The sequence below is a fragment of the Neoarius graeffei genome, chromosome 6 (genome assembly GCF_027579695.1).
Source record: "Neoarius graeffei isolate fNeoGra1 chromosome 6, fNeoGra1.pri, whole genome shotgun sequence".
Classification (NCBI taxonomy): domain Eukaryota; kingdom Metazoa; phylum Chordata; class Actinopteri; order Siluriformes; family Ariidae; genus Neoarius; species Neoarius graeffei.
This window is the reverse complement of record NC_083574.1, coordinates 89,582,755-89,865,919: the sequence shown is the minus strand read 5'-3', so window position 1 is coordinate 89,865,919 and position 283,165 is coordinate 89,582,755. Positions and strand designations below refer to the sequence as shown.

At 43.5% G+C, this 283,165-nt stretch overlaps 9 protein-coding genes and 1 pseudogene across 9 annotated transcripts; 1 reads left to right on the top strand and 9 right to left on the bottom strand.

Annotated features, from left to right (window-relative positions):
- Positions 1-1,871: 1,871 nt before the first annotated feature.
- Positions 1,872-6,906, bottom strand: LOC132887544 (extracellular calcium-sensing receptor-like; annotated as a pseudogene).
- An 11,630-nt stretch (positions 6,907-18,536) lies between these two features.
- LOC132888357 (uncharacterized) lies at positions 18,537-26,432 on the bottom strand. Its single transcript, XM_060924414.1, has 9 exons — positions 26,387-26,432; positions 21,440-21,547; positions 21,024-21,170; positions 20,631-20,770; positions 20,363-20,502; positions 20,169-20,262; positions 19,224-19,392; positions 19,007-19,074; positions 18,537-18,860 (listed from the first exon to the last, which is right to left on the bottom strand). Exons 1-9 carry the CDS (start codon positions 26,430-26,432, stop codon positions 18,537-18,539), a joined length of 1,236 nt encoding a protein of 411 aa, XP_060780397.1.
- A 3,428-nt stretch (positions 26,433-29,860) lies between these two features.
- On the bottom strand, positions 29,861-34,624 carry LOC132888356 (extracellular calcium-sensing receptor-like). The gene is made up of 6 exons (XM_060924413.1): positions 34,431-34,624; positions 33,611-33,899; positions 31,933-32,685; positions 31,616-31,843; positions 30,936-31,059; positions 29,861-30,771 (listed from the first exon to the last, which is right to left on the bottom strand). The coding sequence occupies exons 1-6, from the start codon at positions 34,622-34,624 to the stop codon at positions 29,861-29,863; spliced, it is 2,499 nt and encodes an 832-aa protein (XP_060780396.1).
- An 8,536-nt stretch (positions 34,625-43,160) lies between these two features.
- Positions 43,161-46,672, bottom strand: LOC132887542 (extracellular calcium-sensing receptor-like). The gene is made up of 6 exons (XM_060923010.1): positions 46,458-46,672; positions 46,053-46,344; positions 45,094-45,885; positions 44,739-44,966; positions 44,504-44,627; positions 43,161-44,068 (listed from the first exon to the last, which is right to left on the bottom strand). Exons 1-6 carry the CDS (start codon positions 46,670-46,672, stop codon positions 43,161-43,163), a joined length of 2,559 nt encoding a protein of 852 aa, XP_060778993.1.
- Positions 46,673-70,662: 23,990 nt separating this feature from the next.
- On the bottom strand, positions 70,663-74,656 carry LOC132888355 (extracellular calcium-sensing receptor-like). The gene is made up of 6 exons (XM_060924412.1): positions 74,463-74,656; positions 74,015-74,303; positions 72,348-73,100; positions 72,032-72,259; positions 71,742-71,862; positions 70,663-71,576 (listed from the first exon to the last, which is right to left on the bottom strand). The coding sequence occupies exons 1-6, from the start codon at positions 74,654-74,656 to the stop codon at positions 70,663-70,665; spliced, it is 2,499 nt and encodes an 832-aa protein (XP_060780395.1).
- A 9,157-nt stretch (positions 74,657-83,813) lies between these two features.
- Positions 83,814-105,039, bottom strand: LOC132888354 (extracellular calcium-sensing receptor-like). Its single transcript, XM_060924410.1, has 8 exons — positions 104,877-105,039; positions 104,569-104,623; positions 87,586-87,747; positions 87,143-87,431; positions 85,497-86,249; positions 85,181-85,408; positions 84,893-85,013; positions 83,814-84,727 (listed from the first exon to the last, which is right to left on the bottom strand). Exons 1-8 carry the CDS (start codon positions 105,037-105,039, stop codon positions 83,814-83,816), a joined length of 2,685 nt encoding a protein of 894 aa, XP_060780393.1.
- A 30,464-nt stretch (positions 105,040-135,503) lies between these two features.
- Positions 135,504-139,975, bottom strand: LOC132888353 (extracellular calcium-sensing receptor-like). Its single transcript, XM_060924409.1, has 6 exons — positions 139,782-139,975; positions 139,357-139,645; positions 137,723-138,478; positions 137,400-137,627; positions 136,669-136,792; positions 135,504-136,417 (listed from the first exon to the last, which is right to left on the bottom strand). Exons 1-6 carry the CDS (start codon positions 139,973-139,975, stop codon positions 135,504-135,506), a joined length of 2,505 nt encoding a protein of 834 aa, XP_060780392.1.
- Positions 139,976-144,543: 4,568 nt separating this feature from the next.
- Positions 144,544-167,605, top strand: LOC132888352 (uncharacterized). Its single transcript, XM_060924408.1, has 7 exons — positions 144,544-144,574; positions 145,228-145,345; positions 160,499-160,529; positions 164,948-165,964; positions 166,318-166,473; positions 166,705-166,800; positions 167,333-167,605. The coding sequence occupies exons 1-7, from the start codon at positions 144,544-144,546 to the stop codon at positions 167,603-167,605; spliced, it is 1,722 nt and encodes a 573-aa protein (XP_060780391.1).
- A 43,259-nt stretch (positions 167,606-210,864) lies between these two features.
- On the bottom strand, positions 210,865-214,698 carry LOC132888350 (extracellular calcium-sensing receptor-like). Its single transcript, XM_060924406.1, has 6 exons — positions 214,505-214,698; positions 214,073-214,361; positions 212,888-213,643; positions 212,572-212,799; positions 211,937-212,060; positions 210,865-211,772 (listed from the first exon to the last, which is right to left on the bottom strand). Exons 1-6 carry the CDS (start codon positions 214,696-214,698, stop codon positions 210,865-210,867), a joined length of 2,499 nt encoding a protein of 832 aa, XP_060780389.1.
- A 29,157-nt stretch (positions 214,699-243,855) lies between these two features.
- Positions 243,856-251,586, bottom strand: LOC132888349 (extracellular calcium-sensing receptor-like). The gene is made up of 8 exons (XM_060924405.1): positions 250,914-251,586; positions 250,501-250,603; positions 247,594-247,755; positions 247,168-247,456; positions 246,083-246,838; positions 245,762-245,989; positions 244,929-245,052; positions 243,856-244,763 (listed from the first exon to the last, which is right to left on the bottom strand). The coding sequence occupies exons 1-8, from the start codon at positions 251,584-251,586 to the stop codon at positions 243,856-243,858; spliced, it is 3,243 nt and encodes a 1,080-aa protein (XP_060780388.1).
- Positions 251,587-283,165: the final 31,579 nt, after the last annotated feature.

Sequence of the window (283,165 nt, the reverse complement as noted above, 5' to 3'; positions counted from 1 at the left end):
CCTTTAAAATGTAACAAACACAGTATACGACAATCTCATCTGGTATTCATAAAAACCTACCATGGAAAATTATACAAAAAACAAAACAAAACAAAACAAAAAACAGTAATGATATACAAACATGAATAGCCATACAGCAGAAGTGCATAGAATAAGTGTATACTGTTTTGTTTTTTTTAATCTATAATTTTGTCACACATTTGTCTGCTGTGAAGAACATGGAATGGTGTACGTAAAAGAGGAATACATATAGTGTAGTGAGAGAGTGTTTGTCAGACTTGTTGTTCCTGCATTGTATTAGGAGTAAGTTGCTGGGTTTCAGTCACATGACTTTTCTTAGCAGTTTTACCTGAAGTGAAATAGCTGGTGGTCTAAATGGCTGCCGTAGTGCAAACAACTAGCAATAACTTATCAGAGTATGCTTATAATCTAGAAGCCACTGCTCTTTTTAGATATATTCAAAAGATTGCTATGTACAATGGAATAGACCCCTACAGTCTGGGAAAGAAGGATTTGTCATGTGATCTTGAAAACTACCCTTCAGTTGAGTTCTCTGACATCTCCAACTATCTGGTATTGCAGACATCCTTCTACACCGCAAAACAGATGAAAGCATGGAAGAGTATGGAGGCTTACAACTTTTTTTGTATGTGGCTGGGTAAAGGACCAAGTCACTGCCGAATGAATCCTGTATTGTTTTCGCCCATGTATGTTTTTAAAGCTTTTTGCTTGCATCTTTACAATGAAGCACTGCAAGTTGAAGTGTAAACAAACAACTCTTGATTCTCACTTGTGCTGGTGCTTATCTCTAAGGTAAATCATTCACAAAAATCATCAGAAACCCCTTTAAAGATCTGGATCTTAGTTAAATAAGACAGATAAGTGATCACAGCACATTGTAACTGTATGGCTGGGTAAGAATTTTGTTGTGACCTTCATGCATATGGACTTTATGAGGAGTGAGGAATAAACAAAGAAACAGCTAGGGACTTTAGTGCTTCATGACTAAAAAAAGTACCGTAAAATAATGACATATAGCAAGAAAAGTACTTGGAAAACACTAACGACATAGCTGAGAAGGATATGCAAACCTTTCACGACGTGATCACTGCAAACCCGAGCATGCTTCGACTTGGCTGCCTTTGATTTCAGTGAGCGGTTCAAAAGCCATCTTTCTCAATGTCTTTTTGCGAAATCCTGTGTTCGTTCATCCTTTTTTATTAGTTCACAGGGAACCCTGAAGAAACTTATCAGTTTCACAGTTTGATCTATTTGAACAACCTAAAACAAAGCAAGCATAAGGTATTTTTCATGTGAGCAATGCACCTTCTCCGTACAAACGCTTTGTCAAATGACCTTTGGTAGACCACCAGCTAAAGGTTAATGAGGTGGATGTGATGTCACGTGAAACCCAGCAATATTTGGCAAATAGTCTACAAAGCTCTTTTAGTTGGTAGCAGAAGTAGGCTGCTACTAAATATAGCCAAGATAGGGCTCAAGAAAATGCATTTCTACAAACACAAACATAACAAGATCCAATTATCACACTTTTTGTATCATCGTAGGTGGTTTTATTGTGATTCATACTTTATCACCTATGAACATACCATTTTAATTTACATTCCCACAATAATGTTTAATATCACACAATGGAGGCATACTGTTAATATAACAGTTTAGAACTGCCAATTTCGAATATTACTCTATTGAATACACTAATTTTTACTATTTTAGATAATGCAATTATTTTCACTGAAAGAAATTACATAAAATATTGAATACAGAAATGCTCTTACAATCAGGCTTCAGGTCCAGTCGACAATATGCTTTATATTGGACCATAGTAATCATGCATATTTAATATTATTAACTCACTGAACCGGCACTTTTCCCATAATTTGCTTTTTAGTATTTTTCTCTGGCTTCATGATGATTATGTAACACTTTGGAAGAAAGATACAGAATAGTAAACCAAAGCTTGACGCTAAAATAGCAAAGATTTCCACAGCAACAGTAAATTTTCCAGGAGAACTGACATAAGCTGGAATAAAAGTGATCCAAACTGCACAGAACATGAGCATACTGAATGTGATGAATTTTGCTTCATTAAAATGATCTGGAAGCTTCCTAGCCAGAAAAGCTAAAATAAAACATAAAAGTGCTAAAAGTCCTATGTAACCCAAGACAGTCCAGAAACCTATGGTTGAGCCCAAATTGCATTCAAGAATGATCTTTTCCTGATAGTGCTTTAGATTCTTGAAGGGGAAAGGAGGGGATATTGTCAACCAAAGCACACAAATAAGAACCTGAATAAGAGTGAAGACAAGAACACTGAGTCTTTGCTGTGGAGGTCCAAACCATTTCATGACATTACTGCCTGGAAGTGTAGCCCTGAAAGCCATTAAAACCACAGTTGTTTTCCCCAGTACACAAGAGATGCAGAGGACAAAAGTGATCCCAAACACTGTGTGGCGCAGCATACAAGACCACTCAGAAGGCCGTCCAATAAATGTAAGTGAACAGAGGAAACACAGAGTCAGAGAAAAGAGCAGCAGGAAGCTGAGCTCAGAATTGTTGGCTTTGACTATTGGTGTGTTTTTATATTTAAAGAATATCATTGCTATTACTATTGTCATGAAAGAACCAACAACAGAAACCACTGTTAGCAAAAATCCCATAGTTTCTTCAAAGGACAAATATTCAATTTCCTTCTTTACACATTTATTCTTGTCTGCATTTGACCAGTAATCTTACTGGTATTGTTCACATTCAATGGAATCTGTCATAGAATGAGAGAGATAAAAATTGCATAACAAGAAGCGTTAGATATTTGGAAGAAATAATACAAAATATATGTAATATGTGACAGATTAATGAAGGTACATTCATGTTTTTTAGCAAGATAACCTACGTATGTTCAGCTAATTTCTCACTAAAATTTCTGTATTTTTACCCAAGTAAGCTGTAACTGTCAGGATGCTTTGTAGGATATTAGTGACAACAGTGACATGTTATTAGTCAGAATTATAGTTGTTGTTTTTTTCTTATCTATAAATAGTGAATAAATAATTTATTAGGGAGAAAATTATTGCATATGTTTAAAGTCTTTATTTTTCTGTAAAACTGCTTTGCGACAATGTCTATTGTTAAAAGAGCTATACAAATAAATTGACTTGACTTATCTATTGTTTTTCTTCTTTAGGGGTATCCTGTACCTGTCATATTACTGATCTCTCCAGCAGCACATGGTATACAGTCAAAACAGCAGATAGGCTTTCCTTTCTGCACAGCTTTCCTTGTACCAGGGGGGCAACTCTCAGTGCATATGGATTTTGGTACCTTTTTTAAACAGAAAATGTGGTTACTTAATAATATGATATACAGTAAAAAAAGCCTTTCTATGATATTTCATTCCATTTAGTCCATGCATTGTTTCCCTTTCCCTACTCACCTGATTTGTATTTTTTGCCCATACAATGGAGGCCGTGTTTACTGCTAATCGATCATTAATAGGAAAAGAGGAGTCATAAAGTCCAACAGTGACAAATTCATACTCATGCTCTTTACTCATTTGCCTGTTTATTATTTCATATTTTGCAGGAGGATCACCATTTGCATCAAAATAAACTTCTTCACCTTCTTTTGTCTTGAAGTGCACCTTTTTGAGATGTTCTAGAAACTGATGGAATAGAACAAGTTGTGTTTTATGAAAGCTACATGTTTTTCACCCAATTATTTGAATTAATATATGCACTCATGTCAAATTTTTGAGTGCAAAAAGAGTTTTAGAAGTGATATTTACTTACTGTGAGCAGATCTGGCTGCTTCTTTGTAGGACATGTGTGTTGGCAGCCAAGAAGGCTATGCAGAGTATAAGCTATGGCCACGGGCGCAGATAGAGGGGGGGGTTCGTCCCACCCAGATTTAAATTCACCTCGTTCGGTCCCCCCCACTTACAGGGAGGAAAAAACGTCTATGCTGTCTTTCTTTGCATAAGGCAAACCTCACGGAAAAATCAAAAGACTAATTACCATTCGGTTTATTGAGGTGCACAGCAGTATATACAGTTGCAACTGCGCAGACTGCACAGGTTGCGAGCTCGAGCTTGGTTGCTATGGTTACCCACAAGTTTGACAGGCATATCGGGGACAGCGCCTCCTAGTTCAGGACCCCAACACGGCATGATGAAGGGTGCCAAAAGGCAGAAAACGATTGCATCGTTAAAAAAAAAAGAAAAAAAGACTGTAAGTAAACTGTGCCTTACTTTATCATATCACCTTGCAATTTTTTGATAGTCTGTTCAAAGTAATGTCGTAGTGAAAGTAAAATCGTACGGAGTAGAGATGCCTTTCTGGTAGCCTCCTTCTTTCGGTGGCAGCCTGTAGATACAGTGCTCAGAAGGCAGTTTTAATGTTTAATCTGGCGTTCCCTGCCATAATTTCAGCGAGCATATTGTTTCATAAGGAAACTTTGCGAAGAGTTGTTGACTGACTGCCGCTCACGCAACACACAGGCATAGTTAGAAAGTCAGGATGCACTGGTTTACACTTTACACACACACACACACACACACGTAGCCCAGCCTCTCGCTATGTTTAACAGTTGGAACTTAGCGGTTTTAAAACTAGTTTTGCAATTTCTGTGTATGATGATAATGTGTAAACTTTGGATTTCCATAGGCTATGTTAAAATGTTATCATTGTCCTGGCCTGCAGGTAGTTCCTGGTGATGGCAGTGAGGGAGGTGAAATAACATGTATACACACTACCGTTCAAAAGTTTGGGGTCACCCAGACAATTTTGTGTTTTCCATGAAAAGTCACACTTTTATTGCCCACCATAAGTTGTAAAATGAATAGAAAATATAGTCAAGACATTTTTCTGGCCATTTTGAGCATTTAATCGACCCCACAAATGTGATGCTCCAGAAACTCAATCTGCTCAAAGGAAGGTCAGTTTTATAGCTTCTCTAAAGAGCTCAACTGTTTTCAGCTGTGCTAACATGATTGTACAAGGGTTTTCTAATCATCCATTAGCCTTCTGAGGCAATGAGCAAACACATTGTACCATTAGAACACTGGAGTGAGAGTTGCTGGAAATGGGCCTCTATACACCTATGGAGATATTGCACCAAAAACCAGACATTTGCAGCTAGAATAGTCATTTACCACATTAGCAATGTATAGAGTGTATTTCTGATTAGTTTAAAGTGATCTTCATTTAAAAGAACAGTGCTTTTCTTTCAAAAATAAGGACATTTTAAAAGTGACCCCAAACTTTTGAATGGTAGTGTGTGTGTGATATATATATATATATATATATATATATATATATATATATATATACATATATATACGCACACACACACACACACAAAATATATATACACACAAAATGGAATCATTTGCTGACAGCTCAGTCCCCCCCAGTTCAAAAATCCTATCTGCGCCCCTGGCTATGGCATAGACTGCTTTATAGATATTATTAAAAATTGGCATAAAAGACATATCAGTGAATGTGTTTTCTATCTCAGAGAGTTTCTCTTCACCTGTACACACCACTGAGTCCTCTGAATCATTCTGCATTGTAAATTTGCACTTAAACATTGAGAATAAAGTCCTCCAGACCTGTGACTTTTGTTTTGGGAATGGCTAGCCCTAAAGCTCCTTGTAGTATGTTGTGATTGTCTACTTTGGCCACTACCGGATCAGCGATCCAGCCCTCAGTTCCCACCCACTGATATCCAGTCATGTTGTGCTCAGAAAGCACAGGCAGCAAAACATCGAAGTCCCACTGAGTAAAAAATGCAACTATCACACGAGAAGTGGACATTTTAATTTGCTCAATGATTCTCAGCACTTTTTCTTGTGAGTAAGTTGGAAAAAAGGGAATGGAATATTCTAAGCAGACCCCCAGCTGCTCTGCTACCCGAGAGAACGTTGCCATCCCACTATTTCCATAATCATCATCTCTTCTTATTGCTCCCACCCATGTCCAACCAAAGTGCTTCACCATCTCTGCAAGTGCTCTGCTCTGGTGGTAATCACTGGGAATAGTGCGCAGAAATGAGGGATATTTATTTTTGTCACTCAGGCATTCACAAGTGGAGTAGTAACTGATCTGCATTTAGAAACAAACAGGTATATCAGGCATTTATGCTCAGCCAGTTGCAAAACATCCATAGGAATATAAAATGACCTCTACGCTGTAGATTTCTTCAAACCTTTGAAATGGTGTTTTATTGTAATAAAAGTTGTAATCTTGATAGAAAATTCAGAAATTCTTACTAAGGACATGTGAAAAGGCCCAATACTCTTTGCTATAGCCATGGACACTGATGAATATGTCTCTCCTATTATGGCCTGCACCTGAGCAGGCTTTGTGCAGATCACATCTGAGACTGACTTCTCGTTTCCATTCACAAGTGCCATTGCTGCTTTAACGCCCAAAGATGCTGAGCCACAGGTGTCAAAGATCTTGTAACCCAACAAGACTCCAGGCAGTAATGAAGAACTATTATTGATCTCCTCTATTGCAAAGATTAAGGTCTGTGAATAATGGAAACCTTTGAATTCCATGCTGGTTAAAAGTCAGACAAACACAAATACTTTAATATACAATATGAGTGTATAGCTGATATATAATTGTTATAATGTTTATTATATATTCATGTAAATGCTCATGCTGCTTACCTTGTGCACTTCACTGGAGGTGGCATGACCGAATAGGACAAGTCAGTGATTTCCCAGTTACTATAAAAAGGAAAAATAGCTCCAACTATTATGTCACCATCTTTCCACAGATGTGGGTACGCAGGTTCTCCATACAAGCTACAAGTAGTCTCATTAGCTCTGGAAAGATTAATGATGGCCATTAACACATTCAAGAGAGTAAATAATGACTCCATCTACCTACTAGGGGTGGGTATTGGCAAAGAAGTCACGATTCAATTCGAATTACGATTCACATGCTACGATGCGATACTATCACGATGCATCACGATTCTTGAATTATTGCGATGCATTGCGATATATTCAACATACTTCAGTGAAAATGTAAAAAAAAAAAAAGAGCATAATTACCAGTGGCTGTGTACGATCTGGATAGTGTCTCCAATTGATGCATAACTCAGAGCAACTCAGTTCATAACTGAATTTATTGAAACGACTTTGGAGGTAGTTGCCATTAAAATGAATATTACTGTTTCCATACTTAACAAGTGGACACACTAATGACAAAAATTGCATAGGATTTATAAAACTAAAAATAATAAAAGAAAACTAATAGCAGCAGTTTTCAATTTCTTTGCAGCACCTGCAGTATGGGAGGACAAGGCAATAATAAATATCAAAATATATATACTATATTACTCAGTGCATTAAATTATCATCATCATTATATTATTTGTTACATTACTTTACATTATATTTAAATGCCTTATGCATTTATAGTTTGTGGAGCATCCTCAAATTAGGAAACAATACACTCACTAAGCATATTTCTTTTAGAATGTTGTAGTACCGCAGCAGTTATGTCAGACTCGGTGAGTGTGCAGATGTCCTTCTCAGATTTACGTATTTCTGCAGACAGGAGTGCAGCGTGGATGGCAGGCTGTTGCTCTAAAAAGCGCTCAAGCATGTCGTGCGCGCTGTTCCAGCGAGATTTGTAAACAGAGTCGCAGTCGCATATGATGTCTATGCAGAATGTCTAGGTCGCAGTAGCCCGCCGCTGGAAATGCCACTGGCATGAAGGCAGCGGGCGTCAAAAACTCCACGGCGACATCTACAGGACTGGAAGTTGTATTCTACTTGTTTTTAGCTGATGTTCGCCAACCATTCATACAATTTTATTTATTCATTTTTTAAAATTAATAATCGATATTTGGCGTCAAGAATCGATGCAGTATATCGTGAAAGTTAGTATCGCGATGCATTGTCATGACGATTATTTTGCACACCCCTACTACCTACTGTATACAGTTTTAATGTAGTAATAGTGGATGCATGGTCTGATATGTCAACCAGTTGAATAGGGAGGATCTCTGGTATTTATACACATGAAAATGCAGATCATCTATGGAAAGGTGACACTTGTGAGCTGCAATCAAAGGAGGTGTGACATTATTATGCTCAGCAATGAATAAGCCTTGTTTAGCCTGTTTCATCACTAAGCTATCAGGGCTGTTAGATACTTTTGTCACTGCATTAGTTTCTTTTTTCTTTGGTATGATTTGTATGTCATTCATTCATTCATTCATTCATTTGAATTCATTCAGCCATTCTCTTTGGCAGCTTCACGACCATTTTCTATTAACTGGAATGGACAAATGCTTTTTTTTATCTGCCTTGGGATCTCTCAAGATACAACCGCACACAATAATTTTTTTTTTAAAGCAAACACACCAACAATTATTGGGCAAAAAGCATTTCACTTATTGCAGTGACACCCCCCCCCCCCCACACACACACACACACACAGCAGTAGTCAAGACTTTTTTTTTTTTTTGGTCAGGTCCTAAGGAATGGGTACTGAGTCTGTGTACCAAGTCTGGTGCAGATACATCAAACAGTTGCTGAACTCTAACCTCACATCAAGAGATCACAAAAATACACATTCCTTACTTAAGTAGAAATACAGATAGGGGAGAACAGGGAGACATCAAACAGGGGAGACTTAGGACAATTTGTTTTCCCAGAAATTAATTTCAAGCAATCAAGTTTAAGATTACATCAGAAGTTGTAACCAACTTCTGAGAGTAACCTACTTCCTTTGGAGCCATGAAGCTGGGCACTGCAGCAAGGTATGTGCAGTGAAATATTTTTGTTAACCAAAACTTGTATTTTCTACTTCACAATCAACCTTCATTCTATGGTGTAATGTATGCTGGTGAATTTGGGATTTGCTAGGAATTAAAGTGTGTCAACAGAAAGTGAGTTACCATATATAGTCAAAGTCAAAATCCTTCCCATGACAGGATCTGGTCTTCCCAGGCAATCTCCCATCCCAGTACTAACCAGGCCCCTAAGGCACATTGGGTGGTGCTGATCTCCACTTCTATAGCCTGTGGCCTCTAATATTCTATTCAATTCTATGGAAATATTCTATTAATTTGAGATACAGGTGTTGTATCTGACCAGGTGGGTGGAGCACAGAAGCATGGCAGGCCAGAACTGAGTTCTCAAAAAACTCTTTTATTCTTAGCTTTTCAGCTTTACACATTCGTTCCCACACACACACCCAAGTGTTCAGGTTGGGGAAGAGCCCCCTTCCTCTGCTCTCCCTCTCCTCTTTATAGGGTACAGTCACTGGGGAAGACACAAACACAGGTCAATTCCCATTAGGTGCAGTGATTCCACCACTTACCTTCCCTGACTCTGCCCTCCATTCACAGACCGACACTTGGCCATGCCCCCGCTGCCACATACCCCCACCGCCCGACTCAGGCCGGGGAGCCATCCGGCCTGTAGCCGACTACCCCCCCCCCATTTGACGGGAGAGGAAACCTGCCACAACCATCTGCGCCCCCAGCCTGTGGACCACCTCGAACTTAAACGGCTGGAGTGCCAGATACCAACGGGTGATCCGCACGTTGGCATCCTTCATGTGGTGGAGCCACTGCAGGGGTGCATGGTTCGAACAGAGGGTGAAAGGGTGCCCCAGCAGGTAGTAGCCGAGGGCGAGAACCGCCCACTTGATGGTGAGGCATTCCTTTTTGATTGTGCTGTACCTGCCCTCATGCACTGACAGCTTCCGGCTGATGTACAGCACTGGACATTCCTCCCTCTCCATCTCCTGGGACAGAACAGCCCCCAGCTCTCTGTCTGACGCATCCGTCTGTAAAATAAAGGGGAGAAAAAAGTCAGGGGAGTGTAATAGTGGCCCCCCACACAGTGCAGCTTTTACTTCCAAGAAAGCCCGCTGGCATTGCTGCATCCACTGGACTGGATCTGGTGCTCCCTTTTTAGTCAGATCAGTCAGCGGGCTGGTGATGTCCGAATAATTAGGTATAAACCTACAATAGTAGCAAGTCAGCCCCAGGAACTGTCTCACCCCGTTTTTGGTCTTGGGCCTTGGGCAGGCCGCAATCAGTGCCATCTTATTAATTTGGGGACGCACCTGCCCATTGCCCAAGTGGAAACCCAGATACCATACTTCCACCCGCCCAATTGCACACTTCTTCGGGTTGGCTGTGAGACCCGCTTGCCTCAGCGACCCAAGGACGGCCCTTAGGTGTTCTAAGTGCTGCGGCCAGTCATTACTGTAAATAATAATATCATCCAAGTAGGCGGCTACGTAGGTGGCGTGGGGCAGAGGACCCTATCCATAAGCCGCTGGAACGTAGTGGGTGCCCCAAACAGCCCAAAAGGAAGTGTGACAACCTGGCGTAAGCCAAACAGTGTGGAAAAGTCTGTTTTCTCTCAGGATAGTGGAGTCAAGGGGATCTGCCAATATCCCTTTGTCAAATCCAGTGTTGAATAAAAATGAGCCCTGCCGAGTTGATCGAGCAACTCGTCAATATGAGGCATTGGGTACGCATCAAATTTAGACACTGCATTGACTTTTCTATAGTCCACACAGAACCGGACCGACCCGTCGGCCTTGGGAACCAAGACCACCAGGCTGCTCCAGTCACTGTGGGACTCTTCGATGATTCCCATTTCGAGCATGGTGCTCCTCACTCTGACGTGGTGATGACGTAGACGGCTCTGTGGCAGCTGCTCCCACCAATGCCACTCTGGGCCCTCCCCCCGCTGAACTATGGCAGGCCCCACTCTTCACTAAATGCGTCATTAATTCCCGAAATCCTGGCCAATCAGTCCCCAGAATTATCGAGTGGGTAAGGCAAGGATTAACCGCTGCCTTTACTCTAAATTTTTCCCCTCGAAATAGAATGTGGACCGACACTAAGGGGTAGTTATGAACATCCCCGTGCACACACAACACCTTCACCAATTGTGCTCTCCCCAATGCCTTGTCTTGCACCAGGCTTTGGTGGATTGAGGTCTGATTACAGCTGGAGTCCACCAAAGCCTGATACGTATGCCCTTGGATACTCACCGGTATGCGATACACTCCGGCCCAATCAAGGGCGGTCTCTGGCATGTTGGGGATCCGGACCACCGCGCCCACCTTCATCACCAAGCACTGATGCTGGAGGTGCCCCGGTTTCCTGCAGCGCCAGCATACCGGCCCAGGCTCTCTCCCTGCACCGGTGTTCCGGAGATCACTCACCTGAGGGAGGGAAGACACAGACAAGGAAGTAGGAAATGGTAAGGCACAGCGGGTGCGGCGGGCCAGCTGAGGTGGAGCCAGCCCCCGCCTCCGCGGTGGAGGAATGGGGTGAGGACAAGGAACAGAAGGAGAGGGAGAGGGAGAAGAGAGGGGAGAAGGGGAGACATGCTGTCCTGCCATCGAAACAGCCGCCATATGGTCCTCTGCCAGCTCGATGGCCTGATCCAGCGACGCCGGGCGATGACACTGGACCCACTCTGCTGTTCCTTCCAGAAGTCGGCCAATTAATTGTTCCAGCGCCACCAGATCGGTGATTCCCTCGGCGTCGCAGTTGTCGGCCCTTAGCCACCACCAGCAGGTGTCTCAGAGTTGTTGGCCAAACGCGAACAGCCAGCCGACCTCTTCCAGGTGCAGTGCACGGAAGCGCTGCCGTTGCTGTTCCGGGGTGCGACCCATGAGTTGGAGGACGGCCCTGTGGAGGTCTGTGTAGACCAGCCAGCTGTCGGCAGGGAGTTGTAGTGTGGCCAGCTGCGCCTCACCCGTTAGCAGGGGGAGGAGGCGCGCCGCACACTATTCCACTGGCCAATCCCACGCCTCTGCTGCTTGCTCAAAAAGAGTGAGGAAGGCTTCGGGGTCGTCATGCGGACCCATCTTCATTAGGGTGAGGTGGGGAGGGTCCGCAGCAGTGGTGATCGGGGACCCCGCTGACGTGAGAAGGTGCTGGAACGCCTGGCGATCTTCCTGTTGCGCCAGCACCAGGGCTTCGAACTGTTGTTCCTGCTCCTTCCGGAGGGCGATCAGCGCCTGGTGCTGGCTGTGTTGGGCTGTGGTGAGGGCATGGACCAGGTCCTTGAAGGGGGAGGACTTCATGTGGCTGTTCCCTTCTGCACTCCATCCCGGGTTTCGGCACCACTGTTGTATCTGACCAGATGGGTGGAGCACAAAAGCATGGCAGGCCAGAACTGAGTTCTCAAAAAACTCTTTTATTCTCAGCTTTTCAGCTTTACACATTCGTTCCCATACACACACACCCAAGTGTTCAGGTTGGGGAAGAACCCCCTTCCTCTGCTCTCCCTCTCCTCTTTATAGGGCACGGTCACTGGGGAAGACACAAACACAGGTTAATTCCCATCAGGTGCAGTGATTCCACCACTTACCTTCCCTGACTCTGCCCTCCATTCACAGACTGACGCTTGGCCATGCCCCTGCTGCCACAACAGGATTTCTGATTTTCATGAACTACAAACCATAATTATCTATTCTAGTGTCTTTTCCTCACCAATTAGTGTTAACTTTTTTCACTTGAAGTGTAACAGCTTAACACCTATAGTGTCATATTTTAACACATATGAGTGTTCAATTCCACACTGGATTGGGTTACCTTTACTCACTGTAGGTGTTACTATGTAACACTCATTTGTGTTATTATTTACAATAAATTCTGCTGTTTTCTAAAATCTGGACTGTGTGCAGCCTTACATTTAAATGCATGGAACATACCCAACTACATCAAATGTTCTGGAAGTGTCACTTTGGTCATCTTACACAACTCAGGAGAAAAAGACATAACCAAATAATGCATTTATCATTTTTATTACACCAAGCACCACAAAACAAACAATTACAAATAAAATAATGGCACAATGTAAAGACCACCATCCTCAGTACTATAAGCACTCTGCAGGTCAAAGGGCCTATATGTTTTGACACAGTCTGCATTAATGACAACTTTTTCATCTGATTCACACACTTTGTACGCATGGAAATGTTCACAAAAGTATTCAACCTCAAGCTTATTGACAATGAAATGAATAACACTATTTACATGAAGTATCATTTTTATCCAGCAAAACACAGGAATCTCATGGTCAGTGCCACTACAAACGACCAATCCTACTCTATACTCTATCCCACTGATCTTAACCCAGTTAGTCGAGAAAGCATCTCCACCTTGCACTAAAGACACAACTTGGGCTAAATGTTCATGCTCAGTATCTGGATCAAATGTTTTCAGGGGCCCATACTCTATATGGTTTAAAGGAGACGTCTCCCAATTGTAAGCTATCAACATCTGATGTTTTTTGGCAAGTGACACTGTGATGTTCTTGAAGTTTTTCAGAGTGTTTTTAAACACCCAGTGTTTTGCCTCAAATCTCATACTCCACATATGAATTAAGGGTCCAATTTTTCTGATACAACTCGGGTAATGTAACATATAGTGGTGTTTTGGGAACATGTTTCTATTTGGATAAAGCTGTTTGAACAAGACATGGTGTTCAATTATTAAATGTTTTAAATATACGGTCATGCCTATTGTTACAGATGGAGAGAATATGATGTTGATGATTTGTAGTAAAAGCAACAGCAAAGTCCAATTCTGATCTCCTTCTGGTACAATGTCACCAAAAATCAAAGGAATATGTCTAATCAGACAAAGGGTCTGAATGGAGTTCAGTCCTATGGACCCTTTTCACGTGACGTCACGACAAACGCGGCCGCCATTTTGGACGTGTACTACCAGTAGTTTACCACAGCCAACATTGAGGAACGGCAGCAAAGAAAGTTTTTACTTTCAGCAAGACTTCCATCATGCCACTATATTGTTGTGCACCTGGATGTAGTAACCATCAACAAACAAGGCAAGGGTTATCATTTTATCGGATCCCGGTAGATGCTGACCGACGGAGAAGATGGATAGCGGCATACCAACGCTTGTGTAGTGACCACTTTGTTGGAGGTAAGACGAATAAAATTAGCCAGAAAAGGCATTACATTGCTGTTAACATTCTGTGGCGGCGAGTGTGTAACCAAATAGGCTAAAATAACCCATTGTAACCTCTTTGTTCTTCTGTAGTAGCTATTGTTGACTAGCTAATGTCAACAAGTAGCTGGTATGTTACTGTAGCAATGTTTACGTTCAGTCATTTGAATGACTGTTAAAACCTTTCAGTCTCAAGTTTTTCCTTTACTGTATTTACTAGTTTACTGTAATTATGATCCGGCAGCTATTTACACCGGATCCAGTATAAATAGCTGCCGGAGCCAACGTCCGAGGTTCCGGAGCACGCTCCGGCTTGCTCCCGGAGTGCTCCGGCCGAGGTTCCCCTCAAATTAAGCAGCACGCGCCGGCTTGCTCCCGGAGTGCTCCGGCCGAGGTTCTGGAGCACACTCTGGCCGAAGTTCCCCTCAAATTAAGCAGCGCGCTTCCGCTTGCTCCGGAGCAAGCCGGAGCGCGCTCCGTGACCTCGGCCGGAGCACTCCTGGAGCAAGCCGGCGCGCGCTGCTTAATTTGAAGGGAACCTCGGCCAGAGCACTCCGGGAGCAAGCCGGCGCGCGCTGCTTAATTTGAGGGGAACCTCGGCCGGAGCACTCCGGGAGCAATCCGGTGCGCGCTGCTTAATTTGAGGGGAACCTCGGCCGGAGCACTCCGGGAGCAAGCCGGACCGCGCTCCGGAACCTCGGACATTGGCGTGTATGTGTATGGTGATGGGTTTTTAACGACATAGGTATACAGATCATGTGGGCCGAAGTCAGGTAAAGACGAGGGCTTCGTGTACTTCCGTACGTCAGTGAACAATCCTGGTGGAAGCAGGTAAACGTCGTTCTCTAAGCCTGCTAACCTCAATTTTTGCAAATACCTCTCCCTCTGCTCGCCCTGTAAATGCCCTACGTCGCTGGATAGTGAAGGTGTTTTCTGCATCTCGCTCCTTTTTCTTGTATGTTCTCCATTTGTCGCCTTCCTCGCATTCAAACTGATTCGAGCCGAAGTCCGCTACATGTCCAAAATGGTGGTCGCATTTACGAAGGTCACGTGACTGAAAAGGGTCTATAGTGTTGTTACCACTATCGAAGTTGACCCTTGTTGGACGATTTTTCCGCTCCAAGTATCCATAATCAAAAGCATAGATTTGGGACAAAACACCAGGTTTTGACAAAAAGTTTCCAGATAGATACTCTAACAGCAACTTTATCTCATACTGACCGACCCCTTCAAGAATGTCATGCATTATATCCAAAGAAAAATTCTGGCAAACGTGAAAAAACTGTAAGCTGTTTAAAGTTGAATTCCTCTTTAAACCAAACACATGCAGCTTTTGTGGATTAGATTGTAACTCGCTGCAATGAGTTTCAAAGATTTCTTTCCCTCGTAATATTATCTTTGGGTCATCCTCACTGAACACATTCTGAGCATCACTTTTTTCAGTCAAACATAAGCAACAGAAATACCGGCCACTGAAAGACTCAATAAAACCTAGAATCCCATGCATTCCTAAATTATCCCCTGTTATTTGACAAATTGTGTCGTGGACATTCACTGATGAATAGGGCAAATTAATTCCATGACTCTCCAATACTTTAATGTCATCAATTAGAGGCTGTAAAATAGGATCAAAGCCATATTTTTTCACATCTTCTGCATGAAACAATGCAACTAAATGGATATTCATTAGTGCAGAATTTAACTTTGGGGGCAGATTTCTCAGAACAAAATACAGTGCCCCAACTTTGTGATGACCGTGTTTGGAACCAAGTGGGTTAGCAGTCTCAAAGTCATCGTAATATAACTGAATTTGCAAGGATGTCTGGTGTTCTGAAAACAATGGCATAGCTGCCAACTACTACGAATAAATCGTATTTATTACGATTTGTCGTTTTGATTACGAAAATACGAATTTACTACAATAAAATACGATTTTGCCAATTTTCATGGGTCATTTTCAAAGTCTATCACCGGTGGGATTCGTATTTGAACCCGCTCTGACCAATCAGCGCAACAGTGACTGTGACGTAGTCAGAGCGACAGAAAGCAGTGGGGGAGGGTAAACCATAGACATATAAACATAGACGTCGCATTCTGCGTAGAATCATATGTCATCCTCGCCGCCATATTGACTGCGTTTACTGTACCAACAGGTTTACCGTCCAAACGAGATCACATGGGATTACCTTTCACAGGTGAGACTGGAAAAATACTTTTCAATACTGTTCCTTCAGTCTTCAGTTTCCCAGCTCATCTCCACCGGGGAGGTGTAGAGTTATAAGCAGTGAGAATTAGAGAATACAGTGCCACACTATGATGAATGTTTTTAACCTTTCTGAATGTGAAGGAATCAGTGATGTATTTTGTTTTGGTATGACGTGAGAACCTGGCCGAACTCAGTTTGGCGCTCATTCAGCTCACTTTGTGGCCTCAGGTTTTGGTAGCTTGCTACGGTATGCTGACTGATTAGCTTACCTGAGCTATCTATCGCGGATCTGTCGCTAGTTTGCAGTGTACAGGGTATTTCGCACACTATTTATAACCATCACATTAAAAGTTATGTGTTGTTCTGATGCCTGTTTGTTTCCCAAATATATACGTGTGTGTGTTAATGGGTGAATAAAAGGCATGGAGTTAAATATTATTGTAGAAAGGGGCTTTATGAAGTTCAGTCCATTTACTTGCATTGGTTTACGGGGAAGATTTGCGACATCCAATATGGCGGACATTCTGACGTATCCCAGCAACGGGACACCAGCTCAATGCAGCGTCTGTTTATATGTCTACGGGGTAAACAAACAGCATGTGGAGAGGGACACCACTGGAGCGTCGAGTGTTTTGGTGAAGATTCAGCGATCATGGAATGAGCGGAGAGCCTCTTCCTGCTCATGTTTCAACGAAAACTCCAAGTCTAATTCTTCTAAAACTGATTCCAAAGTGGAGTCAAACGCGCGCTGTTCACTAGCGCTTTCTCCAGCGTCGCGCAGCTTTGTCGTCACTCCTGCAAAAGCCCGCCGAAAGAATCCAAACAAAAACCTTGCGTTGTGATTGGCCGGCACGATTTGATGCCCGGGGTGTGTTGTTGATTCTGTTCTTTTTGATTTGTAGTCATGTGAAGAAGCAAGTTGAAATTGACACTTTTTTGAGCCGTTTCACTTTGTGCCAAGCATGTTTTGAGGCATTTTTATGTTTGGTGTAGATTACAAGAGGTTCCTTTTATGTTTGATCTGTGCCAAATTGCTTTGATGATATGTATTCTAGTTCCAGGTAAATTTGTTTCCATTGTTGAAAAGAACTTTGCAAAATAATGTAAGATGATAGTTTAGTTTGTAGAATAAATTTTGTCAAACTATTTTGTTTGTGTGATTTTTCAGGGTAGTTTTGCTAGAAAGCTTTGGCGGTGGGGGGGGCTTTGCCCCCCCCCCCCCCGAGACTCAGTACCCAACCTTGTATTACTATTTACAATTTCAGAATGTTGGCAACTATGCAATGGATGTGATCTAAAGTAACTTCCATCACAAAAGTCTTCATATCGGTTTTCATTTGATACAGAGGGTGTGTTAAGCAGTCCACAAATATAAGAATTGCGACAGATAAATTTGATTGTTTCCAAAATTGGAACATACACAAAAGTGTCTTTTACTGGTACTTGATCAAAAGTACCCGTACCTTTATTGAGTCTTGAATCATAACGAAATCCTAACACTTTTTCCACGGGGTCCACGATTCCCCATTTTTCACTTAACCCTTTGGTGACTGACCCCTTGAAAATGGTTCCTCCAGGAACCATGACGTTTCAGTTGTCAAGACAACGGAAAAACTAAAATACAAATACAAGAGCGTTTTGTTTTGTGCACAAGAGCATTGTGACGTATCTTTCTGTTTTTGTATTTTAGTTTTTCCGTTGTCTTGACAACTGAAACGTCATCGTTCCTGGAGGAACCATTTTCAAGGGGTCAGTCACCAAAGGGTTAAATACTTCTTTCTTTTAGTTTCAGTATTAAAGTTCTCAACGGGGTTTTCAAAAGTTTCAAGACATTCTTCCAATTTAGGTCTGATAGGATTATCAACTGGTATAGCAGACAATACTTTATGCTTAAACTCAGAATGAAGTCCTTCTGCAAAATCTTCTAAATGACTAACAACTGTTGATACTACACTATTGGCCACACCACTACCATTGAGTCTAGAAATAATTGCAGCACAAATGTCTTTCGTGTTGTCACTGATACACTGATCACATCCACTGTTTTCAGAACACCCAGCATTTTGCATGACAATGTTTCCTCCAATAGGATCTTGTGAAATGACAGAATCAGGTTCAAACAACTCTTCTGTTGCTGCCTCATCACCGTGACATAAAACATTACAATGGCCAGTATTTTAAATGTTCCTTCAAACCTGCGTATGTACTGAACTGACGCCGACAGGCATCCTGGGAACAAAATAATTTGAACTTGGTGCTTGGGTAAAAACTGTGTCCTATCCGCAAGTGACTTATTAAAGCCTGACTGGTGGTATGTAAGGCTTGACAGATAAAACACTTATACATTGTCATTTAAAATCTTGGCACGCAACTCACGGACACGTGGTGACTCTTCTGTGGAGGTTACATCGATGTTGAATACAGCGGTCTGTACAAAGGTGTACAGATGGACCAGAGACTCAGCATACAACAGGTTGAAGACGTAGTGGCATTTGAAAAGTTCATGAAAAGCACTCAGGGAGCTGCTGGCATGGCATGGAATGAGCTGTTTGTCAACGGCGATGTAGTAGGTGTCGATCTTGTTGCGGGCACAGCCAACCGCAAGGATGACTGGCTGCTTTCCTTCTTTCTCTTGTAGATGTTCATCTATGCTGCTGCATGACTGCAAAACACATAATAAAAAACAAAACAAGACCATCTCGAGTGACTTATCTGGTTCTGACATGACTATTGGTTTGAGATCATGTTCCCTACTAGGTCATTCCTCACAAACACGAGTATGTCTGGTACATTTTACAAGGAATTTACCTTGTGGAAGAGCACCATTTTATCAGCTGCATCACTTGGGCTGATCTTGGTCCTCTTTTTGAGTCCAGCTGTGGGAGGCAAAAGATGAAGTAGCAGCAGCAGAGTAGCCATGTCACTGTCCCAGTCTATCAGAGAAAAAAAGTCTGTGATTAACATATGAACAGAAAACATTAAACAAGTATAACTTATACTGTACAAACACTACGTGCAAGCTTACAATCATTCTCTGGGTGTCTCTCAGCCGCTTTTAACAGACGGCACAGATCAGTTGATTGAGTCAGCTGGGTGGCTTCTTTGATGATCTTTAACTTGAATGTTGTGTCCCACTTGTTAAGCAACTTGGAACTTGTTTCAATACCAAACAGCAGGGTGAAGTCTAGATTTACCTGTTAATCACACAAATGATAACATAATGAGCCAAGGTTTGGTATTGCTTATGCTGCATCTGCTTACACACTATGTGATTGAACAAAATTCTCAAAACCACACAAACAGGATACATTCAATAACGCTAAGGCTGAAGTATGAAATATCACAAATTAAAATGAAAGAAATGTTCTACTCACAAGTCCTTTGACATCCAGAAAGCGTGGGAAAGTTTTGAAGACATCAGCGCTTCTTTCTGGGTCATGCACCAAGTCCTGTCGATATTGAAACGTCATCTTCATTTTCTCCAGCACACTTGCTTCTTCAGGGGTGTGAATAAGAAACGAAATGGCCTCGCTGCAGTCATCACCATCAAGCTGCTCGGGCAGTGTTGTTGCCTTCCTTCTCCGTTTCGGCCCTTGGTCTTTAGGCAGTGACGGCTCCTTTGCTGGCCTCCTCCCTGTAGCCCTGTTCATTGTCTTCAGACGCCACGCCAAATATCCGGTGCCTTTCTCAGCATCATAAAAATGCTCCTGCAACAAATGAAAGAACATTGAAATAGTCTTGCATCAGGCACGGCAAAAGGAAACAAAAGTATAATCACTTATATAAAAGCAGGCCATTATCTCTATGATTCTTCTGCATTTTCAAATAGAAGTTCATAGCATACTCCAGTTTCAAATGAGTGTCTTGCTTCAGTTGCTATTAATAAAAATCAGCAATAATCATCCTATCAGTTGTATTAGCTACCTTCCAATGAAAACCATTTTTTTCTCACCATCACTGCAAAACTTACATAGCCTTTAGATGAGAATGGATCCTTCAGTGCAGGAAAAAGTGTAACGATTCCTAGCGCGTATTTCTCCCTCTGCTGGCGGGTGGGAATATGTCTATAGTGAAAAGACAAGAAATTCACTTGGTACTGACGGGTGGGATAATATTGTTGCACAAATCTATGCCCTTCACAAAGTTCATTTTGCTAGGTCTTACCCATGTCTCTCAGTCATATGACTTGCCAATATGTTGACAAGCTGCCTCCTGGTGTGGTGCTTCAGTGAGTTTTCTGATCTATACTCCTCAAGAATATCCTCTCCTCCAGATTTCCCAAGCAAGGCATTTTTGACCATCTGCTTACACAGAATAAGCAAAAGTAGTTATCATTATTAAACAACATTATACCATGTAAATTATCAAGCACCAAATGACAGTACTCATAAAATGTTACCTCTTTTGCAGTGTCTGACAGAGGCGTCTTCACCGCAGAGGGACTACCTTCTATGCTTGACCTACTACGGCCTGTAGGAATGCCTTTATCTCTGAGGTCGCTGTCGCTTGATGAAAGGGACAGGGTGTCCGTGAGAGAAGATGAAGTATCTGAAGTAGAAGGTGTTGAATGGTCTAAAGGAGAGAAAACTGTACAATAGATCCTTTGATTAATATTTGGCAGTATCCATTTTGACATGAGATGTTGTGGTAGCATTCCAATTTCTTAACAATTCTCAGTAGTGTACCGTACATCAATTCCTATGCAATGAAGTACTGAAAATTTAGCTAAATTTTATGTTGTCAGTTCAATGCCAGCTGCATCACGGAGCAAAAACACTGCACACTGTTATCTACGTAGTCTTCATTACCAGCACAAGACTAATACCTTCATCTGAAGTTTTTTCACGGACTGTCAAGCATACATCTGGATTGGACTCCAATAATTCAGTGATAATGTCTTCATCAACTGCTGTGTCCGTATCATCGAACACGTCAAGTTCAGTGGCGTCAGGAAGGCCAAACTTCTCTTTGACTGTAGGAAAGAGAAACAATGACTGATCTTATCTATCTATATACATGTAGCTTCAAATAACCCTACATTGCCATCCTTGTATACAATGGTATTGTTATCTTCGTGAGACACCGTTGTTATTAACTGGGATGATTTTTTTCCTTTCCTAAAATCACCCAAATATGCAACAACAATGTCTTTGGAATGACATACCGACAGAAAAAAAAACACCTATTGAGAGTAACAGACTCAGGTATCATGTCTTATGGCATCAATCATCAAGCTCTTACCTTTACTGATGAAGTCTTCATAGGTGATACCTGAGTGCCAACTGACATACTGTACTTCTTCACATTCCGATACTTTACTTTCAGTAGCATGGTCTCCCAAAACTGCACCTGTAATATATTTAGAAATGCAAAATAGATAACGATTTTGAAGTGAAAGGGAAGAAACATTTGCAGTACACAGCTTTTCACATTTTAGAAAATACCCATTCATTGAATCAATACATTTTAATCCAATTAAGCTTTTCATTTCTCCTTACCTAAAAGGAGACACAAAGTGTAGAGTTGTCTACGCTGAGCTATGAAATGAGGCTCAAATAAGCTAACAGAAGTTTTATTAAGACTGTTTATGTCAGGATATGGACAACGTTGTTGTAGTATACCAACTCACTATCACTTAGTAAGCGTCCAGACGTTATCGCGCCAGTGAGAGGCAATTTGATTTACTCTTATGTGATATTAGCTCACCTATTAGCTGGATGTAACATTAAATGGCCCCTTAGCAGCTGTAAGTAACAAAGGTGGGGAGCAATGGAAATCTTCAACTAAAATCGTTTCTCAGAACGAATTATAAGTGTCACCTAATCAACGCGACTTCTGAATCTGATAAATCTCCAAGTCCGTTTCTCTCAATGTATTGACACTGTGTCTGAAATGTTTCTCTGGCCAAACACGAACATTCCGAGGGAAAGCAAGAACGGCTACTGTGGTCATGCAGTCCATTTAATACACAACATTAAGGGATTAACATATCAGGTAGCCTATATTTGTACGGATAATAAAGAAACATTCAGAAAACAGCAGAAACCATCTATTACAATGTAGTCACCGCCTTAGCAAGGCTCAACATTAGCACTTGCCCGATGGCCCGGCGGTGTTTTTTACGTCTTTCGGGCCACTAAATTTGGCCAAACAGTGGCCCGGGCGGGCCAGTACATTTTCGATACAAATTAACAAATTTTATTACTCATATTTTACCCAGAATTGTGAAGAAATTGTTCATAAAATGCACCTTTTCGATACGAGGTCCGCCATCTTTGTTTTCGTCACGCTCCGCTCCTCCGCAGGAGTGTGTTGTCTTCGTGCATCTTCGGCGCTCTTCGGAAGCGTCATTTTGGCAGGAAAATATCATCTTGTAGAAGAAGACAGTTGCGGCAAGGAGACCATCAGAACGGTGAAATTCAAATAGAAATATGTTCAAACTCCACGCTCCCTAACCTGGCCAAAGGCCAGGTCAACAGTTTAAATGCGATCGTGCATAAATTAACTATCGGGTGTTAACGAACAGCTTCATTTTGAACTCAGCAGCCAATCAGAGCATGCGACGTCACGCTCGGTTTACAACTTGCCAAATCGTCAGCATTTCAACACACGCGCTTTAGCTTCAGATGGTGTAAAATCGTTCAGACTTTGTATATTAATATCAATTTCAGGATAAACTGCTAAGAAATATGGCTACACGTGTATCAACTTTTAGTGATCAAAGAATGAAGTATAAATGTTGGTTGCTATGACTGAAATAGAAGAACAGATAAAATAATGTGGTAAATTAGATCTGATCCCATATATTATATTATTCAAATATCCAAAGATAATGAAATCTATCAAAATAGCCAAACTAGGTCTACATTAGTTCATTACAATAAAAATAACTATTCTGATCCTCTCTGGTACAACCAGACCATGCTAAACCCAGTATACCCCCAGTTGCTTGGGTATCTGCTGTTGCAATGGCAACGGTTTATGCAAATGAGCTGAATTTGCAAAAATGTACTACTAGTTCCCCCAAGGACATATCCTGAAAATTTGGTGTTTATATCTTGTCTTATTAAAAAAATACAACATTTCACCCCTTTTTGGCTCACCTGAGCATACCTGTTAATAAGCTAATTAACAGGTAATTAGGGTTATAAATCACCCCCGAGCAGGTAAGGCTTTGCAAAAATCTCACTAGATTATTTCCCAAAGTCCACCCTTTCAGGAAATGTATGGTTTGTCAGTGATTCTCATGATATTTTATTAATTAAGAAATAAAACTTCTTCATGGGCAATAAAAATGCCCATTTAAATCCAGCATGATAAGGGTTAGTATGCCACCCTCACCTTTCATCCAGACTTGGGACTGGCCTGTGTGTGCCTTGTGGCTATTATATAAAGGTGTATTTAAAAAGTTCATTGTACTTCTATTTCTATTAGAATATCTATAGTGGAGAGAATTCAATATCTACAATGTTGAGAATATGTGAGCCAAAGTTGAAACCATGACAAAAAAGGAAAATATGTCTCCATCACACAGGGTGGGTTACAGGCAAAGCTTATTCTATAAACAAGTTAGTTGCATGGTGAGGCAAAACTTAGCTTATTCTAAAACTTATACAAACAATTGTTAATGTAAAACAGTAATCAACAGCATGTGTTAAACGAACAGAGAACAAGAACAAAGGAAATTTTTAAATGTAACTTAGAAATTGATAGAACAAGAAATGCAAACAATAAAATATCAATGTGAACAAACAAAGATTTACTAATGTTAGCAAAATATGAATAATCTTATTTTCATTAATTTCACCTTAAAATGCACCAGAATGCACGAATATGAATTGAAAAATCAATTTTCCGGGGGAAAGCCCCCGGACCCCCCTCTTTGTGCAAGCACCTGTGGTGCTTGCAGCGGCTGCCACATATCATGAGAAAAATATCATGAGAATGACCAGGCTGAATTTGACCACAATAAAGCATAAACATTGTTGACATCTCCAGGTCAAACAACTTATATTAAAGTGCCTTATTTCTTCTAATACTGCTGTTTCTGCCCAACGAAAGAAACGAGTACCGACATTGAAGGCTGGAATATGCTTTGATAATCCTGACTGCTAGCCCTGATGGAGTTCCCATTAGCAAGGCTCATGAACACTGATAAAGGGAAAGGACAGACCATTCGCTAAAAGGCTCTCTCTAGTAAATGATTCTTACCTTTTCAGAAGAATTTGCGGTGGTAGTAGTCTGCTAGACCACACACATTACTTCTACTTATAGTATAATTACTACATGCTACGTGAGCAATATTGGCTCATGAAAGCCTGCAGAAAGAAAAGATGGTGGCAACCGTTGCATTTTCAAATAGACCACGATAGATTCTAGAACCCTAGCTAGCAGCTACCCACTCCCCATTCCCGCCTTTATTCAAAACCATAGTCTAATGGCATAGACTAGCTATACATGCTCAAAACGCATTTCATTTGGCATAAAAGAAAATAGTGGGAATATTAGGATGCCTGTACATGATGTAGTATATATATTCTATGTATACTACAGATTCTACTCATTAGCGTTTATGGTTGATAATCAACCATAAACGCTAATGAGTAGCCTATAGCTCAAACACAAAGTTTGCTGTATGCCTAGTTTAAACAGCTTAAACCTCTACCCTCTTAGCTAGCCCACCTATTTAAAACGTTCTTGGAAATATAATCAACCTCACAATTATATATTCTTACCTTTTTAAGACATGATATTTTCGCGGCTGGGAAAGAATGCAAGATGTCCACTGTCCAAACGGATGAAGCCCAATGAAACCGGATGTGGAAAGTCACTCTCACAATGTGTTAAGCAGTTAACTCTTAGAAACAACACCATCCATAGAGCTTTTTGAGCACTTCCAGTGTTAAACTAACACCACAATCAACACCCAGTGACTCCGGTTAACTCCGGAATAATTAACCCCAGTTAAATTAACTCAAAACAACACTTCCAATTTTGCTGTGCAGCCTGACACAAAATATTTGTAGGCATCCAAACTCTTATACGCTTTCAGATCAATACCTGTGTATGGCGATGGGTTTTTAACGACATAGGTATACAGATCATGTGGGCCAAAGTCAGGTAAAGATGAGGGCTTCGTGTACTTCCGAACGTCAGTGAACAATCCTGGTGGAAGCAGGTAAACGTCGTTCTCTAAGCCTGCTAACCTCAATTTTTGCAAATCCCTCTCCCTCTGCCCGCCCTGTAAATGCCCTACGTCGCTGGATAGTGAAGGTGTTTTCTGCATCTCACTCCTTTTTCTTTTATGTTTTTCGTTTGTCATCTTCCTCGCATTCAAACCGATTCGAACCGAAGTCGACTTCATGTCCAAAATGGCGGTCGCGTTTACGAAGGTCACGTGAGTGGGAAGGGTCAATAGACATGCCTTGACAAACATGGCTGTTTCTTGTTTCTGGTTCCCCTTATGTGATTGGCATCCATTTTAGCCAATATTACTCATGCTCTGGTTTAAAAGGACATGCGGATTGGCCACTTTCAAACTGAACACAGGTGCCTAGGCTCCTGCATAAGAGAACACTACTGAGTCATTGTTTTAGCCACCGCTCTCCCTGTCTGGTGTAGAAGGTAATAACAGCACAATAATACAGGTTTTGGATAAATAACACTAATATAGGTTTTGGCTATGTCTAAAGCTACCATATGAAAATTGTTGTGAAACACTTGCAAACCTTTGCCTATCTGCTTCAAAATTCATACACATTCTGTCAAGATGTTGAATCAGGAAATGTTTAGCTTGCTAGGCATCTCAAAATCCAGTTCTACACTCCATATTAAAAAAAAAGGTATTTATTATTCTTATGACTTTTTTTCTTTCTGCTCCAAAACTGAATCTAAAATGAACATAATAAAACATCTTAAGTGACTGTAGTTGATGGCCCAAGTGTATTCTTTAATTTAATCCATGAATGAGTATTCTGCAATGTGTAGAACCATAGATACTCTAGGTTTGGCTGTTTCAAAAAATATAGGCAAAATGATCAATTTTACTCATCTGCATGAAGGGTTAATGTTGAATGATATATACCTATGTTATATACTAATTTCAGCAAAATGATGCCAAGCTGTCTTCTGCATGTATTACCGTACAACTGCATGGCTCAGTAGTAAAAGACCGAGTGCTAAACTTACCTGCCGACGGCCCAAACCTGTCACCCACTGAAAACATTTGGTGCATTATGAAATCCAAAATGTGACAAAGGAAGCTACAAACTGTTAAGCAACTGAAATCCTATGTCAGGCAAGAATGGGGACAACATTTCACTTTGAACACTTCAGCAATTGATTTCCTCAGTTCCCAAACATTTACAGAGTGTTAGTAAAAGTCGAGGTGATATGATACAGTCGTGAATGACCAAAGATCTGCTCACAGACGATGGGATGCCTTTCATCTCCCAGCTCACAAATGATGTCTGTGGGCTGTTTGCAGGCAAATCAGACTCAGACATCAGTCTATCACACCCAGATAAATAAGCTGGCAGATATTTTCTTTTAGATATGCCAAAGTTTACTTTAAACTGATTTGTTTACGAGGCGCCTCACAGCAAGAAGGTTCTGGGTTTGAACCCAGCAGCCGGTGAGGGCCTTTCTGTGTGGAGTTTGCATATTCTCCCTGTGTCTGCGCGGGTTTCCTCCGGGTGCTCCGGTTTCCCCCACACTCCAAAGACATGCAGGTTAGGCTAATTGGTGGCTCTAAATTGACCATAGGTGTGAGTGTGAGTGTGAATGGTTGTTTGTCTCTGTGTCAGCCCTGCGATAACCTAGCAACTTATCCAGGGTGTACCCTGCCTCTCACCCATAGTCAGCTGAGATAGGCTCCAGCTTGCCTGCAACCCTGTAGAACAGGATAAGCAGCTACAGATAATGGATGGATGGATGGATGGATGGATGGATGGATGGATGGATGGATGGATGGATGGATGGATGGATGGATGGATGGATGATTTGAATCAACTGTGTTGTGGGATGAATCATGTTTCTGTCCTGCCTTTCCCCCATGTATTAACAAGAACAGATGTTTGTGCCATAGTAGTGAGGTGGGTTTTATCCTGGTTTGGGTGATATTAGAAAAGAGGTCTTGATTAGTTAAAATGTCATCATAATAAACATGTAGTAATGAGATGGCTATCAGTCACATTACAGAAGGCTCTGCCTGTCAACATGGATCCAGCTGAGGTGCACAATCGCAAGACTGCTGTTTGCTTTGATGGGCTACTTCTCAGTAACCATGAGCAATATTTAAAATAAATAAATAAATAAAAGAAAAAGAAAAAAGGCTACCACCATAAATGAGCTTCTCTGAGTTGGAAAGATGGGAATGATGAGTACCAGCAATGCCACATTGGGCTTTTCATGTGAGTAACGTTTGTTTGAGAAATGTTTGGCTAGTGCATGAGCTAGTGTTTTTAAATATCAGTATTCAGTGCCCTCTGCTGATTTCATGGAGACCATAAAAGTAGAGCATCATCCATCAGCAAGTACAATCATATTTTGTTTGTGAAGTTTATTTTGTCATGACATTTTTATTGGTTGGTTTGTTTGTTGATGCTTACATATAGTGGGGCCTATTAATATGAGAAGACATCACTTTTACCTTCCCAATTCTTAAAGAAAAATTACCTCTCACAAATTGTTAGTGCCAATGAGATAATTGTATTACATTCCTGATTATAAACATGTATGTTGCTGAATAGAAAATATATTTATGTGGGCGGAGATAATAAGACACAATTCTGATTATTTATCAGTTTAATTAGTTCGAATAAAAAATCCTTATAAGATTTAATTAGATTTTTTTAAAATATTGTTTAGTTGATTATATTGGACATTTATTTGATCAAGTTCAACATTCTTCAGCTGAAATGACAATGTATTTATTTACAGATTTGAACAACTTGTTTCTCAAAGTGATTTAGATGCTTTGCCCATCATATTTTTCTTTGTGTTTAGGTCTGGTTTAAACAGAATGATATAACATTTAGGTGTAAATATACAGAATAGTAGAGCAAAACTGGATGCCAAAATAGCAAATATTTCTTTAGCTACAGTAAATTTTCCAGGCGAGCTGACATAAGCTGGAATAAAGGTAATCCACACTGCACAGAATATGAGTAAGCTGAATGTGATGAATTTAGCTTCATTAAAATTATCTGGCAACTTTCTAGCTAGAAAAGCTAAAACAAAGCACAAGAAAGAAAGAAGTCCTATATAACCTAGCACAGCCCAGAAACCGATAGCTAAGCCCAAGTTACATTTTAATATGATCTTTTCCTTGTAGTAGTTCATGTTCTTGTTGGGGAAAGGAGGAGAAACTGTTAACCAAATTACACAAATAAGGACTTGTATGAGAGTGAATGCAAGTACACTGAGTCTCTGCTGTAGAGGCCCAAACCATTTCATGGCATTGCTGCCTGGAAGTGTAGCCCTGAAGGCCACTAAAACCACAGTTGTTTTCCCTAGAACATAGGAGATGCAGAGGACAAAGGTGATCCCAAATGCTATGTGGTGCAGCATGCAGGACCACTGAGAGGGCTGTCCAATGAAAGTAAGTGAACAGAGGAAACACAGAGTCAACAGCAGCAGGAAGCTCAGCTCTGAGATTTTGGCCTTCACTATGGGGCTGTCCTTTTCTATTAGAAATAAAATAGCTACTAACACAGTTATTATAGCTCCCACCAAAGTAAAGAGGACCAATACTATTCCCATAACCATAAATGACAATGTATTTGTTTACAGATTTGAACACCTTGTTTCTCAAAGTGATTTAGATGCTTTACCCATCATATTTTTCTTTGTGTTTAGTTCAGGTTTAAACAGAATGATATAACATTTAGGTGTAAATATACAGAATAGTAGAGCAAAACTGGAGGCCAAAATAGCAAATATTTCTACAGCTACAGTAAATTTTCCAGGCGAGCTGACATAAGCTGGAATAAAGGTAATCCACACAGCACAGAATATGAGTAAGCTGAATGTGATGAATTTAGCTTCATTAAAATTATCTGGCAACTTTCTAGCTAGAAAAGCTAAAACAAAGCACAAGAAAGAAAGAAGTCCAATATAACCTAGCACAGCCCAGAAACCTATAGCTGAGCCCAAGTTACATTCTAATATGATCTTTTCTTTGTAGTAATTCATGTTCTTTTTGGGGAAAGGAGGAGAAACTGTTAACCAAATTACACAAATAAGGACTTGTATGAGAGTGAATGCAAGTACACTGAGTCTCTGCTGTAGAGGCCCAAACCATTTCATGGCATTGCTGCCTGGAAGTGTAGCCCTGAAGGCCACTAAAACCACAGTTGTTTTCCCTAGAACATAGGAGATGCAGAGGACAAAGGTGATCCCAAATGCTATGTGGTGCAGCATGCAGGACCACTGAGAGGGCTCTCCAATGAAAGTAAGTGAACAGAGGAAACACAGAGTCAACAGCAGCAGGAAGCTCAGCTCTGAGATTTTGGCCTTCACTATGGGGCTGTCCTTTTCTATTAGAAATAAAATAGCTACTAACACAGTTATTATAGCTCCCACCAAAGTAAAGAGGACCAATACTATTCCCATAACCATAAATGACAATGTATTTGTTTACAGATTTGAACACCTTGTTTCTCAAAGTGATTTAGATGCTTTACCCATCATATTTTTCTTTGTGTTTAGTTCAGGTTTAAACAGAATGATATAACATTTAGGTGTAAATATACAGAATAGTAGAGCAAAACTGGAGGCCAAAATAGCAAATATTTCTACAGCTACAGTAAATTTTCCAGGCGAGCTGACATAAGCTGGAATAAAGGTAATCCACACAGCACAGAATATGAGTAAGCTGAATGTGATGAATTTAGCTTCATTAAAATTATCTGGCAACTTTCTAGCTAGAAAAGCTAAAACAAAGCACAAGAAAGAAAGAAGTCCAATATAACCTAGCACAGCCCAGAAACCTATAGCTGAGCCCAAGTTACATTCTAATATGATCTTTTCTTTGTAGTAATTCATGTTCTTTTTGGGGAAAGGAGGAGAAACTGTTAACCAAATTACACAAATAAGGACTTGTATGAGAGTGAATGCAAGTACACTGAGTCTCTGCTGTAGAGGCCCAAACCATTTCATGGCATTACTACCTGGAAGTGTAGCCCTGAAAGCCACTAATACCACAATTGTTTTCCCTAGAACACAGGAGATGCAGAGGACAAAGGTGATCCCAAATGCTGTGTGGCGCAGCATGCAGGACCACTGAGAGGGCTCTCCAATGAAAGTAAGTGAACAGAGGAAACACAGAGTCAGGGAGAACAGCAGCAGGAAGCTCAGCTCTGAGTTGTTGGCCTTAACTATGGGGCTGTCCTTTTCTATTACAAATAAAATAGCTACTAACACAGTTATTATAGCTCCCACCAAAGAAAAAAGGACCAATACTATCCCCATAACCTCTGTAAATGAAAGAAACTCTATAGCCTTTAACACACATTTATCTCTGACAGCATTAGACAAAAATTCTTCTGGACACTGCTCACAGTTATTTGAATCTGCAAAATAATCATGGTTATTATCATTAGGAAGGAAAATAAAATACCTTCATGGTTTTATTTATTAATACCATTGTTGAGGAACTGTATTCTAAATAATAAAATGAGGATACACAATGTATAATTCACAACTTGTCTTTGAAACTTGGTAAAGCTGAAATTACCTGTCTGGTTACTGATCTCTCCCTCTGCACATGGTATACAGTCATAGCAGCAGACAGGCTTTCCTTTCTGTGCAGCTTTCCTGGTTCCTGGAGGACAGCTCTCACTGCACACAGACCTTGGCTTCTAATATGAACAATATATCATGGCTACAACATTTTGAATTATAAGGTTTCAGCAGACAATTTTATGCAGCTGTTAAGACAGAATTGTTTGTTTACAAATGAAATCCAAGCAGCTTTACAGCTTTGGGCTTTTTACATTGATGCATAATATTGATTTAAAATGTTTCATGTATATTCCAGGATGTGCAATATAAGCAGAATTTTATACAGGGCCTGATATATCCATCCATTTTGCTGACTTCAAGCAAAAGAATAGCCATCCATACTCACATTCACACCCACGGGCAATTTAGAGTAGCCATTTGACCTAATCTGCAATTCTTTGGACCATGGGAGGAAACCCATGCAGGCACAGGGAGAACATGCTAGCTCCCATGTGTGGTGCCCAGGTCTGATTTAATTTAAAAAATAAATAAATAAATAAATAAATATATATATATATATATATATATATATATATATATATATATATATATATATATATATATATATATATATATATATATATATATATATATAAGTTTACATTATATTTCATTAATAAACAATGCATGTACCTCTGTTTTCTCTCCAGCCCAGACTATGTCTTTATCATTTAGGACAAATTGTTGTCCAGTTGGCAGAGAGGTATCATAATAGCCCACAACCTTTAACAGCACTTCTTCATTGTACCCTTGTTGCCAGTTCACAACTTCATACTTTGGAGTTGTTGCCCCAGTGCTGTCAAACCAAATCCGCTCTCCTGCTTTGGTGGTAAAATTTACCCTTTTTAGAGATTCAACAACCTTTAAACAAACAAACAAATAAATAAATAAACAACTATGACAAAATCAGCCATGGAAATAGCTTGCATTCCTTTTATTCTTTCTCTTACCTGCCATGATTGTATTGTTTTGTTTTTCTCACAACTCTGGTTTTCTGTGCATCCCAACAGGTTGTGGAGAGAATGTGCCACAGCATAAACTGCATTGTAGACATTATTTGCATATCTCAATTCTGATACATCCTTACTGTAATTTTTAAATTGAATAATATCTTCATATTTGCTGCAGTTGTTTTCAGGTTGAGAAACGTTTCCTTCTGTTTGCAAGCAAGGAAATGCCGTTTGCCAAAATCCATTAACAACATAGTCATCAAAACCATCAAACTTCAGTTTTCCCACATCAAAACCAATGGCTCCAGCCAAGACCTTGTAATTTGCTGGTGATACTAAACCGCCAGCAGAAATCCATGCAACACCAATCATCTGGTATCCAGTAAGATTGTTTAGAATAAGCTGTTCTATTAGGAAGTTCATATCAAAGTAGGCAAGAAATAATATAATTACTTTTGCTGTGCCTTTCTTAATAATATCAGCCACTTTAATCATTTTGGCAGGATGTGACCGGTCAAACTTCTCAGAGTACTCAACACATATTCCCTCCTTTTTGGCTGCATTCAGAAAAATGGCCATTCCGTTGTTGCCATAGTCATTATCACTGTGCACAGCTCCCACCCAAGACCAGCCAAAGTGCTTGACCAAATATGCCAGCGCTCTACCCTGGTAGTAGTCACTTGGTATGGTCCTAAAGAAAGAAGGGTACTCTTTTCTGTTGCTCAAACAGTCACATGTGGAAGCATGACTTATCTGAGGACAGAAAGACAGTTTAAAAAATAATAAATCATGCCTGTTTTGGTGCATCCTACACCAAATGTCTTTTTTTATTTGTTTGTTTATTTTAAATAAATGTGTGTACTTGGTCCTCGCAAGAGAAAATTAGACGGAGCTTGTTTTAACACAGAAAATAACAACTAACATCAAACTGAAGACCACAAAAGAAAATTTATAATTTGTGGAAAACAATGATTATTATCGATTATATACACTAAATGCAAAAGTGTAATCATGTAAATGATGCTGATCATAAGAATAACATTCATTCAGTTAGTTTCACCACTCTGACGTGGTCAGGTTTATGGTGGACAGAGAGCGAATCCTGGAAACACTGGGCATAAGGCAAACATGTGACACATTCATGCACTCTTTTAAACATAAGGGCAATTTAGTGTTGCCAATCTGTCAATATGCATGTTAATACACAGTTACTGGAAACTGGGGAACCCAGAAGACACCCATGCAAACACTGAGAGAGTATGCAAAACTCTGCACAGACAGTAAGCTGAGCAGAGTATTGAACCCAGCTTCCTGGGGCTGTGATGTGCCAATGATAACTACTGAGCCACCCATAATCATAACATACATTGCTCAAAAACAAGTAGATATCCAAGATAAACATGCACATTTAATGGAATATTGAACATAATTACTATACTTAACCTCTTTAATAGAACTGAGTCTTAAAGTAATATTGAGTTTCTCTTACTTTTTAAGGCTAAAGAGACTCATATCAGAGGATTGATGATAAGTAAATAGATTAAAAATAAACATAAAATGGTTTAAATGCAGACACTTCTCTCGACATGACGATAATCATCTCATGCATATTTCAAGTGTGTTCTGTGACTGTTAAATAAATGATTCCAAAATTATTCTTAAAATCATTGAGCCTTACCACTGGGATCTTAAAAGGCCCTGTAGATCTTGTGAGTGCTATAGTAGGAGTAGACTCTGACTCCCCTATGATGGCTTGTACTACTGCTTCTCCAGAGCAGGCATCATCCGCTGTTATGTCCCGACCATTCATCCAAGCCATGGCAGCCTTCATAGATAACAAACTTGAAAGGCAATTGTCATAAATCTTGTAACCAACTGAGATATTCGGGAGCAAGCTGTTGCTTCTGTTGATTTCCGCAATTGCAAAAGTCATGGTCTGAGCAAGGCGGAATTGCCTGAGGTCAATTCTACAAGTATAAATAAAAAATTGTATGAAATTTACTTTTTTAATCTCATCTCATTATCTCTAGCCGCTTTATCCTTCTACAGGGTCGCAGGGAAGCTGGAGCCTATCCCAGCTGACTACGGGCGAAAGGCGGGGTACACCCTGGACAAGTCGCCAGGTCATCACAGGGCTGACACATAGACACAGACAACCATTCACACTCACACCTACGGTCAATTTAGAGTCACCAGTTAACCTAACCTGCATGTCTTTGGACTGTGGGGGAAACCGGAGCACCCGGAGGAAACCCATGCGGACACAGGGAGAACATGCAAACTCCACACAGAAAGGCCCTCGCCGGCCACGGGGCTCGAACCCGGACCTTCTTGCTGTGAGGCGACAGCGCTAACCACTACACCACCATGCCACCCTACTTTTTTAATATAAAATGAAAACTAGAAGGATTGTAATAGACAAATGCAGATTATTATAATGCAGAAAATTACAGATTCCCCAAAATGATCACAGTGTTAACATTTCCACTACAACAAACCTAATGCAGATTAAAGGTTGAGGTTTTACAGTATATGTCAGTGACTGCATCTGTGTTCCACGATGTATTGAAAAAATAGCTCCAATTATCACATCTCCTTCTTTGGATAACAGAGGATTTTCTGGGTCTTCCAGAATGTGGCAGTTTTCTCCATTTGTCAGGCTAAGAGAAAGGAATAGTACAAGGAATAACATTCCAAAGTCCATCCAGTGGTTTTGCTCGAGCACTCCTCAAACCATATAGTCTTCATATATTTATAGACAGGATCTGAGTGTTCTGGGTGTGACTGTTCACTCTGGACAAATCAGAGAGGTGGTGAGATTTATAATGTCATTAAGGATGCTACCTGAAACTCTCAACTCTCAGTTATATCTGGTTTAATTAATTCAACAAAGACCACACAAATTATTTACAGCCACTATTACTGGTCTTGCCTGTGCCAATCTGTTTGCATTGTGCTACTTGCATCATGTTTTCACTGACCAGTGGGGAAATAGATGGTGCTCCTCTTTGGAGAGGAGACAGCTAGTAGCAAGTATACATTGTAGAGGAAAACCTAATTTTTAGATTTTCCTTATGCTTTTTGTGATCTTTAGAAAGGTAAGCTTCAGAGACACTGTGTAGGGGAAAAATATATTTTTTAGAGAACTCATGCATCTTAGATAATTAGAAGGTCAGATACTGTGTCTCATGTTTAAACAAGATGAAGAATGCTGTTTGTGTTCTATTTTCTTGGTTAGTAAAACATGTGTACATGCTGAGGCAGTGTTTTATGATAGAGGAGTGCTAAGACAGGACACCCTGAGATTAAGAAGATATCTGTTGTGCTATTATGCTATTTTGACAAGTATATAATGCTGGGTGTGGAAAGGCAGAGTGCTCTTCTCCAGGTGAAATTCTTTCATTCAAGAAAGCCCCCTTGCAAGTGGTATACTTTGAATTCATCTTCTCAATAAATTCATATTTCTGTTTGTTTCTTCCTAACAGCCTGACATTTTATTACATTTTTCCACCACAACATGCATATAAATCAATTAAAAAATCAATTTATTTGTATAGTGCTTTTAATAATTGACATTGTCGCAAAGCAGATTTACAGGAAAAAAATAAATAAATTATGCGGCTGGGATGAGAATCAGCACCTCCAAGTCTAAGGCCATGGTTCTCGACCAGAAAAGGGTGGCTTGCCCTCTCCAGGTTGGTGGAGAAGTCCTGCCTCAAGTGGAGGAGTTTAAGTATCTCGGGATCTTGTTCACGATTGAGGGAAGGATGGAGCGTGAGATCGACAGGCGGACTGGTGCAGCCTCCGCAGTGATGCAGTCGCTTTACCGGTCCGTCTTGGTGAAGAAGGAGCTGAGCCAAAAGGCGAAGCTCTTGATTTACTGGTCGATCTACATTCCGACTCTCACCTATGGTCATGAGCTTTGGGTAATGACTGAAAGAACAAGATCGCGGATACAAGCGGCCGAAATGAGTTTCCTTCGCAGGGTGGCTGGGCGCTCCCTTAGAGATAGGGTGAGAAGCACAGTCACTCGGGAGGAGCTCGGAGTAGAGCCGCTGCTCCTCCACATCGAGAGGAATCAGCTGAGGTGGCTCGGGCATCTCTTTCGGATGCCTCCTGGACGCCTCCCTGGGGAGGTGTTCCAGGCATGTCCCCCCGGGAGGAGGCCCCAGTGAAGACCCAGGACATGCTGGAGGGACTATGTCTCTCGGCTGGCCTGGGAACGCCTCGGTGTTCTTCCCGAGGAGCTGGCTGAGGTGTCTGTGGAAAGGGAAGTTTGGGCTTCCATGCTCAGACTGCTGCCTCCGCGACCTGGCCCCAGATAAAGCGGATGAAGACGAGACAAGAAAAATATAAATTTTAAACATCTGACTTAAGCAAGTCTGAAGTGATAGTCGCAAGAACAAACTCCCTGAGATGATCAAAGAAACCTTGAGAGGAACCAAACTCAAATGGAACCCATCCTCATTTGGTTGATAAAAAATAGCATGATTTATAAATAACTCCCTTCTATAAGTGTGCCCTCTTTGGTCAAAAAAAAGCAATTATTTAACCAGAAAATTCATTATCGTTAGGACATGTAGTTTATTTTGTTGAAGTTCATTGATGGAGACTTGAGTGCAAAACTGTTAATGACAGCTGCAGTCCTAATATGCTATCATGAGAATTGTAGTCCTAAACCATTGTAGCAAAACTATAAGTGTCCAGAACCATCTTCTAAGTGTACCTTCAGGCTGTCCTGAAGGTACACTTAAAAGATGGTTCTAGACACTTATGATGCTTGCCGATAGACAGATGTTTACGATTATGATCATATAGGAACTCCCATATGGCCTTTCATTTGGCACCATTTGGCACATGAGGGCACCCTGGGACATAACGTGGCCAGCCACTCCACTGTCAACAAGTGTTGCCAGGCAAAACAAACCTCGCCCGGCAGTACTTATTTTATACCTATCTGTTGATAATGGTAATATTTCTCAATCATCAGCTGTCAGGTTATAGTCCTATGAAAATCCATGACCATGACCACTGCAAAAAATTATATCTTAGCAAGTGAAAATATCTTGAAAATAGTTTAAACGATCTAGCATTTCCTATTAGAAGAATACAAGACACCAATTCTGAGATTATTAAACCTAGTTCTAGATTGCAACCAACTAATTCTAAGATGTCTTATCAGGTAAAAATATCTGTCCTTGCAGCAAGATAACTTCACTAGTATTAAGTAAGTTTCTCCTCAAATTCAGTTTTAAATTTTTTGCAGTGTATGGGGCCATCCTTCACAGGAGTAAAGCGATGGGAACATCAGCCAAAAGTAGGGCATCAGGATGGATCAGGGGCTGTACATATAATAATAATAATAATAATAATAATAATAATAATAATAATAATAATAATTTCAATTTATATAGTGCCTTTCACAAACCCAAGGACGCTTTACACAGGAGTTACCAAAAAAAAAGCCAAACTAGGAAGAGTAGTGTGAGGTAAAGAGAAATGTTTTCAAGTTAGCTTTGAAGGAAGAGAGAGTGGAACAGTCATGAAGTGATTGTGGTAACGAGTTCCAAAGTTTAGTAGCAGCAACACTGAATGATCTGCCACCCATACATGCCAGTTTAAAATGTGGGACAGTCAGAAGTCCACAGACAGAAGATCTGAGGGAGTGGGAGGGACAGTACAAGTGAATTAGCTCACAGAGATAGGAAGGGGCGAAACTATGAAGAGCTTTATAGGTTAAAAGTAAGATTTTGTATTTAATCCGAGAAATAACTGGCAACCAATGCAGTTGCTGTAAAACAGGAGTAATGTGAGCAGTGCGCTTGGTGAGTGTGAGGACTCTAGCTGCTGAGTTTTGGATGTACTGGAGGCGATTGAGCAATGTGGCAGGGAGACCATAAAAGAGAGAATTGCAATAGTCAAGATGAGAAAAAATAAATGCATTGACTAACAGTTTGGCATCAGTTTCCAAGAGAAGAGGGTGGAGACGTGCAATATTGCGGAGGTGAAAGAAAGCATTCTAGTAATTAGTTTAAAATGGGGTTCAAACGTAAGGGTGGAGTCAAAGAGAACTCCAAGGTTTTTTATAACTTGGGAAGGACTAATAGACACACCATCAACATCAATAGTGAAACTGGAGAAGTTCAGAACCTGTCTTTTGGTACCTACTAATAGAACCTCCGTTTTGCTAGCATTAAGTTTAAGGCAGTTCTTATGCAACCATTGCTTAAGGTCAGTGATGCAAGTCCTTAGCAGCTGAACAGAGGCTATGGAAGGGGTAATAGTGTTGTAGATTTGAATGTCATCATTATAACAATGAAAGTTAAGACCATGGTTATAAATAATCTGGCCTATAGGAGAAATATATAATATAAAAAGAAGGGGACCAAGGATAGAACCCTGAGGCACACCTTGAGCAACAGTAACAGTGGATGATTTATGAACACCAATAGAGATGAACTGTTGCCTGTTTGCTAGATATGACTGAAACCAGGCTAAAGCTAAGCCAGTAATATCAAAAGAAGAGAGTCTGGAAATGAGTCTCTCATGATGTACAGTGTCAAAGGCAGCTGTGAGGTCCAAGAGAACAAGGACATTGAGATGACCAGCATCAGTTGAGAGCAGGAGGTCATGAACAACTCTTCAGAGAGCAAATTCAGTGCTATGCAGATTGCGAAAGCCTGACTGAAAGGGTTCATAGAGATCATTATGAGTAAGGAAAGTATGAAGCTGAGAGGCTACAAATCGCTCCATTACTTTAGCTAGGAAAGGGAGATTTGAAATAGATCTGTAATTGGACAGTGAAAAAGAATATAGACCAGGTTTCTTTAGTATTGGTGTAACAGAAGCAATTTTGAGGGAGATGGGAACAGTGCCTAAAGCAAAACACTGATTAATCATATGAGCAATATAAGGGGAGATAGCAGATACACAGGATTTAAGAAGTGCAGTGGGTGCAGGGTCCAGCACACATGAGAAGGAGGAGGACTTAGTCATAATTTCTGATACTTTAGAAGAATCAACAGGAGAGAAAGCAGAGAGACAGCAGTCAGCTTTATGAGAAAAAGCTACATATGGGGCCATCCTCACAGGAACAGAGAACTCCAGCCAGAAGTAGGGCATCAAAATGGATCAGGCAGGTCCAGAGAGCAGGAGAGGCCAGCATCACTGCTATCTCAGGAGTGACATGTGTACCTTGACAGAGAGAGTGAGACAGAGCAAAAGAGTGAGAGAGAGAGAGAGAGAGAGAGAGAGAGAGAGAGAGAGTTAGGTAACCCCATTTTCAACTAATGTTGAAGAACAGTGTACATTGTGCATTGAGTGCAAGCAGGGACTCCACCAAGACTAACTATGACAGCATAACTAAAAGGAAGAGCCAGAAGGTAATGCAGACATGAGGGCACCCTGGGATATAACGTGGCCAGCCACTCCACTGTCAACAAATGTTGCCAGGCAAAACAAACCTCGCCCGGCAGTACTTATTTTACACCTATCTGTTGATAATGGTAATATTTCTCAATCATCAGCTGTCAGGTTCTAATCCTATGAAAATCCATGACCTTGAGCTTGACATTTCAAAGTCATTCAAGGTCAAAGGTCATGGCAGCAAATGAAAGCCCCTATGGGACTTCTTATATGTTGATAATGTTAAACAGATGGCTATCATGAACCATTTTAAAGTTAAAGCCCTTTGAAAACCCATGATCTTCAGTTTGACCTTTCAAGTTCACTCAAGGTCAAAGATCATGGTGCCAAATAAAAGCCCATATGACACTTCCTATGAGTTGATAATGGTAAATATCTGTCTATCATCAACCGTTTTCAAGTTACAGCCCTCTGAAAATCCATGACCTTGAGTTTGACCTTTCAAGGTCACTCAAGGTCAAATATTATGGTGCCAAATGAAAGGCCATATAGGAGTTCCTATATGCTCTCATAATAGTAAACATCTATCTATCTATCTATCTATCTATCTATCTATCTATCTATCTATCTATCTATTGGCAACCGTTTTTGAGTTATAATGGAAAATATGTTATTTTGACCGAAAGATTGACCTTTCCGGTGACCTTGACCTTCACCTTGACCCAATTACCCCCAAAATTTAATCAGGTAATCTACGGACCATTGCCCACCTACCCTGAAAATTTGAAGTCAATCGGTGCAACCTTCTAGACGCTAGATTGTTAACAGACAGACACACAAACAAACTGCACTGATTACCTTACCCCGCTTACTCCACTGCAGGTGAGGTAATAAACCTGAGTGAACATGTGAGAGTGGGAGGGTGATAGCATTCATACATCCCAGTTATTGAAACAATCTATGCCTGAAAACCCTCCAGATCTGCTCTTTTACCCAATAAGAAGCTATTAACAAAAGGCTTGACTAAACAAATATGTTGTCAGCCTTTACTTAAACACTGAGGCTGTGTCTGAATCCTAAACATGACTTGGAAGGCTGTTCCATATCTGTGGGGCTTTGTAAGAAAAAGGCTCTGCTCCCTGCTGTAGCCTACACTATAAGAGGTAGCAACAAGTAGTCTACACCTTTTGATCTAAGTAGGCATGGCAGGTCATAAAAATAAAAATTAAAAAAAACCACAGAAGTTCACTCAAGTACATATCTCTGCTTCCTGGATGTGAGCACAAAATCTTTACTCTGCCTTCTGGTTTGGGGAGAACCTTGTCTCTCTGCTTCCTGACTGTGAGGAAGAGATCTTCACCCTGCATCCTGGCGTCAAGGATGATGTCATTCCGTCTGCTGAATCCATCCCTGAAATTGAGTCCATGGCTGCATCCATGCCTGAATTTGAGTCAAAGCCAATGCCTGAGTCCTTAACTATGCTTAGGCCTGAGTCAATGCCCATGTCTCTGCCTAAGTCTGAGTCTCTGCTTGAATCTGAGCCCATGCCCGAGTCCATGCATATGCCAAACTCCAAGCTTAAATCTGTGTTCAGGTCCATGTCCATGGTTGAACCAATGTCTGAGCTTATGCCCATGCTGCTACACAAGAATCTGGTTCTCTGTGTACTGCTCTGCTTAAGAAAATGCCTACCTCAGGAATCAGGAACCTTGGTGGATATTTTATTTAGAGGGATGGATCCACTGTTTTTTTGCAGCTTAGGCACTTTGGGAGGAGCACCTTTTGGAAGGGGCTCTGTCATGGATTCCCTCTTACAGCACAGCACGTTCCCCATAAACCTGAAGTCTCGTAGCATGATGACAAGTACTTCCACATGGCTCTGTTTATGTTTCTGTGAACATGTGTTTGTTTTGGTTTCGGTTTAGTCTCCTCCCTTGTCTTGTTATTGGTTAGTTTCCTTTTGTGTCATTATCACCTGCACCTGTTTCCATTTTCCCCTTTGATTACCTGCTTATTTAAAACCCGGTTTATGTCAGTTTCTTTGTTTTGTGTTAATTTTACTCTCAGTTCCATGTCCATGCCTGATTCTAGTCCTTGTTTCTTGTTTATTTTGTTTTGTTTTATGCCTCAATTTTTGTTTATTAAAGTTTTGATCCACACATGCAGATGCTTCCATGCCTCCTTTAAAATGTAACAAACACAGTATACGACAATCTCATCTGGTATTCATAAAAACCTACCATGGAAAATTATACAAAAAACAAAACAAAAAACAGTAATGATATACAAACATGAATAGCCATACAGCAGAAGTGCATAGAATAAGTGTATACTGTTTTGTTTTTTTTAATCTATAATTTTGTCACACCTTTGTCTGCTGTGAAGAACATGGAATGGTGTACGTAAAAGAGGAATACATATAGTGTAGTGAGAGAGTGTTTGTCAGACTTGTTGTTCCTGCATTGTATTAGGAGTAAGTTGCTGGGTTTCAGTCACATGACTTTTCTTAGCAGTTTTACCTGAAGTGAAATAGCTGGTGGTCTAAATGGCTGCCGTAGTGCAAACAACTAGCAATAACTTATCAGAGTATGCTTATAATCTAGAAGCCACTGCTCTTTTTAGATATATTCAAAAGATTGTTATGTACAATGGAATAGACCCCTACAGTCTGGGAAAGAAGGATTTGTCATGTGATCTTGAAAACTACCCTTCAGTTGAGTTCTCTGACATCTCGAACTATCTGGTATTGCAGACATCCTTCTACACCGCAAAACAGATGAAAGCATGGAAGAGTATGGAGGCTTACAACTTTTTTTGTATGTGGCTGGGTAAAGGACCAAGTCACTGCCGAATGAATCCTGTATTGTTTTCGCCCATGTATGTTTTTAAAGCTTTTTGCTTGCATCTTTACAATGAAGCACTGCAAGTTGAAGTGTAAACTAACAACTCTTGATTCTCACTTGTGCTGGTGCTTATCTCTCAGGTAAGTCATTCACAAAAACCATCAGAAACCCCTTTAAAGACCTGGATCTTAGTTAAATAAGACAGATAAGTGATCACAGCACATTGTAACTGTATGGCTGGGTAAGAATTTTGTTGCGACCTTCATGCATATGGACTTTATGAGGAGTGAGGAATAAACAAAGAAACAGCTAGGGACTTTAGTGCTTCATGACTAAAAAAAGTACCGTAAAATAATGACATATAGCAAGAAAAGTACTTGGAAAACACTAACGACATAGCTGAGAAGGATATGCAAACCTTTCACGACGTGATCACTGCAAACTGAAGGCATTTTTCATGTGAGCAATGCACCTTCTCAGTACAAACGCTTTGTCAAATGACCTTTGGTAGACCACCAGCTAAAGGTTAATGAGGTGGATGTGATGTCACGTGAAACCCAGCAATATTTGGCAAATAGTCTACAAAGCTCTTTTAGTTGGTAGCAGAAGTAGGCTGCTACTAAATATAGCCAAGATAGGGCTCAAGAAAATGCATTTATACAAACACAAACATAACAAGATCCAGTTATCACACTTTTTGTATCATCGTAGGTGGTTTTATTGTGATTCATACTTTATTTATCACCTATGAACATACCATTTTAATTTACATTCCCACAATAATGTTTAATATCACACAATGGAGGCATACTGTTAATATAACAGTTTAGAACTGCCAATTTCGAATATTACTCTATTGAATACACTAATTTTTACTATTTTAGATAATGCAATTATTTTCACTGAAAGAAATTACATAAAATATGAATACAAAAATGCTCTTACAATCAGGCTTCAGGTCCAGTCGACAATATGCTTTATATTGGACCATAGTAATCATGCATATTTAATATTATTAACTCACTGAACCGGCACTTTTCCCATAATTTGCTTTTTAGTATTTTTCTCTGGCTTCATGATGATTATGTAACACTTTGGAAGAAAGATACAGAATAGTAAACCAAAGCTTGACGCTAAAATAGCAAAGATTTCCACAGCAACAGTAAATTTTCCAGGAGAGCTGACATAAGCTGGAATAAAAGTGATCCAAACTGCACAGAACATGAGCATACTGAATGTGATGAATTTTGCTTCATTAAAATGATCTGGAAGCTTCCTAGCCAGAAAAGCTAAAATAAAACATAAAAGTGCTAAAAGTCCTATGTAACCCAAGACAGTCCAGAAACCTATGGTTGAGCCCAAATTGCATTCAAGAATGATCTTTTCCTGATAGTGCTTTAGATTCTTGAAGGGGAAAGGAGGGGATATTGTCAACCAAAGCACACAAATAAGAACCTGAATAAGAGTGAAGACAAGAACACTGAGTCTTTGCTGTGGAGGTCCAAACCATTTCATGACATTACTGCCTGGAAGTGTAGCCCTGAAAGCCATTAAAACCACAATTGTTTTCCCCAGTACACAAGAGATGCAGAGGACAAAAGTGATCCCAAACACTGTGTGGCGCAGCATACAAGACCACTCAGAAGGCCGTCCAATAAATGTAAGTGAACAGAGGAAACACAGAGTCAGAGAAAAGAGCAGCAGGAAGCTGAGCTCAGAATTGTTGGCTTTGACTATTGGTGTGTTTTTATATTTAAAGAATATCATTGCTATTACTATTGTCATGAAAGAACCAACAACAGAAACCACTGTTAGCAAAAATCCCATAGTTTCTTCAAAGGACAAATATTCAATTTCCTTCTTTACACATTTATTCTTGTCTGCATTTGACCAGTAATCTTGCTGGCATTGTTCACATTCAATGGAATCTGTCATAGAATGAGAGAGATAAAAATTGCATAACAAGAAGCGTTAGATATTTGGAAGAAATAATACAAAATATATGTAATATGTGACAGATTAATGAAGGTACATTCATGTTTTTTAGCAAGATAACCTACGTATGTTCGCTAATTTCTCACTAAAATTTCTGTATTTTTACCCAAGTAAGCTGTAACTGTCAGGATGCTTTGTAGGATATTAGTGACAACAGTGACATGTTATTAGTCAGAATTATAGTTGTTGTTTTTTTCTTATCTATAAATAGTGAATAAATAATTTATTAGGGAGAAAATTATTGCATATGTTTAAAGTCTTTATTTTTCTGTAAAACTGCTTTGCGACAATGTCTATTGTTAAAAGAGCTATACAAATAAATTGACTTGACTTATCTATTGTTTTTCTTCTTTAGGGGTATCCTGTACCTGTCATATTACTGATCTCTCCAGCAGCACATGGTATACAGTCAAAACAGCAGATAGGCTTTCCTTTCTGCACAGCTTTCCTTGTACCAGGGGGGCAACTCTCAGTGCATATGGATTTTGGTACCTTTTTTAAACAGAAAATGTGGTTACTTGATAATATGATATACAGTAAAAAAGCCTTTCTATGATATTTCATTCCATTTAGTCCATGCATTGTTTCCCTTTCCCTACTCACCTGATTTGTATTTTTTGCCCATACAATGGAGGCCGTGTTTACTGCTAATCGATCATTAATAGGAAAAGAGGAGTCATAAAGTCCAACAGTGACAAATTCATACTCATGCTCTTTACTCATTTGCCTGTTTATTATTTCATATTTTGCAGGAGGATCACCATTTGCATCAAAATAAACTTCTTCACCTTCTTTTGTCTTGAAGTGCACCTTTTTGAGATGTTCTAGAAACTGATGGAATAGAACAAGTTGTGTTTTATGAAAGCTACATGTTTTTCACCCAATTATTTGAATTAATATATGCAGTCATGTCAAATTTTTGAGTGCAAAAAGAGTTTTAGAAGTGATATTTACTTACTGTGAGCAGATCTGGCTGCTTCTTTGTAGGACATGTGTGTTGGCAGCCAAGAAGGCTATGCAGAGTATAAGCTATGGCATAGACTGCTTTATAGATATTATTAAAAATTGGCATAAAAGACATATCAGTGAATGTGTTTTCTATCTCAGAGAGTTTCTCTTCACCTGTACACACCACTGAGTCCTCTGAATCATTCTGCATTGTAAATTTGCACTTAAACATTGTCTCCCAGAATTTAGTAAAAATGTCACTGCCTACTGATTTTAGTGGTTTTATATTGAGAATAAAGTCCTCCAGACCTGTGACTTTTGTTTTGGGAATGGCTAGCCCTAAAGCTCCTTGTAGTATGTTGTGATTGTCTACTTTGGCCACTACCGGATCAGCGATCCAGCCCTCAGTTCCCACCCACTGATATCCAGTCATGTTGTGCTCAGAAAGCACAGGCAGCAAAACATCGAAGTCCCACTGAGTAAAAAATGCAACTATCACACGAGAAGTGGACATTTTAATTTGCTCAATGATTCTCAGCACTTTTTCTTGTGAGTAAGTTGGAAAAAAGGGAATGGAATATTCTAAGCAGACCCCCAGCTGCTCTGCTACCCGAGAGAACGTTGCCATCCCACTATTTCCATAATCATCATCTCTTCTTATTGCTCCCACCCATGTCCAACCAAAGTGCTTCACCATCTCTGCAAGTGCTCTGCTCTGGTGGTAATCACTGGGAATAGTGCGCAGAAATGAGGGATATTTATTTTTGTCACTCAGGCATTCACAAGTGGAGTAGTAACTGATCTGCATTTAGAAACAAACAGGTATATCAGGCATTTATGCTCAGCCAGTTGCAAAACATCCATAGGAATATAAAATGACCTCTACGCTGTAGATTTCTTCAAACCTTTGAAATGGTGTTTTATTGTAATAAAAGTTGTAATCTTGATAGAAAATTCAGAAATTCTTACTAAGGACATGTGAAAAGGCCCAATACTCTTTGCTATAGCCATGGACACTGATGAATATGTCTCTCCTATTATGGCCTGCACCTGAGCAGGCTTTGTGCAGATCACATCTGAGACTGACTTCTCGTTTCCATTCACAAGTGCCATTGCTGCTTTAACGCCCAAAGATGCTGAGCCACAGGTGTCAAAGATCTTGTAACCCAACAAGACTCCAGGCAGTAATGAAGAACTATTATTGATCTCCTCTATTGCAAAGATTAAGGTCTGTGAATAATGGAAACCTTTGAATTCCATGCTGGTTAAAAGTCAGACAAACACAAATACTTTAATATACAATATGAGTGTATAGCTGATATATAATTGTTATAATGTTTATTATATATTCATGTAAATGCTCATGCTGCTTACCTTGTGCACTTCACTGGAGGTGGCATGACCGAATAGGACAAGTCAGTGATTTCCCAGTTACTATAAAAAGGAAAAATAGCTCCAACTATTATGTCACCATCTTTCCACAGATGTGGGTACGCAGGTTCTCCATACAAGCTACAAGTAGTCTCATTAGCTCTGGAAAGATTAATGATGGCCATTAACACATTCAAGAGAGTAAATAATGACTCCATCTACCTACTGTATACAGTTTTAATGTAGTAATAGTGGATGCATGGTCTGATATGTCAACCAGTTGAATAGGGAGGATCTCTGGTATTTATACACATGAAAATGCAGATCATCTATGGAAAGGTGACACTTGTGAGCTGCAATCAAAGGAGGTGTGACATTATTATGCTCAGCAATGAATAAGCCTTGTTTAGCCTGTTTCATCACTAAGCTATCAGGGCTGTTAGATACTTTTGTCACTGCATTAGTTTCTTTTTTCTTTGGTATGATTTGTATGTCATTCATTCATTCATTCATTCGAATTCATTCAGCCATTCTCTTTGACAGCTTCACGACCATTTTCTATTAACTGGAATGGACAAATGCTTTTTTTTATCTGCCTTGGGATCTCTCAAGATACAACCGCACACAAAAATTATTTTTTTTAAAGCAAACACACCAACAATTATTGGGCAAAAAGCATTTCACTTATTGCAGTGACACCCCCCCCCCCCCCCCACACACACACACACACACACAGCAGTAGTCAAGACTTTTTTTTTTTTTGGTCAGGTCCTAAGGAATGGGTACTGAGTCTGTGTACCAAGTCTGGTGCAGATACATCAAACAGTTGCTGAACTCTAACCTCACATCAAGAGATCACAAAAATACACATTCCTTACTTAAGTAGAAATACAGATAGGGGAGAACAGGGAGACATCAAACAGGGGAGACTTAGGACAATTTGTTTTCCCAGAAATTAATTTCAAGCAATCAAGTTTAAGATTACATCAGAAGTTGTAACCAACTTCTGAGAGTAACCTACTTCCTTTGGAGCCATGAAGCTGGGCACTGCAGCAAGGTATGTGCAGTGAAATATTTTTGTTAACCAAAACTTGTATTTTCTACTTCACAATCAACCTTCATTCTATGGTGTAATGTATGCTGGTGAATTTGGGATTTGCTAGGAATTAAAGTGTGTCAACAGAAAGTGAGTTACCATATATAGTCAAAGTCAAAATCCTTCCCATGACAGGATCTGGTCTTCCCAGGCAATCTCCCATCCCAGTACTAACCAGGCCCCTAAGGCACATTGGGTGGTGCTGATCTCCACTTCTATAGCCTGTGGCCTCTAATATTCTATTCAATTCTATGGAAATATTCTATTAATTTGAGATACAGGTGTTGTATCTGACCAGGTGGGTGGAGCACAGAAGCATGGCAGGCCAGAACTGAGTTCTCAAAAAACTCTTTTATTCTTAGCTTTTCAGCTTTACACATTCGTTCCCACACACACACCCAAGTGTTCAGGTTGAGGAAGAGCCCCCTTCCTCTGCTCTCCCTCTCCTCTTTATAGGGTACAGTCACTGGGGAAGACACAAACACAGGTCAATTCCCATCAGGTGCAGTGATTCCACCACTTACCTTCCCTGACTCTGCCCTCCATTCACAGACCGACACTTGGCCATGCCCCCGCTGCCACATACCCCCACCGCCCGACTCAGGCCGGGGAGCCATCTGGCCTGTAGCCGACTACCCCCCCCATTTGACGGGAGAGGAAACCTGCCACAACCATCTGCGCCCCCAGCCTGTGGACCACCTCGAACTTAAACGGCTGGAGTGCCAGATACCAACGGGTGATCCGCACGTTGGCATCCTTCATGCGGTGGAGCCACTGCAGGGGTGCATGGTTCGAACAGAGGGTGAAAGGGTGCCCCAGCAGGTAGTAGCCGAGGGCGAGAACCGCCCACTTGATGGTGAGGCATTCCTTTTTGATTGTGCTGTACCTGCCCTCATGCACTGACAGCTTCCGGCTGATGTACAGCACTGGACATTCCTCCCCCTCCACCTCCTGGGACAGAACAGCCCCCAGCTCTCTGTCCAATGCATCCGTCTGTAAAATAAAGGAGAGAAAAACGTCAGGGGAGTGTAATAGTGGCCCCCCACACAGTGCAGCTTTTACCTCCAAGAAAGGCTGCTGGCATTGCTGCATCCACTGGACTGGATCTGGTGCTCCCTTTTTAGTCAGATCAGTCAGCGGGCTGGTGATGTCCGAATAATTAGGTATAAACCTACAATAGTAGCAAGTCAGCCCCAGGAACTGTCTCACCCCGTTTTTGGTCTTGGGCCTTGGGCAGGCCGCAATCAGTGCCATCTTATTAATTTGGGGACGCACCTGCCCATTGCCCAAGTGGAAACCCAGATACCATACTTCCACCCGCCCAATCGCACACTTCTTCGGGTTGGCTGTGAGACCCGCTTGCCTCAGCGACCCAAGGACGGCCCTTAGGTGTTCTAAGTGCTGCGGCCAGTCATTACTGAAATAATAATATCATCCAAGTAGGCGGCTATGTAGGTGGCGTGGGGCAGAGGACCCTATCCATAAGCCGCTGGAACGTAGTGGGTGCCCCAAACAGCCCAAAAGGAAGTGTGACAACCTGGCGTAAGCCAAACAGTGTGGAAAAGTCTGTTTTCTCTCAGGATAGTGGAGTCAAGGGGATCTGCCAATATCCCTTTGTCAAATCCAGTGTTGAATAAAAATGAGCCCTGCCGAGTTGATCGAGCAACTCGTCAATATGAGGCATTGGGTACGCATCAAATTTAGACACTGCATTGACTTTTCTATAGTCCACACAGAACCGGACCGACCCGTCGGCCTTGGGAACCAAGACCACCAGGCTGCTCCAGTCACTGTGGGACTCTTCGATGATGCCCATTTCGAGCATGGTGCTCCTCACTCTGACGCAGTGATGACGTAGACGGCTCAGTGGCAGCTGCTCCCACCAATGCCACTCCGGGCCCTCCCCCTGCTGAACTATGGCAGGCCCCACTCTTCACTAAATGCGTCATTAATTCCCGAAATCCTGGCCAATCAGTCCCCAGAATTATCAAGTGGGTAAGGCGAGGATTAACCGCTGATTTTACTCTAAATTTTTCCCCTCGAAATAGAATGTGGACCGACACTAAGGGGTAGTTATGAACATCCCCGTGCACACACAACACCTTCACCAATTGTGCTCTCCCCAATGCCTCGTCTTGCACCAGGCTTTGGTGGATTGAGGTCTGATTACAGCTGGAGTCCACCAAAGCCTGATACGTATGCCCTTGGATACTCACCGGCATGCGATACACTCCGGCCCAATTGAGGGCGGTCTCTGGCATGTTGGGGATCCGGACCACCGCGCCCACCTTCATCGCCAAGCACTGATGCTGGAGGTGCCCCGGTTCCCTGCAGCGCCAGCATACCGGCCCAGGCTCTCTCCCTGCACCGGTGTTCCGGAGATCACTCACCTGAGGGAGGGAAGACACAGACAAGGAAGTAGGAAATGGTAGGGCACAGCGGGTGCGGTGGGCCAGCTGAGGTGGAGCCAGCCCCCACCTCCGCGGTGGAGGAATGGGGTGAGGACAAGGAACAGAAGGAGAGGGAGAGGGAGAAGAGAGGGGAGAAGGGGAGATATGCTGTCCTGCCATCGAAACAGCCGCCATATGGTCCTCTGCCAGCTTGATGGCCTGATCCAGCGACGCCGGGCAATGGCACTGGACCCACTCTGCTGTTCCTTCCAGAAGTCGGGTAATTAATTGTTCCAGCTCCACCAGATCGGTGATTCCCTCGGCGTCACAGTTGTCGGCCCTCAGCCACCACCAGCAGGTGTCTCAGGTTGGCCAAACGCGAACAGCCAGCCGACCTCTTCCAGGTGCAGTGCACGGAAGCGCTGCCGTTGCTGTTCCGGGGTGCGACCCATGAGTTGGAGGACGGCCCTGTGGAGGTCTGTGTAGACCAGCCAGCTGTCGGCAGGGAGTTGTAGTGTGGCCAGCTGCGCCTCACCCGTTAGCAGGGGGAGGAGGCGCGCCACACACTATTCCACTGGCCAATCCCATGCCTCTGCTGCCTGCTCAAAAAGAGTGAGGAAGGCTTCGGGGTCGTCATGCGGACCCATCTTCATTAGGGTGAGGTGGGGAGGGTCCGCAGCAGTGGTGATCGGGGACCCTGCTGACGTGAGAAGGTGCTGGAACGCCTGGCGATCTTCCTGTTGCGCCAGCACCAGGGCTTCGAACTGTTGCTCCTGCTCCTTCCGGAGGGCGATCAGCGCCTGGTGCTGGCTGTGTTGGGCTGTGGTGAGGGCATGGACCAGGTCCTTGAAGGGGGAGGACTTCATGTGGCTGTTCCCTTCTGCACTCCATCCCGGGTTTCGGCACCACTGTTGTATCTGACCAGATGGGTGGAGCACAAAAGCATGGCAGGCCAGAACTGAGTTCTCAAAAAACTCTTTTATTCTCAGCTTTTCAGCTTTACACATTCGTTCCCATACACACACACCCAAGTGTTCAGGTTGGGGAAGAACCCCCTTCCTCTGCTCTCCCTCTCCTCTTTATAGGGCACGGTCACTGGGGAAGACACAAACACAGGTTAATTCCCATCAGGTGCAGTGATTCCACCACTTACCTTCCCTGACTCTGCCCTCCATTCACAGACTGACGCTTGGCCATGCCCCTGCTGCCACAACAGGATTTCTGATTTTCATGAACTACAAACCATAATTATCAAAAAAAAAAGTCTGGAAATATTTCACTTTATGTGTAATAAATATGGAATATATGAAACTTTACCTTTTTGAATTAAATCACAAAAGAAAAATGAATTTTTTCACAATATTCTAAGTGTTTGGGATGTGCTAGTAATACAGTGGTTATAGTACCTCTCTCCCAACTTTTTTTGAGTGTGTTGCAGGCATCAAATTCTTTGTTTATATTTACAAAATACAATTTAACTGGTCAATGAAATGATTGAAATCTGTTCTTTGTACTTTTTCAAGTGAATAAAGGTCCACATTAATTAAGTAATCACAGATTTTTGTTTTTATTGCATTTTGGAAAATATACCAACTTTTTTTGGAAATGGGATTAGTAAAACAACAAAGTATTTGTACTTGTTACTTCTCACCACTGTTCACATCCTATTTGACAGCTTTTCTGCTGATTTAGATTGGCAAATCTAGAATCGAGGCAAATTTAGAATGATTTTGAAAATCAAAAATAAAGTTAAGTGAACTTTATTTAAATATAGCTATTAAAATAGACATTATTACAAAGCAGCTTCAGAGGGATTTTATATATATATATATATATATATATATATATATATATATATATATATATATATATATATATATACACACACACACACACACTATATATATATATATATATATATATATATATATATATATATATATATATATATATAGCTGCTTTATCCTGTTCTACTGGGTCACAGGCAAGCTGGAGCCTATCCCAGCTGACTATAGGCGAAAGGCAGGGTACACCCTGGACAAGTCACTAGGTCATCACAGGGCTGACACATACTGTAGACAGACAACCATTCACACTCACACCTATGGTCAATTTAGAGTCACCAGTTAACCTAACCTGCATGTCTTTGGACTGTGGGGGAAACCAGAGCACACGGAGGAAACCCACACGGACACAGTGGGTCCCATATAAATGTGTCCTATATAAATTATAATTTCATTATAGTTTTGACATGAAGTCTATATTGTTGGCATTATGAACTGTTCATTGAGACTTGAGTGCAAAACTGTTCATGGTACCTGCAGTCTTAAAGTAATCATGCCAAAACTGTTTGCATTAATTGTCCAAAGTCATCTTCTAAATGTATCTTTAGGCTGTCCATATAGGACCATCTGCCACAGGAGTGAAGTAATAACAGCTCCAGCCAGAAGTAAGGCATCAGGATGGATCAGGCAGGTCTTGAGAGTAGGAGAGGTCAGAATCAGTGGTATTTTAGGAGTGATATTTGTAGCTTGGTGTATGGGTATGCCCACTTTTATACTAGTGCATCTCAAAAAATTAGAATACCATGAAAAAATTCCTTTTTTCATAATTTAATTCAAAAAGGTAAACTTTCATATATTCTATATTCATTACATGTAAAGTGAAATATTTAAAGCCTTTTTTGTTTTAATTTTGATGATTATGGCTTATAGCTCATGAAAATCAGAAATCCAGTATCTCAAATTATTAAAATATTCCCTAAGGTCAATCAAAAAAAGGATTTACAATACAGAAATGTCTAACTTCTGAAAAGTATATTCATTTATACACTCAATACTTGGTTGGGGCTCCTTTACCATGAATTACTGTATCAATGTGGTGTGGCACGGAGGTGATCAGTCTGTGGCACTGCTGAGGTATTATTGAAGCCCAGGTTGCTTTGATAGTGGCCTTCAGCGTATCTGTATTTTTGGGTCGGGTGTTTCTCATCTTCCTCTTGACAATACCCCATAGATTCTCTATGGGGTTCAGGTCAGGCAAGTTGGCTGGCCAATCAAACACAGTAATATCTCATCTCATCTCATTATCTCTAGCCACTTTATCCTTCTACAGGGTCGCAGGCAAGCTGGAGCCTATCCCAGCTGACTACGGGCAAAAGGCGGGGTACACCCTGGACAAGTCGCCAGGTCATCACAAGGCCGACACATAGACACAGACAACCATTCACACTCACTTTTACACCTACGGTCAATTTAGAGTCACCAGTTAACCTAACCTGCATGTCTTTGGACTGTGGGGGAAACCGGAGCACCCGGAGGAAACCCACACAGACACGGGGAGAACATGCAAACTCCACACAGAAAGGCCCTTGCCGGCCGTGGGGCTCAAACCCAGGACCTTCTTGCTGTGAGGCGACAGCGCTAACCACTACACCACCGTGCCGCCCCACAGTAATATCATGGTCAGCAAACCATTTGGTAGTAGTTTTTGCACTGTGGGTAGGTGCTAAGTCCTGCTGGAAAAGGAAATCAGCATCTCCAAAAAGCTCGTCAGTAGATGGAAGCATGACGTGCTCTAAAATCTCCTGGTAAATGGCTGTGTTGACTTTGGACTTGATAAAATACAGTGGACCAACACCAGCAGATGACATGGCACACCAAATCATCACAGACTGTGGAAACTTCACAGTGGGCTTCAAACACCTTGGATTCTGTGCCACTCCACTCTTCCTCCAGACTCTAGAACCATGATTTCCAAATTAAATGCAAAATGTACTTTCATCTGAAAAGAGGACTTTGGACCACTGAGCAACAGTCCATTTCTTTCTCTCCTTAGCCCAGATAAGACACTTCTGACATTGTCTCTGGCTTAGGAGTAGCTTGATATTAGGAATGCGAAAGTTGTATCCCCTTTCTTGAAGATGTCTGTTCGTGATGGGTCTTGATACACTGACACCAGCCTCAGTCCACTCCTTGTGAAGCTCTCCCAAGTTCTTGAATCAACTTTTCTTGATGATCCTCTCAAGACTGTGGCCATCCCTGTTGCTTGTGCACCTTTTCTAGCCACCCTTTTCAGCAATGACCTTTTGTGGCTTACCCTCCTTGTGGAGGGCATCAGTGATCATCTTTTGGACAACAGTCAAGTCAGCAGTCTTCCCCATGATAGTGGTTGTGTGTACTGAACTAGACCGAGAGATACACTGTGTTCATACTGTTTTACTCAAACTCGAAATGAAATATTCTAATATTTTGAGATGTGTTTTTATGTTTTTGTACTGTATGCTATACTGATTAAAATTAAAATAGAAAAATGCATGAAACATTTTAGTTTATGTGTAATGAGTCTATAATATATGACATTTTCACTTTCTTAAATAACTGATGGAAAATATTGAACTTTTTCACAATATTCTAATTTTTTGAGATGCACTAGTATAATGGTTAATAACAGTATACATTGTGCACTAAGTACTAGCAGTAACTCTGGCAAGATTGGCTATGCCAGTGTCAGGGACCAAACAGCAAGACGAGACAAGAGATTTGGGTTCAAAAGGCAAGATTTTATTTCCCCAAAAATGTTTAAAACATTGACAAAGACCAAACTTATTAAGAACTAGGCCTATAAAAGAGGTCAACAAAATAAAACTTGACTTAAAACCCAAACATCTAACATGACATTAAACTGAACAAAACTGACTTTGACACAGTGAGACAAAAGGGGACATATATTCTGGCTTGGCCAAACCAAATAACACAAAAGGGGCAGCAACACCTCAGCAACACCTTTTGCTCAACCAGAAAGGGACTGAGCCCAATGCTTAAAAGGCATATCACGGGTGAAGTTAGGAGCAAGATCAATGTAATTCTCCTATTTTATAATAAACTTTGGTCAAATATCTGTAACGTTCTGCATTCTCTGCAATTTTTTTACCTTGCACAATACCAAAAAAATTCAGTTGAAATCAAGCCATTTGAGGCGAATTGGTCTGCCTCTGAAAAAACTTTGCATTTTAATTTCCCAGGAAACATTGATTTTTGTGACGTCATGTGAGGGACACCTCCCTCTGAATCCTACGTCAGTGCTGGTTTGTTAATGAGAAAATGACCTGGTGGTTTTCTGCAAATTCTTTCAATGTTATCATGTAATTATTAAAATGGTTAACACATGTATCATTGGAGGGTGTAGCAACACCAATCTTGATGGGATTAGTACTCATCATTTTCCAAAAGACTGGATAATGAGAGAGAAATGGGAGCGCTTGGTTTACACAGGCTGTGGACTGAAACTGAGCAAGCTCGCGCAGCCTACTTGCACTTCTGCAGATAACGTCATGATTCTGGCTCCAGACTCCCTTGGGATTTTTCCAGACATGTTTTGTTATTTTATTTTTTTCTGCTGTAGACAGATGGCCTTGTGCAAAATTACCCTTCTGGATGAGTGTGTAAAGGGACATACTTTCATATTAAACAAAAATGAAATTGGTCCAGAATATGCCCTTTAAGGTAACTCAAAGAAAATTCAAACAATAAACACATGATTCGTGACAAAGAAATATAGCTTTCGCAACCCTACAGTGTTAAAATGTGTGCAATCCATATAAAACAATATAAGGTTAAAGCAAATAAACTGTAAATTAAACAAACTGTGTTGTGTCAATTATTTGAGTGTGATCATATAAATGATTGTAAATGATAGACTGTGCAGCAAACTAATAGTCAAGTCAAGTTTAATTTTATAGGACTTTTAACAATAGACATTGTCGCAAAGCAGCTTTAAAGAATATGAATGACTTTATACACAAGCTAATTTTATCCCTAATCTATCTCCAATGAGCAAGCCTGTGGCAATGGTAGCAAGAAAAAACCCCTCAGACGACATGAGGAAGAAACCTCGAGAGCAACCAGAATCAAAAGGGAACCCATCCTCATTTGGGTGAAAACAGACAATGTGATTACAACATTTTTAATAGTTTTAACATGAAGTCAGTTTCACTGATGTTCTAACTCTTCATTGATGAAAACTTGAGTGCAAAACTGTTCATGATAACTGCAGTCCTAAAGTTAGCAAGTCAACTGTAGTCCTCAGCCATAAAAGCATTACTGTAAGTGTCCAGAGCATCTTCCAAGTGTGACTTTCAACTGTCCATATGGGGCCATCCTCTACAGGAGCTATGTGATGAGACTCCAACCAGACGTAGGGCATCAGGATGGATCAGGCAGGTCAGAGGAGCAGAAGAGGTCAGCATCTTGATCTCAGGATTGACATGTAACTCAGAGGGACAGACGGGGAGGAAGAAAGAGAGAGAAAACACAAGTTGTTAGGTATGCCCAATGTCACCTGATAAGTAGGAACAGTATACATTTTGTGCTGAGTGCAAGCAAGGACTCCGGCAAAACTAACTATGACAGCATAACTAAAAGGGGAGAGCCAGAAGGTAACACAGGCATGAGGGCACCCTGGAACATAAAGCAGCCAGCCACTACATTGTCAACAAACTCGAGTGAGCAAGCGAGTGGGGGACTGACAACATCCATACATCCCAGTTTACCAAAACACTCTATGTCTGAGGACTCTCCAGATCTACTCCTTTCCCTCATAAACACTTAACAAAAGGCTTGACAAAACGGACATGTTTTCAGCCTAGACTTAAATGCTGAGACTGTGTGTGATTCCCGAACACTACTTGGAAGGCTGTTCCATAACTGTGGGGCTTTGTAAGAAAAGGCTCTGCCCCCTGATGTAGCCTTCACTACATGAGGTACCAGAAGATAGCCTGCACCTTTTGCTCTAAGTAGGCATGGTGGGTCATAAAGGGCCAGAAGTTTGCTCAGATACTGTGGCACAAGACCATTCAGTGTTTTAACGGTCAATAGTAGTATTTTATAAATAATGCTGAATTTGATTGGAGTTGCCTGATAAATTCTGCGGGGGCTGATCGTGATCCAAAGTTGATAACTCAGTAGTTGACGTGAATGTATGTTTAATACAGTAGCATGGTGAGGTGCATATATTATTACTCAGACATATTTTGAATGAGATGAGATAATGATCTGAGATAACATCAGACTGTGGAAGTGTGACTATATTTTCCATGTTTAACCCAAATGTTAGTATTAGATCGAGAGTGTGACCACCATTATGGGTCGGTCCTATGACACTCTGATTAACCCCTACTGAATCTAAAATGGACACAAACGCTGTGTTCAAATGGTCTTCTGGGTTATCAAAGTGAATGTTAAAATCTCCAACAACTAAAGCTTTGTCCAAGGAAATAACCAGGTCTGAGATAAAATCTGCAAAGTCAGAAGGAAACTCAGAATATGGCCCCGGGGGCCTGTAAATAATAAGTAACGGAATTAACTGGGTAGACTTATTTTTCGAGGCTACATATATTATATTAATATGAAGAATATAAAATGTATTAAATTTATAACCAGCTTTGTGTGTTACACCTAGATAAGCATTATAAATAACCATGATGCCTCCTCCTCTGCCAGTTAGATGAGGCTGGTGTATATAACTCTATCCAGGAGGACTAGCTTCATTTAATGCTATAATTCACTTGGCTTCATCCATGTTTCAGTTAAACACAGTACATTAAACTCCTGATCAGTAATAAGTTCTTTAACCATTAGCACTTTAGATTTAAGAGATCTAATATTTAATAGCCCCATCTTTAGATCAAAGGAGCTGGCAGTGGCTGTACAGTTAGTATGATCTAATTTTATATTGATTAGGTTACTGGAACAAACTCTCTGAGTATTTCGACTTTTTTGTTTAGCTTGGGGAACAGACACAGTCTCAATGTAGTGGACCCTGAGTGACGAATCTGTGCAGCTAGCAGGCAGTTGGTTTAGCCTGTCCGTCTGCTCCCTGGCCTTGGCTCTGGATTGTCAGAAGTTACAGTTGTTCTTAAAAGTCTGTGAACCCTTTAGAACTTTCTACATTTCTGCATAAATATGACCTAAAACATCATCAGACTTTCACACAAGTCCTAAAAGTAGATAAAGAGAACCCAGTTAAACAAATAAGACAAAAAATATTATACTTGATCATTTATTTATTGAGGAAAATGATCCAATATTGCATATCTTTGAGTGGCAAAAGTATGTGAACCTCTCAGATTAGCAGTTAGTTTGAAGGTGAAATTACAGTAGAGTCAGGTGTTTTCAATCAATGGGATGACAATCAGGTGTGAGTGGGCACCCTGTTTATTTAAAGAACAGGGATCTATCAAAGTCTGATCTTCACAACATATGTTTGTGGAAGTGTATCATGGCATGAACAAAGGAGGTTTCTGAGGACCTCAGAAAAAGCGTTGCTGATGCTCATCAGGCTGGAAAAGGTTACAAAACTATCTGTAAAGAGTTTGGACTCCACCAATCCACAGTCAGACAGATTGTGTCCAAATGGAGAAAATTCAAGACCATTGTTACCCTCCCCAGGAGTGGTCGACCAACAAAGATCACTCCAAGAGCAAGGCGTGTAATAGTCAGCAAGGTCACAAAGGACCCCAGGGTAACTTCTCAGCAACTGAGGGCCTCTCTCACATTGATGAATGTTAATGTTCATGAGTCCACCATCAGGAGAACACTGAACAAAAATGGTGTGCATGGCAGGGTTGCAAGGAGAAAGCCACTGCTCTCCAAAAAGAACACTGCTGCTCATCTGCAGTTTGCTAAAGATCATGTGGACAAGCCAGAAGGCTATTAGAAAAATATTTTGTGGACGGATGACACCAAAATAGAACTTTTTGGTTTAAATGAGAAGTGTTATGTTTGGAGAAAGGAAAACACTGCATTCCAGCATAAGAACCTTATCCCATCTGTGAAACATGGTGGTGGTAGTATCATGGTTTGGGCCTGTTTTGCTGCATCTGGGCCAGGACGGCTTGCCATTATTGATGGAACAATGAATTCTGAATTATATCAGTGAATTCTAAAGGAACATGTCAGGACATCTGTTCATGAACTGAATCGCAAGAGAAGGTGGGTCATGCAGCAAGACAACAACCTTAAGCACACAAGTCGTTCTACCAACGAATGGTTAAAGAAGAATAAAGTTAATGTACTGGAATGGCCAAGTCAAAGTCCTGACCTTCATCCAATCAAAATGTTGTGGAAGGACCTGAAGCAAGCAGTTTATGTGAGGAAACCCACCAACATCCCAGAGTTGAAGCTGTTCTGTATGGAGGAATGGACTAAAATCCTCCAAGCCGGTGTGCAGGACTGATCAACAGTTACCGGAAACGTTTAGTTGCAGTTATTGCTGCACAAGGGGGTCACACCAGATACTGAAAGCAAAGGTTCACATACTTTTGCCACTCACAGATTTGTAATATTGGATAATTTTCCTCAATAAATAAATGACCAAGTATAATATTTTTGTCTCATTTGTTTAACTGGGTTCTCTTTATCTACTTTTAGGACTCGTGTGAAAACCTGATGATGTTTTAGGTCATATTTATGCAGAAATATAGAAAATTCTAAAGGGTTCACAAACTTTCAAGCACCACTGCAACTAGACTTGTTCTGAGCAGTGCCCTCAAAATTAGTCAAATTATCTATAAAGCCCACAGTGTTTTCAAAGTACCACCTAGACAAACAGCAGTTCAGCGACCATAACCTGTGTAAGCTATATCGCCACACCGAATTGGGATGGGGCCAGAGCATACTACAGCATTGGACATTGCCTTCGCTAATTTAAACACCTCTACAAAGTTACTCTTAGTAACCTCAGACTGATGAAGGCATATATCATTAGCTCCTACATGGATAACTATCTTTGAGAACCTATGCTTGCCAAGGACCCTAAGATTATCTGCTAGGTCCAGCGCCCTGGCTCTCAGTATACACCTGACTAAAGTTGCTGGTGCCCCTAAAGGCCTAGCTAATTTCACATGCCATATGATAGAGTCCCCCAAACCAGAGCTCTTTCAGGTTTCTCAGTGGGTGCATCATTAAGGAGAGCAAACCTGTTCGACATGTGAAGCAGAGAGGAGTGGTGCTCCCATGGGCAAGCCTCAGTGGTAGCTTTGGCTCTTCACTTATGCCACTGAGTCATCACCCATTTGCCCCGCTGTGAGGGCTCTAATGCCGGAGTTGGGGGATTACTAACTCCACCTAGGGCATCCAGACTTTCCCCTGCAGAAACTATACTGTTTTCATTCTCACTAGCCTTCTCTAAAGTCTGGATACACACTTCTAAAGCTGCAATCTTCTCTGTCATAGAGCTAACTAATCTGCACTTATCACAAATAAAGCTATCACTGGCGACAGAGGAAGAATGACTAAACATCCTGCACTCAGCACACTGAGCAAGCTAAAGGTGTGACATGATGAAAGTATTCACATACTTTCATAGAGGATCTGTTGATATTAAAGGAGATCCGATGTGGCTGGCCTCTGCTTGTGGTCTTTACACAGGAGGAGAAAAAAGAAAACTTCCGGTCTTGGCGTTCTTCCAAAATAAATAAATAAATGCAGAAAAACAAAAGTGAAAGTACAATAAAAAATGAAAAGGATACTGGAAAATTATTTGTAGAGAAAATAAAAAGATTAGTGATTAACACCAACACTCAAGGAAAAAAAAAAGACTCATCACAAACAACTCGGAAACCAGGAAGCACGTCACACAGAATAAGGTGCAAAGGTAGAATGTGGGATGATATCACCCTGTGTGGCTGTGGCCATCACCCCCCTTCAGGACTCTCACTGACAGAGCAAGAGAGGTAATCAGGTCTTAGGTTCTCTTTGCCTGGGATGTGCTGGGTGCTGAAGCAAAACACTTGGAGCACCAGATACCACTGGATAATTCTTCCATTGATGTCCTTCATCTTCTCCATCCACTGCAGTGCTTTATGGTTGGTCTCCAGTATGAACTCTACCCAGGAGGTAGTAATGGAAAGAGTCAAGGGCCCACTTAATACCCAGTGCCTCCTTTTCCACCGTCAGATACTGAACCTCCCTGGGAAGCAGTTTTCTGCTGATATAGGCAACACAATGGTGGTTATCAGGTGGGGCCTGCAGAAGCGTGGCCCCCAAGCCCCTGTGGGAAGCATCAGTTTGCACAATGAAGGGATCTAAGTTTGGACTATATAAAACTGGTTGCTTATTCAATGACTGCTGGATATTGTGGAAAGCTGCCATGGTCTCCTCTGTCCACTGGACCTGTTTGGGACTCCAGGATCCAGTCAAGTCTGTGAGCAGAGCTGCCCTATTGGATAACTGTGGAATGAAGTGGCAATAGAAGCATGCCATCCCCCAAAAGGAACAGAATTGCTTCTTTGTTTGTGGGAAGGGACATGACTCAATAGCCTGGACCATACTGACCTGTGGCTGTATCATCCAGTGACGTGACCCAGGTACTCTGTCTCAGATGTAGCAAAGGCACACTTCACAGGATGTACAGTCAGCCCAGCAGAGTGGTGATGGCCCAAGATGATGTGCACATGTTCCTGGTGCTTATCCCAGCTATCACTGTGAAGGACAATGGCATCAAGATAAGCTGCTGCAAACCCAGAGAAATTGCTGCGTATCTGGTCCATGAACCTCTGGAAACTGGCTGGGGCCCCATGAAGCCCAAATGGTAACACAGTGAAGTGGAATAGGTCCCATGGAATCCAAAAGGCTGTCCACTCGCTGGATCACTCACTCAGTAGAACCTGCCAGTAACCTTTACAGACATCAATTCTGGTCAAGAATTTTACCTTTCTCAGTCATTCAAGCAAGTCATCGATCCTTGGTGTTGGATAGGAGTTAAACTGAGAAACTGAATTCAGGTACCTGAAATCAATACATAACCTTATGTTGCCATCATTTTTCAGCACAAGGACTACTGTGTTACACCACTCACTTTTTGAAGGCTCTATGATACCCTAGGACAGCATCAGATTCATGTCCTCCTTCAGTGCAGTTATCAGGCACTCAGGGATCCTATAAATAAGTTGTTTCATGTCAGCATGTTCTTTAAGGACAATATCAAACTTAGTCTTCTCAGCATTCTCCTGGAATACTTCAAGACTACAGATCAATCTCACCTGGAGCTGTCTGTCTTCAGAGAGGTAGCTGAGGTCAAAGTCCACTGGAACACCAGCAGGAGGTAAATATTGCTAATCCACTTCCTACTATTCCAGTACAGTTATGACAAGCATCACTTCTGTTTTTCTTTCAGGTCACTCCACCCATTCCTTCAGGAAATTTACATGCAGTACCCTATGTCTGTGAAGGTTCTCAGTCATCCAGGTCATCGTAAACCATAGGTGCTAAAGAAGGCAATGGGACTTGTTTGAAATTCTTGAAGACATTTCACCCCTCATCTGAAATACTTCTTCAGTTCTGTCTGACTAATGGGGAGTTCCAGGCATTTATCCTCTAGTGGACCAAAAGCAAACCTAAGGAGAGTCATTGAGGTCATATGGGTCATTGACACTTTCAGTCATCCTGTAAGTGTTAGGGTCACTGGAGGCTGGGTGTGAATGGTGTTAGCAGCCTAAAGGTTTGTGATGGTGATCTGTGGGTCATTGGATCTCTGCCATCATGTGAGTCATTGAAGTCAGCTGAGTCTTGGTGTGGATGTGTATTCAGCTTTCTGGGAAGTGTGCCAAGGACTGCATTGTAGATGGCTGATAAGTGGCATCTCAGACCACCTGCTCTGTTCAGTGATGGTCATTCCAGGTTGACAAAGATGGCTTCTTTTACTCATCTTTCAAACCACCGTTTTTTTCTGGCTAGAACACATGCATTGCAGTCCTGAAATGAATGGTTTTTGTTATTGAGATGAAGACAGACTGCAGAGTCCTGGTCTGAGGAACTGACTCTCCTGTGTTGAGCCATGCACCTGTGAAGCAGTGGTTTTGTTTCCCCCAATGTACAGGTCTGTGCATTCCTCACTGCATTGAATTGTGTACACTATGTTGTTCTGTTTGTGTCTGGGTATTCTGTCCTAAGGGTGGACCAATTTCTGCCTCAGTGTTACTGGGTCTGAAGTGTACAGAGATGTTGTGTTTGTAGAAGATCCTCCTGAGTTTCTCAGATAGCCCAGAAATGTAGGTAATGACAGTGTTCTTGCATTTATTGCTGTTTTCTTCCCTGTCCATTATGTTTCTTTTTTTGGTCTTGATGAAAGCCCAATTGGGATACCCGCAATTCTGAAGTGCTTCCTTGATGTGTTTTTGCTCCTTCTCATTTCCCTCTACTGCTGTAGGAATGTTCTGAGCCCTGAAATGTAAGGTCCTAATGACCCCCAATTTGTGTTCCAGTGGGTGGTGAGAGTCAAACAGTAGGTACTGGTCTGTGTGTGTGTGTGTGTGTGGGGGGGGTTTCTGATAGACCTCGATGCGAAGGCTTCTGTCTTGTTTGATGTAAACGCTGCAGTCCAAAAAAGGCTAGGTTGTTTCCATTGACCTCCTCCTGAGTGAACTTGATGTTGATATGCACTGCATTGATATGTTCTGTGAAGGCTTCCACCTCATGGGTTTTGATTTTTACCCAGGTGTCCTCCACATACCTGAACCAGACTTGACTCCTGAAAAAGTGGTCAAGGCTTTGTTTTCCACTTCTTCCGTGTATAGACTGGCCACTATAGGGACAGCAGTGAGTCCATGGTGAATCCATGGTTCTGTCTGTAGAAACATTCACTGAACTGGAAATAGGTGGTGGTCAGGCAGAGGTCAAGCAGGGTGCAAATGTGGTCCATGGTGAGATTTGTTCTGTCCATTAAGGTGCTGTCTTGAAGTAATTTCCGAACCAGTTCGACTGCTTCTGTGGTGGGAATGCAGGTGAAAAGAGAAGCGACATCATAGGAAACCATGGTTTCCTCCGAGTCTAGCTTTAGGTCTGCAACTACAGGATTTTGCCACAGCAGTGAGTTTCTGCACAACCAGGCTATTAAATGATCCAATATTTCTTATATATTGTGATCTTTCATTAATAACTCGTTTGTAGCACTTACCGTTGATAAAATGTTCACTGCAGACTCGTGGTTTTTGCTTTTTCATCACTTAGATCAGCCTTGTTTTATGTTGGACAACCACTCACATCTAAACTCCATGGACAACTCTCTTGGTTTTTCTCCTTGATTATTTATAATTTCTGGAATTCCAAAGAACTTGTAAGTCCCCTTGTCTCAAATAGAGTTGTGCCCACATCCAATTACGGCACAAAGAGTAGGCATAGTGAAGAAACAAAAGGAATTATTGAGCATAACAGCCTCTTGAGGAATGTGTAAAGGACATTCAGCACTGGATGCTTATTAACTTCCTTTTACTTAACTCTGATAAGAGAGAAATACTTGTACCAGGACCATATGCAGCTAGAAGTACAGTGCTCAGCATAAATGAGTACACCCCCTTTGAAAAGTAACATTTTAAACAATATCTCAATGAACACAAACAATTTCCAAAATGTTGACAAGACAAAGTTTAACATAACATCCATTTAACTTATAACGTGAAAGTAAGGTTAATAATATAACTTCGATTACACATTTTTCAGTTTTACTCAAATTAGGGTGGTGCAAAAATGAGTACACCCCACTGAAAGTCTCTGGAGCAAAGCTAAATTGTAGACTACAAATGTCTAATTTAACAAGAATACAATCAAAGGTGAGTCTAATTAGTCATTACACAGGTGTCCAGCAGACAGTTGACTATAAAAATTGACTTAAAGAAAACCCCTTCCCATTTCATGCTGTCAGCAATGGCACCACATGGAAGAGAAATGACACAAGACCTGAGAAAGAAAATAATTTATTTACACCACAAAGGTGAAGGCTACAAGAAGACCAGCAAAGCTTTACTTATCAGTCAGAATACTGTAGCAAAAGTGGTACAAAAATTTAAGAAAAATGGAACGGCAACCATCTCACAGAGACATCCAGGTCATCCATGAAAGTTAACACCTCGACAGGAGCATCTTCTGATGAGAAGGGTTGAAGAAAATCGGCATGCAAGTTCACTGCAGTTATCTAAAGAAGTAGAAAGCCAAACTGGGGTGACTATTTCCCATGATACAGTACAGCGTACACTGTAGAGGAATGGCATGCATGGATGCCATCCATGAAAGAAGCCTCTCCTAAAGCCCCGGCACAAAAAAGCCCACCTAGAGTTTGCCAGGGCCCATGCTGACAAAGATGAAGACTACTGGGACTCTATACTCTGGAGTGGTGAAACCAAGATAAATGTTTTTGGAACTGATTGCTTCAAAACTGTATGGCATCACAAAGGTGAGGAATACAAAGAAAAATGCATGGTGCCTACAGTGAAACATGGTGGTGGCAGTGTCCTTATGTGGGGCTGCATGAGTGCTGCTGGTGTTGGGGAGCTGCATTTCCTTGATGGCATCATGAATTCACAGATGTATTGCTCTATACTGAAAGAGAAGATGCTACCATCACTCCGTGCCCTTGGTCGTCATGCACTTTTCCAACATGACAATGATGCTAAACACACATCTAAGGCCACTGTTGGATTTCTGAAGAAGAACAGGGTGAAAGTGATTCAGTATGTCTCCTAATCTGAACCCAATCAAACACCTATGGGGAATTCTGAAGAGACAAGTTGAGCATCACTCTCCATCCAGCATCCAGTCACTAAAAGAGGTCATTGTTGAAGAATGGAAAAAGATTGATGTTGCAAGATGTCACCAACTTGTTCATCCCATGCCTAGAAGACTTGGTGCTGTCATTAAAAATCATGGAGGCCATACAAAGTACTAGATATAGTAGTTTTTGTTGTGGGGTGTACTCATTTTTGCACCACCCTAATTTGAGTAAAACTGAAAAATGTGTAATCTAATTTATATTATTAACCTTACTTTCACGTGATAAGTTAAACAGATGTTATATTAAACTTTCTGTCAACATTTTGGAAATTGTGTTCATCGAGATATTGTTTAAAATGTTACTTTTCAAAGGGGGTGTACTATTTACACTGAGCACTGTAAGTTTTATGATTACATAAAAACTCTGGATGGCATTTCTGCTTTATGTTGCAGCAAGAAAAGACCTCTGGGAGATCATTGACTCCAGACTTTCATTTGAAACTCATGCTGATAATATTATGAGGATCGCCTTCTTCTGTCTCAGAAATATTGCTCATCTCATCTCATCTCATTATCTCTAGCCGCTTTATCCTTCTACAGGGTCGCAGGCAAGCTGGAGCCTATCCCAGCTGACTACGGGTGAAAGGCGGGGTACACCCTGGACAAGTCGCCAGGTCATCACAGGGCTGACACATAGACACACACAACCATTCACACTCACATTCACACCTACGGTCAATTTAGAGTCACCAGTTAACCTAACCTGCATGTCTTTGGACTGTGGGGGAAACCGGAGCACCCGGAGGAAACCCACGCGGACACGGGGAGAACATGCAAACTCCGCACAGAAAGGCCCTCGCCGGCCTTGGGGCTCGAACCCAGGACCTTCTTGCTGTGAGGTGACAGCGCTAACCACTACACCACCGTGCCGCCCCAGAAATATTGCTAAAATAAGGAATATAATGTCACAACATGATGCAAGAAAAAGAAAAAAAACACATAGTTCATGCCTTTGTTACCTTTAGGTTGGATTATTGTAATACCTTACTGTCTGGATGTTCGAGAAGGTGCATACACAAGCTCTGCTTCGTCCAAATTGAACCAGAAGTTATGAGCACATCACTCCTATCTTATCCACACTGCATTGGCTCCAAATCAAATTTTGCATTGATTATAAAATACGACTGTTGACCAATAAAACAGTGATGGTCTCATGCCACAGTACCTGAGTACACATCTGGTCTTTCATGACCCTCCATGCCTACTTAGACCAAAAGGTGCAGGCTATCTGTTGGTACCTCAAATAGTGAAGGCTACATCAGGGGCAGAGTCCTGTCTTACAGAGCCCCACAGTTATGGAACAGTCTTACATGTAGTTTTTGGAACTCGGACACAGTCTCAATGTTTAAGTCTTGGCTGAAAAGATATCTCTTTACTTACTGTAAGCCTTTTGTTAATAGCTTTTTATTAAGTAAAGCTCATACAGTTTTGCACAACTCCAAGACTGTTTCTCAAATACTGAATGGTCCCTGTTTGAAAATCTGGATCTTCAGGAGTACACAGAAACTGTCCTTTTCTATATTAACACATGCATTGACAATGTAACTGTAAATAAACGAATCCGGGTATTTCCAAATCAAAAACCATGGATGACGTCGCAAGTCCACCAATTCCTCACAGCACGGGACAGAGCCTTCAGATCAGGGGACAGAGCACTTTACACCATTGCTAGGGCTGATTTGAGGAGGGGGATTAGGATGGCCAAGCTTGCATATAAAGATAAGATTGAAGATCTGGTCGCAGATAACAATCCGAGGAGAGTATGGCAGGGGCTACAACATCTCACTAACTACAGAGGCAGCCATACAGCAGCAGATGGAGCCCTTCTGGCAGAGGAGCTAAATAACTTCTTTGCCCGCTTCAAGACCAGAAGCTCCTCCTCCACAACACCCCTGGACACCACAACACCTGCCTTCACCATTGAACAGCATGAGGTGAGGCAGGTCTTTAAAATGGTGAACTCCAGGAAGGCTGCTGGCCCTGACAGGGTACCGGGGAAGGTACTCAAAGCATGCTGCAATGAACTTGTTCCTGTCTTCACCAACATCTTCAATCTATCTCTCTCCCAGGCTACCGTCCCCCCTTCTCTAAAGTCAGCAATAATCATCCCTGTTCCGAAGAAATCATCTGCAAACAGTTTAGCAGACTACAGACCGGTGGCCCTTACCCCTCTCATAATGAAGTGTTTTGAAAGACTGGTGCTAAAACACATTAAAACCTGCTTCCCTTCATCCCTGGACCCATATCAGTTTGCTTACAGAACTAACCGGTCCACAGATGATGCCATTTCCATTATTCTCCACACTGCCTTGGAACACCTGGAACACAAGAACAGTTACGTCAGGATGCTTTTTGTGGATTACTCTTCCGCTTTTAACACCATCATCCCAGACATCCTGATTCATAAACTGCTGATCCTTGGCCTCCCTTCATCCATCTGTAGCTGGATCAAAGACTTCCTGACTAACCGTCCCCAGTCCGTCAGAGTCGGCCCTCACATCTCATCTTCAATTGCACTCAGCACCGGCTCACCTCAGGGCTGTGTGCTGAGTCCCCTCCTCTATTCACTATACACATATGACTGTACATCTTCATCTCCCTCCATTTCTGTCTTTAAATTTGCAGATGACACTACTGTGGTTGGACTCATTACAGGCAGCAATGAGTCCGCCTACAGGCAAGAAGTCCTGTGCCTGTCCGAGTGGTGCTCTGCAAACAACCTCATCCTCAATGCCACAAAAACAAAAGAACTGATAATAGACTTCAGGAAACACAACATAAACCATCAGCCTCTCCTCATTAATAATGTGTGTGTGGAAACAGTGAACTCATTCAAACTTCTGGGCATCCACATCACAGACAACACAACATGGTCACTAAACACACAGGCAACTGTAAAGAAAGCTCAACAACATCTTCACTTCCTGAGAATACTCAGGAAAAATGATCTGTGTCAGAAGCTGTTGGTGTCTTTCTACAGGTCGACAAAAGAAAGCATCCTGACATACTGCATCTCTGTGTGGTTCGCGGGGTGCTCTGCTGCCGATAAGAAAGCTCTGGAGAGAATCATAAAGACAGCAGAGAAAATCATCGGCTGCCCCCTTCCCTCTCTGTCAGACATCACACACTCCCGTATCCTCTCCAGATCACGAACTATCATCAAGGACAATTCTCACCCAGGTCACCATCTGTTTGAACTGTTGCCCTCTGGCAGGTGTTATAGGTCCATCAAATCCAGAACCACTAGATTCATAAACAGTTTCTTCCCATATGCCATAACATACCTAAACAAACAGAAATGACAACTGCCTCAGCCACCCTCTCACTTATGAACTCTTCACGTTGTACTTTTTATTCTTGATTGCATTTTGTATAGATGTTGTTGTTTTTCATTGTTTTATTGTTCTATTTATTTTATTTTACTATTTATTGATGGTATTGAGTACCGAGTTGGAGTAGCAGCATAATTTCGTTGTACTTGACATATAATGACAATAAAGGCATTGAATTGAATTGAATTGAATTGAATTGAATTAAATTAAAGGAGTAGAGCTGGAGGGTCCTTGGGCATGAGGTGTTTTGGTAAACTAGGATGTCTAGATGTGTCGAGAGTTCTCATCACTTCGTGGAGGATGGCCCCATATAGACAGTCGAAAGATTTGCTTAGAAGATGGCTCTGGACACTTACAGTTTTGCTATGATGGTTTAGGACTACAACTATCATGATAACTTTAGGACTCCAGTTCTCATGTACAATCTTGCACTCAAGTCTCCATCAATGAACAGTTGATAACTTCAACAAAATAGCCTTCATGCTAAAACTATAATGAATTTCCTGGTTAAAAAAATTGCACTTTGTGACTACATAGGACACAGTTATAGAAGCAAGTTTATAATAATCATGTTATCTGTTATCACCCAAATGAAGATGGATTGCCTATGAATCTGGTTCCTCGAAAGATTTCTTACTTATTTCATTTGAAAGAGTTTGTCCCTTGCTACCTTCAGCTCAGGCTTGCTCATTAGGGATAAATAAATTTATTACAGATAAAATTAGTTCATATGTTTAAAGTCTTTATTTTCCTGAAAAGCTGCTTTGTGAAAATGTCATTAAAAGCATTATACAAATAAACTGACTTGACATGAGCAACATCAACAAATCACCACCACCACCACCACCACAGAAGAGCACCTCTGAGTCTGCAAAATCTTGACTGACCTTGATTAGAGAGCACTTAAATGCCTGGTGAAGTCAAATCATAAAAATTTCACAGAAAAGCTCATACCTATATCTAATAGTGAAATTAAGAGCATTTCAACATGGACCATGTGACAAGAACTTAAAGGATTGTGACTAACTAGTCATGTGACCATTAGAAAATCACTTGTTAGTGAGGTTAATCAGAAGAAAAGGTTTCAATCTGCTAAGGAGCATAAAAATGTGTATTCTGGATCAGTGGAAAAAGGTCATGTGGCCTGATGAGTCTAGATTCACCATATTCCAGAGCAATGGGCACAACAGGGTAAGAAGGGGGGCACAGCAGGGTAAGAAGGGAAGCACATGAAGCGATGCAGCCAATGTTTATAGTGGCCAATGTAGAAGCCGAAAGAGAAGGTGTTATGATCTGGGGTTGCGACAGTTGGCAATGGCTAGGCTCAGCAAAGATATGTGACAATAAAATTAAGTCAGCTGACGACCTAAATATACTGAATAATGATCTTATCACAGTAATGGATTTTTTTCTTCCCTGATAGACTAGAAATATTCCAGGATGACAATACCAGGATTCACATTGAGGAATTATTTTACACATGAATTGGCCATGACAAAGACTTTGGGATATGCTGGAGAAAACTTTATGGAGTGGTTCAACTCTTCCATCATCAATACAAGATGTCAGTGAATTATAAATGCAATTCTGGAGTAAAATAAATGTTGCGATGTTGCATAAAGTTGTTGAAAGAATGCCACAGTGAATGTGTGCTGTCATCAAAGGCAAATGTGGTCCAACGAAATATTAGAGTGTTTGCCTTTTTGGCCAGGCAATATATTTAACATAATGTGTCCAAGTTCAACTTTCTTCAGCTAAAATGATGTACATGTTGGCAGATATGAATTTTTAAAGTGCTTTTGATGATATTTTACCCATCATATTTTTCTTTGTGTTTAGTTCAGGTTTAAGCAGAATAATATAACATTTAGGTGTAAATATACAGAACAGTAGAGCAAAACTAGAGGCTAAAATAGCAAATATCTCCACAGCAACAGTAAATTTTCCAGGAGAGCTGACATAAGCTGGAATAAAGGTGATCCACACAGCACAGAATATGAGTATGCTGAATGTGATGAATTTAGCTTCATTAAAATTATCTGGCAATGTTCTAGCTAGAAAAGCCAAAACAAAACAGATGGAGGCAAGAACTCCGATATAACCCAGCACAGCCCAGAAACCGAGAGCTGAGCCCAAGTTACATTCTAATATGATCTTTTCCTTGTAGTAGTTCATGTTCTTATATGGGAAAGGAGGAGAAACTGTTAACCAAAAAACACAAATAAGGACCTGTATAAGAGTGAATGCAAGTACACTGAGTCTCTGCTGTAGAGGTCCAAACCATTTCATGACATTACTACCTGGAAGTGTAGCCCTAAAGGCCACTAACACCACTATTGTTTTCCCTAGAACACAGGAGATGCAGAGGACAAAGGTGATCCCAAATGCTGTGTGGCGCAGCATACAGGACCACTCAGAGGGTGGTCCTATGAAAGTAAGTGAACAGAGGAAACACAGAGCCAGGGAGAACAGCAGCAGGAAGCTCAGCTCTGAGTTGTTCGCTTTAACAATGGGAGTGTCCTTTTCTATTAGAAATAAAATAGCTACTAACACAGTTAATATAGCTCCAACCAAAGAAAAAAGTACCAGTATTATCCCCATAACTTCTGTAAATGAAAGAAACTCTATAGCCTTTAACACACATTTATCTTTGACAGCATTAGACCAAAATTCTCCTGGACACTGCTCACAGTTATTTGAATCTGTAAAACAATCATGGTTAATATCATTAGGAAAGAAAATAAAATGTATCTTGTGGATTTATTTATTAATGCCTTTGTTGAGGAACTGTATTCTAAATAATGAAATGAGGATACACAATGTACAATTCACAACTAGTCTTTGAAACTTGGTAAAGCTGAAATTACCTGTCTGGTTACTGATCTCTCCCTCTGCACATGATATACAGTCATAGCAGCAGACAGGCCTTCCTTTCTGTGCAGCTTTTCTGGTACCTGGAGGACAGCTCTCACTGCACACAGACCTTGGCTTCTAATATGAACAATATATAATGGCAGTTCCATGCAGGTGTTGTGCTATAATCTTTCACTGATCAGTAAAATTCAGGCTTTTAAATTCAAACTTATCATTAAAAAATTGTGGATTACAGTTTGATTACATTTCATCACTAAAAAAAAATAGCAACCAGTATATGTACCTCTCTTTCCTCTCCAGCCCAGACTATATCTTGAGCATTTAGGACAAACTGTTGTCCACTTGGTAGAGAGGCATCATAATAGCCCACAACCTTTAACTGCAATTCTCCATTGACCCCTCGTTGCCAGTTCACCACATCGTACTTTGGAGCCGTTGCCCCAGTACTGTCAAACCAAATCTGGTCTCCTACTTTACTGGTAAAATTTACCCTTTTTAGAGATTTAATAACCTTGAAAAGAAAAATGGAAAATTAATTATTTATTCCATGACAATATAAATCATGAACATAGCTTGCTTTCTTCTCTTGTTTGTCTTACCTGCCATGCATGTATTGTTTTGTTTTTCTCACAACTCTGGTTTTCTGTGCATCCCAACAGGCTGTGTAGAGAATGTGCCACAGCATAAACTGCATTGTAGGCATTATTTGCATATCTCACTTCTGGTATATCGTTACTGTAGTTTTTTAACTGAATCATATCTTCATATTTACTGCAGTTGTTTTCAGGTTGAGAAATGTTTCCCTCTGAGTGCAAGCAAGGGAGTGCTGTTTGCCAAAATCCTTTGGCAGCATAGTCAGCAAAACCACTAATTTTCAATTTCCCCACATCAAAACCAATGGCTCCGGCCAATACACTGTAACTTGCTGGTGTTAATAGATCAACAGCAGAAATCCATGCAGCACCAATCATCTGGTATCCAGTAAGATTATTTAGAATAAGCTGTTCTATTAGAAGGTTCATATCAAAGTAAGAAAGAAATACGATAATTACTCTGGCAGTGCCTTTCTTCACAATTTCAGCCACTTTAATCATTTTGGCAGGATATGACCGGTCAAACTTCTCAGAGTACTCAACACATATTCCCTCCTCTTTAGCTGCATTCAGAAAAATTGTCATTCCGTTGTTTCCATAGTCATTATCACTGTACACAGCTCCCACCCAAGACCAGCCAAAGTGCTTGACCAGATATGCCAGTGCTCTACCCTGGTAGTAGTCACTTGGAATTGTCCTGAAGAAAGAGGAATACTCTTTTCTGTTGCTCAAACATTCACATGTGGCAGAGTGACTTATCTGAGAAAAGAAGGAGACGTAAAAAAAAAATCACGAAAGCCTCTTTGGGTGCATCTTGCACCAAATGATTTTTTTTTTAAAAATATGTTTATTTGGACCTAGAAAGAGAAAATTAGAGGGTAGCCTGCTTTATCATAGAAAATAGCAACTAGCATTCAACTGAAGAACACAAAAGAAAATTACCATCTGCGAATACAATGATTATTCTGGATTATGTGCATGATAAATCCAAATGTATACTCGTATAAATGATGCTGATAATAAGAATACCACTCATTCAGCTAGCTTTACTATGCTATCCTGGTCAGGTATGTAATGGATACAGAGCCAGTCCTGCAAACAATGTGCATAAGGCGATCATCTAAAAAAGTTCATGCACTCTTTCACACCTAAAGACAATTTAATGTAGCCAGCCTGCCTATATGCTTATTCATGGATGGTTGCTGGAAACTGGAGAACCCAGAGGACACCCATGCAAACATGGAGAGAGCATGCAAAACTTTGCATAGAGAGTAAGCTGAGCACAGGATTGAACCCAGGATCCTGTGGCTATTATGTGTCAGTGGTACTCACTGCACCACTGTCTCATGCATAAGAACACCATGCATAGCTCAAAAACAAATCGATATTTAGGATCAACATACACATTTGGTGGAACATTAAACATAAATACAATAATTTACCACCTTGTTTGAATTCTGACTCAAAGTACAATTGAGCTTCTCTTAGCTTTTGAGGGTAAAAAGACTATCAGGGGATTGATGATTAGTAAATTGATAAAAATAGATATATAATGACTTAATTCCAGACACTTCGCTATACATGAAGATAATCATTTCATGCATATATCAGTTGTGTTTTGTAACTGTTAAATAAATTGTTTTTAAATAATGAGTAAAATCATTTATTCTTACCACGGGGATATTAAAGGGTCCTGTAGTTTTTGTAAGTGCTATAGTAGGAGTAGATTCTGACTCCCCTATGATAGCTTGCACTACTGCTTGTCCAGAACATGTATCCTCCGCTGTTATCTCCTGACCATTCATCAAAGCCATGGCTGCCTGCATAGATAACAAGCTTGAAAGACAATTGTCATAAATTTTGTAACCAACTGAGACATTCGGGAGCAAGCTGTTGCTCCTGTTGATTTCCTCAATTGCAAAAGTCATGGTCTGAGCAATGCGGAATTCACTCAGATCAATTCTACAAATATACATAAAAATTGTATAAAATGTCTTATTTATTTATTACTATAAAATGAAAACTACAAGTAATACAATGCAGAAATACTGATTATTATCATGCAGAAAATTTCAGATTCCCCAAAATGACCACAGTGACAAAGTTTCCACTCTAACCAACCTAATGCAGGTTAAAGGTTGAGGTTTTTCAGTATATGCCAGTGACTGCATCAGTGTTCCACGATGTATTGAAAAGATAGCTCCAATTATCACATCTCCATCTTTGGACAACAAAGGATTTTTTGTGTTTTCCAGAATATGGCAATTTTCTCCCTTTGTTGGGCTAAGAAAAAGGAGTAGTACAAGGAATACCATGACAAAGTGTGACCAATGCTTTTTCTGGATCACTCCTCAAGCTACATAGTATTTATATATGTCTAGACATGCTCTGGGTGTTCTCTGTATGATCAGTCTCTTTGGACAAATCAGAGAGGTGGTGAGCTTTGTGATGTCATTAAGGGACAGGATGCTATCTGCAACTCTCAGTTATATCTTTGTTTAATTATTTTAGCATATAGGCTGACGTGCTGTCAAACAATTTGGCCAATGTTTTTGTGTTTTTATATTTATTGTATGTGTTCAAGCACTTATGGTATATACAGTGTCTTGCAAAAGTATTTATCCCCTTTGTGTTTGTCCTGTTTTGTTGCATTACAAGATGGAATTAAAATGGATTTTTGGAGTTTAACACTATTTGATTTACACAACATGCCTACCACTTTAAAGGTGAAACTTGTTTTATTTTGACACAAACAGTAATTAAGATAAAAAAAAACAGAAATCTGGAGTGTGCATGGGTATTCACCCCCTTTTGTATGAAACCCCTCAACAAGAGGTGGTCCAACCAATTCACTTCATAAGTCACATAATTAGTTGATTAAGGTCCATGTGTGTGCAATCAAAGTGTCACATGATCTGACACATGATGTCTGTATAAAATCAACCTATTCTGGAAGGGCCCTGACTCTGCAACACTATGAAGCAAGCAACATGAAAACCAAGCAGCACTCCAAACATGTCAGAGACAAAATTGTGGGGAAGTATAGATCAGGGTTGGGTTATAAAAAATATCCCAAACTTTGAATATCCCAGCAAGCACTATTTAATCCATTATAGCAAAATGGTAAGAATATGGTATCATGACAAACCTGACAAGAGAAGGCCACCCACCAAAAGTCACAAGGAGAGCATTAATCAGAGATGCAAAAAAGACACCAAAGATGACACTGAAGGAGCTGAAAAGATGGGAGAGATGGGAGTATCTGTCCACAGTACCACTTTAAGTCATCCACTCCACAGTGTGGGGCTTTATGGAAGACTGGCCAGAACAAAAGCCATTGCTTAAGAAAACACATTTGGAGTTTGCCCAACAGCATGTGGCAGATTCCCCAAACACATTGAAGAAGATTCTCTGGTCAAATAAGTCTAAAATTGAACTTTTTGGCCATCAAGGGAAATGTCATGTGTGGCACAAACCCAGCACCCTGAGAACACCATTCCTGCAATGAAGCGTGGTGGTGACAGCATCACGCTGTGGAGATATTTTTCATCTTCAGGGACAGGAAAGCTGGTCAGGACTGAAGGAAGATGGATGGCACTACATATAGGGCAATTCTGGAGGAAAACCTGTTTGAGTCAGCCAAAGGTTTGAGACTGGGACGAAGGTTCACATTCCAGCAGGACAATGACCCTAAACATACAGTACTGCTAATACATCACTGGAGTGGTTTAATGGGAAACATTTAAATGTCTTGGAATGGCCTAATCAAAGCCCAGACCTCAATCCAATTGAGAATCTGTGGCATAACTTGAAGATTGCTGTACACCAACACAACCCATCTAACTTGGAGTTGGAGCAGGTTTGCCTTGCAGAATGGGCAAAAATCCCAGTGGCAAGATGTGCTAAGCTAATAGAGACATAGCCCAAGAGACTTGGAGCTGTAATTGCAGCAAAAGGTGGCTCTTTAAAGTATTGACTTTGTAGGGGTGAATACCTATGCACACTCCAGATTTCTGTTTTTTTTTGTCTGAATTATTGTTTGTCACAATAAAATAACAATGTACACCGTTAAAGTGGTAGGCTTGTTGTGTAACTCAAATGGTGCTGACCCCCAAAAATCCATTTTAATTCCAGCTTGTAATGTGACAAAACAGGACAAACACAAAGGATGATGAATACTTATGCAAGACACTGTATAGGAATATATATATTTGGCACTCCTCCTCCCACTTCTGACTGGTGAGGTGCAGCTCGCAGCTCCCTGCTGACAGCCGACTGGTCTATGCTGACCTAAGGAAAGCCATTCTGCAGCGGCTCGACCGCTCCCCAGAGCAACATTGTCAGCGCTTCCGGATGCTGGCACTGGAGGAGGTCAGCCGGCCATTTGCATTTGGCCAGCATCTCCAGGACGCCTGCCGGCAGTGGCTGGGGGCGGAAGACCATGATGCCAACAAGATCATTGATCTGGTGGCACTGGAGCAGTTTATCTCTTGACTTCCAGAAGGAACGGTGGAATGGGTCCAGTGTCACCACCCAGCATCGCTGGAACAAGCCATCGAGCTGGCGGAGGACCATCTGGAGGCAGATCCGATGGCAGGCAGACAAGGCATCTCCCCTCCCTTCTCTTCTCTCTCTCTCCTGTCTCTTGTCCCCCTCTCCACCCTGTTCCCCTGCCACGGAGGCGGCGGCTGGCTCCCCCCAGCTGGTCCATCGCACCCGTGGTGTCCTCCCATCTCCCTCTTTTGTGTCTGTGTTGTCTCCCCCTCAGGTGAGTGACACCCATGACACCAGTGCAGAGGGAAAGCCTGGGCAGGTGTGCTGGCGCGTCAGGGAGTCGGAGCATCTCCAAAGTCAGAGCTCCGCTAGGGAGGTGGGTGCTCTAATCTGGATCCCCTCTGCGCCAGAAACTGCCCCCGATTGGGCCGGAGTGCATCGCATACCGGTGAGTATTCAAGGGGATACATATCACGCTTTGGTGGCTTCTGGTTGTAATCAGACCTCAATTCACCAATGCCTGGTGCAAGGTGAGGCATTGGGGAGAGCACAAATGGTGAAAGTGTTGTGTGTGCAAGGGGATGTTCACCATTACCCTCTAGTGTCTGTCCATATTCTATTCCAGGGCCAAATGCATAGAATAAAGGTGGCAGTTAGTCCCCGTCTTACCCACTCATTGATTTTGGGTACTGATTGGCCGGGATTTAAAAAACTAATGGAATATTTAACATGTAGTGGGTCCTGTACTAGTGGGTCACAGGAAGATCCCGGTGTGGCACTGGCGGGAGAAGCTGTCACACAACCGTCTATGTCAACACTGCATCAGAGTGAAGAGCAGCCCACTCCTCCTCCTTCTCTCAGGGATTCCCTTGGGGATTTCCCGTTAGAGCAGTCGCGAGACAAGACTGCGGTATGCATTTCACCAAGTGAGAGTAATCGATGGTCAAACTCTTTAGCCAAGCGCGGCACCGACCTTCCCCTATTTTGCCATTATTAAAGATAGATTGTACCGAGTGACGCAGGACACTCAAACTAAGGAACAAGTAACCCAGTTGTGAATCCCAAAGAGCCGTAGGGAACTCTTATTCCATGCAGCTCACTTTAATGCCATGGCTGGACACTTGGGGCAAGACAAAACACTAGCCTGAATAATGGCCCGGTTCTATTGGCCAGGGATTTGCGGGGATGTCCGTCAGTGGTGTGCGGCATGCCGTGAATGCCAATTAGTAAATCCCGCGGCCAATCCAAAAGTGCCGTTGCGCCCTCTTCCTCTAATCGAGACCCCGTTTGAGCGAATTGGCATGGATCTCATCAAGCCATTAGATCGGTCAGCATGGGGATACCGCTTTATTTTAGTTCTTGTGGACTATGCAACATGATATCCGGAAGCAGTGCCTCTCCACAATATCTCAGCACGCAGTATTGCAGAAGTGCTCTTCTGCTTTATCTCCCGGGTCAGGATTCTGAAAGAAATCCTGACAGACCAAGGCACTTCATTTATGTCACACACACTGCGTGAGCTGTATGGGTTACTGGGGATTAAGTCTATCCGCACCAGTGTCTATCACCCACAAACGGATGGCTTAGTAGAGCGATTTAACCAAACACTCAAAAACATAATCCGCAGATTCATAAGTGAAGATGCACGTAACTGGGATAAGTGGCTCAAGCCCCTGTTGTTTGCAGTACAAGAGGTCCCTGCAAGCCTCCATGGGGTTTTCTCCCTTTGAATTATTATATGGGCATAAGCCACATGGCATTCTGGATGTGCTACGGGAAAATTGGGAGGAGGGACCTTCAGCAAGTAAAAATGAAATTCAGTACGTTCTTGACCTGCATGCAAAACTCCACACCCTCATACACCTAACCCAGGAGAATTTGTGGCAGGCACAAGAATGTCAAAGCTGGCTGTATGACAGGGGCACGCACCTTAGAGAGTTCATGCTGGGAGACAAAGTGCTCGTATTATTGCCCACGTCGAGTTCTAACTAGTCGCCAAGTGGCAAGGGCCCTTTGAGGTCACACAGCAAGTCAAGGACATCGACTATGAGGTGAAGCAAATGGAAAGGGGTGGAGCACTGCAAATCTACCACCTCAACCTTTTAAAATGCTGGAATGAGGGGGTCCCCGTGGCGTTGGCATCGGTAGTCCCAGAGAAGGTGGAGCTGGGTCCAGAGGTAAAAAAGATAACATCTCAGATCACTCTGGTCCCTTGTGGAGACCACCTCTCACCGTCCCAACTCACGGAGGAAGCCAAGTTGCAGAAGGAATTTTCCGATGTGTTCTCACCCCTTACTGGTCGTACCCACCTCATAGAACACCACATTGAAACGCCCCCAGGGGTGGTAGTGCGTAGCCGCCCTTACCAATTGCCCGAACACAAAAAAAAAGGTGATTCAGGATGAACTCAAGGCCATGCTCGAAATGGGCATCATCTAGGAGTCCCACAGTGACTGGAGAAGCCCAGTGGTCCTGGTTCCCAAGATCGACAGGTTGGTCCGGTTCTGTGTGGACTACAGAAAGGTCAACACGGTGTCTAAATTTGATGCATACCCAATGCCTTGCATTGATGAGTTGCTTGATTGGTTAGGTGCTGCTCGCTTTTATTCGACACTGGATCTAACAAAGGGATATTGGCAGATCCTCTTGACTCCTCTATCCCAAGAGAAAATGGCCTTTTCCACACCATTTGGATTACACCAATTTGTCACACTCCCTTTTGGGTTATTTGGGGCACCCGCTACGTTCCAGCGGCTTATGGACAGGGTCCTCCGCCCTCATGCTTCCTACGCGGCGGTCTATCTAGATGACATTATAATTTACAGTAATGATTGGCCGCGGCACCTGGAACACCTGAGGGCCATTCTAAAGTTGTTGAGGCAGGCGGGCCTCACAGCTAACCCAAAAAAGTGTGCGATTGGGCAGGTGGAAGTACGGTATCTGGGGTTTCACTTGGGCCATAGGCAGGTGCATCCCCAAATTAACAAGACCGCAGCGATTGTGGCCTGCCCAAGGCCCAAGATCAAAATGGAAATGAGACCGTTCTTGGGGCTGGCTGGCTATTATCGTAGGTTTATACCTAATTATTCAGACGTCACCAGCCCGCTAACCGATCTCACTAAAAAGGGGGCTCTAGATCCGGTCCAGTGGACGGAGCAGTGCCAATAGACCTTCTCTGAGGTAAAAGCTGCACTGTGTGGGGGGCCACTTTTACACTCCCCTGACTTCTCTCTCCCCTTTATTTTGCAGACTGATGCATCGGACAGAGGGCTGGGGGCTGTTTTGTCCCAGGAGGTGGAGGGCGAGGAGCACCCTGTGGTGTACATCAGCCGGAAACTTTTGATGCGTGAAAGTAGGTACAGCACAATTGAAAAGGAGTGTCTCGCCATCAAGTGGGTGGTCCTCGCCCTTCGATACAACCTGCTGGGGTGCCCTTTCACTCTCTGTTCGGACCACGCGCCCCTCCAATGGCTCTGCTGCATGAAGGATACCAATGCGCGGATCACCCATTGGTATCTCGCCCTCCACCCATTTAAGTTTGAGGTGATCCACAGGCCCAGGGCGCAGACGGTGGTGGCGGACTTCCTGTCCTGTTGGGGGGGGAGTCAGCTTCAGGCCAGACGGTTCCCTGGCCTGAGTCGGGCGGTGGGGGTATGTGGCAGTGGGGGCATGGCCAAGCAGCTGTCTGTGAATGGAGGGCGGGGTCGGAGAAGATAAGTGGCTAAGTCATTCCACCTGCTGTCAATAATGTGTGTGTGTGTTTGTTACAGGGATGGAGCATAAAAGGAGAGAGAGAGCAGAGAAAAGGAGCTCTCTTCCCAACCACAACACATGTGTGAATGAGTGAGTGAGAAAAAAGAAAGCTGAAAAGCTAAATAAAGTTGTTTGGATAATATCAACTCTCACCTGCCGTGCTTCTGTGCTCCACCCACATCAGGGATTGCTACAATACGTATATAATACATTTTATTTATAAGCACCTTTCATGACACTCAAGGACACTTTACAAGAATAAAACAGATAAAATAAACAACAGATAAAAACTACACAAAAAATGTGTGTGTGTTTTAAGCATTATTTTATTTTAATTTTGATAATTATGGCCTACAGCACAAAATAACATCTCAAAATATTAGAAGATTTCATTCTGAGTTTGAGTAAAATCATATAAATACCATGTATCTCTTGGTCTATTTCAGTACAGGCAACAACAATCATGGGGAAAACTGCTGACTTGACAGTTGTCCAGAAGATGATCATTGACACCCTCCACAAGGAGGGTAAACCACAGAAGGTCACTGCTGGAAAGGCTGGCTGGAAAAGGGGAATAAGCAACAGGGATGACCACAGCCTTGAAACGATTGTTAAGAAAAGTCAACTCAATAACATGAGACAGTTACACAAGTGGTGGACTGAGGCTGATGTCAGTGCATCAAGAGCCACCACGCACAGACATCTTCAGGAAAGGGGTTACAACTGTTGCATTCAAAATATCCAGCCATTCCTGAACCAGGGACAACATCCGAAGAATCTTACCTAGGCTAAGGAGAGAAAGAACTGGACTGCTGCTCACTGGTCCAAAGTCTTCTTTTTCAAATAAAAGTACATTTTGCATTTCATTTGGGAGTCAAGGCCTCGAGTCTAGAGCAAGAGTGGAGAAGCACAGAATCCAAGGTGTTTGAAGTCCAGTGAGAAGTTTCCACAGTTTGTGATGATTTAAGGTACCAGGTCATCTGCTGGTGTTGGTCCACTGTGTTTTATCAAGTCTAAAGTCAATGTAGTCATCTATCAGGAGATTTTAGAGCACTTCAGGCTTCCATCTGCTGACAAGCTTTATGGAGATGCCCATTTCCTTTCCAGCAGGACTTTGCACCTGCCAACAGTGCCAAAACTATGACCAGAGCCTTTACTTTCAAAGCCCCACAGTTATGGAAAAGCCTTACATGTAGTTTTTGGAAATCTTGCACAGTCTCAGTATTTAAGTCTTGGCTGAAAACATATCTGTTTCATCAAGCCTTTTGTTAAGAGCTTTTTATGAAGTAAAGGAGTAGATCTGGAGGGTCCTTGGGCATAGAGTGTTTTGGTAAAATAGGATGTATAGATGTGCGTCTCAGTCTCACACATTCACTGAGGTTTAATTACAATGGAGTGGCTGGCTGCTTAATATCCCAAGGCTCCCTCATGCCTGGCTCTCCCTTTTAGTTATGCTGTAACAGTTATTCTTGCCAGAGTCCCTGCTTGCACTCAGTGCACAATGCATACTGTTTTCAAACATTAGGTCACAATGGGCATACCGAACGACATGTGTTTCTTTCTCTCTCTCTCTCTCTCTCTCTCTCTCTCTCATTTCTTTGTTCTGTCTCTCAGTATGTCTCTCTCTGTCAAGTTACTCATCAGTCTTGAGATACCAGTTATTCTGGCCTCTCCTGTTCTTTGGCTTTGCCTGATCTATCCTGATGCCTTACTTATGGCTGGAGTTCTCATCACTTTGTGGAGGATGGCCCCATATGGACAGTTGAAAGATTTGCTTAGAAGACGGCTCTGAACACTTACAGTTTTGCTATGATGGTTTAGGACTACAACTGTCAGGATAAATTTAGGACTCCAGTTCTCATGTACAATCTTGCACTCAAGTCTCCATCAATGAACAGTTGATAACATCAACAAAATGGCATTCATGCTAAAACTATCACGAATTTCCTGGTTACACAACTGCACTTTGTGACTACGTAGGACACAGTTATAGAAGCAAGTTTATAATAATCATGTTATCTGTTATCACCCAAGTGAAGATGGGTTGCCTTTTGAATCTGGTTCCTCTAAAGGTCTCTTCTTTATTTCATCTGAGGGATTTTTTTTCCTTGCTACCTTCAGCTCAGGCTTGCTCATTAGGGATAAATAAATTTATTACAGATAAAATTAGTTCATATGTTTAAAGTCTTTATTTTTTATGTAAAGCTGCTTTGTGACAATGTCTGTCATGAAAAGCATTATACAAATAAACTGACTTGACATGAGCAAGATCTTCAACAAATCACCCCCACCACAGAAGAGTCTGCAAAATTTTGACTGACCTTAATTAGAGAGCACTTAAATGCCTGGTGAAGTCGAATCATAAACATGTCACAGTAAAGCTCATACCTATATCTAATAGTGAACTTAAGAGCGTTTCAACATGCACCATATGACAAGAACTCAAAGGACTGTGACTAACTAGTCATGTGACCATTAGAAAATCACATGTTAGTGAGGTTAATCAGAAGAAAAGGCTTCAATCTGCTTGGCTGCATAAAAATTTGTATTCTTGATCAGTGGAAAAAAGGTCATGTGGCCTGGTGAGTCCAGATTCACCATATTTCAGAGCAATGGGCATGTCAGGGTAAGAAGGGAAGCACATGAAGTGATGCAGCCAAAATTTATAGTGGCCAATGTACAAGCCAAAAGAGACAGTTGCTACAGTTGGTCAGGGCAAGGTTCAGCAAAGTTATGTGGCAATAAAATTAAGTCAGCTGACGACCTAAATATACGGAATAACGATGATATCCCAGTAATGGATTTTTTTCTTCCCTGATAGAATGGAAATATTCCAGGACAACAATACCAGGATTCACCAGGCTCAAATTGTGAAAAAGTGGTTCAGGGAGCTGGAGGAATCATTTTACACATGAATTGGCCATGGCAAAGTCTTTGGGATATGCTGGAGAAAACTTTATGGAGTGGTTCAACTCTTCCATCATCAATACAAGAGCTCGGTGAAAAAAATTAATGCAATTCTGGAGTGAAATAAATGTTGTGATGTTGCATAAAGTTGTTGAAAAAATGCCAAAGTGAATGTCTGCTGTCATCAAAAGCAAATGTGGTCCAACAAAATATTAGAGTGTTTACCTTCCTTGACCAGGCAGTACATTTGACATAACGTGTCCAAGTTCAGCTTTCTTCAGCTAAAATGACGATGTACATATTGGCAGATTTGAATTTTTAAAGTGCTTTTGATGACATTTTACCCATCATATTTTTCTTTGTGTTTAGCTCAGGTTTAAGCAGAATAATATAACATTTAGGTGTAAATATACAGAACAGTAGAGCAAAACTAGAGGCCAAAATTGCAAATATCTCCACAGCGACAGTAAATTTTCCAGGAGAGCTGACATAAGCTGGAATAAAGGTGATCCACACAGCACAGAATATGAGTATGCTGAATGTGATGAATTTAGCTTCATTAAAATTATCTGGCAATGTTCTAGCTAGAAAAGCCAAAACAAAACAGATGGAGGCAAGAACTCCTATATAACCCAGCACGGCCCAGAAACCAAGAGCTGAGCCCAAGTTACATTCTAATATGATCTTTTCCTTGTAGTAGTTCATGTTCTTATATGGGAAAGGAGGAGAAACTGTTAACCAAAGAACACAAATAAGGACCTGTATGAGAGTGAATGCAAGTACACTGAGTCTCTGCTGTAGAGGTCCAAACCATTTCATGACATTACTACCTGGAAGTGTAGCCCTAAAGGCCACTAATACCACTATTGTTTTCCCTAAAACACAGGAGATGCAGAGGACAAAGGTGATCCCAAATGCTGTGTGGCGCAGCATACAGGACCACTCAGAGGGTGGTCCTATGAAAGTAAGTGAACAGAGGAAACACAGAGCCAGGGAGAACAGCAGCAGAAAGCTCAGCTCTGAGTTGTTTGCTTTAACAATGGGAGTGTCCTTTTCTATTAGAAATAAAATAGCTACTAACACAGTTAATATAGCTCCAACCAAAGAAAAAAGTACCAGTATTATCCCCATAACTTCTGTAAATGAAAGAAACTCGATAGCCTTTAACACACATTTATCTTTGACAGCATTAGACCAAAATTCTCCTGGACACTGCTCACAGTTATTTGAATCTGTAAAACAATCATGTTTATTATCATTAGGAAAGAAAATAAAATGTATATTATGGTTTTATTTATTAATGCCATTGTTGAGGAACTGTATTCTAAATAATAAAATGAGGATACACAATGTACAATTCACAACTAGTCTTTGAAACTTGGTAAAGCTGAAATTACCTGTCTGGTTACTGATCTCTCCCTCTGCACAGGGTATACAGTCATAGCAGCAGATAGGCCTTCCTTTCTGTGCAGCTTTTCTGGTTCCTGGAGGACAGCTCTCACTGCACACAGACCTTGGCTTCTAATATGAACAATATATTATGGCAGTTCCATTCAGCTGTTGTGCTATAATCTTTCACTTATTAGTAGAATTCAAGCTTTTAAATAAAAACTTTTCATTAAAAAATCATGGATTACAGTTTGATTATATTTCATCATTAAAAAAATAGCAACCAGTATATGTACCTCTCTTTCCTCTCCAGCCCAGACTATATCTTGAGCATTTAGGACAAACTGTTGTCCACTTGGTAGAGAGGCATCATAATAGCCCACAGCCTTTAACTGCAATTCTCCATTGACCCCTCGTTGCCAGTTCACCACATCGTACTTTGGAGCCGTTGCCCCAGTACTGTCAAACCAAATCTGGTCTCCTACTTTACTGGTAAAATTTACCCTTTTTAGAGATTTAATAACCTTGAAAAGAAAAATGGAAAATTAATTATTTATTCCATGACAATATAAATCATGAACATAGCTTGCTTTCTTCTCTTGTTTGTCTTACCTGCCATGCATGTATTGTTTTGTTTTTCTCACAACTCTGGTTTTCTGTGCATCCCAACAGGCTGTGTAGAGAATGTGCCACAGCATAAACTGCATTGTAGGCATTATTTGCATATCTCACTTCTGGTATATCGTTACTGTAGTTTTTAAACTGAATCATATCTTCATATTTACTGCAGTTGTTTTCAGGTTGAGAAATGTTTCCCTCTGAGTGCAAGCAAGGGAGTGCTGTTTGCCAAAATCCATTGACAGCATAGTCAGCAAAACCATTAATTTTCAATTTTCCCACATCAAAACTAATTGTTCCGGCCAATACACTGTAACTTGCTGGTGTTAATAGATCAATAGCAGAAATCCCTGCAACACCAATCATCTGGTATCCAGTAAGATTATTTAGAATAAGCTGTTCTATTAGAAGGTTCATATCAAAGTAGGAAAGATATACAATAATTACTTTGGCAGTGCCTTTCTTCACAATTTCAGCCACTTTAATCATTTTGGCAGGATATGACCGGTCAAACTTCTCAGAGTACTCAACACATATTCCCTCCTCTTTAGCTGCATTGAGGAAAATTGCCATTCCATTGTTGCCATAGTCATTATCACTGTACACAGCTCCCACCCATGACCAGCCAAAGTGCTTGACCAAATATGCCAGTGCTCTACCCTGGTAGTAGTCACTTGGGACAGTCCTGAATAAAGAGGGATACTCTTTTCTGTTGCTCAAACATTCACATGAGGAAGAGTGACTTATCTGAGAAAAGAAGGAGAGGTAAAAAAAAAAATCACGAAAGCCTCTTTGGGTGCATCTTGTACTAAAGGATTTTTTTTTAAAAATATGTTTATTTGGACCTAGAAAGAGAAAATTAGAGAGGAGCCTACTTTATCATAGAAAATAACAACTAGCATTTAACAGAAGAACACAAAAGAAAATTATCATCTGCAAATACAATGATTATCCTGGATTATGTGCATTATAAATCCAAATGTATACTCATATAAATGATGCTGATAATAATAATATCATTCATTCAGTTAGCTTTACTAAGCTATCCTGGTCAGGTTTGCAATGGATACAGAGCCAATCCTGCAAGCAATGTGCATAAGGCGATCATCTAAAAAAGTTCATGCACTTTTTCACACCTAAAGACAATTTAATGTAGCCAGCCTGCCTATGCTTATTCATGGATGGTTGCTGGAAACTGGAGAACCCAGAGGACACCCATGCAAACATGGAGAGAGCATGTAAAACTTTGTACAGAGAGTAAGCTGAGCACAGGATTGAACCCAGGATCCTATGGCTATTATGGGTCAGTGGTACTCACTGCACCACTATCTCATGCATAAGAATAACATGCATAGCTCAAAAACAAATCAATATCTAGGCTCAACATGCACATTTCATGGAACATTAAACATAAATACAATAATTTACCACCTTGTTTGAATTCTGACTCAAAGTACAATTGAGCTTCTCTTAGCTTTTAAGTGTAAAAAGACTGTAATCTGATTAAAATACATATATAATGACTTAATTCCAGACACTTCGCTATAAATGAAGATAATCATTTCATGCATATATCAGTTGTGTTTTGTAACTGTTAAATAAATTGTTTTTAAATAATGATTAAAATCATTGATTCTTACCACGGGGATATTAAAGGGTCTTGTAGTTTTTGTAAGTGCTATAGTAGGAGTAGATTCTGACTCCCCTATGATAGCTTGCACTACTGCTTGTCCAGAACATGTATCCTCCACTGTTATCTCCTGACCATTCATCAAAGCCATGGCTGCCTGCATAGATAACAAGCTTGAAAGACAATTGTCATAAATCCTGTACCCAACTGAGATATTCGGGAGCAAGCTGCTGCTCCTGTTGATTTCCTCAATTGCAAACGTCATGGTCTGAGCAATGCGGAATTCACTCAAGTCAAATCTACAAATATACATAAAAATTTAATGCAGTTTCTTTTTTTAAATATAAAATGAAAACTACAAGTAATGCAATGCAGAAATACAGATTATTATCATGCAGAAAATGACAGATTCCCCAAAATGACCACAGTGTCAAAGTTTCCACTCTAACCAACCTAATGCAGGTTAAAGGTTGAGGTTTTTCAGTATATGCCAGTGACTGCATCAGTGTTCCACGATGTATTGAAAAGATAGCTCCAATTATCACATCTCCATCTTTGGACAACAAAGGATTTTTTGTGTTTTCCAGAATATGGCAATTTTCTCCCTTTGTTGGGCTAAGAAAAAGGAGTAGTACAAGGAATACCATGACAAAGTGTGACCAATACTTTTTCTGGATCACTCCTCAAACTACATAGTATTCATATATGTCTAGACATGCTCTGGGTGTTCTCTGTATGATCAGTCTCTTTGGACAAATCAGAGAGATGGTGAGCTTTGTGATGTCATTAAGGGACAGGATGCTATCTGCAACTCTCAGTTATATCTTTGTTTAATTATTTTAGCATATAGGCTGACATGTGCTGTCAAACAATTTGGCCAATTGTTTTGTGTTTTTATATTTATTGCATTTGTTCAAGCTCTTATATACAGTGCCTTGCAAAAGTATTTATCCCCTTTGTGTTTGTCCTGTTTTGTTGCATTACAAGATGGAATTAAAATGGATTTTGGGGGGTTAGCACCATTTTATTTACACAACATGACTACTACTTTAAAGGTGAAACTTGTTTTATTTTGACACAAACAATAATTAAGATGAAAAAACAGAAATCTGCAGTGTGCATAGGTATTCACCCCTTTTCGTGTGAAACCCCTCAACAAGAGGTGGTCCAACCAATGCACTTCATAAGTCACAGTTGATTTAATTAGTTGATTAAGATCCACGTGTGTGCAATCAAAGTGTCACATGATCTGTCACATGATGTCTTCCTAAAGCAACCTGTTCTGGAAGTACCCTGACTCTGCAACACTACGAAGCAAGCAACATGAAATCCAAAGAGCACTCCAAACAGGTCAGAGACAAAGTTGTGGGGAAGTATAGATCAGGGTTGGGTTATAAAAAATATCCCAAACTTGTAATATCCCAGGGAGCATCATTAAATTCATCATAGCAAAATGGAAAGAATATGTCACCACTACAAACCTGACAAAAGAAGGCCACCCACCAAAAGTCACAGACCTGGCAAGGAGTGCATTAATCAGAGACACAACAAAGACACCAAAGATAACACTGAAAGAGCTGCAAAGATCCACAGCGGAGATGGGAGTACCTGTCCATGGGACCACTTTAAGCCATACAATCCACAGGGCAAGGCTTTATGGAAGACTGGCCAGAAAAAAAGCCATTGCTTAAGAAAACACATTTGGAGTTTGCCCAACAGCATATAGCATACTCCCCAAACACATGAAAGAAAATTCTCAGGTCAAATGAGTCTAAAATTGAACTTTTTGGCCATCATGGGAAATGCCATGTGTGGCACAAGCCCAACACCCTGAGAACACCATTCCTGCAGTGAAGCATGTTGGTGGCAGCATCACGCTGTGGGGATATTTTTAATGTGCAGGGACAGGAAAGCTGGTCAGGACTGAAGGAAAGAGAAATGTGTAGCAGTCCCTGTAGGTGGGTGGAGCACAGAAGGATGGCAGGACAGAACTGTTTTAACAAAACTCTCTTTTATTTGCACTTTTCAGTTGCAAAACACACACTCAGACACACGCACACACATCAGCCGTCTGGTTGTGGAGAGAGTCCCTCTGCTCTCACTCTCTCTCTTTAAGAAGGGCGCGGTCACTGGGAGGACACACAAACACATCAATTAACAACCGGGGTAGTGATTCTGCCACTTAACTTCCCCGACTCCGCCCTCCTGTCACAGACCGATGCTAGACCACGCCCCCGCTGCCACATACCCCCACCGCCTGACTCAGGCCGGGCAGCCATCCGGCCTGCAGCCGACCCCCCCCCCCCCTTGATGGGAGAGGAAGTCCGCCACGACCATCTGTGCCCCCGGCCTGTGGATCACCTTGAAGTTAAAGGGTTGGAGTGCCAGATACCAATGGGTGATCCGCGCATTGGCATCCTTCATGCGGTGGAGCCACTGGAGGGGCGCGTGGTCTGAACAGAGGGTGAAAGGGCGTCCCAGCAGGTAGTACTAGAGGGCGAGGACCGCCCACTTGATCGCCAGGCACTCCTTCTCGATGGTACTGTAGCGCCCCTCACGCACCGACAGCTTGCGGCTAATGTACAAAATGGGGCGATCCTCCCCCTCCACCTGCTGGGACGAAACGGCCCCCAGCCCTCTGTCTGACGCATCCGTCTGCAACATAAAGGGGAGAGAAAAGTCAGGGGAGTGTAAAAGTGGCCCCCCACACAGTGCAGCCTTAACCTTAGAAAAAGCCCGCTGGCATTGCTCCGTCCACTGGACCGGATCTGGTGCCCCCTTTTTAGTCAGATCAGTCAGCGGGCTGGTGACGTCCAAATAATTAGGTATAAACCTACGATAATAGCCAGCCAGCCCCAGGAACTGTCTCACCCCCTTTTTGGTCTTGGGCCTCGGGCAGGCCGCAATCACTGCAGTCTTGTTAATTTGGGGACACATCTGCCCGTTGCCCAAGTGGAAGCCCAGATACCATACTTCCACCCGCCCAATCGCACACTTCTTCGGGTTGGCCGTGAGACCCGCCTGCCTCAGCGACCTAAGGACGGCCCTCAGGTGTTGTAGGTGCCGTGGCCAGTCATTACTATAAATAATGATATCATCCAAGTACGCGGCCGCATAGGTGGCATGGGGGCGGAGGACCCTGTCCATCAGCCGCTGAAACGTAGCAGGCGCCCCAAACAGCCCAAAAGGAAGTGTGACGAATTGGTGTAAGCCGAACGGTGTCGAAAAGGCCGTTTTTTCATGGGATAATGGAGTCAAGGGGATCTGCCAATAACCCTTTGTTAAATCCAGTGTTGAGTAAAAACGAGCCGTGCCTAGCCGATCGAGCATCTCATCAATACGAGGCATTGGGTACGCATCGAATTTAGACACCGCGTTGACTTTTCTATAGTCCACACAGAACCGGACCGACCCGTCGGCCTTGGGTACCAAGACCACCGGGCTGCTCCAGTCACTGTGGGACTCCTCGACGATGCCCATTTCAAGCATGGCCTTGAGTTCTTCCCGAACCACCTTTTTCTTGTGTTCGGGTAACCTGTAAGGGCGGCTACGCACTACCACCCCCGGGGGCATCTCAATGTGGTGCTCTATGAGGTTAGTGCAGCCGGGCAGGGGTGAGAACACGTCCGAAAACTCGGTCTGCAACTGGGCAACCTCCGCGAGTTGGGTCGGGGAGAGGTGGTCTCCACAGGGGACCGGAGAGGGAAGTGATGCTAATGTTCCTTTTTGAACCTCCGGCCCCAGCTCCGCCTTCTCCGGAACCACCAACACCAACGCCACGGGGACCTCCTTGTTCCAGAGTTTGAGTAGGTTGAGGTGGTAAATCTGTAGCGCCCCACCCCTGTCCGTTCGCTTCACCTCATAGTCGATGTCCCCGACTCGCCGTGTGACCTCAAAGGGTCCTTGCCACTTGGCGACTAATTTAGAGCTTGATGTGGGCAACAGTATGAGTACTTTCTCTCCTGGTGCAAACTCTCTAAGTCGCGTACCCTTGTCGTACAGGCAGGTTTGCCGTTCTTGGGCCTGCCGCACATTCTCCTGGGTTAGTTGTGTGAGTGTGTGGAGTTTTGCACGCAAGTCAATAATGTATTGAATTTCATTTTTGCTTGGTGAAGGTCCCTCCTCCCAATTTTCTCGCAGCAAGTCTAAAATGCGGCGCGGCTTACGCCCATATAATAATTCAAATGGGGAGAACCCCGTGGAGGCTTGGGGGACCTCTTGCACTGCAAAGAGCAAGGGTTCGAGCCATTTATCCCAGTTACGTGCGTCCTCACTTACAAATTTCTTAATTATGTTTTTAAGGGTGCGATTAAACCGTTCCACTAAGCCGTCTGTTTGTGGGTGATAAACGCTGGTGCAGATCGGCTTAATACCTAATAACCCATACAGTTCATTCAGTGTTCGTGACATAAACGAGGTGCCTTGATCAGTCAGAATCTCTTTCGGGATTCCAACTCGGGAGATGACGCGGAAGAGCGCCTCCGCAATACTGCGTGCTGAGATATTGCAAAGAGGCACTGCTTCCGGGTATCGCGTTGCATAGTCCACCAGAACTAATATAAAGCGGTGCCCTCATGTTGACCTATCTAATGGCCCGACGAGATCCATCCCAATTCTTTCGAACGGGGTCTCGATTAACGGTAGAGGGTGCAAAGGCGCTTTTGGAATGGCCACTGGATTTACTAACTGGCATTCACGGCACGCCGTACACCACCTACGGACATCGCCGCGAATCCCCGGCCAATAGAATCGAGCCATTATTCGGGCTAGTGTTTTATCCTGCCCTAAGTGTCCAGCCATGGGATTAAAGTGAGCCGCCTGGAATACCAATTCCCGATGGCTCTTCGGAATTAAAAGCTGCATGACTTGCTCTTTAGTTTGAGTGTCCTGCATCACTCGGTATAATCTATCCTTCATAATTGCGAAGTAGGGGAAGGACGGGGTGGCGTTCGGCTGGAGCGTTTGACCATCGATTACTCTCACTTGGTCAAAAGCATGCCGCAGAGTCTCGTCTCGTGATTACTCTAATGGGAAATCCACGAGGGATTCCCCAATAGAGGGAGGAGGAGCCGGCGGCTCCTCACTCTGGCACGGAGATGACGTAGACGGCTCTGTGACAGCTGCTCCCGCCAAAGTGACACCGGGACCTCCCCCTGTCAAATGGCAGGACCCACTCTTGACTAAGTGTGTCATTAAACCCCGAAATCCCAGCCAATCAGTCCCCAAAATTAAAGAGTGGGTAAGGCAAGGATTAACCGCTGCCTTCACTATAAATTTTTCCCCTCTGAAAATAATGTGGACCGACACTAAAGGGTAGTTGTGAACATCCCCGTGCACCTTCACCAATTGTGCTCCCCCCAATGCCTCGTCTTGCACCAGGTTTTGGTGGATTGAGGTCTGATTACAGCCAGAATCCACCAACGCCTGATATGTATCCCCTTGGATACTCACCGGTATGCGATACACTCCGGCCCGATCGAGGCCGGCTCCTGGCGCGTTGAGGATCTGAACCACCGCGCCCACCTCCATTATCGAGCACTGCTGTTGGAGGTGGCCCGGTTCCCCGCAGTGCCAGCAAACCGGCCCAGGCTTCCTCTCTGCACTAGTGCTCTGGGGCTCACTCACCTGAGGGGGGGGAGAGACAGACACAGAAGGGAGACATGGAAGGGCACCGCGGGTGCGGCGGGCCGGCTGAGGTGGCGCCGGCCCCCGTCTCCGCGGTGGGGGAATGGGGCGAGGAGAAGACACAGGAGGAGGAGAGGGAGAGAGAGAGAGAGAGAGAGAGGAGAGAAGAGAAGAGGTTGTCTGCTGTCCTGCCGTCGGGACAGCCACCAGATGATCCTCCGCCAGCTCGATTGCCTGATCCAGCGACACCGGGCAGTGGCACTGGACCTACTCTGCGGTTCCCGCTGGTAGACGCGCGACGAATTGTTCCAGTACCACCTGGTCGATGAATCCCTCAGCGTCGCAGCTGTTGGCCCTCAACCACTGCCAGCAGGCGCCCCGGAGTTGCTGGCCAAACGCGAACGGCCGGCCGACTTCCTCCAAGTGCAGAAACGCTGATGTTGTTGCTCCGGGGTGCGTCCCACCCGCTGGAGGACAGCCCGGCGAAGGTCCGCATAGGCCAGCCGGCAGTCGGCAGGGAGCTGTAGCGCGGCCAGCTGTGCCTCTCCCGTTAGCAGGGGGAGGGGGCGCGCCACGCGCTGTTCCACCGGCCACCCCGAGGTCTCTGCTACCTGCTCAAAGAGCGTGAAGAATGCCTCGGGGTCGTCCTGTGGGCCCATCTTCGTGAGGGTGAGGGGGGAAGGGCCCGCGACGGTGGAGTTGGTGGACCCCGCCGACGCGAGGAGGTGCCGGAACACCCGACGATCTTCCTGTTGCGCCAGCACCAGGGCCTCAAACCATTGTTTTTGCTCCTTTCAGAGGGTGAGCAGCGCTTGGTGCTGGCTCTGTTGGGCCGTGGCGAGGGCGTAGATCAGGTCGGCAAAGGTGGAGGACTCCATGGGGCTGTTGTCTTCTGTGCTCGAGTCCCGGGTTTTGGCACCACTGTAGCAGTCCCTGTAGGTGGGTGGAGCACAGAAGGATGGCAGAACAGAACTGTTTTAACAAAACTCTCTTTTATTTGCACTTTTCAGTTGCAAAACACACACTCAGACACACGCACACACATCAGCCGTCTGGTTGTGGAGAGAGTCCCTCTGCTCTCACTCTCTCTCCTTAAGAAGGGCGCGGTCACTGGGAGGACACACAAACACATCAATTAACAACAGGTGTAGTGATTCTGCCACTTAACTTCCCCGACTCCGCCCTCCTGTCACAGACCGATGCTAGACCATGCCCCCGCTGCCACAAAATGGTGCTAAATTCTGGAGGAAAACCTGTTTGCGTCAGCTAGAGGTTTGAGACTGGGATGAAGGTTCACATTCGAGCAGGACAATGACCCTAAACATACAGCTAATGCAACACTGGAGTGGTTTAATGGGAAACATTTAAATGTCTTGGAATGGCCTAATCAAAGCCCAGACCTCAGTCCAACTGAGGATCTACAGCATAACTTGAAGATTGCTGTACACCAACACAACCCATCTAATTTGAAGGAGTTGGAGCAGGTTTGCCTTGCAGAATGGGCAAAAATCCCAGTGGCAAGATGTGCTAAGCTAATAGAGACATAGCCCAAGAGACTTGCAGCTGTAATTGCTGCAAAAGTTGGCTAGATGTGCTAAGCTATTGGATGACTTGCAATCATGTGATCAAAATGTGCTACGTCATGGGCCTCCACCATGATGGTGGATATACAAGGAACTAGACCCTTAGCAAAAAGAAGTTTATTCAAGTGTACTATGAGTATACTTATTTTATACTAAAACTGAGGAAGTATACTTGAAGTTGACTTTTTATAAACTATATTTTATATACTTAAGAATAGTATAGTGAAGTATACTTGGCTTATACTGAAAAGTATAAACAAAAGTCTAAGACTAAGTACATTAATACTAAGACTTACACTTATACTTTAATACTAAAACTTATATTTTAGTATACTTTTTACGTTTTTCTGCCACAAAGTATTAATACTTAGTATATCCTGCTCCAAGTGCATAGTAAGGTCAAGTCATTGACTCATGCTTAACATTTAATTTATATATTAATATAATATAATGCTGGAGTTTAAAACTTTACAGTATATAGTATGTGTGCTCAATTGCATTATCTTTATGTACCTTAAAATCATACACAAAAACAGAAAATCTTTTGACTTGACTTTAGTGATCAATTTCTCCAGTAAGGAAGGACTTGATTTCATAGGTCTTTGTTTTTGAAATGTTTGAAAATATGTCAAACTTGTTTTCAACATTCTGTCTTGTGATTTTGTAAATGCATCACACTCTTGTGTACATACAGTATGAGTAAACTTTAAGAATACTTTAAGGAGTATATTTCCAGTATATAAATAGTAAGCTACAAGTAATATGCCAAGCAAACTTAAAGTATAACAAGTAAACTAGTGAAATAACCAACGTTTATAACAGTATACTTAAAGTATACAATAATAAACTAAAAATAGGGATTCGAAGTCTATAACTAAGGAGCGTCATAGCTCAGTTGACTAAGGCACAATACCATAAATCTGGGGACCCGGGTTCGATTCCTGATCCCTCTCTCTAGCTCATTTCCTGTCTTGACACTGTCCTATCCAATAAAGGTGAAAAAAAAACCCCAAAAATCTTAAAGAAGTATATAACTAGTACAATAGCAGTATATCAATAAGTCTACTTGTGGTATACTTTAAGCATACGAGAGGGATATACCAAGCACATTGATAGTATATAGATGAGTGTACTTGTTGTATACTTTTATAAACTTGAAATGTTCCAATTTAGTCCGAAAAAGTATTAAATTTGTATACTTTCTAGTACACTAAAAGTACATGGTCTGTAGTATACTTGCTACGGTATGCTTATACTGAAGCATACTTAATAAAATGAACTTTAAGTATACTACTTTTTGCTAAGGGGAATGGCAGCCACAGAAACTGTGTCTGTAAACAATGCTGAATTTTCTGAGTATTACCATGACTTGAACGGTCGAGCAAAGATTCGATACAAAGTGAAGATAGATATGTGTGGTTTTGATCCATGTTATTTAAAAAAGTCAGACTTTTCTGAAGATAAGATGTTTCTACCGACCATCGAGTTCAAATACAGGTAATTTTGCCCAATGACCATTTCATCCAAAGCCTTTTTCTTATGCACTATCAATTCTCATCTCATCTCATTATCTCTAGCCGCTTTATCCTGTCCTACAGGGTCGCAGGCAAGCTGGAGTCAATCCCAGCTGACTACGGGCGAAAGGCGGGGTACACCCTGGACAAGTCGCCAGGTCATCACAGGGCTGACACATAGACACAGACAACCATTCACACTCACATTCACACCTATGGTCAATTTAGAGTCACCAGTTAACCTAACCTGCATGTCTTTGGACTGTGGGGGAAACTGGAGCACCAGGAGGAAACCCACGCGGACACAGGGAGAACATGCAAACTCCGCACAGAAAGGCCCTCGCCAGCCACGGGGCTTGAACCCGGACCTTCTTGCTGTGAGGAGACAGCGCTAACCACTACACCACCGTGCCACCCTGCACTATCAATTATTTTATATTTCAGGTATTTGTTTGTTCAAAAAAAGGAGGGATTCTCAATGGAATTTGACCAAAGCAGCGTGACACTAAAGAGCATACTAAGGGGGGGGGGTAACCACTTGCTGACCCTGAGATGAGTTAACTCTGTTGTCATTACAGGCTGCTCGCTTGCATGTCTATGTTTCCGGCTGGATTATATTAAATCTTCAGGCATGGAACAGTGCTCTCGTGGGGGCTTTATTCATAAATCCTGGGCTGAGGCACTGTCCTACCAACCCAAGACCATGCTCGGTCAAAGGGGAGGCTTAGAGGAAGGTTCCTGTAAAATTTGGCTTTGCTGTGAGCTCCCCTGGCCATGTTATTAATTTTTAAACCAGCTGGATCATATTAAATCTTTTGGAGTTTCCTCACCCTCTTTCCAAATCACGGATGGAATTCTAAAAAAAATCAGAATGTGCCACAGTCATGAGTACTGTTGTGACCACAACCATATACAGCACAAAGATATGGCATAGCTAAAAGAACCCTTAAAGCAGTGGAAAAACAAAGAGAGTTGCACACACATTACTATGTTGTGTATGGAATGTCGTTTGACCCAGCATACCAACATGGCCGACATCTGGGTTGCTATTTTGCTTTGTCATCACTTGCAAGTCAAGGATAGAGACATACCCCAAGAGACTTGCAGCTGTAATTGCAGCAAAAGGTGGCTCTACAAAGTATTGACTTTTTTGTTTTGTTTTGTTTGGGGGGGGGGGGCTTTGAATATGTATACACACTCCTGATTTCTGTTTTTTCATCTTAATTATTGTTTGTGTCACAATAAAACAACAATTTGCACCTTTAAAGTGGTAGGCATGTTGTGTAAATCAAATGGTGCTAACCCCCCCAAAATCCATTTTAATTCCATCTTGTAATGTGACAAAACAGGACAAACACAAAGGGGGATAAAAACTTTTGCAAGACACTGTATAAGCAAATATATATATTATATATATAAAATACACACACGTATATGTGCATCTAAAAAAATATAATATCAATGAAAAGGTCAATATTTTCCATCAATTAAATAAGAAAGTGAAAATTTAAAATATTCTCGACTTATTACACTTAAACAAAAATGTTTCAACCATTATTCTATGTTAATTTTGATAATTATGGCCTACAGCACAAAATAACATATCTCAAAATATTAGAAGATTTCATTTTGTGTTTGAGTAAAATAGTATAAATACCATGTATCTCTTGGTCTATTTCAGTACATGCAACCACAATCATGGGGAAGACTGCTGACTTGACAGTTGTCCAGAAGATGATCATCGACACTCTCCACATGGAGGATAAGCCACAGAAGGTCATTGCTGGAAAAGCAAGTGCATCAAGAACCACCATGCACAGACATCTTCAGGAAAGGGGCTACAACTGTTGCATTCAAAACATCAAGCTATTCCTGAACCAGGGACAACATCAGAAGCATCTTATCTGGGCTAAGGAGAGAAAAAACTGGACTGTTGTTCAGTGGTCCAAAGTCGTCTTTTTCAGATGAAAGTAAATTTTGCATTTAATTTGGGAATCAAAGTCTTGAGTCTGCAGGAAGAGTGGAGAAGCACAAAATCCAAGGTGTTTGAAGTCCAGAGTGAAGTTTCTACAGTCTGTGATGATTTGGGTTACCAGGTCATCTGCTAGTGTTAGTCCACTGTGCTTTATCAAGTCCAAAGTCAATGCAGTCATTTACTGGGAGATTCTAGAGCACTTCATGCTTCTATCTGCTGATAAGATTTATGGAGATGCCTATTTCCTTTCCAGCAGGACTTTGCACTTGCCCACAATGCCAAAACTACTACCAAATGTGTTGCTTATCATGATATTACTGTGCTTGATTGGCCAGCCAACTTGCCTGACCTGAACCCCATAGAGAATCTATAGGGTATTGTCAAGAGGAAGATCAGAAACATCCAAACCAAAAATACAGATGAGCTGAAGATTGCTATCCAAGTGACCTGGGCTTTAATAACACCTCAGCAGTGCCACAGGCTGATCGTTTCCATGCCACATCACACTGATGAAGTAATTAATGGTAAAGGAGCCCCAAGAAAGTATTATATAATAGAGATCTATATACATTTCATCACGACTGTTTTGGACCAGCAGTGAGCACATGGCAAGGGGGTGGAGACACAACACAGCATAGTCCACCCTTCATGAGGTGCTAGCAGAATATAAAAGGGCACTGTGCTCACCACCAAGTGAATGCCTACTGTCTACATGCTAACTCTGCTGCTTCCTGTTTTATGCCTGCAAGCTCCAACTAAGGATGCACATCACATGGCTACACAGAGACGCAGCACCCAGCATGACTTCCACTTGGCATAAGTGCTTTCCATTCCTCCAACCCAACACCAAGCTCACCCCACCTGCCATGGACCCTGTTGTCCATCACCTCCTCAAAACATCCCTGCAGCAGTCTCAGCTATCACAGGAGATGGTCTGAAGCCTATATGTGGCACCTCAAGAAATCCTGGTGCTCTATCAGCTAGCACTGGCTGTAGCAACCCCTCTAGACATAGAAGTCTTACTCACCACCTTCAAAAGAGTCACTACACAAAAAGGCTGGCCTATGAGAGCGTGGGCCCACATCCTGGCTCCCCTCCTCAATGGGGAAGCCCAGAAAGTGTACTTTGCCTTGCCAGAGGAAGAAGCAGCAGACTATCACTTCCCCAAAACAGAAATGTTAGCCCACTGTTTTCTCTCCTCCACCTGAGCCATAGCTGAGTTCCACCACTAGACCTACCAAACTGGTAAAGAGCCCCATTCACAGAGGGATGCCCTGCTTTGTATCATCTGACAGTGGCTGCAATAAGAACAACTAACAGCAGTGGAGATTGTCAAAAGGGTGACTCTCAACAAATTCCTAACAGCACTCCCTGGTGAGGAGAAGAGAGTGGTGGGGGTGAAGGCTGCCACAACACCCAGAGGCATGATTATGGCTCTGGAGTGCACCTTGGCCACCCTGAACATGGGGAGAGCGGAAAGGAGAAAAAAGAGCCTCAACTGGTAGAGTGTTCCCCACATGCCCAGCACCATCTCCCACATCCACAGTGCTGTAGTGGTTAGCACTGTCACCTCACAGCAAGAAGGTCCTGGGTTCTAGCCCAGCAGCCAACAAGGGCCTTTCTGTGTGGAGTTTTCATGTTCTCCCCATGTCTGCATGCATTTCCTCCACAGTACAAAGACATGCAGGTTAGGTTAACTGGTGGCTCTAAATTGACCATAGGTGTGAATGTGAGTGTAAATGGTTGTTTGTCTCTATGTGTCAGCCCTGTGATGACCTGGTGACTTGTCCAGGGTGTACTCTGCCTCTTGCCCATAGTCAGCTGGGATAGGCTCCAGCTTGCCTGCGACCCTGTACAGGATAAGCGGCTACAGATAATGAATGGATGGATGTTGTTGCACTGATGCAAGCATGCAGTTGTGCATGTGTAGTAGGAGTACAGCAATCTTGTATATGCACATATACATAGGGGGAAAAGCATTCTAAACTTAATTTTGTGGCAAAGTTACCAAACTTTTTAAATAGTTCTTATCAGATTTGACTGGTGATTCTATACATGCAGTTCTTCTGTCCCAGTGGCCATTGAATATGCAGTTATGGGTCTCTCCTCATTAATTTAGACAGGCACTTGATCTTGTTAGCCCAAAATAACTGCCCAGGTGTGTTACCAATATGATTATCATGTGGCAAAAAAAGATGGTTACCATGTACCTCTAAGGACTTTGGCCAAACAGACTTAATTCACATATATACACCACAGCCTGCTCAAAACATATTTTAAAATGACTGCTCCCATGTCGGCGGTACAGTGGTGTAGTAGTTAGCACTCGCCTCACAGCAAGAAGGTTCTGGGTTCAAGCCGAGTGGTGGATGGGAGGCTTTGTGTTGAGTTTGCATGTTCTCCCCATGTCTGTGTGGGTTTCTTCCAGGTGCTCTGGTTTTTCCCATGCAGGTTAGGCTAATTGGTGGCTCTAAATTGACCATAGGTGTGAGTGGTTGTTTGTCTCTACAGTATGTGTCAGCCCTGCGATGACCTGGTACTGTAACTTGTCCTGGGTGTACCCTGCCTCTTGCCCATAGTCAGCTGAGATAGGCTGCAGCTTGCCTGTGACCCTGCAAACAATAAGCAGTTATGGATAATGGATGGATGCTCCCATGTCACTCTTGGGAATAAAGCTATTTGGCATTGCTGACTTTTACACTACATTTGATATAGGCTTGAGCCATATCTATTTTTTTTCCATAACTTCATACCACCCTAACATTGTCACTGGAGTATACAGTATTTGATGGTATTTGTGTAAAAAATAAAATGTACAGTAAATATTAGCCATCATGCACAGAGACAACTTCTTGTTGAAGAGTTAAAATTATCATTTCATTGACAGTAAAAAGTGTGGACGGAGCCACTCCATAGGGTTTGAATGGAGAGCAGTGAAGCCAGAATGGGGCTCCAGTATTATCTGTTGAGTCTCTCTCTGACCATTTGTCTACTGTGCAGAATGAGGCTCAGATGATGTAAAGCAAGAGAATAGCATGTCTGAAAACATGGCACTTGTCTGATAGGTGAACCCTAAAAATTATTTTGGCTCACTTTCTGACTTTGAACACTCGATTACCCCTTGGCTTGTTTCAATAACACTCCACTTTATTTTTTGTTGCAGAACATGCAACATAATCAGCCCCTTTCTTACTAGTAAACTTACCTCTTGTGGGACATCCTGTGCATGATAATACATTACCTCAATACAGAATCTCTGTATCACTTTAATAGAAAGAGAAGTGTCTCTATATTTGACAGTATTGAAAAGTACACTGTTGGAATTTCTACAGTAAATACCCTGGAGTACCCTAATACTGTAAGTCCTTCACACTGTGGCATGTGCACCTGAAGGCATGCCCCAGGCTGCACACACGTCGAGTGGACTCCAGCACACGCACCATTAATGATGCTCACCTGAACTTAATTAAGGAGCTATATGTGCACCTATTTAAGGACCGTGCTGATGCATGATCAGTGCTAAGTATTATGCTACATCAGTACACATTACTGATGTGTACAAGCCTTACTACCCATGTTTCTGATTCTTGTTCCTCATCCTCGTTCTCATTTTTGCTCTGCCTCTGATATCCCGTTTGCACCTCACCCAACCCTTTGCATGTTTTATGTTTTGGATTTAGCCTGTGGATTTGGACTGTTTGCCTGTGTGTCTGTTTTCACTGACGTATATAGATCACTGTAAATTAATATACTTCTGCATTTACATCCACCTACCTCGTACCTGACAAATACCTTCATACCTTATTTGATGTGTAGATAGATTATTAATTTGAAGCTCTGCTATGAATTATCTCTGAGCCATTACTTCTATTATCTCATCTCATCTCATCTCATCATCTCTAGCTGCTTTATCCTGTTCTACAGGGTCGCAGGCAAGCTGGAGCCTATCCCAGCTGACTACGGGCGAAAGGCGGGGTACACCCTCGACAAGTCACCAGGTCATCACAGGGCTGACACATAGACAAAGACAACCATTCACACTCACATTCACACCTACTGTCAATTTAGAGTCACCAGTTAACCTAACCTGCATGTCTTTGGACTGCGGGGGAAACCGGAGCACCCAGAGGAAACCCACGTGGACATGGGGAGAACATGCAAACTCTGCACAGAAAGGCCCTCGCCGGCCACGGGGCTCGAACCCGGACCTTCTTACTGTGAGGCGACAGCGCTAACCACTACACCACCGTGCTGCCACTTCTATTATTATTATTATTATTATTTTTTTTTTTTATTATTCTCAGAAGTGTTCATCATGGCTTCCATGTCACTGTCTGAGGTTAGCTGGGTCAAAAAGCTTGTACTGCACATTTGGGGTCTTTGTGCTTTCCGTGACAAGTCCTGTGTAATTTCTCTGTGAGGCTGCACTCTCAAATGTTGTATTTCTCCTCCACATTTGTACTCACAATTTGAGGTTAAAGGTTAAAATATGCTTCGACCTTAGCAGGTGATTGGGAAAAAGGGCTAACTGCTATATTCTGTATATACATAAGCTTATAGGCACCCTGTATTTACTTTAATGTTGTGCCAATAAGGTTTATCTCTCTATCAGGGGTGCCAGGGGGGTTAGGATGATTCTAAAGGCCCAGCATTGAAAGGGAGCCCTCAGAGGACAATATTAATATTATTACCATGTGTAGGTTAATTTAATAAAAACATTTTTATAATTTTGTCTTGGGCGGCATGGTGGTGTAGTGGTTAGTGCTGTTGCCTCACAGCAAGAAGGTCCGGGTTCGAGCCCCGTGGCCGGCAAGGGCCTTTCTGTGCGGAGTTTGCATGTTCTCATGTCCACGTGGGTTTCCGCCAGGTGCTTCGGTTTCCCCCATAGTCCAAAGACATGCAGGTTAGGTTAACTGGTGACTCTAAATTGACCATAAGTGTGAATGGTTGTCTGTGTCTATGTGTCAGCCCTGTGATGACCTGGCGACTTGTCCAGGGTATACCCCGCCTTTCGCCCATAGTCAGCTGGGATAGGCTCCAGCTTGCCTGTGACTCTGTAGAACAGGATAAAGCAGCTAGAAATAATGAGATGAGATGAGGTCATGTATTTAGATAAATATCTTAGTAAGTTTTTTTTTATCATATAAGCATAATAAACATATTGACAGAAACTTTATATTTTACACTTTCCTATGTGCCAACTGCCAAATAATATTATAGTTTTTAAATTACCTAAATTAGATGAAACAGAAAACTTGTCACCTTACACAGTCACACCAGAGTCGGAGCGATGAGCACCCATTTACGCATTCATAAAAGATGATTCACATAGTAATAGAATGATCATCACTTTCACTCTTTCGGTTTTGATTGGTTTCTCTTTCATGGTGGAAACACCCACCATAAACAGGATAAAATCTGTCAGATATAGTTTAGACTATTTTGAGGTAAAACTTATTGCGAGATGGCACATGGACTTGATGTGCTTCGGATGATTCAGGACAGCAATTCAATTCATGACTCATTTCATGATTCAGGAGAGTGATTCAATTCAATCTTGAGAACTGTGACACTAATGATGAACGGTGACTTTTTTTTTTTACTTTGACTCGATCCAACTGAAGATCAACTCAAGTAAGTGTAAATATTTCCTCTATTTATTCTGAGCAGATCGGTTGATATGCATGCGCTGTAGTGCATGCACAAGAAAAATGACTAATTTTTCCAGAGTTAAAAGTATTTTCCTCAAAAATAGTTAATTTTGCTCTATTTTGAGTTTTGAGAGTAAAATTTAGAGTTGGAGTGGGAGCAAAATTATAGAGTAATTGTGGAACAGAGTACCAAGTCAAGTCAAGTTTATTGTCAAATATGCTATACATGCTCGACATACAGCACAGATGAAATTTCAGTCCTCTCTGACCCACAGTGCAAACAGGCAATGCAATAAATAAAAATAAAAATAGAATAATTGAAAAAACAAACAAACAATATAAACAGTATAAACACTCTAGATAAGAACTAGACATAGACTAAACACTCATATATACATACATATACAGTATATACACACACACACTGTGATATCACTAGAGGTTGACTGGCTCTCAGCGGGACCCTTCAATTAGTGCAAGGACACAAAGGTTAGAATAAATCAAGATTTTTAATGTTATGCCAGGAGATTAAACAGAAAAGGTATCTCAAATTCCAATGTTCAAATGAGGATGGATTCCCAAAAGTCAAACTCAAACAAGGTCTCTGGCTTTAGAATAACAAAATTATAGGCAGGTTTCCTTCAGTCCAATGTCCTTTTCACAGAACAAACAAAATCTTCTGCCTTACTTTGAGTCCAGTCAACAATCCCCGTAGTCTTCAGCCCGGTGGCAGCCCAGAGGCAGGCATTCAGAACACAGATAAGTATTTCAGATAAGCATTTCCATGAATACTCCACCCAGCAGGATCCACTCAGCAAAGAGAGTCCATGAACCTCTCTCCTCTCCCCTCCACATTCGCACAGAGTTTTGAGCTCTCCCAAAGCCCTCTTGCTCATTAGGCCCTCACTGGCCCCAGGTGTGTTGCCGTGTTGTGTGCTGAGGGGTGAAGTTCCTGACTCCACCACCAGATAGCTGCTTGTTGTTGGAGCCATCTGTGTGGAATATAGTGCCCCTCCAAGATGCAGCCTCTCGGGATGTCACACATCCCTCCCCCTCGGGACTGACGTCCTCGTCGGGCTGAAGGTCACAAAAAGGGCATCTCGCCGGGATAGGGCGTCCACATTGCCATGGCATCTGCCAGCCCTGTGGACAACAGAAAAGTTAAACACTTGCAAGCTTAAAAACCATCTGGTAACCCTACTATTTGTCTCCTTGCTCTTGGCCATCCACTGAAGAGGGGCATGATCAGAGATCACCGTGAAACGCCGGCCCAGGAGGTAATATTGTAGGGACTCCAGGGCCCAAATAATGGCGAGACACTCCTTTTTAACCATTGAATAGTTCTTCTCTCTTGGGAGTAGTTTTTTGCTTAGGTATAGGATAGGATGTTCCTCACCTTCATGCACTTGAGTGAGTACAGCCCCCAGCTCCACCTCTGAAGCGTCTGTCTGAACCACGAACTCCCTCTTGAAGTCTGGTGCCACCAGAACCAGCCTGGAACAGAGGGCCTGCTTCAGGTTGATGAAGGCTGCCTCCGCCGCGGGATTCCACTTCACCATTCTTGAGTGCCATTTGGTTGTCAGATCTGTCAGAGGTGCAGCAATGGAGGCAAAATTGGCAAAAAAAAAAAACGCTGGTAGTAGCCGGCTAGGCCCAAAAATGACCTCACCTGCTTCTTTGTGAGGGGTTGTGGCCAGTCCTGTATGGCCTGCAGCTTCGCTTCCTGTGGCTTGACCAGTCCCTGGCCAACGGTGTACCCCAGGTAATTGGTTTCACTGAAGGCCAGCCTGCATTTTTTCGGGTTTGCCGTGAGACCTGCATCTCTGAGGGAATCAAGCACAGCTTGTACACGGGGTAAATGACTTTCCCAATCCAGACTTTGAATGACAACATCATCTAAAAATGCAGCTGCATACCTCTTGTGGGGAGCAAGGACCCGATCCCTTAAGCACTGGAACGTGGCCGGCGCTCCATGCAGACCAAATGGGAGCCATGTGTATTGGTAGAGACCTTCTGGTGTGGCAAAGGCTGTCTTCTCCTTTGACGCTGGGGTCAGGGGCACCTGCCAGTAGCCTTTTGTAAGGTCCAGAGTGGTGAGGAACCGGGCGTGTCCTAAGGAGTCTACTAAGTCATCAACACGGGGCATAGGGTATGAATCAAACTCTGACACCTCATTCAATTTGTGATAATCATTGCAGAATCTCACTGACCCATCTGGTTTGGGAACCAGGATGTGGGGCTTGCCCGGGCACTTTTGGACTCTTCGATGACTCCTAGCTCTAGCATCTTTCTCACCTCCTCCTGGATAGCCACCTTGCGAGCCTCTGGCACATGATAGGGACGCTGGGTCACCATTCAGCCAGGGACGGTGCGGATCTCGTGTTGGACCACCTCTGTGTGCCCAGGGAGTGAGGAGAAGACGTCTCGGTTGCGGTCCACCAGCTCTAGGGTCATCTGCCGCTGATGTGGGGATAGGCCTGGCCCCACCTGAACCTCCTCTCTGGTGGGTTCTTTGGACTCTGTTGGGGGCAAACAGCTGAACAATGCCTCCCTGGCATGCCATTTTTTCAAGAGGTTAATGTGATATGTGATATATCTGCTAAGGTTTTCTTTTATCAGGCTGTCTCACCTTGTAATTCACCTCTCCTACCTGCTTGATGACCTCATACGGTCCTTGCCAGGTTGCCAGGAACTTACATTTCACGGTCGGCACCAGGACCAGCACTCTGTCCCCCAGCTTAAACTCTCTCGGCTGGGCAGGTCGGTTGTAGGAGGCCTGCTGTTGCCGTTGAGCAGTCTCCATGTGCTCCCGCACTATCCGGTAGATGGCCTTCATTCTCTCCTTCATGGCCCCAACATGCTCGATCAGGGTCCGCCGTCTGCAGGGTTGCTCCTCCCAAGCCTCCTTGACAATGTCCAGCAGCCCTCTGGGTCTGTAAGAAAGCAAAAGTTCAAAAGGCGAAAAGCCAGTAGAAGATTGAGGTACCTCTCTCACTGCAAACAGCAGGTATGGCAGCAGCTGGTCCCAGTTCTGCCCATCCTCTTCAATCGCCTTCCTCAGCATGGACTTCAGAGTTTTGTTAAAACGCTCGACCAGTCCATCTGTCTGGGGGTGGTAGACAGATGTTCGCAATTGTTTGATCTTCAACAGGGCACACAGTTCTTTCATCATGCTGGACATAAACAGACTGCCTTGGTCTGTCAATATTTCCTTTGGAATTCCCAGACTGGTGGAGAGGAGGAACAGCTCCTTAGCTATTTGTCTGGAGGTAGCCTTCCTCAGGGGGATGGCCTCAGGGTACCGGGTCACATCGTGCAGGATGACCAGAATATACTGATGCCCCCTGGACCTTTTTGGCAAAGGACCAACTATATCCAGTCCAATCCTCTCAAAAGGAGTTTCAATAATTGGTAAGGGGATGAGCGGGTTATGATATGGGGGCTTAGGCGCCACCTTCTGGCATTCTGGGCAACTACGACAGTAATTCTCTGTTTCCTTGTGCACTCCAGGCCAGAAGAAACGCTGTAAGATCCTTTCTTTTGTCTTCTCAACACCTAGGTGGGCCCCCAGTGGATGTGTGTGTGTGCCAGATTGAGCACAGTTGCCCAGTGGGGCTGTGGTACAAGGAGCTGTTCATGCACTTTGTCATTTTTCTTCACCACCTGATACAGTAGGCCACATATAACTGTGAAATGGGGGTATGTAGGGCTTGCTCTACCCCCTAACAGTACACCCTCTAGCACCTGCACATTTCTTAAGGCATTCACAAGCATGGGATCCTGCAACTGGGCAGTACCATACTGGCCTGTGAGAGGGGGAAGCTCCTCAATGCCTGGGGTGTCTTCCTCGCTGGAGCTCGGAGAGCTTTCCAGGGCCACATTCTCTTCTCCAGTGTCCGGGCCAGTCTCTGTGTCGGCCTGGGTGCCTGTCATCCCCGCGAGGGCAAATGCGGGGATGAGTGGTTGTGCGGGTTGCACTTGTGTGTTTGCAGGACAAGTCTTACCCCTCTGATTGCAGGGTACCCAGGCTGGCCTCTGCTGGGTCTCTCTCCACAGCAGGTGGAAGGCTGGGCAATCTCACCCAATCAGAACAGGAACAGGGAGGGAATCAACCACTCCCACCCTCATGTGTATAGTCCCCCTGGTGGTGGTCACTTTTAGTTCAGTGGTGGGGTACTCTCTGGTGTCTCCATGGACGCAAGAAACTGGAAGAACTTTGTCAGTGGTCAGACACAATGAATCCACCAGGTCCTTATGCACCAAGGTGACCCAACTACCCAAATCTAACAATTCTTCAACATCACGGCAATTCACCATCACTGGGCAGGTGGGGGGTCGATCTGGGGGCCCGTCTGCAGCCCCGATGAGTGATGCAAACAGCTGGGCGGATGGTGCGCTGGAGGACCCTGCAGTGGGCATAGACTCATCCACCAGTTTCCCACACTGCCAAGACATGTGTCCCCTATCCCCACACCGGAAGCATTGTCGGGTGTCACTATCACGGGGAATTCTAACTGGACCCGGCTGGCTTCTGGCTCCCCCTGGAGCATAGCCAGGTCCTGCTGTGGCTGGGCTGGACCCCTTGGGGTTTTTGGGGCGGCCTCCCCCTGTCAGCAGTGGGGGCGCAGTCCTGGGGTCCTTCCTGGAAGCATGGAGCATTTCTGTTGTGGCCTGGTACTTTTCCACAGCTTCAACAGTCAGTTCAGCTGTGGTTAGGGCTTGTTGCCTGATGAAGCACTTCACCTCATATGGCAGGGCTCGAATGTAGTGATCCATTACAATGGCCTCCACTACTGCAGCCGCTGTGGTTTTCTCAGGCTCCAGCCATCTCCTCGCGATTCTGGAAAGTTCGTGCATCTGTGCATGGGGAGCCTGGTCTGCTTGAAAGGTCCAGCTGTGGAAGCATTGAACCATACTGAACTTGGTGAGCCCATGTCTGCTGAGGATCTCAGTCTTCAGAGCATCATAGTTTGTAGTCTTGTCAGGGGGTAGGTCTCGGACAGCGTTCAATGATTCTCCCATTAAAAATGGGGCTAACAGTCCAACCCACTGTGCCTTGGGCCATCCTTCCCTAGTGGCTGTGGCTTCAAAGGTGTGCAAGTATGCCTCAACATCATCTGTAGCCCCCATTTTGGAGATAAAGTTACTTGCCTTTATTGGGCCAACACTCCAAACAGCCATCCTCTTCTGTAGCTGCAACTCCTCTGCCTTCAGTTGGTTGGCTTTCCTTTGTTCCTCCAGGAGGGCCGCACTCGCCTGAATTTGGGCTTGCTGGCCTGCAACAAGGGCCTTCAAAATTTCCTCCATCTTGTTATGGGGAGGTACAATGGCTAACTGGAAGTATTGAGTAATCAAATGTTCAGTGTCCTCCTCGTACATGCACTATTATTGATGATTGAAGTGCCCACATTATCCACTATATGTGATATCACGAGAGGTTGACTGGCTCTCAGCGGGACCCTTCAATTAGTGCAAGGACACAAAGGTTAGAATAAATCAAGATTTTTAATGTTATGCCAGGAGATTAAACAGAAAAGGTATCTCAAATTCCAATGTTCAAACGAGGATGGATTCCCAAAAGTCAAACTCAAACAAGGTCTCTGGCTTTAGAATAACAAAATTATAGGCAGGTTTCCTTCAGTCCAATGTCCTTTTCACAGAACAAACAAAATCTTCTGCCTTACTTTGAGTCCAGTCAACAATCTCCGTAGTCTTCAGCCTGGTGGCAGCCCAGAGGCAGGCATTCAGAACACAGATAAGTATTTCAGATAAGCATTTCCATGAATACTCCACCCAGCAGGATCCACTCAGCAAAGAGAGTCCATGAATTTATTTATTTATTTTATTTATTTATTTAGCTTTTGCCATAGGAAGATCTATATATATGTACATACATCATGGCATGGGAAACCACAACAGCTTGCGCCAGTTACAGTGGCCCCATTGTACCGAATTTGCATGTCTTTAAACTTTGAACCTCTCTCCTCTCCCCTCCACATTCACACTGAGAGTTTTGAGCTCTCCCAAAGCCCTCTTGCTCTTTAGGTCCTAATTGGCCCCAGGTGTGTTGCCGTGTTGTGTGCTGAGGGGTGAAGTTCCTGACTCCACCACCAGATGGAGTTATAGCTGCTTGTTGTTGGAGCCATCTGTGTGGAATATAGCGCCCCTCCAAGACGCAGCCTCTCGGGATGTCACAACACACACACACATAAATTGGTGCAAATAAACAGTCAAGGGCACTTGAGGTATAGCAGGTAAACAGGAAATAAGCAGTATAAACAAACTAGCAGCTGTTAAAGTGAGGTAGTGCGGAATAGTGCAAATGAGCAAGGTAAAGTGAGCTGTGCAGTCCCTGAGTTCAGTGTTTTAATGAACGATGAGATGTATGTATGTATGAATGTATGTATGTGTGTGTGTGTGTTTGGGGGGGAACTGTGAGGATGACATGTCAGATGCTGAAGGGGGGGCAGGGGGTGTGCGAGCAGAATCTGTGGCAGGGGGCAGAGAGGGGAGGAGGGGCAGAACAGGGAGGGAGTTGAGCCTCCTGACTGCCTGGTGAAAGAAACTGTTCTTGAGCCTGCTGGTTTTGTCCCGGAGACTCTGCAGTCTCCTCCCCGATGGCAGCAGACTGAAGAGGCTGTGAGATGGGTGGGTGGGGTCACCTGCAATCCTGATGGCTTTGCAGGTGAGGCGGGAGTTATAAATATCCATTAAAGAAGGGAGAGAGACACCAATGATCCTCTCAGCTGCTCTCACGATGCGCTGCAGAGACTTGCAGCAGGACACGGTGCAGGCGCCATACCACACGGTGATGCAGCTGGTCAGAATGTTCTCGATGGTGCCTCTGTAGAAAGTGTGCATGATGGGGGCCGGGGCTCTTGCTCTCCTCAGTTTGCGGAGGAAGTACAGACGCTGTTGGGCTTTTTTGGCCAGTGATGTGGTGTTGTTGCTCCAGGACAGGTCTTCAGAGATGTGCACACCCAGAAACTTGGTGCTGCTCAGCCTCTCCACTGTAGCACTGTCGATAGATAGTGGAGCATGCTGGGTGTGCTCTCTCCTGAAGTCCATAACAATCTCCTTTGTCTTCTCCACATTCAGACGGAGATTGTTGTCCTTGCACCACATGGCCAAGCGGCTAACCTCACTCCTGTAGATTGTCTCATGGCCATTGTTGATAAGACCCACCACAGTCGTGTCATCCGCAAACTTAATGAAGAGATTTGAGCTGGATGTTGGTGTGCAGTCATGGGTCAGCAGAGTGAAGAGGAGGGAGCTTAGCACACATCCTTGGGGGGCCCCCATGTTCAGTGTGATGGTGCTGGAGGAGTTGCTGCCGACCCGTACAGTCTGTGGTCTCCCCGTCAGGAAGTCCAGCAGCCAGTTGCACAGGGAGGTGTTGAGTCCCAGCTGGTCCAGTTTATGAATGAGCTGCTGAGGAATGATTGTGTTGAATGCTGAGCTAAAGTTTATGAACAGCATTCTGACATACGAGTCTTTTGTCTCCAGGTGGGTGAGGGCTGATCGGAGGGCAGTGGAGATGGCATCATCGGTCGAACAGTTAGACTGATATGCAAACTGGAAAGGGTCCAGGGCGGGGGGGAGGGCAGACTTGATACGCCGCATGACTAGCTGCTCGAAGCACTTCATGAGGATGGGAGTGAGTGCGACAGGGCGGTAGTCATTGAAGCAGGAGGGAGATGGCTTCTTCGGGACCGGGATGATGGTGGTGGTTTTGAGGCACGTGGGGACAACAGCCTAGCTCAACGAGATGTTGAAGATGTCTGTAAAGACATCTGTGAGCTCCTCGGCACAGTCTCTCAGGACACGACCAGGAATGTTATCAGGACCCGGGGCTTTTCGTGCATTTGTCATCCTGAGAGCTCTCCTCATGCTGTCTGGGGACAGCATCAACACCTGGTCACTGGGAGGTGGTGGGGTCTTCTGTGCCGTAGTGCTGTTGTCTGCCTCAGAGCGAGCGAAGAAGTCGTTCGACTGATTCAGGAGAGACGTGGAGTTGTCACAGGTCTGCGGCGAGGGCTTGTAGTCTGTGATGGTCTGAATCCCCCACCACAGGTTCCTGGTGTCTCTGCTGTTGTTGAAATGGTCAGCAATGCGCCTGGAATACTGTCTCTTGGCCACCCTGATGCCTCGTGACAGATTGGCCCTAGCTGTCCTCAGGCCCACCTCGTCCCCAGCTCTGAAGGTAGCATTCCAAGCCCATAGGAGCCTATGGACTTCCCCTGTCAGCCATGGCTTCTGATTGGCCCGAATGGAGATGGTTCTGGTGACCATAACGTCATCCATGCACTTCCTCATGTAGGCAGTGATGGTCTCCGTGTACTCCTGGAGAGCTGGTTTGGTGACTTTAACCAGCGGCCTGTATGCTGGCATTAGCATAACAGTGGAGTGATCTGAGGCCCCAAGGTGGGGGAGGAGTAGGGCTTTGTAGCCATCTTTATGTATGGTGTAAACATTGTCCAGAGTATTGTTTCCACGTGTGGGAAAGTTGATATGTCCATAGAGTTTTGGAAACACGCTTTTGGGGTTTGCATGGTTGAAATCCCCAGCCAGGATGAGGAAAGCATCTGGGTGGGCTGTCTGCTGCTCACTGATGGGCTGATAGAGTTCATTCAGTGCTTCACTCCTGTTGTTATTGGAGCTGGGAGGGATGCATAATGCTACCAGCAATATGGCTGTAAATTCCCTCGGCAGGAAGAATGGCCGGCACTTAATAATCATAAACTCCACCAGTGGTGAGCAGTGTTTGCAGACCACAACAGCATCACAGCACCAGGCATCACTGATGTAAACACAGAGTCATTCGCTGCGAGTCTTTCCCCCCTCGACTAGCGCTCTGTCTGACCGGTAGCATGTTAGCTGTGTTAGCTGAATGGCACAGTCCGGGACGCTGTCGTTAAGCCATGTTTCCACAAACACAAGGACACCGCACTCACTAACAGACTTAAAAGATGAGCGGAGCAGGCAGACATAATCCATCTTGTTGTCCAGCGAGCATACATTGGCCAGAGTGATGGTAGGGATAGCCGGCCGGTGAGGGCTAGCCACTAGCCTAGCTCGGATACCTCCGCGCTTGCCTCTCTTCTGCTTCCGCATGTTCCGTCTGTGGCACTTCCACTGCGGGCTGGATGCAGGAGTGGGGGTCGGTGATTGAGCAGGCCTCCGGAGCAAACCGTAGCCACATAGCACTTCCACGTCCGCTGGATTTATATCCGTGAATATAGATCTGCGGATGTCGAGCAGAAACTCACAGGAGTATGTGCGCCTTGAGACTGATGGACGTAACAAAGATGAACAGATACATACTGTTTTAAAACACAAAAAACACGAAAACACCGTTCTGTCGGGACAGAGAGGAGCCGCTGCGTGTGTGTGCGCCGCCATCTTGGTACAGAGTAGGTTGTGGCTCTCAGCTGAGTAAAATAGGACAAGAGTTAATTTAAGACACCCTGAATAGAGCCAAATACCAAAATAAAATCAAATACCAGATAATTGAAGCTGTTGTAAAAAGCAGTTTTAGAACTGTGTTGGAATATGTGAAAAACATTGCCTTACCCAATGTGACTTGACCTGGTGGGATTAAGAGTTAATCTGATGGGATTTAGAGATGGCAGTGGGAGGGGTTTTCACTCTTCTAATGGAATGGAAATTTTTACCTTTCTCATTGAATACCCCTCCCACTGCCAACCCTTTATTCCAAAACAATAGGACATAATTTTTTTGATGACCAGTTAATTGTCCAAATCAATGGAGCAGATTTAAGTTTTTGTGCTTGATACATTCCTAAGACTGAACAGAATCACCTCAAGTGATCAAAATGGTTCATCACAATGGGTAAGGTAATACTTTTTCCTACATTCCAACACAATTCTAAAACTGCTTTTTACAAGATCTTAATGTATCTGTTATTTATTTAAAAGTACAATCATGACATACATACGACATGGATATTATTGTAGGTGAACTTGTGCTAAATCTCATCTCATTATCTCTAGCTGCTTTATCTTGTTCTACAGGGTTGCAGGCAAGCTGGAGCCTATCCCAGCTGACTATGGGCGAAAGGCGGGGTACACCCTGGACAAGTTGCCAGGTCATCACAGGGCAGACACATAGACACAGACAACCATTCACACTCACATTCACACCTACAGCCAATTTAGAGTCACCAGTTAACCTAACCTGCATGTCTTTGGACTGTGGGGGAAACCGGAGCACCCGGCGGAAACCCACACGGACATGAGGAGAACATGCAAACTCCGCACAGAAAGGCCCGCACCGGCCACGGGCTCGAACCCGGACCTTCTTGCTGTGAGGCGACAGCGCTAACCACTATACCACCGTGCCGCCCTATATAAATATTAATAATAATAATAATAATAATATATGAAAAAAGTCCAGCAGGATATATTGCACATTATATTGCACATTTATATTGCACATTGTCCAGTATTGCTTTTGTCAGGCTAGGCTACTGCTCCTTCTCATCCTCTGTCCTCCTGTTACACCCTCCTCCCCCCAGAGAGGAGTTGTACAGTCTGATGGTGTGAGGGACAAAGGAGTTTTTAAGTCTGTTAGTCCTGCACTTGGGAAGGAGCATTCTGTCACTGAACAGACTCCTCTGGTTGCTGATGATGGTGTTCAGAGGGTGGCTGGCATCATCCATGATCTTCAGTAGTTTGTCCATAGTCCTCTGCCACAGTCACCAGAGAGTCCAGCTTCATGCCGACCACAGAGCCGGCCCGCCTGATCAGTTTGTCCAGCCTGGATGTGTCCTTCTTGGATGTGCTGCCCCCCCAGCACACCACGGTGTAAAACAGGACACTGGTGACCATGGACTGATAGAACATCCACAGGAGTTTCCTGCTGATGTTAAAGGACCACAGCCTCCTCAGGAAGTACTGCCTGCTTTGTATCTTCCTGTACAAGTGGTTGGTGTTGCAAGTCCAGTCCAGCTTGCTGTCCACCCACAGCCCAAGGTACTTGTAGGAATCCCCAGCCTCCACCCGACCTCAATCAGAACTGGTCGTGACCTTGGTCTGGACCTCCCAAAGTCAATGACCAGCTCCTTGTTTTCAAGGTGTTGAGCTGCAGATGGTTCCTGTTGCACCAAACGGCAAAGTCCCTCACCAGGCTCCTATACTCCTCCTCTCTGTTGTCCCTGATACACCCCACTATGGCTGTGTCATCGGCGAACTTCTGAATGTGACACAGCTCAGAGTTGTAGCAGAAGTTCACGGTGTACAGGGTGAAGAGAAGAGGGGCCAGCACCGTGCCCTGGGGTGCTCCGGTGCTGCTAATCACAGCGTCAGATGTGATGTCCTTTAGCCTGATGTACTGCGGCCTGTCGGTGAGATAGCTGGAGATCCAGGTGACCAGGCAGGGGTCCACTTGCATCCTGTTCAGTTTGTCCTGAAGCATCCTGGGCTGGATGGTGTTGAAGGCACTCAAGAAGTCCAAGACGAGGATCCTCACTGTGCCATTTCCCTTATCCAGATGTGAGTGGGCTCAGTGTAGCATGTAAAGGATGGCATCTTCCACACCAACACCTGCCCGGTACCCAAACTGCAGACAGTCCTGGGCGTTTTGCACCTGGGGTCTGAGGAGGCTGAGGAGCCACTCCAATATCTTCATCAGATGTGAAGTGAGTGCCACCGGTCAGAAGTCATTCAGCTCTCTGGGCCGGTTCTTCTTGGGAACTGGAACAATGCATGATGTCTTCCAGAGGGTGGGCACTCTCCCCAGCTGCAGGCTGGGTTGAACATACATTGGAGTGGTTCACCCAGTTCAGCAAAGCAGGTCTTCAGTAGTCGGGGACACACCTTGTCCAGGCCTGCTGCTTTCCTCGGGTGAAGCTTCCTCAGTTGACCTCTGACCTGGTCTGCAGTGATGCATGGAGGATTCTGTGTTGAGGTGGGGGAGAAGGAGGAGGGAGCTGCTGCGATGACTGGGGGAGGTGTGTTGAGGGAAGAAGAGAGATGGCTGCAGTGAGGGGGAGGGGGACGTGGACTGGTTGAACCGGTTGAAGAAGTCATTCAGCTCATTCACCCTCTTCACTGTCCCCCCTATGACTCTGGTCTTCGTGTTGTAGCCTGTAATGGTTTTCACATCTTTCCAGACCTCCCTCATGCTGTTCTCCTTCAGCTTCTGCTCCACCTTTCTCCTGTAGCTGTCCTTAGCTTCCCTCACACAGCATTTTACCTCCTGCTGTGCTGCTTTCATCGCCTCCCTATCCCTGCTCCTGAAGACAGCCTTCTTCCTGTTGAGGACAGCTTTGACTTCCTGTGTTACTCATGGCTTGTTATTAGGGTAACACTGTACAGTCTTAGTGGGGGAGACCATGTCTGCACAGAAGTTGAGGTAATCCGTCAGACAGTGTGTCAGCCCCTCTATGTCCTCACAGTGTGGGCTAAGCAGCACATCCCAGTCCATGGTGTCATAACAGTCTCTGAGGGCATCTTCCATTTAAGGGGACCACCTCTCGATCCACCTCCGCCAACATCATTAGAGTGACAGAAAATGCCCTCAGATCCCAGAGGGTTAAATATTTCATAGGTTACCTTTATTGCCATTGAAAATAAGATGAGTAATGAATGTAATTTTGGTCTGCAAAGAGCTCAGAGAATTTGTAGGTCCACTTTGCAGCTAGTGCACCAGCTAGGTTAAGATGTATGCTAATAACCAGCTTGTTCACTCATGTGGTCTGCCTTCAACATGTGCAGATGCAGCCTCAAGATTAGGAAACCCTGCCTTGACCCCCCTCCCAGTTGAAACAGAAGGAGATGAGCAGTATTTTGCTGATAATGTATTTACAGAGTGTGGCAGCGGGGGCATGGTCAAGCGTCTGTCTATGACCGAAGGGTGGAGTCAGGGAAGGTAAGTGGCAGAATCACTGCACCTGATGTTAATTAATGTGTGTTTGTGTGTCTTCCCCAGTGACCGCGCCCTATTTAAGGAGAGAGCGAGAGCAGAGGAGAGCTCTCTCCCGATCCAGACAACAGATGTGTGTGCGTGCGTGAGTGTCTGTATGTTAGTCTGAAAAGACCACTGAAAAGTGTATAAAATAAAAAAGGATTTCAAACTTAGTTCTGTCCTGCCGTCTTCTGTGCTCCGCCCACTCTTACGAACTGCCACAGTGGTGCTGAAACCCAGGAACCTGGAGCACAGAAGAAGAACAGCCCCATGGAGTCCTCCCCTTTTGCCGACCTGGTCCACGCCCTCGCCATGGCCCAGCAGAGCCAGCACCAGGCACTAGTCGCCCTCCGGAAGGAGCAGGAGCAACGGTTCAAGGCCCTGGTGTTGGCTCAGCAGGAAGATTGACAGGCGTTCCGGCACCTCCTCGTGTCGGCGGGGTCCACCAACTCCACTGCCGTGGGCCCTTCCCACCTCACTCTAATGAAGATGGGCCCACAGGACAACCCCGAGGCCTTCCTCATGCTCTTTGAGCAGGTAGCAGAGACCTTGGGATGGCTGGTGGAACAGCGCGCGGCACGCCTGCTCCCCCTGCTAACGGGCAAGGCGCAGCTGGCCGCACTACAGCTCCCTGCTGACTGCCGGCTGGCCTACGCGGACCTCCGCCGGGCCGTCCTCCAGTGTGTGGGGTGCACGCGTGAGCAACAATGACAGTGCTTACACGCTTTGTGCTTGGAGGAATTCGGCCGGCCATTCGCGTTTGGCCAGCAACTCCGGGATGCCTGCTGGTGGTGGTTGAGGGCCGACAACCACGACACCGAGGGAATCATCGATCAGCTACTACTGGAGCAGTTCGTCGCTCGCTTACCAGCAGGAACCGCAGAGTGGGTCCAGTGACACTGCCCAGCGTCGCTGGATCAGGCAATCGAGCTGTCAGAGGACCATTTGGCAGCTGTCCCGACAGCAGGACAGCAGACAACCTCTTCTCCCCTCTCCTCTCTCTCTCTCTCTCTCTCTCTCTCCCTCTCCTCCTCTGTCTCATCGTCACCCCATTCCCCCACCGCGGAGGCGGGGGCCAGCGCCACCCCAGCCGGCCCGCCGCACCCGTGGTGCCCTCCCATTTCTCCCTTCTGTGTCTGTCTCTCCCCCCCCTCAGGTGAGTGAGCCCCAGAGCACCAGTGCAGAGAGGAAGCCCAGGCCGGTTTGCTGGCGCTGCAGGGAGCCGGGCCACCTCCAACAGCAGTGCTCAGTAATGGAGGTGGGCGTGGTGGTTTGGATCCTCAACACTCCAGGAGCCACCCTCGATCGGGCCGGAGCGTATCACGTACCGGTGAGTGTCCAAGGGGATACATATCAGGCATTAATGGATTCTGGCTGTAATCAGACCTCAATCCACCAAAGCCTGGTGCAAGACAAGGCATTGGGGGGAGCACAATTGGTGAAGGTGTTGTGTTTGCACAGGGATGTTCACAACTACCCTTTAGTGTCGGTCCACATTATTTTTTGAGGGAAAAAATTTAGAGTAAAGGCGGCGGTTAATCCTCGCCTTACCAACTCGATAATTTTGGGAACTGATTGGCTGGGATTTGGGGAATTAATGAGTCATTTAGTGAAGAGTGGGTCCTGCTGTAGTTTAGCAGGGGGAGGTCCCGGTGTCGCGTTGGCGGGAGCAGCTGTCACAGAGCCATCTACGTCATCTCCGCGTCAGAGTGAGGAGCTGCCAGCTCCTCCTCTCTCTATTGGGGAATCCCTTGTGGATTTTCCATTAGAGCAGTCATGTGACGAGACTCTGTGGCATGCATTTGAGCAAGTGAGAGTAATCGATGGTCAAACGCTCCAGCCAAACGCCACCCCATCCTTCCCCTACTTCGCAATTATGAAGGATATATTATACCGAGTGACACAGGACACTCAGACTAAAGAGCAAGTCACGCAGCTTTTGATTCCAAAGATCCACCGGGAATTGGTATTCCAGGCAGCTCACTTTAATCCCATGGCTGGACACTTAGGGCAGGATAAGACACTAGCCCGAATAATGGCCTGGTTCTATTGGCCAGGGATTTGCGGCGATGTCTGTAGGTGGTGTATGGTGTGCTGCGCATGCCAGTTAGTAAATCCAACGGCCATTCCTAAAGGTCCTTTGCACCCTCTGCCATTAATCGAGACCCCGTTCGAAAGAATTGGGATGGATCTCGTCAGGCCATTAGATCGGTCAACATGAGGGTACTGCTTTATTTTAGTTCTGGTGGACTATGCAATGCGATACCCGGAAGCAGTGCCTCTTTGCAATATCTCAGCACACAGTATTGCAGAAGCGCTCTTCCATGTCATCTCCCGAGTTGGAATCCTGAAAGAGATTCTGACTGACCAAGGCACCTCGTTTATGTCACGTACACTGAAAGAACTGTTTGGGTTGTTGGGTATTAAGCCGATCCGCACCAGCCTGTGTCAACCACAAATGGACCGTTGAGTTCAACGGTTCAATCGCACCCTCAAGAATATAATTAAAAAATTCATAAGTGAGGACGCACGTAATTGGGATAAATGGCTCGAACCCTTGTTATTTGCAGTGTGAGAGGTCCCCCAAGCCTCCACGGGGTTCTCCCCATTTTAATTGTTATATGGGCGTAAGCCGCGTGGCATTCTAGATGTGCTGCGAGAAAACTGGGAGGAGGGACCTTCACCAAGTAAAAATGAAATTCAATATGTTATTGACCTGCACGCAAAACTCCACACACTCACACACCTAAACCAGGAGAATTTGTGGCAGGCCCAAGAACGGCAAACCTGCCTGTACAACAGGGGTACGCACCTTAGGGAGTTCGCACCGGGAGATTAAGTACTCGTACTGTTGCCCACATCGAGTTCCAAATTGATCGCCAAGTGGCAAGGACCCTTTGCGGTCACACAGCGAGTTGGGGACGTTGACTATGAGGTGAGACGAACTGACAGGGGTGGGGCACTACAGATTTACCACCTCAATCTGCTCAAACTCTGGAACAAGGAGGTCCCCATGACGTTGGTGTCGGTGGTTCCTGAGAAGGAGGAGCTGGGGCCGGAGGTTCAAAAGGAGCATTGGCATCACATACCTCTCTGGTCCCCTGTGGAGATCACCTCTCCCTGACCCAACTCGCAGACATTGCCCAGTTGCAGACCGAGTTTTCGGACATGTTCTTGCCCCTGCCCGGCCACACCAACCTCATAGAGCACCACATTGAGATGCCCCAGGGGGTGGTAGTGCGTAGCCGCCCTTACAGGCTACCAGAACACAAGAAAAAAGTGGTTCGGGAAGAACTCGAGGCCATGCTTGAAATGGGCATCGTCGAGGAGTCCCACAGTGATGGGAGCAGCCCGGTGGTCTTGGTACCCAAGGCCGATGGGTCGGTCTGGTTCTGTGTAGACTATAGAAAAGTCAACGCGGTGTCTAAATTCGACGCGTATCCAATGCCTTGTATTGATGAGTTGCTCAATCGACTAGGCACGCCTTGCTTTTATTTGACACTGGATTTGACAAAGGGATATTGGCAGATCCCCTTGACTCCATGATCCCGAGAGAAAACAGCCTTTTCCACACCGTTTGGCTTACACCAGTTCGTCACACTTCCTTTTGGGCTGTTTGGGGCGCCCGCTACATTCCAGCAGCTTATGGATAGGGTCCTCTGCCCCCATGCCACCTACGGTATGCGGCTGCATACCTCGATGACATTATTATTTATAGTAATGACTGGCCGCGGCACCTAGAACACCTGAGGGCTGTCCTTAGGTCACTGAGGCGAGCGGGTCTCACAGCCAGCCCGAAGAAGTGTGTGATTGGGCGTGCGGAAGTACGGTATCTGGGCTTCCACTTGGGCAATGGGCAGGTGTGTCCCCAAATCAATAAGACAGCAGCGATTGCGGCCTGCACAAGGCCCAAGACCAAAACGGGGGTGAGACAGTTCCTGGGGCTGGCTGGTTATTATCGTAGGTTTATACCTAATTATTTGGACATCACCAGCCCGCTGACTGATCTCACTAAAAAGGGGGCACCAGATCTGGTCCACTGGACGGAGCAATGCCAGCGGGCTTTCTTTAAGGTAAAGGCTGCACTGTGTGGGGGGCCACTATTACACTCCCCTGACTTTTCTCTCCCCTTTGTTTTGCAGACAGATGCATCAGACAGAGGTCTGAGGGTTGTTCTGTCCCAGGAGGTGGAGGGGGAGGACCGCCCCATGCTATATATCAGTAGAAAGCTGTCGGTGCATGAGGGGCACTACACCACTATTGAGAAGGAGTGCCTAGCAATCAAGTGGGCGGTCCTCGCCCTCCTTTACTACCTGCTGGGACGCCCTTTCACCCTCTGTTCGGACCACGTGCCCCTCCAGTGGCTCCACCGCATGAAGGATGCCAACACGCGGATCACCCGTTGGTATCTGGCACTCCAACCCTTTAACTTCAAGGTGATCCTCAGGCCAGGGGCGCAGATGGTCGTGGCGGACTTCCTCTCCCATCGGGGGGGGGGGGGGGGGGGGGAGTCGGCTGCAGGCCGGACGGCTGCCCGGCCTGAGTTGGGCGGTGGGGGTATGTGGCAGCGGGGGCATGGTCAAGCGTCGGTCTGTGACCGGAGGGCAGAGTCAGGGAAGGTAAGTGGCAGAATCACTGCACCTGATGTTAATTAATGTGTGTTTGTGTGTCTTCCCCAGTGACCGCGCCCTATTTAAGGAGAGAGCGAGAGCAGAGGAGAGCTCTCTCCTGATCCAGACACCAGATGTGTGTGCGTGCGCGAGTGTCTGTATGTTAGCCTGAAAAGACCACTGAAAAGTGTATAAAATAAAAAAGGATTTCAAACTTAGTTCTGTACTGCCGTCTTCTGTGCTCTACCCACTCTTATGAACTGCCACACAGAGCAATCTGTGAATAAAGAGCTTTGGGGTTAAATCTCATGAAGACCAATTTTTAGTATTTATGCTGCATTAACCATGTGAAGCGATAGCTATAGCAAGCAAGTACAATTTTAGCTGATAACATTCATATAGACATTCCAATAATGAAATGGACAACTGGCATATGAAATGGTCAAAAACTGGCTAAAAAGATTGTTTGATAGCTTGACTTCAAATGTAAAGGGACTAACACCATTGCCACTTATAAGATCACCATTTTAAGATATTTGTTTCCCTTTATGATCAACTAATGTTACTAACCAAGCATGCAGCTCATTCCATCCAAATATTAGTAATACATACAGTACACATAGATTTCAAAAACACACTGTGTTAGTATGCTTCTATGACAGATTCTGAAGTACATACCTTATGGTTAAGGTTATGGATATTTTAGAGCCAGGGCCCTCTTCAAGCCATGATGCAGCCAGAGAGAATACCATTTCCTGTTTTTGATGCATTCATTTGCAGGCAGCATGGTGTGACCAATTTGTTGATATAAAATTCTTTATTGTGTTCAAAAAAAAATTTCCCCTTTGTTGCACAACAAAGCCCATAAGTCACTTTAAAACTGTATGTAGAGTATGTACAGTGGTTATCTAGCTCATTTGGGGCTGTTGAACATTGACATACTAAATGTTTGAGGTTGAGGGATTTATTCATTCAGCCAAAAATGAAAAAAAAAACTCAGTGGATTTCTTACAGTGCACCATGTAATCTTCTATCAATTAAATAGTTATTCATCGACCTACAAATTTAACTGCATATCATTACTCAGTACATGAAGGAGACATAAGGATGAATTTGGAAGTCTGTTTGGGACAGCAAAGCCAGTCTACACTAAGTTTATACTTATCTACTAGTTTATCTACTAGCTACAGTCTGGGTAGGTCGCAAACTAAATACTGACACCTCGTGGTGAAAAGTAATATCAGGGTATAAACAAGGTCTGTGTCTTCTGTGATCAATTCAGTAGAGGTGTTCAGATAAAGTGGGTCATTACTGGTGTTTGGCAAATTCAGACATTTGAATTCATGTGTCTTTTTTGTTAGAAAATTACACTAATAACATTTTCCTCTGGATAAACTAAGGCTGTTTTTTTTTTTTTGGGGGGGGGCGTGGGGCAACATTATATTCTTTCATATGGCTTTCATATCATCTTGCAAGCATCCTGAAAAGAAAGCCAAAGCATGCACATTAGATATTGCAGTGCATCTGCCTCTCATTGAACAATATTAGGCTACGTTCACACTGCAGGCTGAAGTGACTCAAATCCGATCTTTTCGCCCATATGTGACCTGTATCCGATCTTTTATTGACAATATGAACGACACAGATCCGATTTTTTCAAATCCGACCCAGGCCGTTTGGATATGTGGTCCTAATTCCGATTCCTATCCGCTCTTTTCATATGCGACTTCAGTCTGAACCGCCAGGTCGCATTCATCCGACTTACATGTCATCAACAAGCCACAAACGTCACTATTCTGCGCTGAAGTAGGCAGCGGGTCTCTCAAAAAAGTTACAACAACATGGCGCATAATCACGGGCGCAGATAGAGGGTGGGACGAGTCAGATTTAAATTCACCTCGTTCGGTCCCCCCCACTTATAGGGAGGAAAAAACGTCTATGCTGTCTTTCTTTGCATAAGGCAAACCTCACGGAAAAATCAAAAGACTAATTACCATTCGGTTTATTGATGTGCACAGCAGTGTATACATAGTTGCAACAACTCACATAAAACAAAACAAAGACTGATATTCGGTTGGTTGAGCTGCGCAGACTGCACAGGTTGCGAGCTCGAGCTTGGTTGCTATGGTTACTAACAACAAGTTTGACAGGCATATCGGGGTTGGGGTTGGTTTGCTGGCAGCTTTGTCCCCCCCCCCCCCCAGTTTTTTGTCCCTCCCAGTTCAAAAAACGTATCTGCGCCCCTGCGCATGACATCAATGCGAGGGACGCTTTGGGCTGTGAAGGTTCTGAATCTTCTCAATGGAAGGACGCAGAGGTTAGGGAGCTGATTTCCATTGGGGGGATGCAGCTATTCAAGCTAGATTGGATGAGTCATACCGCAACCGGGCGGTTTTACTTCCGTAAACACTGGCCATGCTCACTGCGTGTGACGTCGTCGTATCCTGCAATGCGCATGCGGAACACTTTTAGGTCGCTTTTCGTTCATACTGAGGATCACATACAAGTCGCATATATTTGTTAATGTGAACGACCTCACAAAAAAATCGGATTTCACAAAAAAATTGGAATTGAGCATTAAGCCTTGCAGTGTGAACGTAGCGTTAGTGATGGATCACTATAAGTAATAAGTGTGCGCACACTGATATTACCTGAAGTGCAGCTTAATCAGCTGCATTGGCAAACTCAAAATGGCAATTATAGCTTTATTAAATAATATGTAAAATACTAAATTGCAGTCGGCGGCACGGTGGTGTAGTGGTTAGCGCTGTCGCCTCACAGCAAGAAGGTCCTGGGTTCGAGCCCCGGGGCCGGCGAGGGCCTTTCTGTGTGGAGTTTGCATGTTCTCCCCGTGTCCGCGTGGGTTTCCTCCGGGTGCTCCGGTTTCCCCCACAGTCCAAAGACATGCAGGTTAGGTTGACTGGTGACTCTAAATTGACCGTAGGTGTGAATGGTTGTCTGTGTCTATGTGTCAGCCCTGTGATGACCTGGCGACTTGTCCAGGGTGTACCCCGCCTTTCGCCCGTAGTCAGCTGGGATAGGCTCCAGCTTGCCTGCGACCCTGTAGAAGGATAAAGCAGCTAGAGATAATGAGATGAGATGAGACTAAATTGCAGTCTTATTAATTTCCCAGGGATATTGACCATTTACCATTGTCAGAGGTTTGACTCATGACTGACTGAACTACCTTTTGCAAGCCACTGATTTTTTTTTTTTAGCTTTACCACCCCCTGTTCCTTTCTCCAACATGCCCATTTAAGTCTGCTCCAATCACCATTCTTTCCTTTTTGGATATACTTTCAAGCACTTCATCCAACTCACTCCAGAATTATTCTTTCTCCTCCACCTCGCAGCCGACTTAAGGGCATATGAGCTTACAATGTTCATCACCACTTTGATTTCCAGCTTCACACTCACTATTCTATCACTCACTCTCTTTATCTCCAACACACTCTTAACATACTCTTCATTCAGGATTACCCAGACACCATTTCTCCTCCCATCTACATCATGATAGAAAAGCTTGAAACCACCTCTGATTTTTCTGGCCTTACTTCCCTTCTACATTGTTTCTTGGAGACACAGGATGTCAGTCTTTCTCCTCTCCATCATATCAACCAGTTCTCTTCCTTTAAGCCTCACTCACAACCCGCCATATGGGCTGCAACAGGCAGTCTACAGTAAAAAACGGCAAAACCATGCTTGAGACTTGCGCGACACTTGCGTGTGTTCAGCGACGTACCGTAGGTCACAGACTGCCCGTGGAGACTTTTGGTCCTGCACATGCAAATTCTACAGGTCTTGCGACAAATCAAGAATGCATACACTACGTATGGGACCTGTATTCCTTTTGTACACCTGAACCAAGTCAGCAGCGCAGCTAGTAGGGTTTTTTTGTGATGACAGTAAGACTCATGAGTGACGCACGGTCATTGTATGAGTGACTTGCCTCAGAAATACTACACAAGTATTCCACACTTGCTATTTGTGCGGCACGCAAGACAGAAGTACATCTCACATTCTACCCCTATGTGTGGTGTGCACGCAGTGCACGCAACCTGCACACAGCACACGCGACCTGCACGCGACACGAGGGGCAAGACTCTGGGTATATATATTGGGGAGGAACCAAGGAACCGATTGTGTAGCGTGTAGCATTGTAGAAGGGAAGAAGACCATCTTATTTGCAGTTTTTATCCGAGTACATGTTTAATTTACCATGCAAACGTCAAATAATAAAACTAGTATAAGGGAATAATGCATTTTATTACACTGTAAAAAATCCCAACTAAATAGCCCAACAGTTTGGGCCCTGAAACACACTTTGACTCCGAGCTGCTGTCTTACTCCTGCTCCTGTTGTGTGGTGGGATGGGTGTTGGAATGTTCTTGTCCTCATCACTGAGCATGGCACAATGGCCTGACAGTGATGATGGGATTGCAATGTCCTCACTTCTGGGCGTCGTTAGCTGAAACATTCATGAAAATCAGCATATATAATATTAATTATATAAGCATATCAATACTGAAATGAATGTGTAAAGCATGTGTATTTACCTGTGAAAATACCTCTGGCGCGGTGCTGTGCCTTCTCCCGGCTTCTCCCTGTTCGTGCAGGGCTCGCCGGTGCTGCTACCATCATCATCAAATTCTTCCACCTCCTCCCCCTCTGCTGTTTCAGGCTGAGTTACTTCACTTTTGCTTGCTTCTTCTTGGGTCCCATTTTCTAAACTTTAAAATGAAAATTTTAAAAATTTTCCCACAAAATAGCCAATGTTCTTCAGTCGAAAGACAGATGCAGAATGCTGCAGACATGCTGGTTTTATACCCACTCCTGGCTTGCATCACACGCAAGTTACGAGTGATTGCAATGTGCTAATCACATGTGTCACACACGCTTCACAAGTGCGGCCCATACTCGTAGCGCAGGAAACTGGTAAGATGCAAGTCTCACACACTCCACACTCACTGAACATGCTCTGATCATGTGCATCAGACATACGCTTTCCATGGGCTAACTGCACAATTTTTCCCATACCTCGAGGAAGTCAGGTGTGCAACCTATACTTGACAAGTACTTTGCCTGTACTCCTCCCCCAAACTTTCCCTCGCGTTCACCGTGATCCTACCAAACTCTACGACCCATGCGTGTCCAAAACACTTACGGCGGGTAGTGAGTGAGGCTTTACCAGTCATAATGCCAGCATTTAAAGTTCCAACTTTCAATTCCACTCTCCTATCTGTTCTATTCTCATGTTTCTTCCAAATTCGCCTTCCACCTCTCTTTCCCTTCTTTTTCCCACCAGTAGCATAGTTTGCACTGGTACCCTGCTGGGAAACAGTTCCAGTGGCAGTTGTTGTTAACCCAGGCCTTGACTAATCTGGTAGGAAAGTCCTGTTCTTCATCATCTGTATAGTTGACTTGGCATGAGTTTTAGATGCCCTTCCTGACGCAACCCTCCACATTTATCTGCGCTTGGGACTGGCACTAAGAATGCACTGGTTTGTGCACTTCAGTGGCTGGATTTTGTTTGGCTTTAGTCTTTGTCTAATGCATAACCACAGCTGCCCTTATCAAAAAGAAGTATATGTCTTCATTTTATTCAGTATCCTTAAGTAAAGTATATCTCCTTAAGTATATTTTTGTGTATCAATTATACTGATATCAATGTAGTTACAGTATACTTGTAAGTAAACTAATCTAATACTTCTTGGGACTAAATTAGCTCACTTTTGGTTTATAAAACATATACTTTAAGTCTAAAAGAAGTAAATTTTGAGTATACAGCTAGTATTTTTTTTTTATTTTGTACTGAAAGTATACCACAAATAAACTTATACACTAATAGTTTACTAGTTCTATACTTGTCATCCACTCTTTAGTTTACAAAAGCATAGTTCATAGTATATTGGAAATATATTATGAGTTTACTTGTTTTATACTTCTAGACCATTTTTTAGTTTACTAAAGTATACTTTGTAGTATACTGGAAATATACTATTGGTTTACTCGTTACACACTTCTAGTCCACTTTTTAGTTCATAAAAGTATACTTTATAGTATATTGGAAATGTAATATTAGTTACTGGTTATGTACATCTAGTCCACTTTTTAGTTTTGAAGTATACTGCAATTACCCTTCTAGGTATACTATTAGTTTTCTAGCCCTAACCCTTACCTCATGCACACTACCAGTAGACAACTTAAGTGTTTTGTAAGTTACAATGAAGTTATTAAGGTAAGAATACAAAAAATAACAACAGATACTCAGAATTAAGAACACAGTCATGTTCTTTAAAAATAAAAATTTAAAGCAATATTGTATTAAATCCCAAAGTATAAAAAACATGGCAATGACAACTGAAACTGGCATCCAATTTCTAAAGAAAAATAAATAGATAGATAGATAGATAGATAGATAGATAGATAGATAGATAGATAGATAGATAGATAGATAGATAGATAGATAGATATCCCACTCAAGAGAAAAATTGACCCATTCAGGAGAAGAAAAAACTTTAATGGAACCATAGACATAAGAGTCAACAATGCTGAAGCACAACTACAGGGGAAGTACACTTAAACATAAGGCACAAATATTTTAATAATTTTTTACACTTTTGTTAAGTATATCTTGATCAAAAATTTAAGTATAAGTATAAGCTTAATATACTTAGACTTTTCTGTATACTTTTCAGTATAAGCCAAGTATACTTATGTATAACTTTATTAAGTATATACCTGATAAGTAAATATAAAGTAAACTGAAAGCATACTCTTATCTTTAGTTTAAAAGAAGTATGCTAGAAGCAAACTTGAATAAACTTCTTTTTTGTAAAGGTGGAAGTGTTTCTTTATACACAGTTAACATTTCAAAACAGTAATTTCCATGTATATTAAAATGAATACTGTGGAATTATACCAGGTTGGTAGCACAGAAGGACGGCAGGCCAGAACTGAGTTCTCAATAACTCTTTTATTTCAGCTTTTAAGCTTTTATATTCACTCATATATAGACACACACGTGTTCTGGTCGGGAGAGCTCCCTTCCTCTGCACTCCCTCTCCTCTTATAGGGCGCGGTCACTGGGGAAGACACACAAACATAGGTTAATTCCCATCAGGTGCAGTGATTCTGCCACTTACCTTCCCTGACTCTGCCCTCCCTTCACAGACCAACGCTTGACCATGCCCCCACTGCCACATACCCCCACCGCCCGACCCAGGCCGGGCAGCCGTCCAGCCTGCAGCCGATTCCCCCCCCCCTTGATGGGAGAGAAAGTCTGCCACGACCATCTGCACCCCCCGGCCTGTGGACCACCTCGAACTTAAACGGTTGGAGCACCAGATACCAACAAGTGATCTGTGTGTTGGCATCCTTCATGCGGTGGAGCCACTGCAAGGGCGCGTGGTCCGACCAGAGGGTGAAACGGCACCCCAGCAGGTAGTAGCAGAGGGCAAGGACTGCCCACTTGATGGCAAGGCATTCCTTCTCTATGGTGCTGTACCTGCCCTCACGCACCGACAGCTTGCAGCTGATGTACAGCACTGGATGGTCCTCCCCCTCCACCTCCTGGGACAGAACAGCCCCCAGACCTGTGTCCAATGCGTCTGTCTGCAAAACAAAGGGGAGAGAAAAGTCAGGGGAGTGTAATAGTGGCCCCCCACACAGTGCAGCCTTTACCTTAGAGAAAGCCCGCTGGCATTGCTCTGTCCAGTGGACCAGATCTGGTGCCCCCTTTTTAGTGAGATCAGTCAGCGGGCTGGTGACGTCCAAATAATTAGGTATAAACCTACGGTAGTAGCCAGCCAGCCCCAGGAACTGTCTCACCCCCTTTTTGGTCTTGGGCCTCGGGCAGGCCACAATCGCTGCTGTCTTATTGATTTGGGGACACACCTGCCCATTGCCCAAGTGGAAGCCCAGATACCATACTTCCATCCGTCTAATCGCACACTTCTTTGGGCTGGCTGTGAGACCTGCTTGCCTCAGCGACCTAAGGACGGCCCTCAGGTGTTCTAGGTGCCATGGCCAGTCATTACTATAAATAATAATGTTGTGCAGGTATGCAGCCACATACCGTAGGTGGCGTGGGGGTGGAGGACCCTATCCATAAGCCACTGGAATGTAGCAGGCGCCCCAAACAGCCCAAAAGGAAGTGTGACGAACTGGTGTAAACCAAATGGTGTGGAAAAAGACGTTTTCTCTTGGGATAGCGGAGTCAAGGGGATCTGCCAATATCCCTTTGTCAAATCCAGTGTTGAATAAAAGCGAGCCATGCCTAGTCGATCGAGCAACTCGTCAATACGAGGCATTGGGTACGCATCAAATTTAGACACCGCGTTGACTTTTCTATAGTCCACACAGAACCGGACCGACCCGTCGGCCTTGGGAACCAAGACCACCGGGCTGCTCCAGTCATTGTTGGACTCCTCGACGATGCCCATTTCGAGCATGGCCTCAAGTTCTTCCTGAACCACCTATTTCTTGTGTTTGGGCAGTCTGTAAGGGCGGCTACGCACTACTCCCCCCGGGGGCATCTCACTGTGGTGTTCTATGAGGTGGGTGCGGCTGGGCAGGGGTGAGAACATGTCAGAAAATTATGTTTGCAACTGGGCTACCTCCATGAGCTGGGTCAGGGAGAGGTGGTCTCCACAGGGGACCGGAGTGGTGGGCGATGTCAATTTTCCCTTTTGAACCTCTGGCCCCAGCTCCGCCTTCTCTGGAACCACCGACACCAATGCCACAGGGACCTCCTCGTTCCAAAGTTTAAACAGATTGAGGTGGTAAATCTGTAATGCCCCACCCCTGTCTGTTCACCTCACCTCATAGTCAATGTCCCCAACTCGCCGTGTGACCTCAAAGGGTCCTTGCCACCTGGCGATTAATTTGGAGCTCAACGTGGGCAACAGCAAGAGTACTTTATCTCCCAGTGTGAACTCCCTAAGGTGCATGCCCCTGTTGTACAGACAGACTTGACGTTCTTGGGCCTGCCGCAAATTCTCCTGGGTTAAGTGCGTGAGGGTGTGGAGTTTGGCGCGCAGGTCAATAACGTACTGAATTTCATTTTTACTTGTTGAAGGTCCCTCCTCCCAGTTTTCCCGCAGCACATCTAGAATGCCATGCAGCTAATGCCCATAGAATAATTTGATCAGGGAGAACCCTGTGGAGGCTTGTGGGACCTCTCGCACTGTGAATAACAGGGGCTCAAGCCATTTATCCAGGTTGCATGCATCCTCGCTTACAAATTTTTTAATTATGGTTTTGAGGGTGCGATTGAACTGTTCGACTAAACCATCCGTTTGTGGGTGATGAATGCTGGTGCGGATAGGCTTAATTCCCAGTAACCCATACAGTTCGCGCAGTGTGTGTGACATAAACGAAGTGCCTTGATCAGTCAGAATCTCTTTGGGAATTCCGACTCAGGAGATGACGCAGAAGAGTGCTTCTGCAATACTATGTGCTGAGATATTGCGAAGAGGCACTGCTTCTGGGAATCGCATTGCATAGTCCACCAGAACTAAAATAAAGCAATACCCTTGTGTTGACCGATCTAATGGCCTGACGAGATCCATCCCAATTCTTTCGAACGGGGTCTCGATTAATGGCAGAGGGAGCAAAGGCACTTTTGGAATGGCCGTTGGATTTACTAACTGGCATTCGCAGCACGCCATACACCACCTATGGACATCGCCGCGAACCCCTGGCCAATAGAACCGGGCCATTATTTGGGCTAGTGTCTTAGCCTGCCCTAAGTGTCTGGCCATGGGATTAAAGTGAGCTGCCTGGAATATAGATTCCTGGTGGCTCTTTGGGATTAAAAGCTGTATGATCTGCTCCTTCGTCTGAGTGTCCTGCGTCACTCGATATAATCTATCCTTAAAAATGGAGAAATAGGGGAAGGATGGGGTGGCATTTGGCTGGAGTGTTTGACCATCGATTACTCTCACTTGGACAAACGCATGCCGCAGAGTCTCGTCTCGTGACTGCTCTAACGGGAAATCCGTGAGGGATTCCCCGAGAGAGGGAGGAGGAGCATGCTGCTCCTCACTCTGACGTGGTGGTGACGTGGATGGCTCTGTGACAGCTGCTCCCGCCAAAGCCACAACGGGACCTCTCCCTGATAAATTATGGCAGGCCCCACTCTTCACTAAATGTGTCATTAATTCCCCGAATCCCGGCCAATCAGTCCCCAAAATTATCGAGTGGGTGAGGCGAGGATTAACCGCTGCCTGTACTCTAAATTTCTCCCCTCAAAAAAGAATGTGGACCGACACTAAAGGGTAGTTGTGAACATCACCGTGCACACACAACACCTTCACCAATTGTGCTCTCCCCAATGCCTCGTCTTGCACCAGGCTTTGGTGGATTGAGGTCTGATTACAGCCAGAGTCCACCAAAGCCTGATACATATCCCCTTGGATACTCACCGGAATGTGATACGCTCCGGCCTGATTGAGGGCGGTCCCCGGTGTGTCGGGGATCTGGACCACCGCGCCCACCTCCATCACCGAGCACTGATGCTGGCCCACAGTGCCAGCAAACCGGCCCAGGCTCTCTCTCTGCACCGGTGTTCCAGAGATCACTCACCTGAGGGGAGGAAGACACAGACACAAAAGTAGGAAATGGTAGGACACCGTGGGTGCGGCGGGCCGGCTGGGGTGGAGCCGGCCCCCCCTCCGTGGTGGGGGAATGGGGCGAGGACGAGGAACAGAAGGGGGGAGAGAGAGACAGAGGGGAGGGGAGAAGGGGAGACGCGCTGTCCTGCCATCAGAACGGCCACCATATGGTCCTCCGCCAGCTCGATGGCCTGATCCAGCGACGCCGTCCGATGGCACTGGTCCCACTCCGCAGTTCCTTCCGGAAGTTGAGCAATGAATTGCTCAAGTGCCACCAGATCAATGATTCCCTCGGCGTCGCGGTTGTCGGCCCTCAGCCACCGCTGGCAGGTGTCCCGGAGTTGCTGGCCAAACCTGAACGGCCGGCTGACAACCTCCAGGAGCAGCGCACGGAAGTGCTGCCGCTGCTGCTCCGGGGTGCGACCCACATGCTGGAGGACGGCCCTGCGGAAGTCCGCGTAGACCAGCCAGCTGTCGGCGAGGAGCTGTAGCGCAGCCAGCTGGGTCTCGCCCGTTAGCAGGGGGAGGAGGCGCGCCATGCGCTGTTCCACCAGCCAACCCCACGTCTTGGCTGTCTGCTCGAAAAGAGCGAGGAAGGCTTCAGGGTCATCCTGCAGACCCATCTTCGTTAGGGTGAGGTGGGGCGGATCCGCGGCGGTGGTGATCGGGGCCCCTGCTGATGTGAGCAGGTGCCGGAACGCCTGGAGATCTTCCTGTTGCACCAGCACCAGGGCTTTGAAGTGCTGTTCTTGTTCCTTACGGAGGGCAATCAGCACCTGGTGCTGGCTCTGTTGGGCCGTGGCAAGGGCATGGACCAGGTCCTGAAAGGGGGAGGACTCCATGTGGCCATTCCCTTCTGCACTATCCCGGGTTTCGGCACCACTGTATAATTATACCAGGTGGGTGGAGCACAGTCCCTCTCCTTTTATAGGGCATGGTCACTGGGGAAGACACACAAACACAGGTTAATTCCCATCAGGTGCAGTGATTCTGCCACTTACCTTCCCTGACTCCACCCTCCCTTCACAGACCGATGCTTGACCATGCCCCCGCTGCCACAAATACTTTCGAATGGCAACACATAAGTTTATTGTCTAAGCTGTGATAGACATTTTGCCTTGTGCACAAGCTTTTCCTGTCAAATGCCCATGTTCAGTGCCCTGTGCTGATTTGATGAAAATCAGAGCAGATACATTTTAAAGGTAGAAGTTTGACAATCCATTGCCTAATACAAGCATTTTTATATTTTGCTTGTTAATTTTACTCTTTATTTGGGCATGACAAATGAATTTATTTGTGTATTTGTTTATTGATATATTGGTTGTTTGGTTTACTGGTATGATGTTTCTTTTGTTGAAACTTTCTTTTGTTGATAAAAATTGACATTTCATAAATTATTTGTGCCATTCCAAAACAATAACTTTATTCTTCTTTAACCATTCTTTGGTAGAGCAACTTGTGTGCTTAGGGTTACTGTCTTGCTGCATGACCCACCTTCTCTTGAGATTCAGTTCATGGACATTTTCCTTTAGAATTCGCTGGTATAATTCAGAATTCATTGTTCCATCAGTGATGGCAAGCCGTCCTGGCCCAGATGCAGCAAAACAGGCCCAAATCATGATACTACCACCACCATGTTTCACAGATGGGAGAAGGTTCTTATGCTGGAATGCAGTGTTTTCCTTTCTCCAAATATAATGCTTCTCATTTAAACCAAAAAGTTCTATTTTGGTGTCATCTATCCACAAAACATTTTTCCAATAGTCTTCTGGCTTGTCCACATGATCTTTGGCAAACTGCAGATGATCAGCAATGTTCTTTTTGGAGCAGCAATGTTCTTTTCGTATTCATTAATTGGGTATCCCTGTAGTTACTATACACTGTGTATGTGCATGGTACATGTGCCATTTTGGGGGTGAGCCTCACTTTGATTTTTATGACAGCGGCTGGATAGGTCTGTGAGAGATGTTGATTTTTGCAACAGCTCTGAAGGAAATCTGCTTGAAATCCCCCGAGTGTAGGGAACTAAGACTTATTAAAGGACTTGTTCACATGCAGCTCAGACAATCAATTATCTCAGTCTATTGGACTTAAGAGCTCGGATTGCAGTTACTGAGTTTGTATTATAGACATGCAACTTTTGCAGACTTTGTTTATAGTTATATCAGTATTAAGCTCTGTCTTAAGTGGTCACTTACATTATCTCAGTTTACTGGGGTATATTCACTGTCTTATGTACAGTACATTGACTGTCCTGAGCAGGAACTCAGATTGCAATTGCTAAAATAGTAATAATTTATTGATATAAAGTGTTTTGTGGTCACTCTACTACACGATAGTGCGTCATGTGGTAATACATGTTAACGTGCTTGTATGTCTTCCCCAGTGACCGTGCCCTACAAGAGGAGAGGGAGAGCAGAGGAAGGGAGCTCTCCCCCAACCAGAACACTTGTGTGTGTGTGTGTGTGTGTGTGTGTGTGTGTGTGTGTGTGTGTGTGTGCCTCGGAGAGTAGATGTAAAGCTGAAAAGCTAAAATTAAAGGGTTTTTGAGAACTCATTTCTGGCCTGCCATGCTTCTGTACTCCTTCCCGGGTTTCGGCACCACTGTAGAATCAGACCAGGTGGGTGGAGCACAGAAGCACGGCAGGCCAGAACTGAGTTCTCAAAAACCCTTTTATTTTAGCTTTTCATCTTTACATCTACTCTCCTAGGCACGCACACACAAGTGTTCTGGTTGGGGGAGAGCTCCCCTCCTCTGCTCTCCCTCTCCTCTTATAGGGCACGGTCACTGGGGAAGACACACAAACAAGTTAATTCCCACCAGGTGCAGTGATTCTACCACTTACCTTCCCTGACTCCGCCCTCCATTCACAGACCGATGCCTGACCACGCCCCCGCTGCCACAATGACATTGGACCTTTCATAAACATTACCATCTATCAGTTTTAATTATGTTTTATGCATATACTTGGAACTCTGAAAGGTCCTACTTTTTCAAACATATTTTTGATATGGTAATTTTCTTTCAGATATTTCATTTACAACATGTCTCTGAAAGCTCAAAATGCATCTCCGGGCATTTAAAAAATGTTAACAACTGCAGAATTTCTGGGGGCCTCTGGTGGTCCCCAGCCTTACTGGGTTGATTCCCCCCCTTCCCATTTTTCTGGATCTGCCCCTGGTTAAGTCCTCACCAACAGCACAACCTCAGTTGGAAATGTTTGTTTATATTTCTACACAGTTAACAATGCAAAATAGTGACATCCATGTCTATTAAATTGTATATTTAATAATAACAAAATATAAGTTTATTGTCTAAACTGTGAGACACATTTTGCCTTGTGCACAAACTTTTCCTCTCATTCCCATGTTCAGTGCCCTCTGCTGATCTGATGAAAACCAGGGCACATGGATTTTAAAAGTAGAAGTTTGACAATCCATAATCTACTACACACATTTTGATTATTTGCTTGTAGATTGAATTCTTTATTCAGTTTTGACAAATTCATTTATTTGGGTATTTGTTTACTGATATACTGTTTTTTGTTTGTTTCTTTGTTTTTGGTTGGTTGGTTAGACATTGGAGCCTATTGATATATCACACATGACTAACTTTTGTTGATAAAATTGACAGATCACAAATTCTATCTACCAGTAGATAATTGTCCTATTCATGATGACAAACATGTTGCTGAATACAAACATTCTTTCTATGGACAGACAACAGACAGAATGCGGTATTTATGATGAGTACAATTGGGTCTGATCCATATTCATATTAGATTTAATGGATGTAAGCTATCTAAATTTGTTTGTTTGACATTATTCAGCTAAAATAATATATGTTTGCAGAATTGAACAATTTGATTTTTAAAGTGATTTTGAGGCAATTTTACCCATCATATTTTTCTTTGTATTTAGTTCAGGTTTAAAAAGAATAATATAACATTTAGGTGTAAATATACAGAATAGTAGAGCAAAACTGGAGGCCAAAATTGCAAAAATCTCCACAGCAACAGTAAATTTTCCAGGAGAGCTGACATAAGCTGGAATAAAGGTGATCCACACTGCACAGAAAATAAGCAAGCTGAATGTGATAAATTTAGCTTCATTAAAATTATCTGGCAGCGTTCTAGCTAGAAAAGCCAAAACAAAACAGACAGAGGCAAGAACTCCTATATAACCCAGCACGGACCAGAAACCAAGAGTTGAGCCCAAGTTACATTCTAATATTATCTTTTCCTTGTAGTAGTTCATGTTCTTATAGGGGAAAGGAGGAGAAATTGTTAACCAAAGCACACAAATCAGGACTTGTATAAACGTAAATGCAAGTACACTGAGTCTCTGCTGTAGAGGCCCAAACCATTTCATGACATTACTACCTGGAAGTGTAGCCCTAAAGGCCACTAACACCACTATTGTTTTCCCCAGAACACAGGAGATGCAGAGGACGAAGGTGATCCCAAATGCTGTGTGGCGCAGCATACAGGACCACTGAGAGGGTCGACCAATGAAAGTAAGCGAACAGAGGAAACACATAGTCAGGGAGAAAAGCAGCAAGAAACTCAGCTCAGAGTTGTTCGCCTTAACAATAGGAGTGTCCTTTTCTCTTAGAAATAAAATAGCAACTAGAACAGTTAATGTAACTCCAACCAAAGAAAAAATGACCAGGACTATCCCCATAACCTCTGTAAATGAAAGAAACTCTATGACCTTTAGCACACATTTATCTCTCTCAGTATTAGACCAATACTCTCCTGGACACTGCTCGCAGTTATCTGAATCTGCAAAATAGTTACAGTTAGAAGATCAACTTTATTTCTCACATGTACATTTAAGCACAGTGAAATTCCTTTCTGCATTTAACCCATCTGAAGTAGTGAACACATTCAGATTAAGAAGGAAAAAAAATCCTTCATCTTGAGTTTTTATTTCTGAATGCCATTGTTCAGTAACTGTACCCTAAATAATATAGGGATGATACAAAATGTACAATTCACAACTTGTCTTTGAAACATGGTAAAGTTGAAATTACCTGTCTGGTTACTGATCTCTCCTTCTGCACATGGTATACAGTCATAGCAGCAGACAGGCCTTCCTTTCTGTGCAGCTTTTCTGGTTCCTGGAGGACAGCTCTCGCTGCACACAGATGTTGGCTTCTAATATGAACAATATATTATGCCTACAATCATTATTTTTCAATATTACTCTATTTTAATTTAGACTGTTCCATAAACTTCAAATGTTAATGTTCTATCTGTCCTGAAGCACTATTTTTGTGTAAAACCTTTCAGATGGCCCAATGTAAGATTAGCTGTGCTAAATTGGCTCCATCTTTAAATAAAGTTGCTTATTATTATTATTATTATTATTACTTATATCTAGTGATGTGGAGATAACATTATTATAACTTTTTTCTTTTTAACCGAAAAGTTATATAGGGCCTAACTGGGATTAACACAGAGAGACAGTCATTTGCATGCACATTCACACCCATAGGCAATTTAGCAGAGTTACTTGAGCTAATCTGCATGACTTTGAACTGTGAGCGAAAACTGGAGCACTCTAAGGAAAGCCACACAGGCACAAGGAGAACATGCAGATGACACAAGAAAGGCTCTGGTCGAACAGCAGGTTCGAACCCAGAACTTGCTTGCTGTGAGACAACAGTGCAAACTAATGCACTGCCGTACTGCCCAATGTAGATTATATGCAATAAAAAAAGAAAAAAAACAACAACTTAGAATTAGCAAACATTCTATGTACCTGTGTTTTCTCTCCAGCCCAAACTATATCTTCGACATTTACAACAAACTGTTGTCCACTTGGAAGAGAGGCATCGTAATAACCCACTGTCTTAAACACCACTTCTCCACTGAGCCCTTGTTGCCAGTTGACCACATCATATTTTGCAGATGTTGCCCCATTACTGTCAAACCAAACTTGATCTCCTACTTTGGTAGTAAAATTGACCTTTTTTAAAGAATCAACAACCTTTAAAATGGAAAAGAAAAAACAAGTATTCATTTCTTTTCATGAAAATATTACTCATGGGCATAGTCTGCTTTGCTTCACTTCTCTTGTGTTACCTGCCATGGTTGTATTATTTTGTTTTTCTCACAACTCTGGATTTCTGTGCATCTCAACAGGCTGTGTAGAGAATGCGCTACCGCATAAACTGCATTGTATACATTATTTGCATATCTCAATTCTGATATATCCTTACTGTAATTTTTAAATTGAATCATATCTTCATATTTGCTGCAGTCCTTTTCAGGTTGAGAAACATTTCCCTCTGTATATAAGCAAGGGATTCCTGTTTGCCAAAACTCATTGACAGCATAGTCAGCAAAACCACGAATGTTCAATTTTCCCACATCAAAACCAACAGCTCCTGCCAATATGTTGTAACTTGCTGGTGTTACTAGATCGACAGCAGAGATCCATGCCTCAACACCAATCATCTGGTAGCCAGTGGCATTCTTTAGAATAAGCTGGTCTGTTAGAATCTTCATTTCAACATAGGTGAGAAATGCAACAATTACTTTGGCAGTGCCTTTCTGAATAATGTCAACCACTTTTATTATTTTCCCAGGATTTGACCTGGCAAACTTCACAGAGTACTCAACACATATTCCCTCCTCTTTGGCAGCATTCAGAAAAATGGCCATTCCACTGTTGCCATAGTCATCGTCACTGTTCACAGTTCCCACCCAAGACCAGCCAAAGTGCTTGATCAAATATGCCAGTGCTCTACTCTGGTAGTAGTCACTTGCTATGGTCCTAAAGAAAGAGGGATACTCTTTTCTGTTGCTCAAACATTCACATGTGGCAGCTTGACTTATCTGAGAAGAGAAGGACTGGTTAAAAAAAAACTGTGTGTGTGTGTGTTATATATATATATATATATATATATATATATATATATATCATATCATTATCTCTAGCCGCTTTATCCTGTTCTACAGGGTCGCAGGCGAGCTGGAGCCTATCCCAGCTGACTACGGGCCAAAGGCGGGGTACACCCTGGACAAGTCGTCAGGTCATCACAGGGCTGACACATAGACACAGACAACCATTCACACTCACATTCACACCTACGGTCAATTTAGAGTCACCAGTTAACCTAACCTGCATGTCTTTGGACTGTGGGGGAAACCGGAGCACCCGGAGGAAACCCACGCGGACACGGGGAGAACATGCAAACTCCACACAGAAAGGCCCTCGCCGGCCACGGGGCTCGAACCCAGACCTTCTTGCTGTGAGGCGACAGCGCTAACTACTACACCACTGTGCCGCCATATATATATATACAATTATTTAATTGTAATTTTAATGTATTCAATAGCTACAAAACACGTGATATATCAGGAAATGAGATTAAAGGGGTTAAAAAATGTTTTAACTGTTCATAGCTAAACTAATTTAGAGAGAATCATACCAAACTGAAAACACAACTATTATAATCTGTTAAATCTATGTTTTTTATTCTTATTATTTTAGAATATATTATGTACCCTATAAATATAAAATATTGCCATCATGTGGCAGTGGTACTCACTGCACCATTGTGCTGCCTGGAAGAATAAGATGGATATATAATGACTTACATTTAGACACAGATCTACAAATAAAGATAATATTCTCCTCAATATGTCCAGTGTGTTCTGTAGTTATTGAATACATTGTTATTAAATATTTTTTTTAAATATTCTTTTCTTACCACTGGGATTTTAAAGGGTCCAATTGTTCTTGTGAGAGCTATTGTAGGAGAAGAACCTGACTCTCCTATGATGGCTTGTACTTCTGCTTGTCCAGAGCATGTACCATCTCCTCTTATGTCCATACCATTCATCAATGCCATGGCTGCCTTCATAGATAACAAGCTTGAGAGATAATTGTCATAAATCCTATAGCCAACTGAAATATTTGGGAGCAAACTGTTGCTTTTGTTGATTTCATCAATTGCAAAAGTCATGATCTGAGCAGAACGTAACTGTCTGAGGTTAATTCTAGAAATATACATCAACATAAGAGAATTCAAAAGATTCATTTTTCATTTTATACAAAATATAAGACATACAGTGCAGAAGAACAGAAGAAATTGAGATTTCTTAAAATGGTATGAATGTTTAAACTCCACCAAACCTAATGCAGATTAATGGTTGAGGTTTTAGAGTATATGGAAGTGATTGCATCTGTGTACACCTATGTAATGGAAAAATAGCTCCAATTATCACATCTCCATCTTTAGACAGCAGAGGATCCTCTGGGGTTTCTAGAATATGGCAATTTTCTCCCTTTGCCAAGGTAAGAGTAAGGAGGTATACAAGGAAGAACATCACAAAATGTGTCCAATCTTTTAACTAGCTCATTACTCAACAGATATATTCTTCACACATTTATAAACATCCTACAGTTCTTACGGGTGTAACCATTCAGTATGGACAAATCAGAGAGCTGGTGAGTTTTGTGATGTCATTTAGGGACAGGATTAAGGGACACGATGGGGCCTGCAAATCTCTGTTATATTTGGTAACTATTTTATGTTTTTATCTATCACTTTATCAAAATCACAATTTTGTGGTCCTCACATCTATAAACAAATAGACTCAGGTTACCAAAAAAAAAAAAAAAGAAAAAAGAAAGTGTAAAATTGTGTGCATTCTCCTGCATCCTGTGTGCCATATTTGAAAAAAATTGATGAGAAATTTGACCGTCTTCCTTCACAAAATGCATGCTTCTCACCTTGCCTCAATGCTTTGATGCTAGATGATCCAATGACCAGGTCACCTTGAACTTGTTATTATTGTAAATCTTTTTTTTGAGTTTTCATTTCTCATGTTCACCAGAGTGAATTTTTTTTTTACACTTATTGGCACAATTTTGTTGTAATATTTGACCTCATTCTTGATTGGCTAGAACTATGACATTTTTCTATGCTGTGGTCTGCTGGGGCTGTGGAAGTTCAGAGAGGGACAGGAAGAAACTTAATAAACTGGTCAGAAGGGCTGGCTCAGTCTTGGACTGTCCTCTGAACTCCATTGAGGTGGTGGGTGAGAGGAGGATGTTAGCCAAGCTGACCTCTATCATGGATAACCCCTCTCACCCCCTACATGAGGCTGTGGGGGCTTTAAGCAGCTCTTTTAGTAGTAGACTGCTACACCCACGGTGTAAAAAGGAGAGGTACCGCAGGTCATTCATACCTACTGCTGTCAGACTGTATAACACCCACAACTTGTAACATAGCACCAATAACCTGTTTGTCATTTAATTTGCACTACTTCACCACTACTACCTCTGCCATCTCTCATCGATGCAATTATTATGTGCAATAATATAGGCCTTAAACTATTTTTATGCATACTCATCTCATCTCATTATCTCTAGCCGCTTTATCCTTCTACAGGGTCGCAGGCAAGCTGGAGCCTATCCCAGCTGACTACGGGCGAAAGGCGGGGTACACCCTGGACAAGTCGCCAGGTCATCACAGGGCTGACACATAGACACAGACAACCATTCACACTCACATTCACACCTATGGTCAATTTAGAGTCACCAGTTAACCTAACCTGCATGTCTTTGGACTGTGGGGGAAACCGGAGCACCCGGAGGGAACCCACGTGGACACAGGGAGAACATGCAAACTCCACACAGAAAGGCCCTCGCCGGCCACGGGGCTCGAACCCAGGACTTTCTTGCTGTGAGGCGACAGCGCTAACCACTACACCACCGTGCCGCCCTTTATGCATATATATATATATATATATATAATTTATGTATATATGTGTGTATATATACAGAGTCTACCAGTAATGTGCAATTTTTCCAAGCCTCTCAATAAGGCATTTTTTCTATATTTTTCACAGTAGATAATGCAAATAGCTCTCTGCATTTAATCCTTCGTTTGTCTAATTTTTATTTCAGTTTTATTTGTTATCTGTTTGACATTTTATTGCTACTGTAACACGTGAATTTCGCCGATGTGGGATGAATAAAGTGAATCTAATCTAATCTAATCTAATCTAATCTAATCTAATCTAATCTAATCTAATCTAATGAACCAATGTAATGGTGCAATAGAGAGATAAAAATTAGTTTCAACATCATTATCGTGCTGTTCCATTGGCTCTCGGCTTCACTTAATATGAATAATTGACGCTACAGGTATATCCTTGTCTCCCTTGTGTCAAAAACAGTTGAAGCAAGGTCAGAAGAGTGAATCAAAAAGTGTTCTCTGATTATTTTGGAATGTGGTAGTTTTTAGAATTAAAAACAGTTGGCGATATTCACCTGTCAAAAGCAGTAGCCTACCATGTGAATTGGTAAAGTTGGCAAGCATGCATCTGCCTCTCACTCAATGATATTAGTGATGGATCACTGTAAGTATGTGTGCACACTGATGATGTTCAACCTTCAGGGTCGAAGATGACCATGACTTCAATTTGGTGGGGTTGTCGGTTGTGGGTCGGGAGGTGACTGATGAGGCCAGTCCAGGTTTTGAAGGTACTCCCACATGTCGGGCGCACGTGGGTAGGTGCTGTAGTAGGGATGGCGATAGTTTGAGCCTTCCACACAGCTCATTTCTTCTGGGCCTTGGGGCTACCGGTATGTTTCATGTCTTCTGCACGTGTGTCACTGGTAAACTTTGCCTGCCATGCTGGACGATCCTGAGCAAGCGACTCCCAGGAGTTGAGATTGATTTCGAAGGTTTTGAGGGACACTTTGAGATTGTCCTTGAAGTGTTTCTTCTGCCCCCTGATGAGCACTTGCTCATCATACAACAGCACAGCTCTCCATACAACAAGTCTTTGGGCAGTCAATTGTCTGGCATCCTGATAACATGGCCGGTCCATCTGGCTAAAGCCTCACTCACAACCCACCATAAGTGTTGTGGACATGCACGGGTCGCAGGGTTTGGTAGCTCATAGCCATGCCGCAGGGTCGCGGTGAACCCGGGGGAAAGTTTGGGGGAGGAGTACGGGCAAAGTACTTGTCAAGTACAGGTTGCATCCCTGACTTTCTCGAGGTGTGGGAAAAATTGTGCTGTTAGCCTGTGGAAAGCGTATGTCTGACGCATGTGATCATTGCGTGTTCAGTGAGTGTGGAGTGTGTAAGACTTGCATTTTACCAGTTTTCTGCACTACGAGTTCAGGCTGCACTTGTGAAGCATGTGTGATGCATGTGATTAGCATGCTATAATCACTCATAACTTGTGTGTGATGCAAGCCAGGAGTGGGTATAAAACCAACATGTCTGCAGCAGTCTTTCAACTGAAGAACATTGAATATTTTGTGGGAAAAAGTGTAAAAAATTTAATTTTAAAGTTTAGAAAATGGGACCCAAGAAGAAGTGAGCAAAAGTGAAATAACCCAGCCTGAAACAGCAGAGGGGGAGGAGGAGGAAGAATTTGATGGTGATGGTAGCAGCACCAGCAAGCCCTGCATGAACAGGGAGAAGTTTGCCTTCAAGCTGGCAGAAGGCACAGCTCCCTGCCAGAGGTATTTTCACAGGTAAATACACATGCTTTAAACATTCATTTCAGTATCTATATGCTTATGTAATTAATATTATATATGCTGATTTTCATGTATGTTTCAGCTAATGACACCCAGAAGTGAGGACATTGCAATCACATCATTGCTGTCAGGCCATTGTGCCATGCTCAGTGATAAGGACAAGGACATCCCAACACCCTGTCCCACCACTCAGCAGGAGTAGGACAGCAGCTTGGAGTCAAAGTGTGTTTCAGTGCTCAAACTGTTGGGCTATTTAGTTGGGATTTTTTTACAGTGTAATAAAATGAGCTATTCCGTTATACTCATGTTTTATTATTTGACATTTGCATGGTAAATTAAACATATACTCAAATAAAAACAGCAAATGAGGTGGTCTTCTTCCTTTCTACAATGCTACACGATCGGTTCCTTGGTTCCTCCTCAATATATATACCCAGAGTCTTGCCCCTTGTGTCACGTGCAGGTCGCGTGCACACTGCAGGTTGTGTGCACTGCATGCAGGTCGCGTGTGCTGCGTGCACACCACACATAGGGGTAGAAAGTGAGATGTACTTCTGTCTTGCGTGCTGCACAAATAGCAAGTGAGGAAAACTTGTGCAGTACTTTTGAGGCACGTCACTCATACAGTGACCATGCATCACTCATATGTCTTACTGTCATCACAAAAAGCCCCTACTAGCCATGCTGCTGACTTGGTTCCAGTGTACAAAAGGAATACGGGTCCCCTATGTAGTGTATGCATTCTTGATTTGTCGCAAGACCCATAGAATTTACATGTGGAGGACCAAAAGACTCCATGGGCAGTCTTGCCCCTTTTCCACCAAATCAGTTCCAGGGCTGGTTCGGGGCCAGTGCTTAGTTTGGAACTGGGTTTTCTGTTTCCACTGACAAAGAACTGGCTCTGGGGCCAGAAAAAAAACAGTTCCAGGCTAGCACCAGCTCTTTGCTGGGCCAGAGGAAAGAACTGCTTATGTCAGCAGGGGGGGCGGAGTTGTTAAGACCAACAACAATAGCAAGACCGCGAAAGGTCGCCATTTTTAAGCAATGAGATATCATGGACGCAGTAAAGCAGCAGTGGTCTGTGGAGGAGACAACCTGTCTCCTAGCGATATGGTCCACAGATGAAGTCCAGGCAAAACTGAAGGGTGCTACGTGGACCAAGCCCGTATTACACCAAATACAAAAAGAGATGGCTGCGGCTGGGTACGAACATACTCTCGAGCAGATCAGCAACAAATTAAAGAACCTGAAGAAAGACTAACCGAAAAAAGGACCTCGGTCGAAGCGGCAATGGGCGGCCAAGGAAGAACCCCTACTTCGATATTCTGGACTGAGTCCTCGGTGATAGACTGGCAAATAACGCCACCGGAGCCTTAAATTCAGCGACGGCGATGGACGACACACTGCCACAATCAGAGCCTGGTAAGTTTCTTTTCAAACATTTTTGCCTTGCATAAAGTTTTTTTTTTTTTGTGAGTGACCATTACTAGTTACTTCAGTTAATGTTTGTTTGTATAATGTTATAATGAAATCTGATGCATAGTTTCATTCACTAGTTCATTTTTGTAACTGTGAACTTAGTTCAAAATTTTTCATTATGAACTATGAACTGAACTAGCTCATTTTAAAATTTGTGAACTGAACTTTGAAATAGTTCATGTAGAAAGTGAACTTTCCCAACACTGGCTGTTTTAATGTGGCTTATAAAATTGTCCACCATCGGGGATGAGGACCTGATGTCTCCACTCCACTGCAGCTCTCCTGCATCATCCAGCACCTCAGGACAATTGCAGCAGACCAGACCTGGTAAGTTGTTGTGCTGAGTATCCAGTAGTCTGTCTCACCGGATACTATGCAAACATGGATATATACCTAATAGTGTGACTTTATAATATAAATACATGCTGTAATAAGTGACCAGTCATTCATATAAAATCCCCTACCAACCGTAAACAGTTAACTAATGCTCTTATTGCTGAGCTGACATGTTTCTTATATTGTATTGCTGAACCTGTGTTAGTCTACTTATGACTTAATAAAAACTTTTAAACTCATTATTCTGTTCTTGTACACAGCTAAGAGGAAGCAAGACAGCAACACTGAGCTCCTGGACTACCAGGTTCCTGCAGCACAGCAAGGAAATGAGCGATGCCATGCTGCACAAGCTGGAGGCAGACAACAGTGTGTTCCTCAGTATGATGGGGCGCATGGTGTCTGTAATGGAGGCGCAAGCCAGAAAATAATCACACCACTTTTCTTGTTTTGCACCTTTGCACTGTTCACGTCACTTTGTTATGATGTGTTTCTACTAACTATGTAAATAAATGTTTTTTTTTTTTCTAAAGAGACATGTCTGCTTGTATATGTTTTCACTAGTGATGTAAAATTATTTTAACTGTGTAATAAGTACAAGTAAAGCTGGTTAGAGCTTCTGAAAACAAGTAATGAAAGAACTCAACAAGCTACCTTTTTGAGTCACTTTATTTACAAATAAATGACTAATTTCTATGAACTTATCAAACTGAACAATAAAACAACATTGACATGAAGTAAATAGCAAAATAACCAAACAAATTACTTGTTCCCTCTGTTAAAGTAGGCCATTAAAGCGGCTCTAATGTCAGCCCCTTCTTGACTGCCATGTTCAGGTAATGCCTGAAGAGGATGCTGGATGTTGGCATGTCTGTGTTGGTGCTCCTCAGTGAAATTGTCGCCATGTTCCTCACAGATGTTATGAAGGACACAGCAGGTCAGTGCCATTTTCTTGCACAGTTCCAGCTTGCAGTCATTTCTTTTTAGTAGGCACCTCCACCGTCCTTTCAATCTCCCAAATGCCATTTCTACAACCGATCGTGCACTGCTGAGTCTGTAATTGTAGGTGTGTTGTTCAGGGGTCAGTCTGCCAGTGTCAGAAAAGGGTTTCATCAGCCAGTTCTGCATGGGGTAGGCTGGATCACCTATCAGGTAATGTCCAACCTCACAGCCAGAGATGGTCACTTTGCTTTGACCCAGAAATTCCCCATCACTTAGGCCTTCCCACAAATGTGACTGTTTTAAGACTCTTGCATCATGCACACTCCCTGGAAAGCCAACACACACATCCCAGAAAAAACCTCTGCCATCTACAACTGCTTGCAGAACAACTGAATGCCATCCCTTCCAGTTGTAGTAGTCTCGGGGATACTCTTCTGGTGCTATAATGGGAATGTGGCTTCCATCTATTGCACCAACACACTGTGGCACTCTCCAACGACTCTGAAAGAGAGCAGCCATTTCCGCTAACCTCTCAGCATCAGGGCATATAATGTGGGCAGGGAGCAGCACCTTGATGACTGTGTTACAGAAATCCTGAACGCAATTAAAGATGGTGATCACACCTACTTCAAAAAGATGGCTGATGGTCCTGTATTCACCCCCAGTGGCCAGCTTCCAGATGGCAATAGCCACCCGCTTCTGGTTTGGGACACACAAACGGTAATTTGTGTTCCTTCTCCCCAAGACATGCCTCACCCGACTGCAGATATACTCAAACAACTCTCGGGACACGGAAATAACATCGAGGCTTACCACCCACTACCAAGGAAGAACACCAGAGACAAGCAGACCATCATCATGAGATTCATCAGCCGGAAACATAAAGCTACACTGCTGAAACAAGGAAGGAAACTGAAAGGGACAAACGTCTACATCAATGAGCACCTGACAAAATGCAATCCTGACATCACCAGAAAAGCACAACATCTGAAGAAAGAAAACAAAATTCAATCTACATGGATCACCAACTGCAAACTATTCATTAAGCTGAACGGGACACCGGAGGAGGCGAGAGTTCTGGTCATACGGAACATCGAGGACTTGGACAAATACCAGTGATGCTATCGTGACTGTATGGTAATCAATACCGACATGACACTACACCAAACTCAACCATGACACACACCGAAATAACTCTTTCATCCATTACCCAGAACACTACTCGGCTCACGCAAATGCTTGTTGATTATGAAAACCTGGAACCGAAACCATATGAATTCACTGACCATAAACTATTGGATACAGAAAATGACATAGACCCAGACAATAACTTTTTTTCAACCATTAATGACAATTGCCACTATTACACAGAGGAACAGTACAATCAGTCCACTAAGGCTATGGGAAAATTATCAATAATACACTTCAACAGCAGAAGCATGTACGCTAACTTCAAACACATCAAGAAATACTTAAGTTAGTTTACTCATCCATTCAACATAATTGCCATATCAGAGACCTGGATTGACATGGAGAAAGGAGTGGATTTTGAACTGGCTGGATATGACTTTAATTATATAAACAGGAAAAATAAAGGTGGAGGAGTGGCGGTGTATGTGGATTGTAATTTGAATTATAAGTTAATAGATGGCATGACAACAGTGATTGATAACTTATTAGAATGTTTAATAATCAAAATTAATATTGAAAAAAGTAGAAATGTATTAATTAGCTGTATATAGAGAGAGCGCCAGAAACTAGTATAGAGGCGTTTAAGGACTGGGTAGAAAAGACATTTACAGTAGATAATAAAAAAAGTTATCTTCATTTGTGGGGATACTAATATTGATCTGTTGAACCCTAATAAGTACAGTATGACCTGAGGAATTTATTAATACCATGTACAGTATGAGTCTTCACCCAAAAATTACCAGACCCACCAGAATTACTGACCATAGTGCTACCTTAATAGATAATATATTTACCAATGATATAGGTAATAACATTATAAGTGGAATATTAATCAATGATATTAGTGATCATCTACCAGTATTTACAATTTATGACTGTAATCATAAGAGAAATGTGACAGACCATAAACTTAAGTATAGAAGAGTTAGGACTGAGGAGGCCATGTTTGCATTAAATAATGATTTATTAATACAAGACTGGGAATCAGTTTATATAGAGAATAGCATTGATAGAGCATATGATAACTTTTTAAGTATATTCAAATTATTATATGATAAAAATTGCCCACTGAAGCAATATAGTACAAAACAAAACTATAATGACCAACCTTGGATTACTAAGGGATTACAAAATGCATGTAAGAAGAAAAACACTCTATATAGAGAATTTATTAAATTAAGAACCAAAGAGGCAGAAAATAAATATAAAAATATAAAAACAGGTTAACAAGTATCAAAAGGAGATGTAGGAAGGACTATTATGGTAAATTAATATATAATAACAAAAATAATATTAAAGGAATATGGAATATATTAAATAGCATTATTAAGGATGGCTCTGGACAAATACATTACCCTAAATACTTTAATGACAAAGGTATCGAAAATTATAACATGGATGTAGCTGCTAATAGTTTTAATAATTTGTTTGTTAATGTTGGACCAAGATTAGCTCAAAATATCTCTGATCCGGTAACAAATGATGAATGTATAGATAATATTATAAAGAGGAATTCTTGTTCTATGTTTCTTACACCAGTAGATGAGAAGGAAATTATTGATATAGTTAATAAATGTAGTAATAAAATACCCACAGATTGTAATGATATTGATATGAAACTAGTGAAAACTATTATTGGGGGGGATTTCTAAACCATTAACATACATCTGTAACTTGTCATTTCAAACCGGTACATTTCCAAGCAATATGAAAATACCGTAGCAAAAGTAATTCCATTGTATAAATCTGGGGACAAACACAACTTCACAAATTACAGACCTGTTTCTTTACTTCCTCAATTCTCCAAAATTCTTGAAAAACTATTCAATAACAGATTAGATAAATTCATTGAAAAATACAAACTACTCAGTGATAGTCAATATGGATTTAGAGCAAATAGATCAACAGAGATGGCACTAATGGAATCAACTGAAGAAATCAGTAACTCTATAGATGATAAGAAATATGTCGCTGGGATATTTATTGATCTTCAAAAAGCTTTTGATACTATTAATCATGTGTGGCAGCGGGGGCGTGGTCAAGCGTCGGTCTGTGACTGGAGGGTGGAGTCAGGGAAGGTAAGTGGCAGAATCACTGCACCTGATGTTGGTTAATCTGTGTTTGTGTGTCTTCCCCAGTGACCGCGCCCTATATGAGGAGAGAGAGAGCAGAGGAGGGAGTCTCTCTCCCCGAACCAGACGACGTGTGTGTGTGTGTGTGTGTGTGTGTGTGTGCCTGGAAGAGAGTAAATATTGTGTCTGAAAAGAGCAATAAAAGAGTTTGTGGGACATAATTCTGGCCTGCCGTCTTTCTGTGCTCCACCCACACGAACTGTCACAGTGGTGCTGAAACCCGGGAATCGAGCACAGGAAAAAGAACAGCCCCATGGAGTCCTCCCCCTTTGCGGACCTGTTCCATGCCCTCGCCATGGCCCAGCAGAGCCAGCACCAGGTGCTAGTCATCCTCCGAAAGGAGTAGGAGCACCGGTTCGAGGCCCTGGTGCTGGCGCAGCAAGAAGACCGACAGGCATTCCGGCACCTCCTCGTGTCGGCGGGGTCCACCACCTCCACCGCCGCGGGCCCTTCTCCCCTCACCCTCACTAAGATGGGCCCGCATGACGACCCCGAGGCCTTTATCACGCTCTTCGAGCAGGCAGCAGAGGCCTCGGGCTGGCCGGTGGAACAGCGTGCGGTGCGCCTCCTCCCCCTGCTAATGGGCGAGGCGCAGCTGGCCGCGCTACAGCTCCCCGCCGACCGCCGGCTGGTCTACGCGGACCTTCGCCGGCCCGTCCTCCAGCGGGTGGGGTGCACCCCTGAACAACAGCATCAGCGCTTCTGCGCTCTGCGTCTGGAGGAAGTCGGACGGCCGTTCACGTTTGTCCAGCAGCTCTGGGACGCCTGCCGGCGGTGGCTGAGGGCCGACAACCGCGATGCCGAGGGAATCCTCGACCTGGTGGCATTGGAACAGTTCATCGCCCGACTTCCAAAAGGAGCAGCAGAGTGGGTCCAGTGCCATCGCCCGGCATCGCTGGATCAGGCCATCGAGCTGGCGGAGGACCATATGGCGGCTGTTCCGACGGCAGGACAGTGTGTCTCCTCTTCTCCTCTCTCTTCTCTCTCTTTCCCCCCTTCTGTTTCTCGTCCTCACCCCATTCCCCCACCACAGAGGTGGGGGCCGGCTCCACCACAGCCAGCCCGCCGCACCCGCAGTGCTGTACCGTTTCCTGCTTCCATGTCTGTGTCTCCCCCCCTCAGGTGAGTGAGCCCCAGAGAGCCGGTGCAGAGAGGAAGCCGGGGCCGGTTGGCTGGCTCTGCGGGGAGCTGGGCCACCTCCAACAGCAGTGCGCGGCAATGGAAGTGGGCGCGGTGGTTCGGATCCCCGATGCGCCAGGAGCCACCTTCGATCAGGCCGGAGTGTATCGCATACCGGTGAGTATTCAAGGGGATACATATCAGGCTTTGGTGGACTCTGGCTGTAATCAGACCTCAATTCACCAAAGCCTGGTGCAAGACGAGGCATTGGGGGGAGCACAATTGGTGAAGGTGTTGTGTGTGCACGGAGATGTTCACAGCTACCTTTTAATGTCAGTACACATTCTTTTTTGAGGGGAAAAATTTAGAGTAAAGGCTGTGGTTAATCCTCGCCCTCTGCTACTACCTCCTGGGGCACTCTTTCACCCTCTGTTCAGACCACGCACCCCTCCAGTGGCTCCACCGCATGAAGGATGCCAACGCGTGGATCACCCGTTGGTATCTGGCACTCCAGCCCTTTAATTTCAAGGTGGTCCACAGGCCGGGGGCACAGATGATCGTGGCGGACTTCCTCTCCCGTCAATTTGGGGGGGGAGTCAGCTGCAGGCCAGACAGCTGTCCGGCCTGAGTTGGGCGGAGGGGGTATGTGGTAGCAGGGGCATGGTCAAGCGTCAGTCTGTGACCGGAGGGTGGAGTCAGGGAAGGTAAGTGGCAGAATCACTGCACCTGATGTTGGATAATCTGTGTTTGTGTGTCTTCCCCAGTGACCACGCCCTACATGAGGAGAGAGAGAGCAGAGGAGGGAGTCTCTCTCCCCTAACCAGACAACGTGTGTGTGTGTGTGTGTGTGTGTGTGTGTGTGTGTGTGTGTGTGTGTGTGTGCCTGGAAGAGAGTAAATATTGTGTCTGAAAAGAGCAATAAAAGAGTTTGTGGAACTTAATTCTGGCCTGCCGTCTTTCTGTGCTCCACCCACATTAACTGTTACATCATGATATATTAATTAATAAAATGGGACAATATGGGATAAGGGGAGTTGTATTAAATTGGATAAAAAGTTATTTGAGCAACAGGACACAATTTGTGAAGTTGGGTGACTCTGTCTCAACTCATTTGAATATTGATTGTGGTGTCCCTCAGGGGTCAGTATTGGGTCCTAAACTGTTTATTCTTTATATAAATGATATGTGCAATCTATCAAAGCTATTTAAGATGGTATTATTTGCAGATGACACAAATATGTTTTGTTCTGGAACAAATTTACATGAGTTAGAAAACATAATCTCTTCAGAATTGTGCAGGTTAAAAAGTTAGTTTGATCGAAATAAATTATCATTAAATCTGTCTAAAACTAAAATCATGTTATTTAATAATTATAAAATAAATAGGGCAATAAATGTACAGGTAGATGGTGTTGATATTGAAAGAGTTTCTAATAATAAATTCCTTGGGGTAATAATAGATGATAGAATTAATTGGAAATCACATATACATAAAATACATACTAATGAAACTATCAAGAAGCATATCTGTGTTGAGTGTAACTAAGCATGTCCTGGACTATAATTCACTCCGCATACTTTTGTTAGGGTTTTGCTGGGATTCGAACCTGGTTCACTGGTGTGATAATCCAGCAAAACCCCACTAGGCCACCAGGGGAAGGACTCAAGTGCAAAGGCGTGAGGTGGAAGTAGAAAGGTATCAAAAACAGTTTATTTACACTATGTACAATCTAAGGGAAAAAAACAAAAAAGAATAATCCAAAGCTCAAAAGATAAACAAAAAATAAAAATATCCAAAGGTACAAAGTCCAAAATCCAAATAAGAAAAAAGGCAAAAACTCAAACGCTCAGAAGATCAAAAAGGTCAAAAACAAAATCCACAAAGTCCAAAAGAAAGAAGCAAAAACCAAGAATACAAAGACACAGGCAAGGTACATGGGACAGAGGGAACTAGCACTAACAGCATAACATAGGAAAAAGACTCCGTGACAAGGGAACAAACAGAGGGGTATTTATAGACAAACTAATTAAGTACAGGGCAGGAAACAGGCAATAAGACAAAAACAAAACACAGAACACAGTGACTGTGGGTGGTAAAAGAGAGCAACTGGACTTGCTTGAAGATTCTTGAAGACGTTTCACCTCTCATCTGAAAGGCTTCTTCAGTTCTGTCTGACTAGTAGGGAGTATCAGGTATTTATCCTCTCATGGATGAAAAGCTTATCTAAGGTGTCGTTGAGTCATCCTGTTGGTGTGGGTCAATGGGGGCTGGATGTGAAGGGCCTTGAGAGTCGTTTGGGTGATCAATGGATTGCCCGTTAAGGTGATTAATGGAATGCTGATTCTCTCTGTCCTCTTGTGAGTCACTGAAAACAGCTGGGTTTTGGTGTGCATTCAGTTGTCTGGGAAGTGTGCCAAGGACTGCATTGTAGGTGGCTGATAAATGATGTCTTAGACCCCCACCTCTGTTCAGTGATGGCCGTTCCAGGTTGACAAAAATGGCTTCTCTGGCTAAAATGCGTACGTTGCAATCCTGAAATGAGTGTCCTTTGTTGTTAAGATGAAGGTAGACAGCAGAGTCCTGGCCTGAGGAACTGGCTCTCCTGTGTTGAACCATACGCCTGTGGAGCGGTTGTTTAGTTTCCCCAATATACAAATCCGTGCATTCCTCACTGCACTGAATTGCATACACTACGTTGTCCTGTTTGTGTCTGGGTATTCTGTCCTTAGGGTGGACCAGTTTCTGCTTCAGGGTGTTACTGGGTCTGAAATGTACCGGAATGTTGTGTTTGTAGAAGATCCTCCTGAGTTTCTCAGATAGACCAGAAATGTAGGGAATGACAATGTTCTTGCGTTTGTTCCTGTTATCCTCCTTGTCCATTATGTTCCTTTTTCTACTTGAAGAAAGACCAGTTGGGATACCCGCAGCTCTGAAGTGCTTTCTTGATGTGATTCTGCTCCTTCTCTTTTCCCTCTACCATTGTAGGGATGTTCTGAGCCCTGTGTTGCAAGGTCCTAACGACCCCCAATTTGTGTTCCAGTGGGTGGTGAGAGTCGAAGAGTAGGTACTGGTCTGTGTGTGTGGGTTTCCGGTAGACCTCGATGCTAAGGCTTCTGTCTTGTCTAATGTGTACATCACAATCCAAGAAGGCTAGATTATTCCCACTGACGTCCTCCCGAGTGAAATTGATGTTGATATCCACTGCATTGATGTGCTAAGAGAAGGCTTCCACTTCATGGGTTTTGATTTTAACCCAGGTGTCATCCACATATCTGAACCAGTGGCTGGGAGCAACTCCTGAAAAAGTGGTCAAAGCTTTATGTTCTACTTCCTCCATGTAAAGATTGGCCACAATAGGGGACACCGGTGAGCCCATGGCGCATCCATGCTTCTGTCTGTAGAAACTTTCATTAAACTGGAAATAAGTGGTAGTCAGGCAGAGGCCAAGCAGGGTGCAAATCTGGTCCATGGTGAGGTTTGTTCTATCCAGTAAGGTGTTGTCTTGAAGGAGTCGTTGTAAGACAACACCTTACTGGATAGAGCAAACCTCACCACGGACCATATATATATATATATATATATATATATATATATATATATATATATATATATATATATATATATGCATAATTGTATATAATATATAAGCATAATACACTGTGTGCACAATTATTAGGCAAGTGAGTACTCTGACCCTACCATTATTTCTATGCATGTTTTCCAACCGCAAGCTAGATACACTTGAATGCTAATTGGATTTAAGCATTCTCAGGTGGTATTTATTTGTGTAATGAGGGAGGGTGTGACCTAAAGTCATTAATACCCTATATTAAGGTGTGCATAATTATTAGGCAGCTTCTTTATCTCAGGCAAAATGGGCCAAAAAAGAGATTTAACAGACACTGAAAAGACAAAAATTGTAAAATGCCTATCAGAGGGATGCAGCACTCTTGAAATAGCTAAGCTATAGAAATGTGAGCACAAAACAATCAAACGTTTTGTTGCAAATAGTCAACAGGGTCGCAAAAAATGTGTGGAGAAGAAAAGACACAAATTAACCGCAAAAGACTTGAGAAGGATTAAACATGAAGCTACCAGGAACCCATTATCCTCCAGTGCCACAATATTCTAGAACTGCAACCTACCTGGAGTGTCCAGAAGGACAAGGTGTTCGGTGCTCAGAGACATGGCCAAGGTAAGGAAGGCTGAAACACGACCACCACTAAACAAGACTCACAAGTTGAAATGTCAAGATTGGGCCAAGAAATATCTGAAGACAGATTTTCCAAAGGTTTTATGGACGGATGAAATGAGAGTGACTCTGGATAGACCAGATGGATGGGCCCATAGCTGGATAACTAATGGACACAGGGCACTTTGACTCAGACACCAGCAAGGTGGTGGAGGGGTAATGGCATGGGCTGCTATTATTAAGGATGAGCTAGTTTGACCATTTCAGGTTGAAGATGGACTTAACATCAACTCCCAAACCTACTGCCAGTTTCTAAAAGATACATTCTTCAAGCAGTGGTATGGGAAGAAGTCTGCATCATTCAAGAAGGCCATGATTGTTATGCAGAACAATGCACCATCACATGCACCCAAGTACTCCACTGCTTGGCGAGCCCACAAAGGCCTTAAAGATGACAAAGTAATGGCATGGCCCCCTTCCTCACCTGACTTAAACCCTATTGAGTACTTGTGGCCCCTTCTTAAGCATGAGATTTACAGTGAGGGAAGACAATACACCACTCTGAATAGCATTTGGGAGGCCATGGTTGCTCCTGCACAAAAAGTTGATTGTCAACAAATCAAAAAACTAACAGACTGGATGGAAGGCTCATGGCAGTTATTGAAAAGAAGGGTGGCTATATTGGTCACTGAATATTTTTGAAATGCTAGAAGTGTTTATTTGTTAATTCTGAGTTGTTTATTTGTTACACTGAAAATTAAAATAAACAAGTGAGATGGGAAACTTTAAGCTTTTCATTTAGTTGCATAATAATTCTGCACACTAAATGTTGCCTAATAATTCTGCACACTTGTATATTCCCCTGAGAAGGCCTAAACTCCCCTTTCCTTTGTTAATCATTCTGGTTTTAGGTTTATTAACAATTTGGATTGACTGAGAGCACTGTATTTGTTCAACGATAAAATTAATCATCAGGAATACAACTTGCCTAATAATTGTGCACACAGTGTATGCATAATTATGATATGGGTGTCTGTGTACGTATGGGCGTGTATAGTTATAGGTGTGTATATATGTTTATATGTATGTACTGTATATATGTATTGTATGTGTGTATATATGCATAACATAAATATCTGTATATATGATTTGATTTGGTCGATATTATACCATGTTGGTATGTCTTGGTATGTTTTCTTTTTTTTGTTGATTTTGTTTTCTTTTGTATATGGTGGAAAGTGACGTTTGATTAATGGTGGTATAGAGGCTAAGGATTTAATAAGTTATTTACTTCTTCCTAATCCTTTCCAAACATTATGTTATTGCCTTGTGGCTACGCTATTCTGTTTGTTTATGAAGATGTTTTGATGATTGCATTTTTTACTTTTATTTTTTGTTGTTTTTTTGTTTGTTTGTTTGTTTGTTTGTTTTTATATCTTCTTTACTGTTTGGAATAAACCTCTAAATACAAATACAAATTCTGCATGAACTGGTGAGAGGTGAAATCAGGAACAATTGTGTCCCACCAGTAGCGAGATCTTGGGTGTGCCCAGACAACATGTGATCTCCGCCTTGCCATCAGTCACAAGATTACCTGTAAAGAGAAAAACGTATAGGTAAATAAACATGTTGTGTGGAGAGTCATCAATACTCAATCAAATATTCATCATGGTACTTAACCCTTGTGCCTCTTTTTCCCCTTAGATTAGAGTGGGATGTGTATTGAGAAATAAATGTGCATGTTTGAGTGTTGGAAACATAAGTGTTACATTTACTTGTGGAGTTAATGTACAGCACATTTGCCATACTTTAAATTCTATTGACCTTATTATATTTCTATATGTATGAACACAGTCAAAATAACAAAGAAAATTAACAACTGACAAGCCAAAAATGTCCTTAGTGAGGCATATGGATTAAAGAAACGAGGTTAAACATAAATAATTCACTTGTATTTCCATGCAGTTTGTTTACATTCACTTCAGTGAGTTAAGTTCATTACAGAGCTAAGCATCCTCATATCTACAGCTTTGGTAGATATGAGCAGCGACTTAAAAATCGCCAGTAATATGTTTGTTAATTTGTGATGATTCCAGCAGGGACATAACACCGGCTAACGTTAGCTCATAACAAAGGCTAACATAACCATCTCACATTCAGTGTAAGTAAGAGTCAAAACGTTATTAGGTTATTACCTGTCTCCTAGAATGTAATCGCCGTCCACTCAAAACCTGTCGATCAACACAAACATACTGGATCTGCCGTTTTCCGATCCCAATGAAGCACCATAAAGCCAGAAGCAGCAGCTGTACAAATGCGAAGTCTTCCATTATTATTATTGTTGTTGTTGGTTTTGCTGCTGCTTCTTCTTCTCCGTGTTGTTGTTGCTTCGATGTTCGCGCCAAGGTTTATGCAAATGCAGCGACATAACTGATGTATACAATGACGTAATGATGTGGCTCCCCTTGGCACCCCAAGCTATGGAAAAGCAAACTGGTTCTCAGCTGGCTCGCAAGTTGAACAAGTTGTGAACCAGCACCAGCACTGGCCCCGAACCAGCCCTGGAACTGATTTGGTGGAAAAGGGGTATCTGTGACCTTCTACGATGCTGAACACACACAAGGGTCACGCAAGTCTCAAGCATGGTTTTGCCAGGTTTTTTTTTTACTGTAGACTGCCCATAGCAGCACGTACGGTGGGTTGTGAGTGAGGCTTTAGGTTTTCTGAAGAAGAGTGTTAACACTGGGAAGTCCAGCCCATTTTAGAACCTCTGTGTCCAGGATTTTGTCCTGCCACTTGATCTGAAAGATTTTGCAGAGGCAGGTCAAGTGGAAGTGATTGAGCTGCTTAGCATGTCTGCTGCAGACAGTCCAGGTCTCACAGGCATAAAGTAGGGTGGTAAGTATCACAGCACAGTAGACCTTCAGCTTAGTGGTAAGGCTGAGCCCTCTCCATTCCCAGACATTCTCACAAAGTCTCCTGGAAGTGGTGCTGGCCTTTGCAATCCTGTTGTTCACCTCAACATCTATGTTCACTGCTCGGGAAAGGGTCCTGCCCAGGTAAATTAATTTTCGACTGCCTTAATGTTCTGCCCATTCATTGTAATATGTGGTTCTTGGTAGGGCCTTCCAGATACAGGCTGGTACATTACCTCCGTCTTTTGGGTCCTGATGGTGAGACCAAAGTTGTCACAGGGTTGTGAAAAACAGCCTATTTCATGCTGCATCTTCTGCTCTGTACAGGCATTGAGGGTGCAATCATTAGTGAACAGAAAGTCTCAGATGACAGTCTCCTTCACCTTGGTGATGGCCTGCAGGTGCCTGAGGTTGAACAGACCACACTGTAAAAAATGAACTCTGATTTTCGTGGAATTTTAGTAAATTTAATAAAGAAAAACTGTTAATTTCACAAAAAATATCAATATACTCTATTTTGAACAAAAGTTGATTAAACTTACTTGAATAAAATAAAATTAGACAGGGATTCATTTATTTAACTAAATTAAAACATTTTAAAGAGGCTTGTCTACTTCATAGAAGCTGTATTGAATCGAGCTCATTTTTAAAGAGTAGGATGAAAATGCACTGCATTGCGTGTGAGGAATCATACTCATTTTTAAGAAGTAGAAGCTACTATTTCCGGTCTGTGCAGTTCACTTTCCGCCAAATCCATGCGCGGGCATTCGCTCTTTCTGAAGGAGACACGTTGGCGGCAGGTGGCACATTTAGCGAGACGTTTGGACGTTTGTTTTGCTTCTTGAATCTTCCGAGGTAAGTTGTAAGATACTTTTGGCATGATGTGTAACATGTAAACTGCCGTACTTTGCCTTCCAAGATATTAATGGCATTTTGGCTGGTAGGGGTGGATATTGATAAACGACTAGCTGTCGTGGTCGTCAGTTGATAAAGTTAGTGTGAGGAACAATGGCGTGATTTTACCGTTTACGTGTGTAATCATTTGATTTTCATAGAGGCAAGGGTCATGTCAGAAAAACGGAGTGATGTTTACTGGTGCTTCATTTTACACCGTCGTTTCATTGTGAACTAGCTATGCTAGTCTAGGTGGACTAGCCACAGACACGTTTTAAAGCATGCTGGGTTTATTTAAAATGGTATAATCAGTGTTGGGCACATTACTTTCAAAAAGTAATTATAGTTACTAGTTACTAACGGAGTTACTTTGTCATAAAAGTAACTAATTACCAGAGAAAGTAATTATTCCGTTACATTTTGTTCCCCCTCAAAAAAAATCAAATTCAATTAGTGTAATCATAATAAAAGTGAATGTTAAATGTGTTTAATGACCGAAATGGACACTTAACAGAACCAATTAGTAATGTTATCTACACTATATTAATATTTTTGTGGGACAATGTGAGATAAGACATCTATCAAATGTAATATATTTTTGTAGTTATTAAAATCATGTTACTAATTACTGGCCACTGACGAGGACAAACGCTTTGTTCCTCGACATAATGTGCATTGCACGTAAACAATCTTGCCTTTTATTTCAAGTAATGAAAAGTAATGTCTGTATTTCCAGTGTGAAAGCGCAGTGCTGGGCTGACCGCGCGCCATCGCTGGCTCTTCCGATTGAAAGAGCGCGCAGTAGTGCAGTAGGCGTGGCCTACCCACGTATGTTGTCCAAATCTACTCTGATTGGCTTACTGTGCCGTTGTCTCGCGTCTCCCCGCCCCACACTAAAGGAGAGGAAAGAAAGGCTGAACGAGCAGCGTGCCAGATGAGAACAGCTTTAATAAAGTAACGCATAGTATTTTATTGTAAGTAACGGGAACGGCGTTATAACGATGTAAAAAGTAATTAGTTAGATTACTCGTTACTAAAAAAAGTAACGCCGTTAGTAACGCCGTTTATTTGTAACGCCGTTATTCCCATCACTGGGTATAATAGTGTTGCAAAAACACAAATGGTGTGTGCTTTAAGAATATTTGACCGCTAACTTGTATGGTAAATCAATAGTAGTTAGCAGACTAGTGCAATCCGGTGAGATGAGACGAGACTCATCGGTGAGTTCTCCGATGAGAACTTTAACTTGCTTCAACTGCTCATGGACGCGGCAATGAACTACAAAAGTCAAACATGTGAATTTGCAGAAATGCGTCTTCTAATCGCACTATGCATGGCCGCACATTAAAAGCAATGGACGTGGATTAAAATGCACACGCAAAAAACGCTATAGGCTACGTTTTTTATCTTCTTTATTTCAAGTGTTCCAACTGCTGGTGCCAAGGACGAGTCCTTGCCGTTCTGGAGCCATGTAAGGGCTCAGCATGCTCTCGCGGCACACAGCGCCTGCGAGCTCGTCGCAGATAGTTTTTTATGTCCTAAAAAGGGGATTTTAGGCGTGCGCCTTATCATCGTTGTAACGCTAGGGACAACGAGAGGGTTGTTCAAACTGCCTAGGCATCAGTGACTATAGGCAATACAGCCAGCCAGATTGTTGCTTTGCAGTTCACTCAATTCATTATTTAAAAAAAAAACACACACACACACAAGACAAGGCATTGACAAGCATATTTAGAGATACCAACTCCTTGTTATGAAATATTGCAACACAATATTTCAAATGTGCTACATAGATACGTATAATGAACGAGAGATGAAACTACATCACAGTCATCTGCATTACACCAAGTATTAAATTAAGACCTGATTTTTCTTAAAGGGTCCACCCACACTAATTGTTAACCAATATGCTTGACCTGCGCACGGGGATACATTTCCTTCGATGTGAGCTGCACAATTCAATCACAGATCATACAGCGAGGTGAAAATGTATTGCCTGTCTTTTTTTGTGGACGTGTATGCACATTCCCATACGTGACTTAGGATGTTCACGAAGGCTACAGTATGCCTCAATGTAAGGTTTTTGTTCTAAAACAGGGGTGTATCCCTTTGACAACAGACTCTAATTGTGTGTTTGTATGTTAACAGTGTACTACATCACACCCAAGTCTACATTGAGGTAAGTTACTATGCTTTTTTCTCATTTCTGATTTTCCAATGCACATTTTTAATTTTTGTAACCGTCAGGAACAGAATATGTTAAAGCCACTCTATGTAAAATATCATGTCAACATAAGGGGGAGCCATCCATTACATTACATTGAATCGTGAGGGCAGTGCCAATGCACACCTCTATTAACTAGTATGACCAAAATACAGTAAGTTTTCCAGCTAAAGTATGACCAAAATGCAGTAAGTTTTCTAGCTAAAAATGCCTATTTCTGGAGATTCAAAATGGCGGACATGATCACCCTGCTTTTCGTGTATGAAAAGTGCAATTTTCCTAGTCATTATGAATACTTAGAATTTGATGGTGGTGGTAAGTATTCGTGAAAAAGGTAAACTGACCACAAAGTGAGTTTCATGAAAAAAATTCGCGTCTTCGCTATTGCCAAGTCATAGGTAGCTTGAGCAATAAAGCTGGATGTTGTAGACGACCGAAATGATCCTTTAAAGATGGAGGCAAATGCTGATTTGAAAGTTTGCATGCTAATTACAATTGGTCTATGAAAATGCATAGATTTGTAGATGTGTAAATTATTAGTTAACATATTATTAAGTTAGTTTAATTTACACCCTATGCAAGAAAAAAATGGGAACGCTTCCAATTCTTTCAGTAATTGGTCATCGGTAGATCATGATTTTAGTGAACAGTAATTGGTGATTGGGCCAAAAAAAGCTGATCGGAGTATCTCTAGTCTACCCATACAACTATGGCTGAAGTGTCATTGTGCAAGGCGCTTAACCCCAAAATCATCTAGGCAATAACTAATACCCCGTAACACCCCCCTGTTTTTTGTGTATTTGTTCTTTGTTTCAGGATACAAATGCAATGGCAGTGCAAACACTGCACTTTTTCATCAAACACTAGGAGTGCGCTTCTTAGGCATTATAGGCTGCAGCATGGGGCATATTCTCGTGGAAATTCTGTGATTTGTATTCATACAAGTTGTCCTTGTTCCTTTAAAACATGGAGTAGTCTTCGTTCACATTTGGCAAGGTGTCATCCAACAACTGCAACAACAGCAGGAGAAGCTTATTCATTTCAATGTGAAATTTGCAGAAATCTTTTTCCAACTGAGAGGGATTTTTTTGTTCATGTAGGTTCTCATTTAAAGAGTTTTGAAACAGTTGAATGCCCCTTTGAAAGATGTGGTTTTAAAACAAATATTTATGGTACTTTCCAAACACACAGAAGTAGGAAACACAAACCTCATTCATTGATTGATTTTAAGGTCAATATTCTAAGGAAGCACCAACTTAGTAGTCAACCATCTGATGGTGAACCATCTGGCAGTGAATTAGATGCTGAGTACTGTGAGGCAGCAGCAGATAGTGCTCAAGAAGAGGATCTGAGTGTAATTGTAGGGAAAATTGGAGCACTTTTCTTGAAACTAGAAAGCATACATAATGTTTCAGGTAAATGCATAGACCATTTGGTGGAAGAATTACAATTCATTTGTGGTTCAGCATCTGTGCCAAATATTAGAAAGATTGTTGTGTCAACCTTTGAAAAGAATGAGTGCACATTTGATGAAACTTTAGTTTCCGAATTAGTAGAGGAACTGTGTAAATCCCACCCCATTACTGCAGCTTTAAGGGAAGACGGGCCACTTGGCACTGGATTTAAAAGGAGACAATACTTCAAAGACAAATTCAATGTTGTTGACCCAGTTGAGTACCTTTTGGATTCCACTCGTAACAAGTCCTTTCAGTATGTGCCCATTCTAAAGTCACTGGAGCATGTGCTCTCAAATAAATCCATTGTAGAGCAGGTTGTAACAAGGCATCCCATTCATTCTTCACAGTACAAGGCATTCTATGACGGGAAATATTTTCAGCAGAACGCATTTCATGCTGGCGAGGAACCCAGAGTCTCAATAATTCTCTACATTGATGACTTTGAGGTGTGTAACCCTCTAGGTACATCGAGAAAGAAGCACAAAATTACAGCAGTATATTGGGTACTCGCGAATGTGCCATCACAGTATAGATCGGTACTGACGTCAATATACTTAGCAACTCTTTGCAAAGCAAATGATGCTAAAGAGTTTGGCTATGAGCGTATCTTGGAACCCCTTCTGCAGGATTTATGTGTCTTAGAGAAACAAGGCTTATTTCTGTCATCTGTTGGGAAATTTGTTAGGGGGTCTGTGCTATGTGTTGTCGCTGATAATCTTGGAGCGCATTCCATTAGCGGACTTGTTGAAAGTTTCAGTGGCCCTTACATCTGTAGGTTTTGTCTCGGCCATCATTCAGATTTCCAAAAGAAGGAAGTACAGTCTGGTGAATTTCCTTTACGGACAAAAGAGAGCTACCGCGCACATGTTGACTCTGTTAAGTCAGACACAACTCTTCTCCATGCATTTGGTGTCAAAAAAGCTTGCCCACTAACTGAAAAGCTAGAACATTTCCACTGTGTTACTGGCTACCCCCCCGACATCCTTCATGATCTGTTTGAAGGCATCATTCCATCTGAGCTTGCATTGTGTTTGACATACTTTGTAAAGAAAAAATACTTCACTGTCACTGAACTCAATGACTTAATTAGCCAGTTTCCATACAGGTGGGCTGACAAGACTGACTGCCCCCAGGCTTTACCAAATAGTCTAACAACGAGTAAATCAATCGGAGGGAACGCACACGAGAATTGGGCCCTTATTAGGCTGTTGCCCCTTATTGTTGGTTCAAACATACCTGTCGATGAGCCAGCATGGCAGATCCTTTTGACATTAAAGGACATTGTTGAGCTTGTTGTGGCCCCAGTCCACTCAAATGAAACGATTGCTTATCTTGAATCAAAGATATCAGAGCATCGCCACAGATTGATCGATGTATTTCCTGCTGTCCACCTTAGCCCTAAGCACCATTTCTTGGAGCATTATCCAAAACTAATTGAATCATTTGGGCCACTGGTTGGGTACTGGACTATGCGATTTGAAGCGAAGCATAGTTTTTTCAAACGAGTTGTCAGGCACACAAACAATTTCAGAAATATACTGCTGTCGCTAGCTACAAAGCACCAGTTGATGTCTGCATACCACATGCAAGAAACTGCTCCAAAACCCACACTCATCGTCTCAAAGTTGTCCACAGTTCCGATAGAGGTCTTGCATGTGCAAATACAGGAACCCTTGAAAAAGGCTTTGCCCTCCATTGCACAGGTGCAGCTATCTAGTTCTGTGACTTACCATGGGATTAAGTATTCCGTAGGTATGATTTTGCCTTACGGTTCTACTGGTGGCCTCCCTGACTTTGTGGAAGTTGTTCAAATTGTTGTTTTGGAAACCAATATAAAGTTCATTTCGAAGAGACTCCATTCCTTGTACAACGAGCATTTCCGTTCCTTTGAGGTGGAAAATTCAATCAATATTATCATTGTTGACTACCAGGAACTTCATGACATTTATCCCTTAGCAGCCTATAATGTCAAAGGAAAACGCATGGTCACGTTGAAGCGTCATGTACACTGCTAGGTAATGTGGTTAATAATTAAAAAAGGTTCTGAATGGTTAATTACAGGGTGTATCAAATATGTATACACATTTAAGTCATTGCATATGTGGCCTTTATTAAAGGAACATTTATTAAAGGAACCAATTTCCATATTTAACTATGTTATTCTCAGACATGCGACCAGTTCAGACCTCTACCCTCTGGAGTTCATACCTCTCTGGTCTTTGTTTGTGCCTGCAATCAGTATGGAGTGCGGTACTTCTTTGTTAACATTAATATCTGAACATAAATTACAGGATGTGGAAAAAATCATGGCATTGAGTGTCAAACGTCACTGTACTGGTACAGGCACTGCTGGCAATGCAAGTCACACACAATTGTCTTGGCATACACTTTCAGTGCCTCCAGTGTGACTGCTGTAGGCATCATAAAGTAGTAGTCTTTAGACATCATTTTAAGAATGGGTGGTGACAAAGCAACAAAATTATATCTGTAATATATCTATTACACTTTAAAATTTGTATGAACGTGAAATCATAGTGATGTTGGTTCTAAATTAAGTGTTTATACATGTTTGAGACGCCTTGTAATATGTGACCAGCTATTTAATAATGCAACAAATCTCTGTCTGTGGGTCCTGTCTGTTTGTCTGCCCTTTGCTTTCACTGTGCCACACCAGCTGCTTTGTATGTGCCACGCCAACACCCGCAAAACTCTAATAACCCACCAATTTGGAGGGTGATTTTCCAGTTGTATGACAGTTTGCAGTACTAAAGCTATTATACTAATTCCATTGCCTTCTCTTCTTTGCCACTCTGGGCATAGCCATGCAAATTGGCAGCGTCCCGCCCTTCCCCTGAAAACATCATTGTGTGGTGGTGATGTCCTGTTAAAACAATATGTGTGGGTTTTTTTTTTCAGGTAATGGATCATTTTGCACTGAAAGTCATGGATGGGGACAAAGTGCTCAAGCTACTTCTGCCGTCTATTCCTTCCTCCCTTGAGCAGTTGATGGTGGCGGTGAAGGAGCTGTGTTGCTGTACGGAGGACATTAGCCTAAAGTATCTGGACTCAGACTTTGAGGACTTCTTTGACCTTTCTTCACCCACCCAAATTAAACACAAGGACACCATTCGAGTTGTGCGCCCCACATACATCACATTAAACATGCAGAATATCAGTAATGATGATCTATCATTTTTGGATGATTCCACATCCTCTGCTGCACCCAATTCACCAGATGACGCTCATTCCATTGCCTCACAAGACACCGTTATACTTTCCCCCAGCAGCAGTCCAGAAAGGGCACCATGGCCCAAGCATTTTCCCATCCCAGTGTTTTGTTATGAGGCTGAGATGATGCTTCAGCGAGGCAATGAAGCCTTTAAGAAAGACGGGTCACGACTGACCAACCCAAGTGTGAAGACTGCTGTATTGGATGGATTATCGAGAGCCATCTTCCAATACACTGCTTATCCATCCGGCCTACAGATTGCTGCAGTGGCTGAGGAACTTGTCAAGAAGCACCCATGCCTCAGGGATGCCAGCTCCTACACAGGCTACTCCAGCTGGCAGTACAGCATTAAGTACAAAATGGGCAACTATAGAACGAAGCTCCGAACAATGGATATTCCGGAGGTTACCTGCAACTCCTTGAAACACAAAGTGCCTGGTGAAAGAAAACCTGCTAAAAACGTCAAAAAGGCAAAAAAGTCTGAGGTCAATTACCTACCACCACTGCCGGGGAAAGAAACCATGGAGACCCAGGAAATAGCAAGGAAAGAGCTCCTGGCTGAGGCCAAAAAAAAGGATAACGCAAGGGCCATCAATGAACTCATGACCATCACATTTCCTTACAGGAGACATGAAGTAGTCAACCTGTGTCCCAGAGTTGAGGAAATGCTGGACAGATGGCCTGCCCTTTTTCAAACCTCTCAGGTACCACATTTCGATCTAAAGTAATAGCATGTATTAGGCAAGTAAGTATTTTGAGCATATCGTCCGTTTTACGCATTTTCCAACTCCAACCCCATTTTGGCAGAAGTAACATTTAAACAGGTGCTATTGTGTGGAGTTAACATTTTATGTCATAACTCATTTCAGTTTAATTCTGGGCATAAATGATGGATCATAACCTAACAGCGTGTAGGAATTCCGGATACAACTTGCGGTAGACAAAGTTTTGTCAACCCCGGTTTACCAAGTGTTTCTGGGTGGGTTAAACTCTGTTCATAGGACAGGCCTCTATAATCTAAACATGCAGTGATGATCGTATTTTTTGTTTGTTTCAGATCAATGAAGAATTCCGCCGGCTGACAACAAAAACTCTGGAGCCGAAGTTCATGGCCATGCTGGATAACTACACACCAAGGCTCCTGGGTCTCTTCCAGAGCAAAGGAGGGGCCTTAGGGGAAAGACTCAAGGCTAATATGAGCCGTCTTTTTGAGGTAATGCATTTACTGATGCTAAAACCAATTGACTCATTGTTAGTCCAACATGCATCGCAGTCATACTCATTTCTCCAAAACGTATGAGTTTATAAGTGTGATATATTCACTTGTAAACAAAGTTTTTGGAGATTCAACACAGGATGGAAAGGAATGTTGTGACAAATTGAGTATTCTTCTCTGAGTGTTTCAGTGGTCCTTATACAAAGAATTATGTGACTATCTTTGCAGGATCCCAACAACATTGACCTCAGGAGAGAAGTGGTCATCTTATCCCTGATTGACTACCTGGGAGAAGAAAAAAAGGCACTGATAAAAGAATACCACGTAAGTGACCTAACATACATTCACAAAGTTTATTACACATCCTCAGTTCGGAATACTTAAGTTTGCACTGGGTAATACCTTTTTTTCTATAGCACACCACCCAAGTAGATCCAGTTTTTCGAGCTCACACCTCTCACAGATACAGACAAATTGAAAAACAAACGCAAAGCTTTGAAGGTGCAGTGTGTAATATTTTTAGTAGTTTATTTCCAGAATTAATGCCACCCATTCACAAATGCTACTGAAAAATGTTAATGTTTTATCACTTAGTCTCAAATCAATGACTTGAAGGTGAATGCAGCCACTGAACTAGTTCATTGAACCTATTTGAGACAGATCTGCGTTGAGCTCCTTTTTATTATCTGCACTCAACAGAATAACTAGTTAGAAATGCAAGTCCCTCTACTGTGTTGTGGACCTGTTTGAGTTTTATCTGAGTTGCTCTGGGTTTTCTTTTCAGAAGAAGTATTGCACATCATATTGCTTAATTCTGAGAATAACACTTTGTTTTTGTTTTGTTTGTTTTTTGTAGTCAGAAGACCTGGCCCAAGAAGACCAGCAAGTGATGAAAATCTGTGTTGTCGCAGATGAGGTTGGCATTGTCCTGGAAGGTGTAAGGGTGATGCGTGGTTTGGGAAACATAGCAAGTGCATGCTCTGCTCTTCTTGGCCTTACCTATGCTCTGAATCTGAGCTATCCTAAGGAACTTAAACATACGTTTGAGACCTTTCAAAAAATCTTTCTTGAAGTGGAGGAGGGGAAGCTTTCAGGGAAACTACATTCCCTGAAAAACAAACTGAAGTAATTGAAGAGTTCAAATGCAAAACCCTCTAAAAGCCATTACAAAATTTAAATAGCATTTTCTCATTCAGATTTATAGAAATTAAAACTTAATTTATAGAAACACAGCATGTTTTTGGAATCCCACCAAAAAGGCACTTGGAGTTTTGCATCTGAAATCTTCAATTGTTTCAACAGCATATACATCAGCATGTTAGGGTTCAATCCAGCGAACCATGGCTAAATAAATTTGAGACTCATTTCCCTGTTTTTTGAATTTGATGCCAATATCCACATTTAAGCCATTTTACACTTCAGTGTAACTTCAGTTGTTCATTGTTGACGCTATGCTGCTTTCCTGCAACAAAACACTGATCACCGCCAGTAAACACACACACACACACACACACACACACCATAATGTGTTTGGGGAATGTAAAAAATTAGAGACCAATTCTGTTTGAAAATTAGAGAAAAAACAGAATGATTTAACCCCCACCAGCAAAACAGAAATGCGCCCACACACACGATCAAGAGATGAAAGCGATGGGTAACGATGCTGATGAGTGTGGTGTGATAGAACATATTTGATCAATTAATGCCACAGGGAGAGAGCTGCACAACTCTGTACAACTTCTTTTTCAGTTCAGGTTTCAGTTTCAGCTTCAAAATGTCCCTGGTACTGTTAATGTTCTTACAAGACGAGGCCTTGGATTTTTTTTCCCCTTTTGTTTGGCATATTGGACCATAGGGGACCAGTGCTAAATAAATTGGTGACACATTTCCTTTTTTTCATACCTACCTACAAATGTGCCATTTTACACGGCTATGTACAACTTTTTTTTTCCAAGAACTTTTCACTTCAGTTTTCAGTTTCGCATTTAACCTGCTACTGTTAAGACATTATTATTCTTACAAGCCAAGGCCTTGGCTATGTTTTCTTCTGTCAGGCATATTGTAACTCTAGCGATCCAGTGCTAAATATACTGGTGACACATTTCCTTTTTTTTTAAATTAATGAGAAGAAATAAGAAAAATAAGTTAAATAAGAAATTCAGTTGGTCCATGTTAAGTTTGTTTCACAGTTAACCAGCTACCGTTTAGCTTTGATGGTACACCAAGCAAATGTTGGTTCTGTACAACTTCAATTTTAAAATAATGTTCAGTTGTACTTTCACTTGAAAGTAAAATAAAAGGCATAAAATGCATAACAGCGTGGTCTCCTTTCTTATGTTTATCTAGCAATTCTGATATTGAAATGAAACAAAATTAAGCAATATTAATTACATTACTGGGTAAGATACCTTAAAGATAAAGTACATTTAAGCAAATACATAATAAAATTCTACCTACATATAAGTTGTTACACCTACTCATTGTTTTTAATCTAACTTACTTAAAAAAATTAAGAACTCATTTTTAGTGGGTAAATCTATTTGATCACTTTTTTAAAGTAAATTTACTTAAAATTCAAGAAAGTAATATCTACTCATTTATAATGCGTGTAAATAGCTGCCTCACTTTTTTTAAGTAGATTGGGTGATTCATTTTTTACAGTGCACCTTTAGTCCTGTATCTGAGGTGTATCCCATCTTGAAGATCTTGGAAGGCATCTGTCAGCATGGCAGAGAAGACCATGCTAAAGAGTATAGGGGCAAGAACACAGCCCTACTTCACACTGTTTGTTACTGGGATTACCTCTGACTCATCTCCATCATCCAGTACTTTGACCATCATGTCATCATGGAACTGCTGCACCATCATGATGAAATTACTGGGACAGCCAAACTTCACCATTATCTTCCATAGGCCTTCTCTACTGATCATATTGAAGGCCTTTGTCAGGTCAACAAAATAGGTCACTGTGTTACTCTTGGCACTTTTCCTGGACCTGGCGTGCAGCAAATATCATGTCCACTGTTCCCCATTCAGCATGGAAGCCACCAGGGCTTTCAGGGAGGAGGCCCTGATCGAGGTATTGGAGAAGGCGATTGAGCAGGACACAAGCTAGGATCTTTCCCGCTATGGACGGGGGGAGATGCCACAGTAGTTATCACATGACTGGCAGTCTCCTTTCCTCTTGTAGATGTGGACTATAGTATTATTGCCCTTAAGCTGTTGTGGGACCTGTCCTGCATTCCACATGGACTGAAAGAGCTCAGTCAGTTTCTGTGTCATAGCTGGGCCTCCTGCTTTGTAAACTTCAGCAGGGATAGCAACTGATCATGGTGCTTTGCAGCAGGAGAGTTGCTTGATGGCCTTTCTGACTTCATTTTCTCTGGGGAGGTTGTCGAGGTCCATATTGATTTCCACCTGTGATAGGCATGTACTAGCCTTATTGTTAATATCAGGTTGAGGACATGGTTGAAATGTTCAGCCCACTGCTCTAAGATCTGTTTCTTCTCTGTCTGTAGCTGGGTCCCATCTACACTGAGGAGGGGAGAAGATCCAGATGGGTGGGGGCCATAGATAGCCTTCAGGGCATCATAGAATCACTTGCTGTCATGGCTATCTGCAAAGCCCTGGATTTTGTCAGCTTTCATGCTGAGCCAGGCATCCTGCATCTCACAGAGCTTCTTCTGCACTTTCTGCCTTATGCTGGCAAAGGCATCTTGCTTTGCTTGGGAAGAGAATTCTGGTGAGCTCTGAACAGTTTATGGGTGGTTTTTTTGGACAATAAGGTCTGTGTCTCGCTGTCATCCTCATCAAACCAATCTTGGTTTTTGCAGGTAGCTAGTCTGAGGTATTCAAGGGCAGTAGAGTAGACTGCATCTCTAAAGGCCGCCCACTACTCTTCAATGTTGTCCTGATCAAAAGATATATCAGGCAACCTGCTATTCAGGTCACTGGTGAATTCCTCTGCAATTTTGCTGTTCTTCAGCCTGGAGATGTTGATTTACTTTGCAGTCTTCTGGCCTTGGGGCCTTGAGCAGCCAGAATGCAAAATTTGCACTTGGATACAATGAGACGATGATCAGTCCAGCAGTTGGCACCACACATGGATTTTGTCAGTCTCATGTCCTCCCTGTCCCTCTTCCTGGTGATCATATAATCAATCAGATGCCAATGTCTGGAACAAGGGTGTATCCAAGATATATTGTTACAGGTAGGGAGTTGAAATAGAATGTTGGTAATGATAAGATCATGAGCAGCACACATTCTGAGGAGCAGTAAGTCATTGCTGTTACACTTGCCAATACTGTGTCTTCCAATGATCCCTTCCCAGATTTGGTGATTGGACCCGACTCTGGCATTGAAGTCTCTGAGAACAAAAAGCTTCTCTGACTGTGGGACTGCTAAAATGATGGCATCAAGTTCTTCATAGAATTTATCTTTGATGTCCTCTGAATTAGTCATTGTGGGAGCATAAGCACTATTCAACATTGCATTCTTCTTGCCTGCAAGTGAGAGCTGAAGTGTCATCAAGCAATCGTTGATGCCCTCTGGGAGTTTGGTTTCTGGGCAAGGTGGGACTTTACAGCAAATCCAATGCCTGCCTCTCACCATTCAGTGCTGTTATGACCATTCCAGAAGAAGGTGTAACCACCATCATGTTCCATGAGCTGGTCCTTGTCCACTAGATGTGTTTTGCTGAGGGCAGCTATGTGCACATTTTAGCAAGCTAGTTCCCTGGTGACTAGTGCAATTCTTCTCTCCAGCCTGTCTGCTTTGATGTTATCCAGTAGACTGCACACATTCCACAGGCCAAGGTTGAGTACCTTCATTATCTTATTTATTTTCTTATTTGTTGTATTTTGACCACTGAGTGGGATCCCACCCATCTGTGGTGCACTGGCCAGGGTGAGGTGAAGCAGGTTATGTTTGGGGCACCTTTTCTAGCCCCTTCCTCCATGGAGGTGAGCAGAGCGAAACACAAACAGGGCTGCTCAGACACCCAGGGGGCTGACGAACTCCATTGCTGCTTCATTTCAGCAGAGAGTGACCCTATGCCCTGGGCCGCCTGTGTGCAGGTTTGTGACTACAGCTTCCAGTGTTTCTGCACCTGTTGCTTCACCACTTGCCCATTGCCACAGGATTTGAATTTGAAGTCATGACTTGCATGTGACTTGGATTAGAGTGAGGGAGAGTTGCACAACCATCAGCCTCACTCTCTCATCCCAAACAAACTGGGTCCGGGGGCAAGACAGAATCAAGATGGCTGGAGCTAGGTTGGGATACAGTAGATGGCCAACAGTGTTCTATGTGTTGCACTGTGCCCTGATTGGACTCCACAGATGCTTTGCTGGGTCTGCCTTCCTGCTGGTTGAACCACCAGGTGTTGGTCTCCTCTGCGCAGTCTGCTGAGTCCAGTCCTCAGTCATAGCCCTGACCAGGGAGAGAGAGGGGTTGCTAGTTCTTGCTCAAGGCACCACCTCAGGCTAGTGGAGGGAAGGAGACACCTTACTCCTCTATTGCATGACAGTCAAGGATAACACATGCACACTGCCCTAATACAGATTCTACACACATATTACTTGAAGTGCAACTTAATCTGGTGCATTGGCAAGCTCAAAGTGGCAATTATAGCTGAATTAAATATGTAAAATACTAAATTGGAGTTATTCCTAGGGATACTGACCATTTACCACTGTCAGAAAGAGATTTTAGAGCTTTGACTCATGACTGACTGAGCTACTATTTGCAAGCTAGCTGACATTAACCATTCATTTTAGTTTTGATAAATATTACAAATAATGTAAGTATAAGTAGTAAGGTACCAGTTGAAAACATAGGGGTAAACAGAGAAAATATTTACATTTAATCAGTTTTCATGGGGGGGGGGTGAATCATTGCTCACCATGATTTTCATCTAAATCTGAATTAGAAGCAGGAAGTTAAAAATTTGAATGGAGAAATTGACTCATTTCATTGCTTGAGTTTGTATGAAAAGGAGCAACTGACTAACTGTACCAAGCTGCTTAGAGTGTTCAGTAAGGTCATACCATCTATCCATATCACTACAGTGATGTGGCTGCTCTGACAGCTTCAGCCATCAAAGTGTCGAGGGAACATCACAGTAGTGGTTTCCTCTGGCCTTCTACTGGATTATTATAGATGTTTTCTCCTCTCAACCATTCACACTCACATCTGTGGACAATTTAGAGCGACCAATTAGCCTAACCTGCACGTCTTTGGACTGTGGGAGAAAACAGAGCAAAACCACACAGATATGGGGAGAACATACAAACTCCAGACAGAAAGGCCCCCTTTGGCCACTGGTCTTGAACCAAGAACCATCTTGCTGTGAGGCGACAGAGCTAACCACTTACACCACTGTAAGGTCATACAGTCAATCATAAATTATAGAATTAACTTCAGCCAATGTTAGCTGACATGGTTTATGTCATAACTTCACTAACATTGGTTTCCTATTTATGATATCAGTACAATCGGTTAGGTATCTTAAAGAAAAAAACTCCACAATTCTTCTGGTACAGCAGTTTTCAGTGGAACAAGACATAGCTTTGCTACAGAACTTTCAACAGCTTTTGTCCTTTGTTTGAAAGTATAGCTTGACTGTCATGTACAAAATTGGCAGTCTCCTCATTAACTATGCTTTTTTAAAAATCAGACAGAACACTATTCCCAAAAATAATTTCTGGAGATGTAATTTAAACTTACATTGAATGATTAACACCAGTTACAATTTTACAATGTTACAATTTTTAACCCTGTCTGTTCCTCCTTTAGTCAATAGGACAGGTGTTAATCGTTCAATGTAAGTTTAAATTACACCTGTCCCATTGACTAAAGGAGGAACAGACAGGGTTAAAAATTGTACTGCAGCCAGCCCACAGAGGACCTCAGATATATTTTGGCTTCATGTTTGAATCCTTGTTACAATCTACACCCATTTATACAGTCAATGGGTGGCATGCAGTCAATAAGACCAGTCAATATGAGCATATCCACAGATTTTGGAGAACTGAAAGTAGAGTGGTGCTTGAAAGTTTGTGAAACCTTTAGAATTTTCTATATTTCTGCATAAATATGACGTAAAACATCATCAGATTTTCATGCAAGTCTTAAAAGTAGATAAAGAGAACCCAGTTAAACAAATGAGACAAAAATATTATACTCTGTCATTTATTTATTGAGGAAAATGATCCAATATTACATATCTGTGAGTGGCAAAAGTATGTGAACTTCTAAGATTAGCAGTTAATTTGAAGATGAAATTAAAGTCAGTTGTTTTCAATCAATGGGATGACAATCAGGTGTGAGTGGGCACCCTGTTTTATTTAAATAACAGGGATCTATCAAAGTCTGATCTTCACAAACACATTTGTGGAAGTGTATCATGGCATGAACAAAGGAGTTTCCTGAGGACCTCAGAAAAAGCGTTGTTGATGCTCATCAGGCTCGAAAAGGTTACAAAACTATCTCTAAAGGCCCGGTCACACAGCACTCCGCGTCTATATCACGTACAAAAAGATACAAAAATCAGGTGGACGTGGTCGTAAGTGGTAATTTTTGGTCAATTTTGGCTTTGCCGTGCTTTGTACGGGGTATGGCCGTCGGCGGCTGTTTCACTGCCATAGCACTGCCAAATCACGGGTAACCGCGGCTCAGCGTCGTTGGAAGAGTGGCTTGCTGCGCATATAAAAGCGGTAGGATATGTTGAGCCTGTATCAGTTGGTTCTGTTGGTGCTGGAGCATTAAGATGAGGAGATCACAGCATTGAGGGTTCATGTTCACCCCTTGACATCTAGACTGCAAGTGCCGAGGTCTCAGAAAATTACGGTATTTACATGCCGCAAATCAGAAGTGATGCAGAAGTGATTAGACAGTGATCAATCGAATTTAGAACTTGTTTGAGACGTCGTTTAACGGGCTTAGACAGTGCTATGTACGCGGAAAAATCCATTTCTCAGTGATAAGCCGCTAAACACACGCTATATCCCGTGATACCAACGCGTAACACCCGTCCGATGACCGTGCTCTGCCCGTGATAGACCGCCAAACTTTCGCGTCTTACCACGTCTCCCCAAGTTTTAATAACGGCCGGGACACTGATTATCACGTGTTTTTCACCTGTGTTGCACGTCTTTACCACGTGTGCCGGCCGTGGTTGTCCGCGGTCTAAAGTTTTGAGCAGTCCAAAACTTTTTGCCGCGTCCGACGCCGTTCCGATTTTCCCCTGCGTCCTGTCACGTCTGTATATCGACTGTAACACGTCTTAACTTCGACATCAACACGAACAATATCGTCTGCTTCACGGGAGAGCACTTTTTGACGGGCTTTGGCCGTGATAAAGCCGTAAAGCGCTGTGTGACCGGGCCTTAAAGAGTTTGTACTCCACCAATCCACAGTCAGACAGAGTGTGTACAAATGGAAGAAATTCAAGACCATTGTTACCCTCCCCAGGAGTGGTCGACCAACAAAGATCACTCCAAGAGTAAGGCGTGTAATAGTCAGCAAGGTCACAAAGGACCCCAGAGTAACTTCGGCCAAGTTTACATTAGACCGTATCTGTCTCATTTTCTTCGCGGATGCACTGTCCGTTTACATTAAAATGCCTGGAAACGCCGGGAAACGGGAATCCGCCAGGGTCCACGTATTCAATCCAGATCGTGTCTGGTCCGGTGCTGTGTAAACATTGATAATATGTGGATACGTGGATACGCTGTGCTGAGCCCTAGCTGGCGTCGTCATTGGACAACGTCACTGTGACATCCACCTTCCTGATTCGCTGGCGTTGGTCATGTGACGCGACTGCTGAAAAATGGCGTGGACTTCCGCCTTGTATCACCTTTCATTAAAGAGTATAAAAGTATGAAAATACTGCAAATACTGATGCAAATACTGCCCATTGTGTAGTTATGATTGTCTTTAGGCTTGCCATCCTTCCACTTGCAAGTGGTAAGTGACGCGCATGCCCGACATGCACTGGGATCACACACACAGCGGCTCAGTCCCAAATCACTGCTCGTGCGCTCCACTCGCACGCTCTGTGAGCTGCACAGGGCCGGAGTGCGCACCCTCCAGAGGGCACTCGCTGTTCAGAGCGGAATGATTTGGAGTGCAGGATGCCTGCGGAGCCGAGCGTATCCGTGTATTGGCGTTGCTGTGTGCACGCGAATCGTGTATTGGCGTTGCCGTGTGCACGCTAATCATTTTAAAAACGTTAATCTGATGATCCGCTGATACGGTCTAATGTAAACCCCACCTTCTAAGCAACTGAAGGCCTCTTGCACATTGGCTAATGTTAATGTTCATGAGTCCACCATCAGGAGAACACTGAACAACAATGGTGTGCATGGCAGGGTTGCAAAGAGAAAGCCACTGCTCTCCAAAAAGAACATTGCTGCTCATCTGCAGTTTGCTAAAGATCATGTGGACAAGCCAGAGTGCTATTGGAAAAATGTTTTGTGGATAGATGAGACCAAAATATAACTTTTTGGTTTAAATGAGAAGCGTTTTGTTTGGAGAAAGGAAAACACTGCATTCCAGCATAAGAATCTTATCCCATCTGTGAAACATGGTGGTGGTAGTATCATTGTTTGGGCCTGTAGCGGCAGCTTCGCAGCAACCGCTTCAGAGCAGAGGTTAACTCGGACAACGCGCGTCTTTGAAAATAGAGAGATTTATTCATCCTAAATTAACTAAAGCATACAAACAAAATGCTCCATCGCATCACACGTTTGAAAAACTGTTTGTCACTTCCGCTCTACCTGACCATCAGGTGATGGCGCATATATTGAACGTCAATCAATCAAGACACAGAAGTCATGCTCAACAAGACAGGCAGAACAGCAAACATGCACAACAGTATGAAAGCACAAAATATTTAAGATAAAGATCTAAACATATTGCACATATCAATCAGTATTTCATCAAAACGCAAATTATGATCATATTAATTCTGAAAAAAAAAAATGCGAAATGGCTCCAACATTCCAGCCTCTAACTGACCATAGTATGGCAATTCAAAACATTCACAAGGAGCTGTACATTTCAAAAATCAGTCAAAAGGCATTCAATACTGTGCATAGATTCAAACAAAGTCTTTCACATTAGTTTCCCTTTTTACATAAAGTCCTTCAAGGTATTCGGAAAAAGAGAGTTTTTTCCTCTCTCGGAAAAGTTGTCCCTTCAACAAAGAAAAATCAAGGGATTTGAAAAAAAAAATCCAAAAAAAAATCAAGTTCATTTCAATCTGTAACATTTTCAAAACATACCATATTCATGGTCCATTATTATTCATATTTTCAAATGTTCAATAGCTGTTCAATATTCTTTCCACACTTACAGCATTCATTCCTTCAATCAATAGCTTCAAATATTACACAGAAAACATTAAAGCTTCATTCAATGAGCTATATGTCGTCAGTGAAGTGTAATGTGTGTACTGGTCAGTACTGGTCAGTCAGTCAGTCAGGTCATATCTCTGAGAAGGCAAAGTTTTGTGATAGGCCGTTCTAGAATGCCAGCCTGAGTCTTGACCTTGACGCGACATACAAATCCCTTAGAGTCAGGGAAAGTCTCCATTATATGCCCCATAGGCCAGGAATTGCGTGGAGACGTTTCATCGATGATCAGGACAATGTCACCAAGTTTAAGATTTCTTTTCACCTCATTCCATCTTTGTCTCTCTTGCATTAGCGAGAGGTACTTACATGTCCATCTCTTCCAGAAGAGATCTGACAGGAACTGAACCTGCTTCCACCTTCTCCTTGAGTAGTAGTCCTGCTTGTTAAAGAACCCTGGTGGAAGAATGGGTTTTCCTTTAAGAAGCAGCAGGTGGTTTGGAGTAAGAGGTTCAGGATCTTTTGGATCTCCAGATGTTACTGTGATTGGACGTGCATTGAGAATAGCCTCTACTTCACAGAGGGCAGTGTGAAGACATTCATCGTCCAAGGTCTGTTCTTTGATAACTGAATAGAGTGTTTTCTTAATGATCCATATAAGGCTCTCCCACACACCTCCGTGATGAGAGCCGTAAGGTGGGTTGAATGTCCATTTGATACCCTTTACATGCATTGCATTCTGTATCTTACTAAGATTCAGCAGAGCCAGTGCTTCTCTCAGTTCCCGCTCAGTTCCCACGAAATTGGTTCCGTTATCGGACAGGATTTCTTTCACTTGGCCTCGTCTGCAGATAAATCTGCGAATGACCGAGATGCAGGAATCTGTGTCTAGGGAGTAAGCCATCTCCAAATGTACAGCTCTGCTGTCAAGGCATGTGAACAACGCTCCATACCTCTTCACTCTGCTATGGCCACTCTTGACTTCTATGGGCCCGAAGTAGTCTAAGCCTGTATAAGTAAAGGGGGGAAGATCTGGGGCCTCATTTATAAAACTTTGCGCAGGATTTACACCAGAAGATGGCATGCGCACGAACTCAGAATGTGCATGCGCACAGAAATATTCTGATTTATAAAACCGTGCACATGCACGTTCCATGCCAATTTCCCTTTATAAATCACAATCCACTGTAAATTTGCAGCACCTGTGCGTACCTCAAGACACACCCACAATTGCCTATAAATATTCAGCGAAACGCCCTTAATGAATATTGATATCTGTGGACAACATGCCCAAAACAGAAGGAAAGACAAAGAAGCGCAACTTCACCGACTGTGAAGTTGAAGTGCTAGTAGATGAAGTGGAGCAGCGTCGAGCTGTTTTGTTTGGAGGCCATAGTACAGGAGTTACAAATGCGAAAAAAATGTGTGAATGGCAGCACATGGCAGATCCGGTCAATTCTGTAGCTTCACAAGGCCGTACTATGGCAAATGTAAAAAAAAAATGGTCCGACATAAAGGTGGACGCCAAGAAGAGGATCGTGGCACACCGCCAAAGCGTCCATGCAACGGGTGGGGGGAAGGGGGAGCCGGAGCTCACCCCACTGGATCAAAAACTGGCTGGCATTATAGGGGAAACCCTCCTGAGTGGAGTTGTGTGTGAGGAGGAGGGTGACACCGATGCTGGGCCACATGAACCAGCCGAGGACTTGGGTATGTATTTTTTTTTGGTTGTGTATCAAGGAACCACCTCACATTGCACGTGTGCCCCCCCCCATTGTTTGAAATGGGTGTGAAATTAATTGAAATGAGTCTTCATCCAGAAAAAGTATTTTATTAACAAAAAAATTCCCTTGCAGTTACTGGGTGTGCCAATGAGGTCAGCAGTGTGTCGGCTGCAGCAGCAGAGGTCCCAAGGATGTCCACAGCCTCCAATGCATGTGCATCCATGCCGAAACCAGCCACCAGCACCCGTATCCTAACAGATTCAGTGCTGCAGGTGCAGCGGGAACATGTGGATGCCGTCCGCAAAGTCGCCCGGAAGTTAAAAGAAATAAAAAATGAGTTGTCTGCATTAAATGCCAGCATTAAAGAATTTCTTAAAATGTAATCATTTGTTTCCATACCTATTTACAAGCGGTGCATCACCTCCTCGCACTGGTGCATGGCTCCTACGTTTGGGTGGAATGCCTGGGGATAGGGATTGGGTCGAGGTCAAGGTTGACCTCTTCAGCTTGCAAAAGCACGTTTTGTAGCTGTGCCACATTGTGCAGCACAGGCTCTAACAATCCTACAGACCTTTTCAGGTCTGTAACATAGAGCTCCCCCCATGGCATCCAGACAACGCCATCTGCCCTTCAGGAGCCCGATGGTGCGCTCCACAACAGCGCATGCCTGGCTGTGGCACAGGTTGTAAGTGGTCTCCTCAGGCGTTTGGGGGTTCATAAATGGCGTGAGCAGCCACCGTTTCAGCGGATACCCACTGTCACCTACAACATAACTGAATGAGTAAAGGGTTGAATATTTAGAAATGGTCTAAGAATGGTTACAAATACTTTCAGGATTTACGCATTAATCACCCGCACCCAGAAGCCAACCATCGCGCACAGCTCTAGCATCCAGTCTCCGCCCAATGCTGCTATGTCTCAATATAAATGAATCATGGGTTGAACCAGGCCACCAGGCGACAACATTTGTGAGGACCATGTCCGCATCACATATAACTTGGACATTGAGAGAATGAAAATGCTTTCTGTTAACAAAGGCAAATTCATTTTCACTTGGTGCCCTTATAGCAATATGAGTGCAGTCAATAGCACCGATCACATTTGGGAACTCGGACTTTGCTGCAAATTGCGCTTTTTTATTTGCCTGTTCACCCACCGTGTAAGGAAACTTGATGTAGTTTGTTGATAAACCAATTACACCTCCTAACACTTCTGGCAAAATGCGGCTGAAGGGTGGCTGCGATATCCCAGACCGGTCAGCCAGTTCTCGCTGAAAAGTGCCAGTGGCCAGAAAGCCAATGAAAGTCAGCACTTGCAGCGAGACTGGGATGGCATGATTCCGGCGGGTACCTCTCTCCAATGCTGGGCCCAACTCAGCTATCAGGTGTAAAAGGACAGCTCGTGGCAATCTGAATTGGCTCATGAGCCACTCATCATCATTGGCCACCAAATCTTGTTGGTCTCTGAAGACTCGCTCTCTCCTAATTCTTCCATTTGCCACATCCTCCACACAGCAAATTCCTCAGTGTTGAATTAACACTTTCAGAGTTAATTTGGGTCCAGTTGGACCTATATAAACACTCTGGGTGTTAATTCAACACTGGGGATTTTGCTGTGCAGCAATGCCAAATACGCCATAGTGCATCATAATACCTACCACGGCAAATCCCTCTTATATACTATTTACAGAGTAGGCAACCTAACAAGCAACATGTGTGATAGCCTAATGATCAATATTGAAAAATGACACAACATGCATGAAAGCCATAAGTGGATAATTAACAAAACTTAGCCTACTGCTTATGTTGCAAAAATATACAATGTATAGCCTATCAATTTGTCTTTATTGCCTTAAATAAGATGTTATTTTTGACAAGTGCACAAAATTAAGGATTATAAATGTTGAGTCAGTCACGTCTTTGATGCGCGATGTTATGTTTGTGTTAAACTTTGATTATTGAACCAATTTTGGGTCGTTCTCCCTGTTTCCTCCTGAGGTCGCACTTTCCGCTTTTTTTGTGCGTACACATGGGTCAGAGCTTGCGTGGAGGTGCGCACATTTTACCGTCAAGTTCACTTTTTATAAATACCAAAGCTTGCGTAGAACGTGGCGTATGCATTCTTTTGTGCGTACGCATCGTTTATAAATGAGGCCCCTGGAGTTAGTCACACAGAGGGTAAGTCTGCTATTTTCTGCTTCATAGCTGTGCCATGCCATTGTCTGCAGAGTGTGCAGTCATGGGTTATTTTCCTTGCTGCTAAATTGGCTTTGAGGATCCAGTATTTTGTTCTTAGCTCAGAGAGCATCTGATTCTTACCACAATGGCCTACTACATTGTGAGTGTAGCTCAAAAGTAGTTTTGAAAGGTGAATGTCATTAGGCAGAATGGCTGGATGCTTGAGCTCTTCTGGCATAGCCAGCCTACTCAGCCTGCCACCGACTCTTAGGATTCCATCCTGAAGAACAGGATCCAACTTGTAGAGTCTACTACTTCTCTTCACAGCTTGGCCCTTCTGTAAAGCACATACTTCATCTCTGAAGAGTTGATGTTGAATGTAAGACACAAGAGCTTCCTCAGCAGCGGTGAGATCTTGCTTCCTCAGCAGCAGTGAGATCTTGACAACTGTCGGTCCGCAGGATCTGGTTTTATTGACATGCTCAGTGAGGCACTTGTTTTACCCTTATGGATCAAGTGTTTCTTCAACTTCAGAAGCCAGGCTGCAGATCTGATGAGCTTGTTCCATGTTGAGAAGTACTCTATGAAGTGAGTAAGAGGACTTTGATGGGCTGCTGTGGCAAGAGTTATGGCAGCTTTCTTTACCTCTGGGTCACTGTCAGAGAGTTCCAGTAGGTCCATGGCAAGCTTTGGCCAGGCAACTTTGGATTCGGACAGAAAGTCTGGACCTTTAATCCAACTGGTGCCTTTCTCTGCTCGCATTCCTCTGGATGCATTGTCTGCTGGGTTGAGATCAGTTCTTATGTGACGCCATTGCGATTTCTGTGTCAAATCGCGAATGACTGTTACTCGGTTAGCCACAAAGGTCTTGAATCGCTGAGTGTCATTCACGATGTATTTAAGGACAGAAGTGCTATCGGTCCAAAACACATACTCTAACATCTTAAACTCTAGCTCGTTCTTCAGCATTTGATCCATCCAAGCAGCCAGGATTGCTGATGTGAGCTCCAGTCTGGGAATTGTCACTACTTTTAAAGGAGCTACCCTTGCTTTCCCCATCACAAAGGCAATGTGAGGAGGTCCACATCTGCTGGTCAGTTGTAGGTAACTTACTGTCCCATAGCCACTCTCACTGGCATCGCAGAAGTGGTGCAGTTGGGCACCGGTGACTTCAAAGCCTGCTGGTTTGTAGCATCTTTTAGTTCTGAAGTTGGAGATCATATCAAGCTCCTTCAGCCACTCCTTCCATTTAGATGCAATAACTGTTGGGATTTCTTCGTCCCATCCGTAATTCATCTTGTATAACTCCTGCAGGATCTTCTTTCCAGTCAGCATGACTGGAGATAAGAATCCCAGGGGATCGTAGACGGAATTAAGCACAGACAGAATTCCTCTTCTGCTATGAGGTTGTTCTTTCAAAGTGATGTTAAAAAAGAATATATCAGACTCAATGTCCCACCGCATGCCAAGGGCACGTTCTACAGGAAGTTTGTCTCTCTCCAGGTCAATATTTTTAATCTCTTTGGCCCGTTCCTCTGGGGGTAGTGATGCAAGGACAGAATAGCTGTTACTAGTCCATTTGGTGAGCTTGAATCCACCAGTAGCACACTGCCTTCAGGTCCTGGACCAGAGTGATGGCTTGGTTTTCATCTGGAACTGATTTCAGACAATCGTCCACATAGAAGTTGTGTCTGATGGTGGCAAGAACTGAGGCGTCGGCTTTCTCTTTATTATCCTCAGCTGTCCATCTGAGGGCAAAGTTTGCAGAGCTCAGGGAGGAGACTGCACCAAACAAATGAACAATCAATCATTCTGTATTCTCTCAGTGGTTGGTTAGTGTTACCATCTGGCCACCATAAGAATCGTAGGAAGTCCACATCTTCCTCAGGAATCCTCACTTGGTGGAACATTCCCTCAATGTCCCCCATCACTGCCACTGATTCCTGTCTAAATTGAAGGAGTACACCCAACAAGGTGTTCATAAGATCTGGGCCTTGTAGTAACTCAGAGTTCAAAGATGTACCTTGAAAGGAAGAAGTACAGTCGAAGACCACCTGGATAGACCCTTTCTGTTTATGATAGGCCCCATGGTGTGGGATGTACCAGAGTCTTCCATCACTCCGGAGGAGCTGTTCTTCAGGTACCATCTCTGTGTGCCCTTTCTTAAAGGCATCATTCATAAAGTTGATGTAATCTTTCTTGAACGATTGCTCTTTCTCTAATCTTTTCTTAAGACTTAGAGCTCTTTGTTCAGCCATTTTCCTATTGTTAGGCAGATAAAGGTCATCTCTGCGGAATGACAGTCGTAACTCATAATGACCTCCCTTTTTCCTGATGGCTTCATTCATTATGGGGTGGCACGGTGGTGTAGTGGTTAGCGCTGTCGCCTCACAGCAAGAAGGTCCTGGGTTCGAGCCCCGGGGCCGGCGAGGGCCTTTCTGTGTGGAGTTTGCATGTTCTCCCCGTGTCTGCGTGGGTTTCCTCCGGGTGCTCCGGTTTCCCCCACAGTCCAAAGACATGCAGGTTAGGTTAACTGGTGACTCTAAATTGACCGTAGGTGTGAATGTGAGTGTGAATGGTTGTCTGTGTCTATGTGTCAGCCCTGTGATGACCTGGCGACTTGTCCAGGGTGTATCCCGCCTTTCGCCCATAGTCAGCTGGGATAGGCTCCAGCTTGCCTGCGACCCTGTAGAAGGATAAAGCGGCTAGAGATAATGAGATGAGATTCATTCATTATCTCAAGAAATCTTTTGTCCTCAAAAGAGTGCTCTGCTTTCTCTTGGTGCGCCGATTCTGAGAAGTCTTGATTGTATTGTCGGACCAAGAGTTCTTCCAGATGAGCCACTGATATTCTGTTGGATACCATCTGTGGTCAGCCATGTTGGTCTATAGGTGAGCTAACACCCAGAGGTCCATTCACTGTCCATCCCAGGTGTGTAAGGACAGCTTATGGCCCGTTGCCTTGGCTGTTGATGACTTTCGGTGGTTCTATGGCCTTGGGGACATTCACTCTGATCAACAGACTGATGTCAGCTCTGATGGACTTCAACCAGACTGCTTGAAGGTAAGGCCATTCTTTGATGTCTTCCTCACATGGGATGTTCTCTCTGTTGACAGGTATGGCAGGTTGTGTGAATACCTCTGGAAGTTCTATGCAGTCACCACCATCAAGGTTGCATACTTCCAGTCCACTCACACTGTAGGTCTGCACAGGCTTTTCTTGACCCATTGTTCGAAGTAAAATGTCTGTTTTCCCTCCTCTGACAGACAGTTGTTCCATGAGCTTCTCTGTACAGAATGTTGCGGAACTTCCAGAATCCAGGAAAGCATATGTTGCAACAATGTGACTACCTTTGGCTGTTTTTACCTTTACAGGTATGATTGGAAGTTTGTGATCCATAGTGCCGGCCCCTGTTTGGACTGTAAATGCTATGCCCAGGATGATTGAGTCTGTGCCACTGCTGGCATCTTTCTTGGCTACTGAAGAGACCATCATATTCCCTATAGCACCATCTGGAGGACTCTTTGCTATGTGCAAGATGGTAGGGTGTTTCTTACCACACGAGCGGCATATCAGACAGTTCTTGCATGACTTACTTAGATGCCCTTTAATCAAGCACGCAAAATAGAATCCATTTCTCTTCAGAAAATCAACTTTCTGATTATGAAGAATCTTGGTTATCTTTTGACAAGTCTCCATGGTATGGTTTCCTTTACAGTAGATGCAAGGCTTGACAAATGCATCCTTCATATCAGCAGTGGTCCCTTTAATTCCATTTTCCATTTTAACATGGCAGGTTTTGTTGGCATCAGTACTACTAGCAACTGGGGAGACAGTGGTTGCAAAACTTTTCTTAGTGCCAGATTTTACATGGGACAAGTCTGTCACCAGCTGTCTTGGTTTCATATTTCTAGTGACGTCTTGAATGTCACCAAACACAGGATCTTGCATTATTTTGACCTGCTTTTCAATGAACTTGACAAGGTCACAGAATTTGGGTCTTTGCTGTGTCTATTCCATGAGGTCACACACAACAGATCTTAATCTTTCTCGGAGTTTGTACAGAAGTTTTGACACTATTTGTTTCATGTTTGATGGTAAATCAAGTTCGGACATGTATTGGAAGGATTGGGCTGCATTATTACAGCTTCTTAGATATAGTGTATAACTGTGCGGTGCTTTTCCATCATCTGGTCTGATTGTAGCCCAGTTCAAGGCCTTTTCCATATAGGCTGTTGCGATTTTAAACTCATTGCCAAAATGATGCTTAAGCAGACACTTTGCTTCAGTGAAACCAGTTGCAGCATCCATATGTAAACAGCTTCTGACAAGTTCTTTTGGTTGACCTGCTGTAAACTGTTCTAGGAAATACAGTCGGTCCTTGTTACTGTCAGTCTTGTCCTCTATGTTGTATCTGAATGCCTGCATGAAGAGCTGAAACTCTAAAGGGTCACCACTGAATACAGGAACCTCTTTTTTAGGGACAGACGTCTGTGATACAATAGACACAAGCAGATTGCTTAAGTCCGATTGTCTTTGCATTGAAATGTGCATCTGTTCAGACTGCTCCCTTCCAGGGATGGATTGCTTTCTTTTCTGTTCATTTGTAACAGTGATCCTAGATGGACCCAGTTGTGTCTTTGGTTCTGCAGCAGTTGTTGGCTGCAGTGGTGCTGCAAACATCTGATGTGCACGCAAGGCTGTCTGTAATGGTGTTTTAGGTACTGCTCCCAATTCTGCAAAGTGAGGTGGAGATAACACTGAGTCAATTCTGCTGCTTTCCATAGATTTGGCTGTAACAGGTTCACTTGTGTGTCTTTCCAGGTATCCTTCCAGGTAAGCATTCATGTCATCCTCTGGTCCATAAGCTGGCTTTGTTTCCAAGCTTGGCTCAAATTCCTCCAACACATTTAACTTAGCATTTGAGACGGCAAGATCTTCCTTTAATTGCAGGGCTTCCATCCTTGCTTGCAACTTGACTTTCTCCATTTCAATTGTATGCTTCTCCTTTAAAGCTTTGGCTCTAGCTAATAAGCCAGCTTTGTCCACTGCTATTTGAATACGAGCCACAGAGATGGATGAGGATTTTGAAGATGTGGATGAACTAGTTTTAGACACCCTTGATACACTGTCAGTCACGTCAACAAGTGTTTGTAGATCTAAGTCATGTTGCTTTAACCAAGTATCTACATCAGCAAGGAATTCATTATACTTTGATACCTTAGGGTGCTTTCACACCAACAGCAGTTGGTGCGCACTAAACAGTCCATTCGAACCAAAAGCTCTTAGTTCGGTTCGTTTTCATTGGTGTGAAAGCATCAATTGTACTCGGGTGCTCACTAAATCAAGCAGACTGAGACCTCCAAAAAGGGGTGTGTTAGAACTAGGACTGTTTTGGCCTCTAGAGGCCGCTGTTATTTCCTTTTCATGTCGTGTTTATTTTGGCCTCTAGAGGCCGCCACTGTTCCTGTGTTTTGTGTTTGTGTTAATTGCCTAATTATCTTCACCTGTGTCCTTAATTAGTTTGTCTATTTATACCCCTGAGTTCAGTCCTCTTGTCACGGAGTCTTTGTGCTGTTATGTTTATCTCCAGTTTCCTTTGTACTGTGTTTTTTGATCTTCTTAGCTTTTGAATTTTTGCACTTTGCTTTTCTTTTGGATTATACTCTTTGGTTTTTTTTCTCTTTTGTTTTGCCCTGTATATAGTGTATATAGTTTAAATAAACCTTTTGATTCTTTTTCTACTTCCGCCTCACGCCTCTGCATTTGAGTCATCCCCCTGGTGGCCTAGTGGGGGTTTGCTGGATTATCACACCAACGAACCAGGTTCGAATCCCAGCAAAACCCTAACAGAAAGACTCCGACATGACCGACTCAGCAGAGGCTGCTTCAACTGTCTACCCGGCCAACCTTCAGGGAATTATGGCAGCTTTGACACGCTTCGGAGCGACCATGGACGCTCATGGACGTACGCTCACCAGCCAACGTGAGGCCCTCGCTCGCCACGAGGAACTGCTTCAGCAAATTGGGAAAACCCTGGCACAGCTGACATCTCTGCCTGCATCTCCTGCTCCTGATCCAGCTCCCACTCCTGCTCCAGTGCCTCCTGCAATGCTGCCTTCTTCACCTCGCGAACCCAGCCTTCCTGCACCACAGAGGTATGACGGCAAGCACAGTGAGTGCCGAGAGTTCCTTACCCAGTGTCAACTCACCTTTGAGCTTCAGCCTACCACCTACACTACGGATCGCCGCAAGATTGCTTTTGTGATCACCTTATTAGCTGGTAAGGCGCGAGCCTGGGCTACTGCTATCTGGCAAAGACAGGGACCTGAGTGCTTTGATTTCCAGCTGTTTTCTGAAGAGATGCTTCGGGTCTTCGATCAGGCAGACATCAGTACCGACGCAGCCCGAAAGCTCATGTCCATCCGGCAAGGAGGAAGCGTCGCAGATTACGCCATCTCGTTCCGAACACTCGCAGCAGTAAGTGGATGGAACGAGACTGCCCTGGTGTCAGCCTTCCACCATGGTCTGTCTGACCCCATCAAGGACGGTCTGGCCTCTATTGGATGCCCAAGTGACCTCGAAACCCTCATCTCACATGCTATTCGTCTGGACAACAGGATGAGAGAACGCCACCAAGCCTTGAGCCCCCCCAGCCTCCCTACCTCTACCTGGAGACCGTCTACCTCCTTCAGTGACTGTCCAGAACCCATGCAAGTGGGTCGTACTCGCCTCTCCGCATCTGAGAGGGAGCGCAGAAGGAGGGACAAGTGCTGCATCTACTGTGGCAAGCCTGGTCACTTCCGAGCATCATGTCCCGAACTCTTGGGAAAAGGACCGCCCCGTCCAGCCGAGGGAGGGTTGTGACGGGGCCTACCCTCTCTCCCGGACTCCCTGGCCAAGGAATCTACATCCCGGTCTCCATCTCCTGGGGTGAGTCTGTCCACTCTTGTCAAGCTTTGATAGACTCAGGGGCGGCTGGGAACTTTATGGATATTCACTTCGCCCAAAGCATCAATATTCCGACTGCACCTCTTGAAGTCCCACTGTCTGTGTCTGCCCTCGATGGCCAAGCGTTAGGTGATGGAAGAGTCACCCAAGTTACTTCTCCAGTTTTCCTCCAGTCTCAAGGTCACAAGGAAGAAATATCCCTGCACCTGATTCCTTCACCTGAGTTCCCAGTTATTCTAGGCCTTCCTTGGCTTACTCGCCACAACCCTCGCATAGACTGGGTAACAAGCCAGGTTGTGGAATGGGGCCCTGCATGCCATGCCTCTTGTCTGCTCTCTAGCTCTCCTGTGTCTCCTGCCGAGCCCCCTGATCTCACCGAGTTATCTCAAGTTCCCACAGAGTACTGGGATCTCAAGGAGGTATTCAGCAAGAGCAGGGCCGCCGTTCTTCCTCCGCACCGGGCCTACGACTGTGCCATCGACTTGCTCCCTGGGACTACCCCTCCTCGTGGCAGACTGTTTTCACTCTCTCAGCCAGAACGCAAGGCCATGGAGGAATACCTCAAAGATGCCCTGGTCTCTGGGTTTATTCGACCCTCCACTTCACCTGCTGGAGCCGGCTTCTTCTTTGTCGGCAAGAAGGATGGGGGGCTCCGACCATGTATTGATTACAGGGGCCTGAATAAGATCACTGTGCGCAACCGATATCCCCTTCCGCTGATGTCCACAGCTTTCGACCTGCTCCAAGGCGCCACCGTCTTCACCAAGTTGGACCTACGGAACGCATACCACCTCATCCGTATCCGACAGGGAGACGAGTGGAAGACTGCCTTTAACACCCCGTCTGGGCACTACGAATACCAGGTGATGCCCTTCGGACTCACCAACGCACCAGCTGTTTTTCAGGCCCTAATCAATGACGTCTTAAGGGACATGATTAACCTATACGTTTTTGTCTACCTCGACGACATCCTTATCTTTTCCAAGACCGTGCAGGAGCACCGCCACCATGTCCGCCAGGTTCTCCAGAGGCTGCTGCAGAACAATCTGTTCGCCAAGGCCCAGAAATGCGAATTTCATGTTCCCGAGGTCTCCTTTCTGGGATTTATTGTACGGACAGGCCAACTCCAAATGGACCCTGCCAAGACCCTGGCCGTCCGGGATTGGCCTACTCCCAAGTCCGTTAAGGAGGTTCAGCGGTTCTTAGGATTCGCTAACTTCTACCGCAAGTTCATCAGGAACTTCAGTTCTGTGGCAGCACCCATGTCAGACCTCACCAAAGGGACAGGTGGATCTTATGGCTGGTCTCCTCAGGCAGAAAAGGCGTTCAAAGACCTCAAGGACCGCTTCTGCACGGCACCCATTCTGGTTCTCCCGGACACCTCCCAACCATTCATCGTGGAGGTGGACGCCTCGGACAGTGGTGTCGGCGCGGTGCTCTCTCAACGTTCGGAAGGAAAGCTGCACCCCTGCGCTTACTTCTCCCACCGCCTGAGTCCTGCTGAGTCCCGGTACGATGTGGGGGATCGAGAACTGCTAGCGGTCAAACTGGCCCTTGAGGAGTGGAGGCACTGGCTGGAGGGAGCACAACATCCATTCCTGGTTTGGACTGACCACAAGAACCTGGAGTACCTCCAGCAAGCCAAGAGACTGAACCCTCGACAGGCTAGGTGGGCCCTGTTTTTCAGTCGGTTTGACTTCACCCTCTCATACCGCCCCGGCTCCAAGAACACCAAACCTGACGCACTGTCCAGACTGTTCTCTGCCACTAACAGGGAGAATGAAGTCGGGCCTATTATCCCTGTGTCCCGGATTGTGGCCCCTGTCCGCTGGGGTATTGAGGAGGCTGTCCGACGAGCCCAACGCCAGGACCCCGGTCCTGGGACGGGGCCACCAGGCCTCTTGTACGTCCCACATCAAGCCCGGGCCAAGGTTCTCCAGTGGGGTCACTCTTCCCCTCTCACCGCCCACCCGGGAGCTCGGAGGACCCTGGACTTCCTGAAAAGACGCTTCTGGTGGCCGAACATGGAGAAGGAAGTAAGGTCATTTGTCCTGTCCTGTGAGGTTTGCACCAGAACCAAGAACCCACGACAGCGTCCCCAGGGTCTCCTGCATCCTCTGACCATTCCCCGGCGTCCCTGGTCCCACGTGGCAGTCGACTTTATCACGGGTCTCCCTGAGTCACAAGGTAACACGGTCATTTTGGTCTTAGTTGACAGATTCTCCAAGGCCTGCCGCTTCATACCACTGTGCAAACTCCCCTCTGCTCTTGAAACTGCGAAACTTTTGTTTAATCATGTCTTCCGAGTCTTTGGTCTTCCACAGGACATCGTCTCAGACCGAGGGCCCCAGTTCTCCTCCCGAGTGTGGCACGGGTTCTGCAAGGTCATCGGAGCCACTGCCAGCCTCTCCTCTGGGTTTCACCCACAGTCCAATGGTCAGACGGAGAGGCTCAACCAGGACCTGGAAACCACCCTGCGAGGCCTGGCTATGGATAACCCGACATCGTGGAGCACCTGGCTGCCATGGGCGGAGTACGCCCACAACACCCTGCAGTCATCGGCCACCAAGCTGTCGCCATTCCAGTGCCAATTCGGGTTCCAGCCACCTCTGTTCCCGGACCAGGAGGAGGACGCGGGGGTGCCCTCGGTCAACCAATATGTGAGACGGTGTCGCAAGACCTGGAGCAAGGTCAGGAAGACCCTCATACAGACCTCCAGAACCAACCAGACTCAGGCCAACCGCCATAGAAGACCTGCACACGCTTTCCGCCCTGGGCAGCGTGTTTGGCTGTCCACTAAGGACCTTCCACTGCGGGTGGAGAACCGCAAGCTTGCTCCTCGCTACATTGGCCCCTTCAAGGTGGTGCGCAGGGTGAACCCTGTCTCCTACCGGCTCCAGTTGCCCCGGACTCTGAGGATCAACCCCACTTTCCATGTTTCCCTGTTACGGCCCGTACTGACGTCTACGTATGCCCCTGCCCCTAGGAACCCCCCACCCCCCCGCATCTTCCAGGGGCAGACTGTGTTCACTGTGAATCGCCTGCTTGACTCCCGCCGGGTCTGCGGCGGGTTGCAATATCTGGTGGACTGGGAGGGCTATGGTCCTGAGGAGCGCTGCTGGGTTCCTGCTCGGGATGTCCTTGATAAAGAACTATGTCGGGACTTCCATTCGGCCCATCCGGATCGCCCTGGGAACGTCAGGAGACGCTCCTAGAGGGGGGGGTCCTGTTAGGACTAGGACTGTTTTGGCCTCTAGAGGCCGCTGTTATTTCCTTTTCATGTCGTGTTTATTTTGGCCTCTAGAGGCCGCCACTGTTCCTGTGTTTTGTGTTTGTGTTAATTGCCTAATTATCTTCACCTGTGTCCTTAATTAGTTTGTCTATTTATACCCCTGAGTTCAGTCCTCTTGTCACGGAGTCTTTGTGCTGTTATGTTTATCTCCAGTTTCCTTTGTACTGTGTTTTTTGATCTTCTTAGCTTTTGTATTTTTGCACTTTGCTTTTCTTTTGGATTATACTCTTTGGTTTTTTTTTTGTCTTTTGTTTTGCCCTGTATATAGTGTATATAGTTTAAATAAACCTTTTGATTCTTTTTCTACTTCCGCCTCACGCCTCTGCATTTGAGTCATCCCCCTGGTGGCCTAGTGGGGGTTTGCTGGATTATCACACCAACGAACCAGGTTCGAATCCCAGCAAAACCCTAACAGGGTGATCTCGGTCTGCTTGGTTCCGCACCAAATGTCAACCTCTGGTGCGGTCCCTCTGGTGAGAACGCGAACCTGGACCAACTCAGGTCTAACATATTGAATTACAGCCTCTGCATTTGATTATTATTTATTGTACATATTATTATTATTATTATTATTATTATTATTATTATTAATATTTAACAACAAATCATTTAAACCCATTCCAGTGTTATTACAACATAGGCTACTGTTAAAACCGGTGTATAATACACACATTTTTTCATTGAAAAGTGGGGTGTGTCTACACTGGATATAATGTAAAAGGCTGCCCACACTAAGAATAGTAACTATTTTAATAACTATAACTATAATGATGTGAGCATCTACACAATGTGATCATTATAACGTCCTGTAAACAGCGGCATCAGGCACATGCACGTGCTCCAGCTCTGTCAGCATTCTGTCAGTGGGAAATTCAGATTGCCCTGTATTAACCTACAGCATAACAGATTCTACAGTAAAAGCCAGCTGGCTTGTCAGGCTAACAGACTATAGCCTACCTTGTGGGTCTTTGGAAAGGTGCTTGTCTCATCATTAGCAGGACAGCATCAGTGAAAATAGCACGTCTCCTCTGCCTGAAATGATGCGCTATACGCCTTCGGCGAATCCAGTATATCCGAAGATTGTTCTCCAGCTGCAGCCACAACTCATTCCGGAACTGGATATTTTGCCAGAAATGGGTAATGTTGACTATATAAAAAGCAAGGACCAGTGCAAGAAACAGTATGCGAACATGTCGCTCCATTATGAAAGTTCAAATTGGCGCTTATTTCCACCGGAAGATGACGAAACGTCATTCAGACCGATGTGGGTGGTAAAAGAGAGCAACTGGACTTGCTTGAAGATTCTTGAAGACGTTTCACCTCTCATCCGAAAGGCTTCTTCAGTTCTCAAACTGAAGAAGCCTTTAGGATGAGAGGTGAAACGTCTTCAAGAATCTTCAAGCAAGTCCAGTTGCTCTCTTTTACCACCCACAGTTTACTATGACCTGGATGACTGAGAATCTTCACAGACATGTCATTCAGACCAATTTGGTTCATTTGCATGTGTGAACGCGGACCACTCGCAGTCTGTATGCTACAATGTAACAATTTTACTGCCTAGTGCGGACCAAATAATCGAACTAGTGGTGTGAAAGCGCCCTTAGGTTCATACCAATCCAGATTTTCATTCTCTTTCATATCATCAGACAACAAGGATTGAACAGATTCATGACACAATTTAAAATCATTCAGTATTTTGTGGAACTCTGCCACTTCTTTTTTCACATCCCCAACATCAGCATTCTCACTCATCATAGATTCGATCTCGTTCATTTTACGAGTACAATACCCAAAGTTTGCCGTGCCGCGTTGCGCTGAGAGCTTTAAAAGACAGCAAGCTTTTATCCGGTTCTTGCATTTCCAAGCTGGTGGCCTCTGAGGCCTTCTTTTGGTTTTCTTTATCGGACATTATCTCAGTTTTATGTTGTCTTTCATTTAAATTCATTTCATTTCTTTACATAAGCACAAACAACGATGTTATTTAACTGTTCAGTTTCATATATTGCACGCATTCATTTAGAATCATTTGCACGCATCTGAGCGCTTAAAGAGAGCTCATTTTTGTTGCAGGCCTGTTTTGCTTCCTTAATACCCTGTCCACACTAGGGATTTTGTACCGATACGATACTACTTTCGTACTGCAACACCTGTCCACACTAGCAACTATACTGGTATTGTAGTGGTATAACTGTATCGGTACGAAACCCACAAATGCATGGGTTTCGTACTGGTACAGTATCGGTACTGTAGTGCTTCGCTGTAGTGTGGACAGATGAAGCGGCTCTGTATCGATACAAATATAATGCACATGCGCAAAGTCACACACCTCAATCGATGTCTTCGCTGAATAAAATAGTGAAGATCAGAGATTCGTTTGTTTCTTTCTCAACTGCCTCGCGCATTTTATACGATTCGACTGAATAAATGACCACCAGAAATACAGACTGTACATTGACAACAAAAAGCACACACACGTTGTTTCATCCGCCATATTCTCGGAAGGAAGTTACTCGGTAACCACGGAAACATTTCGTGCACGCGCATTTCAACTACCATCAGTGTTGCCAGATGTACGATAATTGTTGTATTTGTACGATAATTTTGCCCTCTGTACGATGTACGATCAATTATGGGAAAAAATCTGAAATGTACGATAATTTCAAAGTTTTCAGTTGGTTGTCCAAACACATATCCCTCTCTCTCTCTGACCCCCAAGAATCATTTCACAGGCTTTCCACTCAGGTGCCATCAAAAGACATACACAGAACGCAGTGGGTGCCATGCCTTCAAACCGACGAACACCATGCTGCGGTCCATGACGGCATCCAATCTCTACCGTGACAGGATTACCCAACCAACAACATCTGCACAAGTGAGCGTGGCATCGGATGACGACAGCGACCTGGAGGTTGAATTCAAATCTTTCTAGTCTTACAGTAATTGTGCATTTACTTTCTCTTTATGTCATAGTTTTCCCTCTACTACAGGAATATTGCAAATTACTGTTTAAAAATGTAAGTAATATTCTTTGGAAATTAAAATACAGTTAAAATACAGTGGTGCTTGAAAGTTTGTGAACCCTTTAGAATTTTCTATATTTCTGCATAAATATGACCCAAAACATCATCAGATTTTCACACAAGTCCTAAAAGTAGATAAAGAGAACCCAGTTAAACAAATGAGACAAAAATATTATACTTGGTCATTTATTTATTGAGGAAAATGATCCAATATTACATATCTGTGAGTGGCAAAAGTATGTGAATCTCTAGGATTAGCAGTTAATTTGAAGGTGAAATTAGAGTCCGGTGTTTTCAATCAATGGGATGACAATCAGGTGTGAGTGGGCACCCTGTTTTATTTAAAGAACAGGGATCTATCAAAGTCTGATCTTCACAACACATATTTGTGGAAGTGTATCATGGCATGAACAAAGGAGATTTCTGAGGACCTCAGAAAAAGCGTTGTTGATGCTCATCAGGCTGGAAAAGGTTACAAAACCATCTCTAAAGAGTTTGGACTCCACCAATCCACAGTCAGACAGATTGTGTACAAATGGAAGAGATTAAAGACCACTGTTACCCTCCCCAGGAGTGGTCAACCAACAAAGATCACTCCAAGAGCAAGGTGTGTAATAGTCGGCGAGGTCACAAAGGACCCCAGGGTAACTTCTAAGCAACTGAAGGCCTCTCTCACATTGGCTAAGGTTAATGTTCATGAGTCCATCATCAGGAGAACACTGAACAACAATGGTGTGCATGGCAGGGTTGCAAGGAGAAAGCCACTGCTCTCCAAAAGAACATTGCTGCTCATCTGCAGTTTGCTAAAGATCATGTGGACAAGCCAGAAGGCTATTAGAAAAATGTTTTGTGGATGGATGAGATCAAAATAGAAATTTTTGGTTTAAATGAGAAGCATTATATTTGGAGAAAGGAAAACACTGTATTCCAGCATAAGAACCTTATCCCATCTGTGAAACATGGTGGTGGTAGTATCATGGTTTGGGCCTGTTTTGCTGCATCTGGGCCAGGACGGCTTGCCATCATTGATGGAACAATAAATTCTGAAATATACCAACGAATTCTAAAGGAAAATGTCAGGACATCTGTCCATGAACTGAATCTCAAGAGAAGATGAGTCATGCAGCAAGACAATGACCCTAAGCACACAAGTCATTCTACCAAAGAATGGTTAAAGAAGAATAAAGTTAAAGTTTTGGAGTGGCCAAGTCAAATTACTGACCTTAATCCAATCAAAATGTTGTGGAAGGACCTGAAGTGAGCAGTTCATGTGAGGAAACCCACCAACATCCCAGAGTTGAAGCTGTTCTGTACGGAGGAATGGGCTAAAATTCCTCCAAGCCGGTGTGCAGGACTGATCGACAGTTACCGCAAACGTTGAGTTGCAGTTATTGCTGCACAAGAGGGTCACACCAGACACTGAAAGCAAAGGTTCACATACTTTTGCCACTCACAGATATGTAATATTGGATCATTTTTCTCAATAAATAAATGACCAAGTATAATATTTTTGTCTCATTTGTTTAACTGGGTTCTCTTTATCTACTTTTAGGACTTGTGTGAAAATCTGATGATGTTTTTGATCATATTTATGCAGAAATATAGAAAATTCTAAAGGGTTCACAAACTTTCAAGCACCACTGTAACTATATTGTATGCATTTTGTTTGTGTATGATAATTTCTCACAAAAAATGATAATTTTGAGGTTTTGGTACGATACTTGTATATTTCCTACACTGTAAACCCGAATAAGTTGAGTTTACTTAAAAAAATTGAGGAAAGTGGTTGCCTTAAAAAAAATAAGTAATTATTAATGATTGAATTGAGTACCTTAAACTTACCAGAAGATTGTAAGTTTAAGGTACTCAATTCAATCATTAATAATTACTTATTTTTTTTAAGGCAACCACTTTCCTCAATTTTTTTAAGTAAACTCAACTTATTCGGGTTTACAGTGTATCTGGCAACACTGACTACCATGAAAGAAAACCGCAAACATTTCTCGCTAGAGTTTTTCAACTTAATGTAGCAGCAGCTTCGCAGCAACTGCTTCAGAGCGGAGGTTAACTCGGACAACGTGCGTCTTAAGAAAATAGAGATTGTATTTATTCGTCCTAAATCAGGGGTTTTCAAAGTGTGGGAGAGTCAGCCCCCCCCCTCAGAGAGCAAATAAACAACAGTGCCCCCCCCCTTACAATTTTTATATACTTAAAGTTCCATTTGTATTTAAAAAAAAATGGTTGTTGTACAGGGCGGCACAGTGGTGTAGTGGTTAGCGCTGTCGCCTCACAGCAAGAAGGTCCTGGGTTCGAGCCCCGGGGCCGGCGAGGGCCTTTCTGTGCGGAGTTTGCATGTTGTCCGCGTGGGTTTCCTCCGGGTGCTCCGGTTTCCCCCACAGTCCAAAGACATGCAGATTAGGTTAACTGGTGACTCTAAATTGACCGTAGGTGTGAATGTGAGTGTGAATGGTTGTCTGTGTCTATGTGTCAGCCCTGTGATGACCTGGCAACTTGTCCAGGGTGTACCCCGCCTTTTGCCCGTAGTCAGCTGGGATAGGCTCCAGCTTGCCTGCGACCCTGTAGAAGGATAAAGCGGCTAGAGATAATGTGTGTGTGTGTGGTTGTTGTACACATTTATATATTTTTTTCTTTTACACATTTTAAACATCTGTGCTTTTTGAAAACATCTTTTTTTTACACATTTTAAACATCTGTGCTTTTTTTTAAACATCTTGTTTTACACATTTTAAACATCTCATAGCATCGTTAGCTAGCACCTCTTGGCAGACAACACACTGTGGCAGTGGAGCATCTTCAGATCCAGTCCATGAAAATCCAAACTTTAAATAATCATGGTCATACTTCCTTCTTTTTTTGCTTGGCCCAGACTCTGTCTCCTCACTCACTGTAGCTTAAGGTACTAAAAATTGATCCATTTTGTGTCTGGCAAAGGCTAGCTGAAGTTTGCTAAATGTCCACAATAGTAACTTATTCTGGTTTATTTTTCCTCATGTTGTGCCCCCCCTGAAGAACTCTGGCGCCTCCTAGGGGAGGCACGCCCCACACTTTGAAAAGCCCTGTCCTAAATTAACTAAAGCATACAAACAAAACGCTCCATCGCATCATGCGTTTGAAAAACTGTTTGCCACTTCTGCTCTGCCTAACCATCAGGTGACGGCGCATATATTGAATGTCAATCAATCAAGACACAGACGTCATGCTCAACAAGACAGGCAGAGCAGCAAATATGCACAACAGTACGAAAGCACAAAATATTTAAGATAAATATCTAAACATATTGCACATATAAATCAGTATTTCATCAAAACGCAAATTATGATCATATTAATTCTGAAAAAAAAAAAAGTGAAATGGCTCCAACAGGGCCTGTTTTGCTGCATCTGGGCCAAGACGGCTTGCCATCATTGATGGAACAATGAATTCTGAATTATTTCAGCGAATTCTAAAGGAAAATGTCAGGACATCTGTCCATGAACTGACTCTCAAGAGAAGGTGGGACATGCAGCAAGACAACGACCATAAGCACACAAGTCATTCTACCAAAGAATGGTTAAAGAAGAATAAAGTTAAAGTTTTGGAGTGGCCAAGTCAAAGTACTGATGTTAATCCAATCAAAAGGTTGTGGAAGGACATGAAGTGAGCAGGTCATGTGAGGAAACCCACCAACATCCCATAGTTGAAGCTGTTCTGTATAGATGAACGGGCTAAAATTCTTCCAAGCCAGTGTGCAGGACTGATCAACAGTTACCGGAAACATTTAGTTGCAGTTATTGCTGCACAAGGGGGTCACACCAGATACTGAAAGCAAAGGTTCACATACTTTTGCCACTCACAGATATGTAATATTGGATCATTTTCCTCAATAAATAAATGACCAAGTATAATATTTTTGTCTCATTTGTTTAACTGGATTCTTTTTATCTACTTTTAGGACTTGTGTGAAAATCTGATGATGTTTTAGGTCATATTTACGCAGTAATATAATATCTGTCCTGGGCATGATTCTAAACTGCATCCAATGGCAAGGCTCCATCTTGGGAAAGAAGAAGCTGTAGGGAGAGTGAAGTGACCCTTTAGTTGCCATCACTCCGAGAAGTCTGAAACCAGCAGAGAGGGTGGAGAAAACCAGCCGTGCTTCAACGGCCTTGACGGCGGGGACAGCAACATGATGTGGAGTGCTCAGAGCAAAATGAACACTGAGGACATCTTGATCATCCACTGCGCCTGGCTCCATCTCCAGTTGTCTTGGGTGTGCCTTGCCACTGGGCCCAGATGGAACATGGGAAGAGAGAGTGAGGCCAACAATGCGCAACTCCCCCTCACTTTAATCAAAGTCCAATGCAAGTCAAGACATCATCATCATCACCATCATCTCATCTTCATCATCACCCACTAAGTCCTGTGGCAACAGGGGAGTGGTGATGCTGGCAGGTGTGGATATACTGGGAGCTGGTAGTCACAAAACTGCACACAGGTGGCCTGGGGCATAGGGTCGCTCCTGACTGGAACTGAAGCAGCAGTCAAGTTCGGCAGCCCCCTGGGTGTCTGAGCAGTCCTTTTTTAGGATTCGCTCTGCTCACCTCCATGGTCTGAGGAAGGATCTAGAAAATGTGATCCAAACATAGCCTGCTTCACCCCCTCAACCTGGCCTGCATACCATGGCAGGTGGGTATCCCAACCTTGCGGTTGACTGATGCAAAGTAAAAAGAAGATGTGCCAATTAATATTGGTGCATGGAACATTCACACACTAATGGCCAATCAGAACTCCAACAGACCTGAGCACAGAACTGCACTAGTTGCTAGAGAACTCAGAAGGTATGGCATCCAAATTGCTGCCCTCAGTGAGACCAGACTCCCAAATGAAGGCCAACTGGTCAAAGAGAAAGCAGGATACACTTTCTTCTGGAGTGGAAAGAGTGCTGACGAGCGACGTGAAGCTGAAGTGGGATTTGCTATTGTCAAGAAACTTTCCAGTCTTCCTGAAGGAAAGAGCGACAGACTCATGAGCCTCAGACTTCCATTCTATAAGAAGAAGCATGCCTCAGTCATCAGTGCATACACCCCAACCATAACAAATGCTGAAGAAGTCAAGGAAGCTTTCTACAAAGACCTTGAATGGCTCATTGCTGCAGTACCCAAGGATGACAAGCTCATAATACTAGGCGATTTCAAAGCAAGGGTAGGAGCAGATCACGAGACCTGGGAAGGTGTGTTGGGCAGACCTGGAATCGTGAAGTGCAACAGCAATGGTCTCCTCTTGTTGCAGATGTGCAGCACACACAAGCTCCTTCTAACAAACGCTGTCTTCTGGCTTCCTACCAGGAACAAAACCACATGGATGCACCCACGAAGCAAACACTGGCACATGATCAACCATGTAATAGTACAACAGAAGGACAGAGATGATGTGTGTGTGACCAAAGCCATGTGTGGTGCAGATTGCTGGACAGATCATCGACTGATTCTCTCCAAACTGAAGTTGACCATCTTACCAAAGCAGCGCCCACAAGGGAAGAAGTCACTCAAACATCTTAATATCTACAAGCTGCAAAGACCTGAAGTGAAGTCAGACCTTACAGCTGATCTCAACAATGCCCATCAAGAAGTGAATGTGGAAGATGGCCACACAGAAGAGAACTGGGCCTCGTTCAGAAACACTGTGCACAATGTTGCCCTCAACAACCTAGGCAAGACCACAAAAAAAACATCAAGACTGGTTTGATGAAAACGACCCTGAGATTCAGAGGCTGCTAGAAGAGAAACATCAAGCCCACAGAGCTTACCAGCAAGACATCAACAACCCTACCAAAAAGAGAAGCTACAACAGCACAAAGAACATTTTACAAGTGCGGCTCAGAGAAATGCAGGACAGCTGGTTGAGGAAGAAGGCTGACGAAATACAAGCATATGCTGACAGCCACAACTACAGAAAGTTTTATGAGGCTGTAAAGACCATCTATGGGCCCCAGTCATCTGGCACCGCTCCTCTGCTGAGTGCTGACGGAATCACACTGCTCACTGAAAAGAACTCCATCCTCCCCAGATGGGCTGGACACTTCAACAGCATCCTGAACAGACCATCCACAATCAATGCAGATGCCATTGCCTGTCTCCCCCAGTATGAAATCAACAACTCCCTGGCTGAACCACCAACAGAAACAGAAGTGCAGAAGGCCATCAAACTGCTGTCCAACAGCAAGGCTCCAGGATCAGACTCCATCCCCTCTGAAATCTACAAGCTCGACAGTCCATCTATGAAAAATAAACTGACAGAACTCTTCCAAGAAATGTGGGAGCACGAAACCATCCCCCAACAGTTCAAAGATGCATCAATAGTCCACCTCTACAAAAGAAAAGGGAATAGACACACTTATGACAACCGCAGAGGAATCTCACTCCTAGCCACAGCTGGCAAAATACTTGCAGGAATCCTCTTAAACAGGCTCAACCATCACCTGGAAACAAACAACCTTCTCCCTGAGAGCCAATGTGGCTTCAGAAAAGGTAGTGGTACAACAGATATGATCTTCGCTGCCTGACAACTCCAAGAAAAGATTCAGGAGCAAAATGAAGCCTTGTACATCACCTTTGTGGACTTGACAAAGGCTTTTGATACTGTCTGCCACAATGGACTCTGGACCATTATGGCAAAGTTTGGCTGTCCTGACAAGTTTGTGAAGATGGTGAGGCAATTTCACGATGTTATGCAAGCTCATGTCCTGGATGATGGAGAATCCTCTGAAGCATTCCCTGTTACCAATGGTGTCAAACAAGGCTGCATGATGGCACCCACACTATTTAGCATGATTTTCACTGCCATGCTAACCGATGCCTACTCCAACTCAGAAGATGACATCAAGATAAGATCCAGAAGTGATGGTGGAGTATTCAATCTAAGATGACTCCAGGCAAAGATGAAAGTGAGAATAGACCCAGTCCATGAACTTCTCTTTGCAGCTGATTGAGCTGTAAGTGCATCTTCAGAAGTGCTGATGCAAGAAAGCATGGACTCCTTTGCCTCTGCTTGTGACAACTTCGGATTAACCATAAGCATAAAGAAGACAGAAGTCCTTTACCAGCCCTCTCCAGCAGATCAGTACGAAGAGCCCAACATCATGGTTAATGGAGAATCCCTGAAAAACACAGAGAGTGTTGGCAGTACCATCAACTGCTTAGTGAGCATTGATGATGAAGTCGATCTGAGAATCTCAAAAGCCAGGGCTGCCTTTGGGTGCCTGAGAAACTCAGTCTGGGAGAGATGCGGCATAAAGCTAGACACCAAGCTAAGAGTCTACAATGCAGTAGTACTGACATCACTCCTGTATGCATGTGAAACATGGACCACCTATGAACGTCATGCATGCAAACTGAATCGCTTCCACCTCAACTGTCTCCAACAGCTCCTCAGGATCACCTGGCAGGACAAAATACCTGACACAGAAGTATTGGATTGAACAAATTCCATCAGCGTGCAAACTATGCTCAAGAAAGCACAACCTCGGTGGGCTGGCCACCTAACACGCATGGATGAGTGTCGTCTGCCCAAGAAACTTTTTTATGGCACACTGTTCAGAGGCAAGAGAACGCGTGGAGGACCAAAGAAGCGCTTCAAGGACAGCTTGAAAGTGTCACTCAAAGACATGGGAATAAATCCTGACAACTGGGAGCAGGTTGCTCAACAATGCTCGGCATGGTGCTCTGCAATCCACCAAGGCTATCTGGCTTATGAAAAGAGAAGAATCTAAGATGCACAACTGAAGAGACAAGCCAGGAAGAGTAGATCACCCAACTCTTCACAGCCAGCTCACTCCATCTTTGTGTGCCCGATCTGCCAAAGGAAGTTCCATGCTCGTACTGGTCTCATCAGCCATCAAACAACCCACCGCACCTCCACAACAACTCATCAGTAAATCATTCACATCGTCTCATCTGTCACAAATGATGCTCTTGGTCATCGTTGCAAATGATGGGCGAACAACATGCAGAAATATAGAAAATTCTAAAGGGTTCACAAACTTTCCAGCAACACTGAATCTTTATCTTTCTTTCTTTCTTTCTTTCTTTCTTTCTTTCTTTCTTTCTTTCTTTCAAATTTGTTTTTCCCTTTAATTGTTAATTTGACAGTGAATAACAGAAAGTGCAATATAAGGATATAAAAAATTATTCATTTTATTTTTGTTATTTTAAATGTTGTTGTTGTTGATGTTGAACATGAAGGCACAGAGAAGGAACTTCATAAGCCTGCATAGTTTTAGGATAAAGGACATCAAGGACTATGTGAATTATCTGAATTATGGTTCCTTCTGGTGCAGCATGTTGTGTGTTCAGAATAAAGTGTTTGTATTATATTGGCTATTTGACAGAATTGAAATGGCATGGTAATTAACAACAATAATGTGATGGAACATGTCTCAATATATCATTCGAGCATTTTAGTATGTTTATAATGTTAAATTACATTTGTTATAACTGTTAACAAAATCAACAATTTATTATTTGCTCCTGATTTAATTGTCTATTGCAACATACAGTGCTGATTCTGTCTTTAAAATATTCAAGTCAGTCGATGCAGGTGGTCATCAAAGTATATTATATTGCGGCCAGCTGGGTTTTAAATTATATGGCTATTATTTTTAATGACAGCATTTGTGTGGCCACCTATCAAATTACTTTCCAGGTGAGTGCTTTTTTTTTTTTTTTCACAGGAGACTGTTTTGTCCCTTCTAAATGCATAGCCAACCACAACTACCCACACCACACACACACCCGACCACCACCACTGGGTCATATTGCACTCTATCTGCACTGCCTTCCATAAGTCCTTGCCTAAAGCACAACGTCAGTTGGAAGTGTTTCTTTATATTTCTATCCAAATAACAATGCAAAATAGTGACTTCCATGTATATTAAATTGAATATTTTATCGTAACAAGGGATAAGTTTCTTGTCTAAATTGCCTTGTGCACAAAATTTTCCTCCCAAATGCCCATGTTCTGTGCCCGCTGGTGATCTGATGAAAACTGGAGCAGATGCATTTTAAAAAGAGAGGTTTGACAATCCATCATCTACTACAAGAATGTTGATATTTTCCTTATGGACTGTATTCTTTATTCAGTCATGACAAATTCATTTGTGTATTTGTTGACTGACAAACTTTTTTTTGTTTGTTTTTTTTGGCTTATGGTCAAAGACCATGAGGGCCTTTTGATATATCACACATGATGGTCTTCTGTTGATCGAAATTCAGATCATAAATTCTTTCTATCAATAGATAACTATCCTGTTCATGATGAGAAACATGTTAGTGAATACAAAATTTCCTTCTGTGAAAAGACAACAGATACGAATGCATTTTTTTTTTTTTTTTATGACAAGTACAATTGAGTCTCACCCATATCCAAATTAGATTTGAATGGATGTAAACTGTCAAAATTTTATTTCACTGACTATACTCAATAGTGTATGTTTAAGTTTGACATTATTTGGCTAAAATAATATATATGCATGCAGAATTTAACAATCGGATTATTAAAGTTATTTCGAGGCCATTTTACCCATCATATTTTTCTTTGTATTTAGTTCAGGTTTAAACAGAATAATATAACATTTAGGTGTAAATATACAGAATAGTAGAGCAAAACTGGAGGCCAAAATTGCAAATATCTCCACAGCGACAGTAAATTTTCCAGGAGAGCTGACATAAGCTGGAATAAAGGTGATCCACACTGCACAGAAAATGAGCAAGCTGAATGTGATGAATTTAGCTTCATTAAAATTATCTGGCAGCGTTCTAGCTAGAAAAGCCAAAACAAAACAGACGGAGGCAAGAACTCCTATATAGCCCAGCACGGCCCAGAAACCAAGAGCTGAGCCCAAGTTACATTCTAATATGATCTTTTCCTTGTAGTCGTTCATGTTCTTATATGGGAAAGGAGGAGAAATTGTTAACCAAAGCACACAAATCAGGACTTGTATAAATGTAAATGCAAGTACACTAAATCTCTGTTGTAGAGGCCCAAACCATTTCATGACATTACTGCCTGGAAGTGTAGCCCTGAAAGCCATTAATACCACTATTGTTTTCCCCAAAACACCGGAGATGCCGGGCCGGGCAGCCGTCCGGCCTGCAGCCGACTCCCCCCCCTTGACGGGAGAGAAAGTCAGCCACAACCATCTGCGCCCCTGGCCTGTGGATCACCTTGAAATTAAAGGGTTGCTGTGCCAGATACCAATGGGTGATCCACGTGTTGGCATCCTTCATGTGGGTGAGCCACTTGAGGGGCGCGTGGTCCGAACAGAGGGTGAAAGGGCATCCCACCAGGTAGTAGCGGAGGGCGAGGACTGCCCACTTGATTGCGAGGCACTCTTTTTCTATCGTGCTGTAGCGCCCCTCGCGTACCGACAGCTTTCTGCTGATGTACAGCACAGGACGATCCTCCCCCTCCACCTCCTGGGACAACACAGCCCCCAGCCCTCTGTCCGACGCATCCGTCTGTAACATAAAAGGGAGAGAAAAGTCAGGGGAGTGTAATAGTGGCCCCCCGCACAGTGCAGCCTTTACCTCAGAGAAAGCCCGCTGGCATCGCTCCTTCCACTGGACTGGATCTGGTGCCCCCTTTTTAGTGAGATCAGTCAGCGGGCTGGTGACATCCGAATAATTAGGTATAAACCTATGATAGTAGCCAGCCAGCTCCAGGAACTGTCTCACCCCCTTTTTGGTCTTGGGCCTCGGGCAGGCCACAATTGCTGCTGTCTTGTTCATTTGGAGACACACCTGCCCGTTGCCCAAGTGGAAGCCCAGATACCGTACTTCTACCCGCCCAGTCGCACACTTCTTTGGGTTGGCTGTGAGACCTGCTCACCTCAGCGACTTAAGGATGGCCCTCAGGTGTTGTAAGTGCCGCTGCCAGTCATTACTATAAATAATGATATCGTCGAGGTATGCGGCCGCATAGGTGGCATGGGGGCGGAGGAGCCTGTCCATCAGCTGCTGAAATGTAGTGGGCATCCCAAACAGCCCAAAAGGAAGTGTGACAAACTGGTGTAAGCTGAACTGTGTGGAAAAGGCCATTTTTTCTCGGGATAATGGAGTCAAGGGGATCTGCCAATAACCCTTTGTCAAATCCAGTGTCGAGTAAAAGCGAGCCGTGCCTAGCTGATCGAGCAACTCATCAATACGAGGCATTGGGTACGCGTTGAATTTAGACACCGTGTTGACTTTTCTGTAGTCCACACAGAACCGGACCGACCCGTCGGCCTTGGGAACCAAGACCACTGGGCTGCTCCAGTCACTGTGGGACTCCTCAACGATGCCCATCTTGAGCATGGCCTCGAGTTCTTCCCGAACCACTTTTTTCTTGTGTTTGGGCAGCCTGTAAGGGCGGCTACGCACTACCACCCCCGGGGGCATCTCAATGTGGTGCTCTATGAGGTCGGTGCAGCTGGGCAGGGGCAAGAACACGTCCGAAAACTCGGTCTGCAACTGGGCGACCTCCACGAGTTGGGTCGGGGAGAGGTGGTCTCCACAGGGGACCGGAGAGGTATGCGATGCCAATGCGCCCTTTTGACCCTCCGGCCCCAGCTCCGCCTTCTCCGGAACCACCGACACCAATGCTACGGGGACCTCCTCATTCCAGAGTTTGAGTAGATTGAGGTGGTAAATCTGTAGCGCCCCACCCCTGTCCATTCGCCTCACCTCATAGTCGACATCCCTGACTCGCCATGTGACCTCAAAGGGTCCTTGCCACTTGGCGATCAATTTGGAGCTCGATGTGGGCAACAGTACGAGTACTTTATCTCCCGGTGTGAACTCCCTAAGGGGTGTACCCCTGTCATACAGGCGGGTTTGCCATTCTTGGGCCTGCCGCAAATTCTCCTGGGTTAGGTGTGTGAGCGTGTGGAGTTTTGCATGCAGGTCAATCACGTATTGAATTTCATTTTTACTTGGTGAAGGTCCCTCCTCCCAATTTTCTCGCAGCACATCTAAAATGCCGCGCGGCTTACGCCCGTATAACAATTCAAACAGGGAGAACCCCGTGGAGGCTTGGGGGACCTGTCGCACTGCAAATAACAAGGGTTCGAGCCATTTATCCCAGTTACGTGCGTCCTCACTTATGAATTTTTAAATTATATTCTTGAGGGTGCGATTGAACCATTCAACTAAACTGTCCATTTGTGGGTGATAAACGCTGGCGTGGATCGGCTTAATACCTAATAGCCCATACAGTTTGCTCAGTGTTCGTGACATAAACGAGGTGCCTTGGTCAGTCAGAATCTTTTTCGGGATTCCAACTCAGGAGATGATGTGGAAGAGTGTCTCCACAATACCGTATGCTGAGATATTACGAAGAGGCACCGCTTCCGGGCATTGCGTTGCATAGTCCACCAGAACTAATATAAAGCGGTACCCTCGTGTTGACCGATCTAATGGCCCGACGAGATCCATCCCAATTCTTTCGAACGGGGTCTCGATTAATGGTAGGCGGCGCAAAGGCGCTTTTGGAATGGCCGCTGGATTTACTAACTGGCATTCACGGCACTCCGTACACCACCTACGGACATCGCCGCGAATCCCCGGCCAATAGAATCGGGCCATTATTCGGGCTAGTGTCTTATCCTGCCCTAAGTGTCCAGCCATGGGATTAAAGTTTTTTGGAATCAAAAGCTGGGTGATTTGCTCTTTCGTCTGAGTGTCCTGCGTCACTCGGTATAATCTATCTTTCATAATAGAAAAATAGGGAAAGGACGGGGTGGCATTCAGCAGGAGCGTTTGACCATCGATTACTCTCACTTGGTCAAACGCATGCCGCAGAGTCTCGTCTCGCGACTGCTCTAACGGGAAATCCGCAAGGGATTCCCCGAGAGAGGGAGGAGGAGCCTGTGGCTCCTCACTCTGACGCAGAGATGACGTAGACGGCTCTGCGACAGCTGCTCCTGCCAAAGCGACACCGGGCCCTCCCCCTGCTGACCTAAGGGAGGACCCACTCTTCACTAGATGACTCATCAACTCCCCGAATCCCAGCCAATCAGTCCCCAAAATTATCGAGTGGGTGAGGCAAGGATTAACCGCCGCCTTTACTATAAATTTTTCCCCTCGGAACAAAATGTGGACCAACACCAACGGGTAGCTGTGAACATCCCCGTGCACACACAACACCTTCACCCCCTGTGCTCCCCCCAATGCCTCGTCTTGCACCAGGCTTTGGTGAATTGAGGTCTGATTACAACCTGAATCCACCAACGCCTGATATGTATCCCCTTGGATACTCACTGGTATGCGATACGCTCCAGCCCGATCAAGGGCAGCTCCTGGCGCGTCAGGGATCCGAACCACCGCGCCCGCTTCTATTGCCAAACATTGCTGTTGGAGGTGGCCTGGCTCCCCGCAGCGCCAGCAAACCAGCCCGGGCTTCCTCTCTGCACCGGTGCCCTGGGGCTCACTCACCTGAGGGGGGGGAAGAGACAGACACAGAAGGGAAAAACGGGAGGACACCACAGGTGCAACGGGCCGGCTGGGGTGGGGCCGGCCCCCGCCTCCGCGGTGGGGGAACGGGGCGAGGACGAGACACAGGAGGAGAGAGGGGGAGAGAGAGAGAGGAGAGGAGAATAGAGGATGTCCGCTGTCCTGCCGTCAGAACAGCTGCCAAATGGTCCTCTGCCAACTCGATGGCCTGATCCAGCGACGCCGGGCGGTGGCACTGGACCCACTCCGTGGTTCCCTCTGGCAGGCGGCCGATGAACTGCTCCAGCACCACCTGATCAAGGATTCCCTCAGCGTCATGGTTGTTGGCCCTCAACCACCGCCAGCAGGCGTCCCGGAGCTGCTGGCCACACGCGAACGGCCGGCCGACTTCCTCCAGCCGCAGAGCACGGAAGTGCTGTCACTGTTGTTTGGGGGTGCACCCCACCCTCTGGAGGACGGCCCGGCGAAGGTCCGCGTAGGCCAGCTGGCGGTTGGCGGAGAGCTGTAGCGCGGCCAGCTGCACCTCTCCCGTTAGCAGGGGGAGAAGGCGAGCCGCACGCTGCTCCATTGGCCACCCCGAGGTCTCCGCGACTTGCTCAGAGAGTGTGATGAATGCCTCGGGGTCGTCCTGCAGGCCCATCTTGGTTAGGGTGAGGGGGGACGGGCCCGTGGTGGGAGCGCTGGTGGACCCCGCCGATGCGAGGAGGTGCCAGAACGCCTGACAATCTTCCTGCTGCACCAGCATCAGGGCCTCGAACCGGCGCTCTTGCTCCTTCCGGAGGGTGATTAGTGCCTGGTGCTGGCTCTGCTGGGCCGTGGCGAGGGCGTGGACCAGGTCCGCGAAGGGGGAGGACTCCATGGGGCTGTTCTTTTTCTGTGCTCCGTCCCGGGTTTTGGCACCATTGTGGCAGTTTGTAGGAGGGGGAGGAGCACAGAAAGACGGCAGGCCAGAATAAAGTTCCATAATTGTATTTATTTGTTCTTTTCAGAGACAAATATATTCCAGTCCCACAAACACACCAGTTGGCTGGGTCAGGCAAGAGCTGCCTTCCTCTGCTCTCTCTTTATATAGGGCGCGGTCACTGGGAAGACGCACAAACACAGGTTAATTGACATCAGGTGTAGTGATTCTGCCACTTACCTTCCCTGACTCCGCCCTCCTGCCACAGACCAGCGCTTGACCATGCCCTCGCTGCCTCAAATATATTCAGGTTAGTCCATGCACCTGTTCATGAAAGGATATTATGTTGCTGCCAGCTGGGTTTAATTGAGATGACTATTATTTTTAATTATAGCATTGGTGTGGCCACCTATCAGATTACTTTCCATGTAAGTGCTTTTTCACAGGAACCTGTTTTGTCCCTTCTAAATGCATAGCCAAACACAAATCCCCCCACATACACACACACCCACACACCACCACCGGTTCCTATTGCACTCTGGCTGTGCTGCCTCTTGAAGTCCTTCCATAATATACAACTTCAGTTGAAAGTGTTTGCTTATATTTCAACACAGATAACAATGCAAAAAAGTGATTTCCATGTCTATTGCATTTAATATTTTATTAGAACAACATAGAATTTTATTGTCTAAATTGTGACAGACATTTTGCCTTAGGCACAAACTTTTGCTCTCAAATGCCCATGTTCAGTGCCCTCTGGTGATCTGATGAAAACCAGAGCAGATGCATTTTAAAAGTAGAAGTTGGACAATCCATCATCTACTCCAAGCATTTTGATTATTTGCTTGGGGATTTTATTCTTTATTCAGTCATGAAAAATTCATTTCTTTGTGTATTTGTTTCCTAAAATATTGGTTGTTTGGTTATGACACTTAACGTTCTTTTGTTGATAAAAATTGACAGTTCACAAAGTCTATCTACCAGTAGATAATTGTTCTATTCATGATTACAAACATGTTGCTGAATACAAACATTCTTTCTGGGGAAAACAACAGACACAATGCAATTTTTTTATTATAAGTACAATCGGGTCTCATCCATATCCATATTAGATTTAAATGGATGTAAGCTATCTAAATTTTATTTAGTTGATTATATTCTACAGTGGGGCGGCATGGTGTTGTTGTGGTTAGCACTGTCACCTCACAACAAGAAGGTTCTGGGATCGGCCCCAGTGGCCAACGGGGGGCTTTCTGTGTGGAGTGTACATGTTCTCCCTGTGTCTGCATGCATTTCCTCTGGGTGCTCTGGTTTCCCCCACAGTCCAAAGACATGCAGGTTAGGTTAATTAGTGGCTCTAAATTGACTGTAGGTGTGAATGTGAGTGAGAACGGTTGTTTGTCTCTATGTGTCAGCCCTGCGATGATCTGGTGACTTGTCCAGGGTGTACCATGCCTCTTGCCCATAGTCAGCTGGGACAGGTGCCAGCTTGCCCACAATCCTGCACAGGATAAGCGGTTATGGATAATGGATGAATGGATGGATATTCTACAGTGTATGTTTAAGTTTGACATTATTCAGCTGAAATTATTTATATATATATATATATATATATATATATATATATATATATATTAGTGCTGTCAAGCGATTAAAATATTTAATCGCGATTAATGTCGCGACTGTCATAGTTAACTCGCGATTAATCGCAATTTAATCGCACATTTTTGTCACATGAAAAACCATTGTAATTCTCTTATCAGCATAAAAAAGTGAATGGGCTTGCTTTGTACCAGTGTTTTTTTTTTTTTTTTATTGCAGAGCATAACACGTCTTGTCACAGCCACTGACATCCATAACTTCCATATTAGATGAGAAAACCAAGGGATGAAAAATAAAGTGCATATCACTGTGAAAATTAAAAAAATGTTTTATTTTACTCTTCATTAGTTTCTTTTGAAGAGAAGTATTTGCCATAAAAGAAGAAAAAAACAGATAACAAAAATAAAAACATTCATCATACGTTCAAAAACGTTCATCATAGTGTGGCACTGTATTATCTAATGCTCACTGCTTATAGCTATACACCTACCCGGTGGAGATGAGCTGGGAAACTGAAGACTGAAGGAAAAGTATTGAAAAGTATTTTTCCAGTCTCACCTGTGAAAGGTAATCCCATGTGATCTCGTTTGGATGGTAAACCTGTTGGTACAGTTAAACGCAGCACGCGACAAGCCTCAGCAGGAACTACGGGTGACTCGCAGGGTCAAATTAGAATTTGCGTTAACGGCACTATTTTTTTTAATCGCGTTAAATTGAGATCGCGTTAACGCGTTATTATCGCGTTAACTTTGACAGCACTAATATATATATATATATATATATATATATATATATATATATATATATATAAATCTGTGTGTATGTGTGTGTGTGTGTTTGTGTGTGTGTGTTTGCAGAATTGGATAATTGGATTTTTAAAGTCATTTAGAGGCCATTTTACCCATCATATTTTTCTTTGTGTTTAGTTCAGGTTTAAACAGAATAATATAACATTTAGGTGTAAATATACAGAACAGGAGAGCAAAACTAGAGGCCAAAATTGCAAATATCTCCACTGCTACAGTAAATTTTCCAGGAGAGCTGACATAAGCTGGAATAAAGGTGATCCACACTGCAGAGAAAATGAGCAAGCTGAATGTGATGAATTTAGCTTCATTAAAATTATCTGGCAGCGTTCTAGCTAGAAAAGCCAAAACAAAACAGACAGAAGCAAGAACTCCTATATAACCCAGCACGGCCCAGAAACCGAGAGCTGAGCCCAAGTTACATTCTAATATGATCTTTTCCTTGTAGTAGTTCATGTTCTTATAGGGGAAAGGAGGAGAAATTGTTAACCAAAGCACACAAATCAGGACTTGTACAAATGTAAATCCAAGTACACTGAGTCTTTGCTGTAGAGGCCCAAACCATTTTGTGATATTATTGCCTGGAAGTGTTGCCCTGAAAGCCACTAATACCACGATGGTTTTCCCCAAAACACAGGAGATGCAGAGGACGAAGGTGATCCCAAATGCTGTGTGGCGCAGCATACAGGACCACTGAGAGGGTTGACCAATGAAAGTAAGTGAACAGAGGAAACACATAGTCAGGGAGAAAAGCAGCAGAAAACTCAGCTCAGAGTTGTTCGCCTTAACAATAGGAGTGTCCTTTTCCATTAGAAATAAAATAGCAACTAGAACAGTTAACATGGTTCCAACCAAAGAAAAAATGACCAGGACGATCCCCATAACCTCTGTAAATGAAAGAAATTCTATGACCTTTAACACACATTTATCTCTCTCAGTATTAGGCCAATATTCTCCTGGACACTGCTCGCAGTTATCTGAATCTGCAAAATAATCATGGTTATTCAGATTCAGAAGGAAAATAAACTTTATCTTGAGTTTTATTTATGAATTCCATTGTTCAGTAACTGTATCCTAAATAATAAAGGGATGATATAAAATGTACAATTCACAACTTGTCTTTGAAACTTTGTGAAGTTGAAATTACCTGTCTGGTTACTGATCTCTCCCTCTGCACATGGTATACAGTCATAGCAGCAGACAGGCTTTCCTTTCTGTGCAGCTTTTCTGGTTCCTGGAGGACAGCTCTCACTGCACACAGACCTTGGCTTCTAATATGAACAAAATATTATGCCTAAAATCATTATTTTTCACTATTACTCAATTTTAATTTATACTGTTCCATCACCTTCAAATTATGAGTTTCTAACTGTCTTAAAGCACTAGTTTGCTGTAAAACCTTTCATTTTTTTTTTTTTTAGTTTTGTGGAAATAACATTATTAGAACATTCTTATTTTGCCAGAAAAGTTATATGGGGCCTTAGTGGGGTTAAAACACACAAGTAGATAACCATTCACACTCACATATACACACATAAGAGAAATTTAGGGTATCCAATTAAACTTTATCTGCAAGTTTTTGTACCATGGGAGCACCATTAGAAAACCCACACAGGCACAGGGAGAACATGCAAACTCCAAACAAAAAGGCCCTGGTTGACCAGCAAATTCGAACCCAGAACCTGCTTGCAGTGAGGTGACAATGCAAATCAATGCCTCACCGTATCACCCTGTGTAGAATGTATGCAATAAAAACTTAGAATTAGCAAGCATTGTGTGTACCTGTCTTTTCTCTCCAGCCCACACTATATCTTCAACATTTAGGACAAACTGTTGTCCACTTGGCAGAGAGGCATCGAAATAACCCACTGTCTTAAACACCACTTCTCCAGTGAGTCCTCGTTGCCAGTTGACCACATCATATTTTGCAGATGTTGCCCCATTGCTGTCAAACCAAATTTGTTCTCCTACTTTGGTAGTAAAATTTACCTTTTTTAAAGACTCAACAACCTTTAAGAGGAAAACAAAAACAAGTATTCATTTCATGACAACATAAGACATGGACATCACCTGATTTACTTCTCTTCTCATGTGTTACCTCCCATGGTTGTATTATCTTCTCTGTCTCACAACTCTTGTTTTCTGTGCACCCCAACAGGCTGTGTAGAGAATGTGCTACAGCATAAACTGCATTGTAGATATTATTTGCATATCTCAATTCTGATATATCCTGACTGTATTTTTTAAATTGAATCAGATCTTCATATTTGCTGCAGTCCTTTTCAGGTTGAGAAACATTTCTCTCTGTGTATGAGCAAGGGAGTGCTGTTTGCCAAAATCCATTGACAGCATAGTCAGCAAAACCACCAATGTTCAGTTTTCCCACATCAAAACCAATGGCTCCTGCCAATATGTTGTAACTTGCTGGTGTTACGAGATCAACAGCAGAGATCCATGCCTCAACACCAATCATCTGGTAGCCAGTGACATTCTTTCGAATAAGCTGATCTCTTAGAGCGCTCATTTCACCATAGGTAATAAATGCAATAATTACTTTGGCAGTGCCTTTCTGAATAATGTCAGCCACTTTTATTATTTTCACAGGGTCTGACCTCTCAAACTTCACAGAGTACTCAACACATATTCCTTCCTCTTTCGCTGCATTCAGAAAAATGGCCATTCCATTATTGCCATAGTCATCATCACTGTTCACAGCACCCACCCATGACCACCCAAAGTGCTTGACCAAATATGTCAGTGCTCTACTTTGGTAGTAGTCACTTGCTATGGTCCGAAAGAAAGAGGGGTACTCTTTTCTATTACTCAGACATTCACATGTGGCAGCATAACTTATCTGAGAAGAGAAGGACAGTTAAAAAAATAATAAAGGCTTTTTGTTTAAAAACACAAAAAAATGTTAAACTGCTCAAAAAAGTTTTTAACTGTTCATAGCTGTAGTAATTTTGACAGAATTATATGAAACTAAAGTCACAATATAAGATTATTTTTTTAAATAATATTCTTTTTTAAACTTTTTTTTTAATTTTACAAGATATTATGTACAGTATGAATATTACATGTTGGTATTTTGTGGCAGTAGTACTCAGGGCACCACTCTGCTCCCTGGAAGAATATATATATATATATATATATATATATATATATATATATATTTACCTTTAGAAACTGCTCTACAAATGAAGCCAATATTCTCCTACACAGTTCACATGTGTACTGTAACTATTTTTATAAATTAAGTATTATTAAAATGATTTATTTTTACCACTGGGATTTTAAAGGGTCCAATCGTTCTTGTGAGAGCTATTGTAGATGAAGAACCTGACGCCCCCATGATGGCTTGTACTTCTGCTTGTCCAGAGCATGTACCATCTGCTCTTATGTCCATGCCATTCATGAATGCCATGGCTGCCTTCGTAGATAACAAGCTTGAGGGATAATTGTTATAAATCCTGTACCCAACTGAAATATTTGGGAGCAAAGTGTTGCTTTTGTTGATTTCATCAATTGCAAAAGTCATGGACTGAGCAAAGCGTAATTGTCTGAGGTTAATTCTACAAATATACATAAACATAGGAGAATTAAAAAAAATTATATATTTTTTTTTATTTCATGCTAAATATAAGCCATACAGTGAAGAAAAACAGACATAACTAAGATTTCCTAAAATGATGTGAATGTTTAAACTTCACCAAACCTAATGCAGATTAAAGGTGGAGGTTTCACAGTATATGCCAGTGACTGCGTCTGTGGACACGTGCGTACTGAAAAAATAGCTCCAATTATCACATCTCCATCTTTAGACAGCAAAGGATCCCCTGGGTTTTCCAGAATATGACAATTTTCTCCTTTTGCCAGGCTAAGAGTCAGGAGGTGTACAAGGAATAACATCACAAAGTTTATCCAGTGTTTTTGCTGGCTTATTCCTCAACAGACATATTATTCACATATTTATAAAGATATTATACTTCTTATGGGTGTGACCATTCAGTATGGACAAATCAGAGAGCTGATGAGGTTTGTTATGTCATTCAGGGACAGAATTACCAGATAGGATGGGACATGCATATCTCTGTTACACCTGGAAACAATTCTGTTTATCAATGCATGCATAACAGTTTTTAGTCCTCACCTATAAAAAAACCCTCAAAAAAGCAAATTTCAATATGTACGTCCTCCCCACCCCACCCCCCTAAAAAAAAGGAAATTAACATTCAGACACCAGCTGGGAAAAATAACTGCACCCTTCCTACTTCCACAATTATGAAGAGAATAATTAGAGGCCAGGTGGTACTAAAGCCATGCACAAGGCTATTTACTCATCAAGGAGTGTAACCTACCTCTATAAAAGCAGAACTTTTGCCAGTTTGGTTTTCTGGAGATGTGTTTTTCTGAACACAGCATGTGTGTCAGAGATGTGTGTCTTCATCATGTCAAGAAGAAAGGACATCAGCGATGACCTCAGAGAACCAGTTTTTGCTTCTTATCAAACTTGCAAAAGTTATCAGGCCATCTCCAAATAAATCTAAACATTCTCCTGTGAGAAAGATAGTTTACAATTCGAGAGCACTCAAGACAATTGCCAGGTTCCCAGCAATGACGGCCCCACCAAACTCAGTCCATGGAGAGACCACCTAATGCTCATGGATATGAAGAAAATCCCATGAACTCCATAATGTGAACTACAGGCTTCTGGAAACACATTAAATGTTTATGTTCATGACAGCACAATAAGAAAAAGACAAAACAAGTATGGAGTTCAGAGAAGGGTAGCTAAGAAAAAGCCTCCTTTATATTTTTTAAATTATTTTTCCCCAAAAAAGACTATGGAGTATAGATTTTTGTATGTTAAACTGCATTTAAACAAACCATAAATGTTCTGGAATAATATCCTGCACAGCAAATTCCTCAGTGTCGAATTAACATTCAGAGTGTTTATATTGGTCCAATTGGACCAATATAAACACTCTGGGTGTTAATTCAACACTGGGGAATTTGCTGTGTGGGACTGATGAGCTCAAGGTGGAGAAGTTGGTCATCATCCACAACACCATGTTTCATGAAAATTAAGCACAGCGTATCAGCCCAAATGCTTCATACTAACTACCAAGTATGGTGGCAGTGGTAACAAAGCTGTCAGGGATTTTGGGCCCCATGGAAAGATATCATATTGGACTCCACTACCCCACAACCACAGGCCATTCATACCCTGAAATAAATCTGAGTTAGATGCAGTCAGTTAAACATCTGAATGGAGAAATTGACTCATTACTTTGGTGGAGTTTGTTTGGAAAGGAGCAACTGGCTAAACTTACCAAGCTACTTAGGGTGTTCAATAAGGTCATACAGTCAGTCATAAATTATCCAGTATAATGAAATTTAGCCACTGTTAGCTGCCATGGTTTATGCAATTACTTCATCACAAACTTTGGTTTGTTATTTGTGATATCAGTACAATTGGCTACAAAGCTTAGAGAATAACTCCCCACTATGGTTCTGATACAGCAGTCTACAGTGGAACAAGACATGGCTTTACTACAGAATTTTCATCAGCTTTAGTGCTGTGTTTGAAAGTATAGCTCAACTGCCATGTTCAAAACGGTCAATTTTCTCAGCAACTGTGCCCTTTTTTCCTCAGATAGAACACTATTCCCAAAAATGATTTGTGGAGAAGGTGGCATGGTGGTGTAGTCGTTAGCACTGTCACCTTACAGCAAGAAGGTTCTGGGTTTGAGCCCAGTGGCTGACAAAGGCCTTTCTGTGTGGAGTTTGTATGTTTTCCCTGTGTCTGCGAGGGTTTCCTCTGGGTGCTCCAGTTTGCCCCACAGTCCAAAGAAATGTAGGTTAGGCTAACTGGTGGCTCTAAATTGACCGTAGATGTGAGTATGCATGGTTGTTTGTCTCTGTGTGTCCGCCCTACGATGACGACTTCTCCAAGGTTTTGCACTCAAGTTTCCATTAATCAAGAGTTATAACATCAACGAAACTGACTTCATGTTAAAACCGTTAATGTTATAGTCATGTTGTCTGTTGTTGTCCAGGTGAGGATGACCTTTTAGGTCTGGTTCCTCTCAAGGTTTCTTCCTCATGTCGTCTGAGGGAGTTTTTCCTTGCCATGGTCACCACGGGGTTGTTCAATGGAGATAGATTATGGATAAAATTGGCTCATGTCTTGGGTCATTCAGATTCTGGAAAGCTGCATTGGGACAATGTCCTTTGTTAAAAGCGCTATCCAAACAAACTTGGCTTGACTTGACTTGACAAGGTGTACCCTGCCTCTTGCCCACAGTCAGCAGAGATAGGCTCCATTTTGCCTGTGACCCTGCACAGGATAAGTGTTTATGGACAATGGATGGATTTGTGGAGATGTAATTTAGAGTTACACTGAAAGATTGCCACCTGCACCATTTACTAAAATGGGAATAGGCAGGGTTAAAAATTGTCCTGCACAGAGCCAACAGGGGGCCTCAGATATACTTTGGATTCATGTCTAAATCCTTGTTACAATGTAGTAGTTCACTATAGCTGTCATTGAGTGGCATGCAGTCAAGAAGACCAGTCAATATGAACATATCCACAGCTTGTGGAGAACTGAAAGTATCTTCTTCCTTGTTTTGTTTGTTTGCTTTCTCTTTTTTTCCATTTGTGCTTTTTATCATTTAATTGGTCAATTGATAATATCAGAAAAGCACAATATAAAGACAAATTTTGAATTATATACATTTATTTATTTATTAATTTTTGTGATTGTTGTCATTTTGAATGTTGGTGGTGATGTTGTAAATGAAGACACGGAGAAGGAATTTCATAAGCCTGCATAGTTTTAGGACAAAGGACATAGAGGACTATGTGAATTATCTGAAGCATGGTTCTGTCAGTCCTGCACACTGTGGCGCGTGCACCTGAAGGCATGCCCCGGGCTGCGTGTGTGTTGAGCAGACTCCAGCACACACGATGTTAATGACGCGAGCCTGAATTTAATGAAGGAGCTATATGTGCACCTATTTAAGGACTGTTCTGATGCACAATCAGTGCGAAGTATTACACGACATCAATATGCATTACCGAGCCTTTTTTCCAGTTTTTGAGTTCCTGTTTCCTGTTCCTCCTTGTTTTTCACTCTGACTTTGATATTCTGTTTGTGCCTTGTCTGACCCTTTGCCTGATTAACATTTTGGATTTAGCCTGCCGATTTTGATTATTAGCCTGTGTGTGTTTTCACATTTGTTTAATATCTCCATCACTGTAAATAAATACTTCTGTACAGACATTGGCCTATGTCGTACCTGACAGGTTTTTTTCTAGTGTAGCATGTGGTGTTTACAATAAAATATTTTGCATTATATTGGATATTTGACAGAACTTAAATGGCATGGTAATTAACAATACTCTCATGGGACATGTCTCAACATACATTTTAGTATGTTTAAAATGTCAAATTACATTTCTTTTAACTGCAAAAAATATCAACAATTTATTATTTAGTCCTGATTTAATTGTCCATTGCAACATACAGTGCTGATTCTGTCTTTAACATATACAGGTTAGTCCATGCAGGTGTTCATGAAAGGATATTATGTTGCTGCCTGCTGGGTTTAATTGATATGGATATTATTTTTAATTACAATATTTGTGTGGCCACCTATCAGATTACTTCCCATGTAAGTGCTTTTTCACAGGAACCTGTTTTGTCCTTTCTAAATGCATAGCCAAACACAAATCCCCCCACACCCCCCCACACACACACATACACCACCACCAGTTCCTGTTGCACTCTGGCTGTGCTGCCTCTCGAAGTCCTTCCATAATATACAACTTCAGTTGAAAGTGTTTGCTTATATTTCTACACAGATAATAATGCAAAAAAGTGATTTCCAAGTCTATTACATTGAATATTTTATCAGAACAACATAGAATTTAATTGTCTAAATTGTGAGAGACATTTTGCCTTGTGCACAAACTTTTGCTCTCAAATGCCTATGTTCAGTGCCCTCTGGTGATCTGATGAAAACCAGAGCAGGTGCATTTTAAAAGTAGAAGCTTGACAATCCATCATCTACTACAAGCATTTTGATTATTTGCTTGTGGATTTTATTCTTTATTCAGTCATGAAAAATTCATTTATTTGTGTATTTGTTTACTAAAATATTGGTTGTTTGGTTATGACACTTAACGTTCTTTTGTTGATAAAAATTGACAGATCACAAAGTCTATCTACCAGTAGATAACTGTTCTATTCCTGATTACAAACGTTGCTGAATACAAACATTCTTTCTGGGGAAAACAACAGACACAACGCAATTTTTTATGACAAGTACAATCATTCTCATCCATATCCATATTAGATTTAAATGGATGTAAGCTATTTAAATTTTATTTCGTTGATTGTATTCTACAGTGGGGCGGCACGGTGGTGTTGTGGTTAGCACTGTCGCCTCACAGCAAGAAGGTTCTGGGATCGGCCCCAGTGGCCAATGGGGGGCTTTCTGTGTGGAGTGTGCATGTTCTCCCCGTGTCTGCATGCGTTTCCTCTGGGTGCTCCGGTTTCCCCCACAGTCCAAAGACATGCAGGTTAGGTTAATTAGTGGCTCTAAATTGACTGTAGGTGTGAATGTGAGTGAGAATGGTTGTTTGTCTCTATGTGTCAGCCCTGCAATGATCTGGTGACTTGTCCAGGGTGTACCATGCCTCTTGCCCATAGTCAGCTGGGATAGGCGCCAGCTTGCCCGCAATCCTGCACAGGAGAAGCGATTATGGATAATGGATGAATGGATGGATATTCTACAGTGTATGTTAAAGTTTGACATTATTCAGCTGAAATTATATGTGTGTGTGTGTGTGTGTGTGTGTGTGTGTGTGTTTGCAGAACTGGACAATTCGATTTTTTATGTCATTTAAAGGCCATTTTACCCATCGCATTTTTCTTTGTGTTTAGTTCAGGTTTAAACAGAATAATATAACATTTAGGTGTAAATATACAGAATAGGAGAGCAAAACTAGAGGCCAAAATTGCAAATATCTCCACTGCTACAGTAAATTTTCCAGGAGAGCTGGCATAAGCTGGAATAAAGGTGATCCACACTGCACAGAAAATGAACAAGCTGAATGTGATGAATTTGGCTTCAGGGTTGTTTTACAATCAGGGTACGCAAGCTAAAAATCACATTTAACACTTATTATCTTCAATATCAAAAGGCTTGACTCAATAAACTTGGTTGTTTATTGTAGCCCTGTGATAGCTCTTTTTACCATGCAAAAAAAAAAAAAAAATTGGTGATAACGTTATTTTTGGTGAATGTATGGCAATATATGTCATATTTAGCAAAATTACGCGTGTTATTTAGAAAAAGTGCTTTTTTGACCACAGGTAGCTCCAAAAGGGATGCACTTAAATCATTCTTTATACCATAAAACAAATATTTGGTTCCATATCATTGGAAACAAAGTTAAGTTTTAATGTTGAATGCCAGTAAGTTTTCAGACAATTTTGATCAAATTAGTATGTAATTGTGTCAAAAAAATGTCCTCTCTGAGACAGCTAATTTTTCAATATAAAACAACATATCTAAAATGATTATTTTCATCCTAAAATGTGGTCAAGATATTGGGACATAAATATTAGAGACAACTAACACAAAGCTTACAGCCTTATATTTAAAAGCTCTATGGAAATAGTGGATTCTGAATCGTCAAAAAAAAAGTCCTCTCCGAGAATCACTTCATTTGTTTCTCCCAGTCCTGCTTAAAGCTACACTTAATCTTCTTTATCTTATAGCAGATTACACAAAACTACCATACACATATGTCAAAAAATTACCTGAAATCTGTTCTTTAACTTGTCCTTCACTTAAAAACTGGTACAAGAACCAGTTTGAATCAATTTGAATTTTGGACCCCTGTGACACAAACTTTGTACCCTGATTGTAAAACAACCCTTCATTAAAATTATCTGGCAGCGTTCTAGCTAGAAAAGCCAAAACAAAACAGACAGAAGCAAGAACTCCTATATAACCCAGCATGGCCCAGGAACCAAGAGCTGAGCCCAAGTCACATTCTAATATCTTTTCCTTGTAATAGTTCATTTTCTTATAGGGGAAAGGACGAGAAATTGTTAACCAATGCACACAAATCAGGACTTGTATAAATGTAAATGCAAGTACACTGAGTCTTTGCTGTAGAGGCCCAAACCATTTCATGACATTATTGCCTGGAAGTGTAGCCCTGAAAGCCACTAATACCACGATGGTTTTCCCCAAAACACAGGAGATGCAGAGGACGAAGGTGATCCCAAATGCTGTGTGAAGCAGCATACAGAACCACTCAGAGGGTCGACCAATGGACCGTTTCACAGATACCGCCATTTTGGATTTGGCGCAGTGCACTCTGGGACCATTTGGGAACAAACAAAGCATCCCATGCAAGATGTCAGCCTACGCAAACTTGTTGTAGACGTTGTGTTAGTAATTAAGTCATTTTTTTTTTGTGTAAAAACAGTTTCGCCCTACAATAACTTCCACTTTGAAGAAATTTAATTCGATCCAATGTTCATGGAAGAACTTATTTAAAAGGCAACACTTGTATTCAAGGACATCATAATCCCTGAACTCCTGGAAGGCTCTGTTAGAAAAAGCATCACAGATGACCATAACAACAATGTTACCTCAAGTGACCGAACAGCCTCTGATGAAAGTAAACAGGCTCTTTTATCGGCCACAGATTACCCTTGCCAAGTTTGCAAGCGAGAGTGCATTGAGGAACCACTCGCTCACACAGACATGAGCATTTGTTGTGATAAGTGTGACAGCTGGTGTCATTGGGTGTGTGTTGGCATCAAGGGAATGGAACGTTTTCTCAGAAGTAAGAAATTGCAATGGTTCTGTGTTCAGTCAGACCCTCCAGGATTTCGCGATGTTGCGATTTGCAACTTCAACGCAAATTCAACCAATCCCCGCGAATTCAGGGTGGTGTTGCAATTATATCCAATCACCGCAACTTTCCCGCAAATTTGACCAGTCGTTGGTGTTGCCTTGAGGTGACGTCGACAAACTACCTTCCGCCTTACTTCCGTGTATACGTTCAAGAGAAGCAGCATGTGCGCAGTGTTGCCAGATTGGGCAGTTTTAAGTGCATTTTGGCAGGTTTTGAACATATTTTGGGCTGGAAAATGTCAGCAGTATCTGGCAACACTGCATGTGCGAGTCAGTGTTTATGTAGGCTTAAATTCTGTTACTGAAAGTGTGTTATGTTTACAGTGAAGGACTGTGTGCACTTTACATTTTTTTTTACTTAATACAAGAAATTAATGGATGCCAACATTTTTGCCAAAATGGTATTTTATTTTCCATTGTTTAGGCAGCTTCAGCATCATACTGTGAGATTCTGTTCAAATTGTTTTTTTCTTCTATGAAGACTGAGACATTTATTTTATTAGTTTATAATTATTGTTTAATTTAGTCTTCAGGAGAGACTGCCTGCACACTACTATTATTAATAGTTTTTTTTTTTACATGAAAACTGAGGCATTTATATTATATTTTAAAGTAACTTCATGTTGTGCTGTGAGGTTCTATGCACTTTAACTTTTGAACCAACAGGTTCATTTGGATAAGTAAAGCCTATTTTTCTGCATTTTTGTAGTCCTGGTAATCTTTTATATTGGTAAAGTTGTTTATAGGACCATTTCCCAATGTCTTTGTTTTTTTTTATCAATAGTTTTTCAGTAATAACTTAATATTTAACATATCACTCAATTTTAATCACAAAAAGAGAAAATCACAACAATTTCTCGCAACTTTCACTTCCTCCCGCAATGTAATCTCAACAAAAACCTAAAAAACACCACAACTTTCATCGCAATTTTTTGGAAAAACCCCCGCAACATCAGACATTTTAGCCCGCAACAATCACAAAAAAGGCCCGTGAAATCCTGGGGGGACTGATCAGTGTAAGGCCTAGCATACTGGAGTGCAACTTCTGTAAAGTTATTGTTGTAATTAAATTGTAATTCTTGTAATAATATATTTGTCCAGTATACCATGCCATTTTGTAATAGCTTTGCTAACTTGCCACAGTACATTTGTTGTGTTAAGCAGTGTCAATATTTTTTGACCATCTTGTTTTGTAATAAAGCACATACATGTACCATATATTGGTGGAAGCATGCAATTAATAAAGCTGCATTTATTGGTATAAAATGTGTGATTCTTAAACTCTCAATTTTCATTCACCCCACAATCAAGTTCTAACCTTCCTTAGAGCAATATCATAATTACAGCACTAAAGATTAATCCTTTAGCATTAAAAGTCATGAATCAATATAATGAATGCATAATATTTAGCAATACTGAAAGTGATGGTTCACTAAACGATGGAGTTGTCCATTTCACTCTAGGAGTAAAACACACACTGGCAGGACAAATGAGTACGAGGCTTTTATGACTTTAGCTGTGTTCACATATACTGGTATGATAGTGGTATAACTGTATCAATACAAAGTATACCGGTACAGTTTAGTGCATCTGTCCACACTAGTGAGAAATGTTTGTGGTTTTCTTTCACAGTAGTTGAAATGCGCGTGCGCGAAATGTTTCCGTGGTTACCGAGTAACCACGGACTCACAGCGGGAGCACTTCCCTCGTTCTGCGAACTGGCAGTGGGATCGGCCGTATCGCTTGTATCTAGAGAATGCCAGTGATGTCGAGGGCCTATCTTGTAAAACCCGATCCATTATATCATAATATGGAAACTTACTACATCCAGCCCCAGACCTATTGTTGTGATTCTTTGCTTTGTGATAATCGCGTATCAACACTTTTATTTTCGATCGGCACTGCTCCGGAGTGCGACCGGCCGCATCTTCACCCATGAAGCGGCGGAGATCACTCGACAGTTGTCTGTACACGTCGATATTTCGATGTGTACCCCTCAACTGTTCCTGGGATCGCTCATCTCCCCAAAGCTCCAACAAACACATAACTTCGTCTTTGCTCCATGTAGCTCCACAGTCGTTTTGAGCCATTTTGACGTTTTATTTACAGCTGGAAAGCACGTGCGTATTGTTTCATCTCATCTCATTATCTCTAGCCGCTTTATCCTGTTCTACAGGGTCGCAGGCAAGCTGGAGCCTATCCCAGCTGACTACAGGCGAAAGGCGGGGTACACCCTGGACAAGTCGCCAGGTCATCACAGGGCTGACACATAGACACAGACAACCATTCACACTCACATTCACACCTACGGTCAATTTAGAGTCACCAGTTAACCTAACCTGCATGTCTTTGTACTGTGGGGGAAACCGGAGCACCCGGAGGAAACCCACGCGGACACGGGGAGAACATGCAAACTCCACACAGAAAGGCCCTCGCCGGCCACGGGGCTCGAACCCGGACCTTCTTGCTGTGAGGCGACAGCGCTAACCACTACACCACCGTGCTGCCCGTGCGTATTGTATTGTATGAATAACCCAGAAGTAGGAGGAATGGTTCATTGCGTATGCACATTATATTTGTATCGATACAGAACCGCTTCATCTGTCCACACTACAGCGAAGCGCTACAGTACCAATACTGTACTGGTACAAAACCCATACATTTGTGGCTTTCGTATACCCTATCCACACTAGGGATTTTGTACCAATACGAAACTACTTTCGTACCGCAACACCTGTCCACACTAGCAACTATACCGGTACTGTAGCGGTATAACTGTATCGGTACTGTAGTGCTTCGCGTAGTGTGGACAGATGAAGCGGCTCTGTATCGATACAAATATAATGCGCATGCGCAAAGTCACACACCTCAATCGATGTCTTTGCTGACTAAAATAGTGAAGAACGGAGATTCGTTTGTTTCTTTCTCAACTGCCTCGCGCATTTTATACGATTCGACTGAATAAATGACCACCATAAATACAGACTGTACATTGACAACAAAAAGCACACACACGTTGTTTCATCCGCCATATTCTCGGAAGGAAGTTACTCGGTAACCACGGAAACATTTCGCGCACACGCATTTCAATTACCCTGAAAGAAAACCGCAAACATTTCTCGCTAGTATGGACAGATGCACTAAACTGTACACTTTGTATCGATACAGTTATACCACTTTCGTACTGGTATAAGTGTGAACACAGCAGTACTGATACAGTTATACTGCTACAGTACCGGTATAGTTGCTAGTGTGGACAGGTGTTGTGGTACAAAAGTAGCATCGTATTGGTACAAAATCCCTAGTGTGGACAGGGTATTAATTACTAACACAACTTCTACAACAAGTTCGCGTAGGCTGACATCTCGCATGGGATGCTTTGTTTGTTCCCAAACGGTCCCAGAGTGCACCGCGCCAAATCCAAAATGGTGGTTGTAAATGGCTGATTGTAAATGCAGCCGTCTTTTTGAATTTATTTTGAAATATGTACTTTTGTTTTGAAAGGAGTAAAAAACCGGAAGTAGCGCTTATTAGTTCCATGGGCGTCATTATTATTATTATTATTACTCCATGCTTCGTGGTGTTTGTTTCAACTGTGTGAATGTGGGTTTATGAGAAGTGTAAGTTGAAGAATTATATATTTTTGACTGTGAAGATTGCCTCTGGGGAATGACTCTGCCGTTGGTTGAGAAGCAGGCTAAAGTGATTAAATTAAATTAAATTTGGTCAATTAAATCAGACCAACATTTTTTTTCTACCCTCTCCAAAATATGGAGATGATCTATTGAAGTATGGAAATACCAATATTTGGCCAACTGAAAAATGCTAACCCCCCTGTACATACCCTCTGAAGTTAATAACCCCTCCAAATAGTCAAAAACTGCCTTTTTCACTAATATAAGCATTCCTTAACGAAAATAACTCTTAAATATAACATCAAAAATCACAGTAATAACATTTACTTCTCACAAAAAGAGTTGTTTAAGGCACTGGAAATGTTTCAGATGCAACAGATGAGGCTAAGTGGCAGAAATTGTGTCTGAAATGTCTATTTTGACAATCAGTAGAGAATTACATAGTTTGCATTGATTTGTCAGTGATTATTTACCTGCAAGAATACAAATAATGACTATTTAATACATTGGGAGATATAATTCAGATGTGAATCATTTGTGCATACTGGTTCTTAAAACTAAATTAGTAACCTTAAGTAATGATCCTCTGTGCTTAAAAATAGTTCATATCTGAGGTATTACAGAAGAGTGTGACATTCATCAATAACTTTAAAACTTGCTGAAAAAGAGCAGAATTACCATATGTTTAATTTACTTGAATGTAAGGTTACTTACCACTAAGCTTATTACCTTAAAATAATGATCATCTGCACTGAAAATGTTGTAGTCGTACCTAGTGGCATACCTGAAGATGTGCGCATTCATCGATAACTTTAAAACACATTAAAAAAAAGCAGCATTCTAATATCAGACAGCACTGTAATGTATTTTGTCATATTGTAAGAATGGAAACTTTCAGAGGGTATGTACAGGGGGGTTAGCAAGGTTCAATTTAATAAAATTTGACATTTTCCCACATAGGGCGGCACGGTGGTGTAGTGGTTAGCGCTGTCGCCTCACAGCAAGAAGGTCCGGGTTTGAGCCCCGTGGCCGGCGAGGGCCTTTCTGTGCGGAGTTTGCATGTTCTCCCTGTGTCCACGTGGGTTTCCTCCAGGTGCTCCGGTTTCCCCCACAGTCCAAAGACATGCAGGTTAGGTTAACTGGTGACCTCTAAATTGACCGTAGGTGTGAGTGTGAATGGTTGTCTGTGTCTATGTGTCAGCCCTGCGATGACCTGGCGACTTGTCCAGGGTGTACCCCGCCTTTCGCCCATAGTCAGCTGGGATAGGCTCCAGCTTGCCTGCGACCCTGTAGAACAGGATAAAGCGGCTAGAGATAATGAGATGAGATTTTCCCACATAGATGGACCATCTCCATTGTGCTGTTAGCCTGTGGAAAGCGTATGTCTGACGCATGTGATCAGCGCGTGTTCAATGAATGTGGAGTGTGTAAGACTTGCATTTTACCAGTTTCCTGCGCTATGAATTCAGGCTGCACTTGTGAAGCATGTGTGATGCATGTGATTAGCATGTTATAATCACTCATAACTTGTGTGTGATGCAAGCCAGGAGTGGGTATAAAACCAGCATTCTGCATCTGTCTTTCGACTGAAGAACATTGGATATTTTGTGGGGAAAAACTGTAAAAATTTTCATTTTAAAGCTTAGAAAATGGAACCCAAGAAGAAGCGAGTAAAAGTGAAATAACCCAGCCTGAAACAGCAGAGGGGGAGGAGGAGGAAGAATTTGATGATGGTAGCAGCACCAGCAAGCTCTGCATGAACAGGGAGAAGTATGCCTTCAAGCTGGCAGAAGGCACAGCTCCCTGCCAGAGGTATTTTCACAGGTAAATACACATGCTTTAAACATTCATTTCAGTATCTATATGCTTATGTAATTAATATTATATATGCTGATTTTCATGTATGTTTCAGCTAACGACGCCCAGAAGTGAGGACATTGCAATCCCATCATTGCTGTCATTGTGCCATGCTCAGTGATAAGGCCAAGGTAGGGCGACCAGACGTCCCAGTTTTACTGGGACAGTCCCGATTTGGGGTTGTGTGTCCCGAGTCCCGACAAAAGTCTGTCGGGACACGGATATGTCCCGTTTTTCGCCACTCGCGACGTTTGCGACTGAGCAGCATGGGAATCATTAGCGGAGAAATGTCTGCATTTACTATTTTGATGAATTGACAGGAATCGCAAACTTTCCTGGTTACTGCCCCCTGGCCCTGTGGCATGGGTGTTTATTTAGCCACATTATTCCAGACAACAGAACGTGTTGCCATGCAACAATAAAATAAACATTAACTGGCGCGAATGTTCTTTGTCTAGCAGCTAGCAGCAGTAATGCTGCAGCAATTATGCCGAAAAGAAAATGTACCTTTTCCAAAGATTTACAGGGCACTTACCCCTTCCTCCGAGAGGTGCAGAACAATGTGCATGAAGCCTACTGCAAACACTGTAAGTGCTTTGTTCTTGTACTGAGTTGGGTAGCCTATGTTGCAAATGCTGTGCGCTCCTGTGGGGGCTTTCCTCGGGCTGTCGCCCCTCTCCTCCTTTACTGCTGTTTTGTTTGAGTGTATATTTTACGGAAGCCACGAGACCCTTCATATAATCTTTTTTTATTCACCTTGTTATCCCGAGATAATGACATAATTAATTCAGGATCTCAAGAAAACAACACAACTAATTCGAGATCTCGAGAAAACAAAACAATTATTTCATGATCTCAGCTGGATTACTGTATCTCCGTCGGTAGAGACGAAGCCGGGCCAGTCTTCTGCGGAGGTGCCGCGGACTAATTTTGAAATTAACCCTTATTAAAAGACTTAATGCAATCTCTCCCTGTGTCAACCCCTGATCAAAATATTGCCTTATTAGGTGATCGATTATTCCAGACATTCTAATGACCAAAGTTGCGTCTATACAGAATGAGAAATAGCCCCAAAGTCAGCATATCACAAGTCTCTTGGCACACCTGAATGAACCATTTCTCAGCTGTTTACTCGAGATCATGAAATAATTGTTTTGTTTTCTCGAGATCACGGAATAATTGTTTTGTTTTCTCGAGATCAAGGAATAACGGTTTTGTTTTCTCGAGATCTCGAATTAGTTGTGTTGTTTTCTCGAGATCCTGAATTAATTATGTCGTTATCTCGGGATAACAAGGTGAATAAAAAAAAGGATTATATGAAGGGCCTCTCGTGGCTTCCGTAGTATATATTCTCAAATCACTTGTCTCTTTTTTGTTTCTGTTTAACATACCATTCTGACAGTTTGGCCATATTGCTGTGTTGAACAGCTTGTTGCATCTTCCATTAAAGTGTTCACTTTTGTACACATCTTCTTGCTTTATTCATTCAGTTGTGGGGAATGGTTAGTAAGGTTGATTCTGACCTATGTTGAGGTCACATATCTACTTTTTAAGTTCATGCTATAGTGCATACAATTTTAGAGATATAGCCTACATGTGCATATGCATTCTTCTTGGTGTTCTCACAAACAGGTGAAATAAATCAGTTTAAATTTGGCCTATGGACATAGCCTGGCCTATTCTCAGCTGTTAGGACTAGGACTGTTTTGGCCTCTAGAGGCCGCTGTTATTTCCTTTTCATGTCGTGTTTATTTTGGCCTCTAGAGGCCGCCACTGTTCCTGTGTTTTGTGTTTGTGTTAATTGCCTAATTATCTTCACCTGTGTCCTTAATTAGTTTGTGTATTTATACCCCTGAGTTCAGTCCTCTTGTCACGGAGTCTTTGTGCTGTTATGTTTATCTCCAGTTTCCTTTGTACTGTGTTTTTTGATCTTCTCAGCTTTTGAATTTTTGCACTTTGCTTTTCTTTTGGATTATACTCTTTGGTTTTTTTTTGTCTTTTGTTTTGCCCTGTATATAGTGTATATAGTTTAAATAAACCTTTTGATTCTTTTTCTACTTCCGCCTCACGCCTCTGCATTTGAGTCATCCCCCTGGTGGCCTAGTGGGGGTTTGCTGGATTATCACACCAACGAACCAGGTTCGAATCCCAGCAAAACCCTAACAGAAAGACTCCGTCATGACCGACTCAGCAGAGGCTGCTTCAACTGTCTACCCGGCCAACCTTCAGGGAATTATGGCAGCTTTGACACGCTTCGGAGCGACCATGGACGCTCATGGACGTACGCTCACCAGCCAACGTGAGGCCCTCGCTCGTCACGAGGAACTGCTTCAGCAAATTGGGAAAACCCTGGCACAGCTGACATCTCTGCCTGCATCTCCTGCTCCTGATCCAGCTCCCACTCCTGCTCCAGTGCCTCCTGCAATGCTGCCTTCTTCACCTCGCGAACCCAGCCTTCCTGCACCACAGAGGTATGACGGCAAGCACAGTGAGTGCCGAGAGTTCCTTACCCAGTGTCAACTCACCTTTGAGCTTCAGCCTACCACCTACACTACGGATCGCCACAAGATTGCCTTTGTGATCACCTTATTAGCTGGTAAGGCGCGAGCCTGGGCTACTGCTATCTGGCAAAGACAGGGACCTGAGTGCTTTGATTTCCAGCTGTTTTCTGAAGAGATGCTTCGGGTCTTCGATCAGGCAGACATCAGTACCGACGCAGCCCGAAAGCTCATGTCCATCCGGCAAGGAGGAAGCGTCGCAGATTACGCCATCTCGTTCCGAACACTCGCAGCAGTAAGTGGATGGAACGAGACTGCCCTGGTGTCAGCCTTCCACCATGGTCTGTCTGACCCCATCAAGGACGGTCTGGCCTCTATTGGATGCCCAAGTGACCTCGAAACCCTCATCTCACATGCTATTCGTCTGGACAACAGGATGAGAGAACGCCACCAAGCCTTGAGCCCCCCCAGCCTCCCTACCTCTACCTGGAGACCGTCTACCTCCTTCAGTGACTGTCCAGAACCCATGCAAGTGGGTCGTACTCGCCTCTCCGCATCTGAGAGGGAGCGCAGAAGGAGGGACAAGTGCTGCATCTACTGTGGCAAGCCTGGTCACTTCCGAGCATCATGTCCCGAACTCTTGGGAAAAGGACCGCCCCGTCCAGCCGAGGGAGGGTTGTGACGGGGCCTACCCTCTCTCCCGGACTCCCTGGCCAAGGAATCTACATCCCGGTCTCCATCTCCTGGGGTGAGTCTGTCCACTCTTGTCAAGCTTTGATAGACTCAGGGGCGGCTGGGAACTTTATGGATATTCACTTCGCCCAAAGCATCAATATTCCGACTGCACCTCTTGAAGTCCCACTGTCTGTGTCTGCCCTCGATGGCCAAGCGTTAGGTGATGGAAGAGTCACCCAAGTTACTTCTCCAGTTTTCCTCCAGTCTCAAGGTCACAAGGAAGAAATATCCCTGCACCTGATTCCTTCACCTGAGTTCCCAGTTATTCTAGGCCTTCCTTGGCTTACTCGCCACAACCCTCGCATAGACTGGGTAACAAGCCAGGTTGTGGAATGGGGCCCTGCATGCCATGCCTCTTGTCTGCTCTCTAGCTCTCCTGTGTCTCCTGCCGAGCCCCCTGATCTCACCGAGTTATCTCAAGTTCCCACAGAGTACTGGGATCTCAAGGAGGTATTCAGCAAGAGCAGGGCCGCCGTTCTTCCTCCGCACCGGGCCTACGACTGTGCCATCGACTTGCTCCCTGGGACTACCCCTCCTCGTGGCAGACTGTTTTCACTCTCTCAGCCAGAACGCAAGGCCATGGAGGAATACCTCAAAGATGCCCTGGTCTCTGGGTTTATTCGACCCTCCACTTCACCTGCTGGAGCCGGCTTCTTCTTTGTCGGCAAGAAGGATGGGGGGCTCCGACCATGTATTGATTACAGGGGCCTGAATAAGATCACTGTGCGCAACCGATATCCCCTTCCGCTGATGTCCACAGCTTTCGACCTGCTCCAAGGCGCCACCGTCTTCACCAAGTTGGACCTACGGAACGCATACCACCTCATCCGTATCCGACAGGGAGACGAGTGGAAGACTGCCTTTAACACCCCGTCTGGGCACTACGAATACCAGGTGATGCCCTTCGGACTCACCAACGCACCAGCTGTTTTTCAGGCCCTAATCAATGACGTCTTAAGGGACATGATTAACCTATACGTTTTTGTCTACCTCGACGACATCCTTATCTTTTCCAAGACCGTGCAGGAGCACCGCCACCATGTCCGCCAGGTTCTCCAGAGGCTGCTACAGAACAATCTGTTCGCCAAGGCCCAGAAATGCGAATTTCATGTTCCCGAGGTCTCCTTTCTGGGATTTATTGTACGGACAGGCCAACTCCAAATGGACCCTGCCAAGACCCTGGCCATCCGGGATTGGCCTACTCCCAAGTCCGTTAAGGAGGTTCAGCGGTTCTTAGGATTCGCTAACTTCTACCGCAAGTTCATCAGGAACTTCAGTTCTGTGGCAGCACCCATGTCAGACCTCACCAAAGGGACAGGTGGATCTTATGGCTGGTCTCCTCAGGCAGAAAAGGCGTTCAAAGACCTCAAGGACCGCTTCTGCACGGCACCCATTCTGGTTCTCCCGGACACCTCCCAACCATTCATCGTGGAGGTGGACGCCTCGGACAGTGGTGTCGGCGCGGTGCTCTCTCAACGTTCGGAAGGAAAGCTGCACCCCTGCGCTTACTTCTCCCACCGCCTGAGTCCTGCTGAGTCCCGGTACGATGTGGGGGATCGAGAACTGCTAGCGGTCAAACTGGCCCTTGAGGAGTGGAGGCACTGGCTGGAGGGAGCACAACATCCATTCCTGGTTTGGACTGACCACAAGAACCTGGAGTACCTCCAGCAAGCCAAGAGACTGAACCCTCGACAGGCTAGGTGGGCCCTGTTTTTCAGTCGGTTTGACTTCACCCTCTCATACCGCCCCGGCTCCAAGAACACCAAACCTGACGCACTGTCCAGACTGTTCTCTGCCACTAACAGGGAGAATGAAGTCGGGCCTATTATCCCTGTGTCCCGGATTGTGGCCCCTGTCCGCTGGGGTATTGAGGAGGCTGTCCGACGAGCCCAACGCCAGGACCCCGGTCCTGGGACGGGGCCACCAGGCCTCTTGTACGTCCCACATCAAGCCCGGGCCAAGGTTCTCCAGTGGGGTCACTCTTCCCCTCTCACCGCCCACCCGGGAGCTCGGAGGACCCTGGACTTCCTTAAAAGACGCTTCTGGTGGCCTAACATGGAGAAGGAAGTAAGGTCATTTGTCCTGTCCTGTGAGGTTTGCACCAGAACCAAGAACCCACGACAGCGTCCCCAGGGTCTCCTGCATCCTCTGACCATTCCCCGGCGTCCCTGGTCCCACGTGGCAGTCGACTTTATCACGGGTCTCCCTGAGTCACAAGGTAACACGGTCATTTTGGTCTTAGTTGACAGATTCTCCAAGGCCTGCCGCTTCATACCACTGTGCAAACTCCCCTCTGCTCTTGAAACTGCGAAACTTTTGTTTAATCATGTCTTCCGAGTCTTTGGTCTTCCACAGGACATCGTCTCAGACCGAGGGCCCCAGTTCTCCTCCCGAGTGTGGCACGGGTTCTGCAAGGTCATCGGAGCCACTGCCAGCCTCTCCTCTGGGTTTCACCCACAGTCCAATGGTCAGACGGAGAGGCTCAACCAGGACCTGGAAACCACCCTGCGAGGCCTGGCTATGGATAACCCGACATCGTGGAGCACCTGGCTGCCATGGGCGGAGTACGCCCACAACACCCTGCAGTCATCGGCCACCAAGCTGTCGCCATTCCAGTGCCAATTCGGGTTCCAGCCACCTCTGTTCCCGGACCAGGAGGAGGACGCGGGGGTGCCCTCGGTCAACCAATATGTGAGACGGTGTCGCAAGACCTGGAGCAAGGTCAGGAAGACCCTCATACAGACCTCCAGAACCAACCAGACTCAGGCCAACCGCCATAGAAGACCTGCACACACTTTCCGCCCTGGGCAGCGGGTTTGGCTGTCCACTAAGGACCTTCCGCTGCGGGTGGAGAACCGCAAGCTTGCTCCTCGCTACATTGGCCCCTTCAAGGTGGTGCGCAGGGTGAACCCTGTCTCCTACCGGCTCCAGTTGCCCCGGACTCTGAGGATCAACCCCACTTTCCATGTTTCCCTGTTACGGCCCGTACTGACGTCTACGTATGCCCCTGCCCCTAGGAACCCCCCACCCCCCCGCATCTTCCAGGGGCAGACTGTGTTCACTGTGAATCGCCTGCTTGACTCCCGCCGGGTCCGCGGCGGGTTGCAATATCTGGTGGACTGGGAGGGCTATGGTCCTGAGGAGCGCTGCTGGGTTCCTGCTCGGGATGTCCTTGATAAAGAACTATGTCGGGACTTCCATTCGGCCCATCCGGATCGCCCTGGGAACGTCAGGAGACGCTCCTAGAGGGGGGGGTCCTGTTAGGACTAGGACTGTTTTGGCCTCTAGAGGCCGCTGTTATTTCCTTTTCATGTCGTGTTTATTTTGGCCTCTAGAGGCCGCCACTGTTCCTGTGTTTTGTGTTTGTGTTAATTGCCTAATTATCTTCACCTGTGTCCTTAATTAGTTTGTGTATTTATACCCCTGAGTTCAGTCCTCTTGTCACGGAGTCTTTGTGCTGTTATGTTTATCTCCAGTTTCCTTTGTACTGTGTTTTTTGATCTTCTCAGCTTTTGAATTTTTGCACTTTGCTTTTCTTTTGGATTATACTCTTTGGTTTTTTTTTGTCTTTTGTTTTGCCCTGTATATAGTGTATATAGTTTAAATAAACCTTTTGATTCTTTTTCTACTTCCGCCTCACGCCTCTGCATTTGAGTCATCCCCCTGGTGGCCTAGTGGGGGTTTGCTGGATTATCACACCAACGAACCAGGTTCGAATCCCAGCAAAACCCTAACACTCAGCCATTACAAAATCTGTTGTCTGACCATAATTTAACTGATCTGTATACCACCATGCTACTAGATAACAAAATACCTGTTTGTTTTATTTTATGTGAGATGTTGATAAATGTGAGTCTCAACAAAATGATAAGAGCACCTCTCTGAGTGTCACGTTTACGTAAAAAAAGGTGTGTGTGCATGAGCATGGTCATGCGCAAAAGTGTCCTGGTTTCAGACTAGGGATATCTGGTCACCCTAGGCCAAGGACATCCCGACACCCCGTCCCACCACTCAGTAGGAGCAGGACAGCAGCTTGGAGTCTAAGGCCCAATCCCAATTCTAATTTCTACCCCTACCCCTCCCCCTCCCCCTTCCCCTCCCCCTTCCCCTTGGCCCTTCCCCTTGAAACTGAGCTACAAGGGATAGGGCTTGAAATTCAACCCTTACGTATTGGGATAGCCCTTCAACGATCGCATACGTCATCGCGTACCTCCGTCAGCGTTTACGTTAGCAAAACGCGACCAAATGCGTCATTGGCTGCGACCAGCCGCTACAGTCAGAGCCAGAGCCAGAGATCTCTGCTGGCAGGGTGTGATTTGTTAACTAACACCACTGAATGGGATATCTTTGGCGCTTCGTGCACCACATCCGACAGAATGAGGTGTCAGAACACTCATGTAAACAATAAAAGCGAGAATAACAGAACAAAATGTACACAGTCAAGCAACCAAAAACAATACTCACTCCCAAAGCTTTTTAGCAGCAGCTTGGATTTCAGAAATCGCTGCTCATTCTCAGCTCGAAAGCGAATCAAGCGGCGTGTTTCCTCTGGATAACAACTTAAAACACGTAAATAATGGAGAAAATACATTTATGACAATCTTTCGCCGCGGGAACTGCCATCTTTCTGAAATCCGCATGAAATCTCGCTGAAATCCGCATGGCATTGTGGGAAATCACTCAAACCCCTTCGTTCGGAGTCAGCTCCAGGAAAATCTCCGTTTGGAGGGGTACAGAAGCCCTACCCCTTCCCCTACCCCTCCGCGTTAACTGGGATTGGGATACCCCTACCCCTTCACGTGAATGCGCAAAATGGAGGGGAAGGGCCAAGGAGTTGGTCCAAGGGGTGAAATGGGATTCGGCCAAAGTGTGTTTCAGTGCTCAAACTGTTGGGCTATTTAGTTGGGATTTTTAACAGTGTAATAAAATGAGTTATTCCCTTATACTCATGTTTTATTATTTGACATTTGCATGGTAAATTAAACATATACTCAAATAAAAACAGCAAATGAGGTGGTCTTCTTCCTTTCTACAATGCTACACGATCAGTTCCTTGGTTCCTCCTCAATATATATACCCAGAGTCGTGCCCCTCGTGTCGCGTGCACACTGCATGCAGGTGCATGCAGGTCGCGTGTGCTGCGTGCACACCACACATAGGGGTAGAAAGTGAGATGTACTTCTGTCTTGCGTGCTGCATAAATAGCAAGTGTAGAAAACTTGTGCAGTACTTCTGAGGCATGTCACTCATACAGTGACCATGTATCACTCATGAGTCTTACTGTCATCACAAAAAGCCCCTACTAGCCGTGCTGCTGACTTGGTTCCAGTGTACAAAAGGAATACGGGACTCGTATGTAGTGTATGCATTCTTGATTTGTCGCAAGACCCGTAGAATTTACATGTGCAGGACCAAAAGTCTCCACGGGCAGTCTGTGACCTTCTATGGTGCTGAACACACACAAGGGTCACGCAAGTCTCAAGCACGGTTTTGCCAATTTTTTTTTTACTGTAGACTGCCCATAGCAGCACGTACGACGGGTTGTGAGTGAGGCTTTAGGTTTTCTGAAGAAGAGTGTTAACACTGGGAAGTCCAGCCCATATTAGGACCTCTGTGTCCAGAATTTTGTCCTGCCACTTGATCTGAAAGATTTTGCGGAGGCAGGTCAAGTGGAAGTGATTGAGCTGCTTAGCATGTCTGCTGCAGACAGTCCAGGTCTCACAGGCATAAAGTAGGGTGGTAAGTATCACAGCACAGTAGACCTTCAGCTTAGTGGTAAGGCTGAGCCCTCTCCATTCCCAGACATTCTCACAAAGTCTCCTGAAAGTGGTGCTGGCCTTTGCAATCCTGTTGTTCACCTCAACATCTATGTTCACTGCTCGGGAAAGGATCCTGCCCAGGTAAATGAATTTTCGACTGCCTTAATGTTCTGCCCATTCATTGTAATATGTGGTTCTTGGTCGGGCCTTCCAGATATAGGCTGTTACATTACCTCCATCTTTTGGGTCCTGATGGTGAGACCAAAGTTGTCGCAGGGTTGTGAAAAACAGTCTATTTCATGCTGCAACTTCTGCTCTGTACAGGCATTGAGGGTGCAGTCATTAGTGAACAGAAAGTCTCAGATGACAGTCTCCTTCACCTTGGTGATGGCCTGCAGGTGCCTGAGGTTGAACAGACCACCTTTAGTCCTGTATCTGAGGTGTATCCCATCTTGAAGATCTTGGAAGGCATCTGTCAGCATGGCAGAGAAGACCATGCTAAAGAGTATAGGGGCAAGAACACAGCCCTACTTCACACTGTTTGTTACTGGGATTACCTCTGACTCATCTCCATCATCCAGTACTTTGACCATCATGTCATCATGGAACTGCTGCACTATCATGGTGAAATTACTGGGACAGCCGAACTTCACCATTATCTTCCATAGGTCTTCTCTACTGACCATATTGAAGGCCTTTGTCAGGTCAACAAAATAGGTCACTGTGTTACTCTTGGCACTTTTCCTGGACCTGGCGTTGCACAATCATCAGCCTCACTCTCTCATCCCGAACAAACTGGGTCCGGGGGCAAGACGGAATCAAAGAACAGGGATCTATCAAAGTCTGATCTTCACAACACATGTTTGTGGAAGTGTATCATGGCATGAACAAAGGAGTTTTCTGAGGACCTCAGAAAAAGCATTGTTGATGCTCATCAGGCTGGAAAAGGTTACAAAACCATCTCTAAAGAGTTTGTACTCCACCAATCCACAGTCAGACAGATTGTATACAAATGGAAGAAATTCAAGACCGTTGTTACCCTCCCCAGGAGTGGTCGACCAACAAAGATCGCTCCAAGAGCAAGGTGTGTAATAGTTGGCGAGGTCACAAAGGACCCTGGGGTAACTTCTAAGCAACTGAAGGCCTCTTGCACATTGGCTAATGTTCATGAGTCCACCATCAGGAGAACACTGAACAACAATGGTGTGCATGGCAGAGTTGCAAAGAGAAAGCCACTGCTCTCCAAAAAGAACATTGCTGCTCATCTGCAGTTTGCTAAAGATCATGTGGACAAGCCAGAGTGCTATTGGAAAAATGTTTTGTGGATAGATGAGAACAAAATATAACTTTTTGGTTTAAATGACAAGCATTTTGTTTGGAGAAAGGAAAACACTGCAGTCCAGCATAAGAATCTTATCCCATCTGTGAAACATGGTGGTGGTGGTAGTATCATTGTTTGGGCCTGTTTTGCTGCATCTGGGCCAGGACGGCTTTCCATCATTGATGGAACAATGAATTCTGAATTATATCAGCAAATTCTAAAGGAAAATGTCAGGACATCTGTCCATGAACTGACTCTCAAGAGAAGGTGGGACATGCAGCAAGACAATGACCCTAAGCACACAAGTTATTCTACCAAAGAATGGTTAAAGAAGAATAAAGTTAACGTTTTGGAGTGGCCAAGTCAAATTACTGACCTGAATCCAATCAAAATGTTGTGGAAGGACCTGAAGTGAGCAGGTCATGTGAGGAAACCCACCAACATCCCATAGTTGAAGCTGTTCTGTACAGAGGAATGGGCTAAAATTCCTCCAAGCCAGTGTGCAGGACTGATCAATGGTTACCGGAAACGTTTAGTTGCAGTTATTGCTGCACAAGGGGGTCACACCAGATACTGAAAGCAAAGGTTCACATACTTTTGCCACTCACAGATATGTAATATTGGATCATTTTCCTTAATAAATAAATGACCAAGTATAATATTTTTGTTTCATTTGTTTAACTGGATTCTTTTTATCTACTTTTAGGACTTGTGTGAAAATCTGATTATGTTTTAGGTCATATTTATGCAGTAATATAATATCTGTCCTGGGCATGACTTAAACTGCATCCAATGGCAAGGCTCCATTTTGGGAAAGAAGAAGCTGTAGGGGGACTGGAGTGACCTTTTAGTTGCCATCACTCCTAGAAGTCTGAAACCGGCAGAGAGGGCGGAGGAAACCAGCCGTGCTTCAACGGCCTTGACGGCGGGGACAGCAACGTGCTGTGGAGCGCTCAGAGCAAAATGAACACTGAGGACATCTTTATCATCCACTGTGCCTGGCTCCATCTCCAGTTGTCTTCAGTGTGCCTTGCCACTGGGCCCAGATGGAACATGGGAAGAGAGAGTGAGGCCAACAATGCGCAACTCCCCCTCACTTTAATCAAAGTCCAGCGCAAGTCAAGACATCATCATCATCACCATCATCTCATCTTCATCATCACCCACTAAGTCCTGTGGTGACAGGGGAGTGGTGACGCTGGCAGGTGAGGATGCACTGGGAGCTGGTAGTCACAAACCTGCACACAGGTGGCCCGGGGCATAGGGTCGCTCCTGACTGGAACTGAAGCAGCAGTCAAGTTCGGCAGCCCCTGGGTGTCTGAGCAGTCCTTTTTTAGGATTCGCTCTGCTCACCTCCATGGTCTGAGGAAGGATCTAAAAAATGTGATCCAAACATAGCCTGCTTCACCCCCTCAACCTGGCCTGCATACCATGACAAGCGGGTATCCCAACCTTGTGGTCAACTGAAGCAAATTAAAAAGATGATGTGCCATTTACTATTGGTGCATGGAACATTCGCAGACTAATGGACAATCAGAACTCCAACAGACCTGAGCACAGAACTGCACTAGTTGCTAGAGAACTCAGAAGGTATGGCATCCAAATTGCTGCCCTCAGTGAGACCAGACTCCCAAATGAAGGCCAACTGGTCGAAGAGAAAGCAGGATACATTTTCTTCTGGAGTGGAAAGAGTGCTGACGAGTGACGTGAAGCTGAAGTGGGATTTGCTATTGCTAGCAATCTTGTCAAGAAACTTTCCAGTCTTCCTGAAGGAAAGAGCGACAGACTCATGAGCCTCAGACTTCCATTCTATAAGAAGAAGCATGCCTCAGTCATCAGTGCATACACCCCAACCATAACAAATGCTGAAGAAGTCAAGGAAGCTTTCTACAAAGACCTTGAACGGCTCATTGCTGCATTACCCAAGGATGACAAGCTCATAATACTAGGCGACTTCAATGCAAGGGTAGGAGCAGATCATGAGACCTGGGAAGGTGTGTTGGGCAGACCTGGAATCGTGAAGTGCAACAGCAACAGCCTCCTATTGTTAAAGATGTGCAGCACACACAACCTCCTTCTAACAAACGCTGTCTTCCGGCTTCCTACCAGGAACAAAACCACATGGCTGCACCCATGAAGAAAACACTGACACGTGATCGACCATGTAATAGTACAACAGAAGGACAGAGATGATGTGCATGTAACCAAAGCCATGTGTGGTGCAGATTGCTGGACAGATCATCGACTGATTCTCTCCAAACTGAAGTTGACCATCTTACCAAAGCAGTGCCCACAAGGGAAGAAGTCACTCAAACGTCTTAATATCTACAAGCTGCAAAGACCTGAAGTGAAGTCAGACCTTACAGCTGATCTCAACAATGCCCACCAAGAAGTGAATGTGGAAGATGGCCACACAGAAGAGAACTGGGCCTCGTTCAGAAACATTGTGCACAATGTTGCCCTCAACAACCTAGGCAAGAGCACGAGAAAACATCAAGACTGGTTTGATGAAAACGACCCTGAGATTCAGAGACTGCTAGAAGAGAAACATCAAGCCCACAGAGCTTACCAGCAAGACATCAACAGTCCTATCAAAAAGAGAAGCTACAACAGCACAAAGAACATTTTCCAAGTGTGGCTCAGAGAAATGCAGGACAGCTGGTTGAGGAAGAAGGCTGACGAAATACAAGCATATGCCGACAGCCACAACTACAGAAAGTTTTATGAGGCTGTAAAGACCATCTATGGGCCCCAGTCATCTGGCACCGCTCCTCTGCTGAGTGCTGATGGAATCATGCTGCTCACTGAAAAGAACTCCATCCTCACCAGATGGGCTGAACACTTCAACAGCATCCTGAACAGACCATCCACAATCAACGCAGATGCCATTGCCTGTCTCCCCCAGTATGAAATCAACAACTCCCTGGCTGAAGCACCAACACAAACAGAAGTGCAGAAGGCCATCAAACTGCTGTCCAACAGCAAGGCTCCAGGATCAGACTCCATCCCCTCTGAAATCTACAAGCTCGAAAGTCCATCTATGAAAAATAAACTGACAGAACTCTTCCAAGAAATGTGGGAGCACGAAATCATCCCCCAAGAGTTCAAAGATGCATCAGTAGTCCACCTCTACAAAAGAAAAGGGAATAGACACACTTATGACAACCGCAGAGGAATCTCACTCCTAGCCACAGCTGGCAAAATACTTGCATGAATCCTCTTAAATAGACTCAACCATCACCTGGAAACAAACAACCTTCTCCCTGAGAGCCAATGTGGCTTCAGAAAAGGTAGTGGTACAACAGATATGATCTTCGCTGCCCGAAAACTCCAAGAAAAGATTCAGGAGCAAAATGAAGCCTTGTACATCACCTTTGTGGACTTGACAAAGGCTTTTGATACTGTCTGCCACAATGGACTCTGGACCATTATGGCAAAGTTTGGCTGTCCTGACAAGTTTGTGAAGATGGTGAGGCAATTTCACGATGTTATGCAAGCTCATGTCCTGGATGATGGAGAATCCTCTGAAGCATTCCCCATTACCAATGGTGTCAAACAAGGCTGCGTGATGGCACCCACACTATTTAGCATGATTTTCACCACAATGCTAACCGACGCCTACTCCAACTCAGAAGATGACATCAAGATAAGATCCAGAAGTGATGGTGGAATATTCAATCTAAGATGACTCCAGGCATAGACGAAAGTGAGAATAGACCCAGTCCATGAACTTCTCTTTGCAGATGATTGTGCTGTAAGTGCATCTTCAGAAGTGCTGATGCAAGAAAGCATGGACTCCTTTGCCTCTGCTTGTGACAACTTTGGATTAACCATAAGCACAAAAAGACAGAAGTCCTTTACCAGCCCTCTCCAGCAGATCAGTACGAAGAGCCCAACATCATGGTTAATGGAGAATCCCTGTAAAACACAGAGAGATTCACATACCTTGGCAGTACCATCAACTGCTTAGTGAACATTGATGATGAAGTCGTTCTGAGAATCTTGAAAGCCAGGGCTGCCTTTGGGCGCCTGAGAAACTCAGTCTGGGAGAGATGCGGCATAAAGGTAGACACCAAGCTAAGAGTCTACAATGCAGTAATACTGACATCACTCCTGTATGTATGTGAAACATGGACCACCTATGAACGTCATGCATGCAAACTGAATCGCTTCCACCTCAACTGTCTCTGAAAGCTCCTCAGGATCACCTGGCAGGACAAAATACTTGACACAGAAGTATTGGATTGAACAAATTCCATCAGCGTGTAAACCATGCTCAAGAAAGCACAACCTCGGTGGGCTGGCCACCTAACACGCATGGATGAGTGTCGTCTGCCCAAGAAACCTTTTTTTATGGCACACTGTTCAGAGGCAAGAGAACGCATGGAGGACCAAAGATGTGCTTCAAGGACAGCTTGAAAGTGTCACTCAAAGACATGGGAATAAATCCTGACAACTGGGAGCAGGTTGCTCAACAACGCTCAGCATGGCGCTCTGCAATCCACCAAGGCTGTCTGGCTTATGAAAAGAGAAGAATCTGAGAGGCACAACTGAAGAGACAAGCCAGGAAGAGTAGATCACCCAACTCTTCACAACCAGCTCACTCCATCTTTGTGTGCCCGATCTGCCAAAGGAAGTTCCATGCTCGTATTGGTCTCATCAGCCATCAAAGAACCCACTGCACCTCCACATCAACTCATCAGTAAATCATTCACATCGTCTCACCTGTCACAAATTATGCTCTTGGTCATCGTTGCAAATAACAGACGAACAACATGCAGAAATATAGAAAATTCTAAAGGGTTCACAAACTTTCCAGCACCACTGAATCTTTTTTGTTTGTTTGTTTCTTTCTTTCTTCTGAATTTGTTTTTTTTTCCCTTTTAATTGTTAATTTGACAATGAATATCAGAAAGTACAATATAAGGACATATAAAATTATTCTTTTTATTTTTGTTATTTTAAATGTTATTGTTGAATATGAAGGCACAGAGAAGGAACTTCATAAGCCTGCATAGGTTTAGGATAAAGGACATCAAGGACTATGTGAATTATCTGAATTATGGTTCTTTCTGGTGCAGCATGTTGTGTGTTCAGAATAAAGTGTTTGTATTATATTGGCTATTTGACAGAATTGAAATGGCATGGTAATTAACAACAATAATGTGATGGAACATGTCTCAATATATCATTCAAGCATTTTAGTATGTTTAAAATGTTAAATTACATTTGTTATAACTGTTAACAAAATCAACAATTTATTATTTGCTCCTGATTTAATTGTCCATTGCAACATACAGTGCTGATTCTGTCTTTAAAATCTTCAGGTCAGTCGATGCAGGTGGTCATCAAAGTATATTATATTGCGGCCAGCTGGGTTTTAAATTATATGGCTATTATTTTTAATTACAGCATTTGTGTGGCCACCTATCAAATTACTTTCCAGGTGAATGCTTTTTTTTCACAGGAGACTGTTTTGTCCCTTCTAAATGCATAGCCAACCACAACTACCCACACCACACACACACCCGAACACCACCACTGGGTCGTATTGCACTCTATCTGCACTGCCTTCCATAAGTCCTTGCCTAAAGCACAACCTCAGTTGGAAGTGTTTCTTTATATTTCTATCCAAATAACAATGCAAAATAGTGACTCCCATGCATATTAAATTGAATATTTTATCGTAACAAGGGATAAGTTTCTTGTCGAAATTGTGAGAGACATTTTGCCTTGTGCACAACATTTTCCTCCCAAATGCCCATGTTCTGTGCCCGCTGGTGATCTGGTGAAAACTGGAGCAGATGCATTTTAAAAGGAGAGGTTTGAAAATCCATCATCTACTACAAGCATGTTGATATTTTGCTTGTGGACTGTATTCTTTATTCAGTCATGACAAATTAATTTATTTGTGTATTTGTTTACTAACAAACTGTTGTTTTTGTTTTTTTTTTGGCTTATGGTCAAACACCATGAGGGCCTTTTGATATATCACACATGATGGTCTTCTGTTGATAAAAATTCACAGATCATAAATTCTTTCTATCAATAGATAACTATCCTATTCATGATGAGAAACATGTTAGTGAATACAAAATTTCCTTCTGTGAACAGACAACAGATACGAATGCATTTTTTTTTTTTTTTTATGACAAGTACAATTGAGTCTCACCCATATCCAAATTAGATTTGAATGGATGTAAACTGTCAAAATTTTATTTCATTGACTATACTCAATAGTGTATGTTTAAGTTTGACATTATTTGGCTAAAATAATATATATGCATGCAGAATTTAACAATCGGATTATTAAAGTTATTTCGAGGCCATTTTACCCATCATATTTTTCTTTGTATTTAGTTCAGGTTTAAACAGAATAATATAACATTTAGGTGTAAATATACAGAATAGTAGCGCAAAACTGGATGCCAAAATTGCAAATATCTCCACAGCGACAGTAAATTTTCCAGGAGAGCTGACATAAGCTGGAATAAAGGTGATCCACACTGCACAGAAAATGAGCAAACTGAATGTGATGAATTTAGCTTCATTAAAATTATCTGGCAGCGTTCTAGCTAGAAAAGCCAAAACAAAACAGACAGAGGCAAGAACTCCTATATAGCCCAGCACGGCCCAGAAACCAAGAGCTGAGCCCAAGTTACATTCTAATATGATCTTTTCCTTGTAGTGGTTCATGTTCTTATATGGGAAAGGAGGAGAAATTGTTAACCAAAGCACACAAATCAGGACTTGTATAAATGTAAATGCAAGTACACTAAATCTCTGTTGTAGAGGCCCAAACCATTTCATGACATTACTGCCTGGAAGTGTAGCCCTGAAAGCCACTAATACCACTATTGTTTTCCCCAAAACACAGGAGATGCAGAGGACGAAGGTGATCCCAAATGCTGTGTGGCGTAGCATACAGGACCACTGAGAGGGTCGACCAATGAAAGTAAGCGAACAGAGGAAACACATAGTCAGGGAGAACAGCAGCAGGAAACTCAGCTCAGAGTTGTTCGCCTTAACAATGGGGGTGTCCTTTTCTATTAGAAATAAAATGGCGACTAGAACAGTTAATGTAGCTCCAAACAAAGAAAAAATGACCAGTACTATCCCCATAACTTCAGTAAATGAAAGAAACTCTATGACCTTTAACACACATTTATCTCTCTCAGTATTAGACCAATACTCTCCTGGACACTGCTCGCAGTTATCTGAATCTGCAAAATAATCATGGTTATTCAGATTAAGAAGGAAAATAAACTTTATCTTGAGTTTTTATTTATGAATGCCATTGTTCAGTAACTGTACCTTAAATAAAAAAGGGATGATGCAAAATGTACAATTCACAACTTGTCTTTGAAACTTGGTAAAGCTGAAATTACCTGTCTGGTTACTGATCTCTCCCGCTGCACATGGTATACAGTCATAGCAGCAAATAGGCCTTCCTTTCTGTGCTGCTTTTCTGGTTCCTGGAGGACAGCTCTCACTGCACACAGACCTTGGCTTCTAATATGAACAATATATTATGCCTACAATCATTATTTTTCACTATTACTCTATTTTACTTTAGACTGTTCCATAACCTTCAAATGATAAGGTTCTATCTGTCCTGAACCACTATTTTGCTGCAAAAACGTTCAAATATATTCAGTGCTATGGAGATAACATTATTAGAACATTCATACTTTGCCAGAAAAGTTAGATAGGGCCTTACAGGAGTTAACAGTGAGAGAGAGCGAGAGACAGCCATTCACACTCACATATGGACAATTTGGATATCCAAATGAACTTAATCTGGAAGTTTTTCGACCGTGGGGGCACCCTAAGGAAACCCACACAGGCATGGGAGAACATGCAAACTCCACACAGAAAGGCCCCAGGCAACCAGCACATTCAAAACCAGAACCTGCTTGCTGTTAGGTTAACATGGGGCGGCCTTGGGCTGACGTGCCCTTGAGCAAGGCTCCTAACCCCCAACTGCTCCCCAGGTGCTGTAGCCTTGCTGCCCACTGCTTTGGGTATGTGTGTGTGCATGCATGTGTTCACTGCTTCGGATGGGTTCAATGCAGAGGACAAATTTCACTGTGCTTGAGTGTGCATGTGACAAATAAAGGCTTCTTCTTCTGTGAGATGACAGGGCAAACCAATGCACCACTGTACCACCCAGTGTAGATTATATGCCATAAAAACTTAGAATGAGCAAATATTTATGTACCTGTCTTTCCTCTCCAGCCCACATTATATCCTCGACATTTAGGACAAACTGTTGTCCACTTGGCAAAGAGGAGTCATAATAACCCACTTTCTTAAACACCACTTCTCCATTGAGCCCTCGTTGCCAGTTGAGCACATCATATTTTGCAGCTGTTGCCCCATTGCTGTCAAACCAAACTTGATCTCCTACTTTGGTAGTAAAATTGACCTTTTTTAAAGACTCAACAACCTTTAAGAAGAAAACAAAAACAAGTATTCATTTCATTTCATGACAATATAAGACATGGATATCACCCGATTTGCTTCTCTTTTCTTTTGTTACCTGCCATGGTTGTATTATTTTCTCTTTCTCACAACTCTGGTTTTCTGTGCATCCCAGCAGGCTGTGCAGAGAATGTGCTACAGCATAAACTGCATTGTAGATATTATTTGCATATCTCAATTCTGATATATCCTTACTGTAGTTTTTAAATTGAATAAGATCTTCATATTTGCTGCAGGCCCTTTCAGGTTGAGAAACATTTCCCTCTGTATATAAGCAAGGGATTGCTGTTCGCCAAAACCCATTGACAGCATAGTCAGCAAAACCACCAATGTTCAATTTTCCCACATCAAAACCAATGGCTCCTGCCAAAATGTTGTAACTTCCTGGCGTTACTAGTTCAACAGCAGAGATCCATGCCTCAACACCAATCATCTGGTAGCCAGTGACATTCTTTAGAATAAGCTGGTCTGTTAGAACGTTCATTTCACCATAGGTGAGAAATGCAATAATTACTTTGGCAGTGCCTTTCTGAATAACATCAGCCACTTTTATTATCTTCCCAGGATCTGACCTCTGAAACTTAACAGAGTACTCAACACATATTCCTTCCTCTTTGGCTGCATTCAGAAAAATGGCCATACCACTGTTGCCATAGTCATCATCACTGTTCACAGCTCCCACCCATGACCAGCCAAAGTGCTTGACCAAATATGTCAATGCTCTACTCTGGTAGTAGTCACTTGCTATAGTCCTAAAAAAAGAGGGGTACTCTTTTCTGTTGCTCAGACATTCACATGTGGCAGCATGACTTATCTGAGAAGAGAAGGACAGTTTATTAATATTAATAATAATAATAATAATAATAATAATAATAATGCCTTTTTGGTAAAAAAAAAAACAGGAAAATATCTTAGTGCTTCAAAAAGGCTTTAAATATAAATATACAGTGGAAATATAAAATGTTGCTATGATGTGGCAATAGTACTCAGTGTACCACTGTGCTGCCTGGAAGAATAATACAGATATATAATGATTTACCTTGAGAAACTGCTCAACAAATGAAGACAATATTCCCCTGTCCAGTTTACATGTGTAACTATTGAAGAAATACTTATAAAATATTAAATAATTTATTTTTTTACCACTGGGATTTTAAAGGGTCCAATTGTTCTTGTGAGAGCTATCGTCGGAGAAGAACCTGACTCCCCTATGATGGCTTGTACTTCTGCTTGTCCAGAGCATGTACCATCTGCTCTTCTGTCCATACCATTCATGAATGCCATGGCTGCTTTCATAGATAGCAAGCTTGAGTGATAATTGTCATAAATTCTGTAGCCAACTGAAATATTTGGGAGCAAAGTGTTGCTTTTGTTGATTTCCTCAATTGCAAAAGTCATGGTCTGAGCAGAACGTAGTTGTCTGAGGTTAATTCTACAAATATCAATCAACATAAGAGAATTCACAAGCATCTTTTTTAAATTTTATGCTAAATATAAGACATACAGTTAAGAAATACAGAATAAATTGAGATTTCCTAAAATGATGTGAATGTTTAAACTTCAACAAACCTAATGCAGTTTAAAGGTGGAGGCTTTACAGTATATGCCACTGCCTCCATCTGCGGACACACATTTACTGAAAAAATAGCTCCCATTATCACATCTCCATCTTTAGATAGCAGAGGATCCTCTGGGCTTTCCACAATATGGCAATTTTCTCCCTTTGCCAGGCTAAGAGTAAGGAGGCATACAATGAATAACATCACAAAGTTTGTCCAATGTTTTTTTCTGGTTTATTCCTCAACATATGTATCATTCACTTATTTATAAACATCCTCCAATTATTATGGGTATGACAATTTATTATGGACAAATCAGAGAGTGAGTGAGTTTTGTGATGTCATTCAGGGACAGGATTAAGGGATAGGATGCGACCTGCAAACTTGTTATAACTGGTAAAAATTATATTTTTATCAATGCATATGTGGCATGACACGTGTTATATACACGTATTACATATGGCTGGTTGTTTTAAAGGACACTAACAGTAGAATAGCAAATCTGACAACACTCCCCTGGGAATTTCACCCAAGGAATTCTGTAACCCCCAATTGATACCAGATAGCTCAAAAGGCATGCAGATTTGTTCTACTTATGAGGCAAGAGGCATAGTTCCATCCATCAATAATATTTATTCGCAATTTGCCAATATAAAAACATTAAAAGACAATCACTCGTTGGCAGGGTAAGGAAGTTTAACTAGAGCTGGGGCTTACTCATGGTGAGGTAGGCCCACAGCGACAGAATCCAAAAAGAAGTCACCCTGTGCATACACACAAACAAGTGAAGTCGATACTGGGGACTCAAGACACAGCACACGGAAAAGAGATCCCACCACTGACTAAAGACACCAACCCCACCATCACAGATGCCCAGCTCGTAAAGAAAGATAAAGCTTTGCGACAATGTTTATTGTTAAAAGCGCTGTACAAATAAACTTGATTTGATTTGATTTGATTTGATAAACATAATTAGCGGGATTACCCTTACAACAAAAACACACAATGTAATAAATCACTGGCCAAATGATGAAACATAAATAGTGGTTACCAGCAGCTCTCAAAATGGCCTCCTGCCAGTGATATAACTTAAAAATTAATTAAACAAATTGCTTATAATTGAAGAAAACAGGAAACTAATAATTGGTGCTAAATTGTCAAAATACACAAATTAGTGTCATGTGAAAGAGTAATCCCACACTACAATTTGCAAGGATATAATAAAACTACACAAAGCAGTAATATTTAATAGACAGGCAGCTGTGTAACTTCTACTCAAACAAAGAACAAAATAATTTATATAGTAATAAAGGAAACTAGGCTGCAGTGCTACAGATTAAGTACAAAATAATTATATATGTAGCAGTTTGAAGGGGTGGGTGGAGCACAGAAGGACAGCAGGCCAGAACTGAATTCACAAAACTTGTTTATTTTCACTTTTCAGCGTACTTTCACTCTCTCAGCCACACTCGCACGCACACACTCCAGTCCACAATATATAAATCAAAACAATGTAAATTGAACCCTGCTCACAACCAAATGTGTTGTCATTCAGACTTAAGACGGCCTATGTTAAAAAGGCATATAATAAAGTTTAACCATTTCAGGCAAATCAACTCGAAGCAAAAGCAGCAGCGTTCCTGCAGTGTGCACCACGATAGCAGTCACAGCTCCTCAATGAGGCTGCAAACACCAACAGCAGGCCATTTCATTCAAGTAGCATCACTCTCACTACAGTCCTAAAGTTAGCAAGTCAACTGAAGTCCTCAGACATAAAAATGTATTACTGTATGCGTCCAGAGTCATCTTCCAAGTGTGACTTTTGACTGTCCATATGAGGCCGTCCTCACAGGAGCAATGTTTTGAGAATCCAGCCAGATGTAGGGCATGAGGATGGATCAGGTTAGTCTGAGGAGCAGAAAAGATCAGCATCTCAAAGAGCAGAAACTCCACTGGACACAGGATCAAGAGGATTTGCAGCCCCAGCCTGCCAATTCCCCCACAGGCCTTGGGAGGTGGTGGATACTGGAGTGCTGGCCCACAGTTGACCGTATTGTCCTCTGCAGTGACGTGTCACTTGTATCGGTGTAACTAATGGATGGAATAGCCACACAGACTGGTGATTGAGCTGTTGTTGCTAGAGGTGGAGCCAAGGACGAACCTGGCACAGTGGGGACCAATTCAGATCATCCAGGCAGCAACTGAGGTGTGGCTTGACTTTCTGTAATTGGACTGGTGGAAGGCTGAGCAGTTAACACATGAGAAACCTCAGGATTCAGGACCAACAGGTTACTGTCGCATGGCAGTTCATCATTATAAACTGGCTTGTTGATGCAAGGTGGACTATTGGTACCAGCATGACTGGAGGAGTCTACTTCAGTCATTGCCTTTAACAAGGTGCAATGGACACATTTCACCTTCAATTGGTCATCCACTGGTGCAATAGTGTATACTGCTCCATCCTTCTTGGGTGCTTTTAAGACTCAATACACCACAGAGCCCCACAGGTCCTGAGTCTTATGATGCCCTCTTGCACTGCAGTCACAGAGAAACAGTAGCTGACCCTCCATCAATGGTGTGCCTTGAACTTGCCCATCATAATTTTGCTTTCTGTGCTGAGCAGAAACTTTCAACTGCTCCTGGGCCCCTTCAAACATAATCTGGAGTTGGGCCTGGTGTTCCTGAATCCACTCATGGATGCCCCCACTGACAGGATCTTGAACTCTACCCAACAGGAAGTGAAACAGGAGGATAGGTTCATGACCGAACAAAGAAAAAGGGAGACTCACCAGTTGCCTGATTAGTAGTCGTCTTATAACAGTAGAGGACCTGGGGCAAACAAACATTCCAATCCCTCATCCAGGACACAGGCAGAGTGCGCAGCAGATTGTGGAGGGTCCTATTAAAACATTCACACTGGCCATTGCTGACTGTGTGATATGGGGTTGTGTGAGACTTCTCAATCCCATAAAAGCCATAAAGCTGCTGAATAAGAGTGTTCTCAAAATTGCAGTCCTGATCTGAAATGTATACAAGCCAGGATACTAAACCTCAAAAACCATTCCAGCACCAAAACCTGGGACACTGTGGAGGCACGTTGATCATGGGTGGGGATGGCAAGAGTATACTTACTAAAACATCACTCCTCACCAAAACATTTTCCACTCCATTAACAGCAGGCTCAAAAACAGCAAAAATCAACAGCGAGGATCTCATTGGGTTGTGAGGCCAAGAGATGTCCCATGAAGCTCTGTGCAGCTGGCTAGGTGTCTTTGGCAACTTGGCACAGCTCACAGGTCTGACACCACTGCATTACCTCTGTGGACATACCTGGCCAGTAACGCCGGGACTGAAGGAGGGCCAAGGTCCTCTCCACAGCTTGATAGCCATGATCCTGGTGAACCCGAGTCAGCACAACCTTTGTTAAAACAGCAGGCCGCAGCAGCTGAAACATCACTTTCACACCATCAAGGTGATCAACCTGGTGATGTATGACTCCATTTCTTTTGACCAGGCAATCCCACTGCCGAAGTAGTATCAAGGCAAACTGAGATAACTGCTTCCATTCCTCATAGCTGGGATGCTGTTTTTGTCTCCAGAACACGAAGACTTCCTGAATGACCAGGTCAGCCTGCTGAAGGGCACGAATGTCCGAGAATATATACTGAGGTAAGACAGTAACAGCAACTTGGATTACTGGAGTCTTCTGCAGTTGCAAAGCTTGCTGAAGGAGTTTAGGTAGTGAGGTGCCAGGGAGAATCACTTCCACATCCTGTGGGCCAGGTGAATGCTGACGAGATACTGTGTCTATGTCCCTGTTGCTTCTCCCAGACCGATACTTTATCTCAAAGTCAAAGGAGGCAAGTTGGGCTGCCCAATACTGTTCAGTAACACCAAGTTTGGCTGATAAGTGACTGAGTGGATTGTTGTCCTTGTAAACCAAACACTTGTGGCCCAACAAGTACTCTCTGGATTTCTCCCACTTAAGGGCCAAAAGCTCCATGATAACTCTCATCAACCTCCAGGATGAAAGGCAGGGAGAAGTCAGCATAGGCAGACACTGGTGCTGTGGTGAGGTTGGTCTTCACAGTCTCAAAACTTCTGTGGCACTCCTCTGTCCAGTTCTCTTTGATGCACCCCAATGGCCTCTTTTAGGACCTGGTGTCTCCCAACTCTGCCACCAGCCGATGTAGTGGGGCTGTTAACTTGGCAAAACCCTCCACGAAATGGCAGTAATAGCTGGCAAACCCCAAAAAGGACCACAGCTCTGACACAGTAGTAGGGGGCTGCCAGTTAGTGACTACTTCTACCTTGCTGGGATCAGTGGAGACCCCCTCATTGGAGATGACATGGCCCAAGTAGCACACTTCCTGTTGGGGAAAAAAAAGACACATTTGGTGAGCTTTGCCTTGAGCCCCTCCTATTCCAGCCAACCCAGCACCACATCCAACTGCTCCAGGTGCTGCGCCACTGTAGAGAAGAAAACCACAATGTCATCAATGTAGAGAAGTAGTGATTGGCCTTGTTGGTCACCAAGATCCTCTGCATCAGCCTCTGGAAGGGACTCCGAGTGTTACAGAGCCAAAAGGGCATCCAGTTCCATTCAAACAACCTGAAGGTCATGCAGATGCTTTGTCCAAGAAGGGCCAAAGTTGTCTCCACCTGCTGAAGAGACTGAGGTCCTTTGGAGAAACACTGTTGAGGACATTCTACAACACTGTGGTAGCATCTGCTATCTTCTTTGTCATCGTCTGTTGGAGATGTGGAAGTACTGAGAGAGACAGAAAAAGGCTGAACAAGCTGGTGAAAAGGGCCAGCTCTATTCTGGACAGCCCTCTGAATTCCATTTAGGTGGTGTGTGAGAGGAGGATGTTAGCTAAGCTAAAGTCAAATCATGGACAACACCTCTCACCCCCTACATGAGACTGTTGGTGCTCTGAGCACCTCCTTCAGCAGCAGACTGCTGCACCCATGGTACAAGAAGGAACCCTACTGCAGGCCTTTCATCCCAACTGCTGCCAGACTTTTCAATGACAGCCTGGCATAATGTAGCACTGTTTCTCAATGTCACTATCACCTTTTTGTCACTGTCACTTTACTTGCATCTCATTGCCATCATCTACTTATGCTGTGCAACAATATTACGATTTGGTGCAATATCATTTTCATTTGCAAGTATTTTCTTATTCATGTGTCACTCTCATAATGGTTCTGTACAATTGTCCTGTACAATTATGTTCATACCCTGTGCTTTTTTTGTCATTTATTGGCTACTTTACACACATTCCATCCTAGTTAGTTATGTTATGCTGTGCAATAACATTCACTACCTGGTGCAATATTTCTATTTCAGTTGCCAGTATTTTATTAGTGCAATATTGCTAGTTCAGGTGAAGTACTACTCTTCCTTAAAGCATATACACAGAAACATGGCCTTACTTTTTGTTTATAAATGCCTTGAGCCCTCAAGAATGGCACAGGAATAGTTTTAAGCATTAACAATAAATCCATCCATCCATTATCTGTAGCTGCTTATCCTGTTCTACAGGGTCGCAGGCAAGCTGGAGCCTATCCCAGCTGACTATGGGCGAGAGCCGTGGTACACCCTGGACAAGTCGACAGGTTATCGCAGGGCTGACACAGAGACAAACAACCGTTCACACTCACATTCACACCTACGGTCAATTTAGAGCCATCAGTTAACCTAACCTGCATGTCTTTGGACTGTGGGGTAAACAATAAATCTAATATAGTAATTTTTATGATTAAAGTGATTCATATAGGTAGCAGTCTGAGTGAATGACCTTGACATCCGTGACATAACAGCAGGAAGTCTGTCTGTCTTATCGCCATGTCCACTATACTAAAACACAGAGCTGACTGTGACTCAAATCCTCTATTTTGAGCTAATTTATCACTATGCCATGTAGATGTGTTGCTGGCAGGTGCAGCAACATGACAGAAGGTGGATTTACGTTGCATTCATGGCCCAAGAATGTTCAAACTGCAAAGATTTGGACGTGTTTTGCAAGAAGTTCATGGGCACATTGGGCACCTACAAAGTGGTCTCTCCTCTGCTCTGCACATTTTACTGAAGACTCATATGAGACCTACGATCTGTTGAGTAGCATTGGCTATAAGCCCGTATTGAAAGAGTGCAGTACCACCAATTAAAGGAAAATAAAACTAAGAAAAGGAAAGTAAGTTCAGTTGCACCAGTTCTCCTAGAGTGTGAGCCAAGGGTTGTTGCTAAAACCCGGAATGGGATGTGACATATTATCGCTCAGGCAGTGATCTCCCCGTGGTTGTTGCTAAAACTGGTGATGTCCCATCCCGGGTTTTAGTAATTGCCTGAGCTGAGCAGTAATGGTGGAGTATTCAGTATGGAGAAAATGGAGAATGAGTGGAGCAGCTGTCTGATTTCTCCACTGGATATGCTTGCCTCAGCAGCAATATCTCGCCCTTATGTGGAAGAAGCGAATGAACAGAGAACTAAACAAACAACTGAAAGTCAGATGGTTTCAAAACAATCGGCCACAAGAAGTGAGAACACAGACGGGTAAGCTGTGACTCTCTTTTGGATACAAAACAACAAAAACAACACTCGTTTACCTGAATTTAGATTAATACATGTAGCTTATATTGTGTATTTAAGTTACTGGTATAAGATTATTTAATTTGCTTCAGAATGTAATTGTCTCAGTTCATCTGATTATTTAATTCGCCTTTTATGTTTTATCAGTGAAAATGCATGCATGTACATGTAAGTTATAACACCTATCCTGTTTTAATGAGAGTCAACCCATGATCAGTGAAGTCAAATCAGTCTTAGTTGAGCAAGTCGGTAACGGTATTTCTTACTTTTACCATAAAATTTTATTATATGACTTTGATCTATAGCTGTCAAAGGCCTCGGCCTTAAAACCGGTCACTGCTATGACGTCACGCACTCAGGGCTGGCTGGCTCAGCGGGGCAGCTTGAATGTCAACTTTGCGATCGATTTTAACTCTCAAAAATATATGTATTTTTAGTCCCATTTATGCAGCATACAAGAGTCAAGGATGGAGATACTATCCAATCAGAAATGTATTTAAAAATAAAGGTTTTGTGTATCTCCTTTAAGTTCCATTCTTATCTTGTTATGTACATTTAATTAGATGTAATTTAGGTAATTTAAAAAATATAATATTTGGCAGTGGGCACATAGGAAAGTGTAAAGTTTGTCAATATCTTTATCATGCTTGTACGATAAAAAAATAACTCAAGGATATTTATCTAAATACATGACCTACTCATTCTAACCCTGCTGAGCTTTGCCAGTGAAGCTCTCGACCCTAAAGGGTTAAGCTTCTGAGTAGACTGCAAGCTCAGGGAAATGGGCAGCACCAATCAGGATGACTGAGTAGGGGAAGTAACAGCTCCACTCACCACAGTTCCCCTGCACTCTAGTGAGTATTGGCTTTTTCCAGGAGCTCAGGACGCTGAGCATGGAGATGTCCAGTTGCACTGCAGTACAGACACCTCCTCTCATGGCTCCTTCTCTGCCTCTCCTCCTGGGAAAGATGGAAACAACACAGCTGCATGGGCTCCTGCCTTTCCTCCATTGCTCGACATCCTCCTGGGAGGCTGGAGAAAGGGAACTCAGATCCTACAGATGTTGAAGAGCAGGGGTCCTCTCTGCCTCTCTCCCTCTGGTGCTCTCATCTATGTAGATCCAGACAGATGGCCATGGCAATAAGCTCCTCCACAGAATTACCCCCATCTCAACTGGCCAACTCATTTTTGATGTTGTCCACAAGGCCATGGTCAAAGGTGGTGAGAAGGCCTTGCCTTGCCAGTGGCCCTCTGTCACCAGAGTCCAGAACTCAATGGCATAATCAGTCACTGAATGCCAACCTTGGTTGAGCATGATGAGACATTGTGCAGCCTCTCTCCCACTCACTGGATGGTCAAACACACTCTGTAGCAAAGAGATGAAGACCTTGCTGTCTGAACAGATAGGGGATTGTTGATGCCAAATGGGAGTGGCCCATTCCAGGGCTCTCTTAACAAGCAGAGACACAATGTATGCCACTTTGGCATGTTCAGAGGAGAACTAAGTCGACTGGAACTCAATGACCAGAGTACACCATGTTACGAAGCCCCAGAATGTCTCTAGTGTTCCATCAAACCTTAGCTGGACTGGTAGACAGTTCTCCCTGCCTGGGGGTTGGGCAGGTGTTGGCTGGTTGGGCTCCCCTAATGGGGAAGGAGCCACTGGGGTAGAAATCAACCGTAAGTGTCAGTAAGGTCAAAGCATGTAACTCATTAATGGCCTCCCCCATGCGGGTCATACTGTCCCTTAAGTGTTGGAGGAAAGCCTGTTGTTCACCTAACAAAGTCCTTTGGTTAACTAAAATCTGATGGAGTCTCTCACTCTCTGCTGTACTCGATTGTGACTCAGTCATGCTGTCAGAATGTGGTTTTGAGCACAGATGCAGAGACAGAGAAGAATCAGATAATTCAGTCTTTTAATCCAAAAAGTAGGCAGTTCACAAGAGGCTAGACTTAAGATTCTGTGTTTACAAAGTTCAAACAACACAGGGAAGAAATGACTCAAGAGAATCCAGAAGTGGAGACAATTGCCAGACAAGACAGTTCAGTCCATCCACATAAAAGTCCAGGGCTTTCTGCTTAATCGACAAATAAAGAGGGTTCAGAGAATACAGCCAATGAGAGAAATATCCACAAAGGAGGAAGTATGTCCACTTATGAAGAGTAATCAAACCAAAGTAACCCACAAGGAAGGTGGGCTGAGTGGAATCCACCACAGGAGCTTGACAACACACAGAAAGATCATGACTGAGCACTGAGGCCAGTCTCAGCTCAGTTTAAATAACTCACAAACAAGTCATATGACCACCAGGTGAATCCACTCATTGAAGCTCAGCTAAAACAGTGTTCCAGAGGAATGTCTCTACCTTGTGGTGACCACCAGGACCAGTGCAATGTCTGACACACTCAGGTCAAATATGTTTTCAGCTTTCAACTGTGCAACTAAATCCCTCAACTCTTATAACTTTGCCTCCATAGCTATACAAAAAAAAAAAAAAAAGTTCACTGCAAATTCCAAGGAAATCAGCTGCTGCTTTACCTATGAACAAAACTCAACACCCCAACACACAATGGGGCAAGGATCACTGCAGGAGTAGTACCTTTCTAGATGGCCATACAACATCTAGGCACCCTAGACTGGTCTTGTCATATCCAGCACCATGTGATGTGCAAAATATGGTCTTTTTCATCAAATGACCACACCGTCTAGCCTCTCACATGTGTGAAGACTGTCCACAATGGCTCCAAGTACTGGCCCTGGTAATGCTGAACACAGCAGATCTAGGGGAGTATACCCCGATAAAAAACAGCTTGAAGTTGGTCTATTATTCATCCTCTCTTGGGAGGTTGGTGTAGGGCCAACAACCCTTTGCTTTAAAACAGCTACAGTATGTTACAAAATAATCATTGAAAATTTCATAGGATCTGGGCAAGGTGGAGTCTTCAACACAGAGGTGTATGATGCTGCACAGCGAAAGCCAGACGGAAGCTGTGAGGTCAAATGTTCTACTGTCACGCAGGAAGACAATCAGGATTATGAACTGGAATGTGAGGATGATGTATGAGGCAGAAAATATGGCACAGATAGCAAGATAAATGGTGAATTACAGCATATCCATTCTAGTTTTGAGTGAAACAAGGTGGATGCAGGCTGGCAAATTAGTGCTATCATCAAGAGAGACGGTCTTGTTTTCTGGTCACGTAGAGGATAGCACCCCCCATTCGGAGGGTGTTGCATTGATGTTGTCGAGGGAAGCAGCCAAATCTCTTATTGGCTGGGAGCCTGTCAATTCCAGGATAATAACAGCTAAGTTCTTCACTAAAGCAAACAATATCAAAGTCAGTATCATACAGTGTTATGCCCCTACCAATGATGCTGAGGAGACCAGAAAAGAGGAGTTTTATTCTGAGCTGCAGAATGTCCTAGACAAGGAGAGACCTAAAGATATTACCATTGTCATGGGAGATTTCAATGCTAAGATAGGACCTGATAACACTGGTTATGAGAATGTTATGGATAAGCATGATCTTGGTGAAATGAATGAAAATGGTGAGCTGTTCGCAGACCTATGTGCGTTAAATGAATTAGTCATCGGGGGAAGTATCTACCCACACAAAGATATACATAAGGCTACCTGGGTATCACTGGATTATGTGACTGATAACCAAATAGATGATTTCTATATAAGCAAGAAATTTAGAAGGACATTACAAGATGTGCAGGTGAAGAGGGGAGTGGATGTAGCATCAGACCATCACCTTGTCATAGCAACCCTGAAACTGCACCTGACATGTGATACAAGACCTACTGGATCCAGGATGTGATACAACACAGATCCATTGAAGGAGGCAGCTATGAGGGAACAGTTTCACATAAAGGTTACCAACAGATATCAGGTTTTACAAGATCTAAACCAGGAAGAGGGTGAGATGGATATTGAAACTGAGTGGAATAGCGCTAAGAAGGTTTGGCTTGATGTCTGTGAAGAAACCATTGGAAAAAAGAAATCAACCCACAAGAACTGGATGTCACTGCACACTATGGAGAGGCTGGAGGAGAGGAAGAAATGCAAAGCAGAGCTGAATAACAGATGGACAAGATCTGATAAAGCCCAAGCCCAGGAGAAGTTCAGCATGGCCCATAGAGAAGTGCAGAAACACATACACAGAGACAAAAGAAAGTACATGGATAACTTGACCAAAGAAGTGGATGAGGCAGCTGTCAAAAGAGACCCAAAAGAACTTTATAGTATGACAAGGATATTAGCAGGGAAGTATCAATAAACAGAGAAGCCATCTAAGGATAAGGATACTACAACTAGGACTGGGAAGGCGAGGTCTGCCTTCCTCCAGTTGAAGAACGTATGGGCATCCAAAAAGGTTACAACTAAAACCAAACTCCAGATTTTCACAAATAATGTGAAGTCTGTGTTATTGTATTGGGCAGAGACGTGGCAGACAACCAAGAAGTCCAGTAAGAAAATCCAGACATTTATCAACAGCTGTCCCAGGAGAATATTGAGAATATGTTGGGAGGATAAGGTTACCAATGAGGAGTTAAACCATACACACTTCATATGAACCACCTAACATAGTGCTGGAGGTAACGGAGCTGTCAGGGATTTTGGGCCCCATGGAAAGATCTCACAATGGGCCCCACTACTCCACAACCACAGGCCATGCATATCCTGAAATAAATCTGAGTCAGATGCAGTCAGTCAAACATCTGAATGGAGAAATTGACTCATTACATTGGTGGGGTTTGTTTGGAAAGGAGCAACTGGCTGGGGGGGGGGGGGGCTGCCATGCGGTAGCCATAGTAACCAATTCCCTGCTTCATTTTATGAACCATCTTCTCCCTTTCACTGTATAGCACTGAATACACCAATCCCTGTAATCGATGCCATTTTCTATCTCCACCCATTCTTCTGACTCCCTATAATGGTATTGAATACAGAGATGATACCAGATACCAAATACAGTGATGTCACAACTGTGCTTAAAACCCGTGGCGAAGTCGAAATTCCCTCTCTCTGGCGGTGGGTTTCCACGCATGAAAGAGATGTCATGACATCTGTGCTACAGGAGAACAAAGGACAAAGAACGAGCTATTGATACCAGACCTTTAGCCAAAGTTCAATGTATTTGATCTTCACATAGTTGCAATAATAACTGAACCGGTTAGTTACTATAGCCCATGCAGTATTTTAAAGAGAAAAGGCGACCAGATCCCTTTTCCCTATCGCAATGTCGACAAACTACAAACAAGATTCCTTCCAGATCATCGGACAACCGACGGGACACCAAAGATTTTCAGCTGACAAGCTGTAAAAGGAAGAGAACTGTTTTCTCCTTGGACCTGCGCTCCACGCTGTCTTCGGATAACAGATGGTGCACTTTCAGTCACCAAGCAAGCGCGATCTCAAGTAAGGCTGGCATCTGGTCAATTGTTAGTCTTAGTTGTGGCTAGTTAATGTGAAGAGTGTTGTTTATTTGAATTCATTCATGGTTTAAATGTACGCATTTTGATTCACATGAAAGTCGGTCTTAGACCGTGTGTTGTTTGATTTGCTTTGTTTACTATCTGTATTTAGTTAGATCGTGCATGCGTTTTCTCTCTCTCGCTCTCTCTTTTTAACTCCCTCCATTGCACTACACCCCTCAACACTGGGATTTCAGGAGTAGCAAAGGGTTGAGTAGAAGTTTGGAGTTTAAGGCCTAGCTGGACTAGTTTTAAGCTACAGATCCTTTGTCTCTCCCTCGTGCACTCTCGTTGTTGTCCATCCCCTTTTAGGCGAGGCCTAGCACAAAGGCTCCCACATTATGTTCACATACCACACCTATCTCGCCCGCTCGCGCACACAGCCTCACTCCCCTCCTCCTTGTCGTGCGCCTGCGCATGCCCTCTCTCCCTAGCTCCTCCTCATCTTGTTAGTGTGCAGCTGCGTACATGCATGCACACACCTACACTCACACACACACTCTTAGACACTCTGACACACACATACTCAAACACACACATACTCACACACACACACTCACACAGACACACAAACATGTGATTACCCTCTCACATTTTAACATCCACTCGCCCCTACACTGTAAACTTGCATATAGCCTATTACTTCTGCTCACCATTAGTGCCTTAGTTATCATCATATGCACTGCTGATTTCTTACTCTGTTTACTACTGGTTATTATAATACTTATTACTGACTATTGCTCTATACACTACTGATTATTTGTATATATTGTATATATTGTATCACCATTTATATTCAATTATTCCTTGGCTGCTATTGTTGCTATATCTGATCAGTATTAGTTTGCTAATTCGTGTCAGCTATTTCAATAAATGGTATCTTTGGAATAAACTGTGTCCTGTCTATTGCTACAACATTCACTGAGTGCCAACCTCTGCCAAACAAGTATTCTAATTGCCTTTGCCCATTTGGTTGTTATATGAATGTTATAGATCTTGAGTAAACATATTACATTAGAGCTAGAATACTCACTAAAACTATAGCAACATCACTACTAAGTTATTCCATTGATTTTAATAGTTTAGCTATAACCTATTAGACACTTGAATTAATGATTAATGAATTTATGAGACTAATCCCTTTTTACATGAGACTGAATCAATAAGCCTATTGCACCTACATGGCTAAACTTACCAAGCTACTTAGAGTGTTCAATAAGGTCATACAGTCAGTCATAAATTATATGATGAAATTCATCCATTATTACCTGCCATGGTTTATTCCATTACTTCAATGAGTGTGCATGGTTGTTTGTCTCTGTGTGTCCACCCTACAATGACGACTTGTCCAAGGTGTACCCTGCCTCTCGCCCACAGTCTGCAGAGACAGGCTCCACCTTGCCCGCAACCCTGCACAGGATAAGTGGTTACGGGCAATGGATGGATTTGTGGGGATGTAATTTAAAGTTACACTGAAAGATTGCCACCTGCTCCATTGACTAAAAGGCGAATAGGCAGGGTTAAAAATTGTCCAGCAGAGGGCCTGAGATTTTGTCTTCATGTCTGAATCCTCGTTATAATGTAGTAGTTCACTGTAGTCGTCATTCAGTGGCATGCTGTCAAGAAGACCAGTCAATATGAACATATCCACAGCTTGTGGAGAACTGAAAGTGTCTTCTTGTTTGTTTTGTTTTCTCTTTTTTTTCCATTTGTGCTTTTTACCATTTTTAATTGGTCAATTGATAATTAATATCAGAAAAGCACAATATAAAGACAAATTTTTAATTGTATATACACAGTATATATATATATATATATATATAGTGATTCCACGCTTATGGGTACTGAAATGGGGACATGAACTTATTTTTAAAAATTCACCTAAAACCATTTCTTTTTTTACCATCAGGTCACAAAACATGTAATCTTTAATGAATGATATGTTAAAAGATAACTTTAATTTTCTGAGATGTAATAAAAACATATTTATATGCCAAAGTCAGAACGTAACAGAAGTGTTGTGGACATATATATTCTCAATTTTAACAATGTAGAATTACTTTTTGAAACATAGGAAGGTGATGTTTTAGCAAATATAATTAATAAACATGTGTAGTAGAATAAACATACACATTCTTTCAATAAGATTAACATGGTATATAGCTAGATTGTAATTAATTTGTAACAGACGCGAGATGGACAATCGTAACAGAAGTAATGTAACAGATATCATTTTGGAACTCATAGGCTTGACTTTGGCATATAAATATGTTTTTATTACATCTCAGAAAATTAAAGTTATCTTTTAACATGTCATTCATTAAAGATTACATGTTTTGTGACCTGATGGTAAAAAAAGAAATGGTTTTAGGTGAATAAGTTCATGTCCCCATTTCAGTACCCATAAGCGTGGAATCACTCATATATATATATATATATATATATATATATATATATATATATATATATATATATATATATATTTTTTTTTTTTTTTTTTTGTTATTGTTATTTTGAATGTTGGATGGTGGTGATGTAAATGAAGACACGGAAAAGGAACTTCATAAGCCTGCATAGTTTTAGGACAAAGGACATTGAGGACTATGTGAATTATCTGAATTATGGTTCTGTCAGTCCTGCACACTGTGGCACGTACACCTGAAGGCTTGCCCTGGGCTGTGAGCATGTTGAGCAGACTCCAGCACCCGAGATGTTAATGACGCTCACCTGATCTTAATTAAGGAGCTATATGTGCACCTATTTAAGGACTGTTCTGATGCACAATCAGTGTGAAGTATTATGCTATGTCAGTATGCATTACCGAGGCTTGTTCCTGATTCCTGTACTGTACCTGTTCCTCGTTCTTGTTTTTCACTCTGACTTTGATATTCTGTTTATTCCTTGCCTGATTAATGTTTTAGATTTAGCCTGCTGATTTGGATTGTTCACCTGTGTTTTTTCACATTTGTTTAATATCTCCATCACTGTAAATTAATATATACTTCTGCACATACATCCACCTACCTCATACCTGACAGAATACTTCACCCAACAATGGATGTAGCAGAGGTATTCCAGTACGCCATTCCACGCTGCTTCCGGGTTTCCATATCTAAGCCGCTCATGTTTTATTTCCAGCAGCCTTTTGGGATTGAAGCCCCAGCACTTTACAATTGAATATGTCCTCCTGGAGGATTCAGCCTACAGTGCAATATTTTCTACTTGGACCTCGAAGAACCCAAGCCACCAGAACCAATCTGGGTGAGCTTCATGATCACGCTGATTTCTGGATGAACATATCATTGGGTGGATTCCCTAATCCAAGTAGAGCACCCATGCCTGTGGAGCTCACAGACTTTCTTAGCCATGCTCCAGTTTATTTCTGAATCTTTGGAAAAGGGGGTCTGCCATGGAATTTTTTGGGACGGGACTATCACACCTGTGACCAACGCAGCAGCAGAGGAGGCCATTGCTCGAGGGCACCTCCTAAAGGCCATCAGTCCAGAACCAATCCCTCAGCCTGTTATACAGTCAGTTCCAGAGCCAGCATTTGAACCTGAACCAGAACCAGTTCCACAGCCAATGCCAGAGCCAATGCCAGTGTCTGTTCCAGTGCCAGGGCCAATGCCAGTCTGTTCCAGTGCCAGAGCCCACACCAGCATCAGAGCCAGCTCCTGAACCAGTGCGAGCACCAAAGTCGGAGTCAGTCAGTGTCTGCTCCAGCACCCATGCCAGCACCAGTGTTGAAGTCAGTGCCAGAGCCAGTGTCAGAGCCTGCGTCAGTGTCTACTCTAGACCCAGTGCCTGTGTCAGCTAGAGCATCAGAGCCAACACTAGAGTCAGAGCCAGCATCTGCGCCAGCTCCAGTGCTTATGCCAGAGTCAAGGCCAGTGCCAGAACCTGAGCCTGTCCCAGAACCTGTGTTAGAGGGTGACGGAGCAACCTCTGCCTCAGCTGGCTATGAAGACGTTGTCATTGTCCCACCGCCACCCAGCTATGCAGGCGTCATCATCCTGCCACCACCTGGCTATAAAGAAAGCATCATCATCCTGCCGTCACCCAGTTACAAAGACGCAGTCATCGGTCAGCTGCCGCCTGGCTATGCAGACGTCATTATCGTCCTGCCGCCTGGCCAGGACCATAGCAATGCACTGACAGAGCTTGAGCCCATGCCTGAGTCCAGTTCCGAGTCCAATTCAAGTCCAGGGTCCGAGTCATCTCCAGAGTTCGAGTCCTTTACTGAGCCCAAGTACAGCCTGGAGCCTGAGTTGAAGCTCACTTCCTGCCTTGAGCCCAAGTCATCCCTAGAGTTTGAGTCCAGTCCAAAGCCCAAATAAAGTCCAGAGCTTGAGCACGCTTCCAGCCCTGAGTCCAAGCCAGTTCCAGAACCCAAGCCTGAGTCATCTCCTGAGATGGAGCCAGAGTCCAGTCCAGAGCTCAAGTCATCTCCAGAGCTAAAGTCCAGCCCTGAGCTCGAGCACACTACCAGCCCTGAGTCCAAACCAGATCCAGAGCTCAAGCCTGAGTCATCTAAGCTTGAGCCTGTCTCCAGTCCAGAGCTTGAGTCCAAATCCAGTCCAGAACTCAAGCCATCTCCAGAGCTTGAGTCGAGCCCAGAACTCGAGCCTACTTTCAGTCCTGGATCTGAGGCAAGTCCAGGACCCAAGTCGAGTCCAGAGTCTGAGTGTGATTCCTGCCTAAGTCCAGTCCAGAGCTCAAGTCCTCTCCAGACCTCAAGCCCGAGTTATCTCCAGAGCCTGAGACCAATGCAGGTCAGCAGTGCAAGTCTTGTTGTGAGCCTGAGCCCCCACCGGAGCCAAGAATAATGGATTTTTGCTCCCGGAGGGAGGTCTTTTGGTGGTGGTGGGGGTGGGGTGTTCTGTCAGTCCTGCACACTAAGATGCATGCACCTGAAAGCACAGCCCTGGCTGTGCACGTGTCAAGTGGACTCCAGCATGCATGCCGTGAATGACGCGCACCTGAATTTAATTAAGGAGCTATATGTGCACCTATTTAAGGACTGTTCTGATGCACAATCAGTGCAAAGTATTACACTACATCAGTACGCATTACTGAGCCTTTTTTCCAGTTTTTGAGTTCCTGTTTCCTGTTCCTCATTCTTGTTTTTCACTCTGACTTTGATATACTGTTTGTGCCTTGCCCAACCCTTTGCCTAATTAACGTTTTGGATTTAGCCTGCCGATTTTGATTGTTAGCCTGTGTGTGTTTTCACATTTGTTTAATATCTCCATCACTGTAAATAAATATATACTTCTGTACAGACATCGGCCTACCTCGTACCTGACAGGCTTTTTTCTGGTGTAGCATGTGGTGTTTACAATAAAATATTTTGCATTATGTTGGATATTTGAAAGAACTTAAATGGCATGGTAATTAACAATAATCTCATGGGACATGTCTCAACATACATTTTAGTATGTTTAAAATGTCAAATTACATTTGTTATAACTGCAAACAAAATCAAAAATTTATGATTTACTCCTGATTTAATTGTCCATTGCAACATACAGTGCTGATTCTGTCTTTAATATATTCAGGTTAGTCCATGCACCTGTTCATGAAAGGATATTATGTTGCTGCCAGCTGGGTTTAATTGATATGGCTATTATTTTTAATTACAGCATTGGTGTGGCCACCTATCAGATTACTTTCCATGTAAGTGCTTTTTCACAGGAACCTGTTTTGTCCCTTCTAAATGCATAGCCAAACACAAATCCCCCCACACACACAACCACACACCACCACCGGTTCCTACTGCACTCTTGCTGTGCTGCCTCTTGAAGTCCTTCCATAATATACAACTTCAGTTGAAAGTGTTTGCTTATATTTCAACACAGAAAACAATGCAAAAAAGTGATTTCCATGTCTATTACATTTAATATCTCATCTCATCTCATTATCTCTAGCCGCTTTATCCTGTTCTACAGGGTCACAGGTGAGCTGGAGCCTATCCCAGCTGACTACGGGTGAAAGGCGGGGTACACCCTGGACAAGTCGCCAGGTCATCACAGGGCTGACACATAGACACAGACAACCATTCACACTCACATTCACACCTACGGTCAATTTAGAGTCACCAGTTAACCTAATCTGCATGTCTTTGGACTGTGGGGGAAACCGGAGCACCCGGAGGAAACCCACGCGGACACAGGGAGAACATGCAAACTCCACACAGAAAGGCCCTCGCCGGCCACGGGGCTCGAACCCGGACCTTCTTGCTGTGAGGCGACAGTGCTAACCACTACACCACCGTGCCGCCCACATTTAATATTTTATTGTCTAAATTGTGACAGACATTTTGCCTTGTGCACAAACTTTTGCTCTCAAATGCCCATGTTCAGTGCCCTCTGGTGATCTGATGAAAACCAGAGCAGATGCATTTTAAAAGTAGAAGCTTGACAATCCATCATCTACTCCAAGCATTTTGATTATTTGCTTGTGGATTTTATTCTTTATTCAGTCATGAAAAATTCATTTATTTGTGTATTTGTTTACTAAAATATTGATTGTTTGGTTATGACACTTAACGTTCTTTTGTTGATAAAAATTGACAGTTCACAAAGTCTATCTACCAGTAGATAATTGTTCTATTCATGATTACAAACATGTTGCTGAATACAAACATTCTTTCTGGGGAAAACAACAGACACAATGCAATTTTTTTTATTATAAGTACAATCGGGTCTCATCCATATCCATATTAGATTTAAATGGATGTAAGCTATCTAAATTTTATTTAGTTGATTATATTCTACAGTGGGGCGGCACGGTGGTGTTGTGGTTAGCATTGTCGCCTCACAGCAAGAAGATTCTGGGATCGGCCCCAGTGGCCAACGGGGGGCTTTCTGTGTGGAGTGTGCATGTTCGCCCTGTGTCTGGATGCATTTCCTCTGGGTGCTCTGGTTTCTCCCACAGTCCAAAGACATGCAGGTTAGGTTAATTAGTGGCTCTAAATTGACTGTAGGTGTGAATGTGAGTGAGAATGGTTGTTTGTCTCTATGTGTCAGCCCTGCAATGATCTGGTGACTTGTCCAGGGTGTACCCTGCCTCTTGCCCATAGTCAGCTGGGATAGGCACCAGCTTGCCCACAATCCTGCACAGGATAAGTGGTTATGGATAATGGATGAATGGATGGATATTCTACAGTGTATGTTTAAGTTTGACATTATTCAGCTGAAATTATGTGTGTGTGTGTTTGCAGAATTGGACAATTGGATTTTTAAAGTCATTTAGAGGCCATTTTACCCATCATATTTGTCTTTGTGTTTAGTTCAGGTTTAAACTGAATAATATAACATTTAGGTGTAAATATACAGAATAGCAGAGCAAAACTAGAGGCCAAAATCGCAAATATCTCCACTGCTACAGTACATTTTCCAGGAGAGCTGACATAAGCTGGAATAAAGGTGATCCACACTCAAAGACACACTCAAAGGACTCTCAAAGATGGCTGACTGGTTCACTTCCGGGGCGCTCCTTAGCGTGCGACCCTGCAGCCTGCGTCTCTATCTTTTAATGTTGTAGCTGTTTAAATTGACTTCTTAAAATTTTGTTTTCGAGTATGAATGTATTCTGTCAGTGATTTTTAGCCATGTATATTATTGGAACTTTCTTGGAACTCCTCGTGATCTTCCTCTTGGTATCATTGCTACTGGGGGCTCCTAGGCCTACCTGTTGGGAAGCAGGTGGACTTGGAATTACCGGGAGAGCAATATACAGCAGGGAGTTTGTCCTCTCGCTGCGGACTTCAACAGCCGGGGTTATCCCTGCTACTATCCCGAGGGCGCTGCGGTGTGTACCGGCCTTGAAACCTTGGAAGAGGGGGAAGAGAGGTGGCTTACGCCGGAGATTGAAAACTTTTCGGCTGGATAATCGCCGCAAGCTACCACCGCTCCCCTCTGTATTGTTATCAAATGTGCAATCTATCCGTAACAAGATTGACGAATTGGAATTATGGACTAAGACTAGAGCGGAGATCAGGGAGTCGTGTTTACTTGCTTTTACGGAATCATGGCTCACCGACCTAGATCGGGACGAGGATCTGTCAATAACTGGGTTTGGAAGCCCAATTCGGCTCGACAGGTCACCGGAGGCAACAGGAAAAAACAGAGGAGGAGGGGTGTGTTTTTACATCAACGAACGGTATTGCAATACTATTACGATCAGGGAAAAATATGCACCGCCGACATAGAATTACTGTCCATCTCACTACGCCCCTTCTACCTTCCGCGTGAGTTTCAACAACTTTTTTATACACTGGTATACATTCACCCGCGCGCAAATGCAGCCGCTGCTGCTCAGCTGATTGCAGACACTACACATAAACTGGACGAAATTTGCCCCGATGCACCTAAATTTATTTTGGGAGATTTTAACCACTGTGATTTGAGTAAGACTATGAGAACTTATGATCAATATGTTACTTGTACTACAACGCAGAAAATGACCTTGATTGATCTGTGCTATGGGTCAGTGGATGGTGCTTACAGCTCCATACCTATGCCTTCCTTGGGAGCTTCCTATCATAACAGTATTTACCTCATGCCAGTGTACAAACCTTCTTTCAGACGCCTAGAACACAATGAGAGAACTGTGAAACTCTGGTCAGAGGATAGTATCTCTTCACTTCAAGCATGTTTTGAGTGTACGGTCTGGGAGTGCTTTCAGGAAGGGTCTGAGAACATTGATGAACTTGCAGACACGGTATCATCATATATCACATTTTGTGTGGATATGGTCATCCCAACTAAGACTACCGTCACTTTTCCGAACAACAAACCATGGATGACGAAAGAACTAAAATCTGTCATTAACAAGAAAAAGAGGATTTTCTATACTGGTGACATTTGGGAGATTAAAGCGGTGTGCAAAGAAGTAAAAAATGAGATTAGGAAAGCTAAAATGAAATATAGAAGAAAAGTAGAAGAGCAATACAGGGGAGGGGATCTTAGAGCCGCCTGGCGAGGAATAAAGTCAATGGCATCATTAAACCAACAAGCCGAATACGGCAGAAGGACTATTACTATCCAAGGTGTTGAGTCATGTGATCTTCCAAATGCTTTTAATTTATTTTACTCACGTTTCGAATCCGATGACTTTGGTAACAATATTTCTATGTGGAGAAACACTTTGGTTCCTAATCATGACCTAATAATATCTCAGGAGCAAGTAACAACCCTGTTTAAGAAGGTCAATATTAGGAAAGCTGCTGGTCCTGATGCTGTTTGCGGACGCACACTACGTCATTGAGCAGAACAACTAAGTGGAGTTTTCACCTCCCTCTTCAATATGTGTGCAACAAAAGGGCTGATTCCCCAAATATGGAAGAGCTCCACTATAATACCATTAGCTAAATTAAATAAACCTAAGGAGCTGAAAGACTTTAGACCTGTAGCTCTTACATCCTTGGTGATGAAGAATTTTGAAAAAATCCTCAAAAATGAAATTTTGTCCTTGGTCACTGGGAAGCTGGATTCACTACAGTTTGCATATCAAACAGGCAGAAGTGTGGATGATGCAAAACTTTTTATTTTAGATAAAATATATAAACACTTGGAGAAACCTGGCTCCCATGCCAGGCTTTTATTTGCAGATTTTTCTTCTGCTTTCAATAAAATGCAGCCGCATATTTTGATTGAGAGACTGAAAAATGACTTTCAATTACCAAATCAATTACTGCTTTTGATTTTAAATTTCTTAACAGATAGAAGTCAGAGAGTCTTAGTAAATGGTCATTTGTCTCAACCAATCACTTCAAATACTGGCTCGCCACAAGGATGTGTACTCTCTCCCCTGCTATTTATTCTATATACAGACAGCTGTAGGTCTTCCCAGCAAGGAAGCTACCTGGTTAAGTTTTCAGATGACACTGCACTGCTATCCCTGTTCCAAGGTCCACATTCCACTCATGGGCCAACACTGTCATCATTTGTGAAGTGGTGCGACGATAACTTTCTAGACTTGAACGTAGATAAAACAAAGGAGCTCATAATAGATTTTAGGAGAGCGAAGGCCAAATCAAAGGCAAGTGTCATACATGGGGGGAAGTTGAAATAGTTGATTCTTACAAATACTTAGGCACAATATTTGATAGTGACCTGAACTTTCATTTAAACGCAGAGACAATTATTAAAAAGGGACAGCAGAGAATTCATCTACTGAGGAAGCTTAACTCCTTCAGTGTCTCTAAAACCATTTTGTGTAATTTTTATCAGTCTTTTATTGAAAGTCTTTTAACGTTTTCTTTTTTATGTTGGTTTAACACTTTATCAGTCAAAGACAAAAACAGTCTTAGTAGTATTGTTAACACCTCGTCAAGGATTATTGGAACACACCTTAACGGTTTGAGCGCTCTGTTTAACAAACAGGCAGTCCAAAAGGCTAGAAGTATCATTAGCCAACCCGACCATGTGTTAAGTGGTCAGTTTTCTTTAATGCCCTCTGGGAGGCGCTATTACTCGGTCAGAGCGAAAACAAATAGGTACTCAAATTCTTTCATCCCTGTAAGTATTAGATTATTAAATAAGATGGTAGGGATAGAGTACACCAATGAGAACTTGATTTATTAAATGCTGGCTATCACTGTCAAGGTAGGGTGTGATGTTTGACTGGATGTGTGTATACTGGATGTATGTGTATATGTCTTGTGTTCTCTTAATTATTTTTAATTTATTGTTGTCTGATGGAGACTGAGCTGTAAACTAAATTGCCCATTGATGGGACAAATAAAGTAATCTTGAACTTGAACTTGAACTTGAACTGCACAGAAAATGAGCGCAGCATACAGGACCACTGAGAGGGTTGACCAATGAAAGGGAGTGAACAGAGGAAACACACAGTCAGCAGCAGGAAACTCAACTCAGAGTTGTTCCCCTTAACAATAGGAGTGTCCTTTTCTATTAGAAATAAGATAGCAACTAGAACAGTAAACATAGTTCCAACCAAAGAAAAAATTACCAGGATGATCCCCATAATCTCTATAAATGAAAGAAATTCTATGACCTTGAACACACATTTATTTCTCTCAGGCCAGTATTCTCCTGGACACTGCTCACAATTATCTGAATCTGCAAAATAATCATGGTTATTCAGATTATCAAGGGAAATAAACTTTATCTTGTGTTTTATTTATGAATTCCATTGTTCAGTAACTGTATCCTAAATAATAAAGGGATGATATAAAATGTACAGTTCACAACTTGTCTTTGAAACTTTGTCAAGTCAAGTTTATTTGTATAGCGCTTTTAACAATAAACATTGTCGCAAAGCAACTTTACAAAATTTGAACGACTTAAACATGAGCTAATTTTATCCCTAATCTATCCCCAATGAGCAAGCATGTGGCGACGGTGGCAAGGAAAAACTCCATCAGACGACATGAGGAAGAAACCTCGAGAGGAACCAGACTCAAAAGGGAATCTATCCTCATTTGGGCAACAACAGACAAAATGACTATGATATTAACAGTTTTAACATGAAGTCAGTTTTGTTTATGTTATAAACTCTTCATTGATGGAAACTTGAGTGCAAAACTGTTAATGACAACTGCAGTCCTAAAGTTAGCAAGTCAACTGTAGTCATCAGCCATAAAAGCATTACTGTAAGTGTCCAGAGCGTCCTCCAAGTGTGACTTTCAACTGTCCACATGGGGCCATCCTCCAGAGGAGTGATGCGATGAGACTCCAACCAGACACAGGGCACCAGGATGGATCAGGTAGGTCCGAGGAGCAGAAGAGGTCCGCATCTCGATCCCATGACCGACATGTAACTCAGAGGGACTGATTTGGGGGGGGAACACAGGTTTTAAGGTATGGCCAAATTGCACTGAGTACAAGCAGGGACTCCGGCAAAACTAACTATGACAGCATAACTAAAACAGGAGGGCCAGAATGTAACACAGGCATGAGGGAGCCCCGGGACATAAAGCAGCCAGCCAGGACACCATCACCAAACTTGAGTGAGCAAGCGAGTGGGGGACTGACAGCATCCATACATCCCAGTTTACCAAAACACTCTTTGTCTGAGGACCCTCCAGATCTACTCCTTTACCTCATAAACACCATTAACAAAAGGCTTGACTAAACAGATATGTTTTCAGTCTAGACTTAAACGCTGAGACTGTGTCTGATTCCAGAACATTACTTGGAAGGCTGTTCCATAACTGTGGGGCTTTGTAAGAAAAGGCTCTGCCCCCTGATGTAGCTTTCACTATATGAGGTACCAGCAGACAGCCTGCACCTTTTGATCTAAGTAGGCGTGGCAGGTCAGAGAGGACCAGAAGTTCACTCAGGTACTGTGCAGCAAGACCATTCAGTGCTTTAAAGGTCAATAGTAGTATTTTATAATCAATATGAAATTTGATTGGGAGCCAATGCAGTGTGGATAAGACAGGGGAGATGTGGTCATATTTTCTAGTTCTAGTAAGGACTCTTGCTGCTGCATTTTGAACTCACTGGAGCTTGTTTATGCACTTATTGAAACATCCAGACAGTAAGGCATTACAATAATCCAACTTGGAGGTAACAAAAGCATGAACTAGTTTTTCCGCATCATGTAGTGACATTAAATTTCTTATCTTAGCAATATTTCTGAGATGAAAGAAAGCTATCCAGGTAATGTTATCAATGTGAGTTTCGAATGAAAGACTGGGGTCAGTAATCACTCCGAGGTCTTTTACTGCTGCATGTGAAGAAAGAGAGAGGCCATCCAGAGTTACTGTGTTATCAGAAAACTTACTTCTAGCTGCATGTGGTCCTAGTACAAGTACTTCAGTCTTGTCAGAGTTAAGCAGAACGAAGTTAATAAGCATCCAGTGTCTAATGTCCTTCACACATTCCTCAATTCAATTCAGCTGGTGTCTCTCATCAAGTTTTGCAGAAACATACAACTGTGTGTTATCAGCATAACAGTGGAAACTAATACAATGTTTATGAATAATATCACCCAGAGGTAACATATATAAAGAAAAAAGCAGTGGACCCAAGACAGAACCTTGTGGAACACCAAATGTTATCTCAGTATGTCTAGAAAAATCACCATGTACATCAACATACTGATAGCGATCAGTTAAATAAAAGCTGAGCCAGAAGAGGGCCATTCCTTTCACTCCCACACCATTTTCTAGTCTATCCAGAAGAATGGAATGATCAATGGTATCAAATGCTGCACTAAGGTCAAGCAACACAAGCAGTGACACACAGCCCTGATCAGACGCAAACAGTAGGTCGTTTACTACTTTAACCAGAGCTGTTTCTGTGCTATGATGAGGTCTAAATCCTGACTGATACATTTCATGGATGTTATTCCTATGTAAATATGAGCACAACTGCTGTGCCACAGCTTTTTCAAGGATCTTGAAGATAAATGGGAGGTTTGATATTGGCCAATAATTGGACAGCTGACAGGGATCAAGGTCAGGTTTTAAATCAGGGGTTTGATAACTGCTAGTTTAAAGGATTTGGGTACATAGCCAATCCTAAGAGAATAATTTATTATTTTTAGAAGTGGTTCAATTACTTCAGGTATTATCTGTTTGAATAGACGTGTAGGTAATTTAGTCCACAAGTTGGGTCGTTTGATGCAGAGATTAATGAAAGTAATTCAGTTTCTCTAAGGGGAGTAAAACATTCTAATTGCTGATCTGATACAGTTATTTTGTTCACTACAGGGTCACTTACATTGTCTAACCTTAAATTAGTAGTTTGAATTTTTTGTCTGATATTCTCAATTTTGCCTTTAAAAAAATTCATGAAGTCATTGCTACTACATACTACATACTTTGTGAAGTTGAAATTACCTGTCTGGTTACTGATCTCTCCCTCTGCACATGGTATACAGTCAGAGCAGCAGATAGGCCTTCCTTTCTGTGCAGCTTTTCTGGTTCCTGGAGGATAGCTCTCACTGCACACAAACCTTGGCTTCTAATATGAACAATATATTATGCCTAACATCATTATTTTTCACTATTACTCAATTTTAATTCATACTGATCCATAACTTTCAAATTATGAGGATCTAACTGACTTAAAGCACTATTTTTTCTGTAAAACCTTTCATTTTTTTTCAGTGTTGTGGAAATAACATTATTAGAGCATTCATCTGGGGCGGCACGGTGGTGTAGTGGTTAGTGCTGTCGCCTCATAGCAAGAAGGTCCGGGTTCGAGCCCCGTGGCCAATGAGGGCCTTTCTGTGTGGAGTTTGCATGTTCTCCCCGTGTCCGCGTGGGTTTCCTCCAGGTGCTCCGGTTTCCCCCACAGTCCAAAGACATGCAGGTTAGGTTAACTGGTGACTCTAAATTGACCGTAGGTGTGAGTGTGAATGGTTGTCTGTGTCTATGTGTCAGCCCTGTGATGACCTGGCGACTTGTCCAGGGTGTACCCCGCCTTTCGCCCGTAGTCAGCTGGGATAGGCTCCAGCTTGCCTGCGACCCTGTAGGACAGGATAAAGCAGCTAGAGATAATGAGATGAGAACATTCATCTTTTGCCAGAAAAGTTATATGGGGCATTTGTGGGGTTAAAACAGAGAGATAGATAGCCATTCACACTCACATATACATACATATGAAAAATTTAGGGGATCCAATTAGGGAATCCAATCCACGTGCTGATCTATCGGCCACCCCGAGGTCTCCGCGACTTCCTCAAAGAGCGTGATGAAAGCCTCGGGGTCATCCTGTGGGCCCATCTTTGTCAGGGTGAGGGGGGACAGGCCCACGGTGGGAGCATCGGTAGTCCCCGCCGACCCGAGGAGGTGCCGGAACGCCTGTCGATCCTCTTGCTGGGCCAACACCAGGGCCTCGAAATGCTGCTCCTGCTCCTTACGGAGCGTGACTAGCGCCTGGTGCTGGCTTTGCTGGGCCGTGGCGAGGGTATGGACCAGGTCAGCAAACGGGGAAGACTCCATGGGGCGGTTCGGCATCTGTGCTCCAGGTCCCAGGTTTCGGCACCACTGTAGCGGTTCGTGTAGAAGGGTGGAGCACAGAAGACGGCAGGACAGAGTTCGGGTTGATAGAGCGTTTTATTGCGACACTTCTCAGTCTAACAACTATATGAACTTTACAGACACACACTCGGCGTCTGGTTCGGGGAGAGCTCCTCTGCTCTCCCTCTTTAAGTAGGGCATGGTCACTGGGAAGACACACACAAACACAGGTTAATTGACATCAGGTGTAGTGATTCTGCCACTTACCTTCCCTGACTCCACCCTCCTGTCACAGACCGGCGCTTGACCACGCCCCCGCTACCACATACCCCCACCACCCGACTCAGGCCAGGCGGCCGTCCGGCCTGCAGCCGACTCCCCCCCCCGATGGGAGAGGAAGTCCACCACGACCATCTGCGCCCCCGGCCTGTGGACCACCTTGAAATTGAAGGGTTGGAGTGCCAGATACCAACAGGTGATCCACGTGTTGGCATCCTTTATGCGGTGGAGCCACTGGAGGGGCACGTGGTCCGAACAGAAGTGTGACGAATTGGTGTAAACCGAATGTTGTGGAAAAGGCCGTTTTTTCCTCGGGATAGTGGAGTCAAGGGGATCTGCCAGTATCCCTTTGTCAAATCCAGTGTTGAATAAAAGCGAGCCGTGGCTAGTCGATTGAGCAACTCATCAATCTGAGGCATTGGGTACATGTCAAATTTAGACACCGCGTTGACTTTTCTATAGTCCACACAGAACCGGACCGACCCGTGGGCCTTGGTACCAAGACCACCAGGCTGCTCCAGTCACTGTGGGACTCCTCGACAATGCCCATTTCGAGCATGGCCTTGAGTTCTTCCCAAACCACCTTTTTTTTGTGTTCGGGTAGCCTGTAGGGGCGGCTACACACTACCACCCCCGGGGGCGTCTCTATGTGGTGCTCTATGAGGTCAGTGTGACCGGGCATGGGCGAGAACACATCCGAAAACTCGGTCTGCAACTGGGCGACCTCCGCGAGTTGGGTCAGGGAGAGGTGGTCTCCACAGGGGACCGGAGGGGTACATGACGCCAATGCCCCTTTTTGAACCTTCAGCCCCAGCTCCGCCTTCTCCGGAACCACCGACACCAATGCCACGGGGACCTCCTCATTCCAGAGTTTAAGCAGATTGAGGTGGTAAAGCTGTAGCGCCCCACCCCTGTCCGTTCGCCTCACCTCATAGTCAACGTCCCCGACTCGCCATGTGACCTCAAAGGGTCCTTGCCACTTGGCGACCAATTTGGAGCTCGATGTGGGCAACAGTAGGAGTACTTTATCTCCCGGTGCGAACTCTCTAAGGCACATACCCTTGTTATACAGGCGGGTTTGCCGTTCTTGGGCCTGCCGCAAATTCTCCTGGGTTAGGTGGGTGAGGGTGTGGAGTTTTGCGTGCAGGTCCATAACATATTGAATTTCGTTTTTGCTTTGTGAAGGTCCCTCCTCCCAATTTTCCCGCAGCACATCTAGAATGCCGTGCAGCTTACGCCCATATAATAATTCAAACGGGGAGAACCCCGTGGAAGCTTGGGGGACCTCTTGCAGTGAAAACAGCAAGGGCTCGAGCCACTTATCCCAATTACGTGCGTCCTCACTTACGAATTTTTTAATTATGTTCTTGAGGGTGCGGTTTAACCATTCCACTAAACCGTCCGTTTGTGGGTGATACACGCTGGTGTGGATCGGCTTAATCCCCAATAACCCATACAGTTCGCGCAGTGTCCGTGACATAAATGTGGTGCCTTGATCAGTCAGAATCTCTTTTGGGATTCCAACTTGGGAGATAACGCAGAAGAGCGCCTCCGCAATACTGCGTGCTGAGATATTGTGCAGAGGCACTGCTTCCGGGTATTGCATTGTATAGTCCACCAGAACTAATGTAAAGCGGTACCCTCGTGTCGACCGATCTAATGGTCCATCACAACTCTTTCGAACGGGGTCTTGATTAATGGTAGAGGGCGCAAAGGCGCTTTTGGAATGGCTGCTGGATTTACTAACTGGCATTCGCGGCACGCCGTACACCACCTCCGAACGTCGCCGCGAATCCCCGGCCAATAAAATTGGGCCATTATTTGGGCTAGTGTCTTATCCTGCCCTAAGTGTCCAGCCATGGGATTAAAGTGAGCCGCCTGGAATACCAATTCCCGGCAGCTCTTTGGAATTAAAAGCTGAGTGACTTGCTCTTTCATCTGAGTGTCCTGTGTCACTTGGTATAATCTATCCTTCATAATAGAAAAATAGGGGAAGGACGGGGTGGCGTTTGGCGGGAGCGTTTGACCATCGATTACTCTCACTTGATCAAATGCATGCCACAGAGTCTCTTCTCATGACTGTTCTAATGGGTAATCCGTGAGGGATTCCCCAAGAGAGAGAGGAGGGGCCTGTGGCTCCTCACTCTGACGCGGAGATGACGTAGACGGCTCTGTGACAGCTGCTCCCACCAAGGCGACACAGGGACCTCCCCCTGCTGAAGTATGGCAGGACCCACTCTCCACTAAACAGCTCATCAACTGCCCGAATCCCAGCCAATCAGTCCCCAAAATTATCGAGTGGGTGAGGTGAGGATTAACCACTGCCTTTACTATTAATTTTTCCCCTCGGAAAAAAATGTGGACCGACACCAAAGGGTAGCTGTGAACATCCCCATGCACACACAACACCTTCACCCCCTGTGCTCCCCCCAATGCCTCGTTTTGCACCAGGCTTCAGTGAATTGAGGTTTGATTACAACCGGAATCCACCAACACCTGATATGTATCCCCTTGAATACTCACCGATATGCGATACGCTCCGGCCCGATCAAGGGCGGCCTCTGGCGCGTCGGGGATCCGAACCACCGCGCCCACCTCCATTGCCATTCCCTGCTGTTGGAGGTGGCCCCGCTCCCCGCAGTGCCAGCAAACCGGCCCGGGCTTCCTCTCTGCACCGGTGTTCTGAGGCTCACTCACCTGAGGGGGGGATAGACAGACGCAGGAGGGAGAAATGGGTGGGCACCGCAGGTGCGGCAGGCCGGCTGGGGTGGTGCCGGCCCCCACCTCCGCAGTGGGGGAATGGGGTGAGGACGAGACACAGGAGGAGGAACAGAGAGAGCGAAGAGGAGAGAAGAGAAGAGGCTGTCTGCTGTCCTGCCACCGGAACAGCTGCCAAATAGTCCTCTGCCAGCTCCATGGCCTGATCTAGTGACGTCAGGTGGTGGCACTGGACCCACTCTGCGGTTCTTGCTGGCAAGCGCGCGATGAACTGCTCCAGTATCACCTGGTCGACGATCCCCTTGGCATCGCGGTTGTCGGCCCTCAGCCACCGCCAGCAGGCATCCTGGAGTTGCTAGCCAAACGCGAACGGCCAGCTGACTTCCTCCAAGCGCAAAGCACGGAGGCGCTGGCGCTGCTGTTCGGGGTTGCGCCCCACACGCTGGAGGATGGCCCGGCGAAGGTCCGCGTAGGCCAGCCAGCGGTTGGCAGGGAGCTGTAGCATGGCCAGCTGCGCCTCTCCCGTTAGCAGGGGGAGGAGGCGCGCCACGTGCTGATCTATCGGCCACCCCGAGGTCTCCGCGACTTCCTCAAAGAGCGTGATGAAAGCCTCGGGGTCATCCTGCTGGCCCATCTTTGTCAGGGTGAGGGGGGACAGGCCCACAGTGGGAGCATCGGTAGTCCCCGCCAACCCAAGGAGGTGCCGGAACGCCTGTCGATCCTCTTGCTGGGCCAACACCAGGGCCTCGAAACGCTGCTCCTGCTCCTTACGGAGCGTGACTAGCACCTGGTGCTGGCTTTGCTGGGCCGTGGCGAGGGCGTGGACCAGGTCGGCGAATGGGGAAGACTCCATGGGGCGGTTCGGCGTCTGTGCTCCAGGTCTCGGGTTTCGGCACCACTGTAGCGGTTCGTGTAGAAGGGTGGAGCACAGAAGACGGCAGGACAGAGTTCGGGTTGATAGAGCGTTTTATTGCTACACTTCTCAGTCTAACAACTATATGAACTTTACAGACACACACTCGGCGTCTGGTTCGGGGAGAGCTCCTCTGCTCTCTGCTCTCCCTCTTTAAGTCGGGTGCGGTCACTGGGAAGACACACATAAACACAGGTTAATTGACGTCAGATGTAGTGATTCTGCCACTTACCTTCCCTGACTCCGCCCTCCTGTCACAGACCAGCACTTGACCACGCCCCTGCTGCCACAGTCTGGCATTGGTGGAATACTATAAAGTTGGAAGATTTGAGATTTGGAACCAGTTCACTCTGCAGACCAAACTTGGTCTTTGTTAATTGATTTAATAAAGGTCTAAACTTTTCTGCAAACTCTTTGACTTTGAATAATTTTTGCTTGAGAGAGTTTCCATGACAGTTGTAACAGATCCCTGATGTGGGTGGACCACAGAAGCACAGCAGGCGGAAGTTGATTTCACACACACACTTTATTTTCCTTATTTTTCTTTGCTTTTCAGCTTTAATAACTTGCTGCTCACACACAGTCACACACGCCCCCCCCCCACACACACACACACACATGTGTTCTGGTCAAGAGAGACCTCTTCTCTGCTCTCCTCCTTCTTTTATGCTCCACCATCCCTGCAACATACACACACATTAATTGACATCAGGTGTAATGACTTAGCCACTCAACTTCCCTGGCCCCACCCTCCATTCACAAACTGATGCTTGGCCATGCCCCCACTGCCACATACCCCACCGCCCAACTCAAGCTGGGGAGCCGTCCGGCCTGCAGCAGACCTCCCTCCCGATGGGACAGGAAGTCCGCCACCACCATCTGTGCCCCCGGCCTGTGGACCACCTCGAATGTAAATGGCTGGAGGGTGAGATACCAACGGGTGATCCACGCATTGGCATCCTTCATGCAGTGGAGCCACTGGAGGGGCACGTGGTCCGAACAGAGGGTGAAAGGTCGCCCCAGCAGGTAGTGTCAGAGGGTGAGGACTGCTCACTTGATGGCCAGGCACTCCTTTTCAATGGTGCTGTACTTGCTTTCATGCATTGAGAGCTTGCAACTGATGAAAAGCACGGGACACTCCTCACCCTCCACCTTCTGGGACAGAATGGCCCCCAGCCCTCTGTCTGATGGATCAGTCTGTAAAATAAAGGGGAGAGGGAAGTCAGGGGAGTGTAAAAGTGCCCCCCCACACAGTCCAGCTTTTACCCTAGTGAAAGCCTGTTGGCACTGCTCTGTCCACTAGACCGGATCTGGTGCTCCCTTTTTAGTGACATCAGTCAGTGGGCTGGTGATGTCCGAATAATTAGGTATGAACCTACAATAGTAGCCAGCCAGTCCCAGGAACTGTCTCACCCCCTTTTTAGTCTTGGTCCTCAGGCAGGACACAATTGCTGCAGTCTTGCTAATTTAGATAGATAGATAGATAGATAGATAGATAGATAGATAGATAGATAGATAGATAGATAGATAGATAGAATCTTTATTGTCATTGCACATCAGGTATACAATTAAATTGCAGTGCTTCTCCGGCCGGTGCATAATAAATATAAAAAGAAAACAGTAAAATTAAAAGAAAACAGTAAAACAGAAATAAGAAAGGAATGCATATTTACATCATTTACACAATACACTAGCATACACTTTCTTTATGAGTTCAGGGACCTGATTGCCCAGGGGAAAAAAAAAACAGTTTTTAAGTCTGTTTGTCCTGCTTTTGAGGCATCTGTATCTCCTGCCAGAGGGCATGAGGGTGAACAGGTGCTGTCCTGGGTGTGAGGGATCAACAATGATTGCCCTCGCTCTCCTGAGACACCGTGTGCTGGTGATGTCTTCTAGCGAGGGTAGGGGACTGCCAGTAATGTCTTGTGCAGTTTTAATGACCCTCTGCAGGTTCTTTCTTCCTGTCACAGAGCAGTTGGTGTACTACACTGTAAGGCAGTACATCAGGATGCTCTCGATAGTGCTGTGGTAAAAGGCTACTAACTGTTTCTCCTCCAGATGGTTCCTTCTAAGTATCCTTAGGAAGTGGAGTGGCTGTCGGGCCTTTTTTACCACCACGGATATGTTAGCTGACCAGGAGAGGTCCTTGGCTATGTGTGTCCCAAGGAACCTGAAGGAGGACACCCGCTGGACACAGTCCCCATTGATGCTCAGTGGGGCTGGATCCCCCCTGTGTTTCCTGAAGTCAATCACCATCTCCTTAGTTTTGCTGGTGTTGAGCAGCAGGTTGTGTGCAGAACACCAACCTGCCAGCATGTTGACCTCATCCCTGTACGTGGTCTCGTCCCCTCCACTGATAAGGCCGATGACCGTGGTGTCATCTGCAAATTTAATGATGGTATTGGAGGGGTGGATGGGTATGCAGTCATGTGTATACAGGGAATACAGGAGAGGGCTCAGCACACAGCCCTGAGGAGAGCCTGTGCTGAGCGTCAGGGTGGAGGAGCAGGTGGTGCCTACCTTAACTGTTTGAGGGTGGTCAGTCAGGAAATCCTTGATCCAGGCACAGGTGGAGGGGGAGAGAGTGATGTTGGTCAGCTTTTCCACCAAGATGTCAGGAATAATGGTGTTAAATGCACCATTTCTGTAAAAACAGTTGGGGCTGCACCTGCTCATGACCCAAGTGGAAACCCAGATACCATACTTCCACCCACCCAATTGCATACTTTTTTGGGTTAGCTGTGAGACCTGAATGCCTCAGCAACTCTAGGATGGCCCTTAGATGTTCCAGATGCTGTGGCCAATCATTACTATAAATGATTATGTCATCAAGGTACGCAGCCGTGTAGGCAGAGTAAGGGCGGAGGATCTTGTCCATGAGCTGCTGGAATGTAGCAGGCGCCCCAAATTACCCAAAATGGAGCATGACAAATTGGTGTAATCCAAATGGTGTCGAAAAGGCCATTTTCTCTCTTGATAAAGGAGTCAAGGGGATATGCCAATATCCCTTCATTAGATCCAGTGTCGAATAAAAGTGAGCAGCGCCTAACCAATTGAGCAACTCATCAATGCGAGGCATTGGGTATGCATCAAATTTAGACACCATGTTGACTTTTCTATAGTCCACACAGAACTGGACCAACCTATCGGTCTTGGGAACCAGGACTACTGGGCTGCTCCAGTTACTGTGTAACTCCTCGATTATGCCCATTTCAAGCATGGCCTTGAGTTCATCCTGAACCACCATTTTTTGTGTTTAGGCAAGCGGTAAGGGTGGCTACGCACCACCACCCCTGGGGGCATCTCAATGTGGTGTTCTATGAGGTGGGTGTGGCCAGGAAGGGGTGAGAACATGTTGGAAAATTCATTTTGCAACTTGGCCATCTCCATGAGTTGTGCTGGTGAGAGGTGGTCTCCACAAGGTACTGGAGTAGTTTGATTTGTTACTTTTTTACCTCTAGCCCCAGCTCCACCTTCTCTGGGACTACCGATGCCAATGCCATGGGGACCCTCTTGTTCCAATGTTTTAACAGGTTGAGGTGGTAAATTTGCAATGCCCCACCATTCATCTCACCTCATAGTCGTCATCCTTGACTCACCGTGTGACCTCGAAGGGCCCTTGCCAATTGGCGATTAATTTGAAGCTTGATGTGGGCAATAATATGAGCACTTTGTCTCCTGGTGTGAACTCTCTAAGGTGTGTGCCCCGTCATAGAGCCAGATTTGACATTCTTGTGCCTGCTGTAAATTATCCTGGGTTAAGTGTGTGAGTGTGTGGAGTTTTGCACGTAGGTCGAGAACATATTGAATTTCGTTCTTGCTAGGCGAAGGTTCCTCCTCCCAATTTTCCCATAGCACATCCAGAATGCCATGTGGCTTATGCCCATATAATAACTCAAATGGTGAGAAAGCTGTGGAGGCTTGTGGGGCCTCTCATGCTGCAAATAACAGGGGCTCAAGCCATTTATCCCAATTATGTGCATCCTAACTTACAAATTTCTGAATTATGTTTTTGAGTATTTGATTAAAACACTCCACTAAGCCATCCATTTGTGGGTGGTAGACACTGGTGCACATAGACTTAATCCCAATAACCAATACGGTTTGCTCAGTGTGCATGACATGAATGTAGTGCCTTGGTCTGTCAGGATTTCTTTCAGAATCCCGACCTGGGAGATAATACGGAAGAGTGCTTCCGCAATACTGCATGCAGAAACATTCCTCTTCCAGAAGGGTGTGGCGCTGCTCTGTGGCGACTACAGTGAGTGTGGTGTGCTGACATGACCTGCGTTTTTGTTGTCTTTTGTCGTGTGTGTATGTAAATCATTTGTTTTAAACATCAACATTCACTCTTGTTTAACCATGGCATCATATGCATGGGTTTTTGTACTCGTCCTGCTGGCCTTAAGTGTGCTTTTTATCTGTGGATTTAACAATGGAAACGCCGCGGGCGGTGTTATCCAGTGCATTAAGTACACGAGAGACTTCTTACTACAGTGTAATCCTGATCGTTAAAATTTAAAGTTCCTGCTGGATTACGATCAACAAGTGCACTTACACTGCACACAACGCAAACACAAGCATGGAAAGAAAGGGGGAATCAGACAGAGACTTAAGAAAATGAAGGCATGTCTCCCGCTGCCTACCTGCCTAC

Excerpts from the sequence above, each read along its gene's own strand:
- LOC132888357 (XM_060924414.1), bottom strand. The coding sequence starts at position 26,432 with ATGCACCAAATGTTTTCAGTGGGTGACAGGTTTGGGCCGTCGGCAG. Across the intron at positions 21,548-26,386 it reads CAGGTTTGGGCCGTCGGCAG|GTGCAGTTTTGGGAGACCAT; the intron begins GTAAGTTTAGCA and ends AATATATTACAG. Across the intron at positions 18,861-19,006 it reads AAATGGTGCTCTTCCACAAG|TCATGCAGCAGCATAGATGA; the intron begins GTAAATTCCTTG and ends TGTGTTTTGCAG.
- LOC132888356 (XM_060924413.1), bottom strand. The coding sequence starts at position 34,624 with ATGTTATTCCTTGTACTATTCCTTTCTCTTAGCCTGACAAATGGAGAA. Across the intron at positions 33,900-34,430 it reads CAACCTTTAATCTGCATTAG|AATTGACCTCAGGCAATTCC; the intron begins GTTTGTTGTAGT and ends TTATACTTGTAG. Across the intron at positions 32,686-33,610 it reads GGCCTTTTAAGATCCCAGTG|ATAAGTCATGCTTCCACATG; the intron begins GTAAGGCTCAAT and ends TTCTGTCCTCAG.
- LOC132887542 (XM_060923010.1), bottom strand. The coding sequence starts at position 46,672 with ATGGAGTCATTATTTACTCTCTTGAATGTGTTAATGGCCATCATTAAT. Across the intron at positions 46,345-46,457 it reads CCTCCAGTGAAGTGCACAAG|CATGGAATTCAAAGGTTTCC; the intron begins GTAAGCAGCATG and ends ACTTTTAACCAG. Across the intron at positions 45,886-46,052 it reads GGCCTTTTCACATGTCCTTA|ATCAGTTACTACTCCACTTG; the intron begins GTAAGAATTTCT and ends TTCTAAATGCAG.
- LOC132888355 (XM_060924412.1), bottom strand. The coding sequence starts at position 74,656 with ATGGTATTCCTTGTACTACTCCTTTTTCTTAGCCCAACAAAGGGAGAA. Across the intron at positions 73,101-74,014 it reads GACCCTTTAATATCCCCGTG|ATAAGTCACTCTGCCACATG; the intron begins GTAAGAATAAAT and ends TTCTTTTCTCAG. Across the intron at positions 71,863-72,031 it reads GGGCTGGAGAGGAAAGAGAG|CCAAGGTCTGTGTGCAGTGA; the intron begins GTACATATACTG and ends TCATATTAGAAG.
- LOC132888354 (XM_060924410.1), bottom strand. The coding sequence starts at position 105,039 with ATGGTGAAGTGGAATCCCGCGGCGGAGGCAGCCTTCATCAACCTGAAG. Across the intron at positions 86,250-87,142 it reads GACCCTTTAATATCCCCGTG|ATAAGTCACTCTTCCTCATG; the intron begins GTAAGAATCAAT and ends TTCTTTTCTCAG. Across the intron at positions 85,409-85,496 it reads AAACAATACATGCATGGCAG|GTTATTAAATCTCTAAAAAG; the intron begins GTAAGACAAACA and ends TTTCTTTTCAAG.
- LOC132888353 (XM_060924409.1), bottom strand. The coding sequence starts at position 139,975 with ATGTTCTTCCTTGTATACCTCCTTACTCTTACCTTGGCAAAGGGAGAA. Across the intron at positions 139,646-139,781 it reads CAACCATTAATCTGCATTAG|AATTAACCTCAGACAGTTAC; the intron begins GTTTGGTGGAGT and ends GTATATTTCTAG. Across the intron at positions 136,418-136,668 it reads AGAGATCAGTAACCAGACAG|ATTCAGATAACTGCGAGCAG; the intron begins GTAATTTCAACT and ends ACTATTTTGCAG.
- LOC132888352 (XM_060924408.1), top strand. The coding sequence starts at position 144,544 with ATGGACGACACACTGCCACAATCAGAGCCTG. Across the intron at positions 144,575-145,227 it reads ACTGCCACAATCAGAGCCTG|CTAAGAGGAAGCAAGACAGC; the intron begins GTAAGTTTCTTT and ends TCTTGTACACAG. Across the intron at positions 166,801-167,332 it reads CACTGATAAAAGAATACCAC|TCAGAAGACCTGGCCCAAGA; the intron begins GTAAGTGACCTA and ends TGTTTTTTGTAG.
- LOC132888350 (XM_060924406.1), bottom strand. The coding sequence starts at position 214,698 with ATGTTATTCCTTGTACACCTCCTGACTCTTAGCCTGGCAAAAGGAGAA. Across the intron at positions 214,362-214,504 it reads CCACCTTTAATCTGCATTAG|AATTAACCTCAGACAATTAC; the intron begins GTTTGGTGAAGT and ends GTATATTTGTAG. Across the intron at positions 212,800-212,887 it reads AGATAATACAACCATGGGAG|GTTGTTGAGTCTTTAAAAAA; the intron begins GTAACACATGAG and ends TTCCTCTTAAAG.
- LOC132888349 (XM_060924405.1), bottom strand. The coding sequence starts at position 251,586 with ATGGAGCTTTTGGCCCTTAAGTGGGAGAAATCCAGAGAGTACTTGTTG. Across the intron at positions 247,756-250,500 it reads CACACAGTCAGCAATGGCCA|CCTGGCAAAGGGAGAAAATT; the intron begins GTGTGAATGTTT and ends CCTTACTCTTAG. Across the intron at positions 245,053-245,761 it reads GGGCTGGAGAGGAAAGACAG|AAGCCAAGGTCTGTGTGCAG; the intron begins GTACATAAATAT and ends TGTTCATATTAG.